Source organism: Pantherophis guttatus, chromosome 5, assembly GCF_059756535.1.
Source record: "Pantherophis guttatus breed Tessera chromosome 5, ASM5975653v1, whole genome shotgun sequence".
Lineage (NCBI taxonomy): Eukaryota > Metazoa > Chordata > Lepidosauria > Squamata > Colubridae > Pantherophis > Pantherophis guttatus.
Window position 1 is genome coordinate 52,650,008 of NC_142067.1, and position 220,894 is coordinate 52,870,901.

The following is a 220,894-nucleotide window of genomic DNA, read 5'->3' on the forward strand; positions in this document are numbered from 1 at the left end:
AAAATGTACCTGACCCCAAACCATGTTTGTTGCTTAGAATCACTATTTACAGGAGATATTGACATGTCTAATACATGCAGAATCTGTGATAGCTAATTATTGTTTGTGCTCTAGATATAATTTTTAATTGTCCCAGAATTAGCCATTGCCCACTCTCAATAATAGGATTTTAATTGACTTTTAGGTGAACTTTCAAACCTAAATGATATATATACTCACTGATTAATACAGGGTCTTCTGGACAATTCCCTCACGCTAATATATTAATTAGATAATTAAAATATCTAGCAAATTTGTCAGGCTAAAAATTAGGAGATTATGAGTTCTAGACATGCCTTAGACATGAAAGCTGGCTGAATAACTTTGGGCCAATCACTTTCTCTCAGTCCATGACATCAGGCTCAGATGACAAGTAGTTGGTCAAATCCTGACACAACCAGTGGATCAAAACTTGGCTGATTTGAAAAAAGTGCATGCTGCATCTGCAATCACATTAGATAGAAAAAAAAAGAACGAACACAATGCATCCTTAAAGTTTCAGAACTTTAGATTTCCCCCTCCAATTGCATCTGGTTGTGGTAATTTAATCTGCACAGGGCTCTAAGGAAGAGCATGTTATTTTAACCCATTCAAATTCACATACGGGTTGTGTTATTTTAGGGAAACTAGTTATTTGGGCTCAAAGTGTCTGCCTCCATCAAGGGAATTCTCTTTTGTGAAGTTTTACAATATAGGACCAAAGGAATCTAGATCTTTGCCCTGGTTCTGTACTTTCTAGTGTCTCTGTATCTTTGGGGTGAATAGCAACTGGGGGCTGATTTACACCATATCCTCTGCTGGGCTACGATGTTGACATAAGGGTTGGGACAGGTTTTGTTTTCCTTTCCCCTCCTATTTAAGAGTAGAAAATAATCTACTGTATTGTATTCAGTTTCCTGACTGACTCTTTCCCTTTTTGGGCATGCCAATGGTTGCGGAACAGCCCAAATACAAAAGATACGTTTTTAGAAAGGCTAAACCGGCAATAATGTAAATACAATTAGAGAGACTACAACAGGGCAGTGAAATAACACTGGGTTCCCATCCCCATTGTATACATCACAGCAATTTATTTTTGGGAAGAGGCTTGAGGTTTATTTTTGCGGGTGTGTGTATGCATGCCCTTGGTAAACTTATGTTTCGGAGAAATGTGAAATACGTCAAAGCGTCAGTTAGATTTGCTAAAACCGTGCGGCAGAGGAACACGTATTCGAGACTGTGGCGTCTATAGGGGGAACGGTGCTGTCTGCTGCACCCCGGAGTTATTTGCGGTATAGGCATTTTATCGTTGCTCGTGGGAATGTCCCAAACGTCTGCGGTGTTGTGCTTACGTAGGCAGATTTTCCACCCCCGGAGCTTAAGCTTTGCAAACCCACAGGTGTTTCTGGAAGCTTCTGGAAGGTGGTGGCAACGGAGGCAGGGAGGACACTGGCATCGCACAGGGTCTGCAGCAGAGCCGCTGTCCGTCTCATGTCTGCCGGGGGAGGAAATGGCTTGGAGACTTGCAGGTGGGGGTCTGGATGAGAAGGCGGCTTTTACTGGCAGGGGTCTCGCAGGGCCAGCGAGTTCCCATGTGCAGCTTCACGAGGAGGAGAAGGGGGCGGGATTCAGTGGAAATTTCCACTCTCTGCAGTAGCATTTGCGGCGACGGATAAAAGAGGAGGGGAAAGCAAACGGCAGAAAAGGCGGGACAGGCATCACTACGGGGAAGGTGAGGCAGCGCTCGCGAGGGTCTGCTTTCAAGCGCGGGGCTGCCTTTCCAATGAATCGGAGGAGTTGAAAATAAAGGGTCTCCCGGCATAATTCGGGACCACCCCGCCTGAGAAGTCCCCCTTCCCCCCCCCAGTCCTGGGAGGACAAGGAGAGGGGAGGGGGGGAGAGTAGCGCCGCCTGACGCGAGCAAAGAGGCGGGTCCGCCGGGTGTGCGCAGCATCCGACCTCTTTTAAACACCCAGCCGCCTCCTGCTCGCTGCAGCTGGGGACGCCTCCGGTCCGCGGCCGCACCGCACTCCCCTTGTCTGGTGGGGCTGAGCTGCTCCTCTTCCACCAAAGATGCCCCGTTATGAGTTGGCTTTGATCCTGAAAGCCATGCAGAGGGTGAGTGGGTGTGGGTTGTGTGCCTGTGTGTGTCTAACCGCCACTGCCCTTTTCGGTGCCCTTGCCCTCTTTTCTCCGCCAGGTATCCCCCTCCCCTTCTCCGTTTCAGACGCTGTGGGTTCCCCGGGCCGCCCAGCTTCCAAAAGCCCTCTGAGGAAGCTTCTGCGCGCCCTGGGTTTCTTCCCGGCAGCCCTGAACGTCCGGCCATGTGTCCTCCTTCCTCTCCGCCTCAACGTGTGGCTCCGAAAGGACGGCCTTTCTCTCCCGCCATTGCTGGCTTTTCTTTCGTTATCGTTCGGCGAATCACTTCGGGAGAATTGGAGAGCGCTTTCGCAATTCAAACAATTGAGTTCTTCTTCTGCTTCTTAAGCGACTTCTCCCTCCGTCCCTCCTTTCCCAAACGCTGAAAGAGCACGTGTAGTCTCCTTGCTTTTTTTTTTTTTTTTTTTTTTTAACAAAACGCGATTAAAAGAGCCGCTCTCCGTCGTTTAGGAAAAGGTGCCAGGTTTAAACTACAGTATTTTTTTTCCTTCTGCTGCTCTGAGCACTTGGGGGTTTTGCATGGGCCGCGCGCATGCAGGGGCTTCCCTTTGAACGCAAAAATCGGCCCGCTGCCCTTGTTAATTCTCGGCGGTGTTTCATGGAGCCTGATCGCAGCTTTTTTGGACCGTTTCGTTTTGGCACTTCTGGAAAGCTGCTGCATGCTTGGTAAACGGCTCTCCCGATAGTTGTTAGTTGATCACCTTTTCAATGCTTCTCCCCGCATTGGAAGCTTTTGATTTCCAAGAGATATAGAAACATGAATTTTATACATATAAATAGAACATAAATTGCTATGACTGATTTTTTTAAAAAAAGATGAATGTAGGATCCTTTAGACTTACCTTTGAAATTAGCTGGCGTTTTCTAGAGTGCTTCAAGGGTAGCATTGAAAGATTGCTTGATTTCGGGTGGGAGCCCATAACTCAAGAACAGAGGGCCTGTTTTTCACATTGCGGGTTTGAGATTCATGCAGAAATAACACAACAATGATTTTGCGGAAGTTTCCTGAAGCACATACTGGTGACTCAAGATTGATGAGTCTGACTCCATATTACTTCTGGTATTGGTAAATACTGAAGAGCATTACATATTTTTGAAAAAGGAAATAGATGATGATGCTCTTTTTAAATGTATTTATTCAGGTAAACTGGTAAATAATGCTTTAAGTAGAAATTTTAGCTTTCTCATCAATACAGAAGATGAGCTCACAGTATTTCCTTGCACTATAATTGTACATGCAGCATGTGCAAAGTCCCACTGTGGTTAGTGAGGTTAGCTCAAAGGAGATGCGTATATGTTTACAGCCTTAAAATATTTTTGCTTATGGAGGTCTTTGCTTAGCAAAACTTCATTATACATATGGGAGGTATTATATATTCTACATATGATGTTTTGAATACGCGTAGTCAGTTTTATTTTATTTGAGTTTTGTGTTTCTGATGTTTGAGGCCTGGGTTTGGAGTATTGTCACACATTTTGTTTCTGATTGCTTACTTTAATGTTTAATTTTCATACATTTCCTGGGGTGTGCTCCCATAAAATGCAAGATAAATTAGCTATGTTTCAAGTTGTTGGACCATATAATTTTGGACCATCTCAGATGTATGTATTTTAAAATGTATGGTACATTTAAAAAAATTTTTAGAAAGCGTATTCTGTTGAAGTACCAAGCATTTTGTGAAGCAGCCTGTAGACATTTCTGAATTAAAGTCCAAAGAATTAGGATCTTGCAGCTGAAGAGTTCACAATCTGCAAAAAAAAACAACAACAACAACGCAACAACCTTGCCATAATGTCATATCAGACATTTAAATCAGACTGTCAGCTGATCTAAAGTTTGCCTTCTTAAAGAAAAACATGTGACCAAGAAATAATCTTTATCGATCATCTTTGAGTTCCATGTTTAGATAGAAATCTTCCAAATCATTACTATGTAGATTTAAGAATACAAATAATTCAGTGTGACCTTTTAATGAACAAACAACATAAAGAATTGCTTTAATTTGGTCTGCATTTGGTCTGACATTTAGAATTTTCAGTTTAAAAGGCACTATAGTATTGGTGTATTGCTAGTCAGGTGAACTGTGTTCTGGTGGATTGATATTGCCAAGAACATACATTTTCTGAGGATAAAAATACCTGAATCAATTCAGATAGAAATACAATAGAAGCAAGAGTGCAAGCCATCTAGAATATTACAGTATTCGCTGCTATAATGGAAGAAACTAAACAACAACCACCCTTTGTCTTAATGACAAAAATTTAGTGTATCCTATAATAAACATGGTATTTAAAAGTGGTATATTTAAAAAGGTATCTAAAATAATTTAAATCTAATCACAATTTATTAAGCTTGAGATGTATTTCTCATTCCTATTTTATGTCCTTTCAGAAATACATGTACTTTATGAACTTGCCCAGAAGAGGGCAAGAGAGCTAAACTTTTTTCTCATTAAAATACAGTTTTTTTCCATTCATGGGAAAGTGGTTCACTGACTTCATTTGTCTGTGAATAAAAACTGCATATTTAAAATTGACTATACAAGTAATATATGTTATTTCAAATTACTCAAAGAATTTTATACTATTTTACTATATAGCAAATACAATTTTACTCAATACATGTTTGAAGCTATTGATTTTTCTGCTTTTGGTAGAAAGTATTTAGGTATATATCTTACATATTGGGAAATAGCAAAGTTCATTGTAGAACAGGTTGCTAATAAGGAAATTACAAAAAATATACTGCTTTTCCCCAGTATATAAAGGAAGAGAACAAGTTTAGTAGTACCTTTTCTGATTAATGTTTGTGAAAGGTTAGCAAAATGCTACCAGAGGTTGGAAAAAATGCTACCAGATTCCTTCTGATATATTTTTTTCCATGATGGGATGGTCATAGAAAAAAAGTACCTCAGAACTGCTTTAAATATTTGTGCTTGCCAAAGCAGTAGTTCATTGCTGACAAAGGGCAAAAATATAAAGAAATGTGAAAGAAGTTGGGCATCTTCAGACATTCAGTGAATCGTTGTTCCATGGGCCTTCTGTCACTTTTAAAGAATATCGGGGGGGGGGGGAATTCCCAGGTAAACCTGGGGATAATTTGCAAATCTTCACCCCTCTTCCCAGTCTATTCAGAAGTAAGTAAGACAATCATGTATACATGTGGACTGCAGGATACCTTACTTATAACAGGCAAGCAATTGTAAGATCCTGAATTGGGGTAAGTTTTCTAGTGATTTACTAGTGATTTAAATCGTGATTTAAATTGATTTGATTTAAATCAAATCCACCCTGGTTATAAGTGTTATTAAACTGTTGTAAGTCATTTTTTAAGTGCCTTTGTAAGTTCAAATGGTGACGAAATGAACTGTTGTAAGTCGAGGACTACCTGTGATGTGTTATTTGGTTATGTATTACCTTACTTTGTATGAATTTAGATGTTTCAAGGATTGGAATATTGTAGTTTATTTGTAAGGTGCATAAGCTTTAGTTCTGCCAGAGTTGTTGTGGGTGGAGTAGTTAAATACCTTCTAGGTGTTCTATACTATATACTAGGTTACCATGAACAATGCATCCCATTGGATTATCTAAATTGTCTTTGATGTTCATTAATTTAGAATGACTACTGCCCCATTGTGTTGGTTTTTCTAATTTAGGCAGATTAAGTAATAATATTTAAGATATCTGATTTAAGCCTTACCCAAACTCTTATTCATAGTTTTTTTTTTCCTCTAGAGATGTACAAAATGCTCCATACAAAGAAAACTGAATTTGGATAGTTCACATCTAAACATGTTCCACACAGAAGTGTTTTGGGCAGATGGTGTAAGAAAATGTCAAGGACATTAGGGCAAAGTGGTAGCTAAAGGTAGATAAGGAAAGGAAGGCACCTGGTAGATTCAGAAAATGTGTGGGTGATTGGATGTGCCATTCCTGAAGCCGGGGATTTTGGTTGCAGTTATGGCAGATATTGAAAAGAAGATGATGCAGGTGGTTTGGGTGGCTGCAACAAATGTCTTTACAATTGTGGTATTAATTTTGGCAATTTCATGAGATTTCGTCTGGTATTTTTTTTTTTTATTGAAAAAGTTTTTCAAATACAGATTTCCCCCCCTTTTTTTCCCCCCTCCTCCCTAACCCCCCCTCACCCTCCCCTTCCCCTGTGACTTCTTCATAATAAAACCCAAATTCATAACAGATTATATCATACTTTACCATCCACTTACTCCATCTCCATATGCTGACCCTTTCTTTCTAATAAAATTATCATATCCCCCTTATACTATACTATGCTATACATTTCAAAGTGACATTCTATTATAACATTATCTAATAACTCCTAATTTAACATAATAATATTATTATATCTCCCAATTTAGCGATTTCTGCTCATAATCTACCCTTTTACTACCCCCCATACGTATATCTCTTAAGTCAAATCTTTTGTATATATTAATATAACATTTCAAAACAACCTTCCACTATAAGACTATATAGTAAATCCTAATTTAACATTTATACAGTTCAGCTACCCATTTCCTTCCCCCCCATCATTATATCTCTTAGCTCAAATCTTTTACATATATTCACATCTAGACATAATATCCCTTTTCTTTAAACTAAACAATCAATAACCTAACCTATCTCCACCCACTTTCCTACAAAACTACCATATTAATATCTTTATTCTTCTGCCCACTCAACTAGAAAAATATTCCCTTATGTAAATAAAATCCTAAAAAAAAAACTTTAAGCTTATAATCCATATAATATCTTCTGTAATGTCTTTGTCTTTGTCTTTCAGCTGGATGATAAACTCCATCACCCATATTAGGATAACATCGCATCCTAATTCCAACAGTATTTTCAGTATCTTCAATCTTCAATTACCATCTGCCCCCATCCATAACAAATATCTTCATATTGCAAAAAAAAAACACAACAACCACCCGAGTGACTTTATATTTATATTCCATATAATGTCTATAGAGGTGTCTTTTATCCAGATTATTACTTCCAACCACCATAATAGGGTAACAACCAGATCTTCTGCGTGCCCCAATCCAGTAAATCTCTTGCCATGTAACTCAGCATAAACGTAATATATTTATCAAGAAATCCAAAAAACGAAAAAGATATTTCCAATCCATTCGATTTAAGGCCCTTTTCACATCCCAAAAGTTCAGCACTGCAGAGATCTGTCACTCTCCTCAGGATAAAATAAACCAATACTTTGCCAATATCTTTTCATATATTCAGTCCTCTCATAAATAACTGGCATTACACTGTTGTTTAGTTTAAAAGTTTTTGTTTTTGTGAGACCTACTTCTTCTTTTCTTGACTTTTTGTGGGTTGGATCTCCATCCTGAATTCCTTTCTGTAGATTGTGTATCGACTATTTGGTTTTCATGCAGATCTATAACTTGATCTTGTTGGTTTTGCTTTTGTGGCTTAAATCTTTCTGGTTCTGTAAATTGTACATCAACTGATTGACTTCCATGCTGGTTTGTGGCTTGATAAATCATTACATTAGAATCCGGAACCGCCTCTCTTATATTAAATAGTCCAGCTGAGACCTCTGAGAGAGAATCCAAAAGCGGCTCATCTGTGGAGACCTCTGTGACTTGTTGTTTCTTCATTACTGCCATCTCCTGCTTTTCTTGAGTTTCTATCTCTTGTTGATTTTGCTTTTTAAGGACCTTGTAGTAAAATTCTTCTGCTTTTTCAACAGTATTTAACTGATATCTTACTCCTTGATATCTCAATATTATACCCACTGGGACATCCCACCTGAATAAAATATTTTGTTTTCTTAGCTCAATCACCAAAAGTCCAAATTTCTTTCTATCTCTTAACATCTTAGGCGGCAATTCTTTATATATCCAAATTTTTCTCCCATACAGTTGTAAAGTAGAATTAAAGGATTTTTGCACAATATCATTTCTTATTTCTTTATCTGTAAAGTAAATCACCACATCTCTAGGCAGTTGCCTTTGCTTTGCAATCCAAGAATTTACTCTATAGGCCTTATCAATTTTACAGGATACCTCCTCAGGATGAACCTTTAAGATCCCAGCCAGAACTTGAGCAGATATTTTTCTTAGGTCATCACTGTTATTTTCCTGTAAACCTCTGATTCTGATCGCAAATTCTGTCAGCCTGTATTGCATCATTACAACTTCTCTTTCAATCCCTTGCTTTATATCTTCTGCATTATAAGTCTCGTGACCAGCTTCCTCTTTAGACTTTACTTCTAAACTATTGTCTTGAATATTTATTAAATCCTTTTCAATTCTTAGTATTTTGTTGTCCAAATTATAAATCTTATCATCAATTTCCTCCATTTTGGACTCTAGTAATTTAATATTTGTATCCAACTTTATAACAACTTCTGAAAAACCGTTAGTCACTGTTACAATCTTTCGTTGCAGGTTATCATACTTTAGTTGTATCATTTCTTTAATTTCCTGCTTTAATTTTTCAAATTTCTGGTTCACAGTCTCATGATATTTTGCCATTTCCTCCTGAAGAAATTCTTTTAAGTTAAAACCATTCTGCAAAGTCTGTAGGCTCAAAGCTTGTTCAAACAGTTGTGAGTGGGGGGGCACCCCCCCGCTTGCCTATCAGGCTTTATAAGTTTTAACGCCATCCTGCCAGCAAACTTTTTTTTCCCCAAACAAGATCAAGTACAAATCTCCAAGAAGAAAGGAACTTAAAATAACTAATTTTCTTCCAAATTGTAGCCAGCACTATATATTCCGCTACTTTGTATCTATTACGGAAGGACTCTCACTTTCGGCTTTCTTCTACTTCCCAAGCCTCAGCGGTCGCCATTTTAAAGTTTTTTTCTCTTTCACTCTGAAATGCTTATAAATTCATTAAGGATACTTGCAATTTAGGGTCCCAAGTCCAAGTCTCATCTTTTTTAATAAATCCATCTGTTAAGTTCGTTGATTAATCCGGTTCCAGCGCCTAGCTCTGCAAAAAGGCAGAGTTCTCCCGATGCCCGGAGCGACGGCGAGCGGGAATAGGGAGCCTCAACCTGCTCGTCCCCAAAAGTAAAAAAAAAGCCTCTGGGGACTTCGCAGAGGGCTCTACCTGCCCTCGCCTGCTCTGACTCACATTTCCGTCAGGAAATGGAGTTTTTCGAGCCGCCTTTCAGGTGTAAAGGCGGCTCTTTACAGGCAATGGGGCGGCGGTCACGGGGGACCATCTGGCGGCGCCGGAAGCCAGACAGGAAGCCTCGTCTGGTATTTTTTAATGGAAAGGATATTATCTGCTCTGTATTTTGTTGCCTTAGTTACCAGATGGACTAGTTCTGTCTGAGGTAGAACCTAGAGTTTCATTTCCTTGCCAAAATGTGTAACACGGGTGTCAAACTCAAGGCCCAGGGGCCGGATGTGACCCGCGGGATGCTTAGATCTGGCCACCCTACAAAAAGCAAAGGACCAGTCCGCGGTGCCTCTGCCAGCAAAAAAGGAGCTCACGATGGCCGCAGGCGGACCTCCCGAGCTCCATTTTCACTAGCAGAGGGTTGTGGGAAGCTGTTGCAGCTGAAAACTGAAACCAGGAGCCCATTTTCGCTGGCAGAGTGCTCGGGCCACCACAGGTGCCTCGACACAAGTGACGTTGAGCTGGCTACACCCACCCTGGCCATGCCCACCCCGGCCCCCCAGGGTCAAACACATCCCTGATGCGGCCCTCAATGAAATGGAGTTTGAAACCCCTGGTGTAACAGGTCACTTTGAATCCTTTCAATGTGTTTTCTTAATATATAACTTGAAGAGTATATAACATCTAAATTTATATCAGTAGATATGTGATGAAAAATAACTGGTAGCTAACACTAGAACCATTGCTTAGGGAGGTTAGGAGGAATACGGAAATAAGAGGAATGAGGATTAGGCACGCATATGCATGAAAGTTCAGGCATCTAGTTTTCATACTGGAGGATCCATCAGAATCAGGTCCAAAGCTATTACAGGTACTCAGGGATTATGGGAGAGTAGCAGGCTTATTAATTAACGAGGAAAAAACGAAAATATTAGTTAAGAACATGATGCAGAGGCAGAGATGCCAGTTGGAGGGACTCTTGGGGATGCAGATAACTAATAAAATAAAATACTTGGGAATTTGGTTGACACCAAGGTGTTCTTCGGTAAAGGAGGATAATTATGTTCCCCTTTATAATCAGTCAGTCAGAGATTTGGAGAGGTGGAAAAATTTACAGCTATCACTTATGGGAAGGATAGCTGCTGTCAAAATGCACGTCCTCTCCAAATGGTTGTTTTTGTTCCAAACTGCCCAGGTAAGCCTGGATAGGGAATTCTTCAACACCTTGAACAGAGTTATTTCTAAATTTATTTGGCAAGGTAAAAAATCAAGGATTAAGTTTAGGATGATGCAGGAACCTAGACATAGAGGGGGATTTGGACTCCCAAATTGGGAGCTTTACCATCAGGCAGCCATTCTGATATGGGTGAAGGATTGGATCGCCCTGAAAAGGAGGCAGCTATTGGCGGTAGAAGGCCACGGCCTCCAACACGGTTGGCATCACTTTTTATGGCCAGGACAGTCAACCCGACCGAGATATTTTCGGAATCATTATTTACGTAAGATCCTAGGAGATACCTGGGAAAGACTTTGGAGAAAGTTGTATCCGAAGATACCATGTTGGATTTCGACCCAGGAGGCCCTGGTATACCTGACGTTATATAAAGGAGAGAAGGTCTTGACCTATGAGGACATTTTGGATACTCAGGGCAGACTGAAGACACGGGAACAACTGAAGTCGGAGGGGTGTAATATAGACTGGTGGGCCTACCCCCAAATACACTCAAGGTGGAAGAAAGATCAGGAGAGTGAAGGGATATATCATGGGAAACAAGAATTGGATAAAATATTGTTAGGTAATGACAGGAAAGTTTTATCGAAATGCTATTCTTACCTATTATCATTGAAAGCGGGGGAGGAAGTCGTCAAAGACTCTATGATTGCCTGGGGGCGAAATATGGGTTATTCATTGGATTTTCAAAAATGGGAGATTTGGCTTAAAAATTTAAAATTAACTATGGCATCCTCTTATAAAGAGAATATTTATAAGATGGCTTATAGATGGCACCTACCTCCAGCAAGACTAGCTAAAATGTTCCCCGGGACATCTCCACAGTGCTGGAAATGTGGGCATAGCAATGGAACCTACTTCCACCAATGGTGGACATGTCCGTTGGCAGCCAAATATTGGATGAAAATACGACGATGGTTGCTTGAAATTACACACTGTAGAGTGGAACTGAAACCTGAAACCTTTCTGTTGGGGGTTAGACCCGCAAATATTGGATTGACTAAATGGTATCTGATGCTGCACATAATCACTGCAGGGAGACTGGCATTCGCACAAGAATGGAAGAATGAGGACTTACCAACGGACTCAAAAATAATTTATAAAATTATGGAATGTGCGGAGTCCGACAGACTTAACAAAACTGACCAAGGGTAAAAGAGACTCAGATTTTTATAGTAGTTGGAACATGTGTATGATTGGATCCAGAAACGATGGGAGAGAGATAAAGGATAATGTTGGATTATAATTATAGATGATGGTATAATTATAGTAATCAGTATTGGAAATGTAAATTTGTATATAAGAATATGTAAATAATTTCTTTTACTTTCTGATTATTGGTATATATATACATGGATATTTTGGTGATGTTACACCGTGATAGAAAAACTATTATACATTTGTTTTTTTTTTTTGTTTTTTGAACTATAATAAAAATTAAAAAATTAAAAAAAATAAAATAACTGGTAGCATTAAAAAGATGAAATTTGTTTCTTGGAGCTCTTCATTTTAATCTTTTTCTCTTAATTCCTGCTTTTTCTAAGTTATTTCATTTTCAATGGGTTTGAAGAATAATCAGATATTGTTACATTATCTTGTATTATTACATTGATGAATTATGTTCATGTCAGTTTGTTCCAGTCAACTTTATTCTAATTTCAGTTATCATGTATGCTCTAGCCTACATTTCTTTTGAGTGTTCTTGTTCCATGGTTGTTTATTTTTTCAGAATATTTACATATTTTTCTATTAGCTGCATGATTCCCTAATACTAGAAACACGATTATCCTCACAGTTTTAAAGAAACAAAGGATAACATATGAAACTGAAAGGCTCACACTGTTTTACTGAGGAATTTTCTAGATTGCAGAGTTTTATTTCGCAAACAAAGTTGTAACTGATAAAGGAGAAAGATAGTTACTCAGAGTAGCATAAAGATAGACCTGTTTTGTGTCGTCAGAAGCATTCTATGGTGGAGGGTGGGGTGGTGAGTGAATAGAAGCAGCATTGAAGGTTGATATTCAGTCACACCCAGACCCAGAATCGCTTGTACATGCTGCTGCAACTACTCATCCAATCCCTCCCCCCCCCCCCCCACCCCGCAGCAGCCACCCATGGACCTGAAATTGCTCACATATGCCTCTGCAGCCACCTCCCACCCCCATACACACTTGGCAACAGTCACTTACTTGCCTGCTTGCCAGCCTGTTTGTAAACTATCTGGGACATGCAACTTCCTGCTGGCTTCCCCACTGACTTTGGTTGTTAGAAGCCAGGAGGAAGCTGCAGAATGTCCTCACTTAACAACAGCAACAGGGACTGCCAGGATTGCTGTCATCACTAAGTGATGTAGTCACATAACATCATGGTTTATGACCACATCGCTTATTGATGGAAATTCCAATCTTATTTATTGTTACATGAGAAGGATCTATACCAGAGGTGGGCAACTGTGGCCCTTTTACAACCTGTGGACTTCAACTCCCAGAATTCCTGAGACAGCCAAGCTGGCTCAGGAATTCTGGGAGTTGAAGTCCACAGGTTGTAAAAGGGCCACAGTTGCCCACCCCTGATCTATATTACGAATGCTGTGAAGCAAAGAGGTACTGGATAAATAAGTTTATTTATTTAAATAAATACCCAGATCTTCTCACAAGTGCTGTTGCTGAGCCAGCTACTTGACACTTGTACATCTGATTTCTTATTTTAGTGCAGAACACTTACATTTCTTGCTGTTAAACTGTATTTTCTTGGAAAGTGTCTAGTATTCAATTCTATCAACATGTTTTTCAACTTTGAGCCTATTTTCTAAGAGGTTAGCAATCCCCCCTCCCAGCTGTCTGTCATCTGCAAATTTACTGAGCAGTTTTTCTGTCCACTGTTTTAAGTCATTTTGAAAAACATTGAAGAGCACATGGTCCCAGGGCAGAATCTTAAGCTACCCTATCGCATACATTTATCCATGCAGATGTAGATTTATTAAAGACATGTTGAATATTGCTGTTTAACCAACTGTAAAATCATCTGGTAGTAAGACCATACATCCCTCACTGTTCCTTTTTATAAGAAGGCAACTATGGTCAACTTTATTAAATTTACTGAATTCTATCTATATTACATCCAGAACATCCCTTAATCTACTAATCTAGTTATTGTAATCATTGAGGAGCTGTGTTAGTTTGTGGTGGCAAAAAATCTGGGATGTGGTAATACATTTCCTAACTAACAACTTTTAGTGAAATGCTTAAACTTTTATGAATTGCAGTTTTTACTTCATCAGATGCCACCAGGATCCTTCTAATCTAGCCAATTATTTTTTAAAAAGCCATAAAATCTGACATAACCTGTGTTTGACAAACTCATGCAGGTTTCAGATAATTACCTTGTTACTTTCTAAGTGCTTGCAAACACACTGCTTTATGTTCTTTCTATGATTTTTAAGGTACTGAAGTCAAGGTGATTTGTCTACAGTTATTTTTGCCTTTCTGAAAGATCAGAACAGTGTTAAACAGCTCTTTTCCATTCTGTTCCTCTGATGCTTTCTCTACACCCAGAAGTTCTCAAAGATTACAGTTAATGGTTCTGAGATCATTTTATCTTGTTCCTTAGTAGCCAAGGATGTAATCCTTCTGACCCAGTGACTTGTATTCATTCAGAGCAACTAGCGTTTCTCTCACCACTTATATGTGCTTGTTTTAACCTTCGCTTCTCTTCTGTCCCCCACCATGGCTCATCTTCTGATAGTTGGACTTCTTTTTCCTTTTGTGAAACTACAGATGTGAAGTAGGAGTTAAACAGTTCAGCCTTTTTCCTGTTGCCATCTTTTCCAACCAACAGAATGACTGTTTCCTTAATCTTCTCATGCTTCATCCAAAGAAATATTTTTGGTTATTTTTGCTTTCCATGCAAGCCTCCTCTCATTGAGACCCATAGTCTTCTCTCTTTTCATTTTTAAAAACTTGTCCATTTTGTTTCTCAGTTTATCAAAGAGTACTTGCAGCCATACCAATAACATCTCCTGTTTCTTTTTTTTTTCTAGTATTGTTTTAATTTGGTCCCTGATTAATCTTATTTTTCAGAATTTCCCAATTCTGCTGAACCCTTTAGCATTTCTATCCATGAAATCCTTCCCACAATCCTTCCCACATTTTTTCTTAGCTTATTGCAGTCACCTCTCTTGAAATATAGGACACTAATCTGATTAACTTTAGTTCCCCCTATATGGTGAATTCTAGGATGATATGATAATTATTTCCCAAGATTTCCACAACTTCCACTTCCTCAACCATTTCTTCATGGAGGAAATGTACAACTTAAATAAAACAACTCCTGAACTCATCACATTCCTAGAAGTCCTCCATCTTGCCAGAATTTAGCTTTGGCCTAGTAGAGGTCACCTGCACTTAGATATTATAATTAGACAGAAAGAAAAATCCATATTGAATATAGAACATGAATATATAAAGCATGTTCATCTTCAAGCTTTGAAGAAATTATATGAAAAAAATTGTGTATGTGCACAGCTACCATAGGAAAAGGGAACTGGGTACAATGAAGATCAGTTTGGAGAAGCAAATGAATAGGAAAAGGAGCATACTATTATAATTTCCCACTTGGTTAAAGCTTTTGCAATTAAGTTTATAACACTATTGATACAATATTGCACAGAAACATCAAGTTAAGTAAATCATGTTTGGAGATAATTGTGAATTTTGAAAGAATTGAAGGGTGCAATATATAAATCCAGAATAGACTACTCCTGTGATGCTGATATACCATCATTTTGAATATCAAAACATTCTTTGTGATTAAGTTAATGTTAGTGTGCAAATTTGGTAGTTTATTTAGTGAAAGCATGCATTCTTTTACTTTACTAATATATCTTGTTTACAGTCTTTGAAAGTTATGTGTTAAATTATGTAAAATTCAACATTGCATTTCAAAGGGAGGAAAAGTAATGTTCAACTACTTGTTATGACAGAATTCAAGTTTTTCTGGTGCATAGTAAAGCCTTCTCTAATTCAATCTTTTATCTTTTGTTTTTGCTGCCTTGCAGGGTTGGTACAGTAGGCCTCACTAAACTTAGCTGCAACTAAGAATTTCTCCTACATCAACAAAGTTAATGATGATGCTCTTGTGGATTGGAGAATAAAAGTGCACACTAAGTATTTAAGAAGCGGAAAAAAACACATTTTATCTTCTCAGATTTATACTGCATCCACTGCTATCAAGACAGCAAACCAAAGGACAGATTTTTGATCCACAGTGTTTGTAAAACTAAACTGATTTATCTTACTAAGGCTCGGGGTTTGTGACCTGGACATCAGCATTTGGAAGTTACTTGTTTTACAAAAATGAGGGCGGCTTTGCAACCAGCAGACATTGCCATTGTGGCGCTCTATTTTGTGCTTGTTTTGTGCATAGGCTTTTTTGCCATGTGGAAATCCAATCGAAGCACTGTAAGTGGGTACTTCCTTGCAGGGCGATCTATGACATGGGTTGCAATTGGTGCTTCTTTGTTTGTAAGCAACATCGGAAGTGAACACTTCATTGGGCTTGCAGGATCTGGAGCAGCAAGCGGATTTGCCGTGGGGGCATGGGAATTCAATGCCTTAATGCTTTTGCAACTCTTGGGATGGATCTTTGTTCCGGTCTACATACAATCTGGAATATACACCATGCCTGGGTATTTATCCAAACGCTTTGGAGGGCACAGAATTCAAGTATATTTTGCTGTTTTGTCTCTAATTCTCTATATCTTCACCAAACTCTCAGTAGATTTGTATTCAGGAGCACTGTTCATTCAGGAGTCAATGGGCTGGAATATTTATTTATCAGTGATACTTTTGATTGGAATGACTGCATTGCTGACAGTGACTGGAGGTCTTGTGGCAGTTATCTACACAGACACAGTTCAAGCTTTGCTTATGATTATTGGTGCCTTCACACTTATGATCATAAGTATTAAAGAAGTGGGTGGGTTTGAAGAGCTTAAACGAAGATACATGTTGGCCAAACCAAATGTTACATCGATTTTATTGACATATAATCTTTCCAGTACTAATTATTGCCATGTTGACCCAAAACCTGATGCACTGAAAATGTTACGTGAACCAACTGATGAAGATATTCCTTGGCCTGGTTTCATTTTGGGACAGACTCCAGCTTCTGTATGGTACTGGTGTGCAGACCAAGTAATTGTCCAGAGGGTGTTAGCAGCAAAAAATATTGCTCATGCCAAAGGATCCACTCTGATGGCAGGTTTTTTAAAACTCTTACCTATGTTCCTTATAGTTGTTCCAGGTATGATATCACGGATATTGTTTGCAGATGATATTGCATGCATCAATCCAGAACATTGTATGAAAGTTTGTGGAAGCAGAGCTGGATGCTCTAACATTGCCTATCCGCGTCTGGTAATGAATCTTGTTCCTGTTGGTCTACGGGGCCTTATGATGGCTGTAATGATTGCTGCACTAATGAGTGATTTGGATTCTATATTTAACAGTGCCAGTACCATCTTTACACTGGATATATATAAGCTCATAAGGAAGAATGCATCATCCAGAGAACTGATGATTGTTGGAAGAGTTTTTGTTGCTTTCATGGTTGTAACAAGCATTGCTTGGGTCCCAATAATAGTGGAAATGCAAGGAGGTCAAATGTATCTATATATACAAGAGGTAGCGGACTATTTGACTCCTCCAGTGGCTGCTATATTTCTTTTAGGTGTATTCTGGAAGCGTTGTAATGAACAAGGGGCCTTCTTTGGTGGGATGCTTGGATTTGCTTTAGGGGCTGCACGGCTGATTCTGGCATTTATCTATCGTGTCCCTGAATGTAACCAGCCAGACACTAGACCATTCTTCATCAAGAACATCCATTACATGTATATTGCTACTGGACTGTTCTGGATCACTGGAATTGTGGCTATAATAGTCAGCTTTTTGACTCCACCACCTTCAGCGGAACAAATTCGTACAACTACATTTTGGTCTACAAAAAAGAGAATTGTGAAAGAAAGCACATTAACAAGCACATATGAAGCACAAGAGAAGAATGTGTTAAAATACGGTGTAATGGTATCTTCAAATGGGAAATCTGAAGAAAATGTTAAAAATGACCAGCCTGAAAATGTCAATCTTCTAATTACTTCCAGAGATGACAACAATCCAGTGATTTCTTTTAACACTGAAGTTGAAACACCAGTTGATTGTTACTCTAATGGGCAGGCAGCTCTTATGGGTAACAAGAAGAGTGAAGAGGAGATTGGGAGCAGTGACAAAGACTGGAAGTTTATAGATTGGTTCTGTGGCTTAAAAAGCAAAAATGAGAACAATACGGTCATCCAAGATAAGAGGGAAGAAGAGACTATTTGTCTACAAATGCTGGAAGAGACTCCAAAAGTTAAATTATTACTCAATGTTGGATTATTTTGTGTGTGTTTTCTTGGAATATTCATGTTCGTTTATTTTTCTTTGTGAACAGTTTTTTAAGAGTGTGGCCTGACATTCAAAAAACAGACAAACAGGTCCTTGGAGAAATATATAATTATGCGTGTTATATGTCTCATATCTCAGGCTTCCTTTGCATTATTGTTTTCAACCAGCTTGAAAATCATTACAAATCCTATAGCTTAGCGTTTCTATTTCAGTGCAGAATGGGGATTTTATTCAGTACCAAAAGTTGAATTTCAATATATCAAAGTAAGAAATTCGTTTATTAAAATAAAATAATTACAATCATTTGCAAATGGTCAAGGTGAAACTAGTGTTAATGTTGGCACTAACACTTCAAATATTGGTAAATTACACATATACAGTTATGAGTCATCTTAATAATTTCTGATTATTTTCCTTTTACCCAGTACTCAAAACATTGTTTTTGACTAGGTTCCCAACAAATATCTAAGTATTAAAACTGAATTACACAACAATAATTCATATCATCTAAAATTATTATGCACCACTGAGTACAATACTTCCCTTTCTCCATTCACTAGATGAAGTATTTATCAATAATAGCAAGTTTGAAAAAGAATTCAAATTATGCAGAAAAAAATGGTCCAGTTTACATCTCCCTAGTTGATATTCTGCATATTGATTTAAGTCTCCTTTGCAAATTATGCTATTTGGTGTTACAGTTCAAATTACTTGGAGACAAAATGGCAGTCTAAATGGTGGTAAGACCCCCCCGCAAATAACCCCCCAAGTATTTTCAATTAAAAATACTTCTTGGGTATGTTGGGATATTTTCCTAAAATTGAATTTACACATTAACATTGTAGGATTACAGTGATTCCTCCAACCTCTTGCAGAATGAAAAGCAAAAAACAACAACAACCCTCTAGCATCCTCTTTGTGAAACCACCCTTGTGAAATCTTTTTCACAGTGTAAAAAAAAAAAGTCACTGTGAAATAAGCAATTTTGTACAAAAGACTTTTTTTAAACTCCTCCTTTTCCAGGTTTGGAATTTAGTGACATCAGTCCCCCCCCCCAATCTTTCCAAGAACTCAGATGGGGGCTTATGTTCTTCTCAGCCACCATCAGTGTTCCCTCCAGTGTTCCAACCCTCTCCCCATGCATAAGCCAAACAAGCCCTGGGTTGGGTTTTTGTTTTTGTTTTAATTTGCCTAGACTAAAACAGTGGAAACATCATATTTTAATTTGGGCTCAGATAATGGAAAGTCAGCTGTTCTGTGCTTGGAAGAATCTCCTGTTCTGAGGCTGTAGTTATAGCAAAGGCAGAAAAATTATTCTTAACCTCTTCCCTATGTCATGCCAATTTTTAATACCCAGTTTGAAATGGCTGCGTGAGGAGTAATAGATGCACTCTCCATTACAGTGCTGGCATTCACAGCATCTATAGGATGACTGAAATGGCAGGGCCAATGGAAGCAGGAACTGGCAGACATAAATAAACTTACGACTTTGGACAAAAATCTATCCCATTCTATAGTATCATTCATAACTGGCTAGAGGGAATTTGTCCTTTGTTTAGAATTGAGCTCACCTCTGCAGTTTTGCAACAAAATGCATTCTTGCACTTCAAAGTGGTAAAGTTGTGCCCCATCAGATGCTTTGTACTTCTCTTGCTCCCTGGCCTTTGGTCATGCTATCTGCAGCTGATGGAAATTCAAATATTCCAATATTGGAGGACCATAGGTTCTGACTGTAATCGGAACTGCAGACCTGAAGCATCTAATGCAAAAATACATTTACTTTCTTTTCTTTTTTATCTGTACCTTAGAACAGATTGAGATTGCAATGACTATTGTAACAGCATATGATAAGGTAACCAAAAATTGACTTGACTCATTGGCAATAGCATATTGAGTCATTTTGCTTTAGAATTTTTCCCACAAGGTCGGTGAAAAAATGTCATTTATTACTGAATAATAAATGACATTATTATGGCATTAAGTGACATTTATTACTGAATGATGGAATTAATATGAAAAATCTAAAGACATTAAATTGTGGTTTCACTCTTGATCACGTGATATAATTTTAAAAGCAGTGTATGTATTTTGTAAATACTGTAGCAAGATTATGTTTTTATTGGCTTCTACCATGAATTGAGCTGCTTTCTGTACAGAACCAAAAAGCCTTTTCAAGGCATGTGTAATAAATACTTCTTTGATGCTAAAAAAAAATGCTTTAGAGCAGGTAGTGGGATATTTTGGTGCCTCACAAACTCAAATGCATATTTTCCTGGCTATAGCTGCTTTATAAGCCCAGAAGAAAGTACAGTTTCTTTAAGGAGGTATTGACCGATGTGACATGTATACTCATGCTGGCTCCAAAGTTCCTTTTTGGCTTCAGATCTGAAGTAGTGCACATCTTTGCCTTCCATGACTAGAGACCCCAGATGATGCTAGTGATGAAAGGTGGATTGCTCCTGAGGTAAGGTAGCATTGCTCTTTCTAGTACTCCAGTACTCAGTATATTGAATGAGTTGCTAGCATTGACATGCAGATTGGCTAGCTCAGGAATCTATTTCCCTCCCATTCCCTCCCAAGGTATTTCCCTCAAAATACCTTGAATAGCCTTACATTAAAATAGCAGTGTCCAATACTCTCACTGTCTTAATCTTAAATAATTTAGTATGTGTGTGGTATTATGAATACTTATGGCAGAGTTAATTCTGAGTCTATTTGAAATTGGACCAATTAACCAGTAAGGGAAATTTTGCCACATTTTAAAAATGTATGGATTAATATTTGAGAATTCCAGTTACATTCCCTTTGCTACTTTATATAGTTTAGACTATATGAATGCTATTCATACGTTTAGTTTTTTTGTTACGGGCTTTTGTTTGATTGACAAAATGGAGATCCTGAATAATGTGTCTCTACCTTTTGAATAAGATTCAGTGTAGTACAGGCAGTCCTTGACTCATGATCATAATCAGACCACCATTACAGTCATAAGTCATGCTGATCATTAACCAGATCATCATATAACTGACCTGATTTTACAACATTTCCTGCAGCAGTTATTAAGCGAATTACAATGGTCATTAAGCACATCTGCCACTGTTCAGCAAATGCTGCGATCATTAATCAACCCTTTGTCTACAACAGGCATTTTTGCTGGAAAACAGAAGTAAACCTTGGTTTCTGGCAAAATACATAAGTTGAGGACCCTGCAGCAAATGAGTCTAGAATACATCATGCCATCTCTCTGGGAACAATAGTTCCCACAGAGGAACTAATAGTTCCCACTTTGGAATTAACAGAGAGCAAACAAGCTATTTGAATACACTGTGTGCACAATTATTGGAATATAGTATGTAGTGAATGATATTGTGCTTATTTATTGAAATCTCTTAAAACTTGAATTGGAACCAGTTTGCAGACATTTTTAAAAAATGGTTATATAGGACAGATGGATGCCGTAGTAATCAAATGGGTAAAAGCCAGTTTTTCCATTTTAAAACATTTGAGGGGGGGTGGGTTATAGTGCAATAATCTTTCTAAAGGTACAACCAATGATTTTTATCACCCCTTCCACCTGTAAAATCAGTGCTACCAGTACTACTTGATGATTAACTCTTGAGCTTCTGCTGTGATGCAGAACAGGATTTTGGGGCTATATGTACCGTGTTTCCCCGAAAATAGGAAATGTCCTTAAAATAAGGCCAAGACTGATTTTTGGGGTGGGCGTAAATATACGCCCTCCCCCGAAAATAAGCCCTCCAGCAAGTGCAGCCGTTTTTGCCATGGATTGCGGCCACTTCTGCTCAGGAGGCCAAGCAATGTGCCCCATGTGCCTCGCGGCGGCCTTCCGAAGAATACTGTAACAACAGCTATCCATAATTTTTTTACCCTTATTTCGTCCCGACTGTACTGGGCCACGTGGGTCAGGATGAAATAAGGGTTAACAAATTGTGGATAGCTGCTGCTATGGTACCCTTTGGAAGACTGGCGCGAGTCTCCTGCTGCAGAAGTGGCTGCGCCTGAGAAGCTCTTTTGGGAGAGAAGGCAAAGGGGAAGCGATCCCTTGCAAACTCCTGCCATGCCTGGCAAGAGGGGGAGAAGAGATGGCAAGAAGAGCGAGCTCTGTCTCGCTCCATGCCTCTCGCTTCTCCCCCGCCCTACCTGCCATCCCCCTCGACAAAGAGATAGCGGGAAAGGGCAGAAGCCAGGCTGCTGTTACCATTGGGGTGCGAGTTCAATCAAACTTTTCGAACTTGCAAGAAGTTTGATTTTATCCTACGTGTTTGCCTGCAAACAACAGCAAGACACGCGACAGAGCTGAAAGGCAGGTAAGACGCGCGTCTCGTGTCTCCCCGGCCCCTGGCAAGGGGGGGGGAGAAGAGACGGCAAGACACATCTTCTCCCCCGCCCCACATGCCACCCCCCTCAATAAAGAGCCAGATGCTGTGGAAAAGGGAGCAGGGTGGGTGCAGGCTTTGGGCGTCTGGGGCTGCTGGGGGTTGCCCGGTAGAGAGATGGGAGTGGGGCGGGAGTTTGCAGGCGAGGGGGATGGATGGATAGGAAGCAGGCAAGTGCCCAGCGAACAGGTGATGAGCAGTTGTGTTGCGCTGCCACAGCAGCGCAACACAGCAGAAGCCATGAGGTGGCCACGCTTGCTGTCTCCTCCACCCCCAAAATAATAAGACCCCCCCGATAATAAGGCCAAGCCCTTATTTCGGGGTTCAAAAAAAATATAAGACAGGGTCTTATTTTCGGGGAAACATGGTAGCTACAGTATAGGTTGTTTATAGGTTGTTTACCTTTGGTTAAATTGTTAAGTGGGCAGTCAGGCCACAATTTAATATTTTGTTTTGTTAATAAGGGTTGATTGAAGTAGACTGCAGTCCTTCAAGTTTCTACTTAACATAGAAATATGGTATCCTCTTATTGTTTGTGGGGGTTTGCTAACGAGTGTGACATTTTGGAACGCTTTTATTGGTTGCCATGGTCTAAGATGGTTGTCTATACTGGGCTGCATAATGTTCTAGAATGTGACAACCCTGTTTTTGTTATTTGTTTGTAGTAGACAAAAATCTAAGTGTTACTTCTAGTTTAATTCTTTTATAAGTATAAGAATCATATTTTAACTGAAGTTTCTATATTCCTTTATTCTTACTACTGAACATTTCTTTTATATAATTCTTCAAATTAAGAAAGTAAATGTGTAATAGCTTGTTATAGTGCCTTTTAGTAGCAAAGTATAACCTTGTCAGGTTGCCACATCTCATTGTGATGAAAACATTTATTTTTTGCTGACTTCACATTTCTATCTATGCCATAAAGGAGCACATATATTTTTCTAAGTAGAACTGTAAGTCTAGTCTTGAAGATGAATTAAAAAGTAAATCATAGCCTACATTGATTGTTAATGGCCATTCAGTATTTATTTTTACATTAACAGAAGGCATAGTATGTACAACACTCTTAAAAATTAGGGATGTGTAGCATTTTAATAAAGATGAACAATCCTAAACTTCTAATACCACTGCAAAATCAGTTCTAATAAATAACACTAAATAGGATTCCAACTTGGATGATCATTTTGACTGCCCTGGAAATTTTTTTACATTCCATGAATAAGTGTTTGTTGGTCTTCTGATTAGCAGCGTAGACTCTCTAGCTAATAACGATCCTTCTATTTTGCGGTTTAGTGTACAATTTCTGATGGTACTCAAACAAAAATGCAAATTTCCCATGGATCTGCTTTACTTCTTAACATCTAAGCAATTGTCCAGTGTGTGTAATAGTTTAGATTTGCCTTCCTCAGTCACGGAGCTGCTGTCTAATACTGGAATTCTGGTAACTGTTGTCTAGAACATCTGGAGAATTCTGGTTTAGTCTACATGCAGGAATGTACAAAAATTTCTCTTAATGGATCCAGCCAGTTGCATGGGATCCCCCCCCCCCCCGAATTTTTGTGACTTATTGTCTTGTATATTATCATAGCAGTTGTTCAAGAATACCTTTTTAAGAAATATAATGGGCTTTTAATTTGTATATTTAACTGTACGGAAAGATGTATGAGGGCTTTATTTTTCTACTATATTCAGGGACATCATAGCTTCTATTCTGGAAAATATTTTATTCTCTTTTTTTGCCAAAGTTGTCCTTCCATCCCATTTCGCTGCTTTGCTATACAAATACAAAAGAAGATGGTAAACTGACTGCTTCACTTTTCTTTCTATCATTTTAATCTAGTATTTTAGTGTCCTTGCACCTCAAAAATCAGGTCTATTGAATAATATTTTCCTAAATGGAAAAAAGAAGGGTGTGGGCTGTAGGCTGTCAAGTTCTAATAAACAGGGGTGTTAAACTCGATTTCATTGAGGGCCGCATCAGGGTTGTATTTGACCTTGGGGTTGCCAGGGTGGGCGTGACGAGCTCGATGTCACTCGTGTCGAGGGCCCCTCTGGTGACCTGAGTGCTCTGCCAGCGAAAACGGGCTCCTGAGCTCCGTTTTTGGCTGTGACGGCTTCTTGCAATCCTCTGCCAGCTCAGGGGGATGCCTCCCGAGCTCCGTTTTCTCTGGCAGAGGCACCGTGAGCCAGTCCTTTGCTGTTAACAAGGCAGCCCCGCGGGCCAGATCTAAGCACTCGGGGGGAAGATCCGGCCCTCAGGCCTTGAGTTTAAAACCCCTGTAATAACTATACTTGTCAAAAAACAATGATTTAGTAGCATACCTTTATTTTAAATTCTTAACCTAAGGTAAATTATTATGTTTTGTAGGCATTGTCTACAAGAGAGACTCTTCCCTCCCCCAAAAACTGCATACTGAATTCATAAATTTAGTTTTTTAAGGAAAATTTTAAATTATGTATTTGAAATTAGGAACTTAATTGTTCGGTATACTGTGTATTCTGTGCCCTTAACGTTTTTAAAATAAAGCTAGTATTATTATATGTGATGTTATGAATTAAAGGTGAGTAAAGTACTTAAAACTTTTTCAAGAAAAGTGTATAATTCACTGGTGTTTAAATGTATTTTTGTTAGCTTTAGAATAGTTGAAATGTAAGTACATATAATTAAGGGTCCTTATTTCACAGTGTTTTTTTAACCTTGCTTACAAAATAGCACACTCATAGGTATACACACACAGAAACAGACACACACGCACACACCACATAACTCTTTCTGGAAATGTTTTGTTTTTTAAAAAATACTTCATTTTTGTTCTGATTTTGTGTAAAATGTTCCATAGTGCTCTAATGCACTATGTAAGATTCTTCATGGGCAAAGTCAGGTACTGAGCAATGACGGCAATGACATAAGACAGTCATTGTTTACAAACGCATACGAAAGTGTTCATGAACACATGCTTTTAAATGAGGTGGTTATAAAAATAGTTGCTGTGCAAAAAAAACCCTAGTAGTCTTCTTCAAGAAGAAAGCAAGTTCTTTTATTAAGTAAATACCTTTTTCTTCATCCTTTAAGTTTTAAATACAGTGTCAGTGTGATGCTAATTTTTCTTTCACCTTTGGATATATAAGTATACTTTTTTAAAAAATGTTTGGTATCTTGTTTTTGTTGCTGTTGTATTTTCTACAATGTGTGTAAATTAGAAGTCAATAGTTTTTTAAAACATTTCACAGAGCAAAAAAATAAAATGGTAATGTGCAACATATCAAGTGTTTAACCTTTAGGGGAAAATGAACCAACTAAGCATAAATATGTATAAACTTCTAGATGTCTTAAATATAAAATCTTAAATGCCCATGATCTGTCGCTAAAAGATATGTTATTCAATGAAGTAGAATCATTACAGTAGGAATATAGATCTAGAAATATTAAGGAAATGAATATTTCTTGATGGAGCATTGCTATGATCTTTACCACAGTTTGTCATGGAATGAATGGCTTAAGTATAGAACATTGTCAATATGATATTGAAAAAAACTGTTGAAGAACTCTGTTACGCTAGTTGTATGTATATTGATTGTTGTATACTGTATCTGTATTTTTGCCTCCTGAATTAGTCTTCAACATGAAACTCTTATTAGAGTATTTGTATAATTAAAACTGTATTTCTTGCAGTTTACATTTTTTGAATATAGAATTTTGTCCTGTCCAAGTTACTGTGTGGAAATGTTTAAAACTTATGTACAAAGTTTAAATAAAAAGTACAAAAATGCAAGTATTTCTGAAATGATTTTAGAAGTTTATGAAATAAACTTAGTAGGTAAATATTCTTGAGAGTCTGCTGTGTCTGAAATTTCTATTCAATTTTGTTAAGAGATTATGTGAACAATTCATGATATTCCAATTTAGACAGTGGAAATTAGAAAATAATTCTAGATAGCTTACGGCGCCAATATTTTAATGGAATCTGCTTCAATTCTGTGTGTTTGTGTTTTATTGTTTTCTAAAATGCAAAACAAGGAAACCAGTCTCAGATGCATTGGAAGTTTATTATAAAGGTTTGCTGCCACATTAGGGCTTTACTGGTAAGTAGCTGACTTTAAATTGAGTGCAATACAGTATATTATCTGCAGTCAGTATAGCACCTGAAAAGTAAGGATAACGTGGCCATTTTCTGAGACAATATACTACCCTAGACAATTTAGTGCGCCAGCTGTAATCTCCAGATTGTTTTCAATGGCAAAATTATATGGAATAATTCAGTTGAGATTGCCAGAGCATGTATTGCTGAGATCAGGCTTTTTTCATCCACAAATTGCTAAATTGGGCTCACTATCTGAAGCTGTGCATAGGTTCTCTTTACTGAGGCACTTTCAGTGATTATTTGGTATCTAAGAGTAGCCATATATCCTGTACTTGGTTCTATAGGGCAAGTGTCACCCCATGTAGTATTGGGTTAAGGACAGTTTCTGGATAGAAGAATTGCTTGGAGATGATGAACTTCCAGGGTAATGTTTATCTTTCTGTGATTCATCTTCAGGCAGTTGGCCTTCATCTAGCTCTTCACAGCTCACCAGCATTCTTCTATTGATTTGCCTGGGTCAGATGAAAAAAACAAAATTGAGAGGCATTTGTACATCAAACCTCTGGACAGCCTTTCCCAATGGCTTTATACAAGCTTCAGCACCATGGGAGGTCAGATCAAATGCAATGGAATTCCCTGCACAATTATGGTATTGAACAGAAGTCCTCCAGTCCTATTTTGAGAATGGTTCTGCAGGCAGGAATACAAACACTGCACCACAGTGTCTTTCAACTTGCTGACTCATCCCAATGAGATACTATGGTCCATGCTATTACAAGCTTCTGAAAGATTAAGGACAGTAAATAATAGCACAGCATTCCTACTCATTTTTCTAAATGGTGGGCAACCAATCTGCTGATCTTAATTGTTTATTCCCCAATTAGAGTGATTCCTAATTCTCATAGAAATGGGAGCTATGGGCCCATAGCTTGCTTACTCTGATAGTACATAAACACTGGTGGGTTTTAAACTAGCATTTGACTAATTATGAAACAACTTGATCATGTTGGTTAATGAAAATTACAACTCGGGTACACCAGTTGTGAAAAGGGCAAATTCCCTATTATGAGTCATGAAGGAGTTGAAACGACAGTACTGAATATCTCTCAGTAGTACTCTGTTTTAAATACTGTTTACAGCCTTGGTTGGTTTATCCAGAAAGAATATTGTAGAGCTGGGAAAGATGGGTGAAATTTATAACTAGTAAGTTGTACCTTTAGTTGAAAAAAAAAGGAAAAAATATTTAGATAATATAAATACAGGTAGTCCTCGACGTACAACCATTTGTTTAGTGACTGAAGATAAACAGCACTGAAAAATATGACTTATGTCCATTTTTCACACTTATGACTGTTGCAGCATCCTCATGGTCACATGCTCAAAATTCAGCCAGGTGGTAACTAGTTCATATTTATGAACTGTGGTGGCACAGTGGTTAGAATGCAGTATTGTAGGATACTGCTGCTGACAGCCGTCTGCCTGCAATTTGGCAGATAGAATCTCACCAGGCTCAAGGTTGACTCAGCCATCCTTCGAAGGAGGGTAAAATGAGGACCCAGATTGTTGGGGGGCAATATGCTGACTCTGTAAACCCTTTAGAGAGGGCTGTAAAAGCACTGTGAAGTGGTATATAAGTCTTTTAAGTGCTATTGCTATTACTACTATGACAGTTGCAGTGTCCCGGGGGTCATCTGATCATCTTTTGTGACTTTTTGACAAGCAAAATCAATAGGGAAGCCAGATTCACTTAACCATGTTACCAATGTGATTCACTTAACAACTGTGGCAAGAAAAGTTGTAAAATGGGGCAAAACTGATTTAACAACTATCTTAGCAACAGAAACTTTGGGCTCAATTGTGGTCGTAAGTCAAGGATTATGTAATGTGGCTGAGGGGAGAGAGAAACAATGATTAGAAAATAATGCTGTAATAAAATGGATATTAATCATGTTTCCATCTTATACTATACCTCTGGGGAGACTGATAGGTGGTGGATTGAAGATGTGATAATCTCTAGCTTGCATTATTTTGGGAGATTGGGTAAAATCAGAGCCCGAAGGTTAGTGATTAAGCTACCTGGTTCAAAGAGAGGAATAGGTATGGTGGAAATGCTGAGAAGCAGATTGCTGTTACTATCTTGAAACATCTCAATTTTATACTAGATTATTTTTGGTCTGACCCAGCAAGATTCTGTTAAATGTTTCAGTTTAAAAGCTTAAAGTAACACAACCTGTATGTGTTATTGCTATAGGCAATAACACATACAGGTATGATAAAATATATACTTGTTTCTTTAGAGTATTATTTAAATATCTTATTTCCTCTTTCACATCAGATTAGGAAATAGGCAGGTCTAACCCATGAGTGACATGCTGCCCTGGATAGTTAATGCAGCCTCACAAAATAATAACCTTTAATATTATTATGTGATTAAGGTTGGTCAACCATATTATATATATTTTATATGCAGCTCAAGACAATTCCTCTTCACGATTTAAAATATTGAATTCCTCTCTTAATTGAATTTTCTTAACTATTCTAAAGTGGACCTAAGAAGAAGTTGTTTTCAGTTTTTTGTACATTATTGCAAATAGATAAGAGACTAATCAAACTTTTGGGACTTCTTGCTTTAACGTCTGTCTTTTCTCCCCTTCCTTTTTAGTCCAGCCAGTTAAAAGTAATTGCCACTGACTTTATATACATTATTTTGAAATACCTACCTTCTACATGGATATTGACAGTTGAATAATGTGAGTGATCCCTTTTTGCCCTAATTATTGCCAAAATATTAGTTCTTCAACATTGGAAAGACAATTTTTTTGTCCCAATTATCCACTAAATTGAAGATTTGTTACTTGTGCCTTTTGAATGAGTCAATTGAATGTCAATTATAAACAAACTATTATAATATAATATGGATAAGTTTTACTGAAACCATTTTATCAAAAAACGTCATGTACACACAAACACACACTCTCAGCATTTTCTCTGTTTTCATTATGTTTTCAATCCCCCCCAATTCTGTTTTAGTAAATAAAATAATAATAATAAATAATAATAATAATAATTTTATTTCTATACCGCCCTTCTCCCGAAGGACTCAGGGCGGTGTACAGCCAGTTTAAAAACACAAACACAACAATAATTAAAAATTAAAATAATTAAATAGGTTTGGCTGATTTAAAACTCTAAAAATTAAAATACCCCAATTTAAAATTATTATATTGACAGCCCTGCCTGGCGGAACAACAAGGTCTTCAATGCGCAGCGGAACACCCGGAGGTGTTAGATAAATGATAATTGACTACACTATAAATGTATGTTTTTCTTTCTGTTTAAAGCCAGAGACAGCTGCAACACTGAGACGAACAGTGGAAGCTTTGCTGGAAAGAGGAGCAGTGGTGAGGAATTTGGAAAACCTGGGAGAAAGAAAGCTGCCATATAAGATAGTAAAGCATGATCAGCATCACCTCAAAGGAGGGTATGAGTTATTTAATTTTTGCATGTAATTTTGCTAGACTGAATATAATTCAAAGAAGTGATGATAGCACAGAAATCTACAGAAGAGCAATACTGGAATTGGAGCTTTGGTATTGCCTTAGCAGCTGCTCCTACAGTGTCCCAAAACTTGATGCTTACCAGATTAGTTAAACTACACTGCTGTCTTTTACTACCAATACATGAAATTAGTGATGGTAATAGGAGTTGTGGTACAACAAATCTGAATAATACCCAAATTGAGAAATTACTTAAGGGAAGAAGATGATTCAAGGCTACTATGCGTATCCGTTTCTTCCCTGTGCATACATTTCACTTCTTTCAATTGCATCCAGTGTTTGAAAAATACTGTCATTACTGTCATTTCAATGAATGTGACATTCAGTGACGTTTGTTAGTTTGTTCATTAGATCAATTCACATAGCTACCTATTTTCTAATTGCAATTCTAGGCAGCAAACCCAACCAATGGTATACATATTCCTAAATTATATGAATCAATATTTAATAACAGCAAAATGAGGTACAAGGGTATTCTCCCAAATAAATAAATGAAATTACTTCATTCAGTATTTGACTTCATTACTTGTTTCTACTTCGTAGTATTTTGCATTACTGTTTTTCCAGTAAGTGTAGTATGTATAGGATTGCAGACATAGAAACAAAATTTTATATTCCCTTCACTAAGAAATATATTTGTTACATAGATTTTTCTAATCCAGATTAGCAGTTTTGTTTCATTAAAATATTTCAATATGATATGTATGTATTTCTGAAGAGCCATGGTGGTGCGAGGAGCCAGATTGTTGGGGGCAACATGCTGACTCTCTAAACCGCGTAGAGAGGTTTGTAAAGCACTGTGAAGTGATATATAAGTTTAAGTGCTATTGCTAACTTGATCAGAACTGATTCATTTTCTTTGCTTTGTCTGATATAATTATCCAATAACTATAATGATAATGGCTAAATTTGATTCTGCTTGCTATTTATTTCTATTTCTATATTGAAATCGAATGAGATGCTTGAAATGAATAAACAATTCAAAAACATAAAATTGTTTATAATAAATAAACAAACAATAAAATAAAATTGATAAGCTCATCTGGTATAGTATAATTGGCGGATACAACAATTAAGATGAATTAAGATTAAAAAATGTTTAAAAATTGATTTTTTTCAAGTTCTATTCTGAATGTCAGTAAGTAAAGGAGCAAATAGATTTAATCACGGTATTCCTGTGTTTATTTACTTTAAAGCAAATGTTATGAGCAAAAGCAAATGCCATGTCGTGATAATATTTGGTATAGTGAGAATTATTTGCAGGATTAATTCTTTAGGTGGTGTTTTGTTGTAATGACTCTTAAAACTCTAATAATGCCTTATCAAAGACAACTTCTCAATAAAGAGAGACAAATGTTGCTAAACAACTAGTATAGTATAAAAATGACATTCAATAATGAAACAATCAAAATAACAATCTGTAACATATCACCTAGATGAAATGTACAAAATTTGAAGGGAAAACTTGATATTTATTATTTTTACTTAGCTGAGTCCAAATATGACTTCTATTGCAGCTTTTACTGTTGTGGAAAACTGCTGTTGTAGAGAAATGTTACTATTCTGAAAAATGGGGAGAATTGAATTTTTAGAGGCTGTTTTTAGCCAGGGTAGGATCAACCAGAGAAATAATGGAACAGAATAGCAATAGCAATAGTATTTAGACTTCTATACCGCCCCATACTGCTTTACAGCACTCTCTAGGCAGTTTAAAATGTAAGCATTATTTGCATATTGCCCCCAACAATCTGGGTCCTCATTTTACCAACCTTGGAAGGCTGAGTCAATCTTGAATGTTGTCAGGATTGAACTCCAGGCGGTAGGCAGAGTTTGCCTACAATACTGCACTTAACCACTGTGCCACCAGGGTTCCAATAATCCAGTGACCATATTTGCTTCCTTGAGAGGCAAGCAGTAAAATATTTGGTTCAAACAAATATTCTTAGACAGTGTGCTGGACACTCTAGGGATGGTACTAACCAAATCTGCAGTGAGCTCTGCTAGAATCTAAATGTTTTTATTTTTAAAGTACCATATAAATTGTTCTTAACTGAACTCATATGGTATTATGATATTGCCTGGGATCTCCATTCTTCACTGATTTTTAGATGAGAGAGTGGGGCACTTTGCATCTGTGCTTTTTCTATCAGCACAACATGTTCTTCACAATGGGCTCCATCTAAATTGTGTCTTGTCAGGCTTGTCCCTAATTTGAGCCATCTGCTTTCACGTTTTGTCACCGGAAACTGCTCTATGTATCATGAAACAGGATAGGATAGAAAATGATTAATAACCAGTGCATGAAATGCCATGTATATGTGTCATGTTTTTCCATATATAGATATAAACCTATAAAAAATGCTAAAATATATCTGTCCTATTAAACCTTTTTAAACTGTTGCTATAAATTAAACAAGTTGCTTAGCAGGCAGGTATACTTTCAACAAATTAGCTAACATTATATAGTCTCAGGAGTTTAAACTCATCTACCTGCCCTCCTGAATAAATAGATAAATTTAATGGCCTTGAAATCCAGTGACTGTTCCATGTTTACATAGCAGCTGTATTTGGCTTTGAAAAGAAATGGTTCCTGCCTTAGAGCTGGGGGGCCAGAAAGTTCAGAATTGTTGTTCTCCATTGTGGGTGGAGACAGCAGCCAGGATGGGTTGTACTCGTCTGTTCAGATTGATGGACTGAGTCTGTCATAGCTGTTAAGTCCCGCCCTTGTTGCCTTTGACTCAGTGCGTCAGTCTGGACAGGCGTGTGGGACTGTTTCTCTGGCTATTCTTTCCCCTTTCCTTGATTCCACTGATTCACCTACTGGTTTGACCTGGACTGTTTCTTCAACTGTTTATTGGATTGCGATTTCGAACTGTTTGGAATTTGCAGTAAGGATTTTTTCCTCAGCAGCTCGCATCTGTGAGCTGACTGAGGGGATTTCTCAGCTCTCTGTCACTTCACTATTTGCCCATTGTCAGTTGGTTTTCTGGGACATTGTGGAGCTTTGCGCTCCCGTGAGGGGCTGGATCTTTCCCTAAGTTCAGACCGTTGTGGAGTTTCGCGCTCCTGTGGGTTATTTGATTTGTGTGGAGCTTCGCGTTCCCCAGCGAGCCTGTTGGGCGGCCATTTTGTTGATCTGACAGGTCAGCTCAACATATTTGGAGTAAGAAACATCGGCGCTCACTAATCACTATCTTATCTGCTGAGCCGATCAGGATTTCGACCTTTCCTCGGCTTATTGCCTATGGCTTTGGCAGTCTTGAGCTCCAGCCTTGTTCCTTCAGGCGAGCACTGCAGGCAGAGTGGAGCTTCGTGCTCCCGTTTACAGTGCTATTTAGCGCTCGAAAGTGTTGTGAACAGGCTCCCTTCAGTGAGTTGGAGCAACCACGCTGAGGAGCTTCGCGCTCCCGATAGCGAACAGGCTTCCTTCAGTGAGTCAGTGCGGCCACGCTGAGGAGCTTCGCGCTCCCTATAATGTTATTTGAGCCAGTCGCCATTTTGGTTGTAGCCGCACCCGTTGCCTGCAGCGCTTCATTTCTGCTTGTCAGCTGGCCCCCAGGCTTTGGTCTGTGCCTTCTGTGCCACAGCCCATGTGATCCTGGTGGGGATTCGGGCTAGCAGATAACTCTGGTCCATCAGCCTACACTGTTACCACTTTTTTAACTGAGGCTGCATTGGCTTCTCCGCTGTGACAGCAGCCATTTTGTGGCATTGCTGGGCTGTATATCATGGGCGGCCATTTTGGGTGCACTTGAGGGCCTTCTCTGTCACCTCATAATTTCAGGTGACACATTTTGCCAATAATAGACATGCCTAAGGCATTGTCAAAATCCAAGCATGGCCCGAAGGCTGGAATTAGTGAGCAGCCAGATTCACACTCTATGGACCTTGCTCCCAAACTTACTCAGGGCCCTGTCCCTTTCACCAAGACCTCAGGGGCCAGGGATCCGCATTCCCATAGATCTAATAAACATCCCTCCGCATCTTCACGAGTGGAAAAACGCAGAGATAAGGTGCTCAAAAGGATTTGTGATAAGGCCAGTGGACACCTTTCGGCTTCAGCGGTTCTTCTTCTATTGAAGACACTAATGCGGGACCTTCAGGGGTGCAGTTGGACCAAGTGTCTCTTCGGGATTGCACAATGGTCATCCAGTCTGATAATTTGTGGGGAACTGCTGCTCCTGCATTCCCTGTCGTGGCCACAGAGGCGGCTCCTGCTACTGCCATGCTCCCGCCACCTGCTGGTGTTACTCCCATTCTAACCCCTATGGGAGCTGGACAGGGCCAAGACCAGGCTCACAATTTTTTGTCACCAGACCAGATCCAGCAGATGATTACCACAGCCATTCAACAATAGTTGTCGGCTACGTTCTTGCCTCCAGGTAGGGCTCCTTCGGTGAGGTCTTTTGTTTCTGCAGCCCAGGATGGGATAGTTCAAGATGACGCTCTTTTATTGAGGCTCCAGTGTCGCCGGTTTCCTCCTGTGGTAGCCACCCATCCTCTCTGGTCGAGATGGACTCTCAGGAACCAGACCTGTCAAAGGACGAGGGATTCCCTCCGGATCAACCTTCTTTCACGAGTCTGTTTCCTCAGGCTATTTTTAAGTCCTTATTATTCAAGGCCATTAATACGGCTCAACTGGGCTCCAGCCCTCCGGTGCCGATCCCTTCTTCTTCTCAAGGGGCTCTAAACCGCCTATTTGCAGAGCCCACCAAGCCGGTGAACTGCATCCCAATGCCACCACTGTTCCTGGACGTGATCAAAAAACAGTGGGCTTCGCCCGGGTCAGCTCCAATTCCGACAACTACAGACCGAAAAAACTTCAACGTGGCACCCGACCCTGCATTGCTTCTCCAGGTGCCGAGCGTAGACGCTCTGGTGGTGGCTTTACTTCCTAATGCGACCATTCCCGGGAATCCGGAATGATGGACTGCGCCCTGAGGAGCGTCGATCGGATCAGGTCCTGCAGAGGGCGTACCAGGAGACGGCGTGGGCTATTCAGTCCACCTCCACTGCTTCCTTCTTCAATCGGACTACTCTGCTATGGTTGCGTCAGTTGCAAGAAAAGCTGGATTCTGAGGACACCAGGGTGAAACAAGACTTGAATAAGATCATCGCAGCCCTGCAGTTTTCTGCGGATGCCACTGTTAACACTGCCCATTTCACCGCCAAATCCCTAGCTTCCTCCGTAACGGCACGTCGTTTGGTCTGGCTTTGACATTGGCAGGCGGACGCCAGGCATAAGTGGTGCTTGGCGTCGGTCCCCTTTACGGGGTCCAAGCTGTTCGGGGACCCTCTGGACTCCTTCCTCATTGAAACTAAAGACAAGAGGAAGGTTCTGCCTAACGCGTATCGCAGAGAGGAGTTGAGGTTCCACCCTTATCCTCCTTGCTCCCAGTTTCGGGGCTATGAGTGGGTCCCTCTTCTTTTTCTATTGCTAGGTCACAAGGGAGTTTCCAGCCCAGGCAGCGGAGCATCCAGGACAGGGTGACTAGAGGTAGACCATTTTTTCAGCAAACGGCCCTTTCGGGGGGGGGAGGAGGTCATTCTATCCGACGCCGTCATTAACTGCATCCCGGATCCTCCCATAGGCGGCAGATTGGCCCTCTTTGCCAACCTTTGGGAGAGAACCACTTCTGATAAATGGGTCCAGGCCATGGTAAGATCTGGGTTGGCCATTAAATTTCTTTCCCCTCCCCCGATGTTTTTTGTCCACTATCCGCTTTCTCATGATATTGAGAGACGATCCCTTATGGATTCGGTGGTTCAGCATCTCCTTTCAATCAGGGCGATCCAACAGGTGCCCGATGATCAGAAGGGAAAGGGTTTTTATTCCCGTATTTTTTTTTTTACCAAAGTCTTCAGGGGGGTGGAGACCTATTCTGGACCTTAAGCGTTTGAGCCGCTATGTGGTGTACCGCAGGTTCAAGATGCAGTCGTTACGTTCCATCCTCGACAGTGTCCGGAGGGGCGATCTCCTCTCTTCGGTAGACCTCACTGAGGCCTATCTCCATATTCCCATCCGTTCCTCCCATAGGAGGTTCCTTAGGTTCTCCTATGGGGGGTCCCATTATCAGTACAGGGCTTTACCCTTTGGCCTCTCTTCCGCTCCACGTGCCTTCACTAAGGTGTTGGCAGCCTTAGCTGCCTCCCTCAGAGCCAAGTCCATTCATCTCCAGTGTTCCCTGGATGATATCCTGATTTTGTCCTCTACCCCAAAACAAACATCGACTGATATACAGTCCACCCTACAGGCCCTTGTCTCCCATGGCTTCTCCATTAATATTGATAAGAGCCATCTTGTTCCGACCACCTGTCTACTCCATTTGGGAGCATTAATTGATTCGGTGACAGGGAGGGTCTATCTGTCGCAGGAGCGTCAAGATAGTTTGAGGGCTCTGGTTTCCCAGGTTGAGGGGAGTAGGTCAACTTCACCCTTTGTACTTTTGCAACTCCTGGGCAAAATGATTTCCGCCATCTCGATTGTTCCCTGGGCACAATTACATTCTAGAGACCTACAGTGGTTTTTTTTGCCGTTGCAGAAAGCAGGCAGAGGCACTTCATCCGTAAAGATTCTGGTTCCCAGAGCGGTACGCAGATCCTTCAAATGGTTGCGGTCTCCAGCCATCTCCAAAGGTTGCCTGTTTTTCAAGCCCCAGAGAGTGGTGGTTATGACAGATGCCAGCCTTCACGGCTGAGGAACCCATTGTCAGGGACAGGTAGCTCAGGGCAGGTGGAATGACAGCGAAGCCCTCTGGCCTATCAATTGGTTGGAGTTACGAGCAGTTTTCCTTGCCCTTCAGGCATTTCAATCACTCATTGTCAGCTCCCATGTTCTCGTCCTCACAGACAATGTTACAGCAAAGGCTCACATCAACCATCTGGGCGGCACACGATCCAAGTCCCTAATGTCGGAGCCATGAGGTTGGGCCTTTCGGCGGAACACCATCTCTATTTGTTGAAGGCAGAGCACATCTCCGGAGTGGCCAATGTGCAGGCGGATTGGCTGAGCCGCCAACATTTGGACCATGTGGAGTGGCACCTGCACCCGGAGATCTTCAAGGAGCTGGAAACTCGTTTCGGCATGATGGATGTTGACTTGTTTGCGATGCAAGAGAACGCCCACCTTCCATGTTTCTTCGTGTGGTTCCCATCACCTCAAGCGGAGGCCATCGATGCTCTCCGGTCCCCGTGGCCACCAGGGCTCCTCTACGCTTTTCCACCAATTCCCCTTCTTTCGAGGGTGATACGCAAGTTGCCGCAGGAATGAGCGGAAATTGTTCTTCTGGCCCCGCATTGGCCGCGGAGGCCTTGGTTTGCGGATCTTGTTTCGTTGTCAGTGGCCCCAGCTTGGCAGATTCCCCAGGGAGGGGACACCCTGACTCAAGGGGCAATGAGGCACCCAGACCTTCAGTCGCTCCGTCTGATTGCTTGGTGGTTGAGCGGTGCGTCCTAGGGGGAGCCAGGATTCTGGCTGATGTTATCAGGACCATTCAGGCTTCGCGGAGGGCTTCTACGGACCGCATTTATTCGGCCACTTGGCGGGCCTTTTGTGCATGGTGTGATTGGAATGGGGTTCCGGCCCTTCAAGCCTCTATTGTCAATATCCTGGTTTTCCTCCAAGAGGACCTCTCCAAAGATCTTTCTCCCAACACATTGCGGAAACAGGTGGCAGCGATCTCATTGATACTTACCTGCGGATCTTTGACATCCTTAGCTCAACACCCTCTGATTCGCCAGTTCCTGCGGGGCGCAACTAACTTATGCCCTCCTGTGTTGCATAGGTACCCAACCTGGAACCTTACGATAGTGCTGGATTCCCTTACGGGTCCCCCGTACGAGCCCTTGCGGATGGCTAGTCTCCACCTGTTATCGTGTAAGGTCGCCTTTCTGGTGGCTGTCACCTCGGCTCATCGCATCTCGGAGATGGCCGCACTTTCCACTCGTAGTGACCTCTGCGTGTTCCACGCTGATTGAGTGGTTCTCCGCCTTGATCCTACATTTGTTCCCAAGGTCAATACAACTTTCCACTGCATGCAGGAGCTCATCCTGCCTAACTTCTGTTCCCGTCCTGTTCATCCTATGGAGCGGCGCTGGCATACTTTGGACGTCCAGAGGGCGCTCCGTGTGTATCTAAAGAGGACTGCAGACATCCGCAGAATGGAATCGTTGTTTGTGTCCTTCCTGTCGGTTTCCTTGGGCTCCAAGGTGTCGTCCTCGACCATTGGATGTTGGATCTGTTAGACAATCGCTTCGGTGTACGACATACATTCTTTGCCGAGACCTCCTCATTTGACTGCGCATTCAACCCGCAGTGCAGCTACGTTGGCAGCTTGGGCCATGCAAGCCTCGTTGCTTGAGATCTGTAGAGCGGCAACGTGGACTTCGCCTTCTCCCTTCATTCAGCACTACAAGCCGGATAAGTTTGCTTCGGCTGATGCTGCCTTTGGACGGAGGGTGCTGCAACAGGGTTTTCCTGGGGAGGGTTATCTGGACCAGCCTGGTCCCCCCCTTGTTTAGGGACAGTGAAATTGGGTATGTCCCATCCTGGCTGCTGTCTCCACCCACAATGGAGAAGGGGCATTGGTCCTACCTGAGACGCACCTTCTCATTAGGTGGAGACAGCAGCCAGACCCTCCCTTTTGCCAGTCTGGTCCTTTTCTCACTTGCCTTTCTCTTTGTCTCCCACATGCAGAGTCTGTTTCTTCATCTTCGCCAAAAGCTGGAATACTCCGGCAACAAGGGCGGGACTTAACAGCTATGACAGACTCAGTCCATCAATCTGAACAGGCAAGTACAACCCATTCTGGCTGCTGTCTCCACCCATCGAGAAGGTGCGTCTCAGGAAGGACCAACGCCCCTTTTATATCCTGTTGATAGGTTTCATAAAAGTTTTTTATTTGTGATGCAGAAGAAAATTGTAATAGATTTGGACTTTTAGATCAGATCCAATCTTAGATTCATATGAATTTCAATTGTGGCTCATTATTGTGTAGGATACGCTAGTTTCCCCAGCATATCAAACCATTAACATTCTGTTGTTTGGTACTCTACTAGGTTTTTTTTTTTCTGGATGTCAATTTCTATAAATGAGTTTTGGTCAGCTGGATGCTAGAATTGAATGCTAAAAGTAGAATAGGGGTTTATAAAAGGCCGCAAAGGCCATACTTGCATGAGAATAAATTCCTCCTAACTCAGTGGAATTGAATAGACATGTGTATGTTTTTCTTTTGTTGTACCAGCCTAAGAACCCCTTGTTCTAATCTGTACCTACCCTCTACTTTGTACCTGCTAGTTTATTGAATGGGAATATGGGACTGAAATGGAAAGTTGCATTCCATTTGTCCTTCTATAATATGCCTAAGGAATACTGTTGACCTAGATATGTGAAGGTTAACCATGTTTCAGATATTAAAATTGGTAATTTGATCTTTTCTATGTGTGTTTATCAAACATTCTGAGTACCTCTGAGAAAACCAGCTTGAGGCCTGAGAGGTAGTAGACAAGGCACTTTTCTAGTCCCCTGCCAAATCTCGCAATCAGCTAAATTAATAAGTGTTCAATGCAGAGCCTAAAAATAATGATAGTATATTCTTAAAAAGATGAAGCTCAGTATTCATAAAACATACAGCATTTCTGGCCCTGTTCTAAACAGACTGTCCCATGGGCACTCTGTCACACTAGATCATCTGAGAACCGTTTTCCCATTAGGGTTGTGAGAAAGGTTGGATCCAGGTGCTTGTCTTTTGCTGATTAATTTTTTAAAAGTCTCTTCTGGGAATGTAGCTTGTTAGTATATATTTGAATTCCATAAAATGTAATATTGATATAAATTAATAATATCAATATCAAATTTATAATCTTGACATTTTAATTAAGATCTATACATTTTAACTTGGTATCTATACAATCAGATATCTACCTCTCCTTTAATTTGAAAGAAATAATTCTGTGACATTTTTTTCTTAAGTCTTTGTAGCTGATATTTTGATGGGAAACATAGAGTACAAATATTACCCCGTATATTCATTGCCCATCTATATACAAAGCACCAGAATTATGGTGAGTTTGCAATGAATTAGTGGAATTTAATTGAACATTTTTCTCCTACATTGGTAATACCACTGAGTTCTAGGACACTTCCCCCTAGACCTAATGCCATCCAGACATATTATGCTACAGTTTCTATTATTGCAACTGAGATAAACCACTACAGAGTTGTAGTCTAACATTTCTGGAAAGCTATAGCTGGCATGGACTGCTTTGGAGAATTTGAGTTATATTTCATTCATTTGCTTGCATTTTTGCAAATAATTCTTGACCTTGGTTCCTTTTTCTTCTTAATTCCAAACAATATTTACATGTCAATTCACAGTTCATTGCTCTAAGTGAAGGCAACTGTGATGCTTCTTTGCACATTGCAAAATTGTTGGGTTGCATAAAACTATAGTTGTTGCTGACTTGATAATCTATTTTCTGTTGACAGGCAGAACATTAGCCAAAACTTCTAAATTGCGGTATTTTTTTGCTTGTTTAAGTCTACTTATGTTATACTTCAGAAAAGAAATGTGATGTTTCTAAGGTAGTTTTTATAGTTCAAAAGAATAAATCAAATTCATGATTTTTGCCCTAGTTCTTTAAAGAAGATGTTGAATACATGGTTGCATTTGGGTACGTTTAATTTCTGGCTAGAACAGGACACAAGAAAGGGAGCAAAAACTCACCAATCCCACTCTTTAAAACTGGAAGCAAGATTTCCAGATAACCCTTTCCTGACCGCTGTCTTCCCCACTTCCCTAGAATTTTTTATGAGCTCTTCCTGTCAAGCACACACTCCCATGGTACTTGATGCAGATTCCTTCAAATGAACAGGGAGTTTTATAGATTGAACTGTATTTAATTTCATGGCAAGGTACCAGTTGGGAAAGGCTACATTAAACTATCCCTTTTTGAAGTAGCCTATTTTTGCTTGAAAAACTGTTCATGGCTAGTGGTAGGGAGATCTTTTTTTTTTTGAGTCAGCATTGTCAAAGATGCAAATTTTGTACATTGAAACATTAAAAAGAAAAAAGAAATCCAAACCCCAGACCTGGGTCAAGTTTTCAAAACACTACAAGTCTTAATCAGGAAGAGATGGTGAAAAATGGAAAGAAATAGATGAAGTAGCTTTGATTAGTGCGGAGTTAGGGAAACATCTTTCTGTTAAGGCTATATTTCTGCAGAAATAATCTGTTGGGTGTCATTTTTGCCAGACACTTGAAATAAGCAGTACATGGTTGCAAAGTGAAAAGTGGTTAAGCTACTTTACAACCTCCCTTATATAATGACATATATAGGTCTCTACAAATACCCTATATCTATATTCCTTCCATTCTTTGACATCTTGTTTTGTATATCAACTAATGAGGAATATTCTAAAGTTGGAATAAAGGAGTTGCTGTGATTTTTCAAGATTTCTAAGAAATCAAGATAGCTTTTAAATACTGAATAAGTTTCTGTTTTCTATATTACCATATAAGGAGTCTAAGAAACTTTTGAAAGCTCTGTAGAAGCTCATTCTAAAGAATTACTGCCTTGTAATATGCACATTGAGATAGATTTGTTGTTATATCTCTGAAAAACTTGTAAACAACTGGCAGGGATTTTCTACTCCCAGTCTTTAAATGGGAGTAACGTCAAGCGTCAACTCCTGGTAACTTCCTGGATGCAGCCATGACATTTGCAATAATATGAAATTGGTTTTGCTGTTGCTTTTTAAAAAAATTTTTACTTCCCAGTCTAGTCTATATTCATGAATTCCCTGGAAGTTCCTATCCAAGAGAAAGCATGAGATTTGTAAGATGAATAGAGAAAAATGTCTCAGAAAAATGTAAATTGTTTAGTGTACATTGGATCAGGGGTGGGTTCTACTCACCTTTACTACCGGTTTGCAACAGAACTACACGTGTGCGTTCTTCTGCTCATGCGCAAAAGCTTCTGTGCATACGCAGAAGCGTTCTGATGACATCGGGGTCGGTGGGTGGAGCCTCTCTCCGGTTTTACTACCGGTTTTATAGAACCAGTCCGAACTGGGGGCAACCCACCACTGCATTGGATTTTGATTGGTGAATCTTGAGATTTGAGTAAAAATAGTTATTTCAACTGTAATAATTTCCATTTATAAATATTAGAATGAAAAAACACCATAGGATGAACTTGAAAAGAAATATATTAATTTGGGTATGATAGTTGAGCTTTTTCTCTATTCAGTCATATAAAATTGCATTCTCTTCTATCTTCACTTTCATGTTCACTTCACATTCTTCTGTAATGGCTTGACTCAAGCAGTTTTAAAGACTAATCAATAATTTCTTAAAAGAAAACACTCCTATAAAATACTGATGTGAATTTAAACAAAATAATTGAAGTTTGTTTTCATTTCTTTCCATTTTGGTCAAATATTTTGAAACAGCATTTTTTTTTTTTAAATGAAGCATCAGTTCAGTTTTGAGGTTGCTTGTAACGGCTGAACCTTTCATATAGAATCAATTCCAAGTTATGATGAAGAATAGCAGCCTCCTTTTTAAATATAGTGTTTATAATCATGTTTTAACCAAATATTTTTGTCCATTTCCTTTAAAGAAAGATAATTTGAAAATAGAGGGTTCAATTTCAGTTGAAGAGATAATGATTATGTATGCCTAATTCTCCCACATCTGCTTATTTTCTTCTATTCCTTTTTTATGCAGGCGGGTGAGTGTAAACTACTGGAAGAATTATGTAATCAAACCCCAGTTCTCTGCATCATTGTCTGTTCTCAGAACTCTTTGTTTCCAACGAGAGTGGGTGCTGAATTCTCTTGAATTTAACCATTCTGCCTCAGCAAGAAGCTAGATTATTAAGAATATCTAATTGACAACAATAGTATTTTGCAGATCGTTCTTGCCCTCATGAAACTAATGTCTTTTATTCTTGTAAGCTCATGAATAAAATATCAGAACTTAAATTTATCTTTTTTTATGTTGATCAAAGTAGAGGGGAAAAGTTTAAGTTGATGATTTTAGGCAGCCCTTGCAGCATATGAAGAATAAATCTCTGTAATATTTCCAAGGGTACAAAAATCTCCAGTTTGGTTAGTAGGTTGAATCACTGAATGAAAGACAAGTGGCTTAATATGGGCCAACTTGTCTCTGGAAGTTCAAAGTACAGAATCTCAGGTAAAGGGGAAATGAGATATAAAATAGACCATTTTCTCTTTTTAGGCAGACTTTATGGGAAAAAAATACAGTTTCTTCTTATGGAAGTGCAGACTGCTTAGAAAAATTGCAGACATCTTTGCTGGCTTCTTCCCTTCCCATTTGAGCATATCCGCCCACCCCACCCCCACCCCCCAGTGTCAGCCTGGCAGATAGTTCAGTAAAACCGCAACCAATGAAACAGGTGTGGGAAGAGCCTGGAGGAGACTTGTGGTTTGAAAGGTCTGCAGCTGCCAGCAAATAGAGAAAAGCAGCCCAATAAAGCAATGCATTTTTGCTCCAAAGGGAGTGGATGATGAAAAAGAAGTAAAGGAAAAAGAAGTAAATTAAATGTGTAATACTCTACAGACTGGCTGTAAACAGAGAGGAAAAAAAACCAGAAGAAATTCTGGAGCGAGGATAGCAATAGAACAGAATAGCAATAGATTGGGTTAGAGATAATAGAAAGCACTCACAGATTTGTAAATTTCACATTTCATTTTTGTATCTTGTTTTTTTTTAAAAGAAAACATTTCCCCAATCTTCATGGGGAGATATACAAAACTACCTGTTCAAGTTCCAGTGCTATTGTGGCTCTTTTGTATATGTGTCAATCTAATTGGGTGCAGTTTAAAAAAGAACCCATGACAATTTTTCTAAGCAGCTTGCTCTTCCACCTTTCTCAGAATAAGAATAAATTTTGGTTGAATAGCATGCATTTATGAGTTTCAGAAACTGTTCAGCAAGCAAGTTGATTAGGGAGAAAAAAAGGAAAATGGGAACTGAGAGAAATGTGACCAATCTTGGAGATGTTTTGTATTACCATAGTGGACAAATTATTTATTGGGAAACTTTCTGTCAAATGGATAGTCACTCTCAAGCTACAAATGTCACCAAGATTCATAGAATGCAGACATATGGCACCTTGTGTACAGTTTCTGAACCTTTTCAGGTGAACAATAAAGACTAAATAATGAAGTTGGCTTTTTTAAAAGTTATCTTTCCACTTTCCAGTTTATTGCATTTGATAATACATTCATAAAAATATTTTTATTTCTCATATGACTTTTTGTAGAAGACTGCCGATTTCCCTTCTCCCAATAATAATTAAAAAAAAATTAAATACCTGGTTACATAGGCTGCAGCATATATCAGTTGGGTTTGCTTGTACCAGTGTTGCAATTAGAATAATTTTAACAGTTTCATTAATATTCTTCCTATTTTAGCCAAAGTTTTCATGTAATGTGTTTCAATTTTGACAAATGTATCCTTTCAGTTCTTTCATTCAATCCTTGATTTTCCCAGCTAGATTTTGATTAACCAATAGTGCTTGCAACCCTTTGGTAACTTCAGTTTCTTTTGTTCTTCATTAATATCAATAGTCTCTTTACCTTCTACTGTTTGTTACTCACTCTGCGAATCAGAATTAATCCAAATTTTAAGTTGCTTGTTTTTCAATTGCTTCCAATTCAACATTGGTAAAGAACTTTAGTCCATAAATCTCTGCTCATTAATTCCTAAATCCAGATGCATTTCCCCCCCAAAGCTGGCACTTTCACTTTTGAAATCCATGTTTTGATGTTTCTGATTGGTAGAAACATTCCATAATTAGTAAGTTTATCTCTTTGAACAAATTTTCTATTGCCTTCCAGTAGCCTGTCAGCTTCATGCCCTTGTTGCCTTGCAGCAGGAGCTGAGCCTATAGCACTTTTTTCAGTGAATGCCCAGGAGCCATACCATCCAACACAACACTTGTTAATCTGGGTGACAGTAAATCTGGCATGGAATTCAAATTATGTATTACCATCATATCGAATGTCTGTATAGATTCTCAGTTATCCAAGTAATAGTTGTCTCAAAGGTGCTTTTTCAAAAGGAAAAACAGTCCAGTTGCCTTTTGAAAAAGCACCTTTGAGACATCATATTGAATTGATTTTTTGGAACAGATTTAGTCTGACTTCCAGCTAAGACCTGTCTGATATGGTTGCGCCTCTTCAGTATAGCCCTTAGCATTGTTAGAACACACAAGCCTCTCAACCATGAGGAAGTACTGTTCTTTTGAAGGGGATATTATTAATAATAAAGTAAAAAGGAAAATAATAGGTAAATATTTAAATTCTGACTTGCCCCTTTATAGGTTCTCATACCATTTGGCAGTACTATTGGAGCAAATTTTAGAAACCATACTCTAGTTTTTGTACTTACCTTGCTGTGTAATATATATGGATGCCATTCATGCTTACATTTAGTTAAACCTTTTGTAGAAATGTTCAGGCTGAGCCCAAAGGAGGGGTCAAGCATGTCATCAGTTTAGAGTCTCATCATGCCCACAAGATATAGCATATATAGTATTATGTCTTTTAACATTAAAACCTTTTAACTGTGTTTTTTTTTTTCTTATTTCCAGGTATTTTTTGATAGACTTTGATTCTGCTCCAATAATTATTACAAATCTATTGGACCATTTAAAACGGGACATTGATATAATCAGACCTAGTGTTTTAAGACATCGTATACAGCGGACTGAAGAATGTATAGGCATAATTCCAGTCAATTATGTAGAAGAACTACAGAAGAAGAAATAACCAAAAGTGATAGTAATATTATTATTATTAATTCAAACTTTATCATAAGCATGTGTGAGATGTGGTATGATGTTTCAATCTAGTTTAATATTTGGCTACTATAAAGCCCATATCCTCTACTCTTATTTTTGTTATTTTAAAAATCAGAAAGCTTATTCTCTCCTCTTATTACTTCCCTTATTTAAATCTGCTGTGCCCCAAAAAGCTAATCCTGATATTTTTTAGAACTCGTTTCCAAATAAACACTTTTAAGAGCAATTTGTATCATTTAGATATGGCGCTCGTAAAAACTGTAAAGTGTTAAATGAAATTGTTGAGAATTACAATAAAATGTTCAAAAATCAGTTTTATAGATCAATCTACAGTCTGTTCTCTGACATATTGTTTCCTCCATTCAGCACAGCTAAAATCTAATGAGTTTGAGTTCATGGAAGTTAAAAAAAACTATATAACTTTTTAAAATCCAAACAGTTTTAAATATAATTTTATTTTCAAAATAAGGAAAGATACTATTTTGTTATTTTATTATATTCTTAAATGTAATTTCTATGGACATCTTGTTTTCTTGCTACAATAAGTACATAGCATTGAAAGTTGAATCAGTTTCATCATCTTACCAGCTTTAAATGCATTCTCCATGAATGAATTGATTAAATAAAGTTGTGGCAATTGCCATTTTATTCGTTTTTTCTACATTTTGCTTTTTTTTTCATTCCTTAATGTATCAATGTGTATCTACCAAACTAAGAAATACTTAAATCCTTTCCTTAAAACCAATTAGGCATTAACAAATATAATAGATTTACATGGTTACTTCTTTAAAAAAACAGGGCTACATTCAATATAACATAATTAAGTATTTAATAGTAGTTTTGATTTTAAATTCTTTAAAACCAACATCAGACATCAGCTATTACAACAGGTGTTAGTCTACCCCACAGAAAACAGATCTGCTCTAAATTGCTTGTAGTTGTCTCCTTTTACTTACTTGAGCCATCTTCCCTAGCCTGGAATTCCTTCTCTGATTCATTGTTATAGGAATCCAATAGATCTTCAAATTGAGGAGATTGCACTCAAGGAATCAAAACTCTTGAAGAGATGTTGGTTCTGTACTGGTAGAAATCAATGTGGACAAATTCTGTTAATGTTAAGGAATGTTATGCAAATTTGACTAAATAATTCAAAATAAAAAACCATTATGTTAAAGAAAAAACTGAGGAAATGAATTAAGGCATTATTTAATGCACATCTTTCAGTGACCTGTACATCAAGATGAGAGCCACAGATATGGTAAAGCAAAAAATGGAAATTTGTCCATTATCAATTACAGCAAAGCATTATGTTGTACATGAGCAAATATTTTCATCAAAAATACCTTTATGATCTATTTGTGGTTGTCTTACAATGAGATACATTCACTTCTTTCAAATTCCTCCACTTGCCCTAGTATGCAGTTTCCTTTTTAATCCAAATATAAATATAATTGAGTCTCTCTGCTGCCCAGATCTGTAATTAGCTATTTAAGGATTGTAGTATGCATTAGCTTTTTAAAGCCCCAAATAACTGAAGCTTTCTTTGCAGTATACATTTACTTAATTCCAAGGAATAAAAGTATTTCTGGGAAAATGTTGTTTTTAATCAGGTGAGAAGAGGAGTTGTATATAAAGTAGTAGGTCATATTTTCCTATTTATATGTTTATATGATATTTCATATCTGGAGTCACTCAGAGCTATAGATAATTAGGTTAGCATTTTCAAAATATCAGCATTTGGCACTGTCCTTTAAATAACTAGGAATGGAAGATTATCATAAAATGTATTTGCCAGTAAGAAACACACAGTACAGTCCTCTTGGACCCAAACCAGCCTTGTTGGGGCAAGGATTATGTGAGGTATTTATAAACTACTTGAAACCAAATATAGTTAGATGTGCAAATTATTTTTTGAAAATTCCAAATGGGCTTTGAAAAATTTCCAGAACTTTGAAAATTATGGGGGATTGCGGGGGGGTGGGGATGGGGGGAAAAAATCCTAATTGCCCTTCAGAGAGAGAGTTCTTAGGCTACCAATTAAGATACCTTTCAGCTGTTCTGCAGGGTTTTTTTTCCTTTGGGTAGTAAGAAAGGGCAAAATAAGTCATGGGAAAACAAGAGGGTTGTAAATGAGAACTAATTGGTGGTATCTTTTCTGTTTTCAACAAAAGAAACAACTTTTGGAGCTATGCTGTAACGATTTAAAATTTTTTAAAGTCTCACAAAATATCACGATTGGCATGGCTAGTCATAAAATTCTCATTGATCAATGAGGTCAATTGCCACCAGTGTTTCTATGCCCCTTTGGCTTTGTACTACTCAAGATTAACTTGGACTTTTTTACAGGTCAGATTTGTAGCGTAATTCCCAAGTCAAAAGAATAGTAGCAGTCCATCACTTTTTCTGGAAATATGAAATTGTTATAATGAATAAAAATGATTCTCCATTGTGTTGGGGAAGATCATCCAGGAATAGGTAATACTCTGCTTCTCTGCTTAGAGACCGAATTAGTTTTTCTTTGGCCACGCCTCCCTTGGCTGGGTCCTGCCCATTTCGACTCAGTCTTCCACGAGTTGAGACTGAGAAAGAAGAGGCTCATCCTAATTAGAGAAATAAACTGAATTACTGGAAAATTCTTACCGAGCAAGGCTCAGCGATCGCTGGACTGTGATCTGGGGGGGTTACTGGTCCGCTGGTAACCCTCCCTACTGGCTTTGATATCAGCTGAGGTCCCTGCTGCTCCCGCGCTCAGCGGAGGGGGTATTTCCTTCTAACGGGCTGCCCCTGACACTAGTCTGCGAATGCAGAGAGGGACTCAGTCCCTGCCTGGTTCATCCAGGCACGCTGACAGCGGCAGCGCCTTTGGTGCCTCAGGAGCCATGGCAGGGGCACTCATGGTGCACCAGTCTGCCTGAAAATACAATGCGGAAAGTGGCTGTGCGTTCGGCGCCATTATAGCCGCGGCAGGAATGCTCTTTGTGAGCCAGTCTGCCTGTTTCCACCAAGGATATGGCAGTGACAGCGCTTAGCGCCATTGCGGCCGCAGCATGAGAGCTTTGGCATGCCAGTCTGCTCCATCTGAAAGGTAACATGGCAGCTGTGCCCAGCGACATCGCAGCAGGGGCAGGATAGGGCCTTGCTGTTCAAATTGACAGCTCCTGTCAAGTCACCTAGTGAGCCTTCCGTTGAACTGCAGGTGCTCCGGACAGACATGAGTAGAGTCCAGCGCTCCTGCTTGACAGCGTGGGCTGATCGGAGGAGCTCTGCACTCCCGAGCATCAAGAGAAGGGGAATCGCTTTCAGAGGAGTCTTGCGCTCCCGCTGCGGGCAGGTCAGGCGGCCATTTGTTATCGTGTCACCACCAAACTGCCCGACACTATTGTAATACAATTGGTGGAGCTTCGCACTCCCGAATGGCCAGCCTACCATTGGCCTTCGCCCTGCGCTTACTCCACAGTGGTAGTGTGGCCCGTCAGTGGCCTGTGCAGCTAGTAGCTGATTCCGACAGCGAGGAGGCTGGTGTGGTGCTGCGCCAGTAGCCTGTGCAGCTGGCACTCGAGTCAGACAATGAGGAGGCTGGAGAAGATGTGGTGCCAGAGGCAGGGATTCAGCCAGGGCCTTCAAAACCTCCAGAAGCTCCCATAAGTCAAGAGGAAGAAGAAGAGGAGCCTCTTCTCGATGCACGGGCGCGCAGAGCTGCCAAAAGGCAGGAGTGGTTCCTCAGGATGAGGTCTCCTTGAGAGTAAGGCTTGGGGTTAATTGGCCACTCTCTTAGCCTATTTAAGGAAGGACGACGACTGAGGCAATTTGCAGGGAACAACTTCATTCACTCTCCTTCGTGTCCTGATCTTAATTCTCTGCAAATTGCTTCTGGGCTTTCTGCCAACCATAGTAAGATTACGATTATTTATTCTTTGGATTCTTGTAGGCTGTTAAGAAAATTAATTAACAGCCTTTATTTGAAAAAGACTGATTTAGGTTTGTACAGACTTTGTGTATGCTGCATTCTTTGGGGTCGGTAGCTAGGGCAGAACAGGTGGACAGAGCGTCTTGCGGGCTTTCAGCCTCCATGCGCTATCCCAGCCTCCAGCCTTGTGTTGCTGACAGGCGCTGGTGAAGCAGACAGGAGCCCGCCCGCTGATAGGAGTGCTACGAGGAAGAGGCTTGCACAGTCTGAAGGTTTAGCGCCCGTTTGTGAGTAGCTTGCTGCCTTTGGCTGTCTGCTGCGTCAAATCTAATTCAAATCATTCCGCTGCTGTGATTTCAGAGCGAAGGTAGGCAGCATGCTTCAAGTCGTATTCAACCCTAAGAATAGTGGAAAAGCCACTGCTGCCAAAATGGCAGCCAGTCCACCTTACATCACGAGGTAAGTTGGCGGAAGCGCCATGACAGCCATGGCAGGAAAGCTTTCAAGCCAGTCTGCCTTGTCTCCAGTGGCTTAACGTCATTTGAACATAGGGGACAGTTGTTCCTTGTGAGCCAGTCTGCCTGGCTATGGCTGGAGAAGGGTAATAGCCATCCTGTGCACTATTAACAGGTGGCATAAGGGCAAGTGTCGCTCATGGGAGTAGGTTAGGCCTAGCTCTAGCCAGCCTGCCCTGTGTCATAGACACCTGTCGGCAGAACCCTCTGCCAACCATCAGGGCACTTCCCATCATTGATTGTGGGGCTAGCAAGGGCGGCTAGGGTGACAGAACTCAGAAAATTCATCGGGGAGAAGCTGTCACTTTCTACCGTGAAACTTTATCAGGTGGTGGAGTCCAACCTGTTGCCATATGTCTGTCATTGCGCCTGGCCTCCAGGTGGCACCAGATAGCAAACCTTTCATAGATGGCAAATACATTTGACAGATCTGGCCTCCTTAACTTGCAGATTTCTGTTTGTTCATGTCTGACACAGAGGACTTGCTCCTCTAGGGAGACCTGTTCCATCTGCTGCTCCCTCTAGGTCTCCTCTAGGGAGACCTGGTTCCTTCGCCTCACACAGTGGTGGGACCGTTCCAGGGGAGAAGCAGCACCAGGATAGGAACGGTCATCAAAAATTATAATTTCTCTGGCTATTGCCCATGGGACAATTACAGGGCTAGAACACACTGCTCTTGGTGAGCTCTGCCCAATTACACAAGCCACTTTTGGCAACCACTAAGTTTTACAATGCTCTCCCCAGTCAGTGGGATTCCTAAACAGGAATCATGCAAACTATCTCGTTATCTAAGATGATGGCTGGACCTCAGTACTACCACCAGGGCCTTGGCCACGGCCAGCTGGGGACTGGAACCAACCTTCCAGGCTCCTCTCTGGAGTCCATAAGCCCTGTCGATATGCGGTCTCGTGACAGACTGCCAGATTGAAATTCCTTAGTCACCTAACCAATTCCTAAATCTGATACAGGACAGGGGCCAACCCAAAGGGAGAACCTTCAATCCCCTGGTTCTGAATTGGGGCTGCATACTGTGGGGGAGGACTTCGCTGCTATACTGCTGGCACTGGAGGTTGAGACCTCGGTGCCGACCTTAGCCTCACCCCCCTCCCCTTGTCCACAGATACTAAGGGCAATCTTGCCACAGAGGACAGGAAGGCAGATGTGCCTTCTCTAGGGCACACCAAGAGAGTCAGGGTGGCACAGTAGTTGTGATTATACTGTATATTGCTGGCTTAGTATGCCCACTGCCAGAAATTCAGTTCTGATGGGACTCGAAATTGATCCAGCCTTTCATCCTTCTGGGGTCAGTTGAATGGGGACCCAGATTGTTCAGGGCAATGTGCTGATTCGGTACATGGCTTACAGTTGCCTGTAAAGCACAGTGAAGCGGTAGATAGTACCCGCCACTGAGTTTCAGCTGAAGCCACTCTCTATGCGGCATGCCTGGTGGCCATATCAAGCACTTCCTAGGTGATGACCAGGCCTCTGCCCTGGCTTTGACGAGGGCTGGCGTCGGTGAATGGTAACTAGCAGTGGACCGGCAAACCCTTAGGGATTCTAACCTTCTCAGGGAAACATTTGACCTGGTCTTGACTGGCGGACAGAGGTGAAACCATGCCTGTCCAGTACAGATGGCACTGTAGTCACTTCCCTCCAGCATGTCAATCGCTGTCTGGATGGCAGCCAGTCCTCAGTCCTGTCTTCCACAAAGGCTGGCGACGGTTACATGATAAGTGGGGGGTGGCTGGGTCCTCATTTTCCAAACCTCGGAAGGATGGAAGGCTGCGTCAACCTTGAGCCTGGTGAGATTCGATCTGCAAAATTGCAGTCAGCTGGCTGTCAGCAGAAGTAGCCTGCAGTACTGCATTCTAACCACTGCGCCACTGCAACTCAATGTAAACAATATGACTTCAAACTGACACAAACTGAGACTTGGGTTTTAGAAGGAAGCAACCTTAACTGATCTACAATAAACTTCTGTCACCCATTAAGGAAATGGTGCCCCCACAATCATTTGGATTGCAATTGCTATCTTTCCTGACTATCAGCTACATTTATTGAAGCTGAAATAGAATTCCAGTAATTCCTGAAGGACCATAAATACTCACAGCTTTCTGCCTTAAAAATAAGAATAAAAAAACATTTTGGAGCTGGGACAGATTTGGATAATAATAATAATAACAATAATAATGATGATGATGATGATGATGATGTAAAAAATATGACATATCTGTATTCGAGAAATCATGGGAGCACAAAGTGGAAAAAGTTACCGAAAATGACACGGTGAAGATCTTGTGGGACTTCTGAATACAGGCGGATCGTCATTTGGAACACAACACGCCAGATATCACAGTTGTCATGGGCCGAAGCGTACAGTTTATTGATAATGCTGTACCAGGAGATGCCAGAGTCAAAGAAAAAGAACTGGAAAAAATGATGAAATATCGTGACCTGGCAATTGAAATTACACAGCTATAGATGAAACATGTAACAGTGATACCCATTGCCATTGGTGCACTTGGTACCATGTCTGAGAATTTTACAAATCACATCAAGAAATTGCAGCTTCTTGCAATAACACCAACAGAACTGCAAAAAACTGCACTACTTGGAACATCATATATTTTAAGAAGATACTTGGTTGATACCTAGGACTCTGGCAGCAACCCGTATCAACCATTAGCACCAGTCAATGGTATTTGTGACACATTTTTAAATGTTCAGTTGACTGAGTTTCATGTTTAATGAAGATGATGATGATGATAATGATGATGATGATGATGATGATGATAATATGTTTTTGAAGAATGGAATTCTAAGAGCCTGTCATTGGTTTTGTTACCAATAACATAGGAGGAAGCTTGCCTACTTACAAAATTGGTTAGGCGATCAGTAAAATACCTTATCAATTTTTGAGAAGTTTTAAGTACTACAGCAAGTTTCCTTCTCACCAACTGCTCTAGTGCTCTAAGTCAGGGGTCCCCACTACTAGGCTGTGGCCCATTCAGAACCAGGATATGGAAGCCTGCTGCTTGCATGGAACCATCCTTTCTCCCCCTCCCGCCAGTCCGCAAAGCCAGAAAAGTTGGAGACCGCTGCTCTAAGGACCATAAGTCATCATTCTTAATATGTTAAACAAAAAGGTATTTGATCACTCATTTTATTAATTATTAAGCAACATGACGTATTTCAAATTGACAATACATGGAAAATAACAAACTATTTTGTGATCTGGAGCTCTGTAAAACTCCTTTTCCCCTAAGTTTATGAACAGTAGAGAATTGCTTGGTCATGTAAACATTAAATAATGTGCACGTAGGTGGAAGGAAATTTAAAACAATTTTGCCCATTTTGATCTTTGGTTGGATCTATCTGTGACAAGTTTGGAAGAAGATAGGCCTTCTGACAAGGAAATGCTACTACTTAGACTCAAGATGGGAAAGGGTTGGCCTGGCCCCCAAAACACTTCAGAGCAAAGGTTAGAATCAAATATGTCAGTTTGTTTGTAGGGAAGAGACTGAATGAATAAAGAAGTCTTTAGGAATTAGGAATTCATTCCCAGAGGTTTTCATCTGAAGGTCACAAGACTCTGTGCTAAAAGTGCTTGAAAGAGTCTTTTCACACATTATATTTTTAAATGTGCAGATAAAATCTCATATATGAGCAAGAACAAGTATAGATTGAAATATAGCCATGCAAATTAACCCATGAGGGATGTAGGAAGGGTATAATCCCATAATGTCTATGTTTTGATGTAAATGTGGCTTGTATGGCAAAGAATCTACTATAAAAATTAATTCCTAATTATTTTATAGAGATGCAGGAAGAATACTAATAACAATTCCTTGTTATCTAGATCTATGAGCTCCAAGGAGTGGATCAAGAATAACCTAAGCATTAGTTTTAAATATACATTTAATATATGGTGAAGCAGCACTTTGGAGTCCAAGAAGCCAGACAAAATTGCATTATAGAAACAAGGCAATTGGATGAAAATAAATGACTTTCAACATATCTAGAAATGCCATCATCCTAACCAATCATTAACAGTCACAGCATCTTTTTTTTAAATTCTTTAGCATTGATGTAGAATATGGTACTTTCATATTTTAGACTCTGTTATCCTTTCCACAGATTTAAACCCAGTAAAAGGCATACTCTATAATGTCCCATATCTATTAAAGTACTTTAATAAACTCTCTCTCGCCAGTTTATTACCATTAATCAAGCAAAGAGTCATAATAAAATATAAACTAAATATAGATCCGAGGGGAAAAAAATAAAGCTTATCAGTAGAAATAAAATAATTCAACCAGATAATGTGGAAAAAGAAGTATAGAGGGTGAAACATTATAAGCACCCGTATTTTGAATGTCAGATGGGATGGAAATAAAGAGGAGGATTAAATGGGTGAGAACAGCATTTCAAAATATAAACAAAGTTCTTTACTATTGGAACTTCAGACTGAAGGTGTGTTCGCAGATTATATGTTGTTAGGTGTTTTGTATGGATTAGAAGCATGGATTATGATACAAATCTCCATATAGCATCAACCTCACAGTCCTTACTGGCATTCTTGACTATCCTAAAAATACGCCTCTTTTCTCTGCTGACAGTAGCACCTGGCAGACACCTGACCTCTTTCAAAACCTCCATATCCTTTCCTACATTTACATCCCTTTTAAGAACATTAAGAACAGGATTACAATGAAATTCTCAAGAATAAAATTTGGTGTCCTGTCTTCTATTGTACATCCATTGTATAGTCATTCCTCCTCTAAAATACCCCCCCCCCCAACACACACAGTGAGAGAAATTAATGTGTAAATAACTTTTTCTGGGTACCGATAGGGAAATGTTCTGACTGCATGTTCACTTGAAAGCAAACCCAACTATTAGAGAAGTAGTAGTCCCATAATAATGCTATTCTAGGGCACAGGGTTGAAGTACGGTGGCTCAGATAATCTTGGTTCAGTGAGAAAGATGACAGGATGAAACGCAATCTTTGACATTTGCCTCACCCACAGCCATTAGAATTCCATTAGTAACCAACTGGTGATTATGTCAAATTTTTTAGAGAAATTTAAATTGCTTCTAGTCATTGTTCTTTCATAAAATATTTTCTCTTTACAATTGTATTAAGTTTGCCTTGTTGTGTATGGAGAAAGCCATTTTCCTTTTTACTTAAACTCAGTTATACTTTTATTTTGGATGTATTCTCTTAATTTTACCATCTCTGCATATTTCCCAAGTTCGGTTTTCCAGTCTGATATTGTTGGCAAAGTACCGTATTTTCCGGCGTATAAGACGACTGGGCGTATAAGACGACCCCTGACTTTTCCTGTTAAAATATAGGGTTTGGGCTATACTCGCCGTATAAGACTACTCCTCTTCCAACGCACATCAAATAAAAATTTAAAAACATCAACTGGCTCACCCACAATGTAAAAGCAGCTGTGCTAGACCCAAAATGGCTCCTGCAACAAGCAGGAACCTCACACAGCCACAAAAAGCCCCCCAAAAAAACAACTTTCACACTTTACACACACAAAATTCCACATACAGCTTTGTGAAATTTTTTGTGTTTGTGTAGTTAGAGTGAAACACTACAGAAACACACTAAATCTCAGAAAGCTGCACAAATATTATTTTATTTTATTTTATTTTTATATGAAAACTAAATTTAAAACTTCCTAAACTTTAAATGGCTAGGTCTAAAAAAGAACAACTAAAAAAAAACCCAATTAACTATTTTTTTTAAAGCTCCCAAAGAGGAAAAAAACTTACCCAATAGAACAGGGGTCTCCAACTTTGGCAACTTTAAGACTTGTAGACTTCAACTCCCAGAATTCCTCAGAAAGCTTTGTTTTGCTGGCTGAGGAATTCTGGGAGTTGAAGTCCACAACTCCCTGCCTGCTTGATTGCAGGCAGGGAGTGGCTTGCTGATGGAATGGATTCAGGCAAGCGAAGCAAGGCAAGCGTTGCGACTAGCAGCTAAGGTAAGCAAGCTGGAGGGGGAAAACTTTTTTCCTTTTACATGGCTCTGGCGATCCCAGCTGAGTTGCCTGATTAGCAGGCAAAGCTGGGATCGCCAGAGCCATTTAAGGCTCGTCAGAGCCTTTCGGGCTGGTCTGCCTGGTTACAGGAGAATGACACCCGGCGTATAAGACGACCCCTGATTTTTGAGAAGATTTTCATGTGTTAAAAAGTCGTCTTATACGCCAGAAAATACGGTATCTCTTTTCCAATGATAGAGAAATGTGGCTTTGTTACTGCCAGCATATATATGTTAATAGATTGTAATTTTTTTTTTCTGGAAAGATTTCTAGTAAAAATTCCTGAAATTTCAGTTTAAGGCTTATTTTTAATATTTTTTAATAATGATGTATATATTTCTTTCCAGTGCTTTAATATTTGTATATGACCACCAGATATGATAACATATTCCTTCTATGTTGTAACATTTCCAATTTTTATTATTATATGAGTTTATTTATTTTTGCCATTCTGCAAAAAGTTATATATCATAATTGAAACATTTTGTACAAAATTTTCTCTTAAATTATAGCCAGGAGTGAATTATATTGAATTTTTCCATAATTTTTCTCATTGTTGTGTTGTAATTATTTCTTTAACATTTTGCTTCTACTTTATCATGCAATCTTGTTCTGTCTCTAGGTCATATTTTAAGAGCAATTTATACATATGCCCTAAAAGCGGTCTTAGTCCTATGAGTTTCCAATTCTGTCATTTAATTTAAAAATGTCTTTTGTAAAGTCACTTTTTATTCTTCCAGCAATCTGAAAATATATCTGCTGTGATAAATTTTGACTTTTGCTAAATAATTCTTAACACTGACTTTACTCTGTTTCTAGAATTTAGCTGTACCATACCTGCGTACATAATTAATTTTCTTATAATAATTATCTCCAGAAAAAATGTATGTTTTAAGTTGATGGCATAATCAAATGCCTGACTATACAAATGCAATGCTGCTTTTTCTCTCTCACAAAAGTCAACAAAATCTGCATATATTTTGGTAAGAAAGAGGATTCAGAGAGTTGCTAACTCTGCTAACAAAATTCCTTGTGGATTTAGGAAGCATCTAGAAATCCCAATTTTATTTATAAAAATGAAATTAATATTACACATAGCACACATAATTTGATTGGAAGCTGCCCAGAGTTGGTCATAAGAATGATGGCTATATAAACTTTTTCAAAATAAGTATTAAAATTAATATTACACATCAGGCATAAATCATAAATTGTCACTATATTATTTTTCAATTTTTATTAGATATTTTAAACAAAATAATGAACGATCAAAAACTATTATTTAAAATATAGAAAGGAAGTTTTTTTTTAAAAAAAGAACAAAACCAAAAGTGCAGAAAAAAGAAAAAATATATAAAGCAATTACTTTTTGTGTTGTCAGTAGATTAGAAGCAATTCATTCAATTACTCTGTACTATGTATCTTCCAGAAAATGTCACCTCAACCAGCATAGAATTGCCCCATTCTATGAGTTGATATGCAATAAATCTGGAGGTCTAATACTATTCATACAATCCAATATGGATGCAATTAATATAATGATAAAATAAAGGTCCCCATCCAGTCATGTCTGACTTTAGGGGGGAGATGCTCATCTCCATCACCTAGCTGAGGAAGCCAGCATTGTCCGAAGACAGTTCCATGGTCATGTGGCCAGCATGGCTATACGCCAAGGTGCATGGAACACTGTTAATATACAATACATAGAAGTATAGAGGGGTCTCAGCAGCAAAACCCATTTGCATGCCTTCAAAGATTCATATGACAATGCAAATAGTATGTAACAAAAAACATGTCTTCTAACTTTACATATCTTGTATAACAAATCTACGCATATATATTTGTAGGCATGTATGAGATATGTGCATTTTGCAGGAGGAATATTGAATGAGTAGTAATATTATGCCCATAACGTTTGAGTATGCATCTTTTTGATTTGCTGCTATTGCAAAATTCGGCTCTTTTGTTATTCTGCAATTTATCTTTTATTTAAAAAAAGAAAGTGTTTTAGAAGATTTTCACTTTTTTTCCTTGCAGATCTTTTTATACCCAAGAAGGGAAATATTTTTTAAAATGATAAAAGGAGATATGATGGAGGATAGATACTGTTATGAGAAAAATAAATATTGGCAACAGCTGAAATATAGGACTTCGCCCTTTTGGGCTGCCACGGTTAAGACAGTTTAAGGAATGTGAAGAGCATTCTGCATTAATTAAAAAAAATTCTATAAAAGGAGTATTGAAGTTCTGTTGTACATAACTGAAATTCTCTGGAATGATTGAACACAAGTAAGGCGGCATAGAGTTTGTTTGGCATTCCTTCTCACGCGGCAATCATAATTCTTAGCCATTACTAATATTACTACTTCTTGCAATTTCTTTCTGGGCTATCTGTTATTATTATTGCTTCTTGTGCATTTATTTGCACAGAACCATAACACTGGCAAGATACATGGAGTTTATGTTGAAGGGTTTAAAATCCGAAAGTAGGGCAGAAAGACACATTAAATAAAAGGAGAAGTATGTGGAAGGAGAAGGGAGGAAAGAAAAGACAAAATATATAGTACAGGTCAGGGGTGTGTTCTACTTATCTTTACTACTGGTTTGCAATGGGATCATGCTCGTGCCGAGCTTCTGTGCAGATAACCTATGATGACATCTGGGGCAGTGGGAGGAGTCTCCCACTAGTTTTACTAAAGGTTCATGTGAACCGGTCCGAACCATGGGCAACCCACCACTGGTACAAGTACTGTTAGAAAATGATAATTACCTAACTTGTTGGGTTGGCAATATATAAACCAGCATTATAGCTTTAAGACTGTTGTATTGCATCATACTGTGTCCTGATTGGTTAGCTCTGTAGCCAATGTCCTTAAAAGGGAGCTAGAAACATGGTTTGTTTCTCTTTGCTAATTGTTACTGATATTTACTGCTCTTTGCTGTGTTTTGCTACTGTTTGCAAAACTGATTATTGTCTATGACTACAATGACTGGTAAGAAGACTTTGTTATTGGATTATTCCTGGACTATTGTTTTACTATCTACTGCTTTATCTGTGTATGACCTGGACTGTTTATTGGACTGTGCCTTATTACTATTTCCTGAAAGTAAATGCAATTCAGTGTATCTCTGTGTTGGCTGTGTTATTTCGTAACTACTCACAATCGCTTTCATGTGCACACCCGTGCTACTCAAGGGTTGCTCTGCAAATTACTTAACAAGTACATTCTTCAGGACCAGGATACTGGCAAGGTTTTACCCAGCTATCACCAGGGAGTTACCGTGTTTCCACAAAAATAAGATCGTGTCTTATATTTTTTTGAACCCTGAAATAAGTGCTTGGCTTTATTGCCATGCGCTCAAAAGCCCAATTGGGCTTATTATCAGGAGATGTCTTATTTTGGGGGAAACAGGGTATTTTGCCTTTTTCAGGGGGGGGACGGGACGGGGGGGAGTACATGTTTTGTTTTAAATCTCTTTTGCTGTAATAAACTGGGTATAATTTTTTCCTTCCTTCTCATGGAGGAATCTTTGTTTAGCTTTGTCTGACAATATTGCAATAATTTCAGTAATGTAAATAAATATACATTATATTATAATATAAATATAACTGTGACATTGATATCAAACAAGTATAATTGTAAAATGCAATGTTGTCTAACTATTTTAAAGGATTCTGCTGCACAAAACTTGAGCTGGTCTGTCCCAGTTTCATTGGCCACATTACTTTGCAACGTGTTACTATAGAGCACAGATGAGAAAATGTTACTGAATAGCCCACAATTAAGACATCATAGATTTCCATTAGCAAATATGTGGCCATTATGGGAACTTAATACTGAATAAGTAGAGACTTCAATCACATCTAGCATGACTCTTCATCAATACAAAGTTATTGAATTATACCGAGTGCCTATTTGATGTGTCTCCTGAATGAATGGAAATGGGGATGGGTGGTGAAATGTGCCTGCCTGATGATCTTGGGGTCTCAGTACTTAAATATTTTACTTTTGTTAGGCAACAATAAACAGCTCTTTACAACCAGCCACAGGAAAAAGAACTACCAAGAGGTAAAACCAGCTCATTAAGCAAATGTCTGTTCCAGGTAGCCAAGCCTATACAGAGCAAGCTTCTCTTCCTAACTTATGGGTTTCTCTTCCTTAAGAAATTATTTCCAAATCAAAACTCTTCCAAGATGGCATTATAAAAAATTGGAAAAGGTGGTACCAGGCTCAGATAGTGAACTTTTTGGCTCAGGTATTAATTATAGCACTAATATGTACAAATTTCTTGCTCTGTTATATAAAGTCTTTTCCTTTAGAACAATCTTTCTCTTTTTCACTTTATTGCTGCTGTTCTAGGCTTCTCAGTTCACCATGCATTTCAAGGTTGTATGTTTGGATGCTATTTTACCTTCACCACCAATTCACAATTTGTTTTCCTACTCTTCTTAGTTCAAATTCCTACCTGTTTTCTCAGACTACAGACAGAATAGAATAGAATAGAATAGAACAGAACAGAACAGAATTCTTTATTGGCCAAGTATGATTGGACACACAAGGTATTTGTCTTTGGTGGATATGCTGTCAGTGTACATAAAAAGACAAGATACACTCGTCAAGAATGATAGGGCACAACACCCAGTGACAGTCTTACGGTACAAGAAACAATCAAATCATACTAGGAAACAATCAATATAAATATAAATCGCAAGGATACAAGGAACAAAGTTACAGTCATACAGTCACAAGTGGGAGGAGATGGGCAACAAGAACAATGAGAAGACTAATAGCAATAGTAATGCAGCCTAATGTGAATAGTTTGACAGTGTTAAGGGAATTATTTGTTTAGCAGAGTGATGGTGTTCAGGAAAAAACTGTTCTTGTATATAGTTGTCTTGGTGGGCAGTGCCCTATACCTTCGTTTTGAGGGTAGGAGTTGAAACAATTTATGTCCAGGACGTGAGGGGTTTGAAAATATTTTCACAGCTCTCTTTTTGACTCGTGCAGTGTTCTGTCCCCAACCACACGCACACACACACCAACAGACGTTCAAGAGTTAAAGACCAAACCAGCTGGCAAAATTCTTTTCCTTATGATTACGGAACTTGGCAATAACCTAGTGGCTGCCTGCCAAGAGTTTATTATTTACGAAGAGGAGAGATAACTTCTCCCCACTCCTGGTACCTCAAAAGAAACAGCTCATTAATTACGGAGTCAATCAAGTCCAGAGATAATCCAGCAAAGTCTATAGCAAAAAGTCTGGCAATGCAGAATGGCGTGGAAGCTTTCAGCTTTGTTCGTCACAAGGTTTGACTGGCCACCACGCTCCCTTTTATATCCTGTGGGGTGTGGTCCAGTGACTCAGCCTAATCTCGGGCACGCCTTTTCTTCTGTTGCGTGCGCTTATCTCTGCGACACTGGCGTGGATCCAGCCAAGACTCATTACCCTCATCACTGTCCATCTGTGGCTGCGTGGACATGATTGGCCCCGGCCCTATCTCTTGCCCTTCGGCGGACACCGAAGGCATTGCCAGAGAGGAGGGTCTTGGAGAGGGAGGCCTTGCCAACTCCTCTCCTTCACTCTCGGAGTCCTCTCCTGCCGATGACACAGGCTCAGGTAACGGAGCCACAACATGCAGTATACAGGTCCTTAATGGAAGGCAGGTTGGTAGTAATTGTTATAGAGGTGTAGATGACCGACTATAAATAATAAAAATAATAAAATAATAAAAGTTTATTATTTGTTTAATTCAAGCACTGGATCCTTCTGTATCCAAATGATACTTTCCCACTAATCTCTGTTTAAAGTCAATGGATAAAAGTAAAGCCAGATTCCTTCCACATTCATAATAAATCACTAAAAACATATGCAAATGAATGTTTTTGCTATTGCCTAAAGCTTTTGAGTTCTTAACTGGTACCATGTCAGGAGGCTCCAGTCATGTTTTCCTATATGTTATATAGGGGAAATTATGCTTTTCTTTTATCTAGTTGTCTCAATAAATGGCAGCACCTAGGCAAGCTTGCCTGATCTAGCTCAAATGTATCTATCTTGGTCGGCATTTAGATAAGAGACCTCCTAGGATCTAGGAGTTCAAAACATTGAACAATTATCCCAGAAGAAAACAATGCCAAATCCTTTCACAGCAATAACAGGAGTTGGGCTTGAATCAAAGATATGTTTATATCTAAATACATACAATAGCTAAAAGGAAATTGTGAAAAAAATTGCACTAATGTATCTTGAATAAATCTTGTTGTGACATGAACAAACAAAATACTTGGGATTTGTTCATATTTTTTGAATATCCAACTACATATTTTGAGTTATGATAGATAGCTTTATTTATTAGCCTATAGGCCATATCAAAGCACAAGGTCACCAATAAAACACACACATCACCAATAAAATCCTATACAAACAATTTAAATATTTTGAGTGAAAAACAAGACACACAAATAAGTCTGACATTGGATTAGCATATTTCTCAATATTATAATGAATATAATATTTTATCTCCTGGGTACTCAATGAGTATGTGTTCAGTTCTTTCTATTTTTGCTGGGGAGAGCTTTACCCTAAAGAAAGATAGGTCTTACGACTTTGTGCAAATTAAGGAATACAGGTATGAGTATTTAGTGATTTTCTCATACAGCAACTGATCACAGTTACGACAGTGAATAAAAGGTAATTTTGTGCCCAATCCTTGCATTTATGATCTTCACATATGAAGTAAGATCATAAACACAATTGCAGTTTCTCTTAGCAACTGCTTTTATTAATGATGGAATTGCTGGTCCCAACTGTGTTCACTAAACAAGGACTATCTGTATGACACTACAAAGAAAGAAAGATCTGGAGGAAGAGATGCAGAGGACAGCTGAACTGGCAGCAATTACGAAACTAAACTTTTTGTTTTAATGGCATCAGCCATTTGGAAGATAAAGCTACAGCTACCTTTAAACCCAGATATTGCTCTTCTATCACCATGCCATCCTAATATGCCACAAGAAGCAGGCTTTCTCATTCCACCTTCCCTTCTTTTTTCCATACCACCATCTCTCTGAATGAGAAAATGTAAAGTTATTATGAAGAAGGAAGACTACACCCACTATATGACCTTCTTTGGAACAGCCACTTCGCCACACCTTTAGAGCTTAGCAAATGCCCATGAGTTTTCTGGATGTTTAAAAAACATTTATTTTTTGTGCCATAAATAGTGAATCAGCTCTATGGAGAATGAAGAGAAAAATATGAAGAGTAAACTATGATGCTTGAAAAAACAGCTTGTGATCTCCTGGATGAAAACATTGCTTGCTGGCTAGAATCCTAAGCAGAGTACTCTAATTAAGATATATGGCAGCATTTTGGTGAAGTTCCAACTGATTAAGAAAGGGCATATGAGGAAATCATCCATCCTGTAAAGCTTTCAGTTGCAATCCTAGTACATTACACAGCTTTGGATACTACAAATCCCCCTAATGATGGAATGGCAAAAAGATTATTTGGAAACAACATATACCACTTTTTCTGGTGCATTATTTTCCAATTCCTCTTTTGTGATCTGTGTTTCATCTGGAATTTTATTTGTATTCCTTCTGGAAAGCAGAAGATATAAATTCTTTTCCGTTACCTGTAGAGCACAAGGTTCAGAAAATCCAGAAATTAAAGAAACCTCTGCTAACATATTCTCTTTTGTCACATGTAAAGCAGATGTTTCTTTGTAAGAAACAAATCAAAGGCCATTACCTTTTGAAAGAACTATTTCTTTTGAATTCTGATTGTTTCCCTTTCTTTAGAAATTGGATTGAAACATAACACATTGACTTGATGGCTCATCAGCATGTCTGGGGTTTCACACAGCAGGTCAATAAAGTACCCAGTGTGATAAAACCAGGACAACTTGTAACAAGGATCAAGGCAAAGAGTTCAAATAGCAACTTCCTAAGGGTCAGTTCAGAAGTGAAAATGCACATTGTCAATGAAAAGTTCATTTATTTGTTTGTTTATTTTATTAGTCATATTTCTATGCCACCCACTCGCCGAGGACTCTGGACGGCTTACACCAAAGACAGTATACTAAATAGCATATTGCCCCCAACAATCTGGGTCCTTGAGCCGGTGAGATTTGAACTGCTGATCTGCTGAACTAGCAGTCAGCTGAAGTAGCTGCAGTACTGCACTCTAACCACTGCACCACCTCAGCTTTTCATAGCACAAACATAGTTATAAAACAATGTACAAGAAAGAATATTGTATGTATGTTATTCTTAACTACTTTCAGTCTCAACATAATAGATGTAATCTTATAAATTATACCTAAGAACATACTTTTACTATAAACCAGTGTCACAATATAAAAGAAGTTCTGAAAGAGCCCGTTAGCTTGTGAAACTCATTTAGTATTCACTAATGTTTTAATGGATGCAAGTTTATGTTCTGCCTTGAATATTTTTATCTGTTCTTTTGATTTTGTGGTTATATAGTTTATTATTCTAATCTTTTGTGGAAATTGTATATAGAAAAGTACAGAAAAATAATTATATATTAATATTAATAATTACTGTGCAGCCAAGCATTTTCCAAAAGAGTCAAATTTTTCCCCTTGCCCCAAAACGCGGAACGACAGTGGAGATTCTGCACTACTGTTTGTTCTTTGTTCTTTTCCAACTTATTTCAGCAGATATTCGTAAATGTCTGACCAAAGCTGATCTTGGAAGCTAAGCAGGAGAAAGCCTGGTTAATAGTTTGATGGGAGCTCTGCAAGGAATCTCAGGGCTGGCTGGAGGACTGGGAAGGCAAAATAAAGGTGAGATAAAACCCTAAAAATAAATGAATAATATATAAATAATACTTTATGGACTATTACCAGAAAACTGCTTGGACCTATCCATTAATCCCTTAGTAGTTGCATTTGCTGAAAAGTTCTGCTGTACAAATTAAATATCCACCTTTTTCATTATTTTTAACAATCTTTAACACTAGCGATCTGTAGCATCAGCCAAAAATGGTAACCTTGTGGTAACCAATGCCTAATGGAAAACTACTGTATGTCCAGGTAATCCTATAAACTGCTAGTGTGGAAATCTCTAGTGTGCTGATGGTCACAAATATAATTGGTCTTGGCATGCTAGGAACACAAAGGATTACAATTTCTTTAATGATTCTCTGGAGCTGCTGACTCAGGCACCAATACTTGATTGCCAGGGAAACAGCTGATGTTATGTCAAATGTGAAAAACAGATATGTTTAAAAGTACCTTCTAACATCACTCAGATAGCTCAAATATCTGTTCAAATATCTCTTTTTAAATTATGCTTTAAAGTAATGGGTTTTATTCTCTATGATTTTTTTGAGGTGGATTGGTGTATAATTAAATAAATGGAGTATCTGAAAAGGGAGATAAGTTTTGACCATGACAAATTAATTGCTAAAATTAGTCCTGGAGTCAGAACAGTGATATCTTTCTCTCTTTGATAATCACCGCCTTTGAAAACAATAAATCAAAGTACATGGGGTGGGGTGGGGTGATTATAAGTTTCGTGGTATATAAAAGGAAGATAACTTTTTGAATCTGCAACATAGTCTTCCATGTTTCTCTAACCTATTTTCTATTCTTTTCTTTAGCACACAAGTTCACATTTCTGGAGTGGTAAAATAAAATATTGTGTGTTAAATACATGAATAAATTGAATTTCCATCTCTATAGAGAATTCTAATTTTAAAGAAGAATTTGTCTTTTCAATCCCAATTTGTAATGAAGACAGCATAGAGAAATAGATCCCTTCTAAGCCGAAGAACCATCATGGTTTAAAATAAACTGGTCAAGCTCTTTGTGGGTTCTGCCAATAGCCTCTCTGGCTTCTCACAGCACATGCTGGGCATCATAGCATTTCTAGTTCAACCCTTCTAGTCTCTCTTATGAGGGCTTTTACAGAGCAAACTCAACTGACTGGGATTTCTGAGATCTGCTGCCAATGACTGTGTACAAGGAGTAGATCCTCAGTTACTAAATTCATATGCTGAGGTCTTGTGATTTATGATTACCGTATCTAAGGTGCAAAGAGAGAGAAAGAAAGTTCCGTTTGCTGCTATTTACTAGTCTTCTGGTTGTTAGCAGCCCAGTTGATCTGTGATTTATGGAAGTAATAGCTATTATTTCTATGAGGTATTCCTCATGGCTATATTAACCTTTTTCCATCTTGTGTACTTTCTGGGGAGGAGTCCTGTTCTGTACCTCAGATAGCCGGATGTGAGTCCCTTTGTGTGAAGTGGGGCCGTGCGGTGCAGATGGGTTTGCTGACTACGTACCTGGCTCCCTGCCACGTGGCAGCGACCCTGCCCGAGCTACTCTACGTCATTGCCGGGGTGGCGGTCGATACCCCCAGACTTATTGTCATGGGAGATTTCAACCTCCCATCCGCAGGTGAGGCGTCAGAGGTGGCTCGGGAGTTCATGGCTTCCATGACGGCCTTGGACCTGACCCAGTTAGTTCAAGGCCCCACTCACATAGGGGGACACACTCTGGACCTGATTTTTATCTCTGGTCAGTGGTTGAATGATCTTGGTAGAGGGGACCTAGATATTAAACCCTTGTCATGGACAGATCATTCACTCCTTCAACTAGACTTTCCTACCGCCTGCCCCCACCGCAGGGAGACGGAACCGACCAGATGGTTCCGTCCCAGGCGCCTGATGGATCCCGAAAGGTTCCTGATGGAGCTTGGGCCGTTTCCTGAGACTCTAACACACGACTCGACTGAAGAGCTGGTGGCCGCCTGGGAAAGGGCGGCCGCTGGAGCTTTGGACCGCGTCGTGCCTTTGCGGCCTCTGACCCGATGCCGATCTCAATTAGCTCCTTGGTTCTCTGAGGAGCTGAGAGAGATGAAGCGTCGGAAAAGACGCCTAGAGAGCATTTGGAGGACTAGTCAATCCGACTCCGACCGGACACAGGTGAGGTCTTATATCAAGACCTACCTAGTGGCGATAAAAGCGGCAAAATCTAACCATTTTTCCGCTCTTATCGCATCTGCAGAGAACCGCCCAGCCGCCCTGTTTAGGGTGACCCACTCCCTTCTTCGGGGGGGAGTGCGGGAAGATCCCTTGCAGGGTCGTGCTGAGGATTTTGTGCAATTCCTGCACGATAAAGTCGCTCGGATTCGGGATGGCTTGGACTCCGATTGGATGAGTCCACGGGAGGAGACCGGGGCAGGTCTTGAGAATGTTATCTGGGAGGAGTTTGATCCTGTGACTCCCGAGGATGTGGACAGGGTCCTGGGTAAGATTAGTGCCGCCACGTGTTTATTGGACCCGTGTCCCTCCTGGTTGGTACTGGCCTCCCGGGAGGTTACACGAGGCTGGCTCCAGGGGATTATAGGTGCTTCTCTGGGTGAGGGTGCCTTTCCTGCTGCCTTGAAAGAGGCAGTAGTGAGGCCCCTCCTCAAGAAGCCTTCCCTGGACCCGGCTGAATTAGCCAACTATCGTCCAGTCTCCAACCTTCGTTTTGTGGCGAAGGTTGTTGAGAGCGTGGTGGCACGACAACTTCCCCGGCACCTGGATGAAGCTATCTATCTAGACCCGTACCAGTCGGGCTTCAGGCGGGGGTACAGCACAGAAACGGCATTGGTCGCGTTGGTGGATGATCTCTGGAGGGCTCGGGACAGGGATTGTTCCTCTGTCCTAGTCCTATTAGATCTCTCAGCGGCTTTTGATACCATCGACCATGGTATCATGCTGCAGCGGTTGAGGGGGTTAGGAATAGGGGGCACCATTTTGCGGTGGTTCTCCTCCTTCCTCTCCGACCGCTCGCAGTTCGTGTTGGCAGGGGGGCAGAGGTCGACCTCGAGGTGTCTCGCATGGGGAGTGCCGCAAGGGTCGGTCCTCTCGCCCCTCCTGTTCAACATTTATGTGAAGCCGCTGGGTGAGATCATCCGTGGTTTTGGGGTGAAGTGTCATCTGTACGCTGACGATACTCAGCTGTACATCTCCACCCCAGACCACCCCAACGATGCCCTTGATGTGATGTCCCGCTGCCTGGAGGCCGTGCGGGTCTGGATGGGGAGGAACAGGCTCAGACTCAACCCTTCCAAGACCGAGTGGCTGTGGCTTCCGGCGCCCCGATATAGTCAGCAGGTGCCATCGCTGACTATTGGGGGTGAATCTTTGCCCCCCACAGAGAGGGCTCGCAATCTGGGTGTCCTCCTGGACGCACGGCTGTCTTTAGAAGAGCACATGACGGCCGTGGCCAGGGGGGCCTTTTATCAGGTTCGCCTGATTTGCCAGTTGCAGCCCTTTCTGGACCGGGACGCCTTGCGCACGGTCACTCATGCCCTTGTCACCTCCCGGTTGGACTATTGTAATGCTCTCTACATGGGGCTCCCCTTGAAGAGCACTCGGAGGCTCCAGCTGGTCCAGAATGCGGCCGCGCAGGTGGTTATGGGCGCAACCCGTTATGCCCATGTGACATCCCTCCTGCGCGAGCTGCACTGGCTCCCGGTGGTCTTCCGGGTGCGATTCAAGGTGTTGGTTACCACCTTTAAAGCGCTCCATGGCATAGGACCCGGGTACCTCTGAGACCGTCTTCTGCCACCAATAGCCTCCCACCGACCAGTTCGTTCCCACAGAGAGGGCCTCCTCAGGGTGCCATCAGCCAAGTTATGTCGGCTGGTGACACCCAGGGGGAGGGCCTTCTCTGTGGGAGCCCCAGCCCTGTGGAATGAACTGCCCCCGGAAATTCGTAAGATCTCCGACCTCTGGGTGTTTCGCTGCGCATTGAAGACCCTGTTGTTCCGCCAGGCCGGACTATCAACACAATAGTTTTAAATTGGGGTATTTAAATTTATTGGGGTTTTAAATTTGAGCCACTTATTTAATTATTTTAAATTTTATATCATTGTCTTGTCTGTGTTTTTAAATAGGCTGTACACCGCCCTGAGTCCTTCGGGAGAAGGGCGGTATAGAAATAAAATTATTATTATTATTATTATTATTATTATTATTATTATTATTATTATTATTATTATTATTATTATTATTATTATTATTATTATTATTATTATTATTATTATTATTATTACTGGCAACAAAACCATGACTAATGGTGCTCTTATACAAGTAATAGGGAATCTTTAAAAAGATAATTGGTGGGTTCCTCTGGTGTTACCTACTAGCAGGGAAAACAACCAGTGATCATTCTCTTTAATGGAGGAGACAGATTTTGACAGATAACTAGACCAGTGTCTGCTTTAACAGGCATAAGTGATCACTCCCTAGATTAGATGCAGTGACACTTTTTCTGCAGGAGGATGGGTTCTGTCTGATAAAGCGGCATTTAATCAGTGAGTGAATAAGCATTTCATGGTAAAGAAAAAATCCTTTACCAGAAACCATTGACCCACAATCTGGATCAGTCTGAAGAGCACTGACATGTCTAGCAATATTTCAGAAGATTGTCTGATACATGCCAAAAATGCAGTCCCTCTCCGGACTGGTAATAGAAGTTGAGAGACATGGCTTCTTAGATCATACTATTGGATCAAAGAGCTAGTGGCTAAACATCCACTTCCCAAGCTCAGGGTTCAGAGCAGTGGCAAGAGAAGGGTGGGAGAGGGAAATAAGAAGGGAAGTAATTATTAAATCACAATTACTAAATTCTGGCTACAGAGCTGCTTCCCTGTTTATGTCTCCTCTTCTTCAGTTCCTTGCCTATTCCCTTAGGTGAAGTATAATAAATGAAAATTGAGGTGTTATCAATATAGTTTGTAGTCATTATTTCTCTATGGATGCTACTGTGACAGAACTAGCAGCCCTGATAAATGTAGTCTTGGCATTCAGCTACACTAATCATCCATCTTCTCTGAGTCACAGACTGACAACATCTCATGAGATACTTAATGGTTTTAAGAAATATCTTCCAAGGATAGGACAAGGACCAGAGGATGGAAACTCTATAGAGGAAAGTAAGAAGAAACTATTAGATCTATTAGAACAATGAAGCAGTGGAATAGCATTGAAACAATCTGCCTCCTGGAGTTGTGGGTGCTTCATCATTCGAGGTTTTCAGGCCAAGATTGGACAGCCATTTGTCTGGGAAGGTACAAGATATCTGCCCCCAGCAAGGGTGGACTCCATAAGAATGGAATGGTGCTTTCATTCTTATGAATATATGAGTGGTGTTGCATCAAATCAGGCTTTCATTGGGACTATCAGCCTTTCTGTTCAGTGGGCACCTCTGGAATTTTAAAATATGCTCACAAAATGGTTTCCATGACAATCGTGGTCATAAACAAACCTCTCAGATAGCTGAAGGCAAACAAAGTACTTGACTGCAATTAACTATCATTTTATTTTCATAGACCATCTCTGGGTCTATGGGATTCAGACCGATTGGAAATACTGGTTATGTTTGAACTGATGCATTGCTCAACCGTATGCTAGTTCCCTACTCATTTTTTTAAAAGAATTGCAAGGCTCCTTGATAAAAAAAAATAGGGATGGTGGGGAGCTTGCCAATTGCCAAGGAACAGGTTGACTGGCAGACTGCAGCTCCTGGGCACTACAAGGGAGATGGGAATGAAAATGCTGCATTCTAATAGAGACTAGCATTATTGATCAGACCTTAGCTTACTATAGGTTGAATTTTATCTGCAAGGCAGCCCAACATTTTCTAAAAAATGTGAAGTGTAACATTCCCTCACTCCACACAAACAATTTGATAGTGACAGTTGCTTTTTAAAAACATAAATGCTCTGCTAAATTATGCCATCAAAAGGGGGAAAGGGGGATTAATTTATTTCTATAATGATTTTAGCTGTTCTATTTGTCTCTTTCATTTGATGGAAATAGTTGCGATATTCTGGTTGATTAGATTTAGAAAGTCATGCTCATTTGCATTAATATTTCTAAAAGAACTGAAGACCATAAATTCATCCTTTTTTGCCTATTTACAACTGGTATGATGCCTGAAAGCACAGCCTATGGATGCATATCCAGCCACATAATGCTGAACCAAAATGTGTTTTAGACCAGCTTTGTTGACCAAGCCAGAATCTGATTTGCAAATATCATGCCAATGACTCAGCTAATTCCTGGTTTGCCCCTTTCTCCATTTTCTGCCAAAGCCCATGAAGTATTTTGAATATCCTAGCAGGATGCATTTCCTGATGCTTGCCAGAGTTTGGCTCCCATTAATTGTAGTGTTTAACTTAATGTGTCGGAGATGGCTTTATGTGGTGGCTCATTGTTTATATGTCTGTCTGTCTTTTGGGATTCTTGCCTCATTTTTTGAGTGAAAATGCTGAAAATAATGAGAAGAGCTTTTCTAATTTTTACCTTTGTGGTTTGGTGGAAAAAAGTCTATAGAAACCACTGCCCCCAAATCCATAGAAATAAGCTCAGGATCCTGAGTTAAAACAACTTCAAACCATTATTTGCAGCTATAGTTCAGTTTCCTAATAAATAGTGATTAATTTCCATGGTAAGTTTAACTACCGTTCACTTCACATATTGTACTAACACAAGATTTTCAACAATGTTCTTAAGATAGATTTGCTTGGTTTTCATATAATAATAATTTATGGTTGTAAATTAATGTGTGAATCCAGCCATTGCAGCAAAATACACCTAAATAGAACTAATATTGGCTTATGTAAACCAGGCTTGTAAGTTTCTCTGCTGGTCCAAAAGGGTATATAAATATTTTTTTTAATCTAACATCACTCCGTGTTCACATTTTATATCAAGCATTATTTTAAAAATCATTTGGAGGAAATAATTCGATATTCACTGGTGCGTACACATACAAAGCACAGCTCCTGCTGTTTAGAGTATGGAGCAAACAATTGTCTGAGTGCCTATTGCCACATTATTTCTAATGACTGCCACTAATCAAGGTTCATATCAAGCCAGTGGGACTCTGGCAAAATGATGGACAGCCTGTTCAGAAGGCACCTTTTTATATTATTCCCACTGGATGAAAGAAAAAAATAGATGAATGCCTCCATATAGCACAGAGACTACATCTGTATACAACAATAGCAGGTATGTGATCAGTAAGTTCCCACGGACATTTCCTCCATGACCTGTCTCATCCCTCCTGTTTGGAGCATTATGGACAGTTAGATTGGGGATTGTCTGCTGCTCATAGTACAAGTCCTGGAAAAAGGGGACCTTGGGCAACAGCATTAGTAGACCATTGCTGGGTCCTCAGTAACTTTTTTCATATTTTGCTCTGACAATCATTACACAACATTGAAATACCAAGGAAAGATTCTTAGTACATAATTTCAGGAGATTTCTTGTGCTACAGGAGACATTTTCCTCTTTGCCTAATGGCCCCAAAAAAGTTTTCACTGCAGTTTGAGATTTAGATGCATTTGGAATCATCATTATATGTAAAATATCTTACAACTACTTTAGCCATGCTATACAAGTCATGCTTGTCTTAGTTAGGAGAGAAAGTGCACAGCAGTTTTCTACTAATCTATTAAAGAATCAGTGACTAAGAAATAGTAACAGCATTTAATAGTGCTAGGAGGGGTAGATTGCTTTTTAATTTAATGTGGCGATGGAAATGGAAGTCTGTGGGAGTATATGAGAAGGTTGCTTACAGCTTTGTGCACAACACAATCTTTGTGACTTGAAATGTTTCAGATTCACGCTTAGCAAAATGTTTAAAATTTCCCCTTCTTTCACTTGTCTTCTGAGATTGATTCAATCCAAAGTAAAAATAACAGATGTACAAACTTTATAGTAATGTATGCAGTTTGTCCATTAATTGTGATATTCTCAACTCAATTGTACAGATTTGGATCTGCTGGTTTTCCAAAATTCCACAGGGAGGCCTGCCATCAAGTTTGGTTAGAATACCAGAGATGGCACATTTCTTTTCTGGGTACATCTGGGAAGAAGTGTTAAAGCAAAGCATATGTCCCCTTATACATTTTAGAATAATGAAATACATGATGTTTTTCCTTCCGATTATAAAATGTTGACATTTGCATTCTGCCAAAGCAACATCTTTTTCAATATGTCCCTTATAATACAGAGTCTTGTGGTTATTCACTTTGTTCACAAAATCACGGGAAAACATTTTCAGGTTTTAAAAGCAGCCCATGGTTTGAAAACAAAAGTTCACTTATAATGAAATATTTTATTTTTATAGCATATTGGACTAATACCCTGGAGGTTTGTATTACACAATGTCTCATGAACAGTCTCAGCTTTGAGCTCTAGGACTTCAAAGCTAAGCTTTGATAATACATGTATTATAAAAAAACCTTTGAGCTGTGCAGCAGACATGGTATAAATCAAAAGACCCTTAAAATAACTTGAACCTTTTCCTTATAGAATACAAATTCTAGGATTTGGATTGATGAAAATCAACATTTTTTAGAAAGAAAATAAAGCTACTTAATTTTATTTTTTTCATCTGTCCTTGTTTATAAAAAGAAGGAATTTATAAACAGAAGTCGTCAAGATAAATATAAACTAGAAACAAAGAGAATAGATTTCAAACAATTCTTAAGGATGGCTGGTATCTCACAAAGTCACAAAATCAAGTTTTATAAAATATAATAACAAGACAAAGAGGCTTCATTCAAAGCCCAAAATTTTTGGATCCCCAGTAATGGTGATCAACTTGGTTTCTTTACTACTGATCCAATTGCAGAATATCTCTGTGCATGCCTAAGTCTCCTGCTTGCAAGCCACTCATGCCAGACTGTCACTCCACATCCCTGCAAGGAAAGCCGCTCCTGGTGTTTGTTACATACAGAGATACCCCTGCTCTTTCTTTTGTTTTTCCTATTCATTTTAAAACAAGAGGCAGAAATCAGAATTCCACTGAAGATTGTGGACCAAAGCTAGGAAAAATATAGGGCTGCCACTGTTCCTTGCAGCTTGTGGTTAAACTAGAAATCAATGTTTTATTTCAGTTTTCTCTAGCATATAATCTGTAGTTCTTTGTACAAATTAGGAAATTGGGTATAATTTCAACCTTTTTCTTTCAAATCTCATTAATCTATTAATTAAATTATAATTTCTCTTGAGAAACTTTTTTATGATCTTTAATATTTGGAATTCTTTCCCCAGAGAGAATCTCAAGATTCAAGCAGAAAATGCTCATTTGAAGCAGGGGTAGACCATGGGGTTTTCTTTTCTAAGCAAGTTATCAGCTGTTGTATGATGATGATCAGGACAGCCCTGTAATTTACATGTTGAGCACAGAATGTTTATATTGTACTGCTTGAAGTTTAAACTTTCATATTTTTTCCCTTCTTTTTAAAAAGGTTGCTTTTATTTGTTGACTGTTTGTCTCCCTGAGAAGGAAGAAAGAAAGGATCCTTGTAATCACTATACTCCTATATTATGTGGCAGGGAGGTAGTATTATTGAAATTATTTTATCTTTTGTTTTCAGCCTTCAATCACCATATGTGGGTTTTTTTTTTTTTGCTGTTCATTTAAATGCATATATAAATACAGTGCCTAGATACAGAAAAGTATACACACAGGCACCCACACCCACATCCACAAAGACACATAGAGAGTATGAATGTGTGTATCCATATCCATATCCACATCTTCCTCTTTTTTTGCATTTGAGAAATGAGGAAGATTAACTGTTTCCTTTTCATGTTACTATCCCCCCAAATAATATTCTTCAAAGTGACACTTAATCCTGATGCTAGTGCAAGATTTTCTTCTATCCTGATAAGGGTGATTTTACTCTGGACAATGGCAGATGAGGGAAGAATTAAGCATTTCTATCCTTGTTGCTCATTCTACAGCTTTGAAGGTTCATGAAACTGCAAGTGACATATTTGATATCCCATGGGGTTTGGATTTAAGTGAACAAAACTGAAAGGATTATCCTTTATACATGAATTAATACAGACTGGCTTTGTACAATCCACCAGACATGAGTTGTCATGTTGAATTGATCCACTCCTTCATCATCACATTTGCAAAATAATATATCTAGTTGTAATAGCTTATTGATGTGCATTTCATTATCTCCACCAGGAGAAGATATATCATATAGTTGTGGGGAGAGACCTTTAGAGCATAAGAAAACCTTGCTGGACCAAACTGTCTTGATTTTTACAGTAGTCAATCAGGTGCCCAGTGGAATATCACAGCAAAATAATAGCACCCTCCTATTCAGGTTCCCAGGAACTGGTATTAAGTTCATTTATTGAAAGGGTTTACAGTATTTGGCCACTTATCTTACATAATGTAACTGGGTGGCTGCAACAATCAAACCAATATAAATATAATAGCAATAGCAACAGCACTTAGACTTATATACTGCTTCACAGTGCTTTATAGACCTCTCTAAGCGGTTTACAGAGTCAGCATTTTGCCCCAACAGTCTGGGTTTTCATTTTATCGACCTCGGATGGATGGAAGGCTGAGTCAACCTTGAGCCAGTCGAATTGAACTGCTAAACTGCAGGCAGCCAGCAGACAGCAGAAGTAGCCTGCAGTATTGCATTCTAACCACTGCGCTACCATGACTCATTAAAGATAAATACAGAACCTCTATAAAATTAAACATTCCTTCTGATTCTTCTGTGAGACAATATTTAGGCATAAGGTTCTGTAGCCACTGATTGTTTCCTTTTCTATGAAACTGTCAAGTCCCCTTTTAAAAGCACTGATATTGTTAGTCTTTAATTTGGCTTCTGGTAATGACTTTGTCACTTTAAGAATACATTGTGAACATAAGTGCTGCTTTTATTTGACCTCAGCCTCCCGCTAGCTGTAATATTATATAAGGGAGAAAAATATAGAAAGGACTCCAATGTAGTAAATCAGGAGTATGCAATTCCTGTCACTCAAGAGTTCCACAGGACTCAGTAGGTTACCTCAAGGACCATTTAAAAGCAGGGGGACCAGGTCCCATGGGGATAGGACAGCTAAGGGTGAAAGCAAGATTGAAGGCATTAGGTTCCCAATATCTGAAAAAAGACAAACAAAAGATCTGGAAAGTACACACACACACACACTACTTCTTGGTGGGTCTAGGAGAAGCTGCTTCCGGACTGCACTTTCTGCGTCCAAATTGTGACTATCTCCCCAGGAGAGTCATTGCAGATTATCTACACTTTGTTTACTTTGTATGTCTTTTCCTGTTTGGAAATAAATAATAAGACATCAGTATTGTGGTGAATTGATTATCTGTGCAGAGGAAGAAGGCAACCAAGAGTGACTCTGCCTACTCTGTCTTTATTATAATGTACAATGATGTGCAATTCTACCTAAAATTCATTGGTGGCACAGAACTGTTTTATGATAAGGCACTCTGAGAACTGTAAGTATTTTAAGGTTTCTAGAATCCTCATAAAAATCCCAGTTATTGAGGATTTACCAATATCTCCCCTTTATCATTTGCTGTTTTGTTTACTGAACAGTATACTGAAAGCAAACATATTCCATTATATACCAAAATCCATAATTTTCAGTTAAGAATTTCATGTTTCTATGAATATTTTCACTCTTGATGTTTACAGCATTTGCTTAGGATCTAAAATGTTGTCATCTACAACAGGACATCAAGTCTTGCCTGGACTGGATCTTGGGATCATGAGTGCCCTTTTACAAAATGTATTTGTGCATTTAGTTTCTTCACACCTTGATATAAACAGCTTAAGAAAAACTCAATGTACATCTGTTGGCTACATCTCATGTGTGAAAATGCTTCCCAGGAAGTATTGTTAATAAAGTTTCTCTAAATTCTTCCATTGGAAACAGTTGTAAAACCCTTTTTGAGATCACATAATTCCTCACTGCAAATCCACACTATCTAAACAAGTATAAATTTTCAGCTGTTTGTTTTCTAAATCAGTGTATCTCACTTTAGCAACATTAAGATGTATGGACCAACTCTCAAAATCCCCCAGCCAGCAAGGCTGAGAAATACTGACTAAATGTTGCACCTGGCCCTTCCCATGTGTATCCCTCTCCTGAGATATTGGAATGTGACTCTGAGATTTCCCAAACATGAAGGCTGCTGATTATTGGCTGAGAATCCTAGGAGCTCCAGTTTCAACCTGTCCAGATGGTTAGGAAGGGAGGCTGGTGCAGTCTCTTATCTGTGATAACTTTCCCTTCAAATAATAACTTGTCAGGTGTCTATTTGTTATCCCCTCTCAAGTCCTATTGAAGCATGAAAACCATTCATTCGATAAAAAGCCTAGAAAGTCAACATGACTGGCAAGAGGATTTTCAGTTGCTAGTCTCTGAAGCTGAGCAAGTTTAGATATGCCCTCCTCTGATATTAGGTGCTAATGAAAAAAGATCCCTCTTTGATGGAAAAATACTGAGCCTGCTCTCTGCTTAACATTAATGCTAAGAAACTCTGACAACAGTTGGTCAGTGGAAAATTGGAGAAAGCTTCCTGCATGTAGAGCATTAAAGGCATTATTTTTAGATACCCATTTATTTTCCTTTCCAAATCACTGTGGAAAGAAAACAAAAGGACAAACTTGCTGCCCATTTTTATGTGTTGATTGGTAGCTTTTTATTGGTATGCTGGCATTCCAAGCAAAGAAAGGAGGAAAACAAATGTATACATCTACATGTGATATACTAAGAGAATTATGCAGCATTTCAAGAATAACCCATTAAATCTCAGGATGCTGAAAAGGGCCAAGAGACAGCTAAAGTGCCTCTGGAGGAAAATTAAGAATGAATCTGACCGAACACAGGTTAGAGCTGTTATTAAGGCCTCCCTTGTGGCGGTAAGAATGGCAAAATGTCAGTATTTCTCCAAGCTTATTGCATCCAAAGTGTCACTTGTTGGCCCTGTTTAAGGTCACCTGGCCCCTCCTCAGGAAGGAGAGCTCAGAGAATCACCTTCAAGGTCACATGGAGCAGTTTGCTCAACACCCAACAGATATATTAGGTGTCACTCATATTTGCTCTCGGTTGGCATCCAAACGTGAAGCAAGTCTATTAGAGATGCCTGAGGAATGGCCTTACCCTGTTATCTGGGTCCAGTTTGATTCTGTTGGACCTGAGGAAGTGGACAGGGCAGGAGTGAAATTCAGCAGGTTCTGGAGAACCGGTAGCGGAAATTTTGAGTAGTTTGGAGAACCGGCAAATGCCACCAGCTGGCCCCAGAGTGGGGTGGGAATGGAGATTTTGCAATATCCTTCCCCTACCATGTCCACCAAGCCACACCCACCAAGCCACACTACAGTCACCAAGCCATGCCCACAGAACAGGTAGTAAAAAAAATTGAATTCCACCACTGGGACAGGGTACTTGGGGGTGTTAGGGCAACTACTTGTTTGTTAGATGACTTCCGTCTTGGTTAGTGAAAGCTTCTAGGAGGGTGACTTCTGGGTAGTGCATGAAGTGTTAATACCTCCTTTAAAGAGGATTCCGTTTCACCCTTTCCTTAAGAAACCATCATTAGATCCCACCTTACTGGATAATTTCCATCCAGTCTCCCATCTTTTTAGGAAACTGGGGACTGGTTCCATGGAGAGAGGTTTTTCCATGGACCAGAGGGGGCTTGGTTTCATGTGCTGCCTGCATCCCATGGATGGGGCTTCACTTGTTTGAATGGTCCAGTTTCTGGCATGCCATGGCTCGGTGCTAGTCCATGCACTAGGGGTTGGGGACCCATAATCTAGACGCCTTTCAGTCAGGTTTCAGGCCTGGTTATGGGGCAGAAATGGCATTGGTCACACTTGTGGATGATCTCTGGCAACAGCAGGGTGATAGTAGTGCATCGATTCTTGCTCTCCTTGACCTCTCACTAGCTTTTGATACCATTGTCCATGGTATCCTTATCGGCCAGCTGCAGGGTTTTGGGATTTGGCTGAGCATCGTTGTGCTGGTTCAGTTTCTTTCCTACATCCAGTTCCAATAGGTGTTGATAAGGAGCGAGAGATCCAGCCTTGAGTGCTCCTTTGTGCAGTATCACAGGGCTATATTCTTTCTTTGCTCCTTTTTAAAATCTACATGAAGCTGTTGGGTAAGATCATCTGACACCATGGGATATGATGATACTCAGATTTTCATATCCATTCCTGATGATCCAAGTGATGCTGTGACTGCCCTTTTCTGTATCGTGAGGCCCTGTGCTCAGTCACTCATGTCCTTGTCATATCCTGTTTGGATTACTACAATGAGCTCTACTTGGGGCTACCCTTTAAGTGTATTTGAAAGATACAATAGGTCCAGAATGCAGTGGTATTTACAGTTTTGGAGGCTCCTAGAGTGGCACACATAACACCAATGTTACACAAGCTGCACTGGCTGCCGATTTGCTTCCGGGCCCAATTCAAGGTGTTGATCATTATCTTTAAAGCCCCCTATGACACAAGTCCAAGATATCTGAGAAGCCATCTTGACCCAATAGGATTGCCCCCAAGTCACTCATGCTGACAGAAAAGGCCTACTGTGGACCCAGTCAGCCAAAGAGTTGTGGCTGGTGGGGCTGGGGGATGAGCTTTTTCTGTAATGGCTCCCTCCTTTTAGAACATCTTGCTGCAGGAGATGAGGTCCACCCCACTCTTCTGGCCTTCAGGAAATGCCTTAAAACTTGACTATGCTGATTGACATGGGGCCCTGAAGGAGCAGTTGTTGACTGGAGGTGGCTAGTGTTGTAATAGAGAAGCCACTACCACCTCTCCTCTCTAAACCCACTTTTTTGTTTGTTTTAAACTTCTGTAATCTGTTTTAATATTTTATAATTGTTTTTATTTCCATATTCTTTATTATGTTATAAGCCCACTCAGTGTCACCTTCCACCACTGGATGAGCAGCATATAAATTTGATAAATAAATAATAAAATATATAAATCTTCTTGGACAATCCTGCCCACTTTTCTTTTGTTTCTAGGAGATACTTACTGTATTATTTCTAACTCCATTGTGTCTGGGGAACAGATAAATAATCAAACCTGTCTGATTTACTCAGTGCACAAATATGGGCTATGTACAATTGATAATTTGAAAGTCCAAGATTAAACTGATAATAGAGCATACAGCACCAAACAGAAAAGTGTGGTTTTTTTCCTGACTCCATGTACCGTACATTGCCAGGCAATGTTACTCTCTTATTAATAATGTGAGGGGAATAATTGGGGGGGGGGGAGTCATTGGATGATATGGTATAATTCCACTCATACTAAATAGGAGAGGTCTGTGATTAAATCATGTGTGGCTACTTATTCTGCTGTCCAAGTGCAAAATAGTCTTACTGGGTCAGTGGTGTTATTTTTCTACTTCAGTTTATATAAATGATCAGAACTGATTTGAGTACAGTATAAATTCTTAAATGAAAAGACAACATAGACTGAGGTATTTTTAACATTATTAAGATAAAACTGGTGAAGAGGGCACAATCTCCTGGGCATATCTATGGCAGGTGGGAAGACAAAAAAAAAGACCCAGTGAACAACTGAACCAGTTATCCAGACTCAGCCACTGGTGGTCCACAGGCATTAAGACAAATGAACTAGTAGGGAATGATGCAACATGACATATTAACCCAAACTGGCTTTTAAGATGCACAGCTGCCTAATTCCTAGCTCTCCTGGATAAGTTACTATAGAACTAACACAGAGAATTATAATGTACACCAGGGGTCCCCAACCCCTGTCCATGGATTGGCACCAGGCCCCCGGCATGCCAGAAATCAGGCCGCGCAAACAAATGAAGCCCCATCCTTGGGATGCAGGCAGCACACAAAACCACACCCCCTCCAGTCCACAGAAAAACTCTCTCCATGGAACCTGGTGCCCAAAAGGTTGGGGGCCACTGTTGTACATAATATGTACATTTTAAAATGATTTTTAGCTGGCTTTCCTTTGACATACGAGCTCCAGGAATTGACATGCTACTGTTTGGTGGTTCACAATCAGTCATTTTATTAGAAAAACTGAAACAATAAAGAAAGGTACATAGAATAGAATTCTTTATTGGCCAAGTGTGATTGAACACACAAGGAATTTGTCTTCAATGCATAAGGTCTCAGTGTACATAAAAGCTGTGTGATAAATCATGATCATAGTCATCATAAAAATACATTCATCATAAATCATAAGATACAACACTTAGTGAAAGTCATAAATAAGCAATCAACATAAATGATACTAGGAAACTAAATAAAACAATATAAATCATAAAGATACAAGCAACAAAGTTATAGTCATAAGTAGAAAAGGAAATAGGCAATAGGAAAGATGAGAAGAATAACAGTAATACAGCCTTACTAAATAGTTTGACAGTGTTGGGGGATTTAGTTGTTTAGCAGAGTGATGGCATGGGAGAAAAAGCTGTCCTTGTGTCTAGTTGTTCCGGTGTGCAATGTCCTATAGCATCGTTTTGAGAGTAGAAGTTGAAACAATTTATGGATGTGAGGGGTCTGTAGATATTTTCACAGCCCTCTTTTTGACTCGTGCAGTATACAAGTCCTCAATGGAAGGCAGGTTGGTAGCAATTGTTTTTTCTGCAGTTCTAATTATCCTCTGAAGTCTAGTCTGTGTCTGTCTTGTTGGGTTGCAGAGCCAAACCAAACAGTTATAGAGGTGCAGGTGACAGACTCAGTAATTCCTCTGTATCAGCAGCTCCTTGGGCAGTCTGAGCTTTCTGAGTTGGTGCAGAAAGAATATTCTTTGTTGTGCTTTTTTGATGATGTTTTTGATGTTAGGTGTCCGTTTTAAGTCTTGAGATATTATAGAGCCTAGAAACGTGAAGGACTCTACTGTTGATACTGTGTTGTCTAGTATTGTAAGAGGTGGTAGGAAACCCGAAAGGGTAGTAACTCTAAATTATTTAATTTACTGGTATTGCTAAGACGGTCCTTATAGAAGTTTTCTGTCCACAAGTACTGAACCTACAAAGCCTGATTATTGTTGCATTTATAGCCTGCATTTTCCTTGGGAGCTCTGGGTGACTGGGGAGCCTCACTTTTATAGCACAACAACAGCCTTGTGAAGTAGAAAGAAAAGAGTGACCCAAGAGCTCCATGCCAAGTGCTAAAGGGCTTATCAGTCCTCCAGCCGCAGATGTGCTCTTCACAAATTGTTTGCTAATTGCAAGGAATCATTCATAGTATCTGAGCCTAAAATGGAAAATCTCTGAAATAAGACTGATGTTTTTTCTGATTGCATTCCTCCTTCGTTCACTTTATTGAAATAATTGTGAATTCTAGCTGGTGACGCTAGGAATTAAAAGAATTGGAAACTTTGGCTCCAAAGAACAAATTAGAAAATACAATGTGTTTTATAAACTAGTTAGAGACACAGTGTTGCTGTCATGTGTGATCTAATTTGCTGGATTTGCAGAAAACTTCGTTTAAAAATAATGGTGGGAGTGCTTTGAATCTGTTGAGCCAATTTTACTTCTCAACAAAATAAATTTTGACAAGTCCTTATATTATTGAATTGAATCTGTTGATTCAAAAATATTCTGATAATATGCATTTCTTGTTTCCAAGGTGGTAATAAAACAGAAAAAAATTGGTCAGTGTGCTAAAAACATTGAGTTTTCTGTTGGACTGCAATGAGTAAAATATGAAGATAAATAATTTTTCCCCTTAACCTGTCATATCGTCCCATCCATCCCCAGCGATCAATAGGTTTTTTTTTCCAGATTAGCAATTCAAAAAGTAACTATCAGCCCTCTGTAAATCAGACAGGAAACAGGTTTAGATGCATAATTCTACTTTATTGTAAAGCTACATCAGGGATTCCCAATCCCCAGGCAGCAATCCGTTCAGAATTGGGACACAGAAGCGGTGGGTGAGTGTGTTTGTGCAGCTCCATTTGTGTGAGCAGCCTGCCACTCGTGCAAATGGAGTTGCGTGGGTTTGCCTACCACTCACACAGAATCATCCCCTCTTACCCCTCCCCCCCAGCCCCAAAGCCAGAAAAGTTGGAGACCGCTGGCCTACATCAACAGAATTTTCCGAATCTGAAGGCACAAACTTTTAGCCACCACATTTAACTGCTTGATCCAGTAGGGTGGCTTTTTCCTTCCTCCGACCATTAAGCCACTGAGGGTTCCTGCCTCTCTTGTCTGATAGTTTCTTAAGCAACATGTCTTCCCCTTTTCCCCTAAGGTGATTCATACATTCCATTACACTAACACACTGTATAACTGGTGCTATATTGTTATTCAAGCTTGTGCCACATTATGAATGCAGCTTCTGTGCAGTATGAAATTATACATATTTTTAAAAATAGGCATGGCTTTACAACCAAGTTGGAAATCACTATAAACACAGTGCCTTTCATTGCAAAAACTTCGCAAAAAAACCCAAAGGCTAATTGAAAGAAAATCAAGCTACTTGCAATTAAAGGAATTATTTCTTAGAAGAAACTGTAATTATGATGTCTCACCATGGAACTATTATTATGGTTGTGGAAGGGAATATGATTCCTTAAATCAGATGATCTGCAACTTGAAGATATATCCTCATGTGTATGCGAATTACTACGTTCTAGATAAACAGTTATGTGTTGTTATCATGTCAGATTACTTGTCTACAATATCAATTCCCTATAAGTTTAATAGAATAGAATAGAATTCTTTATTGGCCAAGTGTGATTGGACACACAAGGAATTTGTCTTGGTGCATACGTTCTCGGAGTACATGAAAGAAAAGATACATTCATCAAGAATCATATGGTACAACACTTAATGATAGTCATAGGGAAACAGTCAATATAAATCTTAAGGATACCAGCAACAAGGTTACAGTCATATAGTCATCAGTGGGAGGAGATGGGTGATAGGAATGATAAGAAGATTAATAGTAATGCAAACTTAGTAACTTAGTTTGACTGCATTGAGGGAATTATTTATTTAGCAGAGTGATGGCGTTCGGGAAAAAACTGTTCTTGTGTCTAGTTGTTCTGGTATGCAGTGTTCTATAGCATCGTTTTGAGTTAATGTGAAACGTTTTGTTACAATTTTGGAAAAATAAATCTAAAATGATAAAGAGCTTGACTTTGAGCTGTAATACTGTGAGAGAGGAAAGAAGATTTCTCTGTCTCCACGTTATCTATGTCTAGTATGATTTCATATACCTCTATCATGTTCATGTTACATTCCCTTATTCCAAACTAAAGTGTTGCAGTTACCGTACTTTAATCTTTAACTCTGCAGAACTGTTTTGGCCCCGTAATCATTTTGATTGCCTTCTTGGCATCTTTTCTAGCAACATAATATCCTTTTAAACTAGAACTGTACAATACAAAATACATGATATGTGGTCTAACCATGGATTCATACAATGACATTATTATATCAGTAGGGCTAATTTCAGTTCCCTTCATGAAGCTGAGGAAATTTCTTTAGTTTTACAAGTTTATTGCTTAGCAATTTGTTTGTTGCTTAGTTATGCTTTCAGAAAGTATGTTGTTTGCAACACAAGATGAATGCATAGTATTCGATGTGAGTGAAAATATTGTAATTATAAATTATCTCAAAAACAATTCTACTTAAGTATATAAATATAAGTGGCCACAATGAAAAGAATTCCCTGAAAATTATTTCATGCTGAGCAACTCTGTACAAGTCACCAAGAGGCCGTCTGCATATTAGAAACTATCTGTCAAAATCTTTTTATGAATTAGTGAGGATAAAGGTGCCGGTTGGAAAAAAATAATGTAAACTAGACGGAACAGTATTTGCATTTGGTGGGCATTAGAACAGCATGAATAGGTGAATAATGAAATTTCAAAATGTTGCTTTCTCTCTGTTTTTAGAATATTCAAGATAGTTAACACTTATCTTTATTTACATGGAAATGTAATTCCATTTTTAAAGTCTATTTAGGGAAGGTGAATGTATTCTGGCCTACACTGATGATATCATTGCTTGTTGGCAGAAACTGAATACATACAGACGCTGAGATGCCATTTCTATATACATGTTTTTTTTCTTATTTATTTACTCATTTAATTTTAATTATTTATAGAATATATAATATAGTCCCTCTCCTAATTTGTCTGTCTTTGTGGAGTACATTAGTAAAAATTCAAAACAGCAACAAAATGATATAAACTCAATGTAACAATATTCAATCATCATGTAGTCAATGCTGGATGTAACAAACACTCACAACACAGCAGGCTCATCATTTTGTCTCCTCCTTTACAAAGTCAAAATCCAATTATACAGTTCCTCCCTCCTGTCCGCACTCACAAAATCTGCTCCAAAGAGCCCAACACTCTTTACAAGTGAGAATTGCAATATAATATTGCAATATGGGAATTTATGCTATTCATGAGTTAAGCCATTCTTGGTCTTTTGCACACTGGAGCTGCTGCAGGGACATCTGCAGCAGAAGTAAAACAAGTGAAGATGATGGTTGTGATTGCTAACTTGATTTCTGTGGACATCCTGGGGTACTAATTTAGTCGTCGTCATCATCATCATCATCATCATCATCATCATCATCATCATCATCATCGTTATTCTCCTCCTCCTCCTCCTCTTCACTTCTCTATTTCATTCACCTTTGTCTAATGACATTTTTACATCAATAGGATTTTTCCCAAACCTGTTCTTGCCTCTTCTGTCTGGGCAATTCTGTTGCTATTGTAGAAAGTTAGCACCCACCCCTCTCCTAGATGAATGAAATATTCTAGGAAATATTAAAAAGGCAGAATATTATACCGCCCTGGAGGTATAATAGGGGAGAAACATGCTCTTGGAAAGCAGCCCCCACCTTTGCTAATAGCCCCAGAAAGACTGGTGCCAACCTATCTACAAGACAAAAGGCTGGGCCATCTTATCTACAAAAGATCTTCAGCTCCAAGGTGATAGGATTAGCCCTCACTCAAGATCCAAACCAGGACAAAGCCATTAAGCTATAATAGGAATTGCTCTTCATTACATCACCCAGCAAGATTCAACCAAGCCTGGGACTCAAGACAACCTACAAAGTTACCCCTGCATGGCCCCTTGGGAGTCTGACAACCAATCAGAATACATTTCTTACACAGGAACAGGAAGCTCAAAGGCGGGACCCAAGAGAGGGTATAAATCTCTCTCTCTCTCTCTCTCTCTCACCCATGTGCTGGTTTGCCCAGAACCTCAAACCATGTGGTCCTGTCCACCATTAAAACATCTTTCCAATCAGCCTCCATGTTTCCAGTGTCTTTCTTCCCACTTGGAACTGTACTCAGATGGACATTTCTTCCAATACTATAACATAAACAATGGGCCTTGAAATCTGAATATTGTAACTAGAGGGGAAATTATACTTTCTGAAATTTAGAGATGATAACATAAGAAAGTATATCTATCCATTTGTATATTTATTTTCTCCTCCCACCTTATTCTTTGCCAGCTCATTACTAATTGTGCTATTATTCATGTTTTTTTCTGTGCTTTTCAGTGCAAATGATTCATAATGAAAAATTCTATTTCCTTTGTTGCTTTTCTGAAAAGAATTCTGTACTGTCAGAGGTCTTGCTGTATAACTTAAGTGTATATGTACTTTTTTTTCTTTTTACCTAGTATTATTACAAATAGCCAATTTTTATTGGTAATATAATTATTTGAATGGGAAGGATTATAATTTCTCTGAGGTGAAACATGCTTACATGGTAAAAATCTTCTGTCTCAAAGAGGCTGTTAAGAAGCTGGATATGAGATATACTGTACCTAAAACAGCCTTTATACTGAATTTAGTTTGATCCCCAAACATTAACACATTGTCAATGATGTCATTTATGAACTGTTGTGACTCTGTGCAGCTCCGTTTTACTCAGACTGTGCAGTTTTGTTGATGCATTGTATGTATATTTTTCTTTATTATATTGCTACTCATGTAAGTATCTCTTAATTTATTAGGGTTACAGAATCTTGGTGACCACCAGATAGCAGCAAAGGCAGGGGTGAAATCTACTTACCTTCCTTACTGGTTTGGAAGCTTAGCTCACGTGCGTGTGTGCATCATGCGCATGCACAAAACCTTCTGTGCATGTGCAGAAGGTTAAAAAAAAGGTAATGACACCTGGGTGGCAATCGCTACCAGATCGCCGAACCACAGGGAAAAAATGCTACCGAGCGATCCGGTCCAATCTGCGAGCATTTCACCCTTGAACAAAGGGATACTAAAAAAAAAATAAATCCTTGCTGCCACCCAATGGTCATTTGGACTTTTTGTGCATCCTAGAATTTAATAATGTTATCTTTAGAATCCAACATGGAAAATAATTTGTTGTTTTAATCAAGCTTCAGTTTTTGAATTTAAAATAATGTCCACAAAGAAAGAGAACTTTTTAGAACATGCTTAGTGTGTTGATTCCATATTGCTCATTGAAGTAGCTGAAGCATGGCAAACTATTATAAATATAACTAGCTGGATACTCGTGATTTGCTACAAAACTATGTGATGGGGCTTGATAAATTGACACTTAGAGTTTGAAAATTAATGAGTAGTTACAATCGGCCTCTCCTCTCCCCTTCTCTCCCTCAGGCTAGCCCCACAGATGCCTCTCCTCTCCCCTTCTATCCCTCAGGCTTGCCCCACAGAAGCCTCCCCTCTCTATCCTCTTCTCTCCCTCAGACTTGCCCCACAAAAGACTCTCCTGTCCTCTCCTCTCCCCTTTTCTCCCTCAGACTGGCCCCATAGATCCTCTCCCCTTCTCTTCTTCAGGCTGGCCCCACAAAAGCCTCTCCTCTCCCTCAGGCTGGCTCCACAGAAGCCTCTCTCTTTTTTTAAAAATTTTTTTTTTATTAAACATTTTTTAAAAACAAAAAGAAAGCTTTAACACTTTTTCCTTTTCAACAGTTTCGCATCAGTCAAGAATTTCTTACATACATTTTTTCTCCCTTATTCTACTATATCTTTTGTACATATACTTCTAAGATTAATTAATTTATTTACATATATACATATAAATACTCATGTACACAATTTCATTTCTACAGTTTTTGTTTCCTCACATTTGCTATTATACTTCTACTCCTATTTCAACTATTATTTAATTTTCCCTTGCCTTTTATCTTTCTCCTCCAGCCATTCATACCATTTCTCCCACACTAAGTAATATTCTGTTTCCTCTTTTTCTTGTATCTCCTTTGTTAATTTGTCCATCTCCGCACATTCCAAAACTTTTCTGATCAAATTATCTTCGGATGGTATATTATTATTTTTCCAATTCTGAGCGTATATTATTCTTGCTGCTGTGATAATATGGATAATTAAATATTGTATTTCTTTTTCATATGACAATGGGAGTATTCCTAGTAAAAATGTTTCTGCCCTCATCTCTATCTGTTGTTTGGTTATTTCTTCTAATTGTGATCTGATTCTACTCCAATATTGTTTCGCTTTATGACAGGACCACCACATGTGGTAATACGTTCCCTTTTGCTGTTTGCATTTCCAACACGTTGGTAAGGTATTGGGAAACATCTTTGCCAATCTGGCTGGTGGCAAGTGCCACCTATAAAACATTTTATACATATTTTCTTTATAGGATACAGACATTGTTAGTTTATAATTTTTGTTCCATAATTTCTCCCATTTATCCAATTCAAAGTTATATCCAATTTATCCAATAGTCCCAAACTTGAAAACTTGTGCTGCAATGTTAAGATATAAAGTTAAAAGGGCAGGAATAGATTATAGCTATGCTTTTTAACCTGTAACCATAAAACATTTTGAAATTAGAAGGAGAATATAAGAAACAGTAGCATTTTATAGTCACAGATCTTCGTTTCTTTTTATCTTCCAGAACATCTCACTACTGGGTCATGGCTCTATTTAATCGGCCAGTTCAGACCTGCATTCTTATTAACAATTTTGTTTATTCTCCTATTCCTAAGAGATAGGGCATGCCTTAGGAGAGTGTTTTTGTTTCCTAGACAAACCTTTCCAAACCAAGAGACGTATGAGAAGAGAATGCTGAGGCCCTCTAGTGATGAAACTGAAGAAATTAAATGGGATTCAGAATAACAGAGTTGGAAGAGAATTTGGAGGTCTTCTAGTCCATCCCTCTGCTCTGGCAGTAAACCCTATACTATTTCAGACAAATGGTTATCCAGTGTCTTCTTAAAACTTCCAGTGTTGGAGCAGTCACAACTTCAGGAGGTAAGTTGTTCCACTGATTAATTGATCTGTCAGGAAATTTTTTCCTTAGTTCTAGGTTGCTTCTCTCCATGATTAGTTTCCATACATTGCTTCTTTTCCTGCTCTCAGGTGCTTTGGAAAATAGCTTGACTCTATCTTCTTTGTGGCAACCACTTAAATATTGGAACTCTGCTTTCATGTCACCCATAGTTCTTCTTTTCCTTAAATTAGACATACTCAATTCCAGCAAGCATTTTAGTCTCCAATCTCCCTAATTATCTTTGTTGGGGTTGGCCCCCCAATGGGATTTTCCCATGTATTTTACCAAGACAAGAAACATAAGGAGGACTCGAAAAGTCCAGACCCTCCTAAGCGTACCATGTATTATGAATCCATTGGCAATGTCCATTTTGCTGCCCGAATTCATGAGCACCTAACTCTAGTGGGTTTGCCCCCCAATGGGATTTCTCCATGTATTTTACCAGGAAACATAGATAGGGCATATATGAAAACACCACACCCTCCTAAGCATAACTATGCACTATGAGGCACCATTGGCAATGTCCATTTTGTCCGAATTCATGGGCACATAACATAGATAGAGCAGATTTGAAACTTCCGGTGGCTCCGCGTTCCCCGAATGGACGCTCCTTTAGGAGCTCCAGCCCCGTGATTCCGTTTGCCGCTAGAACAGCGAAAATCAGCTGTTCTAGCTGTTCTCCCCCAGGGAAAAAGGGGGAGAGAAGAGCAGAAGGGTCTGGGTAGAGCTCCCCTAGACCCCCAGGCTTTTTTTTTTTTGAAGCCTGGGGTTTGCAGGGTGAGAGCTCCTTGAAAGCTCTTCAGTGCTCTGGATCCGAGACGATTCTGCTTTATGCAGAACAAGGGGTCGTGACCACACCAGCAGAGCAATTTTAAGGATTATGAGAAAATTTGAACCTGGACGCTGGCAGAGCAAAATCAGGAGAACAGAAAATGCAAGTACTAAACTTTAACTCCGTTTAAAAGAAAAAGAAAAAATATGGCGCTTAAGGGCGTTAAAACGAAACTTACTAGTGAAAGTGATCGTTAAAGCTGCAACATTGTAAAAGCTACTGGATTACGCGGCAAGAAAAAGATTTTAAGTGCTAGTGGAATGAAAAAGACTATGGTACTGACCCCAACTACTTTATACTTCTAAATTGTGTGGAAAATTATTGGACTTATTGACCTGATAGCTGAATAAATTTAAAGTGGAAATTGAAATATGGCTGACATCAAGGATGGAGGATTATTATTATATGAGCCAGCAAATTCACAAGTTGTGACTGTAAAGGTTTTACAAGAACTCTTAAATTTTTATACTTCTGTTATATTGGAATCAGTTGAAAGGACTATTTAAAATTATAATCTGGAGAACAACAATGATTTGCTGGCTGGAAAAGAGGAAGAAAATCAAGTTATTTCGACTTTGGAGCAGGAAAAAGAGGCTGTCAGGATCACGATGGAAGTTAACACAGAACAGAAGCTTGGCAGAAGAAAGTACTATTGAAGAAGGAGGACTGGAAAAAATATAGAAAGAAAAGAAGAATTGAAGATTAGTTTCTTTTGGGGAAGATTTTAATAATAAATTTGAAAAGTTTACTGAAGTTAGTATTTTTTAAGTTTAAGTAAAAATGTTTAACTAAAAATGGATAGCTTTTTATAAAAAAAATTATCGAGGTATTAAAAAGCTTAACTTTAAACTTAATTGATAACTTTCTGAAAGTTTTGAAATTGATATTTTGAAGAATGAACTCAAGAAGTTTACTGAAATTAGTATTTTTTTAAGTTTAAGTAAAAATGTTTAACTAAAAATGGATAGCTTTTTAAAAATTACTGAGGTATTAAAATGGTTAACTTTAAAGTTAATGGATAGCTTTCTGAAAGTTTTGAAATTGATATTTTGAAGAATGAACTCAAGAGTTAGAAATAATTTAACTCAATGGATTAATAGTATCTTTAAGGTTATATTCTGAAGAATATTCTATTGAAGTGTCTTTTTAAAAACTTACTGAAGTATTAAAATGGTTAATTTAAAATTGAATGGATATATAAAGAAAGTTTTATAATGTTTAAATTAAAACTCAAAAGGGGAGGCTGATGAACAATTTTTAAAAGAGGAGTTAAAGAGTGTGAGGGAGTTTTGAAACTTGTAGTAAGTTAGTATATTTTAGCTTATGTTTGTTTAATGTTATACCCTGTTTTTGCTCTGGGAAGTTGGGGGTGGGGGTGGGGAAGGGGGGGTTGAAGGTTGTGTGGATAAAATGGTTGTCTCATTTTCAATAAAATTAAAAGATAGATAAATGTATTAATAGAGAAGTAAGAAAAGTGGGGGAAATGTCATAATAAAGGAAATGATAATATTAAGATATGATAAATATTGGAGGAGAAAAAAGAAGACACAAAAGATGTATTCAGAAGATATATTGACTGATTGAGTATGTATTGTTTGTTTGTTTGTTTATAAAATAAAAAAACTTTTTGAAAGACAACATAGAGCAGATTTGAAAAGTCTGCACCTTCTGAAATGTATCGATGCAACATGAATCCATTGGTGAGTCATATCGCATCAAAAACACAATTAGGATGAGGTACCCATGAATTCGAACATTAAAATGGACATCACCAATAGATTTATAGTGCATTGGTATACTTAGGGGGGTCTGGACTTTTTGAGTCCGCCTTATCTATGTTTCCTGGTAAAATACATGGGAAAATCCTATTGGCAGGCAAACCCACTTAGATTTAGGGTTAGGTGCCCATGAATTCAGACAGTAAAATGGACATCATTAATGGCTTTGTAGCGCATCAGTATGCTTAGTAGGGTGCGGATTTTTCAAGTGCACCCTAACTACGTTTCCTGGTAAAATACATGGAAAATTCCATTGCGGTGCAAACCTGCAACCTGTCTGTCTGTTTTGGTAAGTTAGGTAAGACAGTTTAGTTTAGAGTTTAAAGCAGTAGGCTAGATTCCGAGTTCAACTCCCACCTTTAGCCATGAATGCCTGTTGGGTGAATTTGAGCCAATTATTGTCTCTCAACCTAACCCACATCACAGAGTTGTTGTGGGAAACATAGAAGAAGGAAGGTGTGTTGGATATGTTCACAGCCTTGGGTTGTTTGTAAAAATAATAAAGGTGAGATATAAATAAATAAAAGAAAATAAATTCAGATGCACTTCTACCAATTTTAACAAAGGGATCTTGGCCTGCCTCTTTTCAAATTTTAGATGGTGGCCAAAACAATGGGGGAAAATTATTCTTTAGATAACTAGGACCTATATCATGACAGGTTTTGTCGGTCACAGCTAGAACCTTGAATTGCATCCAGAAGCTTACTGGCAACCAGGGCAGTTTGCATAGCAGGCATGTTACATGCCTGACATGTGCCCTTAACTACACAGGCCACAATATTCTGGACCAGCTGCAGCTGCTGAGTGGCTTTCAAGGGCAAATGGTTTTTAAGTCAAGGCATGAACATGGCCAGACCCAATTTTACAAGTTTTTTGTGATGGTTGTTAAACAAATGCAGCAGTTGTTAAATCTATATGTCACTATGGATGTTTTTTTTGCTGGAAACCAACTAAGGATGGAAACTGCCAAAAAAATCTTGTAAATCATGGTCATGTGACTGTGGAATCTATAACCAGCCGTAAAGATGAGCTGGTTGCCAAATGCTCAAAATACAGTTGTGTGACCATGGGGGAGGGTATAGCCACTGCAAATCCAGAACTGGGTTGTAAGTAGCTTTTGAGGGGTGTATTGCAACTTTGAATGGTCACTAAGTCCCAGTTGTTAAGCAGTAGCAGAGAAATCTGGGCAAATCCATTCCCAAAATACAGCTGGCAAATTATTTCCTGAGTAAGAGCTGTGAATTCAGGAGGATCTTCTAAGCTGTGGAAAGCAAAGCTGCCATGTTGCTTCATTTATGTTGCTCTGAATGCCTCTTCTACCATATCTAGCAGTGCTGTGAATTGCCCTGACACTTTGATATCATGAATCAAGTTCCCTCCATGGTACAAAGGGATAGCGTGATGAATAAAGGCCTTACAAACATCTAGTGAATCATGCTGCCTTTTCTCTAAGCTAGAGGTTAAATTAACGGTTGACTCAGGCAACACGAATGCTTTTAGACATATGACTACAAGTATCATTTATCAGAAGCACGGTGCCTTCTTAATTTTTTAAAATAAAAATAGAAGGACTATTGGGAAAATGTGGAGAGTGCCAAATGAAAATTGTATTTAAAATGCTATGAATAACGAAGGGGAAAAGAATGTTTTTGGAAGCCAATTTTCTTTGGGTACTTTCTACAGATGAGCAAAGTTTCCACACACAGCCATCCCTCATAAACCATCTGAAGCTGATTTTTGATTATCTTAAGTTCTGCCAGTTTCAGAACATTGAGAAACAGGCAGGGTACACCATGCACCAATGACTTTTCCCTCCAGCTAACCAATAGAATATAAAAAAATGAAGCTCAAACAATATATCTCTTTTTGAGTTGCTGCAACATCTGGAATAAGAAAAAGAGTTGGGAAGCAAAAGCAAAGTCCCTAGAAAAACTGACCACTCAGAAACCCCTGGATGGAAATCAAAAGGTCTTACTCTGCTCCAATGCCACATAAACTTCCTCATTTTTATTCCAGTTCTACTACAACTGACCTTCTGACAGATTAGCTCTTTCAACTGATGGTAACTAGAAGCAAGGACAGACTGTTTTGGTTTTGAATAAGAGCAGAGGAGAAGAGCCAGCACCTCCAGGTGACCTCAGAAAGGTGAGAGAATCTCTATGTAAGGGTTTGCAACATGGAGGTTGGTGTATAACATAGTGGTTGGCCTCCATCTAATCCAGCCTGGCTGGGGGATTCTGGGAGTTGAAGTCCACCCATCTTCAAGCTTCCAAGGTTGAGAAACACTGATCTAATCCCAGGCTTTCTGGTACCAGGGTGGTCTCCTCCTATCCAATCCTTGGTCTTAATTCAGCTGCTAAAATGGAAAAAGCTCAGAAAACTTTCATAGAAGTGGATTTCTGTGAGAAAACAACAACAACAACAACCCAAACATTTATTTGTATAAATAAATAATTCAATTTGCTTGTTCAGTATAAAGATATATCCTTTGAAAAGCCCACATTTGCCAGTGAATTTAACATAACAGTACCAGGAGACTGGCAAATGTGCTATAATAATATACCTATAAATTAGGAATGGGATATTCAGAGGAAAGTAAGAATGTGATTAAGGAATTTTTATCATTCTGTCTTAAAACTGTTATATGTCAAGCATATCAATCATATTGGCAAGATATGGAATGACTATAAAATGAATTTTAACATTTGCTACTTAAATGATCTATGCAGTAGATTTCTTCAAATACTACAAAGGCTGACAACTATCAATAACAATCATTTAACACATAAATAACAAGTTAATATTTTACTAAACATATTTTCTCGTTCTAATTTGAACCATTTGCCATTTTCCCTTTTATCTAATTTATTAATAGGCAGCACATGACAATAGTTAATCAAAATGTATTCAGAGTCACATGAATTTCATGTTTTTAACACAATTGTTAGAACACTTTGAAATATCGGCATTAATAAAGGCCAAAGGGCATCAGGCAGTCATATGTTATGAAACTTTCTGTATTTTTAGCAACTAATATAAATTATATTGCCAACAAAGAGAGAAAGAAAGAAAAAATAGAAGCACATTTATTGGTATAAATTAGTTCAGTATACTCTGGAGTATTTATAATATTTCTAACCACTACATTGTTAAGAAATCGGAGCATTTAATATTGTTTGAATAATATAAGAAGTATTGCACACTACTATTTAGCAATATTTGACCACTTACATTTAACATAGGTATGTTTGATTGTATGTTCGCACACACAATAATTTACTTTGAATGAATGTAATTTAGAACCTGAAGAAAGAGTGAAGTATTTGTGTTGTTTCTCTGTTCAACTTCTCTGCTATTTTGAAAACTTGTGTTTGTCAGAAAGCGTACAAGGTAGCTGAAACTGATGTTAATTTATTATGTGACCTTTGGAATAATGAACTTGAATGCCTTATATTTTTAACACAACAGCAGGTTGCTTTAAAAATGAGCTTCTTTTGATCATAAAACTAAATCAATTCAGGAATATTTAATAGTGGCTGGTTATGATTTTCCCCCTTTCTGTTGTAGATAGAAATGGATTCAGTTTTATATAGGGCTATCAACTCCAGGTTGCCAAAATCCAGATACCACTGAATGATGGCCATGAGATTTGCTGCCCTCTAGTGATTATCTGGATTTTGGCAGCCTGGATCTAACAGCCTTCCATTTATATGGTGGCTGAGTCTGTCCTACTATTATTACATTGTAGTATAAAGTATATCTACAATAATTAAAGTTTTTAAGGATGTGTATGGTCTTCCAACCTAGCAGTTTGGGCTAATGTTTATGGTCCTACAAGCAGGGTCCTACAATCTGAGTTCTAGTCCTACCATAAGAGCCGAGGTGGCACAGTGGTTAGAGTGCAATACTGCAGCTACTTCAGCTGACTGCTAGTTCAGCAGATCAGCGGATCAAATCTCATTGGTTCAAGGTTGACTCAGCCTTCCATCCTTCTGAGGTGGGTAAAATGAGGACCCAGATTGTTGGGGGCAATATGCTATTTAGTATACTGTCTTTGGTGTAAGCCAGAGAGTGGGCGGCATAGAAATATGACTAATAATAATAATAATAATAATAATAATAATAATAATAATAATAATAATCAGAGAAGGCAACTTTGAGCCAGTCTGTCTCTCTTAGCTTAGGAAGACAGCAATGGCAAACACCACTTCCAAAAATATTACCAAATACCCCTGCCAGGATTTGTCCATATAGTCACTAGGAGTCAAGACTGACTTGAAACTACACATATGCACCCTGCCTTCCAACATTTCCAAGCATTTTTCATTATTTTGAATCAGAATACATACAAAATGGATCAAGATTTAAGACAATTCAATCATTAAAATGTCATTAAAATAATATTGAAGAAAACATGAAAATGTACACATACAATTTACATTTGTGACTCCTTCAGCCCCAGTCATTTTGTGTTGCTGCCATACTTATGCGGTCTTACGTTCCTTTGGATATTAAACCTGTCCTTTGTCCATATGGTATTAATTACTGCACTTAGAACAAAGTTCTAAGGTTTGAAATGTAATAAAGAGAATTATTAATATATGACATAAGAGAAATCTAACCTTCAATGGTAGATAATTAGTATGTTTCCCTGTTGACATTTGAATGATTTCTCCTTTTCTTCTTCTTTTTCCTGGCAAGAATGAAGCTTTAAAATGTATTCAGATTAATTTAACTGAATTGTGTACTCTAAGATTATGAACTTTTCAATGTGCATTGCATATATGGCATATGGAGAGAAAGATGGAGCTTCAATTGTGTAGTCACAAATGCCTTCTTGATTTTTTTTACCTGAATGTCCCTGGTATGGCTCCTCTTATAACTAAAGTAACTGTCAGATTCTGAAATCACTGACAATTATGCTTTGTTCATTTACAGTAATTATGAAGGAAAAATCAAAGTATCCAAATGTTCTGAGAAAGAAAGAAGTATTTTTATTAGATGAGACATATTGGGTATATGTTCTTACTATTGCTGTCACTGCTCTGTTTCCTTTTCCTTAAAGGCAACTGGAACGAAAAGAACAAAGGGGGAAAAATTTGAAGAAAGGAAAGAGTGCTATGGGAGGGAGCATCCTCACTAAACCTACGACAGAGATGGGAAATTGGTTGACCTCAATAATCCCTTGGAGAATTTCTTTCTCAAATGCACACAGACTTTATTTTAACAATGCAGAATTAAAATTTGTAATCCTGTACACCTTCATTCATACACACAATATACCAAATCTTCTATTAATAATAAGACAATGAAACTGGATCTTTGATTTCTCAGAGCAAAAGAGATTATTGAATTTTTTTAAGGTGGCTTACTTGTTAGAGGGTAGTTGCTCATTCCAGTTTAAAAATTAACATGCAATTGTTATAAGGAGTCTTGCTTATTAGCTACCATAATGAAAGGCGGCAGTTGGAACTGTTGCAAACTAGTCTTAATTTTAGAAGAACAAGGCCATCTGAACACCCATCCTCAATCTCATCAACTGTTACGTTTTATGAATGTCACAGAAACAAAGAGATATTATTAAAATGCTTATACGCATCAGTTCCTTGAGTAATCCTTATAGATATTTTGTAAACAGCCATTATCACTAAGAAATTGTGCATTCAATGTTTCATTCTGATGTAACTTCTACGTTTACTTTTGCTCACATCTATCTGGAAGTGTACTGTATTTCCCCCCCCCCCCCAACACTAAGACTCCCTGGATCTGTGAAGCAGGCTGTTTTTCACAAACACGTTATACCATAATATCTTTCTTACCTGGAGGCACCACTTGACCTATTATTTTTATTTTATGATAGAAAGATAAGAGTCAATATTCTGAGAGATCAAATGTAATAAAACCCCATCCTGTCATAGGAAGTACTGGTTCATATTTCATACATTGAAGCAAATTGAATTAGGTGCTTTGTTTCAAATAATTCCTTCTCCTTTTGTTTATAAGATATTAAACAGCTGGACTTGTCAAGCAAAATAAAATTAAGTGCAGCAAAAATATCAAGGGTTGCAGATGGCATTTTTTTTCGGTAAGTAGTTGCTATCAGAGTTTCATAAAGAACAGTCATAATCTTTATTAGTACTACAGACATATGTTGCCATTATTGTCTGCTTTTCTAGTTATTTTTTTTGTTATGGGTTATTTAAGAAAGCAAAGAAACAAAACATCCTAGAATTAAAAGATTTTATATGGGACTTGCCAAAGCTTTTTTCTTAATGTATGTTATCTAATATTAATGAGAAGACTTTATACATTCTTTTTTCTCAGCTTTTTAATATTTGGATATATTGTTGTGTGCCAGGGAAAAATTCATTTAGAATAAGAAGATGGTAAATAAGACAAATAGCAGATAAGAAAGTACAATAAATGCTTGATGGTACATATTGCTTCTGAAAGTAATGTTATATAATACTTAGAAGAATATTCTTCAGAGGAAAAATAAGATGAGGAAAAAAAGCCCTTAAACTAAGGTATTCTTCACAGACACTTCTGTGAATAAGGCTTTTATTAAAGTGAAGCATTCAGTATGCTCACCTCAAACCAGGCCCATACTGGAATATAATTTAAACCACAAATTCTTTTCTCATTTGCTCTTTGGGAAATGAGGCCCAATCTATTGCAAGGAATAGCCCAGAATCCTCTTGTGCCCATTAGTACCAAGCCAAGCTTTGCAGTATTTATTTAGTTTGAAGCAGGATTGAGCAAAAAGGTATAAGCATGAACCAGGAGTAAAAGAGACGAGATGATTAATTTTTATACCATATAAATAAACACTTTCAGTATACAGACACTAGTATTAAAAAGAAATGTTATGTCAGTTATGTACTGAGGGCATTATTACTATTAAAACTGTGATTATTATGGGAAATTATAAATCTGGAAGTGAGAACATTGAAACATTTTTGGCTGATATATTTAAATATTAGAAATAAATATACTGTTACAGTAGTTGAAAGTTGGGGTTTTGTTTCTGCTTTCATTTTTAAAAAGAATCCCGAACTTTGCAGAACAAGAACATCTATTGAGGATCAAAAAGTCAAGATACCAACCATAACTTAAGTGATGCAAAAAAAAAAAAAAAAAAAGTAAGATTTCAATTGCACAACTGTATTGCCATCATGCTATTTTGCCACCTCCTTTTCCTTCTCTTTAGATTATTCTGGTAAATAGTAGAAGCATAACTATAATATACAAAAAGATGAAAGATGATACCTGTGTATGTATACTTGAGGGTGGAATGGAAGGTCATGCAGTATAACATGTATAAATGAAGCATACTTTAAACAGATGGGCAGCTGGTTCTGAAAAGAAGTTAATTCATTTCCTTATATTCTTATACCTGACACCAGCAATGGATGACTTCACATCCAGTGTGGTCAACCCTATTAAGTGATGGTCGATGTTAGGTGGGGGATTGAAAATATTTCCACTCTCCTGGAATCTCAAACTCCTTCACTGCTAGTTAGAAAGAGTGAACACTGATTGGCTGGATTTCTTTATGCTCAGCTATTGCCCATTACAGCTAAGCCTTTATGGGCTGCAAGTGCCCTTTGAAAGCTCCAAAATCATAAGCACATGGACAACTCTTTGCTGAAAGCTTTTGAGATCTGTATATTAGAAGTGCCCAACCCCTGGTCCATGGACCAGCACTGGGCTGTGGCATGCTGGCAACTGGGCTGCACATACAAATGAAACCCCATCCACAGGATGCAGGCAACATGCAAAACCATGCCCCCCCCCAGTCCTTTCTCCATGGAACCAATCTCTGGAGCCCAAAAGGTTGGGGGATGCTGCTGTAGATGGCATGGTTAATATAGAGAAACAGTGGAATATATTTTCAGGTTGATTAACAATGATTAGCAAATAAAATGTGATGTGGTACACTAGCAAAAAAAAATAAATTACAAATAGACAGCAAATAATACAAGCTTCAGTTTGTATGCTGCATAATCCAAAATGGAGGGGGAGCAAGAGAGAAATCTGGGGGAATAAGATTCAATTTTTATTATGGGCCATGGTATCATTTAAGAAATGTTAAGAATTAAAATGAATGTTATACTTTCTGTCTCCAGAGTTGGTACGTGCTGGATGCTATCATGATATTTAATCATGATGGAGCTGGTGTTGAGGCCACTTGCCTTGGAAATAAAATAAGTTAGACCATCAGTAGTTAATTTGAAAGTCTGCTCTAATCATGATGGTATAACACAAAAATGCATAATGCAATAACTTAAATATCAGGTAATTTGATGTTATAATAACCCCAAAGCTTATTCCTTGCTTCAAACATTTATTTAGGCTGACATTTTAATATATCTTTTGTGGCTGTTGTACATTTTCTTTCTTTTTTAGGGCATAGGCCAAGATTGAAGATGGAATATGAACCAACTGAAAAATAATCATATTGTTTTGTCTTCTCTCTGTGGTAATTTTTCTATAGATTTTTCAGCCATTTTTAAAAAAACTGGCTGAGACCTTTTCAAACAGCTAATGCTAATATTAAATTCAGTTTGCTTGAAAGGCTTAACTGAAATGGCCTCTGCACTTTTAAAACTCTCATACTACAATTCTGCAACTACTCAAATGAGTCATAAATGAAAATTAAATGTAATAACTGAAAATTAAACATAATTGTTTTTCAACTAGATCAGAGTCGCCTCTGTAGCCTTTTAAAAGCAGTAGTTAAAGGAAACTTGAAAAAATGAAATTCAGGATCTTCCTCTTATCTGGTGTTTTGGTCATTGGTAAACATGTACTCCCTGGAATGCCCTCGAAGTAAGAACACAAGAAATAAGAACACTATCCATATCATGTTATGGGGTTGGGAATCTGTATCCAGCCCAATGTTGGGTGATCACTGGGCTGCCCTTTAATATTGCCATGCAACATCACTACTACAGGACTTGCCACATACTCTTCCAAGTGCAATTTAAAATAGGCATTATCTATGGGGATTCTCTTTTTCTGGCAAGCATAGGCTCCATTCTCATGACCTTCCAAAAGGCCTTTAAGACCTGAATGCTACATAGCTCCTGGTACTAGGAAAACAATATTACATTATTCTTACTATAATTATATATTGTATTTATACAACCTGAACAGCATAACAACAAATTCATAATCTATAAATAACGTCAAAATCTAAATTCCAGATGATCATCTTACAGGCTCTGCCATATATTCCAATCTCTATGCACTGTGTCATAACCATGTCTTCAAGGCCTTACAAAAAACTACCAAGGTGGAGGATAGACTGATTTCTGGGAGAATGATGTTCCACAAAGTGGGCACCATGACTGAAAGGCTCTCTTCTTGGGTCCAGGCAGACGGCACTCAACTACTGGATAGGACTCATAACATACCTTACCTGCTGGATCTAATTGGATAGCTAGACACAACTTGTGAGAGGCAGTTCCTTAAATAACCCAGCTCCATGTTATTGTGATGACCCGGGGCAGGGCACAGAGGCAACACAGGCAGCTGGCAGTTCAAACCACCCCCTTATTGCTCCAAAGTTCCCCAAACGCTCCCACATTTCTGGCAAGTCCCAGAGTAAAGTGATCACACACACACACACACACACACACACCTCCCTCCAGCAGCCACTGGCTGCAAGTAGTCCAGCCCAACACTGTGAGCACAATGGCTGCAAAGCAAAAAATCCAGCAGGGCAAATCAATGAGTCCAGGATGCAAAAGAGCAAGGCAATTAATCCAGGAAGCCAGGAAGAAAGCAGGAAATCCAGGAAACTTCAAACATCAGCAACAGCACTCAACACTCCAGGAATTCAGCATTTGTGCCTGACAAATGCCCCTCCCCACAGTGTCTCCTTAAGTCTCAGTCCCCAGGTGTGCCTTGTGAACGGGGGAAAGGTGCTCTCCTCCTGAATAGTTGGGTCAGTCTGTGCTGTTCTCATCTTCTCTCCACTCTCTGTGCTCAAGGATCAGGAGGTCCTTGCTCATCGCCCGAGCTCTGTCCCTCATATTCATTGTTTAGCCTCTCTTGGTCATCCTTCCCCCTTCCTCTCTGCCTCCAAGCCATCCCAATCCTGAAAGGCCCTGGCCTGACATGGCATGTTCCTCCCCACATTCCTCCAAAACCAACAAAACCCCTCAATCTCTTTGGCTCCAGTTCCGGCTCATCATCTTCCTCCAGATTCAGGCTCCGATGGGGGCATGACAGTTATCATGTTATTTTTGCATTGGTTATGGCTACTGCTTTTATGTAACACTTAGGATCATTTTGACTGAAATAGTTTATAAATTCATAAATAAGCATTGCTGTTTTCAAGACCTGCTATCATTCCAGACTACCCTGTTTCCCCCAAAATAAGACATCCCCTGATAATAAGCCCAATCGGGCTTTTGAGCACATGGCAATAAGGCCAAGCGTTTATTTCATGGTTCAAAAAAATATAAGACAGGGTCTTATTTTAGGGGAAACACGGTATTGACTAGACTGACTGGAATTCAGAAACATGTATGAATTCAATAACAGGTTCTACAAAGTCAGAAGTGCTAGCAGCAACCTACAGGGAGATAAATCAACTGATTGCTTTCTTATAGTGAAAAATATTTACTTATTTAAAATACCCATAAACAGTTGTAATCCCAAGGATTCTGAGTGCTGTACAACACCAAAATAATAAAATGTAATAATCAAATCACAGATCTTCTCTCCCTTAAATCAGTTAGGTACCAAAGGCCCACTGAAACAATTCAGATTTAACTAGCTTGTGGAATATTAACAAGTTAGGGGATTGTATACTGCTCAAAAAAATAAAGGGAACACAAGCAGAAGACATCCGAAATCTGAATGAATGAAATAGCCTTATTAAATACTTTGTTCTTTACGTACAGTAGTTTATACACTGCTCAAACAACTAAAGGGAACACAAAACTACTGTATGTAACGAACAAAGTATTTAATAAGGCTATTTCATTCATTCAGATCTTGGATGTCTTCTGCTTGTGTTCCCTTTATTTTTTTGAGCATGTATAGACTTATGGGCTGGAGTACAGCGAGAGATCTACAGGTGGGGATTACATGGAGAAGGCCTATTACCCTGTCTACCTCCTATGAACTTTGCAGACAGTGGGAATTTATATTAGCATTGTATGACTACATAATCATTTTAAAAGTGAATAATAATGCATTACTAAAAGCTCTTCCACACATTTATTTAGGAGAAAAAAAGGCATGAAGGCAAGGTCCTGAGAAGATAACACTAACCATGCAATTTTGTGTATAATTATTCTGCTGAAGAAGCAGCCCTGTGTCTTGTGGAAGAATTTAAGTGCTGCTGAGCATAGCAAGAGTTTAAAGCATGAATTAGCAAGCACAGTTTCAATCCTGTATTAGCAGTTAGGTTTCAAGAGAGTTGGTCAGATGCAGTTGTGGCTTCATATTTAACAAATGTAGTATGCTGTATTTATTGTGATTTTTGACTTCTTTGTAACCAATTATGGTTTTATATATTTGTACTTCCTTATTGCTTAACAAAAAACACATTCTGTTTTCCTTATTTTTCAGTCTTACCCCTGGATCGTTACAGAATATGTCCATGTGTGCTTAAGCATATTTTTAAAAAGTACATGGGTATTTATATGGTATAAAAGATTTTTGATTTGTCAAAAAATACAACCCACTTCGAAATAACTCAACTACTCTAGTACTGATAGTGCTCTCTTAGTTACCTCTGCTCAAAATAAATTCACAATATGTGCTAAATTCTAGAATATTGCTAGCATTGAAAATGGCTTACACTTCTTTTCAGCAAATAGGTAAACCTTATAGTTATTAAAGCAATTCAATTAATGGTGGCATTTGGTGCCTTCAATTAGGAAAGTGTTGTCTATGCACACACAGTATCACATCTTTTTTTTTATGTATCCAGAGATTTTTTTAAAAAGTGCTTTATCCCAGTTTCATTCATGGAAGATATTCTTTCAATCATAATACTTCAATTTGACCATGACTGCTGAAATCTGATAGCAGAGGCTCCTGTCATTTTGAGATATGAAACAGAGTATATACAGTGTTAAGTGCTTTGGTAGAAAACTCATCCAATAAATGGCAACAACTGGAGAGTTTCCAACAACTGTTTCTGATCAAAAACTAGCAGATTTGAATAGTGAGTCACTGATCTGTATCCAATGGGGCCAAGACCAAAAGACTCACGGTTATTATGAATCTTATATAGAATAGTGATCGTAATACATTGAATAGAATATTCTATTCTAATGGAATATATTCTAGACTATATAGTATATTTTTATTTATTTGTATCTCACCTTTCTTATTACTACAAATAAGGCAGCAAAAGTATCCAACACAGTATTCCTTCTCCTATTTTCCTCACAACAACTCTGTGAGGTGGGTTGGGCTGAGAAAGAGTGACTGGCCCAGAGCAACCCAGTTAGTTTTCATAACTGAGGTAGGACTTGAACTCCTGGTCTCCCACCTTCTAGTCACTCTGTATGTAAGATGTCATAGAGTCACAACTGAATATATCATTTTCCAGAAAAAGGTGGAGAGACAATTATTTAATGTTTTAGATTTGAAAAGCTCATTGGGTGATCTCTAGCTCCCCGTACCAGATATAGCAGGTAGTGGCCTTCAAATTCTAGTTCCTGCTACTACCAAAAACAAATTTAACAGAGTTAGATAAGACTTCAAATCTGGTTGAAGAATTTCAGCTATATAAAGGACCATGTTCAGAGAATTATGGGAAGCAAAGTTCAACATGTTGTGTGGGCCACGGTTGGAAAAAGATGATGTACTTGAAATTGGGGCACTGTTCACTTTTTAAATGAAAATGTTACCAATCAATTAAACCATTATAAAAAAGGATAAGGCAACTTACCCTTTTTGTCTCTGATATTCCCTTTTCCTTTCATATAACCTTTTCTTCTCCCAACCAGCAGATTTCCAGGAGAAAATCAATTTCCAACTTTTAAAGGATTTTTTAAAAAGAAAGCATAGACTGTATGAAATTATGTCTACAGTTGAAATGTTTGCACAGACATGCACTACAATAGTTGATTGGAAAAACTTGACCCCATTTAGTTCTTTTTAATGTGCATATGTTCACAGTGCAGTTGGTACATATGTAGAGCAGTGAGCAAAAATTTCTAGCACATTATGGCTGATGCAGACAATCCATCTGATAAATGTCCAAATTTTACGACTCATAAAAGTCAGTAGAAATTGCTGGTTTTAGTTAGTGGACAATGGATTGTTATCATTTTTTGTTCTTTACTATCCTGCATTGTTTCACATTCTTTGCATTGTTTCACATTCACATCAACACAAGAGTAAAATCAACTATATGGAATTAACATAACCAGTCCTAAAGATGTGCCCAGAGTTTGGTATAAGATGGGCAGCTATATAAATGTTTTAAATAAATGAGGAGATTACTATCAACATGGCTATTTCTATGAAATTAAGGTAACTGCAATTTGGTGACAGTTTAAACCAATAAATAATTAGCTGAAATGGGAAAAAATGCATAATTATTAATAGTTTTCTACTAATGGAAGCCACTCATTCATCAAGTCAGGAGGCCAAATATAATAATTTTGAGAACATTATTCTCAACAGTTTTATTTACTGTTTTTCTTAAACATTCAACTTCCAATTAAGACAAACATTTTAAAGTGACAAAATAGAATAATCTTTGAAAAAAATTGTATTGCTTATACAGAAGAGTCAGAAAACTTGAAATATTCTCTGCACATTCTTAAGTCAATTTAAAATGCTAACAAAAAATTAGCTAATTACTATTGCCTCTGTTCCACATCTCTGCCAATCACATAATTTTCCTTTAAGATAATGGCTGAGAAACCCTGACATAAAACCATAAAACTGCCATTGAATGTGTCAGAAAAAGAGGAAAATGCTACTTTGATAGGGATATAGGAAAGGGCAACTTATTGTCTTATTTATGAGCTGGAGATGAGGCTAAAACAATGTTACACAGACTTGGCTGAAAATACTTGTAGCTACAGCATGTCTGAGTCATGCTTAGATCCAAATAAAGGAAAAACATTTGTATGAATAAAATTAATGAACTATAAACAATAATTTAGTACATTGCATATCTCAGAGCTCTGAGAAGTGCCAAAATGTTTTTCACAATCATCCGTAACTTGTGTCAGAAATCTTTATCCCCTATCTTAATAACTAGATATGGAAAAAAAAAATAGTAAAATTAGGAGTTCATTCATACTCTGATTGAGCTCATTCTACTAAATTGAGAAACACAAGGGAGCCAAGTACAACTACATAGGTAGGGGTTTGCCTCTTGTCATTTTTGGCTGAGAACCTGATTAGTTGCCAGTAAAAGCCAGATTAGGCTGAGGATTTCTTTATCTTTGAATTCAGCTATAACAAAAACTCTCATATGACGATAAACTAAGAGAGCAGAAGCACTTAAGATATTTGACTTTTGCTCCTTATTTTCAAAATTAGGCAAACTCTTGGCCACTTTCAGAATACTGTGAATACAGAATATTAAAGGGTTTATTTTTTGCAAAGAGACATAAATCAAAGCAGAGGTTAGGTCTAAAGCATTTCCTCAAACAATCAATCAGCTACCAGATCTGGACTAAACCACTATGTGCCTACTAGATAACAGCAAAAATTTAGTATTTTTGACAACTATTTACTGCCAGCTAGTTCTTGTCCAGATTTTTGCAATACAGATCTGGCAGCTCCAAGCATAACATAATTTTTCCTTCTATCTTTCCTATCATTTGACATCTTGTGGGGTTGTTAGTTTCAGAAACAGTTAAAGCTAGTTTTTGAGTAACCAAACATCTTTGATATCAAGAATCCCCAACATGACATATAGGGTAAAAATGTCTGATATATACCACTGCTGATTCAGGTCAGATATTTCCGAGAATGTCTTTGGTCTCCAAATGGGATTGAAAGCTTTAGCATATGGGAGCTGTAGTAGGCTACATGAGCTAAAGCAAATCCAGACATTCCCCGTTACATACTGCATCTGATATTAGGAAAATATCTCAGGCACTCCCACAGTTGACTTACTTTTATCAATCCACTAAAGGGTTAATTTCATAGCCAAGTCCTTTGCAAGTGACATTTTATCTGAACTTAATTAACAATGCTCCTGCTTGGTTTGCAAGCTTTTTACTCTGCCAAAGGCTTAACTTTCTGGCTCCAAACCACTATATTTTATTATGGAATTTCTGGAGCTAAGTCAGATACAACTCCCCCTCCACCCCCATCTATATTAGTGCAGGCAAATATGTAAAACTAAAAACAGGATTTTGTTCTTTTCAAAGCCTTGCAGCAAGATTTTGCTCTTTGGGAAACATCACATATGATGATAAGAATGGATAATTAAAATCCTGTAGTCTGATATATAGGGACACTGACTGATCTTCTCATTTACAAACTATCTTTGTCTTTTAGGCTAACTTAAAGAGGGAGTGAACAAATCAGAAAATGCATATCAGTAATGTTTGACTTGGTATTGCAACCAGATTTCTCATACCTTGCTAAAACTCTTACTGTTCTTCAGTTAAATCTTGTTTAAGGAAGTTGCATACATTCTCAGAGACTCTTCCCATCCTGTTAACAATCTTTTTGGACTGTTGCCTTCTGGCAGAAGATACAGAACAATTAAAACTTGGACCACACGTTTTCTCAATAGTTATTATCCCGGAGCTATAATTGCACTCAACAATGAACTAAAGGGCCATCATCAGTGAGCAGTTGGACAGCATTACTTGGTCTGTTGTGTGGATGTTTGGGTGGTTTAGGGGTGGGGAATTTGTGGTGGGTGGGGGTGTGTTTGAGGATTGTTATGTTTGTTGGAACTGGTCTTTGGGTGTTAAGTGAATTTCGTTGTAGGGGTATACTGTGTATACATGTACAATGACAGTAAAGTTATTATTATTATTATTAAATCCGTATTGACTGGTATATGTTTATGTACTGGGGCAAATTTAGTTCTACTATAAAACCTTCTCCTCATCCTTTTGAGATGTTTCTAAAGAGGAAAGATATAGAGAAATGCACACATATACCGGACCTTACAAGGAAAAAGGAAGCAGATTGTATTAAAATATTTTTCCTGGTACTCTAAATTTCTGTTCATATAAGTTTGGGAAAGTGGGGAGGCATTTACATGTGAGATTTATCTGAGAAATGATAACATGTAAACTTTATATCTTACCTCTTTCACACTGAGTGCAAGGCTGTACCAATTATTAACACAGAATAACAACATTGGAAATAATCATTTGGCAGTAAGTGAGAGTGAGACTTGCAAAAAAGAAAATGTTCCAATGGTTTCTTTATTCTTGCCTAAAGAACTTTACTGTATTTTTTGTCTTTTTTCAGTCAGCATCTTGGGCCCAATGGATGTGCTCATCACAAGCCTCTATTGTCATTTTATGCACACTTAGAGAATTCCCCCATTTTTAACAGATACACAAACTTTTGTTTATTGCATACAGGTAACCCTCAGCATACAACTATCATTTAGTGACTAAGTTACAACGGCACTGAAAAAAGTGATTTATGTCTGTTTCTCACATTTATGACCATTGTAGCATTCCCATGGTTATATATTCAGATGCTTGGTAACCGATTCATATTTATGCTGGTTTTAGTGTTCTGGGGACCTTTTGTGATCTTCTGACAATCAAAGTCAATGGTGAGGCCAGATTCACTTAACAATCATGTTACTAACTTAACAACTGTAGTAATTCACTTACCAACTCTGGCAAGAAGGGTTGTAAAATGCGGCAAAACTCACTTAGCAACTGTCTTGCTTAGCATTAAAAATTTTGGGCTCAATTGTGGTCATAAATCAAGGACCATCTGTGTAGGATTAAGGGTTACATTAGCTCCTACATCAAGCATGTCATAAAATATGTTATTTCTATGGTTTACTTAATTTCCTCTGGTCCTCTGGCTTACATCAAACACACATGCCTGTTTTGTAATATTCAGCACTAATAGAAACCCTATGGACCCAGAGGCATAAGGTTTTGCAAAAAACTGCAAATATTTGTTTCTGTGTTATTGGTAGAAGCTCAATGCCAAACTCTGCTACGTTTCGGTTGGGTTTTAACTTACTTTCTGGCTTCAATCCTACTATTGTTACAGTGAAGAAGCTGATTTTAGTTAATATGTTTTTAGCAACAATTAACCCATAATATGCAGTGGTGAAATCCATTTTTTTTTACTACTGGTTCTGTAGGCGTGGCTTGGTGCGCATGGTGTGGCTTGGTGAGTGTGACTTGGTGGGTGTGGCAGGGGAAGGATACTGCAAAATCTCCATTCCCACCCCACTCCTGGGGGAAGGATATTGCAAAATCTCCATTCCCACCTCACTCTGGGGCCAGCCAGAGGTAGTATTTGCCAGTTCTCTGAGCTACTCAAAATTTCCGCTTCTGGTTCTTCAAAGTGCTCAAAATTTCCGTTACTGGTTCTCCAGAACCTGTCAGAACCGGCTATAGAATGATGATTATATCTATCCTGTTATGAAACAGATTCACATACCTGACAGGAAGACAAACTACTCCATAGATTTATGTGATAGAGTATCACAAAATAAAAAAAACAAAACCCATCCCTTCCTCAGCTGTAGTGGAGCATAGACTTTAGAGAAGATATGTGAAGACTTAGTAAAACGTTAGTTCAGACTATTAGGAAATTCTGATGCCCAATGGAAATCAAGAAAATGACTTATGACCATTTTTCACCCTTGCAACCATTGTAGCATCCCCATGATCATGTGATCAACATTCAAACGCTTGGCAACTAACTCATATTTACGATAGTTGCAGTGTCCAGGGGTCATGTGATCACCTTTTGCGAGCTTCTGACAAGTCAATGGGGAAGCCAGATCCACTTAACAAACGTGCCACTAACTTAACAATTGGAGTGATTCACTTAACAACTGTGGCAAGAAAGATCATAAAATGGGGCAAAGCTCACTTGACAAATGTTTCATCTAGCAACATAATTTTTGGGCTCAATTGTGGTCATAAGTATAGAACTACTTGTTTACGAGCAAAATAATGAATTAAATATGACAGCTTTTCTGATCTTGGTTTTCTCCAAAAATGTTGGGCATCTTCTACCACCCAAATCTTCTAGTTGGATACAATAGGGGACCCGCATTGCACAGACTGAAATAGCTGTTTGGACAGCAGGTCAATCTTATGTTCATCACATTTTACTTAAGAAAGACCATTAGCTCTCACCTCTTCTGTAGAAGCCTTTTGAATCAGATATTTCACAGAAGAATGTGACATATGGAAGACTGACTCTGTCATACATATGGCAAATAAGGTATCCCATGTAAATAAACAGGGTAGTTATATAGCTATCACTATAAAATATATATGTAATAATTGAAACTCATCCTCATTATTAGCTTTAAATAGTCCAAAAAAATGGTCTGAAAGGTAATATAAATAAGCATTTATTCTAATGTGAGCAATTCAGTCCTCTCATTTACCAAAATATTTTATTAACATCTAACTTCCCATAAGAATTAAACAACATGTCTATTTTTGCTTAAGCAATATATATATATTTTTTAAAAAAGTAAATATTTAACTTTCAATTTAAGTGTTTACATTTCAAATAAGCGATTTTAACCATATTCTGCAGTTCAGTATGTGCTTTGGAGTACAGCGGTCTAATACTTTGATGAATTGAACCTTATTACCTTGTTCATGTTTCAGTGGCAAATCACATCCATTTTATAATGCAGTGAGAAACCAAGTGCTCAACGGCAAATAATTTTCTCAGCTGAGCAACTCAAACATTGCTGTCAGCAAGAAATTGATGGGACTTTTTGGAAATCTAAAATGGAATAGATAGAAAAACATGAACAAGTGAGAACCCAGATTAAAATAGCCATGACACAAAGTTTCCCATTACAAAGGGCCTTTTCCCACTGCTAAGTTCAACTATTCTCCATTCATTCTTCAGTTGGCAGAAAGATATAGCAGAAATTTGTTGTTCCCTTTGGCATCACTTGGGGTTTTTATCACTGCAACCTTTTGCTACTTGTTTCCCATGTATATGTATCAGCTGGAAATGAAGCTGGCTTCATAAACCCTACTCCAGATTTCAACCTTTCTCTGCTTAGGCCACAGTGTGGGCCAGGTTTCTGTCTGAATGGCAGTCAACATGGAAATGGATTCAACCCTGAGGGTGTTGGAAGCTGTCCACTTAACAAGAGAAACACTACATCAGCACTGGTGCATGTAAGGATAACTTATGCCTATTTCATTCATGGGCTGCAATGAGATGAAGGCAACGTCTTATGAACATGACAGGAAAAAAAAGGGAGTAAACATGTTTGCATTTACTGTTAGGTACAAATTGGAAGAGTGTAGAGCAAGTAAAAGCGCAATGTCCATTCTAGAACATTGGGCATTTCTTTTAAAATATTAAAATTTGCCTGGTATGTGTTATTTATGTTCCTTTCCTGATGATCTGCAATATGAAATATGCCTATATATTTATGTTGAATCCTACTCTTCTTATCTATATGAGGATGGTGCACAACATTGTAAAGGGAGATTTTGTATAATACGTTGGTACAAATGAAGAACTTATTCTCAAAGCATCGAAGTAGTTGCATTGTTTGGAAGGTTGTCTGTACCTGGATTTGCATGGCCAGAGAAAATTTCCACTGGCATTACTAGTGAAGCAAAATGACAGTGCTGCACACTTAATAGAGATAGCATTTCACTGAGGTTACCATTGGTGGTGCAGCTGGAAATTTTTTTCAAAGCACCTGTTCTAAGACTTCTAGAGGACATGAGCGCTTTAACACTTTAAGAAGGAATGCTTCATTTTTACCAATTCACTTTTGAAAGGACCTGTTTATAACAAATTGTACAATTCTAAGGCAAATACAAGAATCTTCACACTTACATGGTTTTATCAAACCAGGCACTACAATGACAAGAAAGGGAATGCATTTAGAACTATTTCAACCCGGCACTCACCATTAAGCCAATGCCAATGTAATTTTATCAAAATGCAAAGTATAGAAAATTAGCACCCACCCCTCTCCTAGAAGAATGTAACATTCTAGGAAATATTAAAAAGGCAGAATATTATACCTCCCTGGATGAGAAAAGGAGAAACATGCTCTTGGAAAGTAGCACCCACCTTTGTTAATAGCCCCAGAAAGACTGGGGCATCTTATCTACAAAAAAAAGGGCTTCAGCTCCAGGGTGATAGGATTAGCTCACTCAAGATCCAAACCAGGACAAAGCCATTAAGCCATAATAGGAATTGCCCAACACTCTTTCAGAACACAACCCTTTTCATTACATCATCACCCAGCAAGATTCAACAAAGCCTGGGACTCAAGACAGCCTACAAAGTTACCCTGCATAGCCCCCTGGGAGTCTGACAACCAATGAGAATACAAGCTCAAGTTCAAAGCCCAAGAGAAGGTATAAATAACTCTCTCTCTCTCTCTCTCTCTCTCTCTCTCTCTCTCTCTCTCTCTCTCTCTCTCCCTCCCTCCCTCCCTCCCTCCCTCCCTCCCTCCCTCCCTCCCATCCTCCTCCCCCCCACTGTGGGCTCATTTGCCCAGAACCTCAAACCATGTGGTCCTGTCCACCATTCCTGTCCACCATTCAACCATCTTTCCAAATAGCCTCCATGTTTTTCCCCACTTGGAACTGAACCCAGAGGGACATTTCTTCCAATAAAGGTTATCATTGCCTATAATATTATGATTATAAAATGTTGATTTAGTAAGAAAGTTCAGATAACTCATTCTCTTATCTGTTTTAAAGTTGTACAAGAAAACTATTTTTGTTATTGTGTATATGATTGTAAAAGTAAAACCATAATAAAGACAACGGAAAATATGTTAAACCTTTTAAAGAAAACTTTGCCCAAACTGTTGGTGCATGAAATGTGACTGTTCTTAACCATGTCGTTTTTATCAGTTTTTATAAAGGAGGTGCAGTAGGATTGTGCATGTACAAGCACAGCTTATACTTCAAACTTCTTGTGAACATAAATTAAACACCTCTTTTTTTATTAATAAGGGAGCCATGTTGTCTTTCACACATACATGTAATGAGCCAATATCTTCAAGGAATGGCATCTTTTTTGAAGCTTTCATAGAAGACAGAAAAAGGATGCAACTGCTTTAGTTAATAGCAGAGACCCGCTGTATTTGAGCAAGATACAAAACCCAGTTACTAATAACATTTTGAGAGCATGCCCAGTGAGAAGGAAGGCTTTTCTCCTATTCCTTTAAATTAGAATTCCAAATACCAATTCTAGAATCATGGCCATTTGGAAGGGATGTAAATTCAATGGCTGTGGTTCATTTGAAAATCATCTCGCTACACCAGAGCTCAGTCCAGGTTAGTGCTGAAAAGTCCTCCTATCTGAAAATTTGGATAATGGGCGCAATGACACGGAACAAAATTCAGACTTGGTAAATAAGACAAGTCACCCTGTTGTGTCTGATATTTGTTGACATTTTAAGATTTCAAAAGTGGTAATCGGTTTAAAGAGAGCCACTGAAAATTTATTTTAAAAATTATTGATAAAGTTAATCACTCTAAAATGACAGTAAAAGTTAAGTAAATGGTAATTAACATCTTATGGACTTAAGCCATAATTCACTGCATTGGTATCGAGGAGTTATTTCTGATGTACAAGAACATACAAGTCAGTGAAATGTCCCTAAGGGCCCAGTAAGCAGCAAACAGGTACAATGTCCCCTCAACTGCCAGAAAAATACTGTAAATCTATAGAGAACTTCTTGTTGCTTAGGAAGTTGTTCTATCTTAACAGATTCAAGAACACTTTTCCACGGACATAATTCTAACTGGACTGGACTGAGGTATTTTCCTTTGCTATAGCTTGGAAAAACCAAGGGTTTGTGTTTCACTCATGGTGGGGTGGGTTTTTTTTTTCAAGAGGTCGAAGGTAGCTCAGCTCGGCCAGTTTTAATAAACTTTATTTTTTTTCCTAGACAGGTGGAGTCAATTCAGCTATGACCTGTCTGGATTGTCTCTTGATTTTTCTGGCAGCAATTTTATTTTTTCTTAGCCATGGCGAAATTGAGGAGGAATGAAAATGAATGAGGGGTAATTATTGCAGTATTCAGAAGAAGAAAATATGCTAAGATAATTGTTGACAGAGCAATTCAAAGAAGTGATAATGAAACCTAACCCAAAGAGCTTGCTTTTAATTCCAGATAATTTACCGCAAAAAGAAAATCACTCACTTTTATCTGTTCCACACGAAAGCATGAGAGTCCTTGTACTATTGTATCTTGTGCATAGGTTGTCTCTGTTCCTAAATTGGGAGACACTGGTCACAGTTGCTCATGCCTTTGTTGACTGCCATTGGGAGTATTACGACTCACTGTACATGAGGTTGCCCTTGAAGAGGATTCAGAAGCTTCAGCTGGTCCAAAATGAAGCAGCATGTGTAATATTGGGCACTCTTACATGATATGCTCATGTCACACCACTGCTATGTGCACTGGCTTCCTGTAGATTGCAATACAAGGTGATGGTTATCATTTTTGGAGCCTTAGCTAGAGCTTTAATCCACTCTGAATTTTCTAGACAGAGACCCAAAGGAGTAGTCATTGGCTGACAGAGACAAAAAAAAACCCCAAAAAACAAAAACCCCAAACCACCAACCCTTAAGTTGCACAAGGGATAAAACAGCATTTCTTCAATTATTCTGACACTGCCCAAGGGCTGCCTCACGATGCGTGAGGTTTTTGTCACCTTCCCTTGGGGGGAGAAACCAGGTAACTACAGTAACTTGAAGCAATGCAGGTTGGATACAGGAGAGAATGGGACCAGTAGGGAGCACTTCCATTCCACAATAGGGAAAGAGAGGACATTCTTGTTTCATTTCAAAAGCTTCTTGGACAGAATGTTTCATGCTAATGCTGTTTTACAGCAGTTTTGCAGCGTTATGATTCAAAATTTGAGCTGCTTTCAAGCGATACCTAGCTACTGCTTTACTCTCAAGGACATCCAAGGAACTAAAGCTCAAGGCAAGCCAAGATAAGTAAGAGTTTTGCTACTGTAGTGCAACGGTATGAGTTTTCTGAATTTTTAGCTAGTTGGCAACATCGTATGCTGCTTAATTATACACTAAAATATCTTAGACTCTTAGGCAGCTTAAGTTTTTTTCCCCAGAAGCATATAAGTTCAGAGGTTAGGTTGTTGTTTTTTTCCTTTCACTCTCACGTTGGACGTTTCTATTGAAGTTTATAGGATAAGGGGCTGACTACAAAGACTTCTAATGATTTCTACATTGTAAAGAGGAGTTTAAAGAATCTTTTATTTTCATGCTAATAATGCAGCTGAGATGTATGAGATACAAATCAATTGTCATTTTGGGGAAGGGAGAGAGGGAGTTAAAGAGTTAGTTTTCTTATTTCCTTATTCATTCACAGAGATGTGGATTTGCCGAGACCTTTCTTAGTCCTGCTAGTTGTGTTTACTTAATTGGAGTTGGTATAAATAAAACTAAATGTTTTAGGCTTTGTGTAAACTTGCTCAGCTGTCTATCACTGATCTCCAGCAAGCTATAATTGCCACTTTGAGCTCTCGAGTAAAAGTCAGCATATGAACCTAATATAAAAAATAAATGAATATGTTGATTAATAAGATTTCTTTTAGTGAGATGGATGATATAAATGTGATTAATAAATAAATAATAAAATATAGTTGATAAACTGATCAATAATCAGAATTGTTTGGAACTGGATAGCAACTATAAATTATATTAATTAGAAGTCACAGTAATATACTATGAACAAAATCTAGGAATAGACAAATAGAGAATATTAAATGTTAAAAATCTAGACACTGATTCTTACCCAACTAATTGTGATTTTTCTTAGCACAACTACCTAAAAATTGATGCAGTACATTTTTTCTAAAATATATGCCTATTTGTGTACATTTGCTCTAATATATACATGTTTTTGTCTGTCCAGTTTTTATAAAGTATCTTCATTGAAGTATTGCATTTCAATTTCAGAAAAATTCAAAAAGAGCAGGAGACCTGTGTTCCAATATGTTTTATTAATTTTTTAAAAATGCAAGTTGGCTGGTTCAGATTAAATTATGAACCACACAAATTTCTGCCTCATTTCTAGTCTTTGATTAGAGAAATAATTTCATTGGAATGTTTAATAATACACTATAGCACTCTGAGGACACACTGTGGTCACTTTGGAAATGGTAATTACCTCTCCAATTCCTCTGTTTTAAGTAGCAGAGGAAGCCACAGAATATAAAGAATAATACAGTGAATAAACAACTCTGTAAGGTTTTAGCCTACTTTGTGTTCCATTCATTTTTTAAAATAGCCACCAATCTAATGCATCCTTTCTAAATGAACTCTGACCAAAAAAAGAAGAGGCCTAAATATTCTAAGCCAATTTGAAAGATATCTTTCAAATTGGCTTAGAATATTTAGAAAGATATCTTTCAAATTGGCTTAGAATATTTATTCAAAAATATTTTGAATATTTATTCAAAAATTTATTGAAAAATTGGCTTTTGAATATTTATTCAAAAATTTAATATATTAGGTTTTAAACTAAGTAGATAGTATAAAAGGTATGCATGCATTTACCTATTCCAAGTTGCTTATCCATGCATGAATACTTCATAGCCAGGAGAGATGAGAATATTTAGACTCTTCCTTGTCAATGACTTAAAATTCTGTTATCAATTCTTGGGCCAACAGAAATCAATCAATTAATGTGTTTAAAACTAAGATGCTATCTTTCTATTACCAATATGGGTTGGTCTTAATGTCCTTCAGAAACAAAAGAATGGCTTCCCTGCGCAAAAACTAGCATTGTCTTCTTAATGTTATAGTACTGTTTTAGACAGCACATCTGCCCTAAATAAAATACCCAGGTGCTTTTGATATTTTTTAAAAAAAAAAACTTCAGAAAGTATTTTTTTTTTTAATTTGATTTATATGCCGCCCTTCTCCAGAGACTCAGGGCGGCTTACAGTGCGTTAAGCAATAGCCTTCATACTTTTGTATATTTATACAAAGTCAGCTTATTGCCCCCACAAACTGGGTCCTCATTTAACCCACCTTAGAAAGGATGGAAGGCTGAGTCAACCTTGAGCCTTGGAGAGATTCGAACCAGCAGTAAATTGCAGGCAGCTGTGTTAATAACAGGGTGCTTTAAACCACTGTAGTACCAAGGCTCTTTTGATTGTTCATCCAAAGTGGCACAGGGTTCCAGGTCGATGAGGGGGTTAGAGCTTGTAACGAGGGCAGGTACATCAGTATTGTGAGTGGGAGAGGCAGATATGGTGGGAGCTGGGGGCCAAACCTGGTTCTGGGAGTGCACGCCCGCTGTCTTCAAGCGGTGGTGCGCTCCGGCCCCCAAGGCTCCTCTCGTTCCCCAGGTAGTCCAGATTCTCAGGGCCCAGATCTCCGGCTGATGTTATGCAATGCCAGTTCTGTAGTAAATAAAGCCCCCCTCATTTGTGATCTAGTTCAGGAGGGGGGAGCGGATCTGGCAGGAATTACGGAGACCTGGTTGGGCCAAGAAAGGGGGGGGTTCCCCTCATTGAAATGTGCCCTCCTGGTTTCCACGCATTTCATCAACCGAGGTCACAGGGTAGGGGCGGGGGGGTGGCGGTTGTTATAAAAGAAGGTCTTGGTCCGAGGGAGGCCACTGTTCCTCAGATTGCCGATTGTGAGTCCCTCCTGGTGAAGGGACTCGCCAAGGCTCAAGGTTGACTCAGCCTTCCATCCTTTCTAAGGTAGGTGAAATGAGGACCCAGTTTGTGGGGGCAATAAGCTGACTTTGTATAAATATACAAAAGGATGAAGGCTATTGCTGAGCACATTGTAAGCCGCCCTGAGTCTTCGGAGAAGGGCGGCATATAAATCAAATTAAAAAAAAAAAAAGTGGGTCATGGGATACAGGTGGGCTTGCTGATCACGTACCTGACTCCCTGCCACGTGGCAGCGGCCCTGCCCAAACTGCTCAACGTTATAGCCGGGGTGGCGGTTGATACCCCGAGGCTTATGGTCATGGGGGATTTTAACCTGCCATCCATCGGTGAAACATCTGAGGCGGCACGGGAGTTCATGGCTTCCATGACGGCTATGGACCTGACCCAGTTAGTGCATGGGCCAACTCACACGGGGGGAAACACTCTGGACTTGGTTTTTGTCTCTGGTCAGTGGTTGAATGATCTCGATATTGGGGATATAGTGACTGAACCCTTGTCATGGTCGGATCATTCCCTCCTTCGCCTTGACCTTCGAACCGCTACACCCCGCCGCAGGGAGGCGGAACCGATGAGGTGGTTCTGCCCCAGGCGCCTGATGGACCCTGATCAGTTCTAGATGGAGCCTGGGCCATTTCCTGAGGCTCTGGCTCACGGCTCGACCGAAGACCTGGTGGCCTCCTGGGATAGGGCGGCCGCTGGAGCTTTGGATCGGGTCGTGCCTTTGCAGCCTCTGACCCGGCGCCGATCTCGCTTGGCTCCTTGGTTCACCGAGGAGCTGAGGGAGATGAAGCGCCGGAAAAGAGCGGTTGGAGGGCCAGCCGGTCTGAATCTGACCGAACACTGGTAAGGTCTCATATTAAGACTTACCTTGTGGCGATAAAAGCGGCAAAATGTAACTATTTTTCCTCTCTTATTGCATCATCAGATAACCGCCCGGCCGCCCTGCTTAGGGTGACCCACTCCCTGCTCCTTCAGGAAGCGCGGGAGGACCCCTTGGAGAGTAGAGCTGAGGACTTTGTACAGTATCTGTATAATAAAATCGCTCAGATTCAGGAACATCTGGACTCTGACAGGGTAGATTCAGGGGGGAGGATGGAGGCAGGTCTTGAGAATATTATCTGGGAAGAGTTCGATTCTGTGACTCCCGAAGACGTGGACAGGATACTGAGTAGACTGAATGCTGCCACATGTTTATTGGACCCGTGTCCCTCCTGGTTGGTGCTGGCCTCTTGGGAGGTTACACGAGGCTGGCTACAGGGAATTATAAATGCTTCTCTGAGTGAGGGTGTCTTTCCCGCCGCCTTGAAAGAGGCGGTGGTGAGACCTCTCCTCAAGAAGCCTTCCCTGGACCTGGCAATATTGGCGAATTACTGTCCAGTCTCCAACCTTCGCTTTGTTGCGAAGGTTGTTGAGAGTGTGGTAACACGACAGCTCCCTCAGTATCTGGATGAATCGGCTTATCTGGATCCGTTCCAGTCGGGCTTCAGGCCTGGGTACAGCAAGGAAACAGCATTGGTCGCATTGGTTGATGATCTCTGGAGGGCTCGGGACAGGGGTTGCTCCTCTGTCCTGGTCCTATTAGACCTCTCAGCGGCTTTTGATACTATCAACCATGGTATCATGCTGCACCGGCTGGAAGAGCTAGGGGTGGGAGGCACCGTGTTGTGGTGGTTCTCCTCCTTCCTCTCCGACCGGTCGCAGTCAGTGTTGGCAGGGGGGCAGAGGTCGACCCCGAGGCCCCTTGTATGTGGGGTGCCACAAGAGTCAGTCCTCTTGCCCCTTCTGTTCAACATTTATGTGAAGTCGCTGGGTGAGATCATCCGTGGTTTCGGGGTGAAGTACCACCAGTACGCTGATGACACCCAGCTGTACATCTCCACCCCGGATCACCCCAATGATGCCCTTGAAGTGATGTCCCGGTGCCTGGAGGCTGTACGGATCTGGATGGGGAGGAACAGACTCAGGCTCAACCCATCCAAGACTGAGTGGCTGTGATTTCCGACATCCCGATATAGTCAGTTGGTGCCATCACTGACTATTGGGGGCGAGTCATTGGCCCCCATGGAGAGGGCTCGCAACTTGGGAGTCCTCCTGGATTCACGGCTGTCTTTAGAAGAGCACTTGACGGCTGTGGCCGGGAGGGCGTTTTATCAGGTTCGCCTGATTCGTCCCTTTCTGGATCGGGACTCGTTAAATACGGTTACTCATGCCCTCGTCACTTCCCGCCTGGACTACTGCAATGCTCTCTACATGGGGCTCCCCTTGAGGAGCACCCGGAGGCTCCAGCTGGTCCAGAATGCAGCCGCGCGGGTGGTTATGGGAGCGACAGGGCGCTCCCATGTGACCCCCCTCCTGCACGAGCTGCACTGGCTCCCGGTAGTCTTCCGGGTGCACTTCAAGGTTTTGGTTACCACCTTTAGAGCGCTCCATGGCTTAGGACCGGGGTATTTACGAGACCGCCTTCTGCCACCAGTAGCCTCTCACCGACCAGTATGCTCCCATAGAGAGTGGCTCCTCAAGGTGCCGTTGGCCAAACAATGTCAACTGGCAGCCCCCAGGGGGAGAGCCTTCTCTGTGGGGGCACCCGCCATCTGGAACGAGCTCCTCCCGGAGATACGGAGGATCCTGAATCTGCGCGCTTTTCGCCATGCCATCAAAACATTTCTTTTCCAGCAGGCCGGCCTGGCCTAACCTCTCTTTTAAACTTTTAAACTTTTAAAATTCTTTAATTTTAAATTTGTCTTAAGAATTTGGGGTATTTTAAATTTTGTTTTCCGGGCCAAATTATTTAATTGTATTTTAATGTTTTTTTAACATTTGTATTATATGTATTTTATCTGGCTGTTCACCGCCCTGAGTTCTTCGGGAGTAGGGCGGTATGCAAATTCAATAAATAAATAAATAAATAAATAAAGTGTCAGGGTTCCAAGTAACAGCCCATAGGAAATCAAAACTCCAAGGCAGTTTTGGATGCTTCAAGGTTACTTAAAGATGGCTCCAGGGTTGACACAAAGCAGATTAGAGATATGTATACAGAACAGGAATACAGGTAGTCCTCAACTTACAACAGCTCATTTAGTGACCATTCAAAGTTATAACAGCACTGAAAAAGTGACTTATGACCAGTTTTCACTCTTACAAGCAGTGGTGGGTTTCAAATTTTTTTACTACCGGTTCTGTGGGTGTGGCTTGGTGGGTGTGGCATGGCTTGGTGGGCGTGGCTTGGTGGGCGTGGCTTGGTGGGCATGGCAGGGGAAGGGTACTTAAAATCTCCATTCCCACCCACTCCAGGGGAAGGTTACTGCAAAATCCCCATTTCCTCCTGATCAGCTAGGACTCGGGAGGCAGAGAATAGATGGAGGCGGGGCCAGTCAGAGGTGGTATTTATTGGTTCTCTGAACTACTCAAAATTTCTGCTACCGGTTCTCCAGAACTGGTCAGAACCTGCTGAAACCCACCTCTGCTTACAAGTGTTGCAACACTCCTGAGGTCAGGTGATCAAAAATTCGGATGCTTTTTTTTTTTTTTTTTAAATTTGATTTATATGCCGCCCTTCTCCGGAGACTCAGGGCGGCTTACAATGTATATTTATACAAAATCAGCTTATTGCTCCCACAATCTGGGTCCTCAATTTACCTACCTTAGAAAGGATAGAAGGCTGAGTCAACCTTGAGCCTTGGCGAGATTCGAACCTGCAGTAATTGCAGGCACCTGGTCTTAATAACCAGCTTAATAACAGGGTGCCTTAGACCACTGTACTACCAAGGCTCTTAGCTTGGCAACTGGTTCATGTTTATGACAGTTGCAGTGTCCCTAGATCACACAATCACCTTTTGCAACCCTCTGACAAGCAAAGTCAATGGGAAAATGAGATTCACTTAACAACTGTGTTACTAACAACTAAGTGTTCACTTAACAACTGTGGCAAGAAGGTCATAAAATGGGACAAAATTCATTTAACAAATGTCTCGCGTAGCAACAGAAATTTTGGGCTCAATTGTGGTTATAAGTCGAGGACTACCTGTATTCTATTTCCAATAGCCTCTTCTGGAATGATGTCAAATAGCCTCTACTTTTGTTAGCTCTATAAATAAAAAATTGCCAGATCTCCAGAAAGAATATTTCCTGCTTCTTTGTAAAATGGACATAAAATATATTTTGAAAAAAATATGTATTTCATCTTGGACCAGGTGGTATCAGGGATGGAGAAGGAGGGCTAGTTTATTTAATTAGTTTATTCATGGTCAAACACTTCAACAGTCAAAGATATCAACACATTACAATCAAATAAAATCTAAACAGGAAATAGCCATTAAAGAAACCAAATGATTCATCCACCTGTAGGCATTTCTAGCTTTAAATCCAGAGCTTTTATGGCAATTATAGTCAAATAACACTTGGCAGTTCTCAGAGATTTCTATAGACTTATCTTAAAGGAAGAACAAAGCATTCTTCTCTTCAGACTGGTCTAAATACTTGGCTATCAAGGATGTTACTATTTTGATATAAAGGATATCAGAGAAAAACATGAAATGCTTTGAAAATTGGAAAACTGGAATTATGGGTGGCAAACATTACAACCGGTCAGTGAGAACACTCTCCTATGCAAGATAGATAGGAGAAGGGGTGAAATGCTCCCGGTTCGGACCGGATCGCCCGATCTGGTAGCGATGGTGGCGGGTGGTTCGGACAACCAGTAGCAAAAATCCCTTTACCCCCCCCCCCCCACCATGCCCAGCTGAGTCGCACGATCAGCAGAGGCTTTTTTTTTTATTTTAAAAGCATTTTTTCTACAACCTCTTCCGCCGAAAAAATGCTTTTAAAAGTAAAAAAAAAGCCTCTGATGATCGCGCGGCTCAGCTGGGATCGTCAGAGGCTTTTCAAAGCATTTTTTTCTGCAACCTCTTCAGCTGAAGAGGCTGTGGAAAAAATGTTTTGAAAAGCCTCTGACGATCCCAACTGTGTTGCCTGATCAGCAGAGGCTTTTCAAAGCATTTTTTTGCAACCTCTTCGGCTGAAGAGGCTGTGGAAAAAATGCTTTAAAAAGTTAAAAAAAGAAAAAGGTTGGCCATGCCCACCCAGTCACATTACCCCCACCCCCCACCAAGCCACACCCAGAACTGGTAGTAACAAATTTTACATTTCACCCCTGGATAGGAGGTACAATCTTATTTAAAGAAAGATGCAGTATAAATGCTGGAAACTGTGTTCCTTCTAAAAGCAAAAGATGGTGGTAACTGCCAAATGGGAAACAATGCTACTGAGAAGCAAAAAGTAGGTGCTATTAGACTAAGAGGAGCTACAGGTTTACAAGCACACCTTCAATTGGCCCAGAATTGCAGAGTGATTACAGAAAAGGAAATTGGAGGTTTTTTTTTTTTTTTTTTTTTTTTGTAAAGCTGCAATAGTTGTAAAACTGTGTTACAGGCTTTTGGTGGTATTTTCCTAAAAATAAAATAATACTTTCTCACTTTCTTTACTGTTACTGATTTTAACAGTACTAATCTTAAACACTGAACAATCACTTAATTGGATGGACCCATTTGGCTATCAAGTCCAATCCCTGTTCAGTGCAAAATCCAAATTAAAGCAACTTCTGTTTGAACACATCAAGGGAAGGGAAGCTTCAAATTATGAATGGCTTTAAAATAATGTTTTTGTTGCTGAACGTTAATTAAGTCCGACCATGCTTATTGTGATAGTTTAAAAGGGACACTGTAATTGTCATAAACATGAACCAGTTGCCAAGCATCTGAAGTTTTGATCACCTGATCATGGGGGTGCTGCAATGCTTGTAATCCGCATGCGCAGATCATCCACGATGATGTCATGGCAGGTGAGCGGAGCCTCCCGCAGGTTTTACTATTGGTTCTATAGAACCAGACCGAACCGGGAGCAACCCACCACTGGTAAAATCTCAAATTCAGGGATCAAAATTCAACTAATGGGTATCTCTTTTGTTTAAGCAGGGATTTAATCCTGACTCTTATGTCAGAACCCAGACTCTTAAGAACCCGACGTTTGCTTTTAAAATATCTTCACAAATTCTACTTACCTGTAAAAAGTAAATTTGGACAAACAGATTTGTCAAAAGAAATAAGGAACATGTAAACATGAAGAAACAGTTTCAGAAGGCTGGTTGTATTTTGTATCATATATTTCTCTTTAAGTAGAATACTCAGGTTGGGTTAACCCCAGCTGCTAAAGAGCAGTGCTTTTCTTTTTGGTATTGGAGATAGGGACCAAAACTTTGGCCTCATGGAAGACTCTCAAGCATGTGTTTATACAGGTAGTCCTCAACTTACAACAGTTCATTTAGTGATCATTCGAAGTTACAACGGCACTGAAAAATGTGATTTACGGCCATTTTCCCACAGTTATGACCTTTGCAGCAACCCTATATCTTGTGATCAAAATTCAGATGCTTGGCAAACTGGTTCATAGTTAAGACTGTTGCTATGTCTCAATGCCACGTGATCACATTTTGTGACCTTCTGACAAACAAAGTCAATGGGGAAGCCAGGTTCACTTAACAACCATGTGACTAACTTACCCCTTGAAGAGCACTCCCCTTGAAGAGCACTTGGAGGCTCCAAATGGTCCAGAATGTGGCCATGCGGCTGGTTATGGGCGCAACCCGTTGTGCCCACGTGACACCCCTCCTGCGCGAGCTGCACTGGCTCCCAGTAGTCTTCCGGGTGTGATTCAAGGTGTTGGTTACCACCTTTAAAGCGCTCCATGGCATAGGACCCGGGTACCTTTGAGACCGACTTCTGCCATCAGTAGCCTCCCACCGGCCAGTTTGCTCCCACAGAGAGGGTCTCCTCAGGGTGCCATCGGCCAAGTTATGTCGGCTGGCGACACCCAGGGGGAGGGCCTTCTCTGTGGGAGCCCCAGCCCTGTGGAATGAACTGCCCCCGGAAATGCGTAAGATCTCCGACCTCAGAGTATTTCGCTGTGCCCTTAAGACCCTGCTGTTCCGCCAGGCCAGGCTATCAATGTAATGATTTTAAATTGGATGTTTTAAATTTTTGGGAGTTTTAATATTGAGCTGAAATTATTTAATAATTTTAAATAATTATAATTGTTGTTTGTCTTTGTGCTTTTAATAGGCTGTACACTGCCCTGAGTCCTTCGGGAGAAGGGCGGTATAGAAATAAAATAATAATAATAATAATAATAATAATAATAATAATAATAATAATACCGATCACAATGGTTCACTTAACAACTGTGGCAAGAAAGGTTGTACAATGGGACAAAACTCACTTAACAAATGTCTCACTTAAGAACATAAATTTTGTGCTCAATTGTGGTTGTAAGTGGAGTACTACCTGTACATATGGGCAGCCTATGAGGGGAGGGAATGCAAAAATAGACCAATGTGCTAGAAATTAAGCATAAGAAATACCAAGGATTTGGCTTCTTTGCAAACTCTCTGCTCTCTGAAGTGCCTTGATCTGAATAGAGATGGAGATATTCAGAGCTGTTTCTTTTGGTGGAAAAGGTAAGGCAGCCTGGATATGCTAAAGTCCAGCACTATTATTTCATATTTCCCCAAGATCAGCCATAATATCATGAACAGGATCGAAGGTTCCAGATTGAGTTTCTGCCATCTGCAGGCAAGCCAGCATCAAGCATGAGAGAGCAATTGGCAGACTGCTGCTAAGCCTTCTTCTCTCCCTCAAGTCACCTCCCACTGTGCAGGGCCAAATTTCCTCACTGCTGTTGCCTTACATCAATTAAAATTATTTGTTCAGACTATGATTTTGACAGGGCCATCAGGCTAGCTGCACTTACATTTACCTTGGGTGCATTCTGTTTTTCAAAAAAGTTATCAAAGTAATTATTATAGCAAGAACAGTTTTGACAAGAGAGATTTCTTCTAATAGACATTGAGAATCAATACATTCTATTTATCCTTCATTTCTTCAGCTGAAATTGCTTATCTTTCCTTTGTACAGTGTCTAATAAACAGCTAAAATGGCCACCATGGCCATTTTGAGTTTAAAAATATGTGGTATGGAAAGGATTTTTAAAATGTGCCCTTCTACTCCTAAACATGGCTTCATAAACTGTTCCTCTCACCCCACGCATCCTCTCCCCCCCTTCCCATCCTTTAGTTATTGTATTTTGTATATTTATATTTTTGTAGTATTTTAGTTATATAATTCCATTTTTTTAATATTATAAGCTGCCCGGAGTTACCCTGTGGTAAGATAGGTGGCCAATAAATTTAGTAAATAACATACATAAAAAATAAATACATGAATGTATGTATGTTGTGACATATTTCTTGCATTTCTATGAAATATACAGATAGTCCACCCATGTTTCTGCAACTTACCTAGAATATGACTTAATAACAATTATCATCATTCTATGAAACTGGGTATAGGCTCTCTATTGTGAACCTCAGGACAGTTTCTGATCCACTATTATAAACAGATCTAGCTGTGAAAATGCTACTATTGGGGACAATGAATGGTCAGTCTTAATTAAGATTGAACCATTGTAGGATTTAATGGTAGAACAGTGATATAGTAGGTTGCTAAACTGTTGTTTGGTTGGAGAGAATTGATCCAAAATAAAAAAAGAATGCATGTGTCTGTGTCGGTGTATATCTATACACACACACACACACACACACACACACACACACACACACACACACAGTATATTCCTATTGTCACAAAAAATCATAGCTACTTTGATCTGCACTACAATATTCTGCAACAATATTCTTGCTTCTGACATGCCATCTAGACCATTGTAAATGCCTATGGTGTAACTATACTATGGCTTTGGATGGATGTTGGCAGAAACAATGATAGTGGTGAAAATTGCGGAGGGGCAGTGTGAAAAGCATCATATGTTGCTTTACTTTCTTTTGCTGCACAGCAGAAACTTGATAGCTCCCCTGTTTTCTGGTGACCTCTTGAGCTTGCTTTTATTCTCCCTGCTAAGACTTGCCAAGATAAAGACAAGTATAAGGACGTTCCAAGCCAAGGTTATAGAGAATTGCAAGAACTATAACAGGAACAGGCTCTCATATCTTAAAAGTGTTGACACAGTTCATTCAGCTCATTCTACCGAGCTTGACTCCAATTATTATTCCTGATAACACTGTCTCCTTCTCAGGTTAAGTCCTCCAAATGTTTGGATTACATCATCCCAAAATATTCCTATCATTGTGTATATTGGTTAGAGAAAAAGGGAGATGTAATCAGGGGAAGCCTGTATTGCACAATTATTAAAGGCTGTTTCCATGGCCTTTAGTAAGCAAATTCCATCCCTATATGTTTGCATGTAATATCATAAGACATGTATGAAAAGATGGAGTTGTATTATGACATCATAATGCCCATTTTGTTATTTTGTCATTACTGTAGTTACAAAGAGATGCTTATGGCATTGCCACAGACCATATTCTCTTCTTTTCACCATTTTCCACCTGATGTTTCTGATTTGGGGCTGCTAAACCATCCGTTCTTTGAAACAGTCTAGTGCTTGCTACCAAAAACAAAAACAACAACAAAAAGGCAGAGCTGCTTTTAAACTGTAGATTTCTACATGTGGAAGTTTCCTCATAGTCTTAATGCAATTAAATCTATATGGAAGTATATCATGACTTGTGATACTGGGAGCAGGTCTAGATAATATATCTATAGTTTTCAACAACTATGGCTCCTTCATAGGTACAACATGTGAAGGGAGCTTGAGTTTCCTCATTTTATAAAGCCTTTAATAATAAGTGTTGTGTTCTGCAGCTCCCAGCAACAAGGGACGCTGCCCGGGGATTGGCTAAGAGGCGTGGCCTCGTAAACGCGGCAGTATCTGTGTTTGCTATTGGTTGTGCTCTGACAGCTAGTTGGTATTTTAAGAGCTGTTATGTTACCTCAGCTTTAGCCCTGTTGTGTTTTCCAGCCTGTTGGCTCATAATAAAGGTTCTTGTTAACACCACTATCAGTCCCAGTTAATGCCTGCGCTAAGAATATAATACTGGTGACAAGGAGTGGAGAACTACTAATGGCACCACCTATTTTTGCCCTTTTCGATGCTTCCTCAGAGGTTTGGGACGCTTACATGGAAAGGTTTGAATGCTTCTTGGAAGCAAACGATTTCACCGATCTTTCCGGGGGTAAGAAGAGGGCGCATTTCCTTAATTCTTGCGGGCCAGAGGTTTTTGCGACCGCTCGGGCATTGTTCGCACCTACCCCAGTGCATACCGTGGCCTGGGATGTCCTACGGCTTAAATTGAAGGACCATTACTCCCCCGCCCCGTCCCGCATTGCCCGGAGGTTTAAACTGCGCCAAATTCTACAGGATGAGGGGGAGACCATCAACCATTACATGGCTCGATTGCGAACAGCTGCCCTCGATTGTGAGTACCGCGACCTGGATGATGCCCTTGTAGAACAGCTGGTGTGTGGTGTTAAGGACATAAGGTTGCAGAGGCGTCTACTGGCCAAACGGAACTTAGATCTTCCTACCGCGATCAAGGAGGCCCAGGCGGCTGAAATGGCTGAGAGATCCACTGCTGACATTCGGAAATTTTACCCTTCCGGGGGCGCTACCTCTTCCGCAGTGCCCCTGCATGACATTGTCTCTGAAGGGTCTACAGATGAGGAGACTGAGATCGACCGCCTTCAGTCGTCCAAGCCCCGGCTCAAGGAAAAACGTTGGCCTAAGAAGACTCCACCTTCGTGATGTCTCAGCTGTGGTGACCTGCACCCGAGGTCGACCTGCCATTTCCGTTCTGCTACGTGTCGCCGTTGTGGGAGACTGGGCCACATTGCTCGTGCATGCCGATCCCTGCCGAAACCTGCTGCTGTGTCTAAGCCTCGCCGTTCTACTAAAGACGAGTGTTTCTCCATCTCGCGCAACTGCCGCATCACTGAGGTGAATGCCCTTTCAAGATCTCCATCCAACAACAAACTTTACATGACTGTGAACATTGAAGGAGCCTCCTGCCAGATGGAGGTGGACACGGGGTCTGCAAAGTCTATTGCGTCATGGGGGGTGTTAAAGAGGCTGTTACCAACCATACGGAAGAGCCAGTTAAAACCCTGCCCGGTCAGATTGAGGGACTACCAAGGGAATTTCATTCCAATTTTGGGTCAGGGTTCCTTTTTAGTTGAAACCAGGGGGTTTGTGGGACCCCTTCCGTTGATTGTGGTCAAGGGTTTCCTTCCCAGCCTCCTGGGAATGGATTGGTTTCGATCGTTAGGATTGCAGATAGAAGGAATTCAGTCCACGGGGGTGGACATGTATGGGGGCCTTTTAAATGAGTTCGCTGACATTTTCGATGGGGGCCTGGGTCAGTATGTGGGTTCTCCCATCTCCCTGAATGTGGATCCCCGGGTTGCCCCGATTAGACTGAAGGCACACCGAGTTCCTTTTGCTCTCAGGCCGAAAGTGGACGCTGAACTCGACAAACTCTTATCCCAGGGGGTTTTAGAACCCACAGACCACTCCAAATGGGAAACCCCCATTGTGATTCCCATCAAACCTGACGGGTCTATTAGGATTTGTGGTGATTTTAAATGTACCCTCAATAAGGCGTTGACGGCAAATCCTTACCCTGTTCCTGTAGTTCAACACCTACTCCATTCCCTAGGCTCAGGGTCTATATTCGCTAAATTAGATTTGGCCCAAGCATACCAGCAGCTCCCGGTGGATGATGCTTCGGCGGAAGCTCAAACCATCGTAACCCACCATGGAGCTTTTAAGTGTCGGCGCCTGCAGTTTGGTGTCAATGTTGCCCCGGGCCTTTTCCAGAACCTAATGGAGTGGTAATTGCAGGGCCTACCAGGAGTAGTTCCTTACTTCGATGATGTGCTCGTCTCCGCTTCTTGTCGGGACGAGCTCATTGAGCGAGTAAGGGCTGTCCTCCTCCGTTTCCGGAAATCAGGGTTAAAATTGAACAAAAACAAATGTAAAATTGGCGTTCCCCAGATAGAATTTCTGGGCTACTTGGTAGATAGGAAGGGAATCCGTCCCACCCCCACCAAGGTAGCGGCTATCAAGCATGCACCGGTGCCCACCTCCCGAGCTGAGTTGCAGTCGTTCTTGGGGCTTTTAAACTTTTATAATGTGTTTTTGCCCCACAAGGCCACAGTGGCCGAACCCCTCCATCGCTTGCTGTCCAAGACGGCCCCATGGGTGTGGACAGAAGTACATGACCATGCTTTTCGCGCGGTTAAAGATCTATTGTCGTCATCTGCGGTCCTAGTCCAATATAGTGCAGATTTGCCCCTTACCCTGACCGCTGACGCATCACCATTCAGTATACGTGCGGTGTTGAGTCACCGTTTTCCGAACGGGTTAGAAACCCCTATAGCGTTTTACTCTAGGACATTATCCCCCGCTGAAAGAAACTACAGTCAGCTTGACCGGGAGGCTCTCGCGGCTGTGGCTTCAATTAAAAGGTTTCATGAGTATTTATACGGCAGGTCCTTTGAGCTAGTAACAGATCATAAGCCCCTGCTAGGGTTGCTGGATGGAGGCCGCCAAACGCCTGTGGTCATGTCCCCCCGCATGTCCCGGTGGTCTGTCTTCCTGGCCGCCTATAACTATTCCTTAGTATACCGGCCTGGTAAACTTATCCCTCACGCTGACGCCCTGAGTCGTTCACCTTTACCTTCCCCGGTGCTCGACCCCTCCCCGGCTCTGCCCGTCCTCCTAGTCGAAGAGTCATCTTTGCCCCTGACCGCCACAGACATTGCTGCCCATTCCCTCTGGGACCCTATCCTGTCTCAGGTTCTCTGCTGAGTTAGTAGGGGATGGCCATTGGAGCAGACCCCCTCTGTCTTTACCCCTTTTTGAAATCGCCAATACGAGCTTTCTGTTCAATTGGGGTGTTTACTGTGGGGACATCGGGTAGTCATTCCCCCGTCCCTCCAGCCTGGGGTTCTCCGGTGTTTACATGCGGGCCACCCCGGCATTGTACGTATGAAGGAGTTAGGGCGTAGCTATGTTTGGTGGCCATCATTCGACCGTGATGTTTCTGAATGGGTTTCCGGGTGCCAGCCTTGTCAGTTTTCCCGTCCGGCCCCTCCATCCGCCCCACCCAGGGAATGGGAAGCTCCCCGTGGGCCCTGGTCTCAACTGCATTTGGATTTTGCCGGCCCCTTCCGAGGTCGTCATTTCTTAATCGTGGTGGATGCTCTGTCTAAGTGGGTAGAGCTGGAACTCATGCCTACCACCACTGCCGAGGCCACTGTGCGGGTGCTACAACGCCTGTTCACCACCCATGGGATTCCTGATGTGGTTGTAACTGACAATGGTCCGCAATTTGTTTCTGCCACCTTCCAGTCTTTCCTTGCGAGTTTGGGAGCTCGTCATGCCCCAATTGCCCCTTACCGCCCAGCTGGAAATGGTTTGGCTGAACGGGCTGTGCGATCTGCCAAGGAAGTTTTGACCCGGTTAACTTCTGGTGACTGGCAGGAAGGATTGCCACATATCTGTCCGCCCAACACGCGACTACTTGCCCACTCACCCACAGGAGTCCCGCAGAGGTCTTGATGGGACGGCGGCTGCGAACGGTACTGGATCGTTTGCATCCCACCTATGCTCCTGATGGTTACCAGGGTACCAGTGCGGGGCTCAGGGCATTTAAGGAAGGGGACCTAGTCTTTGCCAGAAATTTAGGGGGCGAACCACGTTGGCTGCCGGGTCGGGTGACTGCTATAATGGGCCCCTGTTCTTACAGGATCCTACTGACTGATGGGCGAACGTGGCGCCGACACGTGGACCAACTGAGAGGTCGGCGAGATACCCTGCCTGACGTTTTGCCCAACGGCGACCCGAGTGTTGGGCCTCAAGAAGCGGCAGCACCCAGATACAGTCCTGTGGCCGACGCACTACCTTCTAGCCTCCGCGGCCACAGCCCATCGCGAAACTTACCTGCAGCATCTGTACCTCCCACGGTGTTGGACGATTCGCTGGCCACGCCTGTTCCTGATCCCGCCCCGCCCCCAGCAGCCGCGCCTGCGCTAAGACGTTCATCTCGCCTGCGCAGGCGCCCTGAGTATCTTAAGGACTATGTCTGTTCAAACCGGGGGTGAAGGAGTGTTGTGTTCTGCAGCTCCCAGCAACAAGGGACGCTGCCCGGGGATTGGCTAAGAGGCGTGGCCTCGTAAACGCGGCAGTATCTGTGTTTGCTATTGGTTGTGCTCTGACAGCTAGTTGGTATTTTAAGAGCTGTTATGTTACCTCAGCTTTAGCCCTGTTGTGTTTTCCAGCCTGTTGGCTCATAATAAAGGTTCTTGTTAACACCACTATCAGTCCCAGTTAATGCCTGCGCTAAGAATATAATAATAAGAGCATTATTTTCTAATTTAATCCTGTTTTTTCATTCAGATGTATTTTGCTGGACAGTACAGTATCTCTAGAATATGGAAACATTGCTAGTTATTTAAGTCTGTACAGATTTTCAAGTTGTCAGGAGTAAAATATTGTTAATCTCCTTAGTAGTAGTTAGAAATACTGTGAATTGTTATTTTCACCCACACTTTTCCATGAGGGGAAAAAATAAAATTATGAATGTATTGTGAATTTTTCAGAATTTATTGCAGACTCCAGAGAAACATTGGTTTTTAAAACAGGCTTCTGCCCAATGGTGTTATTTTGGTAATCATTGCAAGAAAAAAATGGCCATAAAATGGTAGTGATCTATTTGGATAATCAAGCAGATTTGGATCATATCATTAGTTAATTTAGTATAGTCCTGAATTCTTACTATTTAGCAACAGCAACAAGGCACCTCAAGCCTACATATTCTACCACTGTCACATTCACTGCCAAAATGTTTGGAAGTGATCTGAAGGATAAGACATGTTTCTCTTCACTTTTGCTGACATGACAAGGGAACACAAGCCATTTCATACCCTGAGCTTTTGGAAGTTCACCTAACTCCCTACAAAAAAGGGAAACAGAAGAAAAATATCATTTGTCATTTTGCAAATTGGCTGCTTCTCTGCTGGGAACAAAGGGGAAACTGAAAAACCAAATCAGTTTTACCCAACTGTTTCCTTTACATTACTGAAGGAGAAAGAGCAGCAGGTAAAGCCTTGGAGTAGCATTTTCTCTAATGTTCAGAAACTAAGACAAAGGATGGAATGTAGCTCTCTCTCTTAGCAAACCTAAGGAAATGGGAATATGACAGTAAAAGTATGACAGCTTAGAATAAAATAAATGTTGAATGTAGTATTGTTTGATATGGAACACTAGAACCTTCATACTGGAATGATATTTCTCTCTTTTGAAAGCAGATAGGTTTTTAAGAGCCAGAGATTTTAATAAGGTTGTAAAGTCCCAGGTTTGGTCAATATACTCTTATAACTGGAAAGCTTACCTAAGATAATAAATCTTCTGATGAGGTACTTTCCTCATATGAATAGTATTTGCATAGTGCCAAGAGCAGTAATGGTTGGCACTGATTGCAGAGGGCAAGCCTAGATTCAGCTCCATCTTCTCCCATCAAAGCTTTATTGGAAAACTTTAGCCTAGTCACTTTCTCTCAGCCCAGCCTATCTCACACTGTTGTTATCATGGGAAGAAATGGAGAAAGGAAGGCTGCAGAAGAACATCCAGTTTATAAAATGCCTTATGCTCCTGTAATTCTAACAATTAAATAAAAATATATAAATTAGTAGCCTGGAATACAATTTGAATAATACTTCAAACATTCTGAAGGGTATTGGACCATGTTTTTAACCACCAGTCGCAGGAGGTCATTGAAAATGAACAAACAATCAAAAGGCCCTCTGAAACAGCTCTCTTATTACTTCTTTTCAGAAGGCCTGCATGGCATAAGATGGGGCGGAGCAATACGATGTCTAAAGAAAGTATTTAAAATGTACCCTTGATATCTTCATCTTGAAATATAAGCCCACTAATTCAATTGTGCAAGACATCAAGTGAAAATAGTGGCTTTTAAGTGAGAGTGACCTAGAGTAAAAACATACAAAATACTAAACAAGTGTTACTGAAATCAACAGGATGGCTGCAGTTTATTTTAAAAAGTGTTATTAAAATACTGTTGCACCTTTTAATGTAACAATTTTGGACACTTTCATTTTATTGTTCTTTTTCCCCTTACTTGCAAATCTCTTCTGATTTTAAGATTTTCTCTCAGAAGAAGCTGGAGAATTTGCACCACTCTTCTTATAAAAACAAGTAACCTCCCCCCCCCATTCAATTAAATAAAATGAAGGTATCCTCCCAATCCTGATTATCTGATGAGATATGGTTTCTAGTATTTAAAAAGCCAAGGATAGCCTCAGATCTGCAAAAGCCAGTGTGCTCCTATCTTTCAGATCACAAGATATGTCCAAAACCATACTTTTCAAACCACTTGCTCTGCAGTATTTACAGGGCTGCGGGCTTTTCTCCAAATTAGATTCCCAGAAAATCATAATCATGAACACTAACACATTCCATCTAAATTCAAATGTTGAAGTAAGTTAAATGGGAGTCATAGAAGAAAGCTTAAAGTTTAAAATAGAAGTTAAATATAACACAGACTTCACAAGAGAAATGTAGCAAAAGCAAAGTTGTTCTTGTTTTATCACTGAGGCAATTTACACGGAAAGAAAGTAAACAAATCAGTGGATAAAATTTGCTTAATTAACCTTAAACTGAAAAATCTTTGAATATTAGTAACTTGGGTTGGTAGTTATGTTGTTGCTTTGAGCTCCAAGCTTGGCAATTTGGTTGCAAACGTATCATCCCCATTCGAGGAGACATCTTCAGTTCGCTTTGGATTGACAAAACGAACAATCCAAAGCGCATTGAAAATGTCTCCTTGAATGGGGACAAAACGTTTGCAACCAAATTGCCAAGCTTGAAGCTCAAACCAACAACATAACATTAAGCTTTTCTTAGTTTTAGCAAATAGAAAAATTATGGGAAATAGGCATATGCAATTTTAAAAAAGGTAACCTGAAATTACGGGAAACAAGTTAATGAAGAAACTGGTTTACAATTTTATATATTTTAAATCTTTCCATTCAACTTGTGAATTATAAATCACTTAGAATGAGTAGACAGTTTAAAGAGCAGAATAAATTGATCAATTGAAAACATGAAAATAAGAAAAAATTAAAACATGGTGAGCAAAGCATGTGAGCCCATTTCCTTTTGCAGCACACAGAGGTTCCCCAGCCAATCCTTTAACTACAGGTAGTCCTTGACTTACAACAGTTCATTTAGTGACTGTTCAAAGTTATAATGTCACTGAAAAAAGTGATTTTTCACACTTACAAGCTTTGTAGCATCCCTATGATTGTGAGATCAAAATTTAGATATTTGGCAACTGACTCATATTTATGACCGCTGCTGTGTCCCAAGGTCATGTGATCATCTTTTGCGACCTTCTGACAAGCAAAGTCAATGGGGAAGCTAGATAAACTTAATAACCATGTTACTAACTTATCAACTGTAGTAATTAACAACTGTGGCAAGAAAGGTCGTAAAATGGGGTAAAACTCACTTAACAAATGTCTCTCTTAACAGAAATTTTGGGCTCAATTGTGATTGTAAGTCGAGGACTACTATAAAGCCATCCTTTCTTTGGTCAGCTGGAACTGAGGTAAACTCACCAGATCATGATGGAGTATAAAAAGACCTCCATCCAAACCTTTTGAACCTTTTCCTAAAACTGTGCAATCAACTATCTGTATAGGTAGTCCTCGACTTACAACCACAATTGAGGCCAAAATTTCTGTAGCTAAGAAAACATTTGTGAAGTGTGTTTTGCCCCATTTTATGACTTCCTTGCCACAGTTCTTAAATGAATGACTGCAGTTGTTATGATAGTAAGTTTCCCAGACTGATTGTATTGGGGGACTTTAATCTGCCATCCCTAGGTGGGGCGTCAGGGGTGGCTCAGGAGTTCATGGCTTACATGGCAGCCATGGACCTGACTCAGATTATTCAGGGCCCGACACATGAGGGGGGCCACACGCCCGATCTTGTTTTTGTCTCGGAACAGTGCGGGTGGAGCTCGGTGGGGGATTATCTGCTATTTATCCCCTGTCATGGACCGATCACTATATCCTTCAGCTGGGCTTCCAGTACGCCACCCCTCCTCGCTGGGAGGCAGGACCGACCACCTGGTTCCGCCCCAGGCGCCTGATGAACCCGGAGAGGTTCCAGACGGAGCTTGGGATGATGCCTCTCTCTCTCTCCCACGCCCCAGTCGCGGCCTTGGTGGATGCCTGGGATGAGGCTGCTGCCAGGGCCCTTGACTGAGTCGTTCCTTTGCGGCCTCTGACACGACGCAGATCCCGACTAGCCTCTTGGTTTACCGAGGAGCTCCGGGGGATGAAGCAACATAGGAGAGGCCTAGAGAGCTGTTGGAGAGCCAGTCATTACGAATCTGACTGATCACAGTTAAGGTCGTTCACACGGGCCTACCAGGTGGAGTTGGCGACAGTGAAGCATCACTATTTCTCCGACATCATTGCGTCCGCCCCTTCTATTCAACATTTATATGAAACCGCTGGGGGAGATCATTCATGGTTTCGGGGTGAGGTACCATCAGTATGCTGATGATACCCAGCTTTTTATATCCACCCCGAACCAGCCCAGTGATGCCATCGACATGATGTCCCGGTGCCTGGAAGTGGTACGGGTCTGGATGGGGAGGAACAGGCTTCGGCTCAACCCTGCCAAGACTGAGTGGCTGTGGGTACCGGCATCTCGATCCGAAGGAGAGATTCCATTGTTGGCTATAGGGGGTGAAGTTTGACCCCCCCCCCGTAAACAGGGCACGCAACTTGGGTGTCCTCCTGGATTCCCGGTTGAGTTTAGATGATCATATAACAATGGTGACCGGGGGGGCATATGCCCAGATTCATCTGGTGTGTCAGTTGCGCCCCTATTTGGACCGAGATGCTCTACGCACAGTTACTCATGCGCTAGTCACCTCCCGTCTTGATTACTGTAATGTTCTCTACCTGGGGCTGCCCTTGAGGACCACTCGGAGGCTTCAGCTGGTGCAGAATGCGGCCACGCGAGTTGTGATAGGAAGGTCCCAATACTCCCATGTTACACCTCTCCTGCGCGACTTGCATTGGTTACCGGTGGCCCTCCGGGTGAGATTCAAGGTGCTGGTGAAGACCTATAAAGCCCTACATGGCTTAGGCCCAGGATACTTGTCGGACCATCTGCAGCCAGCGACGGCTTCCCATCGCCCGGGGCGTTCTCACAGGGAGGGCCTTCTCCGGGTGCTGGCGGCTAGACAATGTTGGCTGGCGGCCCCCAGGGGTAGAGCTTTCTCTGTGGGCGGACCGACTCTTTGGAATCAACTCCCCCTGGGGCTACAGTTGGCTCCTGACCTTTGCACCTTCCGCCGCGAATTAAAAACATGGCTGTTCACATCGCCCAGCCTGGACTGAGGGGTTTTTTGATTATTTTAATGGGTTTTAATATATGTTTAAATTATATATTTATACATTTATGTATTTTATGTATGCATATTTATGTATTTTATGTTTTATTGGGTTTGTTTTATTTGTTGTGGGCTGCCCTGTGTCCTACGGAGATAGGGGGGCATACAAATTATATTAAATAAATAAACACAGTGAATCTGGTTCGCCCACTGACTTTGCTTGTCAGGTTGCAAAAGGTGATCATATGATGTCAAAGCACTGCAATTGTCATAAATATGAGTCAGTTGCCAAGCATCTGAATTTTAATCCCAAGTATTAGTCATAAATCATTTTTTTCCATGCTGTTGTAGTTTTGAAGGGTCACTAAATGTAAATGTTGTAAACTGAGGATTACCTCTATTCTCTTACTCTTATGAGAGGTCCAAAGGTTTGCACTCCCCCACTTCATCTTTTGTAATTTTCTTGCAGAGAAAATGTATTAAAACAGAAAAGACAAAATGCCTTTGAATGGAGTACCCTTGACAAAACCCCCATTTTATTTTCCCCACTCTATTGAGTAAAGCCCATGTGAAAAAGTAAGAAGTAAATCAGTTCCAGGAAATTGCAACCATAAAAGTTTCCCAACTGATCTAAAGTTTTGTAGCTGCTTGAAACAAATTGGAATTTGCTGGGCATGTCCTATCCAGAAAATGTCATGTTTTTAAAAGTATGTAACCTATTCAGTAACTCTACTGGATGAAGTAATGGGAATTCACATATTTGTCTAAAACAGTGATTTGGGGAAACAGAGCTTTAGATAGTTTAGTGTAAAAAAAATTCTTTTCAAGAAAAAGATTATTAATGTGACCACACTTCTGTTTCATTTTTAAAGTTACTCCCTTCCCACTGAAAGTTACAATTTCAATTATAAGCCATGTTATTACAACTTCAATAGAGATATTGTCTAATACAAAACCGTTGAGTGTAAAAACATGACTATAACTTTAAATTTTTATATTCCAACAATTTACAGGCCCAAAAGTATTTTATGTACCTTGCCAAGAATCAAGGTTACTTGTTGAGTAAGCTAATATTTAACTTCCTAGTGAGATTAAATGTACGAATACATCTACTTTAAAGACAGATTACAATGAGGCAATTATTCATAGAAGAAGATGGATTCTTCTGGTTGATGGTTTCCCTCTTCTCCTCAAGAATATCACAACAGTATTAATACAGTAAATGTTCTTTGCTACTGATATCTTTTTATACAGAAATCCAGAAGAGGTAAGTCTTTTATAACAATAACTAATTTTCTTTAAATAGTTTGTTAACTTTAATTTGAAATTAAGCAAGAAAAATAGTATACCGAGTCAGGATAGATAAAAAACTAAGCAAAATTTTGAGATATGAAACCAGAATATGTAAAATGCTTAAGCAAAGAATGTAAGGAGTTAGATTATAATTCCTTCATACTTAAACCAATGTCATTCATATATTTCAACTGAAAATTTATTCATTATGATCTTCAGCTCCACTGATTTCCATTTGAATGAGACTACATGTCATTTTAATCCAATATATGAAATGTGTTACTGGCATTCAACTATTTAATAGCAGAGATATAATAAGGTCCAACAACTGAAATATAAATGGCAAAGTGAAATGAAGGTTGAGGAAGGGAACAAGATATTCAGTAAGAGCTTTTAAGGCTTTTAAATTACAATTAGATTAGACAACATTTTCAAGGGCAAACTTCAGGACATACAATCATCAGTAGGTTTCTCTTTGCTTTTTAATTGGGCAGATAGAATAACTCATCTATGCCAAGGATTAAGTGATGGTCTATGACCCGTACAAAATTGCCAGCAGAATATGCCATATACTATATAGACAACCAGAGTGAATTATTTTATTACTTTCTATTCTCAGAGAGTGGTTTTGCATAGATGTGGCTGGTACAAAAACTAGTTACACTATTTCCAAAAGGTACCAATGGGTAAAGCAAGGATCCTTCATTACATTTACATTATAGCTGGTACAGACAAGATTCTGTAAAGTATTTCAGAGATCAGAAAATCTCCCAATGTGCTCACAGATAGTGTGTACTTTAAGAATATACTTTACTTAATGAATATGACAAATCAGGTAACCTTATCAGCTATTATAAATTGTGATTAAGGCTATGGGAGATTGTTTTTTAAGAAAAGTTTGAAGTTATTTGTCTTCTTACATGTAAAATTGATAATTTTGTGACTCAAAGCACTCTTATTACATTTTAAAGTGCCCAGTCAGCAATGGGCTGGAGAAGTTGAGCATCAATGTATTGTTTTATTAAAATAAAATTATAAATTAAAATGTATCAATTACAGAATATATAGGTTTTATGAAGAACAAATTTTCTTGGTAACACTTGACAAATAGATGAGTTATTCCTATACAATAGCACACATTAATGCAATAATTGTTTTTCATTGTTAAAAAACCCTATAACCTTGTTTATGCTGGAAAAATATATTGTTACAGTCTTGAAAAAAATAATCCCTGAATCCCTGAAGCCTATAAAAATTCAAAGTCTTTAAAAAGAAATTTATACAAATGTTAAACTTCATTTGGTTAAAATGTTTACAACAATGTTAAAGTTGGCACTGCAATAAAGTTTTGCAAATATAATAAATTAGCTTCAAGGCCATTTTAATATAAAGCCAGGTACTCTGCTTGTTTTCCAATCTGCACTGAGTCACATCTGGTCTGCTGCAGCTCTCTAAAAAGCCTGTTTCTGAGTACAGTCAAAAATTAATTTCTAATGATGGTTGATCCATAATATTCTGAATTTAAAATGCAAATGTTTCAAGCATGTCCATTTTATCTGTTTATATAAATGTAGCATATACAGGTTTTTCAGTATTTTCTAGCTTTGCTCAACATGCTGTGTTGGGACTATATTTCCAAAAATTTCCAATAAGCATGGACACATATGTTTTATAGACAAATGCCATATATTCCTCTCTGAATATAATTGTGAATTCTTATGAATTCTACCATACATAGATGACTGACACACATTTTTGTATTTCAGGTTAGTTAAGTGAAATATGGCTGCTTTGCAAAACTTCACCCATTCTCTGGAAGAGACTTTCAAGAAGATTTTCATTGACTATATGAACAACTGGCGTAGAAATACCACAATGGAACAAAATGCTTTGCAAGATCGAGTTGATGCTGAAAATTTAGATTATGTAATTTTGTATCTTATGGTAATGATTGGCATCTTCTCTTTTATTATTGTGGCAATTTTAATAAGCACAGTGAAATCAAAGAGACAAGAGCATTCCAATGACCCTTATCATCAGTACATTGTGGATGATTGGGGCGAGAAGCTAAAAAACCAGATTCTTTTCCAAGATGATCTTAAATCCATTGTCCATGAAAATTGTGGAGCAAAGGGCAAAGGTAGTCCATAATCACCAAAAACTGAATTAAGTATTGAAGAACTGGAATCCCTAATTTAGTGGCTTTAATATCAGTATGCTAGAACTTGTATTCTATACATAATTATAGGATATCGGATTAAGTTAAATATTAAGATTCAATATCTACAGGCAGAGCAGTAACCAACTATGCACTTACTGGAATCAAAAGAAAGTTTTCTAGACATCTTCATCAGTTCAAGAAATTACAAAGTGGGTTAAATCAGGGAAGCCAGTTTACATTCTGAAATTCCAGGCACTCTTTTAAGAATTTTTATAAGATTCAGTGATTAAATGAAGATCCTTCAAAGAAATTATAATAAATTATAAAAATACATTGACTGCTTTGTTGAAGAAAATGGGTGATTCTACCTAGACACCATGATATCCTTTTTAGAGGGATTTTTAATCTTCACTACCACCACCACTCTATTTTTGTGTGTGTATGCTTCAACTACCCTGCCAATGGAAGAAGCCAGAGGACCAAAACTCTGTTACCTCCATTTCTGTCCTGCTTCATGAAGCTGTAACTGGACCTTTCCTGCTCAATAAAACCCTTGGAATCTGCCACCCAGGAAGAGAGAAAAAAGCTGCAATAATTATCTTTGGGTCTGTAGACTAAAAGGTTGGCAGTTTGAGAGCCAAGAAGCACAAAATGGGATGAGCTCCCATTCTTGCCCGAGCTCCCGACGACCTAGCAATTCAAAAGCTTACCAATGCAAGTAGATAAATAGGTATCACATCAGTGGAGTTATAACAACATTCCATGCACCTTGGCTTATAGTCATGCTGGTCACATGACTATGGAAGTGTCTTTGGAGAATGCTGGCTCCCTCGGCTAGGAAACGAAGACGGGCACCGCCCCTTAGAGTCAGAATGAACTAGACAGGGGAAACCTTTACCTTTACCTTACTGATTTTATGAAATGGATATCAGCTGCTTCTTCTGTGAATCAGATGAAAAACATGGGAAGATGAATCAGTAGGATTCCACACTTTACTAAGGAACTTATTAATAGAATAACTGAAAGTTTTGTTTTATGTAACCTAAAATTACAGTTCTTTTATGACTGTATGACTTTTATGACATTCGGTCCATTTATAATCCATTAACGCTGTGAGTTGTAGTTGTTATATGATTCTTATTTGATACTTCAAATATGTAGTAGCGCTTTTTGTTTAGAGGCTTCTTATCATTTCAGTAATCTACACTGTGATTAATTATACTTTGCTTAATAAATACAATTTCTCAGTGCAAAGAAAGAAAAAAGGAAGCAATTTGAATTCTGCTTCTGGGGTGTGGCAGACAATGTTATATTGGAGTTCTGGAAACATCTTTAGAATGTAACGGCTGAACAAACATTTTTTTGAAGTGCTAATGTTCTGAATCTCACTCCATGCTCCGCCTATACCTGAATTTAAATGTATATCAGCCTGTAAATGAATATAAATTTACATTCAGCCCATAAATTTATTTATTTATTTATTTATTTGAATTTTTATACCACCCTTCTCCTGAAGGACTCAGGGCGGTGTACAGCCAGAATAAGAACACAGAAATAGAAAATTTAAAAGCAATTTAAAATATATATTAAACGATATGGCCCATAACTAATTAAAAAAACCCATTCTTAAAAAATGATGATTCAAAATTGAAGAATTGGAATCATGTCAGCCCGGCTTGTTGGAACAAAAGAGTCTTGAGGGCAGGGCGGAAGGTGCATAGGTCCGGGATCCTCCGAATCTCCGGGGGCAATTCGTTCCAGAGGGCAGGTGCCCCCACAGAGAAGGCTCTCCCCCTGGGGGTTGCCAGTCGACATTGCCTGACCAATGGCACCCGGAGACCCTCTCTGTGGGAGCGTACTAGCCGGTGGGAGGTTCTTGGTAGCAGAAGGCGGTCTCGTAGGTATGCAGGTCCTAAGCCATGAAACGCTCTAAAGATGTTAACCAGCACCTTGAATCGCACCTGGAAGACCACCGGAAGCCAGTGCAGTTCACACAGGATAGGTGTTACATGGGAGCGCCACGTCACCCCCACAATCACCCGCGTGGCCGCATTCTGGACCAGTTGGAGCCTCCGGGTGCTCTTCAAGGGGAGCCCCATGTAGAGAGTGTTACAGTAGTCCAGGTGGGAAGTGACGAGGGCGTGAGTGACCATGCGCAAGGCGTCCCGATCCAGAAAGGGTCTGGCGAACTGGCAATCAGGCGAACCTGATAAAAGGCCCCCCTGGCCACAGCTGTCAGGTGTTCTTCCAAGGACAGCCATGCATCCAGGAGGACACCCAAGTTGCGAACCCTCTCCGTGGGGGCCAAAGACTCACCCCCAATAGTCAGTGATGGAATCAGCTGACTATATTGGGATGCCGGAAGCTACAGCCACTCGGTCTTGGAGGGGTTGAGTCTGAGCCTGTTCCTCCCCATCCAGATCCGCACGGCCTCCAGGCACCGGGACATCACGTCAAGGGCATCATTCGGGTGGTCCAGGGTGGAGATGTACAGCTGAGTGTCACTTTTTACCAAACATCATAAGACAATCAGGAATCTGATTATGGGGAACCAAAACCTGGTAAAGTCTCTGCACGACTGGAAAATTGCTAGTGCTTGGAGTACAAGGATGTAACATTATGCTCTAATAAGCACCATATTTGATCAATATAAACAATGCAAATGCTGATCACTACCAGGGCTTTTCTGTGATCCTACCACTTTTGCATATGAATAAATTAATGTAAAATCCAATTACTTTTAGAAAACTGAAGATTTTCAGCATTTTCAGTTTTAAAAATTATAATTTTAATTGATTTTTTTTACAAAAGTTACAAATATTAGAAAAGAAACAAGTGAAATAAAGTATAGTGAATATGTTTTATAACTTTTATGATGTAAACAGTATCATAAAACAGTTTATGACATAATGCAAATGTCACAAAACATTTCCTATGCTGATGTTTGTGTTAAAATGTTCAACATGTGGCATTTTCAAGGCAGATACTTCTCTGATTGTATCCCAACTTTTCCACTGAAGGCAGTTTATTAGAAGTTGTGTCACTGCTGAAGGCACTGAAGAATCTAGTGAGGAAATATCTCTGAAATGATGTCCCAAGGAGTTATGGACTGTCTAGTTGTAAACTAAATCCCTCTGCATAAAGTCCTCTCTTCATCTCATATTTTCCATGTTCCTGTTCCAACAATTCTCAGTAAGATAACCATTTTACTCACTGTTTCTTTTCTGTAAAATGCTTCATGTGCTGAGACCCATAAATGCATTTTAGGCACAATTTGGGTTTAGACCTCTTCCCAATATGGCACTTCTGATACAATGTGTTAACTTGGGCAATTGAGGAGGCAGAAGCAAGGTAGTGCGTGACAACAGCTCTTTAATGTAGTGTGAACTTCAGCAAAGGTTACAGTAACACAGCTCCTTTTATATACCTTGCCGGCCAGGGAGCTGACCAATCACTATTGACCCTTTGTCTTTTAAATCTCCTGCCAAAACTATATACATAACAACCCTCCCCTCCCAGAAGGTACTTAGGGTGTACATTTGCATACAAAATCACGCAGGTGACCAGGGCATTCCCTATGCCTAGTTGACCTGCACAGTTCAGTCTGAGGCATGGCGTTGAGCTGGTCGGAGGGACCTTTTGTTTCTCCCAGTTCCGCCAATGGAACCTCCTGGATTACTTCAGGGGCGTTGCTTTCCTCGGCTGAGAGAGGCATCTCACTGGGATGGCGCTGGACTCCGAAGTTCCCAGATAAGTCCCCGGATCTCATCGGGCTTGAGCTAGCTGTTGTGGGAAGAGTTTGGAAGTTAGGGCTTGGATTTTGGAGTTGCGGTTCTGGTTCAGTGGCCAACCTTTTCCGGAGTTGATCAATGTTCCTTCGCCAGATCCTCCCATCACCCATCTCTACGGTGTATGACTTAGGGCCTGTGTTATCCGAAATCATCCTAGCTACCCATAGGGGCCCATTCGCATAATTTCTGGCAAACACTGGTGTCCCTATCTATTCCCTCAACTTCTTGTCCACTCCCTTGAACCCATCCGGGGAATAGTTGGGGTGTAATCAGTCAAGAATGCACCGCAGCTTCCTGCCCATCAGGAGCTTGGCCAGGCTGTGCCCTGTCACTGTGCATGGTATGGCATGCTGGACAGCCAGGAATTTATCTATCCTGGCCTGCCAATCCCCAGTGTCTAACTGTGAGAGTGCCTCTTTGGCCATTCTCACAAATCTTTCAGCCAGTCCGTTACTGGCCGGATGAAAAGGTGCAGAGAGTGCATGTCTGATGCCCAGCTCTGCCAGGTACACCTCAAACTGGGTGGCAGTGAACTGGGGCCCGTTATCCGATACAAGTGTATTGGGCAATCTGTGGATGGAAAAGAGTTTCCGAAGCACCTTAATTACAGCTTCGGAGGTCGTGGATTGCATTAGGGTGATCTCGAGCCATTTCGAATAGGCGTCGATGATCACTAGGAATGTTTGGCCGTGAAATGGGTCAGCAAAGTCTATATGGATCCTCGACCAGGGAACCCGAGGTCATTCACAATAAACACCCCCCGTGCATAGACAATTTGTTCCTCTTGGATGCAAATGATTTAAATTCCCCACCTTCGGTCTTTCCCGGCCACCCCCTCATGACCCAACTCATGACAGTCTTTAAAACAGAGTCCCGAGCCGACGCTCTCACCACTTCGGCAGAAGTGAGAGGTCCTGAATCCAAAGTGTCAATGAATAGGACTGGTGTCCCCAGTGTAGGGTCATCTAGGATGTCCGGTAGCGGGCATCGGCTGAGGGCATTGGCGTGCCCCAAACTCAGTCCATGTCGGTGGACAAGGTGTAGGAATATGCTGCCAGAAAGATAGTCCAGCGAGTCATCTGTGGAGACAAGGCAGCAGGGGTGGGCCGGTCCCCAGCCAGGAGGCCCAAAAGCGGCCGGTGGTCCGTGACAAGTTTGAAATTCAGCCCAAACAGGTATTCGTGGAATTTCTTCACTCCCGAGATGGCTGCCAGAGCCTCTCTGTCCAGCTGGCTGTAGTTCTGCTCAGCACTGGACAGGGTGCGGAAATAGTAAGCGATGGGTGCCTGTAGTCCATTCGGTAGTCTGTGGCTCAAGACGACCCCTACTCCAAAAGGGGACGCGTCACAGACTAGTACAAGCGGAAGCATCACATTGTACTGGATGAGGAAGCTGTCCGTGGACAAAAGTTTTTTCACAGCGGCAAAAGCGGCAGCCTCAGTCTTTCCCCAAACCCAGGGTGCATTTTTAGCCAATAATCAGTGTAGGGATTCAACTACCGTTGCCTTGTCTCTCAGGAAGATGGCATAAAAGTTAAGGAGACCCAGAAAGGTTTGTAGCTCCAACTTGTTCTTGGGGGTTGGTGCATTTTTGATGGCCCTAATCTCACTTTTGGTGGGGTGAATGCCCGTTCCGTCCACCTGGTACCCCAGGAACGCAACAGAGGGTACTGCGATCATGCATTTTGTCCATTTGACCCTGAGGCCAGCACTTCTGAATTTCTCTAACACTAGTCTTAGTCGGTCCCCTAGTTGTTTTTCGTCTGTGGCACTGATAAGGACATCGTCGAAATAGGGAACTACCCCTGGAAGTCCTTGTAGTAGGTGTTTGGAACAAGCCGGGGGCTATGCTAACTCTGAACTCTAGCCTAGTGCATTTGAAGGCACCTCTGTGAGTTATGATAGTCTGTGCCTCCACGGTAGCACCATCTACCAGCAGTTGCTGGTACGACTGCGCAAGATCGAGTTTTGCGAAGATCTTGCCAGGACCCAGCGAATGGAGTAAATGGTGCACGATTGGGACAGGGTAAGCACTCTGCTGGAGAGCCATATTAATCATGCATTTGTAGTCGGCGCATATGCGCACAGACCCATCAGGCTTGATGGGTGTCTCCCATTTGGCATAGTCTACTGGGACTAACACCCCCTGTTTAATTAGTTTGTCCAGTTCCAAGTCAATCTTAGGCTTTAGTGCGAAGGGCACTCGTCTAGCCTTAAATCGGATTGGGGCTACATTGGGGTCAAGATTAAAAGAGATAGGTGTCCCCACGTACTTGTCCAGCCGGTCGTCGAACATGTCCTGGAACTCTTTCATCAGGTCGTCCCTCAGGCTGCTGCAACTCCTGGCTGGCTCGCTGCTTGCGCTGTGGACTCCGGTGAATCTCATTCCAAGGACCTTAAACCAGTCCAGTCCCAGGAGGCTTGGTAGGCATTCGCTGACCACGGTGAGGGGAAGCTTCTTCCAGTGCTTGGAATGTGCCAACTCCTTCCACGGGGATGCGGTTTTCTTGGTAGTCCCGAAGCTGTATCCACTGGTGCTGTAGCTGACTCTTCTTTAAGCTGGGTATCGCCACTTTCAGGGTGGCCCAGGACATGATGGATAGAGATGACCCAGTATCTATCTCCATTTCACAAGGGCTCCTCTCTATTTCCACCATGGTGTGGACCTGCTTTTCGATGGTCACACTGGCTTGGCCGACTCTGGTGCTGCAGGTCTCGTGATTCTGGAAGCTCGCACTTTTGGCCCATCTTTGTTGGCCCTCTTATGCCGTGCCTGCTCCGATTGGCTGGCTCCGCTCCTTGGCTTGTTGTTGGATGGTAGACTTGCCTGGCAGACCCTTGCTAGATGTCCCTTTTTGTCACAGCGTCTGCAAATGGCGTCCTTGAACTTGCAAGTCTGCCATTGGTGGGAACCTCTGCAGCTTGCACAGTTCTCCCGACGCTCTTTCTGCTCCCTTCTGTGCCGTTCCGTTTGTTGGACTCTTCCTCACTGTCGGTCTGGGTCGCCTCGCGGTGCACCAGTGTCGACCTTGGCGTCGCTTGCAATGGTGCTGGCCATTGGAGGGTCTCTGCAGTCTTGGTTGATGATTTGTGTGCCCTTGCCTCATCAAGGGTGAAGTGGAGCATGAGATTGGTCCTGGCGAGCAGTCTTCTCTGTAGGCAAATATCTCTCACGCCACAGATTAGTTGCTCTAGGAGCACATAATTGAGGTCTCGGTACTTGCAGTGCATCGCTGCCTTGCGCAGGGTGGCCATGTAAGAGCTGATTGGTTCACCTTCTTGCTGCAGTTGTTGCCGGAACTCGTACCTCTGTACGAACTTGGATGGTACTGGGGCATAGTGAGCCTTCAGCAAACCTTGCAAGGCTTGCCACGATACTGTCTGGACTGGGGTTGGTTCCGATAGCGACTCAGCCATGTTGAAAACCTCCAGTCCACAGTGGCTCAAGAATAGCGCTTGCTTCCTGTTGTCAGAGAGGCCCTGTAAATCAATGGCCTCCAGGAAGCATTTGAACTGAGCCATATATAACCCCCACTTCTCTCTGGCTGGGTCATAAGGCATTGGCGGTACATATGCAGACATCATGGTAGTTCTGCTCTGTACGGGGCTCGTCCGCCTGGCTGAATCTGTCATCGTCAGCTCTTTCTCGGCTTGCTTCTCGTTGCCTCAATCCCACCTTCATCGCCAATGTTAAATTGGGCGATTGAGGAGGCAGAAGCAAGGTAGTGCGTGACAACAGCTTTTTAATGTAGTGTGAACTTCAGCAAAGGTTACAGTAACACAGCTCCCTTTATATACCTTGCCGGCCAGGGAGCTGACCAATCTCTATTGACCCATTGTCTTTTAAATCTCCTGCCAAAACTATATACATAACATAATGATTCTTAAAATCTACTTTTACCTTAACTTAACTTTATTGTACTATAAAAAACATGGTACAATGTTTTTTTTTACAACCTCAGATCCTGCCCATCTAATTTTAAAATTCCCTTATTTTTCAGCAAAACCCATGTTTTTTTATTTGTCAAATAAATAATGAGTATCTGTGTACAGATTCAACACAGTATCCTTAGAGGTGTATCCATCTTGTCAGGTGTTAGCATGTTTGTTAGTATGTTCAGTTTAACAGAAGCTCATTGTAGGAATGAATGATGATTGATAAAAAAAAATAGGTGATGAAATGTCTCTGAGTGAGTCATGCCAAATACTAAAAACTTTGTTGCGGAAATAAATGATTTGGCAACCCGTGTCTCAATAAAAGAGTTCCACACTCCCTGTTTCATAATTTAGCAGCCCAGCCTGAAAAACAACCAGCGTTAGGAGAAAGCCCGATCACTTGTGTTTGCTAAAAACCTGACTACAAATTAAAGGAAATTTCAGATTAAAGCACCTGATCCTGTTTGGTTGAGGATTTGATCAGATAGGCAAATTTGCCTCATCAAATTGTCAGCTCTACTGCAATTTCTAACATTTTTCTGTAACTCAATGTGTCTGTTCCTATCAAATAATCCAAAATAAATTTATCAGTGAAAAGCAGGATAAAAAGAAACAAAGCAATAAATTTGTCCAGCTTCATACTGCAAACATTAGACCAAAATCTTCAAAGTGCTCTTTCATTATCAGCCTCCTTTAAGGAATTAGCAAATGTTCATATTTCTTTTGTTTTGCTATTTAATCTGTATAGTATAGCATTTTAATCTTTTGTAAACTGCCTGAGAGGATAGTGAAAAAAACAAGTTCAGAACAGTTCCCTGTCATTCCTCCTCCATAACCCATCTTTGAAAGTAAACCACTATTGTAGAAACCATTTGATATTAGGCTGGCTAAACTGGTATGCTTTGTTCACTTTAGTGCAGGGCTGTCAAACTCGTGTGGTCACAGCGGCATCATGTGACATATTGCGACTCCCCCCCCTTCGCTAAACTGGGTATAGCTGTGGCCAGCGGTGTGACACATCCAACCCCCGGGGCCGGGAGTTTGACACCCCTGCTTTAGTGACTGTGTTAACACATCAACTGTTTTAAACATGGCTTGTTCAACAACTCAAAATCGGTCTGCTTTGTGCTGAACCATAATGGAGTTCACATACCACACCTAGCAAGACATTATAGTCAAAGTAGAAAGGCAAAGGTCATAGAATTTGTGAACTTGTAGATTTTCACTGTTTTGCTGTAACTTTTTTTTTTTTTTTGCTTTAATTTATATGCCGCCCTTCTCCGGAGACTCAGGGCGGCTTACAATGCGTTAAGCAATAGCCTTCATACTTTTGTATATTTATACAAAGTCATCTTATTGCCCCCACAATCTGGGTCCTCATTTCACCTACCTTAGAAAGGATGGAAGGCTGAGTCAACCTTGAGCCTGGTGATATTCCCTTAAAACTTTCTTTTTTCAACAAGCCGGGCTGGCTTAATTTCTTTTTAAGGGTTTTTTTAATTGTTTTGTTTTGTTTATCGTTTTAATTAATGGGGCCAAATCTATATATTTTTTTTAAATGTGTTTTAATATTTGTATTTGATGCTTTTATTTGGCTGTTCACCGCCCTGAGTCCTCAGGGAGAAGGGCGGTATACAAATTCAAAAATAAAATAAAAATAAATAAAATAAGATATTCGAACTTGCAGTAATTGCAAGCAGCAGTTGTTAATAACAGTGCTTAGTCCACTGTACTACAGGCTCTTATTCACATGGGAAGGCACACTTGACATCCAAATTAATTTGAATTTGAAAAAGAAACTAGGCATAGCTACTCTAGTGAAGAGAAGGAACAGGGGTAACATGATAGCAGTGTTCCAATATTTGAGGGGCTGTCACAGAGAGGAGAGGGACAACCTATTTTCCAAAGCACCCAAAGGCCAGAAAAGGAACAATGGATGGAAACTGATCAAGGAGAGATTCAACCTAGAAATAAGGAGAAATTTTCTGACATGAGAACAATCAACCAATGGAACAACTTGTCTTCAGAAGTTCTGTGCGCTTCATCACTGGAGGCTTTCAGGAAGAGACTGGGCAGCCACTTGTCAGAAATGGTACTGTAGGGTCTCCTGTTTGAGCATGATGACCTACAAGATCCCTTCCAACTCTCTTATTCTGATCTGTTAGTCTGTTAAGAGAGGAGAGAACGTGCTTCTGCCTTCAATACCGGTGATAGTAAAAGGGGAAGGTTTCCCTTTTCTTTCCTTAACACGATTTGAAATCTCAATTCCCTTCGCAGGACTGGTACCGAAAGGGTTAACATGTACGGGTTTTTTTTTCCCCTTTGCTGACGTATTGGACTCTAGCAGCAAGGGTTCTGGGAGTCGTAGGCTCTAGTAGTTTCCTGTGTTTAATGGCTCCTCGCTATTAAGGTACTGTAGCTTTTACATAACAAATTACACAGCGTTTTAGGCTTATTTACCAGAAAGTCTGATGTAAACAAAAAGCATATCATGGAAAGTGTCGGTCCTGTAGACGTTATGTTTCATATTTTAACCTTTACATTGCATTAAAGAGCAATGATTTGTAAATTCTTTGGTCTGCAATTCAGAATCTCATAGCTGTAAATCTGCATTTGGCGTTAACTTTGTTGGACACCAAGGCACGCAGTTTGAACCAGCATGCGTGGAATTCAGTTACACAATACAGACTAGGCAGACATAAGGGAAGTTTTCTTTGCTTGCTGCTTGCATAGATTTAACCGTTTTCCGAATCATCGTTGTAGCTGGAGTATGTTGCAAGGCGGGCCAGGCCATGTAGTTTTCTCGGGTGCTTTAAATAGTTGCAGATAGATACTATGTTTTTATACCCATATATTATGAAACATCTTTTGAAAATCAAATGAGAAGCGTTGTATAGCTTTAGTTTATATATAAATATCAATTATTTATAATGCTGGTTTTTTATCCAGGTTGTTAAATTAACAGGATTTTGTGGATTAATTTGGATGAACCTGACCCTGTTAGTTTTTCATAAGAACTTGGAAACCTGGTTCTTACCTCCCCCTTGTGGCTTTTGGCCAGAACATTGGTTGAACTCATTCTGAAACGACTTTGCACTTGAATATGTTGTGGCTTGGCTATATTGTAGTGTTTTGTGTAGTTTGCTCTTGATTTACTTGGGTTTTTCTGTTTTTAGCTATATGTAAGTCTCTCAGAGTCTTATTAGTGAAATGGGCGGAAATATAAATCTTCCAAATAAATAAACAATATAAACTCCTGGCATAGCATTAGGTCTTGTTATTTTATTAAGAGAAACTTTACAGCTATAGGAAAATAAACCATATCAACCCATTAACTGACCTTGGGGGGGTGGGGAGATAAATATGGAACTTGATATATATACATGATTCTAAGGGTCTCAAGAACATAATTTTGAAAAGTATTTATGAATTAATCATACTTCTATTATTGTATCACTAGAGAACCTATCACTAGAGCCCTACACAGAAAGCCATCTGATGCATTTTTAAAAATAAATGGCTTTCCGTGTAGGACTTTGGCAGAGACATAACAGAGAAATAGTTTGAACTGGGAGAAAATCCTGGAACTTGACAGAAAGATCACTAGAAATAAATATAGATTACTATTTTTGGAATAAACTTGCAGTGAAATATGTAACATGTAACATATTAATATGTTTAAAATTAGCTTCCCTTGAAATCCTTAATTTATTTCAAATATAAATGGATTTGTTGGAATGGAAAACAAATTCTTGGATTTGTTTTGAGAAGGGGCTTTAACTCAAATAGAATTTTCTGTATACAGTAGGATAAATAAATCAGGATTGTTTAAAATAATACTGAGCAATGTAGGAAAAATATGTTTGCTTCCTGCTATTATGTACATTTCAGAGTTTTTGCTCTAGAATGAAAAAAAAACTGATTCCAGAAAAGAATCAAAATGTTTTTTTGGTTTCAGAAAATGGGCAGGGGAATATGGAACCTAGAATATAAACAGGATAAATTCTCAAATTTAATAGTGAAAATGTTGCCATAGGTGCTCAGTTTTCATTGATGTTTTCCTTTATTGAATATTTTATTCCACATTATTAACACAGAGGATTTTCCAATTCTCCAGCATGGATCTTTTATTACTGCAATTTTCATTCTCTTGTCTACTGCGAGAGCCAATCAAATTAATCTTAACTATTGCTACTAGATTTTTATTGGCTAAGAATTGGGTGGGTAAGTTGAAGCCCAGTTATTGACTTCCAAGCAGTTTGTAGGCAGCTTGGCAAGTAATATACCATTGGAGGATATTGAATAGTTTATCCTTTGGCCAAATTAATGGTTGTAACTGAAGTGCAGCTCCTTAAAATTTGCAACTGCTTTATGGCCATTAGAATCTGCTAGTTCAATTCATCTAAAGTCAGGTAGATGTATATATTTTCAGAGAGAAATAAGCAGTAGATGAGATTCTGTACCATTTTAACATGCATCCAGACACTGTGATGTCCAGAGGGGATTGGGGGGTATCAGAATGACAGAAGCAGTTTTGGACAGTCATAATGCAAGCACTATCCCATTTCATCATTTTGATGATGGCAGGAAGCTTCTATTGGTGTCCATGCCTATAGAAGTCTGAGTTTCAATATTTTACCAAACAAGAAATCTATAATGGAAGATGCATCATTCACGCTGGTCAAGATCTTAACAAGTTAAAACTGTTTCCTAATGCAAAGGGCAAACTTGTTTGGAATTTGTTGAGGTCTATAACTTATTCCCAATAAAATATAGTAGCCTTTATTTTAGACAGCTTATGTCTGTTTTATTTGATGATGTATTATTCAATTACAATATTGTTTAAAAATTCATTCACTTAGCATTAAAATTGAGGGTCACTGCTAGTATTGCACATACAAAGTGTAAAAAGCATTATTGGAATTTTAACCTTAAAAACAAGTTAGTTGTAATGGACATCCTACAGTATGGTTTTCAGTAGGGTTTATATGCAATTAACTTTAAATGAATTGGAGCCTATAGCTGTTCAGTTACCATTTGACCAGTATTTTAACAAATGGATTAATTGTTGCCAGTGAGGGTTTCTTTTTTTGTTCTTTTTTTCCTCTCTTAAACTGAATAGCTGCTGAATAGTCATTTGCCGATGAATACGACCCCTGTCACCAACCAAGTCAAGTCTTGGCTGTTTGTACTGCAACTGGTCACTGATCTTGTCACTCAGTGGAAACACATTTCCCTTTCTTGAATGTTTTGTATCTGAGGAGAAGTGTGCTGGGAATTCTTATGTATAGGAACAACATCTTTGCCTGCCCCTGAAATGAGATCAACTCCATCCTTTTGAAACTCCATGAGCCCTCCATCAAGACCTGATTATCTTATCAGACCTGGAGTTCTGAAGGTACCAGAGACTTACTTTGAGGGCTCTATTGTTGAGGGGGGCACTTCATTTGTATCTTTTTGGTTTTTATAGTTCTTACATCTTCATCTGTTATTTTTACATTTGCTTTTTATCTAATTGTTGTGCACCACCCAGAGTATTTTTGGTAATATGGCTGACTATATAAATTTAATAAATAACTAAATATTAAGCCCATGTCACTAATATTGACATCTCGTTAATGCATAGCTGTTGAAACAAATCAGTGAGCTATTTTGGCAGATGGTTTTGCCCTTAGCAATTTTCCATTTATCTGTGGTTCAAATGGGTTCTTTGAATATATCACTTCTCTTTCTTCCCCAGGTGACTTTTCACAAAAAAGTATTGCATTCTTACATATTTGCCTTGTAACACCCTAAACTGAAGATTACAGTAATACAGAGTTAAGATGGTGTTTTTGAATTGGAAGGTGAGAACATTTTTAATTTGTATCTTAAATTTTGGTCTCCTGATTTCTTAGTCACTGAGTCTGGAAGAAATAACCCTGTATATTTTGTATACATCGACACCTATTCTGAGAGAGAACAACATTCTAGAAAACTACAATCTGTACTGTATGATATGTGGTTTTATAAAAAGGTTATAGCAGGTTCTTCCTATGGCCTCTTGATCTTGGTTCTTGACTGGCTGTGCAAGAACATATCTCAACAAATGACTGCACACTTCAGGCTGTGTGTTCTTGTACTCTATCTGTGTGATGAAAATTGTAACTATTCCATGACTATGAAGGCCTTTCATTATAGCTGTTTCAAGGAAGTAATTTGAGTTTGACAAATTCAAATGTTCATTTTCTAGCTATTCTGTTTACATTATTACATTAAAATAACTCAGTGATTTTTTTTTTTTCTGTTTTAGGCACTGGAAACTTTTCCACTACTAATGTACATTTTAGCTGCTAAAACATTAATTCTTTGCTTAGCATTTGCTGGGGTAAAAATATATCAAAGGAAAAGACTTGAAGAGAAGATGAAAAGAGAGCAAGTAGAAGAGCAGAAAAGAGAAATGGAGAGAAAAGAAAACTGAAGATCTAAAGGTATATTTTCACTGGAATCAATGATGTTTTATAACGAGTTAAAGAGAACACTCCATCGATTGAAACAATGCATGAAGGGAGTTGTGAAGTGACATGACCCATTCTATTCTCAGGTTGGTCAGAAGACCTCCTCCTCCCCCTCCCCCCCCCAATTTCTTGCATGAAGGATTTCTACACTTGTGCATATAAACAATTATTTTGCAAGCTCTGAAAACCTGGATGATTTATGTTGCTGATCTCCATATAGACGGCCCCATGGTCTCAATACACAAATGCACACACATTGATTATTGATTTGTTTCAAGACTGAAGGGACTTTAATCTGTCAGCTGAGTGTTGTACAGCTCCCAAATACATTATGGGGCTAAAAGCATACAATCTAGTAAAAATGCAACTAGAAATGGGTTGGTGTTTACACTGTGTTATGAGTTGGAAAAGGCTTTTATGGCATATACAGTAAACTATAATTAAACAATCAGTGGTTCATTGTTGAATTTAGCCTACCTTTCAGGGTGTGGGAGTGTTGTCGTAACTCACATTCCTCTGAATAATTTCATGCTTGGTGAGTTTACTAGAACTCTTTGGAACATCAGTTTAGATTTTATATGTCTGATAAATATTTGAAAACATCAACTGTCATAGTAGAAGGAGCACTTTCAAATTCCTATTCTCCCACCCCTTTAAATACGAACATCACCCATAAATAATATGTACTGCGAGTTAACTTATTCTTCTTTTCTTGTGCAGAAATACATTGGTATGGGAATATTAATATGAGAAAAAGACCCTGCCAGCTATCTTCCCATTGCCACCTTCCATTCTCTGACTTTGCCTGATTAAAGACAAAACTCATTCCAAGAAAGAAAAAAACCCCATATGTCTCATCCTTTAGGTCATGATCTTCCAGTCTTCCTATTCAATTGTAGCAGAAGGCTTATGCCAAGATCATCATCTGGAGGTTCACTATGGGAAAAATGTCAACTAAAATATTTAACTTAGTACATAAAACATGTTGGAACTGGAGCAGCAGAAGAATATATTTGAGTTAGACACATCCTGACCCAGGAATTTTATTTGAATAAGCTGCACTGCTTGTTTTACTGGGCCTCTTTGGGGCAATCTTGTAATGAAGGCTGAAACAGCTCCAACTCTTTTTTAAAATGAAAGAATCAGTTTTGCAATTTCAGGACATTCTAAAGAACTGGAAATAATTGCTTTTATTATATGTGGAATATTTGTCCCGCATCTACATGCACTTAATACACAAACACACACACACACACACACACACACACACACACACACACACACACACACACCCCTCAGCCTATGAGAACAGAATAACTTTGTCCAACCGTTTACCAAATATGTGCAAAATGTGATTAACGTACAAAAATGTGATGATTAACAAATATGTGCAAAATGTGATTAACACTCTGTTCGACAATTGGGAACAGTAATTTATGATCTGAGAACTTAGTAAGGCTTCTTTTATTATTGTGCTTTTGATTGGCATATTTTATTATTTGATACATGTTAATTGCTGCATGCAGAACTTGTGTGAATGGGAATTTACGAAGGTGAGTTTCAGAACACAAAACAATTTTAGTTTCCTGGGAAAACAGTGAAATTATGAAATGTTATATAGTGCTCTGAACCTCAAATGGCATGTGCATTCGTAAACTGGCTTGAATGCCGCCTTCTGGTACTTTTTAGAAATTCAAATGATTACATTTCTGGAACTATTTTATTTCAAACATTTCAAAATAAAATAATATTGTGCTAAAACATCGCATCACAAAATCTGAAGCAACAATAAGAAACAAATCTTAAACCCCAAATATAAATTACATTTTGTAAATTGAATTTAAGAAAAATGTTTGAATAAAAATTGAATAGTAGCAGACAGAAATTTGTGTCATCTTCTGAGAGAAAGGAGAATGGGAGCTACTTGAATCTCTTGGACAGCAGATTGCTTATCATGGGAGCCATTGAAGATAAGACTACACTTCATATATTAGATTAGAATGGCATCTGGTGTAAGACCTTATAAAAGTAAGACTTTAATCTAGGGCTGAGCATTTGCTACCTGTATATAAGGTTTTCTCGTTACTTCCTTGGGCCGTTGTGGTGCAGTGGTTAGAATGCAGTACTGCAGGCTACTTCTGCTGACTGCCGGCTGCCAGAAATTTGGCAGTTCGAATCTCACTGGCTCAACTGGGAAGGCTGACTCAGCCTTCCATCCTTCTGAGGTTGGTAAATGAGGACCCAGATTGTTGGGGGCAATATGCTGACTCTGTAAACCACTTAGAAAGGGCTGTAAGGCACCATGAAGCAGTATATAAGTCTAACTGCTATTGCTATTGCTTCCTAGTGAGACTTATCCTAATTTTGAAATCCCTCTATCAACAATCAGTTCAGACTTTTGATAAAAATGGTCTGTTTCTTTCTTGCTTTTATTTTCTAACAAGAAAGGAAGGGAAGGAACCCCCCCCCCCCAAGGAGACTGGATTGTGCAATTCACATTCCACCCATTTTGCATACAGCTTTCAAATTAGTTCCAGGACTGTGTGCTTTCAAATGGATAAAGATTGCATACTGCAATGTAACCTACCAGGTAGGGTAACAGTGGCCTTTGGCTTCCATTATAAAACTTTGGCACTGTCTTCTGCAAACAAAATAAAGATCTCAAGTTGTGTAAAAAGTAGGCTGGGAGAAAGTAGCAAGAAAAGGGAAGAGTGACACCTCAAGTCCCCATCTTCTTTCCCAATCCTAAATTTTTGTGTGCAGAGAATAGGGTAGGCTGAGATTTGAGCTGTGAAGTTGCAGCCAAGCAGTCAGCTGGACTTTAGGTACAGTAGCATTAGGAGTTGTAATGTAAGGGATTGCAGTATCACTTAGGAGCCCATGACATCAAAGCAAAACTTTTATTTCGAACCTGCATGTTGCTTTTTGCATGAGAAGATGGAGACTTAATAGCTGCTGCAAATAGAATCGTTCTATTTTGTGTGCTGATTTTCAGACATGTGGCAGCTGACTTGGATGTCTTTCTGGGAAGCATTGAAGATTTCACTGAAATGGAGAACTATGCTTGGAGAAATGAATTCCCTAAGATCAAGATTTATTTGAATAACAATGTATTTTAATTTTGTTGTTGTTTTGTTACAGATAGTAGCAGGACATTGTCAGTTATTTATTCAGTAAATCTTCTTTTACAAAACTGGTACCGGTATCATTTGTTCAAGCACCGTGTTTTCCCGAAAATAAGACCATGTCTTATATTTTTTTGAACCCCGAAATAAGCACTTGGCCTTGTTTTCGGGGAGGTCTTACTATTTTGAGGCATGTGGAGCAAGATGGGGCTCCTCTTGCCATCTTACCTGATTTCCAGCTCTACGTTTAAATATTTTTGCGGAGGACTTATTTTCGGGGGGAGGCTTATTTTAGTGCATGCGCTCAAAAGCCCGATTGAGGTTAGTATCAGGGGATGTCTTATTTTGGGGGAAACAGGGTACCTTCCAGTTAGATAGATAATCAATTTTTCTCCCATGCAAGAGGAAAACTATTCCCTTTGCAGCCTAATCTGGTCAGTGTTGCTCATGAATACATCCTACTAGAAATAATTAGATTGGTCCTGACTGTTCTATTGGTTTTAAAACTACACTTTGAATTGGAAGGAAAAAAGAACCAGATATTACATCTACTGCTGTCTGTCTCCCAGTAAAATAGATAATGCTTAGTAGAACAGCTACGCTGTATGGCTGCAGTCCCCAACCCTTCATTCCCCAGTATCTGCTCAGAAAAGACACTTTGGGGCAAGTACAAAGGTGCAGTCTTAACATTTCACATTTGATTAAGTCATTACTCTTCACCCTGTCCTGTTTTTTTAAGATGAAGGTACAAATTATATGTGGAAGAAAAAAATTATGCTGAAGTCTAAAATCTGCAATGCTGTGATTCCTATTGAACTGAGTCAAACTTTTGAATGGGCCTGCAAATGACTGCATTCGTAACTTTGGGCACAATATATCACAAAATTAAAGGCTATAGTTCTTTGCACTCTTGCACGGCAGAAATAAAATCTATTGAATATAATAGGGCTTGTTTCTCAGTAAATATTAGTAAATATTACAGCCTTGTGCTGCAACCTTACTGAGTTGAAGAAAAACTTGATAAGCTCTTGTGTTGCTTTTTGTGGGACTTGAAGTTAAACATGAATATAGAACTTTAAAATCCTTAATATGGGTTCTAAATTAATATATAGTTTAAAAAGTGTATGATTGTTTGCATTGCCCTAATAATTGCAAATAAATTTTAAATTACCTAATTCATCTCTCATTTTCTAATAACCAAGAGATTATAGGTTTCTTATTAATGTGAGAGAAGATGTAGTGCCTTACCAAAAAATTTAAAAACTTCCTCCTTTGCCTCTTTTATACAAGTGAAATAATGACCGTACTGTTACTTTATAAGGCTCATTAGATTCAGTTTTAATCTTCATGTTTAAAGTTAAAAGAAGTCACTTAAATCTAATATGATGATTTGATTTATTCTTAGAGCCAGATTAGTTATAAAAGTACTTTAAATTTGCACAGAGTACAAGTCATATCAGCAGGTACAATTTATACGAATGAAAATGGGAAGATGCTGAATATTTGTTTTACAATTCTACTGTTTCCAGACAAGCCACATCAATTGGGACACAAGCTTTCATACTGAGAGTCTGATGAGAATTTTACTTTGGCTCTTTTTTAAATCTCCATTTGTGTTTGATGTGGCTTTTGAAAGATTGTTTCTCTTTTTGTAGCTGGGAGACATATTCTTCCACTTGCTGCTGAGAAAACTGATCTCTGCTTTTCAATTTATTTTGTTTTAATTAACAAGTTGGAAAAACAGTCCATGGACCAGCTTCCAGATGTTGCTGAAAGCAACTCTCATCAGCCATCCTAGCCAGGGCTTTTGAGAAAAAGAACTAGACAACATTTGGAAGAACCCATGTTGCCAATTTGAAATAAGAATGCACTGCTTGCACTAGAACACAAAGGTCTATGGCACATTAATATCATATACTGCCATCCTGTGGAAATGTGATGATTTGCTTTGGCTAACCATGATGAAAGTCACCCTAAATACAAAAAAAATATCATAGGCTGACAATGGAATACTGTATGTTTGGAAATGACTATTACTGAATTCAAAAGGTCTTTTTATTGTTGCTGGTAGAGCAGAAATGTCAAGGACTACTTGTATCCTCTCCATCTAAAGATGGATTTGAAGGATACCAGTATCACTATTTTTAAAAAAATATTTGGATAAACAGATATACAATAAAACATGCGGGAGTCTTTCAAGAATATTGTTCCCAGTTAGCCATTCATCCAGCTAAACTAGCATCTCCCAATGTGTCAATTGTTAGAAGAGATAAAAGTCTTTTCAGGTGATACTGGCAAACTTAGTATAAGCATAACTCCAAGGGGAGAAATGGTACATAGAAAGTCTGAAATGAGAAAAAAGAGAAGCAAAAAGGAGGTGAGGGTGACCAGTAGAGCACAGAGAACTCAAGAGAGAAATTGTGTTTCATTCATTTTCCTTGTATAATGTATCTCATAGATTTATTTTTTGCCTTATTTTTTAAAACCATGGAACTATGCTCTGGATGTGGCCAGTGTTCTGCCAAATACATCCTATTTGGAAGTTGAGTCTCAGTATTCATATTTATTTAGTGTGTTCAAGGGTATAGCCACAAGACATCTTTGGAAGCTATTTTGAATATATGGATTGCTAGAGTATAATTGTGGCTGATTATTACTTGAGCAACACCATAGTGGATTCAAATTTAAGCACAAAAGTACCCCTATTTATTTAGCATTGGTTGGACTCTTCCATTCATTTTTATTCTTATGAATTGTACTACCAAAAATAAAATGTAATCATTTTAGGAACCTGGAATATGAAATCCATAAATCTCTTGGTCACCTCAAAAAGTTGGAGGTTTGGTGGTAATTGGATGAAATTTGACCAAATAAGTCAGTTTAAAATACAATGCAGCCAAGGGCCAGGAATTCTGATTTGTAACTAGATTTAGAGAGAGAAAAAGTTTTCAGAGAAGTGTATTTGTAAAAAAACAAAGATTTAATCATACTTTTCTCCACCCACATATTTATTGGGATGACCACCACTGTCTGTTGACTGACTTAATTACTTCTTTGCTATTCATGAAAATGTGGAAAGGTTCTAGAAGAGAAGGAAATATTTCTATTGGAACTCATCAATTCTTTTGCATTTATAATTTGTTCTAACACCATTATGAGAATCAATTGATCCAATTAAAGTGTACATCTTCATGAATTTAGGATATGGATTATACCTTTGTTTTTCTTAATTGTTAATAACTTAATTCTTAATTTCTTATATTTATTTAAAATAATTAATTTAAGTTATTTAAGTTATTTAACTTAATGTAATGTAATTTAACAAAACTTAATTTCTTAATACCTATTTTAATACTATAATACTTAATACAAACATGCAAGAGAGTCACATTATATTAAAAAGAAATGGCCACCCCAAAAGAATTTGGTTCTGGTATTTAGTTACTTAATTTATTAAATTAAATTAAGTTATTTAAGTTATTTAACTTAATGAAATTTAATTTAAGAAATCTTAATTTCTTAATTCTTAATGCCTGTCCTTATTTTTTCTTTTTTTTCCCTTCTATCTCAAAGTCTCTACATATTTACAAATAGCTATTTGTCCACATCACGACAAAATTAAATTAATCTTCTTAAGTACTATAAATCTACTAGTACTATAACAGTAAAAGTAACTTTAAAACTATTCTTTTTATTATCACCATTGACCTAGAATTATAAAGTGAAAATGCACATTTACTATCTGAATTCAACCAAATATCACTTGACAAATGACTGGAAGCTGTCAGGAAAACTTATCCAAATAGTAATTTTCCCATCTCCGCACTTTGTTAACAGCCACTTTCCATTTGGTTGGGCTTGTTTTCTCTATTCCTTTCCCAATCAGGTCACTGAAGAGGATGCACTGGTATGAATAGGTCTTTTCCAAGGATGTCAGAGAAAAATCTTTTCTGTTATTGATAATAAACCATTTCAAAGATGACCAGACAGCATCCATAGGATGCAAGTAGTTGTAATCAAAAGGCACTGAAAGAAGTTCGTGACCTGTAGCCCTGGCAATTTCAGGGCAGTGTTTGATGTTCAACAAGTAGGGATGAGAAATAGCCTGAGGATCAATTATGTCCCCTTCCTGGTTAGATGCTTCAGTCTTCACCCTTAAGCGTTTTTTCTCTTTGACCACAATGGCACACTTCCCATAAGTAATAGAGAGAAAGTCACAGAATTCCTGAAACATGTCGTCCTGCTGTCCTAAGGGTAAGTCATCCCTTAGATATACTCTGTATCTCCAGGGTACCCATCCTTGGCTGTTGCCAGCATGTACAACTGTCCATACAGGCCAGTTGAGATTATCTTCATAAGGAAACTTGTCTCCTGTTATGAGACTTTCAGAAAGATCAGTTTCACCTAAAAATATAGTCTTGTAGTCATTAAGGTGCAGAGTTCTTAAATTTTTCAAATATTGCAGACATAGTTTTCTTGATGTAGTGTCGTGGGAACTCCGATGAATAATGTGTTTTAATAGTGGATTTACAACGCGATGCATCATGGATTTCCTGGCAAAATTGAACTGCACAGAAAATTCTAATGATGCCCAGGGATATTGATGATCTCATAATGGATTTCACTGCCTATATTATTTAGTAATACTGAAATAAAAACTAAAAGTGTCGGGAAGAGCATCCAGCCAGTAAATGCTCAGCTCCATTCAGTCGCCCCGATTCCACCCTGAATAAAGGGATTGAAGGGTCATCAAAAGAAAAAAAAAATGAAACAAAAACTGAATTATGTATTCATGTGTCATGGGTAAATAATACTGGACAATAAGGATTTTGCTTCCTGAACACTTTTTGGGGTATGTTATAGGTTTAAGGCTGCTAATTTTGAAAACAACCCATAATTTAACTTATTTGTACTGTTTTATAGAAGTTTAGTTTAGTTAGTTTAGTTTATTATATTTGTATACCACCCTTCTCTCGAGGGACTCAGGATAGTGAACAGCCATGGTAAAAACAATGTACAACAAAAATTAAAAGCTTATTAAAATAATGGCTAAATTTAAAACATCCAACTAAGATCATTTTAAAACCCCTATCAAAACCCAATTTAAAAAACCTTTATCCTGTCAGTCCAGCTTGCTGGAATAATAAGGTCTTCAGAGCGCGCCAGAAGGCACGGAGGTTGGGGATCCTTCATATGTCTGGGGGCAGTTCATTCCATAGGATCGGGGCCCCCACAGAGAAGGCTCTCCCCCTGGGGGTCGCCAGCCTACACTGTTTGGCTGACGGCACTCTCAGGAGGCCCTTTCTGTGGGAGCGTATTGGTCGGTGGGAGGCAATCGGTAGCAGAATGCGGTCCTGTAGATCAGTGGTCCCCAACCCCCGGTCCGCGGACCGGTGCCGGGCCGTGGAGTACCTGGCACCGGGCCGCGCAACGGCCGGGGGACATGAACGCTGCAGCGCAAAGGCTCCTGGGCCATGCGCAATGGGCCGTGCGCAAAAGCTCCTGGGCCGTGCCCCCACCCCTGCGCGCGCTCAGCGGGCCGCGGCGATAAAAAGGTTGGGGACCACTGCTGTAGATAACCAGATCCTAAGCCATGGAGTGCTTTAAAGGTGGTAACCAACACCTTGAAGCGCACCTGGAAGACCACCGGGAGCCAGTGCAGCTCGCGCAAGATGGGTGTTACATGGGAGCGATGAGTTGCCCCCATTATTACTTGCGCAGCTGCATTCTGGACCAGCTGGAGCCTCCGAGTGCTCCTCAAGGGAAGCCCCATGTAAAGAGCATTACAATAGTCCAGCCGAGAAGTCTTCTGCACATTTTTACATAATGGCAATATACATCTTTCAGTATCTCTTGACTATGCTGCACACAAAAAAGAAATATACAAAAATATGGAACTACTGTTAAAGCACATCCAATACACCAAGTACAACTAGAATATCTGTGAAGGTCTAAAGGTAATGGCTCTGCTGCATAGAATACAACTTGCATATGCCAAGTACTGTTCTTGCATAGACGAATGGAACAAACATGAAAGAGAGTCACGTTATATTAAAAAGAAATGGCCACTCCAAAATAATTTGGTTCTGGGACAGAAAAATATGGCACATGAACCATTTGATGATGTGACAAAGATACTTTTGTTTCTGCTTTACGTAAATCTTGGACTGATGAAAAATAAAAGTTTTTGTTATTTGAGACAAATGTTTTCAAGAATAATTGATGCCAAGATTAAGGAGGGCATTTTTGTTGGTCTACAGATCAGATACAGTACATCATCAATGATGAGCAGTTTAAAGATCTGTTAGTGGGGCCAGAGAAAATTGCATTCAAAAATGTTGTTGAGAATTTTCTTGATAACCACAGAGCTACATTCACCCTGTTGTCAAACTTCTTACAACATACAATACCATTTAGTGCAACATGTCACTGAAGATTCCTTTTCTGCATTCACACTTGGATTTCTTTCTATGCGCTATCTGTGACAAGCATGGTGAAAGGTTTCACCAGGACATGGCCACAAAAGAAAAATGATACCGGGGCAACAGGAATCCATCAATGCTGGCTGACCATTGTTGGATGTTGCAGTGAGACGCATTGGAGACAACAGAAATGAAATTCAGCAGCAAAACACTTTTAGCCCTGTTGAATTCATGCACCATATGTCAGAAACTTTACATAATTAAATACATTATAGTCATTCAAAGGTAATTTCATATTTTTCAAGATTCCTGTATGATAAGTCATTCTGAAATTATATTTACGGTATGGGTCTATCCTAATCACCAAATTAAAAAAACAAACTTGAAAAAAAATGTTGTCCAATGTAATGGGAAAAATGAAGTGCATCTGAAAAAAAGTACATTGAAACAAACAGCATGACTTATCCTGACAGGAAGCCACATTTTTATACCCCAAACCATTACATCTGGATTGCTATGCAAGGGGTGGGGTAGGAATGAGGCACAATCTTAACATTTTCTAATAAGAATAGAAGTAACAGTTGGTAAGAAATGAGTGGGTTGATGGTGTAAACATCTGCAAACACCCCTGCTGAAAAGCAAGAACGTATCTGAAGATTTGCCTGAAGGTCAGCTGTTACTAAGCAACGCTTCTTTTTCTTCTGTCTAGTTTTCTTTTGGGGATGGAGTGTGTGGTCAGAATAATTTTTCCAGCTAAGTTGATTTTTTCAACTAAGTGCAGTGAATGACTCCTTGGTACATCTTAATTTCTTATAAAAGTCTAAAAGTGAACATCAAAGAAAATAAATATTTCCAAGATAGAAGAATGGCATTTGTGAAGCACAAAAGCGGCCAGAATATTAACTGTTGTGGAAAATTCAGAAGTTCAGAACCCAACACTGAGGAGAAAGAACCATGTTTATTGCATGTCATTGGGTGCCTGTTTTCCAAGAATGAGGAATTCTGAAAAATGAGAAAGCAAAGATGTTTGAGAGCTATATGGTAGGAAATCCTAGGGATCTAATTTGCTGCCCCCTTAGGGGAAACTAGGCAGGTCTTTGTATATCTGAAGTTAATTCTATTGTTAGGCAAAATGGCCCCTTCAAGAGTGGCAACAAAGCTGGGGAAGTCTGTTGTTAAGGAGATGGAATGTCAAAGGTCATCAAGCTGATTGAAGATGGAATGTTGGGGTGTCTTACAGCCTTACTTTGGTGCACCTACACAGGTTGTCTTTGTTTAATGACGTGTTCAGAACCCAAAATTTCTAAACCATTTCTAAAGAATCCAAATCTGGACTTGGAGAATGAAAACTTATATGCCTGTGGCCAATACTCCTTTTCCCAGCACGGTTCTTAAATGGATGCTGGCTCATCCACTTCAGGCTCTTTTGATTGAGACTGATTCATCTAGATGCATTTCAATCCAGTTTCAGGCTGGCAGAGGTCATCTAGGGAAGTGGGCTAAGGTGACATCAATATGCAGAAGACACCTAGTTCTGCTTCTCCTTTTCATCTAATGCAGATGAGGTAGTCAGTATTCTGAATCAGTTCTTGGGCAGGATAATGGACTGGATGAAGGCCAATAAACTGGGATTCAGTCCATGCAACACTGAAAACATTGCTCATGGGTGATGCATCAGTTCAGCTAAGAGGTGTCCTGCAAGCATCTGGCCTCTAAAGGAGCATGTTCATAATTTGAAGGGGACGGATACACCTAGGTCCATCATTATTACAAATCCAGATTGGCTCAGTGGCATGGAGTGCCATTTATGATTTATCAACTGCAATTTTACCTGGACAGAGACAGTCTCACAACAGTGATTCACACTCGGGTAACTTCAGATTGGATTATAGTGTTATACAACAGGCTGCCTTTAAAAACAGTTCAGAAACATCAGTTTAATTCAAAATATGGCAGCTAGACTGTTTCTGGGGACTGGTCAATAAATTGATTATGATGGTTCTTTGCTATCTATACTGACTGCAGGTCCATTTTAGGATCAGATTCAAAATGCTTGTTTTTAATCTTTAACTTGTTAAACAATTTAGGATCAGGAGCACCATTTCCCATATCTACTTACCCAGACTTTAAAAGAGAGAGAGGTTTTTCTCTGGTGGAACTCCATTAATGGAATTTCTTCTTCCTCAGAGAGGCTTGCCTGCCCCCTCCCCTCGCGCCCCTCCTAGCATCATTTTCACTCCAGGTGGAAACCTTTTCATTTTCTCTGCCTTTTACCTGGGTTTTAAGTATGTTTTAATCCCATTTTAATTTCTATTGTTTTAGTCTTTGACCAACCAGCTTTCAGCTGCATAGTTTATAGGTGTTTTTATTTTGCATTTTACTGAACTGAATATGCTTTTGTTTTTACTTGTATTGAAACCATCCAGAGAACTTGGCTATAGGATTTAAACAATTTAGTAAATAAAATTAGTGATAAATAGTGAGGGTAACAGCAGATTTCAGCTGACTTTTATTTTACTCCTGGAGAAAAATGCCTGAAAGAACCTTCTTTCCCACCTTCCGACCAGCATAGCAGATACATGTAGCCCTTGACTTACAACAGTTTGTTAGTGACCTTTTGAAGTAACAACAGCACTGAAAAAAGTGACTTATGACCATTTTTCACACTTATGACTGTTGTAGCATCCCCATGGTCATGTGATTTACATTCAGATGGTTGACAACTGACTCACATTTATGACAGTCCCCTTTTGCAACCTAACAAGCAAAGTCAATGGGGAAGCCATTTAACAACCGTGGTTATTAATTTAACAACCACAATGATTCACTTAACAAATGTGTCAAGAAAAGTTGTAAAATGGGGCAAAACTCACTGAACAAATTTCTCAATACAGAAATTTTGGGCTCAATTGTGGTCATAAGTTGAGGACTACCTGTATGTTGGACTATAAGTCCCATTATCCTCAGTATGTTGAAAGAAAGCCGATCTATATTATGAGAAAAATGATGCCTAATTATAATCCTTTCTTTTCCAAATGGTTCCCCTCCCCCTTCTTTATGATGTATAAGCAGTCACTCAAATGAAATAGTGTGTTACAAGATTTGTGGGGTACAGTAAAGAATGATCAACTTCTCAATCCATCTTTGTTTTGACAATGTCTGGTACACTAAACACATGTCCTGGATTTATTATATAATGCCAGGAATGCATAACTTTTCCTTGATAAGGGTCACAGTTAGCTTTTGAATGGTGAGTTAGAATCTAAACTTGACTTCAGTTTGTTTCCATTTAAACTTAATTAAACTTGAGTATAATTAACCTGCCTATTCTCTAGTCATGGATTTTAATAAAGTTCCTTGTTTTGTCACATTAAACATGACAATTTGACAATTTTCAGATTCTGCTGATTTTCAGGGGATACTTGCAGCCCTGGGTTCCAGGTATACCCCTTTGTTTTGAATTTTCTATTTATGGATAATGGGCCAATAATGAACCAGGGCAGGAGAGTTCGATTTCTAGCCAAAATGAACATTTGCTTGATTTGACTCTTTCATCTTTTATATATTTCTTTTAGATTGTGAGGAGGTCTCCACAACATAACACAGTTACAAGAACAAAAGTCTTCACAAAACACACAATTAAGAAAAAGAAGGAAGATGGCTTACTTAGTCCATGTAAGACACATCACAAAAGTGCATATAAGCATGAATATTAAGAAATCATACAAGTTTGAACTTGATTACTAAACTATTAGTGGAAACTTAATGGAGTGTAAAATAGGAAAACTATAATGCAGTTTAGAAATAAACAAGTTTTTTCTTGCACTGTAGATAGGAAGGTTGCTCCAAATGAGGATTGCCAGGAATGGCCCGAGTTAGTGCAATCAGATCTAATACTTCAAAATCATCCACCAGTTAAAAATAGGTCATGATACTGCACCTTCATACATTTTTCTGCACTAATTCCATGCTTGGAATTTCTGCCATTGGGCAACTGTCAGTCTTTTGGCATTGGCAATCTGTGTTAGCTTCTGTTGTAACACCCTTTCCAACATTAACCATTATACTGTTGCAGGAAGTCATTCTCCTCTTTCCTGGAAATTTATTTTGAAAGAGATAGTCCATGTAGTTTTCCCGCTGCCTGAGAACAATATTGCTGAGCATCATAGAGAAAAGGAGAAAGCCAAAAAACCCAATAATAATCAGGATGTATAGGGAAGCTGAGATTTCTTCCTGCTGTACAAGAGATGGATTTGTATAATTCAGTTTCTTTTCCCTGTCTTGCATATAGATAGATAGCAAACTCTTCAGAACAGATTTGACTTCTGTGGGGTTGACATTCATTTTATAACATCATCTGAGCTGCAAAAAAAGGGAAGAGGTTGTAGAAAAAATGCTTTTAAAAGTAAAAAAAAAAAAAAAAAAGTTGGCCATGCCCACCCAGTCACATTACCCCACCACCAAGCCACTCCCACAGAACCGGTAGTAACAAATTTTAGATTTCACCCCTGCCCTAACCTATACTGCCTTGAGTCCATAAAGAAAAAAAAAATTAAATGTAATAAATAAAGAGGACTTAATTTATCAAATTTGTGCTGCCAGTTGGAAACCATTAGATTATTTCAAAGTGCTCCTTGCATCTAGAAACTTAACATAATTCATGGTAATGATTTGTCTTTCTGTGTTCTGTGATACCAGAAGCTAGTTTTATAAGCAAAAATATTAATTTCTAGAATACCAATACTGTCAAGCCACGCCCAAGAATGACATAGAACAATGCAGCCAATAGTTTACTTACACAATATAGATAGAAACTTACCAAACTAAACCTATACTACTATAACTCTATAAACTGGGAAGATTCTAGGGAATAATTATGCTCAATCTCTTCCTCTTTCTTTGATTCAGCTCTGGACTGTGCTCTTTCTGTTCTCCCCCCCGTCCCTCAATGTGCTTCTATCTTTCTGGGAAATTGCCACTTCATAGTAGTTCATCACACCATTTCCCCCCTCTGTAGATACACTTCATCACATCACTCAACATAGAAAACTCCTGGAAAGAATTACTTGGTTCTTTGTGCTTAGTACCTACAGGTTCACACCCCCCCCTTTTTTTTTAATCTGGAGAAACCATTTCCTCATAATTCCTCAAATTAGAACATGTTTATTTCTCATACTCCTACTTTTCAGATACATTGTCTAATCCTGACCATAATAATATGCTTCTCATCCAACATCACCAAAATTGTTAAGCCAAATATCAGTTTATGCCACATGTAGATCCAGAGATGCATTGTGATAACTCAAAATTCATATAATTTTATATTTAGAATTACCAAAAAAACCAAAAACCCACCAATGGTTATATCTATTAAAAAATCTATAAGAAATAAGCCACGTATGGAAATAAATATGTTAGACTTACATATACAGGCCATAGATGCCTTGGGAAAAAATCATAGTGAAGCAGCATGCTCAATATACACTGCAGCTCCAGTTGGAATCTTTCTAATGAAACATCTCACCTGCTCTCTTCCTGTCTGGTCTCCACACTTGTTTTGTATCATTTGCTCTTCTGACTCTATGTCAAATCTTACTTTTGAATGTGGACAGCAAGGTACTTCCTTCCATGGACTATTTTGGATCCCTTTTGTGAGGTCCAAATAGGAGTTATCATTGGCCACGAGGAATTGTGGGAACATCCTGGATGAGTCAGTTCTGCTATTGCTAGCAACTCATCTTCCTCCTTTGGTATTATTACATTTTAATGGCAGTGTTTACTCTGCATGAGGCTTGTGATTGAGCCACCTGGAATCTAGCACCCATTAATACTAAACAGACCCTGGGTTCCATGAGTTGAAGGAGTGAATTTTCCACTTCATACATGAGGGTTGCTTAATAGTAAAGCTCATAGTATTACAACAGCAGACACACACATTTGATCTTTATTTTGTACCCATAGTAAGTTGTCAGAGAAACAGGCCCTCTGTACGTTATGGAGCATACAACGAGAAGAATCTTCAGTTGAGAACATGCCTTGTTCTTTTTTTCCCCAGTGGACCTGTGAGCAATAATACCTTGTTACCAATGCTGTGTATGAGGGATAAAAGGTAAACAGATGGAGTGAGAGAGAAACAGGTGAGGGAGGGCATGCGAACAGGAGAAAGAAGTTTCTCATGGAAATTGATGGTAAAAGCGTTAAAATAATTTGGGAGGAGTAAAAGAATGGTGTTGGCAATAAGACCAAATTAAAACAGGATCTTTGATTAAAAGGGTGAAAGAATGGGGACAGGGACAGGATTCTGAGTGAATATCAGAACATAAGAGTTCAGATGGATCAGCTCAGATACCTATTTAGGTTACTTTTCTTCCTTCCTTAAAGGCCCAGCACCTTCCTGCATTTAAAAAGCTGACAAGTAGGTTTTGAGGATAATATTCTACTTCCATTGTCAGCAACTGCTGGGATTTGGGAGACATTATGGATCCATAGATCTAGTAGCCATTGTAGCCACAACTTTCAGAAATTGAATGGCAACACATTGCATAGTTTACTTAAGTGCTGTGTAAATAAGGAGGTTCCTTTTTTCAGTCCTGCATGATCCTCATTTAGCTTCAACTGAAAAATCTTTTTTTCTATCAATCATTTCTACTCCTACATTATACTTTTATCATGCCCCTCTGTTGCTTTTCTAAGCTACAAAATCCAAATGTTGCCATCCCTTCTTTATAAAATGAATCAGTCTGATTGCCCTTTGGGGTACTTCCTCGGTGTATATGTATGTGCGAGACAGTATTGTGTCGGTCAAGAGAAAGACAGTCAACAAAATTGGCACAGCCCACTGTTTTACATACTATAGAATCCATAGATATTTGTCAGCCGAAATAATAGCTGCAAGAAAATAAATTTAAAATGTGTTGAGTGGTATGGTGTCTCTGTGCTTCTAGGAAGATAATATTGTAGCAACCGTAGCCAAATTGTTGTGAAATTCCAGATAAACTTCCTAGTTCTTATAATGAAGCATACTTTTAATAGGTCTATTTATTTATTTTCATGAACCAGGAAAGGTTTTCCAGACGAAACAAACAAAATGACACAGGTTTAAGTCATCAGCAAATGAACATCACTATGCCTAGAATCATAAAAATCCAGGAGCCAGAGAACCTTTACAAGATTGTCTGACACATGGTAACAAAACGTTTAAGAAATTATATCATCTTCAAATTCCTTGTTTGTTTCACCATTTCCTTGATCAGATAAGATCAATGACAAGGCTTTACTGAAGCACCTATTAGTAACTCAGTGCTTCACTTTGCCTCCTCTGAGTCGTATGTACACATGCCATTTTCCCTCCCATCACAAAAAATAAACTGAATTACTACTGTTCCTAAAGTTTATGTGTTAACCACTATGACAAACTTGCACTGCTTTTCAGGTGCCTAATGATGGTGTCAAGGTAGAGGGTGTCAAAAAAAAAAGACAAGATGGAAAAAGTGACCAAATGTAATCAAAGCTCTGTGTCTTGTAATGTGCAGACCCATAACTAGTGTAGCAGCAATTTTGGATTTGGTTTCTTAACCTAATCATGCTATTCCAAGGTCCTAGAAGGTGGGAAACCAAGAATCTCTTCCAGTGAAATGCCATTCACTGATTTGATATGGCCCATGGATACCATAGGGACGCGGTGGTTCAGTGGCTAAGACATTGAGTTTGTCAATCGAAAGGTCGGCAGTTCAGCAGTTCAAATCCCTAGTACCATGTAACGGCGTGAGCTCCCATTACTTGTCCCAGCTTCTGCCAATCTAGCTGTTCGAAATGCCATTCACTGATTTGATATGGCCCATGGATACCATAGGGACGCGGTGGTTCAGTGGCTAAGACATTAAGTTTGTCAATCGAAAGGTCGGCAGTTCAGCAGTTCAAATCCCTAGTACCATGTAACGGCGTGAGCTCCCATTACTTGTCCCAGCTTCTGCCAATCTAGCTGTTCGAAAACACGTAAAAAATGCAAGTAGAAAAACAGGGATCACTTTTGGTGGGAAGGTAACAGTGTTCCGTGCGCTTTTGGTGTTTAGTCATGCTGGCCACATGACCATGGAGACATCTTCAGACAGTGCCGGCTCTTTGGCTTTGAAACGGAGATGAGCACCGCCCCCTAGAGTCAGGAACCACTAGCACATATGTGCGAGGGGAACCTTTACTTTATGGATACCATGCCACTGGAACAGCAGATATCAAATTGATCACTGTTGCAACCCACTGATGATAATATGTAATTGGGGAGGGGGTCACCATATCCCATTACAAGAACAGTAATGATAATTATTTTATGCCAAATTTACTTGGTTATATAACCTTATCCGTTATATAAACTTTAGGACCCCAACAATATTTTTGGTGAGGTGTCGTTCTGAGCTCTTTAGTACAAGAATAATGGAAGAAAAGTTTTATCTCCAGCTGTTGGGATTTGAAATATTTTCTATGTGGGGAATATTTTGCCCAGATGTGTTCCCTTCAAAACTGTTGAAGTTCACTCCAGTTTTAGTCTGCAAATGTGGTAGATTGGGGTGTGGGACACTGCAGCTCTACAATTCATTCCTGATGATTTATTAATTTAAACATAATGTTGTAATAGATAATTATGGTCAGATAACATCAGAAGATTAACTCATCAGAGGTACAAGAAGAATTTTTTCAGGATGTAAAGAGGTCGCAAAGACAAAGGTTAGAACAGAAAGGTTTTGTCGTAAGCATTACATTCAACTTTTCTGAAATTGAAAGATGGAAAAGGAAAAGAATATTACAAAATTCTGCCCCTCTCAGTGACTGTTAGACATCCTTGATTGGAGAAGTCAATACATTTTATCTTTGTACTTTAAAATACAGTTTTGTGCTCATTTACCTTCAAGACTTTTTGTCCAAAGAGTGCTGCAATGGTAGTTTGCATAGATTGGGAAAATAACTGAACTCACTACCCGTAGCTTTCAGTACTCCCTAGAAAATGAGAAAAATTGGTTATTCTATTGATAGAGAATATGGAGATGCTCTCTGTTAGGTCTCAGCCAGTGGTTTCTTATGTAGAATGTCTTAACATTGTAAGCCAGGAAGGAAGAATTGATTTATGTGATTTTTGTAGAAATGGCTTGTTTCTGTTCAATCCACTTTGGCTGGACTTTGGGAATTTAGATGGTTAGGCTTGGTGATGCTTTATATTTCATTTCATCCAGTATGTTGTTCCTAGTTTATGTTTTTTTATGTGGGAACTGTTTGTTTGTTTGTTTATATTTTTAGGAGTGTAAGTTCCCAGAGTCTATGATGTAAGAGGCGTCTAAAGTCTGATAAACAAACCAACAAGTAATAAATGCTATAAGAAAAGTGAAAATGGAAAGAACATTTAAATAGGCATTTAAGAAGAGCACAAAAAGCAAGCAGGTAAGTCACAGAAAAGTATTGTGACATATCCGTGTATGTTTTGTCATTTGTCCCTTTCCCCACCTATCCCTTCCACGAACACTTACAATCATGGAAATAAAAGTCGAATATATTCCTTCCTCTATGTGTGGGATCATAAACTGCCCCATGAAAGGGATCATATTATGTTTCTATTTGTAATGGCTTGTATTGTATCGGGAAGAACATTGCTTTGAAAAGCAGGATACAAATAATTGTAACAAATAAAATCAATACAGTAGGACATCAGGGCCTCCTAATAGCATCTTAGCCCCAGTATCACCAATATTTTTTTCATCATTTCAAATCATGACAAGCACATTTGCATACCTGCTAACTGTGGATGGGGCAGCCTTTGTTTTGGAGGAGTCTTCATGTTTAAAAACTCACCCCAGGAAGTCCTGTTTTGTTTTGTTTTTGTTTTATTTACAGCAAGTGATAGCTGGGGAAAAGGAGGAGTGCTGATGTTCCAACTGCAGAGAGACTTGACCTGAGCTGCTGAGCTTCTTGGAGCACTGCTCTGGTACCAGATTTGATAGGAGGTCTCTTGTCTCAATAAACTGGCTTATTCAAAGCAGAGCATGTTATTTTCAAAAAAGCATTTCAGTGCTCCAATCAAGGATCTTTATTTTCAAGATTTTTTTCCAAATGTTATTTGAATATTATTTCAAATACTTAACAGTACTCTGTTAAGAAACCAAACAGACATTTACAGCCAAGGCAATGCCAGCCTGATACTAGGAAATTAGCCACCCTCTGTGTTGGGAAGTATTGAACAGTCAACCAAGGAAAAATAGAGGGCAACTAGCACTGATAATTTTACAGTTACATTAAAGCTGAGCGGACATCTAGATGTGATGTGCCCAAAGGCATTAGGACAGTTTGATGTTTCAAAAGCAAATATATCATTGGTAAGTAGAATGCCAGAATATCAATCAAGGAAAACTTGATGTAGTCCAGGCAGAAATGCCAAGGCCGCATATCAACATTCTAGGAACTAAGGAACTGAAATATATTGGAATTCCCATCAAAGGAACCCTCTGCAGATCCCATCAGATCCTCTACTGCAGACTTCAAAATCATAGAAAAAAACCCAACTGGTTCTTATTACTAAAAAAGTATGCAAATGTTTCTTTCTTCTTTTTTTTTGTGAAATTTGAATGATTTTTTTAAAAATGTCTGATAGCCATCCAGAGTTTCCTGGATAGATGTTTGGTTATATAAATGTGTAAATATATAAATAAATATGTACAAATGCTTGGATACAGTTCCCAAAAGATAGATGATCTCAATTCAAGTTGAAGGCTAGCTAATCACTGTTACAGTGATCTATGTATATGCTCTAACCACAGATACAAAGGAAGTGGAAGCTGAACAATTCCATTATAACTCGCAACATCTTATTGACACAACTCCAGAAAAGATGCCATAATAAATACAGGACACTGGAATGCTAAAGTTGGAAGTAAAATAGCTACTGGAGTAATGGGAACATTTGGCCTTGGTATATGAAAGGAAACAAGAGAAAAATACAGTTCTGGCAAAAAAAGATGCAATATTTTTAGCAAATATTTTCCTCTATCAACCTAAAAAATTACACAAGATCTCCACTAGACAGACAAACCCAAAATCAAATTATCTACTTATATTACAAGCAAAAATGGAAGCTCTAGTCTAGTCAGTCAGCAAAAGAAGACCACAATGTAGATTACAAACACCTGAAATAACAACAGAATAGAAAAAACAAAATAGTCAGATATGATCAGAGCAATATTCATTATGATTATATGTTGAATAGATGAAGTGAATTAGAGTGATAAACATGTCTAGAGAAACTGGAAATAAAATTTGTTGCATCATTTAAAATGATACAAAGACAAATACACTGAAATGTAAAAGAATTAAATGGTTGTCTGTTGATATAGAATAAAATAAAACCAATGTCTATATCTTGCTTTATTTTTTTATAAGAATTGTATTACTCCCCAATTAATAATGTATAGAATAAACTGGCAACCTTAATTTATTCTATACAGAATTATTAATATCAGACTAGTAGAACTCAGTTTCCTCAGTGGGCAAATATCATTACTCTCTCAGCAAAATTAGGTCTACTTTGATTATATCAATGAACTACAGTTGTATTCTGTTCTACCTGTTGTTGGTAGTTACCGTATATTGTGGTCAGAGACCTGAATAAAAAAATATATGTGTATATATATGTAGGAAAATTTGCTAAACAAAATGTGAGTTCTAGAGAATATGAAGTGGCATGGATTTCTATTTAAGTAAGCAATGCAAAGAAATTGAGTATAAGGATTGAATGGAAAGGAGAAAAGACTTATTTAAGAATTTACCAAGTTTCTATACTTTCAGTGTATTTATTTAACTTACATGTGGAATGTGTAATGACAAATGCAGACCTACAAGAAATAGAAATTAGAATTAAAATGAGTAATTCAGTGTATTAGTAGATATTCTGATGATACCACTTTGATGGCTGTAAGTAAGAAAGACATAAGGAATCTCTTGTTCAAAGTAGAAAAGTGCAAAAAAGCAGTCTCTCTCTCTCTCTCTCTCTCTCTCTCTCTCTCTCTCTCTCTCTCTCTCTCTCTCTCTCTCTCTCTCTCTCTCTCTTTCTCTCTCTCTCTGTGTATATGTGTGTGTGTGTGTGTGCTTGTGGGTGGGTGGTGCCAATTCCATGCAAAGAATCAGAGAAGAAGTTGAAATAACAGACTTTATCTTCTTAGACTCAAACTTTTAAAGAGATGGTGACTGTATCCATGGAATAAACAGATGTCTGTTTCTTTACTGAACACATAAACAAAAAATTGATTGATTGGTTGCAGGGATATCATATTGATTACAAAACTACATATTGTTGTGACTGTTTTTTCCAATTGTAACTTATCACTGTGAAAACTGAATGATGAGAAGGGCAGAATGAAGAAAAAAATTGATGCTTTGGGATTGTGAAACTCGAGACAATTTTAAGAATACTGTACCTTGAGCTGCAAGAACAAATTATTTAAGAAAAGATGGAGCAAAGCTAAAATCTACCATGGCAACATTAATAAAGAAGCAAAAGTATTGAAGACAATGAAGACAACAGCCACTGGAGAATATGCTAATGATAGGAAAGCTGAAGGCAATTGAAAAGGAGATCTCAGAAGACAAAGTGATTTAATGTTACAAGACTATCCTGCTGAAATGTACCTTTTTGTCATAAAAAATTAGACATGATTGAATGACTAAAGAATAACAGTCTTTCAAAAGGTGGCTGAAAATTCCAATTTTTTTTTTAAATAAAGAAAATTAGATTGTTTTCCATATAAATATAACAATTGGACATCTTCATTTATTATCAATGAAAAGTAATTTTAAGATCTCTAGCAAAAGAAAGAAAAAGTTACTGTATTTCTTTTGTGTGTGCTTTTGCTTTCTGAGATTGAAAGAAATCCAAATTAAGTATAAATCTAGTACAACAGCATGTGGGAAAAAAAGCACAGTAATATACTTACATTTCATGCTAGTCTGTCAAGTGTGAAGAACTGCCCTTTCAGAGATACTTTATGACAAGCCTTGAATTGGCCGTGGCAAGAGCATAAGAAAGGGGGAGTGTCTTCTCTTTCATTCTAAGAAATACTCAAGGAAGTCACGTGACAGAAGTTAGAATCCCAAGCATGCTTACTCATAAATGAGTCTTACTGGCATCCATGAGGTGAGTTCAATTATGAATTGTTGAGGAAGTTTTATAGTTCACTGGTGGATTTTAGGATATCACTAGTTACTTCTTGCTTTATCTTCTAGAAATGGAGGTACAGAATGATTCCTGCCTATTGGAAATGTTCAAACACAGTGATGAGTTGAAGTTGGAGTACCATTACAGGAAAAATAGTACTTGAAAGAACCATTTCTCCTTGAGCATCTGGTGTCTATATTTACATAGAGTAAATGAAGATGTTCATGTTTCTTTACTGATACCTCAGGCCAAAATATTGACAGAAAAGAAAGAAAGGAGCGTTGCTGCAAGAGGCAGAGATGAAGTAATGATGTGATGCACCTTCCTGTTACTCGCTTTTCCTGCTATGCATCTAGCTACATGTTTGCACATCCCTCAAGTATCAGTGTATATTGCACCACTTTGTTTATACACCCATTTCATGACTAACAGTACAGATTATAGTATTTGCTGATACAAACCCTGATATTTTCCATGAGAGTTCCAACAACCTAAACAATTTCTTTTTCCTGAATGATAATAACTTTCCATCTTTCCTGAGAGCTAGCATTATTTTCTACTTCATTTTAACAATTCAGATTATGTAAATAAAAATATGGATTGTGCAATCTCACAAATGGGGGAATCTGCCATTATTTTTTTTGGTTAGGTAGACAACTTATGGGTTGTTTACCTATAATCTGGTGATTAAATGGCACAGTTTCTGCTAGGAAATTACAGTAACCATAAACAAATCAATCACATTTTAGTTTAGTTTAGTTATCTATATTGCAGCAGTCCTAACTGAAATTTTATAGATCCTCATTTGACCATTCAGATTTTTAAATTTCAAGATACCTTCAACCTATCATCACTTCTTTTCCACATCATGTTGGTGATGGCTGTATTGATTCAGGATAGATTAGGGTTCAGCACATTAGTGTGGATTTTGTATTTGCATAATAAAGACCTTAAACATTATGAAACAGCAGATTAACATCATTAATGACTTGTGGGGGACAAGCAGCCTTTTCAATGCCATGGTTAAACCAGTCTCATTTTTACAAACAATAGAATATATATTGTTGTCCAGAATTTTGTGACAACTCTGGAATTTTACATATAATATATGACTCCTACTCACCATCTTCATACTAGAAGATCATATGAACTTAACATCCGTGCTTCATCAGTGTTTTGCCCTGACACACATAGACACACACTCATTTATGATTTTTAACAGCAATCAAAACAAGCAGAATGTAAGTGGTAGTTTGGTGCTTATATTCTTGACTGACATCTTTAGCTAAATATTTCAATTGGCATTATTTTGAAGACTACCAACAAATTCCTCTCAACTACAGTACAAGGCCAGTCCTTATAAATTGTAACTTGTCTTGATGCTTTTGTAAGACTAAATGAAGGACTGAAATGCTAAAATGCCTTCCCTGTACAGAGTTCCCCAATTTTTTCTTGATATCTGCAAGAGCCATAATGAGCTCAATCTATAAAAATGTAGTTACTAATGAACCAATTGAGTTTTTCACTATTATTGTGTATCCAATCAACTATCCATCCAATCATTCCTAATACAGATTTATATTAAGTAACTGAATTTAGAAACAGAAACAAGGAAAAGATTTCTAGTGGAGACATGGAAAACTAAACAGGTCTCCATGGAGAGCAGAGATAGTGGCCATGGGAAAGACACATGAACCATTGGAACCTCTCTGGATAAGGAGAGGATGAGAGATCACCCATATATACTCTGGACAGGTTCTCTTCACAAGGAGATTGCAAGGCAGTGGTCCCCCACAGATTTGAGTGCTGGAAGGAGGCATAGGGATCAATAATTAAGCTCACAATCACAGCAGAATTTTTTAAAGGATAATTCATTTGCTAACCTTGCTTCTAAGTACTTTCAGAAATTGCCTGTTTAGCTATCTTAAGGCTATTAAAGATCTTTGTAATGTCAGTTGAAAAGACATTTGGTGAGTCTATATTTCTGAACAAAACTTTGAATAGAGACTGTATGATTTAAAGAGGGCTAAGGATTCCAGGCCAAAAGCCAAAACCCCTTGCCTGTGGTTTTGTCTTAGATTGGAATTTACAAAATGACATGAAGAACTACAGCATTTAAAATATTAAAGGAGCTCTTTGAAGAATGGAGCTAGAAATTATTAACTACAATTATCACAAGTAATGACGCCTGCTTCTATGTTTAAAGGATATTAATGAAAGCATGACAGATATGAAATAGTGAATCAGAAATATCGGATTTTAAAAAAATGGATTTCAGTATAGAGAAGGTATGTAAAGTAGAAATACAAGTGGCAGGCCAAGAGAATGATCCAGATAAGGACTCTTTACTAGTTAAACAAAGAAAGTTGCCTGAAATTTTAAAAATTAAAGGGAAATGCAAATGATAAACCATGGGAATGGTTTGGACAGTGTCTTTATTATTGGATTTATAAAGAGACTTGTTAAAGCCTTGAAGACCCCTATGCAGTGGGACAAAGAAAAATTGAAGAGAGGTCAAATTGTGCAACAATATTTGAATAAACTAAAGATTAAGATTTTAGGAAATAAAATGTAAAGTTGGTTTATTTAATCAAGGTTAGAATAAGCCATATTTTTACGATATTTTGGCAATCCTTTACAGACTTTTTGCTGACAAAGATTGAAAACCTGATAATGTCTTATGACCTTGGCATTGAATTACACTATGCTGCTCAATATATCCAGGGACATAAGGTTTGTGAATCACTTGATGAACTGGAAAAAGAACAATTAATTCTGCCATTTTTTCTCTTTTGTTAAAAGAGAAAAGGTTTTGTTAAAAAAACCTTTGGGTTAAAAGAATGTTAACAAATTCTGCAGTCTTTCTGCTTAATCATACAGAATCTGCACTTACTTATTAGATATGTTATTTCAAAACTCATTTATTATTTCACTGAAGTTAGATAATGCCACATATCTATTTATGACAAAAGTAATATTGATCCACATTCAAAATACAAACACTTTCAAAGTACTACTCTTGTGGAAACGAGATAATATATGGAAAGCTGAGCTGAGCTATGTTCAAATCAGTTTAAAATTCACAGACCTATAATTGGACAGTGCCTTTTGTTGGTAGAAGTAGAGGCTCCCAGTCTAGAAATTTCTGAAATCATTGATTATGAGATAAAAATTCCTGGTCTGAAAGTCTGAATAAAAACAGCTCAGACAAATCTCTTGTATTTTATTCACAATTATTCAAAGCAACAAAGGTTATATTTGAATTCAAGGCAGAGAAACAGTAACTGGCAAAGGTGAAAAGGATTTCTGAAATTCTGAAATGTATAATAATTGTATTTGTTTGCCTTCCCATCCTGTACTCTGGGATCAATCCAAAACCCAAATAATACGGAACAAAAGCTACTTACTTCACTTGTCTTAGGTTTGGTGAGCGAGAATCCTATAATCTTCATTACTTACTTACCGGTAATTGAAGGAAGCACTTCTTTGCTAACTCCGCTGAGTAGTCTTATTACCAGAAGCAGATGTGATGCTTATCTACTTGTATAGTCAAAATTAAGAATGTACAATTGGGTGTGGAATTTGGAAAGATAATTTAGGCTCTGCACAATAACTCGATCAACCCCAGGTTCTAACTTACAGTAGGTATAATAAGTTTTAATATATTGAAAGAGATAAGAAACAGCATAAAACCAAAATAAAATAAAAATAAAGAACTTTACCTGTGTGAAGAGAAAGGTTTCTTTCAGTTGCCCAATAAGAGATAACTTTAGTAAACCAGTTCCATTTTATCTTTTGATATTGGAGAAATATGACAGAAGGAAAAAATGTCAAAGATAATATAAAGAAAACGTATTAAGAAATAGCAAAATGCAAGCTTTGTGGCATCAGGAAGATTAACATGCTTATTATGTCATAAGCTACAGTTAACTTCATCAGATGCAGGGCATGATGCCCTAAAAAAAGGAAACCTAGCACAATGTTTGGAGGGAGCATTAGAAAAAATTGATGTTAGAAGATAATAAAATATTTAAAAATGCAGGCATTAAAATTGTCATTATATGGAAACACTAGAAGTGGTTGTGTGTGATATAAATATTCTTGCATTAATATATTTAGTATATTGTATTGCTTTAATCCAAGAGAATATTGTTAAAACTCCTAATACATTCCAACTTAGCTTAGCACTTTTTTAAAAGAACAATTTAAAAAAACAATTTAAGAAGCGATTAAATTTATTTATTTAAATATTTTCCTCATTTCTTTAAAAAGAAAAACAAATGTATCTTCCCAAGTTTAAAAATTATATATACCAAAATGTGATAATGAAACAGAAGATTTGTTAGCCCAAAAGTGTTCGGACGGAGCCAGGAATGTTCAAAGGGAAGACATTAGCTTCTTTATTTACTTTCAGAAAAGAAAGAACTTGATAAGGAATGGGAATATTCTGTTGTGATGGGTAATAAGTATTCCTCTCTATTGATGATGATGATGATGTTATCCATTCAGTTGAATCTGACTCTTGGCTATTTTGTGAACCAGGTCTCTCTATACATCTTCCAATCTTGCACTGTTTCTCTGAGTTTTTCTGTGTTTTGACTAGTATCAGCTTTGATGGTGTCCAGTGACCATGTTCTTTGACGGCCTGATTTCCTTTTACGGCTAATTCTTCCAACATAATTGCTTTCTCCAGCGAATTCCCCACATCACATGATCAAAGTATGTGAGACTCCTTTCTATTACTGGTGGCCAAAACTTATGGCAGGAATTACATTAAATGAAGGTATAAGGAAAAAATTAATCTTTGAGCTAGAAGTAAACCATTATGGTGGAGAAAGACATGAATGGCTATTGTTATGCAATGGTACTAAGGAATACAACGGAAAAATTAATATTGATTTTCTTTTTAACAAGTTTGGAATTCAGAGCAGACTATTTTGTTTACAGACAATTGATACATGTACTCAAATTATTCAAAAATATCCAGTACACAAATGTTGGAGTAGTGAAGAAAAACTAAAAAAAATTCAATGTTAAAATTGCTGACTACAATTTGTAACTCAAGACCATGTGCAAATAATTATTTTAACTGAAGAATATTCAAATACTGAAATAACAGCATTTACATTTGCATCCATATGGAATAACTTTTTTAAAAGATAACTTTACTATTTTTTTACACTAAAAAGATACAAAAAACTAACAGAAGTTAATAAAGATAAGGGAAAAAAAAGGAAAGAAAGAAAACAAAGCCAAAACAGAGAGAGCGAGAGAGAGACTACAAAAAGAAATATAAAGAAATGACTTCCAATTTTGTTTTTCTAATGGAGTAATTTTTGAGAAACTCTAGAAACACAGTGCATAAAGAAAATAAAGTATTGTACAATGTTGCAATGAGAAGCTGGGTACAGAAAAAAATGCAAAAGTTAAGAAACAAAAGAATAGTATTTATTGTTTTAAATATTAAAACACTAGGTGAAAATTCCAAACAAGGAAATAGGTGATTATAGACAAATACTTGACTGATCCTACTTGTTGCAAAATCTGGATTTATTAGCATAACTTCCTGGCCTCTTTTGCCATAACACAAACCTTCACTAAGTTTCTTTTTTCAATTATTGACTCGATTTCTTACCTGAAGTTAGATCATAACTGCAAATGCAAATAAAAGCAATTGTTGACTTTGAAGGAAGATTAACATATGATTTAACCAGCCTGCATATTTATACGCTATGCTATTTTATAGGGAGAATGGTCTTTCAGTTGTAATGCTCTGCATTGGTGATATATTCTCCCAAAAAGGCTCTGCTGAATTCTCAGAAACTCCAGATTACCTTGCTCCCTTTTTGAGATATAAAGCTTTCCTCCAGAAGAAGCCATAAGAAATATTTTCAAGAAATTTTTTAAAAATCTATTCTAGATTCAGAAAGTTCCAAGCACTATTTTTACATGAGGTCCACTGTTTCCCTTCTCAATAATGGCAACTGTTTTAATGGAACTTAAAAATGTTATCCTCCAGCAGATCCCAGAAAAGTCCATCTCTATCCCCAAGTTACAACAGTCATTCATAAGAATGGCAATTATTCTTGCTCTTAAGAATAATTGTTCTTAATCATTTTTTTAAAAGGATGAAAAGTTGTCCTAAATTTATTCTCCTCTATGAACATATCTGTAATTCTGTGATGTAGTCATAATCTTTCTGTCTCATATTAGAGGAAAGCAAGATTATTTTCTCTTATCAAAAACTGGTAAATCCTAATTGCAGAGAGAGGGGCTAAGAATTAGCAGATAACCTAATAGTTCACTGAAATTAAGTTTCAGAAGCAAAATAATATCCTTCTCTGAAGGCACTTCTTTTTCAGATTATTGGATTAGTTTGGAATAATAGTGTGATGATGATTAACCAGGCATGCTGGCCATTTCTTTTGGCAGGCAAATTACATTTCAGTAATTCAGAATAATTACTAAATGCTTCCTCAATGTGAGCAGATTGTTAGGAAATGGCTGGGGAGTGTTTTCAATAGGAGAGGCCACAATAACTTCAATGATAACACCCTTTCCACCAAGGTAAAGAGAAGGAATTGATTTAAACAAGGTTGTACATGTGTGTGCTCAGTTGCATCCTGTTTACTAGGATGGGGAGGATGCAGAGAGCCTGGAAGATCAATGAAAATAGGGGAGGAAGGGCAGGGACCGATGGCCTTATCCTATAGAATGGTGCAGTAGCATGGGTGGTATTACAATACATTTATGCAACAGGAAGAAATGCTGGCTCCACACAGTCATGATACCAGGGAAGGCCCATCTAGTTGTGGATGTATACTCCCAAGAGAACTAGATCTAAATGGCTGCTTGAAACAGCTCCACTTTGCTCTATCCAATTAACCTCATCTCCACTTCCTATTCCATCATCTTTAGCTCTGAGATTGGAAACTCCATCTTTACATATTCTGTGAAGCATCAAATATACTAATGTATGTTTGGCTGTGGCTGCATGATAAATCTAGAGTTTTTGGCAAGTATAGAGACAAAGCACTTTGGGACACGTTTCTAAAACTATTAGTCTGCTGAATATATATTGTTTGCCTCCATAAATGTTTAACATATACCTGTAAAAAAACCAAATATCTAAAATGCTGTAAATTTCCAATGCTTCTGCCTCTTCACTGCGGCCATCTGTGGCTTGTTTGTTCTTTCCTTCATGAAAGGATGATGGGGGAAATCCATCATGAGCACAAGACCATTGATTCTAGCACTGTGGGGTGGTTCCAGCACACATGAGGTAAAGACCTTCTGGCCATGATATTTTAAGAAGGCCTGCTGAGATCTCCTCTTCCTCCCAAAAGAAGGTCCTAGCATGTACCGTACTTTGTAATATGGATAATGTGATTATGTCATGTGATCAATTGTGTAGCAGACTTTTATTATAACTAGATCAAATCAGAAATTTTCTGGGTCTTATGTTCTTGTTGACAAGAAAGTCGCAATTTAGACTCCTGGCTGATATGTAGCCTAATTTTTTTATGATAAGAATTAAAATTCTGGTTATTCCTTTTCAGTTACATTAATAACGTAAAGGAAAAAAATGACTTTTTCCAAGCTGTACATTGCACATTGCTTTTTCATAGGTGATATTTTTAGTGATACGGCATTACTAAAATACATTTTACTAATGTCAACAGGCATATAATGACTACTCAAACAATGTCTGGGGAAAAGGTTTATCTAGGCCTATATCAGAAAGAAATTCAGCTCCCCTCCAATGTATCCATTCAATTATTGTTTATCGAGGAATGTCACTTTGTGCAATTTAGGAAACAGGCCTTTTCTGTTGCCATGCCTATATTCTGGAACATCATAATCCCCAAGATTCTGCCAGCATTTGAGAAAGACTTTGGCTATTTTCCTGGGTGTGGGGATTGGGAGGTCAATGTAACCCATAAAATGGATGTTATTTGTAGTGATTGTTGTTGACCTCAATTGCTACTATATATACATTTATTGTTGTTGTTGCTTTTAAATTTAGCTTTAAATTGACTGCCCAGAGTTGTTAATGAGCCATATACATTGAAATGAGGGAACAAAGAAATAAACATCTGTTACCAGCAGTTTGGAGGATGATGTTACATTTGCCTTTATACACAATCATTCCACCAGCAGGTGGTGCTCACACAAAATGAAACCCATTTTTTTATTTTGCAAATCTGAAGAAATGAATCCTTATGTGTTTCATGTTTTTCTTACATTCTAGGCATACACTGCTATAATTTTTTTTAAAAAAATATATCTTGAAAGCATATATTGTTATAACTAAGCAGTGTACTTGAATACAAGTACACTGTACAAAACTGTACTTCAGTACACAGTACAAAACTGAAACCTTAGGTTTCTTAAAATCTGCATTAGGAATTAAAAATAAAATAAAATGTTGGTGAGAATATTATTTTTTTAAATGCACATAGTGACAGAATGAATTGGCTGACCAGAAAGCACCCGATAATAAAAGATATTTTCATTATAATTAGTATTATTTCAAACAAGAATATGGTTAAACATAATATTTATTTATTTATTTATTTATTTATTTATTTATTTATTTATTTATTTATTTATTTATTTATTATATTTCTACACCACCTTTCTCCCGTAGGACTCAAGGCGGTGTACAGTCAAGAAAAATATAGATACACAAACATCATAAAATTGCTAATTAAAATTATTATTATAACATAGTTTGGCCCAATTAAATAGAACCTAAAATTAGATAACATTTTAAAAACATTCACATGTTCATATGTTTAGCCCCGCTTGTTGGAACATCAGGGTTTTGAGGGCACAGCGGAAAGCACGGAGTTCAGGGATATTTCGTATCTTGGTGCAGTTCATTCCAAAGGGTTGGAGCCCTCACAGAGAAGGCCCTCCCCCTGGGAGTCTCCAGTCGGCATAATTTGACTGACGGTACCCTGAGTAGTCCCTCCCTGTGAGAACAAACTGGTCAGTGGGAGGCTATTGATGGCAAAAGACGGTCTCGTAGGTACCCAGGTCCTAAGCCATGGAGTGCTTTAAAGGTGATAACTAACACCTTGAATCGCACCCGGAAGACCACCGGGAGCCAGTGCAGTTCACGTAGGAGAGGTGTTACATGGGCGCAATGAGCTGCACCCATAATCACCCTTGCGGCTACATTCTGGACCAGTTGGAGCCTCCGCGTGCTTTTCAAGGGGAGCCCCATGTAGAGAGCATTACAGTAGTCCATATGGGAGGTAACTAGGGCATGAGTGACCGTGCGCAAGGCGTCCCGATCCAGAAAGGGAAGCAACTGGCGGATCAGGATCATTTAGGACTCTAGTCTTTCCCCTGGTTCGTAAAACATGAAAGAAATGTGAATGGAACCTCACATCAATGACTCAGTGTCCAGGTTCCCATATTAGACTAAATCCTTTAGCGGTGATCCCTAGTGCAGGTTTAAGCAAGAAGTTTAAATGTGGTAAATGTTGTAATCCATCCCAGGTAGCAATTTTACAATTTTTACAAACAGGATGGATGGCTTTTGCGGCATGAAAAAAAAAACAGCAAGTAATTTCATTAGGAAATATAATATGAGAAATTAAATTGTTTCTAATATATATTTTGAGTCATGCTTAAACATGATGCTTACTTTGGAAAATATCTATCTCATTTTTTCAGATTATATATTATTTGTTTGTTTTATTATCTATCTATCATTTATCTATCTATCTATCTATCTATCTATCTATCTATCTATCTATCTATCTATCTATCTATCTATCTATCTATCTATCTATCTATCATATTTATGTAGCTGCCTATATCAAAAGAATGTGATTCTGGGTGGTGTACAACACTTAACTAAAAAAGTAAATAAATACATTTTAAAAATCACACTTAAAAGGCACACAAAACAAGAAATGATAATAACTATAGTCAGGGAGCCATTGCAAAATCTCCCCAGTCTTTGGACCCACAGGCCTAGTAGCATACCCAGGTCTTGAGGGACTTTAGTGAACACAAAATATGATTAATATTAATAAAGTTGTGTTATAATTCTCTAAAACAAAATACTTGTTATCCTGTATTTTACCAAGCTAGTTATATGAACTGATAAAGAAGCAAGCACACAAATGCATTACTCCATTCATTTGACAACTACAGTTCTACAAATGTAATTGTTTTGAATGGGTGATGAAAACAATACTCTATATAATACAGGGTGTATCAAAAGTCAGGTTCCATAGACAATTTGTTATACAAATTACATTAATTTTTTGTATTAGTTGCCATTTTCTTATAAACACTTCCTTATCATATGATGCATGATCCTAGAATATTCCTATTTGTATTGGACTACAAATGTCATTTTCCCCAGCTGAAATAGCAATGGGAGCTATAGGCAACACAACTGAGGGGCATCAAGTTGGGGATCCAGAGTTGGAGATGAGACAAGATCTAGATTCAGCCCTGAAATTCTCTGGGTGATGATTAGCTAGCTTTTTTTCCCCTCCTCATACCAAAACGGACCAATAGGTGGCTAAAATTTGGAGGAGAACTATTTTAAGTGGATGAAATATTGAACACTCATTTATTCTAGCAGTTAGAAAAGGGAGGACACAAAATAGATTTTTCTGAAACTTTATTTTGATGATGATAGGCTGCTATACCAAGAGAAACCTGGTGAAATTCAAAGAGTTAGCAAGGGAAATATTATTTCTGGGGAGATGATACAACCAAGGAAAGTTTGTCATGAATTGGCTATATATACAATATGCAATATGCAACATGTCTGAGATTAGCATTTTATTTTGTGATGAAAAAGTACAAATGTATAAAGACTACTTACAATCACTTAAGTCTTAATGTACATAAAATGATTGAAGTTGAAATTGAAGTTGAAATTATTTGAAAGCATTTATATGGTATACTAATTACTTGCTGATTTCTAAAATCAAGACTTAAGAACAAACTAACCCATTTTTCTGGTCATTTGGCAGCCTTAATTATATATTCCTATAGTATACCTTTACTTAGCAATTCCCAATCAATTGTTCCTCAATAGAGGATATTGTATAAAAATACAGTAAAATAAACTATTTGTTTGAAATACAACTGAAGTTATATAATAACTAGAAATCACAAATTCCTTCAATAGAAATCACTTATTAAAGGAAAATGAGAAATATCATACAAATTAAAACAACAATCAGTGAATTATCATAAAAAAGATTGATCAGTAACTGAAAGGTTTGGAGAATTGCAGTCTACTGATTTCATAAGAAATCTATCAGTGAAATGTTTATCATATATAAAATCATATTTATTTATTAAATTCACCTAGTGTATGACTCTAAGCAGCTATGTTGCTTTCTTATGGACTGTAAGAAAAGGAATAGGTTCCAAGCAATGCGTAGAGAGAAAGAGAAACTCCAGGAATTGTATGTGAACCTTGGGGCAAGGGAGAGCAAGGACTGGCTTAAATGGAGCCCATGGACCACATTGAAGCAAGAGGTCCTGCCAGTGGCAAAGCAAATTATCCACAAGGTTTGTGAACCACTGAGATTTATAGGCCAAAAGTCAGCATTAATCCACTGAGCTCTCCAAAACAAATATAATGAGATCAATAAGAGCCAGAATTGATCCCCAAATGGTGTCCAATGTTGGTATTGAAGTGCTCTGAGCTATATAATGAGCTCTGAGCACTTAGCTCTGAGCTAAGTTTAATTATAGCTGCTTCTCCTCTACATTTTTCCTTGTAAATTCATATTTTGTGAAACTGAGCAGTTGCTAATGGCTGTTTTTGTATTTCCTAAATTTAGAAGTTTTTTTAAAATCCTTTTTTAAAAAAATCCTAAATTTAAACAAATCTGTCCCCAGGCATAAATTTTAACTGGTTAAAAGCCCATCCATTTGGATGGCCTATATTATATTATACACAAAGAAATTATGTGATTTATATTAAACTGTATTGGTCTTGCTCCATCTCTTATGAATCAGTTTCATGTTTTCTGTTAGTGAGATGGAGATACCTGCAAAATGTCAAACTGAAGCAACATTTTCATGCTTGTTGTTTTGTTAATAAGAATCAAGTCTAGAACAAGGATCTATTCATAGTACATCCAGATTTTTAAAGTGGAAAAACTATGCTGGGATAAATCATAACTTACAAATACCTCCTATATTTTACTGTTTAGGTTAGAACAGCTGCCTTTCCCAACATGGTGCCTCATAATGAGCTTTTCAAATAACAACTCTTTCTACTACACAGTAAACACATATTGCTCAGGAATTGCTGGAAGGTGTCATCCAACACATTAGTGTGGCAGCAATTTAAGGGAGGCAATTGTAGAGGTTATAGGTTCTATCCCTTTGCTTTTGAAATGTATTGTCCAACTGTCTCTTTGGTACTTTTGAAGGGATAGCACAATGTCTCTTCAACAGGCTGACCATCTTGTTATTAAGATTTCACTTCAGGGATATGATTAGTAGGTTGTTCGACAGCATGCTCATTTTTCCATATACAACATGATTTATAATTTTCTGCTATTTTGGCCTTCAAGTTGGCTTTATCTCTCATCTGCCAGAGATCAGTGGCAATGTAGATATTGTAGGGATCATTGGAATGTTCCAGTTTTTTGGAGCGGATATAGCTGATCATGACCCCAAAGGTGATGAATCCAAAAAGTCCAAGCAGCAGAAGTAAAAACACTATCTCTAGATGGTCACTAGAATCAATGAAGGGTACAGGTGTGGGGTGGTTTTTCTTCTCTACGTAGTCTTCTAGCAATTTTGAGAGGATTAAGGATAAGGCTGTGTTGTTGGATGGCAGTGCCATTGTGTCATGAGGGATGCAGCTGTTTCTACAAGATCTAGAGAAGTTTGAAAAAAGATGGTTAAAAAGAATGCTTTAATATTGTCTTCAAACCGACTTTCTTTTATAAAAATGATAGAAATATAATACACTTTTTAAAAAATGGGATTGGTTCTTGAACTGTGTATGCTTCAGATCTTTATTTCATCTGAATGAATGTGCCCACCGTCCCCCTAAATATTGCCATTATTCGTAACCAAAAGATATTCCATGTGAAACAATAATGAAGCAATTGATAATATGCTTAGTAGTGGAGATGAAATAGATCTGACAACATATATTGCTTTATTCCTCTGTATCTACTGTAGTCTGTTGGTTATTATAATTTTATCATCTACTCATACTTTTCATAAGAATGCGATAAACATTTCCCTCATCAATATTTGTAACCAAAATTGCTAGAAGACTACGTTATTCTATCCATTATGTGTTGGATAGAAATTAGTAAAAGGAAAAAGGGAACAAACAATAGAGGGATTGCTATATTCCCTGGATGGTTAGGCATTTTCTAAATTTTAGTTAAGCTACACGATACCCATTTTGATGGTTGGATTTGGTTTTAAATTCAAAACAAGACCCTTGTAGGAAGAGATATGAAAGATTAACACCATTTCCTTTTTATGAATTAACTTCACAAGTATGAAAATTAGAAGCAGGAGAATGAAATTGCTTCATTCATTAGGCTGATAATTTGTGCTATAGGCAGATAATTTTAATGCAGACTAGGAGTTCTAGGGAAAATGGACAATGGATTGCTTTGCTGGTTCCACCCTTTATTCCCATCAATGTAATTAATTTCTGAAAAGAGTTGTAGGGATGATTCTTCATGCAGTTGGGAATCCAAGTCATGCAGGATATCTGATCAGGTCTGATATGATTGTTCATCTATTTCCAGACCCTCTGCTGATAATTCAGACTTTCAAGTGTGTTTAATTTCCCCAAAATGCAGCTTGTCTAGAACATTCAGAAATCTGGTGATTATTGAATTAACATACTAACAACCAATAAGAACCACAAAAATTGATCCACCGTGTTTCAGAAACATGAAAGTTTTGGGACTTTCCTTTTTTTAAAAAATGAAGATGGTAGTTATGTTTGAGGGCACAGGTGGAATATTGCAGTTGGCTCAGCTGTAGGAGAAGCTCCTTTTATGAATACAAAGTTACCTAATATGAAGCACATGGGTGCTGCATAGTTTTGTGTCTTTTTCGCATGCTTAGTACATTCTTAGGGTACACTGCCATTGGTCTATGAAATGATCATTGTTTTATATTATATTTGTGGCACATTTTGGGTTTTCTTTGTTTTTGTTTATGATACCCTGGAATCATAAGATGAGATAGTTATTAAGAATTATTCTTTACTGGAAAAATACATTTCAGAATTTTTTGTTTTTTTATTTTCGTGTGACTATTATTCAGGGGTAAAATGCTACCGGTTTGCACCGGTTCGGATGAAATGATAAAACTACCAGTTTGGGAGAATCAGTAGTTAAAAAAAGCTACCGGTTTGTCCGAACCGGTATTTCTGACGATCAGTTGTGCCGTGTGGTTAATATTCACTAGAAAGCAGGAAATCCTGCTTTCTAGTGAAGCTAAATTGCACAGCACAGCTGTTCCCCCCCTTGCTGTTCTACTTACCTTCCCAAGCCTCCTTTTTCTGTGCAAAGTGTGCATTTGGTGCACACCGCGTATGTGCAGGCAGCGAACCGGTGACAATCCGTGGAGGATTTTACCACTACTATTATTGTTTAATTCTTCAGGATGTATTTATTGGAAATTTCCCCTGCACCCTGCCCTATCTTTTTTTTAAAATTATAGTGCTAATACAAAATGAATATATATCCTACTTCTATATCAGATTTTCAACTATTTGGCCATGCCCCTAACTCAGATAATCATGGCACAATTGCTACCAACCTGCCTTCCATTGAGGACCTGTATACTGCACAAGTCAAAAAGAGAGCTGTGAAAATATTTACAGACCCCCTCACATCCTGGACATAAACTGTTCCAACTTCTACCCTAAAAATGACACTATAGAGCACTGCACACCAGAACAACTAGACACAAGAACAGTTTTTTCCCGAATGCCATCACTCTGCTAAACAAACATCCTCAACACTGTCAAACTATTTACTAAGTCTGCATTACTATTAATCTTCTCATCGTTCCCACCACCCACCTCCTTCCACTTACAACTGTATGACTGTAACTTTGTTGCTTGTATCTTTACGATTTATATTGATATTGTTTCCTGATTGCTTACTTGTACCCTATGATTATCATTAAGTGTTGTACCTTATGATTCTTGATGAATGTATCTTTTCTTTTATGTACACTGAGAGTGTATGCACCAAGACAAATTCCTTGTTTGTCCAATCACACTTGGCCAATAAAAAATTCTATTCTATTCTATTCTATTCCAACATGCATGGGCAATATCTTTTTTATGCCATTGACCTTGTGATATTACCTATATTACATCCCTAGCCCATGACTGATATAGCTTTAAGATATCCTAAACTATCCCAATATTAAAAAAAATATTTTCCTCTTATTCAGTCCATCCAAAGGCAGCCTGAAGAGACTGTATGTAATAGAGCAGACCTAGCCAAAATTACCATAACATGCTGGGAGCTATAAAGTGAAATCTGGAAGGCCACAGTAGCTCATTTATATGCTGGATGATATTTGTTTGTTGAAAAATGTGCTTTTGTTAGTGTAAATAATTGGGTTGGATTCAATTCTGTAACTAATTCTGTCATTGGTTTCAGTTTCTAAAAAAAATTGATCAGGTCTGCAATATGCTTGCCATATGCACACCGGACTGCTTTTGTAGTTCTTGATTATTTTTTGTACTCTCTCTCTCTCTCTCTGTGTGTGTGTGTGTGTAGGCTTATATGCACAAGTGTGTTAAATTGATTAGGTTGGGGGTATTTTTCTGAGGAAGCTTTTTGTGTGAAGTTGCAGGAGAATAACAAGATATCTCATCTTAGAATAGCCTTCCTCAATTTAGCATGTTCCAAATGTATTGGGATTATAGCTCCTTGAATGTTTGGCTTAGTATGGTCTTTGCCTGCGAAAACTTGGGGGATGAATGGGGAGAATGGTAAACAGCTGGAGAACAAGACCTTGAGGAAGTTAGAAGCACCTAATATCTATGCACTGATCACATGTAACTGTATCCATTGCAGATTGCCCATACAATCATTCTTGGCTGTATATAATTACAACTGATTAGTGTCAAATTACTCCATCCTCCTTGGATATTGACTTATTGGACATATTAACTTTTTGGAAAAAGTGATCAGCTTTCCACTGAGCAGGAGGCATGTCACAAAACCTTATTTCTGCCCCCCTTTCCCCAAATAATATGCAGCATGCTCATTAAGAGCAGCTGCGGATCTTTACATCAAATGGTATTTAAAAGGATAGGCTATCTACCTACGAGAATTAAGAAAAGAAAACAGAAAAATGAATGCTGTACAGTCTTTCTAATATAAGGCTTCAATGTCTACATATAATGTAATCCTCTCTTTTTAAAAATATTATTTAATTCCAAACAAGTGGATTTAATATTGTAAAGAATTACTCTACTGGTGTGAACAGTTAGAGTTGTTTGCCACATTCTGATTTGCATGTATAATGTGTATTTGCAAAATTCTTCATAGCGATTCTACACATGAACATATCTGAATTGTGAAGTTTCAGGCATGATGTCAACATTGCATATTAACCAATATAACAATGGATGTAAAAGTTAAATCCTATAGTTCACCTATAATTTCAAGTGTTGTGATGTTTCAAAGCAAAAATTCTTCCTGTGCTTCTCTCTTCAGCAGAAAATGTATTTTACAGTATAAAATGACTTCAGGACAAAATCAAGCAAGGAATAAAAATAATCAAGCCAATGAAAAGAAGCACAGGAGATGCCAGACACTGCCTCAGGTGCCCCAACAGAAAACAAGATTTACATTTCTGATTAGCAAGAAGCGAGGGCAGAAGCAAACTGGGAAAACATGCAAACTCACCAAGTTGTGCGAAGGAGGGAGCCTGCAACCTGGATACTGTGAGTCAGGCTCACACTCTGAGAATGGCTAGAAAGAAGCTTGAAGTTTGGCTGTTGGGAATCCACCCAGCTTGGACGGCTGTGCCTCCTGGGAGGGACCTAGTGACTGAGCACACAGCCTCATGCTCTGAGGCACAGGAGGAGAAGGCAGCCTATAACCAGCTGGCAGAACAGCAACACGAGGTAGAGGAAGGTGACACAGACTTCCAGGCAGAAAAGGAATGCTCAGGAACACAAACAAGTAAGGAAATGGGCCATGTGCAGAGAAGAGCCTGCTGTTCATGTGGCATCATCAGTCAGTTCCTTGGGCTGGTTTTCTTCATGCTTTTGATTGTTTAATTTTACTTTAGCTTTAATCCTACAATGGTTGTCGAGATTTGCTCATACTCATAAATTACGAGATAATTTTGTAGTTGTATTGATATGTGCTGCAAAGGAAATTGGAAGTTTCCTCTTTGTACTGCATTTCCTTTTATTCTTTCTTTCTGCGCTTTTACTTTTTTTCTTCCGACTCCCTTCTTTTTTCCTTTAATGCTTTTACTCTTTATTAGTTTGTGTTACTTTTTATGTTCTTTGTAAAAATTTCATTAAAAAATCATTAAAAAATAGATCTCCAGAATTGCAATTTGGAGGGACTATATAAATCACTTCAATCACTATATAAATCTATCAGTCAATCATCTGTTAACACAAGGGTCAAAATAATTCTGACTTGTATTACCGAACAAATAGGCAGAGGCAATTTGAAAAGCCACTGGTTTAGTTCTGTGGAGCTACTTTTTTTAAAAAAAAGAGAGAATGACTGGCTCCAAATCACCCAGCCATCTTTCATGTTTAAGGCAGGACTAAAACTTACGTCTCCCAGTTTTAGCCTGGTGCCTTAACCATCACGTTGTAGTGATGAGATCCAAGGTAGACCAAGCACTTTGTATTAGAAAGTTTAGGCAAAGCCTCATCACTCTGCCTGCAGTTGTAAACTTGCACAAAAGTAGCATTAAAGTTCTTTTTCAGGAGAAGAGAGAAATTTGGCAAAGAGTTTGCAGTTTTACGTCATTTGATATGCTCCTGATCTATTAGAGTTTAGTTCCCAGAATTCCCACCTAGCATTCACATATCAGTTCTGAGCTGGGATGAATTTTTTCCTTATGACTTTATAAAACAACTCTCCTATCTTATTTGTCTCTCATTTAATTTTCTGTCTTGTGAAAAATATAAAACAACTACCCCATCTACAGTTATCCTGATCAGCTTGGATCATTGGATTCTTGCTGCTAATGGCAGGAAATTAGATAACACCATATTAAAGCACACACGCCTACCACATTTTACCCTAGAATATTCTGAGTATCTATCCAATCCAATAATTAGCTTGTGGTTCAGGGTGCTGTGCAAATTCTGAACATTGAATTTATTAAATGAATTGAACCTAACTTGCCTCTGATAAATATTTCATGTGAACCCTCCCAGTCTGGAAAATGATAGTCAACAGACCATGATCAGCTAATCTGTGTTGACTGAATTACTAGTTCTTCCCTAGTATTCCTTGAGAGAAAGAAATTTTATCATGAAGTTATATATTGAAAGGAATGGATAGAGATGTACTTATATTTGTTGTTGTTAGTTGTGAAGTTGTGTCCGACCCATCGCAACCCCATGGACAACGTTCGTCCAGGCCTTCCTGTCCTCTACCATCCTCTGGAGTCTATTTAAGCTCATACCTACTGCTTCAGTGACTCCATCCAGCCACTTCATTCTCTATCATTCCATTCTTCTTTTCCCCTCAATCTTTCCCAGCATTAGGCTCTTCTCCAGTGAGTCCTTCTCCAGATGTATTTTTATGTAGAGCAAAATGTTGTTTATCATGGGGCAAAGAGATTCACATGAAATAATGATATTTTGCATGGCATCTGAATTTACTCTCTCTAACTGCAATGTTTCTTCTACAGAAGCGCCATAAAATCATTTTAGCAACACAATGGGTCTTGCTTCTCCCAGAATGCTTCAGAATTGGGCCTTCAGAAAGCAATGACTCTCAGAACTTTTTTAGAAAGTTTTTACATTTTTAAAAACAGGAACTTTTTAAAAAGTTTAAAAGGAAAAAAAAGTACCAGCATCCCACCAGACACACTATCTTCTATAATTTTTAAGTAAATCTTCAGCTGAAAGCATTGTGTGCAATTGGTTTGCTCACCCCATTCTATATGTCCAGCTGGCAGCAGTTTGCGTCTAATTTTGCATACTAAATTTTGTATGTTCTTTTGTATCCCTTTGATTTTATCATCAAAACAAATTGCGGGTATTAGTGATTGATATTTGTGGGTAAGGAAGAAAAGGCAGCTGTATCTAGTACTGTATGTGGCAAGGGCAAAAATGCTTTGCTGGTACTCAGTGATACTTTCTAGATACTTACATTTATATTATGTAGTTATTTCTGAAAGGGTTCACAAAGAAATCATGGCACAACTTAAGTTAAAAATAGAGAGCAGAGAAAGAATTTATGAAGCATTGCAGAAAGAAGGAAAGCCAAGGTGAGAGTGTTATGTCTAGGGCATCCTTATTTTTGTGTATTGTAAATATAGTTTATTTGAAAAAAAATGAGTCAGTGCTTAATCGGTAACAGTGGAATGCTGAGACATCATCTGTATGAAAGTTCTGCCATCTTTGGGAGCAAGATACGGTTGTAAATGCTTAAGAACAAAAAAAAGTGTTTTCTGCAAACTCAGAGGCAATCTTTTTATTCATTTAGGTGAAAACTAAATGAATTCAAACATTGTAAATTTGAAACAATACTTAGATGTTTGCTTGTGCATATTTTATGTCTTTTGCTTTCTGGATCTGTGCCTTAACTCTTCAGTTATTTGGCAGTATCTTGGGCAGCCAGCGAGAAATAAAGAGTGCTTTATCTCTCTTTTACAACCAAGAGTTTTGTCGGTATTTGGTGACCTTCTAGCAAAGGAAAGAGACTCAGCTTCAAAAACAGCTTGAACCAAAGAGGAGTAGATGCTAGAACTATCAACTTCCATTCATGACCATAAAAATGTTGGCCATCCACAGCTGAGGTATGCTCATTCTTTGGCCATTATAGGATCATTGGCACCGGAGGATTGTCTTGTTGGGACATAGCGACTTAATGATTCATGGCATGATGAACACACTGGTGTAGATTTCAGGGCACTGAAATCATATGGACTATAAACATATCTATATTAATTCTGAAATGAATGAGTCAGCACCTGTGTAGCTTGAGGTATAGAGGGTGAAGGAAAAAACACAAACATGTATAGAACTGGTTTATCCAAACAAGCAAGCAGAAGCAAATTTGTACATTTGCCTCAAGCAAGTAACTTAAATGAATGCATTTATCAGTTTATGTGATTTTAGAGGTTAAGCCAATACAGACAAGTGGATGTTGCCAGGGTCAAATCTAAATTTGAACTAAAATGAAATCAAATTATTTAGATGCAATTTATACAATTGTTCCCAATAGGCATGATTCTTTTTTCCCCTTCTATCACAAGAAAATTTCACTCTCATGCTACTTTTGAAAAGACTTTCAAAAACTGGATCCCTAGGTTGAACAATGCCTGCCTGTTTTCACAAATAAAACTTCAATAAGCCTGTGATTAGTCAACTGAATAATTGCATTTAATTATTTATTAAATTTATATCCTGCCTTTCCTCCAGGAGCTCAAGGAGGTATACATAAACTCCCACCTCCATATTTTTAAAAACAACCCTATGGGGTAGTTTGAGCTGAGAGAGACTGACTAATCCAAAATTACCCAGCATACTTTCATGGCTGAAGTTGAACGTGAACCTGGATCTTCAAAGCTAAAGATTTCCTAGGTACTGTTATTAGACATATATTCTCAGGACCAGGAGGAAATTACAAATAACTAGCAGCATTGAATAGAAAAAACTAGAGGACCAATGTAAATGATAAGATGTTGTTGTAGCACTAATAAATGTATGATTAATGTTCACTTACCAGTATCCTAAATCTTATGTTTCATAGGCTTAAATATCCACACTGTTTTTTCATATGTATATGAATTTGTATCTAACAAAAATTTGATGAGCTGGAATAGAATTAAACCTCTCATTTTACTTTCAGTCTGTACATATTTTTTTCAAAAACCAGATTTGCACAACTGTTTAATGTGTAAACTCTTCATTGGCCATGAGCAAGGGTAAATGAGAGAAGATCAAATTAACCTCCTACAACCTGGCACTTCTAAATATATAGGATTCTATCAGGGGTGGGTTCTATTTACCTCTGTTACTGGTTTGCAACAGGATCGCAAGCGCGCATGCACAGAAGCTTCTGCGCATAACAGAGTGTTCATGATGACATCTGGGCAGGTGGGTGGAGCCTCCTGCCGCCGTTATTACTGGTTTGCAAGAACCGGACCAAACTGGGAGCAACCCACCACTGGATTCTATGCTGCATGAAGTTAAAATTCTTATATATCTGAAGGCATCAGAATGGGGAAGACTGGTTATATATAACATGTTCAGCATCTGATTGAGTTTGATACAATGCATCTTTCTCAGGATCCCACAGATGAAATCACATCATCTTAAGGACAAATTTTTATTTATTTATTTATTTATTTATTTATTTATTTATTTATTTATTTATTTATTTATTTATTTATTTATTTATTTATTTATTTATTTATTTATTTATTTGTAACAATGTAAGATTTAAAAAATTGTTTCTCCAGGAGTTTGACATTTGCATTTAGATAGCTCTGTAAGTATCATACAGCCAAAACAAATAAATAACTTTGGATTCCTTTGCTGACTTGGTTGGAAGATAGTAAAAGCAGGAAATAACTGTAACTGCTTTGCCATTCATACTTTCCTGCAAAATAATACTTCTTCTCCTTTCATTGTGTTGATATTATGGTGACTTGTGTACTTATAACCAGGGTGCCTTTGGAGTTAATCAAGGACTTCAGATAAACTTAGCTGACAATTCACATGGTTAGCAGAATGCTAATCTTTTCTTTAGGTCCACTTCTCCTCCAGATAATCCCTCGAAACCTGATCCTCCGCCATCTTTCTGACTTTATTCACTTAGATGCATGCAAAGTTATCTACCCCAGAATTGCAGCAGCCCAAACTAGCTAAATCCCACTTAGTTTACCAGCCAATTTCTCCATCTCTTCAACTCTGCTACCAGCTCCTTAGCCTATTTTAACTTCCTTCAGGGTGAGAGAGTTTCTGCATGTGTGAAAACCTTTTATCTATTTTACCCCAGTTATTTTCCAAGCTTTTCAGCCATACAGAATAGTACAGCCTATGCTCTATATCTGGGAGTTATACAATGACATCTGCTTCATTCTGTTATATTGATAAGAAGAAGAGTTGCTCTATGAAAGAAGCATCCAAAATCCATAGAGCACTATCTACAATCTCACAAACTCTATATAAGTTTTTGAGTTCTTCAAATGCTTAACCAAAAAAGAGGTTATAAAAACTGGGATGGGCAAAGGTAAACCAGTCCAAAAATTAGGACAGTGGGTTCGTTCAGGAAGTCTGTAGTTCAAAGTCAGTTTCAAGTTGGAGATTATGGATTAAATAATTAAATTATGCCATCAGAGACAAACTAAGCCAAAGGTATACCTATATAAACAGACAAACTAAGTCAAAGGTATACCTCTAAAAATAGTAACACTTTGGGAAATGTTTATGAATGATCGTACCTCTGTTGAAAAGATGTTGCCTTTAGCAGTTGTTGTGGGGAACTGTTTATATGAGACATCCATGCTCATGTTTATGGTGGAAATGACTGTCTCTCTCTCATAATTATTTCACGAACAATACTACCCAATCAGCCACAGTTATGCACAAGGAAATATCTGTAAATGGTTTCTCAGAATTACTGTGATCAGTTGGAAGCTGGGTCACTTTGTCCTGGATTATAGCCATTGCAAATATACTTTGTGTGAAGACATTTTAAAACCATGACACCTTCTGACTCTTCAAACATCTCTTTGATCGGTTAATCATTTAGGCATCTTCCTGATAGAAGTATTTGTTTGTTTGTTTTAAGTACAAGAAATACTGCCTGGTTGTCTCCATATATATAAGTCACATGGAAAAAATGCATTCTTGAAGCTCTATTTCAAATCTCACATCAGCCATGAATTTACTGAGTGCTCTTAGACATGCTTCTCAGGTTTATTTCACAGGTTACTGAATTTATGGAACAATGTCTGCAAACTTCTTTCATTATGTATGTAAAACATAATATGAATACAAGTTCTTGGTTAAGAGACATGACATTGTTTCAGCAATGTCATGTTTCAGCAAAGTACGCCTGTGTTTCAAATGAATCTATGAATGACCACACACACACATGCACAGATACGCATAGAGATCAGTCTTTGCAGAAAGAAAACAAATATCTACCAAAATATGTGATAATCTTAGAATAAACACAGATAAATCACACCTAATACATTGACCAGAAATATTTAAGACACTCCCAATGATTGTTTAAACTAAGCCAGTGCTAAATAATATTGACACAAATGCAAGAAATCCAGATCCCCTAAACCAGGAATGAAAAATATTTTTTCTTTTTACTTCAAGGCCACATTAATTATGGGGAAGCAAATAAAAATGGTATGCCTGCAAATGCCTATATCTGCAGAAGTGAGGGGGCGCCCTAACATTTTACCCTTCCCCTCATTTTAAATTGTCTTTACAAGGACCAGGTGGTTTCTTAGTGAGAGATCAGCATTGCCAAATAATTTTGATCTCCCTCCCTCAAACAAACACCTTGATTCACATTCTCTCTTTCTCAAATATATCCGTATCATTTATTATCTCTATCTCTCATATGCATTCAGTGCAATCCAGGGAAGGGAAACATAACTGAGTTCTGTGAAATCTGGAGTCTGCAGATCCATTGTTGGCTGTTTCCTTTGGTCCTCAGCAAAGATCTGAGAAAGCAGCTCTCTGAAATTGCCAACACTATGAAACACTGGTTGATAGCTAGCTTTCCTGATGAGTACATGGGTGCAATGGGCTGTGAGAATAACTTTGGGAAACAGGAGGAGCAGCCACAGCCTAGCAATCATCTGACAAGAGATACCTCAACCCCAGAAGGTATGGGGGGTGGGGGGTGGAGAAAGCATCTCAGAAGAGACGCTCCCTAGTTTTTTGGAAAGTAAAATCAAGGAGAGTAAAAAAGCTTTAGACCTGGAAGATTGTGTTAATGATAACTTTACAACAAAAGTTTGGCTTTCTCGTCTGAGTTCCTTGAAGCACTGACAGTGGAGGGGTGAAGCTTAAGGGAGCCATTTGTCCTCTGTGAAAAACATGTTGGATTGGCACATTTGGCAAACTGAAGTAGATTTTGCCCTTATTCTAATCCTAATAGGAACACAAAGCAAGGGTTTGAAAGACATCAGGAAGTCTTTCAGTAGACTGTATGATTAAATGGGCACAAAACTTTCAGGAACCAATAATGATGGAGACTTGGGAAAAAATTTGGATTAGAAATGTGAAATTTACACAAGCACAAAATTTAAGAGAAAACTTTTACAAAATGTTTTATAGATGGCATTTAGATCCCAAAAAGTTATCATGTATGTATCCTAATGTGCAAGCTAAATGTTGGAGATGTGACTGTGATGACGCAACTTATTATCATATATGGTGGACTTGTAGAAAAATCAAAGCATTTTGGATAAAGATTTGGTGGGTGATGCAGAATATTCTTAAAAAGAAACTGAAATTTACTCCACAGTTGTTTTTATTGGGTATAACCACAGATTGTACAGTTGTAGAGACTAAATTGATTTTGAACTTGATAACAGCAGCAAGATTGTTGGTTGCACAACATTGGAAGAAGGATTTTTTGCCTACTATTGATGATTGGATATTGAAAGTAACTAATTTAGCTGAAATGGCTAAAATTTCAGCATTTTTGAAGGATCACACACAAGAAAGATATATACAGGACTGGAGAAGATGGATTGATTATATACAAAATAAGTATCAGACCAAAAAATATCAAATAGCTTACGAATGATGTTTTTTTTTCTTATTATTTGTACAAGTGCTATATAAGTGATATTAGAAATATTATGTTTAAGAAATAGGATTTCATATATGGGGGGTTAAGGGAATTTTTCTTTTAGGGGTGTTAGCATAATTGGTTATGCAATTTAGCTTACTGTTAAAGCTTAATAGAAATACCTTGTGTTCTGCTCTGGGAAGTCGGGGAAGGGGAGGGGGGGTGGGGGTTGTGGGGAAAAAAAAAAAAAAAAAAAGGAAGTCTTTCAGTGAGATAAACAAATATATGTGTGTGCCTCTAAAGAAAAACATATACAAAAAATAAAAAGTAAAAATCTTTCAACTGAGCCCATTCCTATTGGCTTCATGGATAGTACAAAATATGCAGATTAACTCTTTATTGCAAAATGCAGTTGTTATAATTAACATAGAGCTATGAAACGCCTAATTATTTTAAAACTATTTGCTCTTTTTTGGGAACTCTAACTTTCTTTAAGAATAATTGTCATTAATGATTCATTCATTCAAATAACTCGATGGTAAAATAAATATATATATATTTAAATGTATTAGAAAATATTCTTGAAAAATAGACTGGAACAAAAATGTCATTGTATTAGTTACCTGGGGATAATAAGGAATGGCTGAAAGTTGTCATTGCAACTGACATAGAGATCTGTGACTGAATATTTAATACTTTTTAAAGTTATAAAAGCAAGCATTTGGTAAATAGAGGATAAAATGGATTGTGATCAAGTCCCTGGGAAAGAGTTAACATATCATTCCTTCATTCCTTCATTCCTTCATTCATTTATTACATTTTTATACCGCCCCTCTCCTGAAGGACTCGGGACGGTGAACAGCCAGGATTAAAAAACATACAATGTAAACATTAAAATACTTGAAAACATAATTAAATCTATATTGGCTTCCCCCAATTTAAAACCCCTTACCCATAAAATTAACCAATTTAAAATTTTAAGCCAGCCCGGTTTGCTGAAATAAAAAAGTCTTCAGAGCCCGGCGAAAGGTCCGGAGGTCCGGGATCAGTCGTATCCTTGGGGGAAGCTCATTCCAGAGGGCGGGTGCCCCCACAGAGAAGGCTTTTATGTTACTTCCATTATTTAAATTTGCAGATTCCTGCAGAAAACAAAATAAACAACAACAACCAATCTTGTGCTTCTAACCATCCCATTGGGCATGTGTGCTGGAGATTACGGGATGGGAAGTTCAATGCATTTGGAAGGCTAACTGGAGAGGCAGTTAGATACAACTCTGAGGAGAATCTGACCGTCAGAGATCTAGCATATTCCTTTTAGTGTGGCCTCACCATATACAAAAATTAAAGAATTGAATCTTGTAGTTCATTCAGCAAGAAAGGAGCCATGAGAATGGAATCTAATCTTTCTAATTACATCTGTAATTATGGCTGCAATTCAAATCTGTTATCTTGCATTGAGAAGAGTAATAAGACCCAGTCTGACAATATACAATGGTAGATCAGCAACTCTGCAGAACAATGGACAAAACACAATGCCTGTACTTATGCTGGAATAAGCAAGTCTTGTATGTCATAAGAGTGTTGTTTTGTCATAGGAACAAATATTTTTAAGTCTCAATGCTTCGGTAAATTCTTGTGCTAAACAAAATGCTGACATTCCATGAAATGGGATTGGCTGGAGGAGGATGAGTGTTTGCAACCACATGCTAATTTTAGAAGATGGAACTGTTATCCTTCAATCTGTTGCCTTCAGATATGTTGAAATTATATTCCCATTATTCCAATTTACAGGTCAAAGATTGTACTATAACTCACCCTTCAAAATAGCAACCCTCTCCAAAAAAGAGAAACAGCAAAAGTTTTCCAGTTCATTGATTATGGAAAAATAAAATCTGAAATATACTGTAAATGCTGGGAAGCAACATTATTTGTTTTATTATTTACCACATAGAATGGGGTGAACAACCATTCAAAATTATTTAGATTATTTGAGATGTTTGCCCAGAAGAGAATTTTTTTTCCAATAGAACAATAGTGGTTAGTACTGTAGCGACACAGCAAACAAACGAATACTATATCCTAACTAAAAACTAAATAATATGGCAGCCAAGGTTAAGATGACTTACAGCAACAATTGCAGTGAAATTGACAGTCACATGAAATAAATTGGCAGGCATCTACATTGAATAGGTGATACCATCTCATTAAATCAAGGTTGAAATATGGAATGCTGATTCAAATCTCTGCATGATACATTATAGTGTTCTATTGTCCTTCTCAATTTGCTGTTCTCCTCATATGTTGTACCAAATTTCCTCATCCTCATTCCTTTGGCTATGCTAGTTGAGAATGATGAGATTTCAAGTCTAAAGATTTGAAAAGTACTGGGTTGGGGAACACTGTTTTATAATACTAAAAGTACTGAATAGTTGTAGATATCCTCCTGTGCTGGCATTGGCTAATTATTCAGAAGAGAGCCCATTGGCCTATTCAGAAGAGAGCACAGAGTGAACCCCATCAAGGTTAAATCATAATACTGAAGAAATGTCCTGTCTAGGCTAGAATAATAGAAAATATATTTGTCATACATTTGAATAAGCGGGTTAGCAAAAATTGAAAGGCAATCTCCCACACGTATTGATCTCTTCCAGAGCCACTCTCCATGCCTCAGTTAAATTGCTTTCCATCTGTGAGTTAGCAGAAAAACAAACTGGCACAGACTTTGATGATCCCATTGCCAACTGAAACATCTTCTCAATGTCACCAAGCAGCAGTAAAATGATCAAACAGTGATTTTTCTTTTTTCTTTCGGTGCCTTTGAGTGAGGATTAACTCCTGGTAATTGCCTGGAAATGCTCTTGCAGGTTTTTTTGGGTAAAATTTCAGAAATGATTTGCTATTGCTTTTTTTTCAAAGGCTGAAAGAGAGCAACTGGCCCAAGATAGGTTTTATGCCTATGGTGGAACTAGAACTCACTGTCTCTTGGTTTCTAGCAATGGATATCACTATGTATGCCAAACAGGCTCTTCAACAATGATAGCACTGTTGTAACTGGAAAGAGTTTTAAGAGACAGCTAGATCCTCCGTTTAACCATCTGTCAGAACTAGCCTCCTTTTTAGTCACCACATTTCCTAGGCTGAGGAACAGTAGGATAGGAGAGATGGTAACAGAAGAAGGTGTTTACTTGCTAAGTCTCCAAACTGAGTTATTTGGATCATCAGCCCATATGGTTAGCAGCTTGAACAAAAACAGATGTGTTTGGGTGTGTGTGTGACTATGTGTGTATGTGTGTGTGTACATTTAACTAGTTCTGTCTTTTCTACTTCATTGTGCTACAATCCTCACTAAGTCAGCTGCTGTTTGGAACAGTGGTGGGCTTCAAATTCTTTTACTACCGGTTCTGTGGGCGTGGCTTGGTGGGTGTGGCTTGGTGGGTGTGACAGGGGAAGGATACTGCAAAATCTCCATTCCCTCCCCACTCCAGGGGAAGGATACTGCAAAATCCCCATTTCCTCCCAATCAGCTGGGACTTGGGAGACAGAGAATAGATGGGGGCAGGGCCAGTCAGAATTTTTACTACCGGTTCTCCGAACTAATCAAAATTTCCGCTACTGGTTCTCCAGAACTGGTTAGAACCTGCTGAAACCCACCTCTGGTTTGGAACTATCTAAACTCAAAATAAAACTTCTCAGAAATGCTAAACCTATAGATTTTTCTTACTTGAGTTTATTGCCCTTCTGAAAGAGCAGCATTCCAAATAGCTTGAAAAATAGCTAAGAGAAGTGGTGGTAGAGGTTGCACCTGCTAGTGTTCTCTCTGCCACCTTAGCTGCCAGATGCTGTTAAACTTGGGCTTATCAAGCTTCCAGAAGAGCACTAAACCTGAGTTGCGAAGCAGTCTCAATAGCAGTTGAAAGGCATGAAGCAGTGTTGCTCTATAATTGGCAGCGAGAGATTAACTCTCTTTTCCACTTCACAATGTAGCTTTACCATCACTTCTGGTCAGTTGCTATTTTAGTTAATTCTATTCTCCAAACAGACACAGAGATCTGACCATCATAGAAAGACAGCCCTGTGTGAAAAAGCTGGACTCTTGTTGCCTAAAATCTAATGGCTCTGGAAGCCAGTGTAAGGAGCAATGTAAGAATTTATTCGACTGGGGAATAGCCATAGTATCTAAAAATCAATCAACCAACCTTAGATTTCCAGTAGTTTCAACCACACTATCTAAGATGGAAATAATTGAGCTCAACTTTCCAATGCTATAGGAATATAGAGGTGGAAAGCTGCTTTGAAACTTGAATGGAATTTTCCTGTGGAAGAACCTTATTATCTGTCTGGCGCCAGATCATTCCTTCCTGACTTGATTATTATAACTCAGAAAACTATCTCAACACATCTGAATATTTCAGATGGCCAAAATTTCCCATCATCTTAATAGATCCACTTTGGGAAAAATAACAAAGTTATCATTTTAATTAAATCTGAAATGATGTTGGCTTTGGAAAGAAAAAATAAATGATTCATTGCTATAATTTGGCTGGTTGCCACACTCTTGTACTGCACTGAGTCTTGGACCCTCTATGGACGGCAGGAGAGAAAGTTGAACACCTTTCATATGTGCTGTCTCTGACAAATTCTTGGCATCACCTGGCAGGACAAAGTTCCAAATAGCGCAGTCTTGGAACGTGCTGGAATTTCTAGCATGTATATACTATTGAAACAGCGATGCCTACGCTGGCTGGGGCATGTCATGAGAATGGCTGATGGTCGGATTCCGAATGATCTCCTGTATGGAGAATTAGTACAGGGAAAGTGCCTCAGAGGGAGACCACAGCTGCGATATAAGGATATCTGCAAGATGGCCCTAAAGGCCCTGGGAATGGACATTAATAACTGGGAAACCTTGACCTCCGATCGTTCAGCTTGGAGGCTAAAGATGCAGCATGCCCTTCTCCAATTCGAAGAGACACTTGTTTGGCAGGCTGAGACAAAGAGGCAGTCCCGGAACCAGCGAAATCTGGGGGCTGGGCAGGGGACAGAATGTATCTGCCCTCAGTGTGGAAGGGATTGCCACTCTCAAATTGGCCTTTTTAGTCACACTAGATGCTGTTTTAGGACCTCTTTCCAGAGCATGATACCATAGTCTCTTGAGACTGAAGGATGCCAATGCTAATGATGCCACTAAATCACAATGGCAGTTTTTTCTTCAGGGAAAGAACTTTAGAATTTGGGAAAATATGCAGACTTGTGGCTGATATTCTGAAGTGATAGAGACTAGATTTTACCAACAATATAATTTTCTTGTTCTTATTAATGATCACAAGGGAAAATAAATTACATTTGTTGATAGAAATGACTCATTTGCTTTAGAACAAAATACTGAAAGCCAAAGATAAAGCAGTATCATTTGAAAATTAAGAAACAAGTCTTTGAAAGAAGAAGTCAGCAAGTCCAAAATTTCATTTTGCACAATGATGTAGGAGGTAAATAGAAAGGTCACATAAGAACAAGAAATTGTTGGCACTTTTCCCCCACATAATTCATTATTTGCTCATGATATCAACATGTACATCAAGTTACATTCCTTAGTTGAATTATATAAATTGGGTGGAATTATGTCTATGAAACATTTGGTAATGCTGCTGATAGAAGGCTTTGGGGGTGGGTGGATTGTAAGAGAATTGCCAAAGTAACACAAATATTGACCAAATATTGATTTGCGTGCTTATATAGTTTCAAAGTGTATATATGACTTTCCAAAATATCATGGACTTTTTTGAACAATCAAAGCATCATAATGATGTTAAAATTTAGCAACTCATTTCCTACTTTAATAAAAAATGTAGAAATTATCAGCAGTTCATTAACTGGGGAGCAGCTGCATCTGATCATTTACATTGTGAAAGATGTAGGATTGAGAGAAAAATATGAAGAACTGTATTTTTATTTTTTCCCATATGAATGGGAAGCATGAAGAGCAATCTTGTTTAGTGCCTTTGTAGTATTGTAAACTGCAAAGTCTAAGCAACTGCTTGGAGAAATCCAGATCAACTGAGTTATAATTTCATAAGTAATGTCAGTTTTATTATTATGAAGAAGCATTAGGTGAAACCCCAGCTAAACTATTGTTCTAGGTGTGTAACATTGCTTAAAAACAGACGTTTGGAATTCATGCAGTTGGATTAAATTGTTGATGACAAATTACTGAACTAAAGGTATGCAGGATTTCAATTAAAAATTAATTCTAAATTGAATTACGCTGATTCAGGCAGATTCAGGATTTTTTAAATTCATTCAGTGATGCAAACTTGTATGTACTGCTCACTTCAGAAGACAGTTTAAAATACCTTACAATAAGGGTCTTGCAATAAGCATGGGAGGGAATCAGTGAGTGAAAATAGGTGACCATAAATAGTGAGGTTTCCCTTTGCCCCAGCTTCCTGTATAAAAAAAAAAGGCTAGGTTGGGTAGGAGGAGAGAAGACGATTATAATTTTATGACTGACAGATCTAGTTTCCAGTTGTGGAACAGCTTTACCTTGGCCCTGCTTTGAATTTCAACTTGCAATGTTATGGGGAGAAATGTACAACAAACTTCCACTGTCAGTAGGCGGCAACTATTTCATCAGCTCAGAGGAAAATGATATTGACATTAGCCAATCTATCAACCCTGCTGAAAGACCATTTTCATCAGCTTTCTTTTGTCCCTGGAGTGTATCCTTTTCATTATAAAATATTAGCACTTAAAGAATCACTTTTTTCTCTCCATCCTCATTTTTCCCACCCATTTTTCCTTCTGTTATGTCTTTTAAAAATCAGTATTGTTTTCATTTGATGTACTAAACCTGTCCATTGGGAAACTCCCACGCATTTTGTTAAAAAATAGTGGCAATTGAAAGAAAAGGCCCAATTTCACTTCAGCAAAGGCACAAGAGAAGCTCCTCCATTAGCAAAAGCATAGCCTTTGGTTTCTGTAAGCTCCTTTTGTGAACTCTACTTTTAATACTTTACATTGCTGAAAGCAAAAGCCATAAAAGTAGTCACTAAGTACTCTATGTTGACTTGAAACTTCTTATTTAAACTAAAGGGCTGTAAAGTTGGTTTTATAAGTAACTTAGTACACAGTCACAACTTCTGTACTTCAAAAATCTTTAAATAGTTGAATAATCTATCAGTTTCAGGAGTTGGCTGCTGGGGGTTCGCAGGGGTTCGGGAGAACCTCTAGCTAAGATTCTGTGCAGTTCGGAGAACCCCCAAATCCCACTCCTGACTCCCCCTCCCAGGAATCCTCAGGCAGCCCCAAGGCCCATACCTTGGATGCAGGTAAGTGCAGGGTACATGCAGAGGCTCGGGGAGGGCGCAAAACAGGCCTACCGGAAGTTTGGGAAGGCCGGAAGGGGTCCATTTCTGGCCTCCAGAGGGCCTCCGTAGGCTCCATTTTTGCCCTCCTGGAGGCTCAAGAAAAGCCTCCGGAGCCCAGAGAAGGCAAAAACGCCCCCCACTGTAGTGCAGGAGGCCGACTAGGCCACGCCACCATGGCCATGCCCACCCAGCAACCGGGCTGAGAACGCCTTGCTAAAATTTTTGAAGCCCACCCCTGATCAGTTTAAATATACCAAGGCTTCCTGATGCAGCCATATTTGTTTATTCCTAAAAAACCATTGGTAAAAATCTGTCTCTCATTACAGTTTATTAATTTGCAATTAGCCTTGTATTCTGAGAAGACTTTTTGTTCTTCTCTCTTCAGCCCAGGAAGAAGTGGTTTTCCTTTTTTCTTTCTTTGTCTTTCATCTCTCTCTTCGATGGATACCCCTATCAACAATTTCCAAAATCTGGATGGATCCTCTTAGTTTTATTTTTTGATTTACTAACTGTTTTGGTGAAATGAAAGAGAGACTCACACTTATTCCAGTTCAGAAATTGAAACTTCACTGCTGTTGGATATTGCTGGTTTATGTTTATTATATTTTATAATTGATTCATAGTTTCATGTGTCATTCTAATTCCTCATGTGTGGTTTTTTTAAAAACTTGTTTCAGTTCTGGAATAAATTAATTACTTTTCAGAACTTTGTGATTTTGAGAATACCAAATGTTCCTTAAGTGTGGCCAGTGTTGAACATCACAAAATCCTTGCAACCATTTCAGAAATGTTCTCATTGATTATTCATCACTGCACAGTGGGAATTGTATTTCCATTTGGGTGAATTCCTGACCGGTTTATCTTGGCACTATCCAGGAACCTAGGCACCAGAACAGGTAGTTTTTGTTCTTTCTTTCTGTGCTTACTTTATTTTACTGTCCAGTAGTTTTTGTCTGTGATTAGTCTTGTCTCAGTCTTTAGCTAACCATGTTGGACTTCATAATGTTTTTCTAACATTACCGTGCAGTTTAGAAAAACATCAACAGAAGTCTGTGGCTGCAAATATTATGAGAAGTTCAATGGTGGGAATCAAATTGTTGTTCAGAGATATCTGTCTACTTGTATTATGCTAAGAGGATGGATAATTTAAAAACATTCTTCCCAGGATTCCCAAGTAAAATGTAATTATGATAGGCTGTCATTGGTCAGATTTTTACTTCTAATATTCCCTGATCTGCCCAATTTGTGTGAGGGCAGGGGCAGGGGGGGAGGGTTCTGAAGTCTTCTATCTGGGACTTTCCCCCTTCAGCCAATATGTAGAAAAATAGAAAGTTGCTTTCATTAGCATACTTTGGGCCAATCTGGAAACACAAGGATTGCCTTGTAACCATACAGCCTTGCATAAGGCAAGGGCATCTATATAAGGAACTGGGTGTAAGTGTGGGTATGAAATTATAACATGTGTGGTGTATAGCTTTTATACTTGTCTCAGAAGTTGAGATATAAGCATGTAGTTCTGCATTTGCAAATGTGTCATTTTGGAATCATTTGGTGTAGATACCACTGCACATGGTAAACTTATTCCCTTGTAAAACTAATAAAGCTAAATGTATAGATATAAAAAGGAATTTACTAAGGAAAAGATAATATAGGGGTAATGGGACAACAATCATACTAGAATTCCAAATTATGTTCTCTGAAATTTGGCTTAAAAGCACTTTTTTCTAAAACTATTGAAGGAGGCACACACACAATCAAAATCCAGGGGAGAGAGAACCTCAGAAACTGTGTATTGAATATACAATAAAAGTTTGTACAGGTAGTCCTCGACTTTACGACTGTAATTGAGCCCCAAATTTCCATTGCTAAGCAAGACAGATGTTAAGTCATTTTTGCCTCATTTTACGGCATTTCCTGCCACAATTGTTAAATGAATCACTGCAGTTATTAAATTAGTATCACCGTTGTTAAGTGAATCTGGCTTCCCCATTAACTTTGCTTGTCAGATGGTCGCAAAGGTGATCTCATGACCCCAGGATACAGCAAACCCTCATATATACATGTCAGTTGCCAAACATCTGAATTTTAATCACATGACCATGGAACTGCTGCAATGGTCCTAAATATGAAAAATGGTCATGTCACTTTTTTCACTACTGTTGTAACACTAACACTGAATGATTATAAGTCGAGGAGTACCTGTATAGAAAATTGTTTCTTCTGATTATAGATGCCCCAATAAACATGCACAAGATTGTGGCAGAGTTATCCATAGTAACTCAAAGTATACATGTTTATTTATTTATTTATTTATTTATTTATTAAATTTCTATACCGCCCTTCTCCAAAAAGGACTCAGGGCGGTGCACAGCCAAAGTAAAAACAGGGCATACAAAATTTAAAAACAATATTAAAATAATTAAATATTCTGGCCGTAAATTAAAACAACCCAATTAAAAATCAATTTAAAATTAAACTCAAGCCAGCCCAGCTAGTTGAAATAAATAGGTTTTCAGGGCCCAACGAAAAATCTGGAGGTCTGTTATTGTACGTAACTCTGGGGGAAGGTTGTTCCAGAGGGTGGGCGCCGTCACAGAGAAGGCTCTCCCCCTGGGGGTCGTCAGCCGACATTGTCTGGCGGACGGCACCCTGAGGAGGCCCACTCTGTGCGAGCGTACTGGCCGGTGGGAGGCTATTGGTGGCAGAAGGCGGTCTCGTAAGTACCCCGGCCCTAAGCCATGGAGCACTTTAAAGGTGGTCACCAACACCTTGAAGCGCACCCGGAAGACCACCGGGAGCCAGTGCAGCTCGCGCAGGAGAGGTGTCACATGGGAGCGCCTCGTCGCCCCCATAATCCCCCGCGCGGCCGCATTCTGGACCAGCTGGAGACTCCGGGTGCACCCCAGGGGGAGCTCCATGTAGAGAGCGTTGCAGTAATCCAGGCGGGAAGTGACTAGGGCCTGAGTGACTGTGCGTAGAGAATCCCGATCTAGAAAGGGACGCAACTGGCGTATCAGGCGAACCTGATAAAAAGCCCCCCTGGCCATGGCCGTCAAATAGTCTTCTAAAGACAGCTGTGCGTCCAGGAGGACGCCCAAGTTACGAGCCCTCTCCGTGGGGGCGAGTGATTCGCCCCCAATAGCCAGCGATGGCGTCAGCCGGCTATATCGGGACGCTGGAAGCCACAGCCACTCGGTCTTGGAGGGGTTGAGTCGGAGCCTGTTTCTCCCCATCCAGACCCGCACGGCCTCCAGGCACTGGGACATCACTTCAAGGGCATTGTTGGGGTGGCCTGGGGTGGAGATGTACAGCTGGGTGTCATCAGCGTACTGATGGAACTCCACCCCGAAGCCATGGATGATCTCACCCAGCAGCTTTACATAAATGTTGAACAGAAGGGGCGAGAGGACCGACCCTTGTGGCACCCCACAAGCAAGGTGCCTCGGGGTCGACCGCTGCCCCCCCGTCAACACAGATTGCGACCGGTCAGAGAGGTAGGAGGAGAACCACCGCAGAACGGTGCCCCCTACCCCCAACCCCGCCAACCGATGCAACATGATACCATGGTCGATGGTATCAAAAGCCACTGAGAGGTCTAACAGGACCAGGATAGAGGAGCAACCCCTATCCCGAGCCCTCCAGAGATCATCCACCAATGCGACCAATGCCGTTTCCGTGCTGTGCCCAGGCCGGAAGCCGGACTGGAGAGGGTCTAGATAGACAGCTTCATCCAGGTACCGGGGAAGCTGTTGCGCCACCACACTCTCAACAATCTTCACAACAAAGCGAAGGTTGGAGACTGGACGATAGTTAGCCAAAACAGCCGGATCCAGAGAGGGCTTCTTGAGGAGGGGCCTCACAACCGCTTCTTTCAAAGCAGCCGGCAGGACCCCCTCACTCAAAGAAGCATTAACAATCTTCTGGAGCCAGCCTCGTGTCACCTCCCGGGAAGCCAGTACCAACCAGGAGGGACACGGGCCCAATAAACATGTGGTCGCGTTCAGCCATCCCAGGACCCTGTCCATGTCCTCGGGAGCCACAGGATCGAACCCCCCCCCAGATAACACTCTCAAGACCTGCCTCAGTCATCCCGTCCGGACATACCCAGTCAGAGGCCAGCCCTTCCCGAATCTGAGCGATTTTGTCATACAGATACTGCACAAACTCCTCAGCTCGGCCCTGCAAGGGGTCATCCCGTGCTTCTGGATGGAGGAGGGAGCGGGTCACCCTAAACAGGGCAGCCGGGCGATTATCTGATGATGCGATAAGAGCGGCAAAATAGCTAGATTTCGCCGCTTTTATCGCCACTAGGTAGGTCTTAATATGAGACCTCACCAGTGTTCAATCGGATTCAGAGCAGCTGGTCCTCCAACTACTCTCCAGGCGTCTTTTCTGGTGCTTCATCTCCCTGAGCTCCTTGGAGAACCAAGGAGCTAGGTGAGTTCGGTGCCGGGTCAGAGGCCGCAAAGGCATGACACAGTTCAAGGCCCCGGCAGCCGCATTATCCCAGGCGGCCACCAGGTCCTCAGCCGAGTCATGAGCCAGAGTCTCAGGAAATGGCCCAAGCTCCATCTGGAACCTATCAGGGTCCATCAGGCGCCTGGGGCGGAACCACCTGGTCGGTCCCACCGCCTCCCTGCGGTGGGGTGCAGCGGTTAGAAAGTCCAGTCGAAGGAGCGAGTGGTCAGACCATGACAAGGGTTCGATGACTATATCCCCTGTATCAAGGCCACTCGACCACTGACCAGAGACAAAAACTAAGTCCAGAGTGTGTCCACCCATGTGAGTGGGGTCATGAATTAACTGAGTAAGGTCCATGGCCGTCATGGAAGCCATGAACTCTCAAGCCACCTCAGACGTTTCGCCGACAGATGGCAGGTTGAAATCCCCCATGACTAGAAGTCTGGGGGTACCAACCGCCACCTCAGCTATGACGTTGAGCAGCTCGAGCAGGGCCGTTGCCACGCGGCAGGGAGCCAGGTACGTGATCAACAAGCCCATCTGTACTCCACGACCCCACTTCACAAAAAGGGACTCACATCCGGCTATCTGTGGAACAGTGGTCTCCGTCGGATCAAGACTTTCCTTTATAATAACCGCCACCCTCCCGCCCCTGCCCTGAGCTCTCGGCTGATGGAATGCTCGGAAACCTGGTGGGCACATATCCACGAGGGGAACCCCCCCTCATGGCCCAGCCAGGTCTCCGTAATACCTGCCAGGTCCGCTCCCCCCTCCTGAATAAGATCGCAAATGAGGGGGGCTTTATTTACCACGGACCTGGCATTGCACGACAGCAGCCGAAGGCTCGGGCCCTGAGAGTCTGAACAGCCTGGGGTACGAGAAGGGCTATGGGGACCGGGGCATGCCACCGCTCGAAGATAGCGAGTGCGCGCCCCCGCCACATGATGCGGCCCCCTGCTCCCGCCATATCTGCCCCTCCCACTCAACACATTGATAGAAAAGCCCTCGACAGAATGGACTCTAATGTCCCCCTTACCCCCAGAATCCGCACCCTCCGTGGCCCCACTAACAGCTGGGCCGGACCCCTCCCCCCGTGGATTAACCCCCAAACCCACGCAACCCTCCCGCCCCTTAAAATCCCTTAAAAATCTATCAAAAAGTTTCCCTAAAAAAACCCTCAATCCCCTTTTTGCAGCATGCCACCTCTCGGGGTGCCAAAGCCCGTCATAAAGGTAGGCCCTTGATAAAGTGGAGGGCCACACCTGCGAGAGGGGGGAGTCTCGCAGAATAAGAAGTTTTGTTGGCGAATACATCTAATCAATCAATCAATCAATCAATCAATCGGGGGAAAATCGACAGCCTGAGGGTAATCAAGATAGTCCAAAGTCTGGAAAGGGATATTCAATCAATTCCAAGTCAATAAACTGGGTGTTATTGTATAGGGTGTTTCTCTTTGCTTTCCAAGGAGTCTTCATTCTTTGATATAGTCTGATATCTTGGATTGTCTTAATCGTATAATCCCCAAATAATCTGCCCTTTGATAAACATGCAAACAGCTAAGCCACATTTTTTTTCTGGAAGAGCTGGTCCGAGTTAATCAAAAAGTTGTTTCCTGTTTATTGAAGTGCCAAGTGCAAATATTTTTCATGAAATTACCAAGATCAGATCGATGATATTCTGGAAGCAGCTAAAGTAGCCATTGCCTCAGGGCGAGCAATTGCCCTAGGTTGTCTTTGGAGTCTTTTCCTGCTCTGTAATTCTGTGACTCGTGCAAATGGAACTGATTTTAGTTTCCTTCTTTAGACAATAGACTCCATGAGCTGGCATGTTTGGGAAGCACGTGTGCACTTGCTACAGGATGATTATATTTGCATAATAATCACAGAGTATTATGCCACAACTTGGATGACTCTGCTTCCTCGGTAAACATTCCCACTGTGGCATATGGGTTTTAGTGGCCTGGCTTGGCTGCTATTCTGCTGGCATTAGCCAGCCATTGGAATGAGTTAAAGGGGGGAAAAGAAACTCAGTTCTGGCCCTGAAGGACAGATGCACTGTTTGGACAGAAGCATGATGAGCTGACCTGGCTGCTAGCCAGGGCTGATATGTTGAGTTATTGAGACATATAGTCCCATTAGTCCAGCCTGGCATATAGTGTTGGGGATTAGAGCCCTGGAGGAATAGCCACCTCCAGTGTTGCTGAGTTAGTTGCTCTGGTTTAACCTGAAAACTGGAGGGGGGGGGAGAAAGAGAGACGGAGAGAGAAGGAGGGAGGGAGGGAGGGAGAGAAGGAGGGAGGGACGGAGAAGGAGGGGAGAGGAGATAAAAATATGTACAAAATAGGAGAGAAAAGTGGAAGAGAAGAATTGAATGTTCTTGGTTGGGAAGGTTCTTGCTTGAGAAGAAGGAAAAAAGGTCCATGGATGGCATATCTGGAAGAAGGGAAGGGAAGACTCCACAAGAATGGAAAGGAGGGCTCTGGTTGGATGCAGACAGCAGTTTCACCAGGGTGAGAAGCCCTGGTTTCTGGAGAAGGACTGGGCAGAAGACCCTGAAAGAGGTTCTTTCCCAAGACAGAAACAGTAAGGTGTTTGGCTGAGCAGATCCAGGAGGAAGTCAAGCCGTGGTGAGCACACAGCAATAAATTCCAATCTGTTCCTTTCTTTTTACTCTCCCTCCAGAAAGGGGAAGGGAGTTGGGGGGAGGGGATGAAAAGAAAGCAGGAGAGCTAGAGAATAGTCTCTGGGAGGAGATTTAGGAGAAAGCTTGACATCAGATGAATAGTAGTATTGTGTTGCACACACCACTGCAAATACCTATTGTAAATATTGTCATTCTATATAATTTTAAAAAAGCATAAAAGTCTCCACTGTCTTATTTTTCTGTGTCAATTGCCACCCTTGCACAACAATACAACTCCAGTTCAAAAAGGAAATCTGTCACACTGTGACAGCCACCACCATACCTACGGAGGTCCTGAATGATGCTGAGATCACTTGAGTAAGTAAGCAGCTTTCAAAAAATTGAAAAAGGCACACCTTCCCTCACCTTCTTAGAGGTGCAACCTGAGGCCATAGATTACCACATTACTTCATTCTGGATTGTGAAAGTCTAGAATGAGCCAGACAGAAGAAACTCCTTTGAGAAAATTGGCCATCATAAAATACAACATAAAATTAGGCTAAATAGCAGTAGAACAGTTTGATGTCAGATGATTTACCAAGGAACTAATATCTTTAAAAGTCTTCTTTAGTGCTCTCTAAGTGGCTTTTGAGTTGAATTGCTTCTGGACATTTTATAATTCATTACTTTAGGATAATAAGATTAATATAAGACTTCTTTCTATCTAATATTTAAGAACTGTACAAATTTAAGCAAGCAAAGGTATCAGGCTTTCTGCACAGGTGACTGTAGCAACAGAGGACCACAGAAATATGAAGGAAGAAATCTTCTGACCTATATATTGAAGCTGTATTATTCTATTGCAATGTATAATTAAAGTTGCATTAAAATTTCCATATACAAAACATTCCTAGCTTAGAGTTTCAGATTGGAATCTTCTGAATTACTCAAGAAGTGATGAAGTAAACCCAGGAAATTCAGCATGCAAAATGTTGTTTTACTTTTTAGAGTTTCAGTGGTTTCCATTCATCTTGCACCACTGATGTGTGCTTAAACTGCCACAAGTATATTTGTGGGGAGTCTTTTCTAGAGAGCAACACTGAGGAAAAAAAGTGTATTTTTTCACTATTTTGAACTTTTATAATAATTTTTATTAAAATTTTAAAGTACAAAGGTAAAAAAAACTAATACAAATTAAGAAAAATATGAAAAAGAAAAATTAAAGTAAAAAGTGCAAAGAGAAAAAGAAGAAAGGGGGAAGAGGAAATGGGAAAGTGTAAAACAAAGAAAAATAAAAAAAATGTTTTGAGCTTTTTTTTGTTGCTCATTTGGTGGGGAGAGTAAAAATGGCTACCACAATTTTTGCTTGTGTAAATGCACATTTAATAAAAGAAACCAAAAGCATTCCATAACAGATCTATTATTTGTCTTGACAATTGAAGAACCCTGATATACAAAGAATGATAGATTTGAACTTCAGAAATTGGCATATAATTAGATTACTTAATATAATTCTGTTATATTATTGACCTGGTCAATTTCTAAAAAGGTTTGAAGGGAATATGAATAAAGCTAAAAGCTGGTAATGGCTTAACTAGAACATTAAAAAAACCCAAAAAACTGAAGACTTGATTTTGGCTGCTCAAGAGCAAGCTATTAGAACTAAGCAATCAAAGCCAGAATTGAAAAATCATCAAATGATTCAAAGTGCAAAGAAGCAAGAAGAAACAGTAGATCATATATAGTTTGTGCAAGAAGATTGCACAAACTGATTATAAAAACACACTCACCAAAATAATTCACTGGAATGTCCTTAAAATTTATCAAATATCAGTGATGAAAAACAGAGAACATATAGTGGAAAAAGTAGTTGAAAATGAGCAGGTTAAAATATTATGGGAATTCCAAATATAGACTGATAAAGTCTTAACATACCAGATTTAACTGTGGCTGAAAAGAAGAAAATATAAATAATTGATGTGGTAATGCCACAGGATGGTAGAATAGAAAAGAGAAAGAAGTGGCGACGATTACAAGGTATCAAGATCTAAAAATTGAAATTGAACAATTATGGCATAAACCATACCTGGATGGCATATAGAAAATCTGTGCATTGATAAAATTTCTGTCTGTCAACCACAAAAGGCCACACTCCTTGGATCTGCGCATATACTACACCAATACACTACTACAACATTTCTTGGGTTCTTGAAAAGAACTTGATGTGAATGAAAGTCAACAGTAGCCAAAGAGCTGACTAATGTGATTTCACATTGTTCTACTACTACTACTACTACTACTACTACTATTCTTACTGCTACTACTACTAGTAATAATAAATCTGGTTCACTGATATTGCAATATCAGGTGATGCCTTGCACTGTTACGTTTTTACCAGTCCCAGACTGTGAATCGAATTGAAGATTAACCATAATAATAATGACACCCAGAATTAACATCCTCAAACTCATCCTTTCTACCTAAAGAATGTGGTTTATGCAATTTTGTTTGATTTGTGCTGTTACATTAATTTCAAAGACTGGTAAATGTTCTATAGCTTCAATTTAACATTAAAATGATTGGGTTATATAATATAAATAGTTTTTGGAAAGTTTTCCATGCTTTTCAAAAACTCATTGTCTCAAAGTGGGTCTTTGAGACAGTGAGAATTACAGCAAGTGTTGGTACCTAAAGCATGTTAGACAATCACAACAGTTGGTTAATTCAATATTAGAAATATGCTGTAGAGGAAATGAAATTTGGATAGAACTTTTTTGGGGGGTCAGAAATAGCATGTGCAAATATGGTCCATTCTGAGTCCAAGATTAAATATACAGCAAGAGTTACTTAACGAAGGCTGGTCCATACCTGGGCTGATTTACAAGGATAAAATCTGATCTTAAATAAGACGAAGGGACACTAAGAAATACGACAGAATTCAAAATGCATATCTAAAACCAACATTATTTATAGGGCATATATGTAAACTCTTAGCTATGATGTAGAGGCAGAACAAATTAAAACTGCAAGCCCTGTTAGACCTCTCAGCGGCTTTTGATACCATCGACCATGGTATCATGCTGCACCGGTTGGAAGAGTTGGGGATGGGGGGCACCATGTTACGGTGGTTCTCCTCCTTTCTCTCAGACCAGTTGCAGTTCGTGTTGGCAGGGGGGCAAAGGTCGACCTTGAGGCCTCTTATATGTGGAGTGCCTCAGGGGTCGGTCCTCTCGCCCCTTCTGTTCAACATTTATGTGAAGCCGCTGGGCGAGATCATCCGTGGCTTTGGGGTGAAGTACCATCAGTACGCTGATGACACCCAGCTGTACATCTCCACCCCAGGCCACCCCAACGATGCCCTTGAAGTGATGTCCCAGTGCCTGGAAGCTGTGCGGATCTGGATGGGGAGGAACAGGCTCAAGCTCAACCCTTCCAAGACTGAGTGGCTGTGGTTCCCGGCATCCCGATATAGTCAGTTGACTCCATCACTGACTATCGGGGGTGAGTCTTTGGCCCCCGCGGAGAGGGCGCACAATCTGGGAGTCCTCCTGGATATGCAGCTGTCCTTGGAGGAACATCTGACAGCTGTAACTAGGGGGACCTTTTGTCAGGTTCGCCTGATTTGCCAGTTGCGGCCCTTTCTTGATCGGGATTCCCTGTGCACAGTCACTCATGCCCTCGTCACCTCTCGCCTGGACTACTGCAACACTCTCTACATGGGGCTCCCCTTGAAGAGCACCCGGAGGCTCCAACTGGTCCAGAATGCGGCTGCGCGGGTAGTC

General features: G+C 39.0%; 6 protein-coding genes, 1 long non-coding RNA gene and 1 other non-coding gene across 22 annotated transcripts; 5 read left to right on the forward strand and 3 right to left on the reverse strand.

Moving 5' to 3' along the window:
- Positions 1-1,412: 1,412 nt before the first annotated feature.
- SLC5A3 (solute carrier family 5 member 3) lies at positions 1,413-18,559 on the forward strand. Of its 3 annotated transcripts, none has more exons than XM_087871250.1 (2): positions 1,413-1,547; positions 15,579-18,559. In XM_087871250.1, exon 2 carries the CDS (start codon positions 15,877-15,879, stop codon positions 18,004-18,006), a length of 2,130 nt encoding a protein of 709 aa, XP_087727376.1. In that variant the 5' UTR covers positions 1,413-1,547; positions 15,579-15,876; the 3' UTR covers positions 18,007-18,559. The 3 variants fall into 3 exon arrangements, with proteins under 3 accessions (XP_087727376.1, XP_034293560.1, XP_034293483.1); XM_034437669.3 differs by having other exon boundaries at positions 1,480-1,750; XM_034437592.3 differs by lacking the exon at positions 1,413-1,547 and adding an exon at positions 1,801-2,136.
- Positions 1,997-46,143, forward strand: MRPS6 (mitochondrial ribosomal protein S6). Its single transcript, XM_034437873.2, has 3 exons — positions 1,997-2,136; positions 29,785-29,924; positions 45,622-46,143. Exons 1-3 carry the CDS (start codon positions 2,092-2,094, stop codon positions 45,797-45,799), a joined length of 363 nt encoding a protein of 120 aa, XP_034293764.1. The 5' UTR covers positions 1,997-2,091; the 3' UTR covers positions 45,800-46,143.
- Positions 46,144-64,998: 18,855 nt separating this feature from the next.
- On the forward strand, positions 64,999-100,721 carry LOC117677627 (uncharacterized). Of its 4 annotated transcripts, XR_015728207.1 has the most exons (5): positions 64,999-65,124; positions 89,163-89,388; positions 94,034-94,162; positions 98,021-98,102; positions 99,082-99,853. It is a non-coding gene; the product is annotated as an uncharacterized LOC117677627 (transcript). The 4 variants fall into 4 exon arrangements; XR_004594836.3 differs by lacking the exons at positions 64,999-65,124; positions 89,163-89,388 and having other exon boundaries at positions 93,867-94,162; XR_004594847.3 differs by lacking the exons at positions 64,999-65,124; positions 89,163-89,388; positions 99,082-99,853 and adding an exon at positions 100,427-100,721 and having other exon boundaries at positions 93,873-94,162.
- A 37,720-nt stretch (positions 100,722-138,441) lies between these two features.
- KCNE2 (potassium voltage-gated channel subfamily E regulatory subunit 2) lies at positions 138,442-141,982 on the forward strand. The gene is made up of 2 exons (XM_034437986.3): positions 138,442-138,530; positions 140,323-141,982. The coding sequence occupies exon 2, from the start codon at positions 140,339-140,341 to the stop codon at positions 140,705-140,707; it is 369 nt and encodes a 122-aa protein (XP_034293877.1). The 5' UTR covers positions 138,442-138,530; positions 140,323-140,338; the 3' UTR covers positions 140,708-141,982.
- Positions 141,983-143,738: 1,756 nt separating this feature from the next.
- On the forward strand, positions 143,739-198,743 carry SMIM11 (small integral membrane protein 11). Of its 8 annotated transcripts, XR_009621077.2 has the most exons (8): positions 150,795-150,853; positions 153,566-153,841; positions 154,184-154,289; positions 154,736-154,913; positions 168,063-168,162; positions 173,776-173,916; positions 174,367-177,655; positions 177,745-178,293. XR_009621077.2 is itself a non-coding variant. In XM_034438930.3 (5 exons), the coding sequence occupies exons 3-4, from the start codon at positions 154,269-154,271 to the stop codon at positions 154,901-154,903; spliced, it is 189 nt and encodes a 62-aa protein (XP_034294821.1). In that variant the 5' UTR covers positions 143,740-143,909; positions 153,566-153,841; positions 154,184-154,268; the 3' UTR covers positions 154,904-154,913; positions 157,936-158,133. The 8 variants fall into 8 exon arrangements, 4 of the variants coding, with proteins under 4 accessions (XP_034295074.1, XP_034294821.1, XP_034294980.1 ...); XR_015728209.1 differs by lacking the exon at positions 168,063-168,162 and having other exon boundaries at positions 150,796-150,853; XR_015728210.1 differs by lacking the exons at positions 168,063-168,162; positions 174,367-177,655; positions 177,745-178,293 and adding an exon at positions 194,401-198,743 and having other exon boundaries at positions 150,796-150,853.
- On the reverse strand, positions 160,322-163,949 carry C5H21orf140 (chromosome 5 C21orf140 homolog). Of its 2 annotated transcripts, XM_060686398.2 has the most exons (2): positions 161,892-163,949; positions 160,322-160,410 (listed from the first exon to the last, which is right to left on the reverse strand). In XM_060686398.2, the coding sequence occupies exons 1-2, from the start codon at positions 162,609-162,611 to the stop codon at positions 160,366-160,368; spliced, it is 765 nt and encodes a 254-aa protein (XP_060542381.1). In that variant the 5' UTR covers positions 162,612-163,949; the 3' UTR covers positions 160,322-160,365. The 2 variants fall into 2 exon arrangements, with proteins under 2 accessions (XP_060542381.1, XP_034294332.2); XM_034438441.3 differs by lacking the exon at positions 160,322-160,410 and having other exon boundaries at positions 161,737-163,949.
- LOC117678349 (uncharacterized) lies at positions 168,029-174,354 on the reverse strand. 2 transcript variants are annotated; one of them, XR_004595008.3, is made up of 4 exons: positions 174,265-174,354; positions 173,387-173,478; positions 170,443-170,547; positions 168,029-168,849 (listed from the first exon to the last, which is right to left on the reverse strand). It is a non-coding gene; the product is annotated as an uncharacterized LOC117678349 (long non-coding RNA). The 2 variants fall into 2 exon arrangements; XR_004595017.2 differs by lacking the exons at positions 170,443-170,547; positions 173,387-173,478; positions 174,265-174,354 and adding an exon at positions 169,912-170,000.
- On the reverse strand, positions 188,311-194,680 carry KCNE1 (potassium voltage-gated channel subfamily E regulatory subunit 1). The gene is made up of 2 exons (XM_034438576.2): positions 194,593-194,680; positions 188,311-190,557 (listed from the first exon to the last, which is right to left on the reverse strand). The coding sequence occupies exon 2, from the start codon at positions 190,521-190,523 to the stop codon at positions 190,146-190,148; it is 378 nt and encodes a 125-aa protein (XP_034294467.1). The 5' UTR covers positions 190,524-190,557; positions 194,593-194,680; the 3' UTR covers positions 188,311-190,145.
- Positions 198,744-220,894: the final 22,151 nt, after the last annotated feature.

What these genes read in the sequence shown, in the direction of transcription:
- MRPS6 (XM_034437873.2), top strand. Translation starts at nt 2,092, where the DNA reads ATGCCCCGTTATGAGTTGGCTTTGATCCTGAAAGCCATGCAGAGG. An exon ending in TCCTGAAAGCCATGCAGAGG is followed by an intron (nt 2,137 to 29,784) that starts GTGAGTGGGTGT and finishes TTCTGTTTAAAG; the next exon opens with CCAGAGACAGCTGCAACACT. An exon ending in CAGCATCACCTCAAAGGAGG is followed by an intron (nt 29,925 to 45,621) that starts GTATGAGTTATT and finishes TCTTATTTCCAG; the next exon opens with GTATTTTTTGATAGACTTTG.
- SLC5A3 (XM_087871250.1), top strand. Translation starts at nt 15,877, where the DNA reads ATGAGGGCGGCTTTGCAACCAGCAGACATTGCCATTGTGGCGCTCTAT.
- KCNE2 (XM_034437986.3), top strand. Translation starts at nt 140,339, where the DNA reads ATGGCTGCTTTGCAAAACTTCACCCATTCTCTGGAAGAGACTTTCAAG.
- SMIM11 (XM_034439183.3), top strand. Translation starts at nt 154,269, where the DNA reads ATGGTGTTTTTGAATTGGAAG. An exon ending in TGGTGTTTTTGAATTGGAAG is followed by an intron (nt 154,290 to 154,735) that starts GTGAGAACATTT and finishes TTTCTGTTTTAG; the next exon opens with GCACTGGAAACTTTTCCACT.
- C5H21orf140 (XM_060686398.2), bottom strand. Translation starts at nt 162,611, where the DNA reads ATGATGCATCGCGTTGTAAATCCACTATTAAAACACATTATTCATCGG. An exon ending in GGAAAGTGGCTGTTAACAAA is followed by an intron (nt 160,411 to 161,891) that starts GTGCGGAGATGG and finishes TTCTCATTTCAG; the next exon opens with ACTTTCTATGTACCATTTCT.
- KCNE1 (XM_034438576.2), bottom strand. Translation starts at nt 190,523, where the DNA reads ATGGCACTGCCATCCAACAACACAGCCTTATCCTTAATCCTCTCAAAA.